This window comes from Balearica regulorum, chromosome 5, assembly GCF_011004875.1.
Source record: "Balearica regulorum gibbericeps isolate bBalReg1 chromosome 5, bBalReg1.pri, whole genome shotgun sequence".
Lineage (NCBI taxonomy): Eukaryota > Metazoa > Chordata > Aves > Gruiformes > Gruidae > Balearica > Balearica regulorum.
In genome coordinates, this window is record NC_046188.1 from 4,354,528 (window position 1) to 4,620,741 (window position 266,214).

The 266,214-nt window shown below is 47.0% G+C and overlaps 6 protein-coding genes across 11 annotated transcripts; 3 read left to right on the top strand and 3 right to left on the bottom strand.

Moving 5' to 3' along the window:
• Positions 1-49,116: 49,116 nt before the first annotated feature.
• CDKN3 (cyclin dependent kinase inhibitor 3) lies at positions 49,117-55,982 on the top strand. Its single transcript, XM_010297652.2, has 7 exons — positions 49,117-49,349; positions 49,834-49,889; positions 51,185-51,229; positions 52,227-52,449; positions 53,298-53,329; positions 54,220-54,323; positions 55,592-55,982. Exons 1-7 carry the CDS (start codon positions 49,276-49,278, stop codon positions 55,676-55,678), a joined length of 621 nt encoding a protein of 206 aa, XP_010295954.1. The 5' UTR covers positions 49,117-49,275; the 3' UTR covers positions 55,679-55,982.
• A 3,322-nt stretch (positions 55,983-59,304) lies between these two features.
• CNIH1 (cornichon family member 1) lies at positions 59,305-67,446 on the bottom strand. Its single transcript, XM_075753235.1, has 5 exons — positions 67,257-67,446; positions 65,456-65,524; positions 62,072-62,184; positions 61,005-61,148; positions 59,305-60,210 (listed from the first exon to the last, which is right to left on the bottom strand). The coding sequence occupies exons 1-5, from the start codon at positions 67,335-67,337 to the stop codon at positions 60,183-60,185; spliced, it is 435 nt and encodes a 144-aa protein (XP_075609350.1). The 5' UTR covers positions 67,338-67,446; the 3' UTR covers positions 59,305-60,182.
• Positions 67,447-79,306: 11,860 nt separating this feature from the next.
• GMFB (glia maturation factor beta) lies at positions 79,307-90,398 on the bottom strand. The gene is made up of 7 exons (XM_075753234.1): positions 90,153-90,398; positions 87,784-87,880; positions 87,179-87,228; positions 86,192-86,241; positions 85,200-85,282; positions 82,979-83,052; positions 79,307-80,303 (listed from the first exon to the last, which is right to left on the bottom strand). Exons 1-7 carry the CDS (start codon positions 90,324-90,326, stop codon positions 80,232-80,234), a joined length of 600 nt encoding a protein of 199 aa, XP_075609349.1. The 5' UTR covers positions 90,327-90,398; the 3' UTR covers positions 79,307-80,231.
• Positions 90,399-91,654: 1,256 nt separating this feature from the next.
• CGRRF1 (cell growth regulator with ring finger domain 1) lies at positions 91,655-103,712 on the top strand. Of its 3 annotated transcripts, none has more exons than XM_075753232.1 (7): positions 91,655-91,862; positions 96,642-96,781; positions 98,036-98,213; positions 98,406-98,553; positions 100,788-100,895; positions 102,097-102,192; positions 103,099-103,712. In XM_075753232.1, exons 1-7 carry the CDS (start codon positions 91,759-91,761, stop codon positions 103,126-103,128), a joined length of 804 nt encoding a protein of 267 aa, XP_075609347.1. In that variant the 5' UTR covers positions 91,655-91,758; the 3' UTR covers positions 103,129-103,712. The 3 variants fall into 3 exon arrangements, with proteins under 3 accessions (XP_075609347.1, XP_075609346.1, XP_010303748.1); XM_075753231.1 differs by lacking the exon at positions 103,099-103,712 and adding an exon at positions 102,283-102,414; XM_010305446.2 differs by lacking the exons at positions 102,097-102,192; positions 103,099-103,712 and adding an exon at positions 102,260-102,945 and having other exon boundaries at positions 91,657-91,862.
• Positions 103,713-116,227: 12,515 nt separating this feature from the next.
• On the top strand, positions 116,228-223,674 carry SAMD4A (sterile alpha motif domain containing 4A). 4 transcript variants are annotated; one of them, XM_075753228.1, is made up of 13 exons: positions 116,228-116,393; positions 117,282-117,971; positions 183,135-183,653; positions 202,723-202,986; positions 208,557-208,666; positions 209,304-209,390; positions 212,773-213,067; positions 214,466-214,551; positions 216,421-216,539; positions 218,796-218,997; positions 219,299-219,425; positions 221,197-221,280; positions 223,456-223,674. In XM_075753228.1, the coding sequence occupies exons 2-13, from the start codon at positions 117,776-117,778 to the stop codon at positions 223,482-223,484; spliced, it is 2,118 nt and encodes a 705-aa protein (XP_075609343.1). In that variant the 5' UTR covers positions 116,228-116,393; positions 117,282-117,775; the 3' UTR covers positions 223,485-223,674. The 4 variants fall into 4 exon arrangements, with proteins under 4 accessions (XP_075609343.1, XP_075609342.1, XP_075609345.1 ...); XM_075753227.1 differs by lacking the exon at positions 223,456-223,674 and having other exon boundaries at positions 221,197-222,459; XM_075753230.1 differs by lacking the exon at positions 202,723-202,986 and having other exon boundaries at positions 116,302-116,393.
• Positions 223,675-236,311: 12,637 nt separating this feature from the next.
• On the bottom strand, positions 236,312-257,897 carry GCH1 (GTP cyclohydrolase 1). The gene is made up of 6 exons (XM_075753236.1): positions 257,472-257,897; positions 245,632-245,741; positions 243,319-243,374; positions 240,261-240,292; positions 239,175-239,259; positions 236,312-238,564 (listed from the first exon to the last, which is right to left on the bottom strand). The coding sequence occupies exons 1-6, from the start codon at positions 257,776-257,778 to the stop codon at positions 238,438-238,440; spliced, it is 717 nt and encodes a 238-aa protein (XP_075609351.1). The 5' UTR covers positions 257,779-257,897; the 3' UTR covers positions 236,312-238,437.
• Between the last annotated feature and the right edge of the window lie 8,317 nt (positions 257,898-266,214).

Sequence of the window (266,214 nt, forward strand, 5' to 3'; positions counted from 1 at the left end):
GAATCTTCACATTCTAGTGGTGAAGAATAGCTGAAGATAATAACATCTTAAAGTGGCACAGCTAGACCTAGAAGACAATGTCTAAAGGCACCTTAAGGTGTTGTGGTTTGAGAGACTAAGCTTAGAAACCTCTGTGTTGTAATAGTAGGGAAGTAGTAAAAAGGAGGTATTAAAGACCTCCTTTTCTTCTTTCCCTAAAGAAGAAATAATTATATGGTTGAAACTTGGGGATAAGTCACGTAACCTGAATGTTAAAATCAGTGGCTACATCTCTTTTTGTAAAGAAAGAGGAAAACAGAGAGCACTTGGTTTTTTGCAAAGACACTTACCTGTATGGTTGTCAGAGATCGTACAGAAACACACAAGCCTGAGTGCTTCCAAATGTCTAAGTGAGCAGTAACATGCATCTGTTCAGTTGTCATCAGGGTAGGAGATACCCTGCTTTCAAGCCTCTGTCTGTAATGGATAGAAGGAAAGCTGTATTATTGTGGATGGGTCACTTGGCCATTTTAATAGATATTGAAATGTAACATACAGGTTTTGCCAGCAGGATGGGAGATTGACTCAGAAGCAGTAAGGAGTCAAGGGGCAATGGACAGACACAAAACTCTGAGATGCTGTGGCAAAAAAAATAGTTCATTTGATTGTAAGATGTCTATGAAGTGGAAGCAGAGATGCAACACTGCCTCTGTGCATACATGAGATCTATTACAGTAGCTGGTTAGTTCTGATGCCCGTGCTTTGAAGGAGGTTGGAATATTCCTCAAGTATTCAAAGAAGAGCTACAAAAAGTATTCAGATATTGAAAAGGAAAGCTTACAGTATGAGGCTTAAGGAGTTCAGTCTATTGAGCTTAATACATGGAGAAGAGACCTGACAACCAGGAACTTCTTGATCTAACAAAAGTATAGCAAAATCCTGTAGCTGGGTGGAGACAGATGAATTCAACTCTAAAATAAAAAGTAATTTCCTTGTAAATAGTGTTATTAAATATTGGAACGTCTTAGTACAGGCTTTGGCTGACTTTGTCCTTCTTAGCCTTTAAGCAAGACCAGACAACAGTTCTAATTTAATGCTTTAATCCAGCTTCCAGAAAACACTGCATGGCCTACAGAAACAGGGGGTTGGAAATAGATGCTCGGTGGGGTGGTCCCTTCTGCCCTGAGAGCCTATATACAGGTAGCAGGTACTTCTTTAAGAAAATAAACAAAGACCTGCTTTAAAAGCCAGAGTGTAAACTGATCTGACTGATGTGGTCTGATGCAACAGACTTAGCTTTATTGGATTAACCAGCAAACTTTATCAGCTTCCCAAGAGTCCCATGAAAACATTCTAGTGCTCACTCTTTCAAGACTGTTGCTTAAAAAGGACTTGAATAGGAGCCACTGCAAAAAAAGGTAGATGGAGTGACTGGAGTTGTTGTTAACCTTTGTGCACAATAGTTAAAATACATGGTTTATGGATGTACATCCACATGTATGAAGCCCATATGAATCCGCTTATAAAACCCTGCTGCTCCTATGTAAAAGAACAACTCTTTGAGTAAACAATCAGCAAGGAGCAAAAGTAAAACTTAAGTAAAACTTGACTTTGCTACAATAATCAATCATTTACATCACTGACTTTCAACCTGTGATTAATAGACAATTTTAAGGACTCAGCAGCACAACAATAAAAGACAGACTATTTGCCACAGTCTTAAACTCACTGTGCAAGAGTCTACACCTCCTCTGGGAGACTTTTCAGAGTCTGTGAGCCTAAACGTTTGGAAATCTCTAGTTTTAATTTTCAGAGGCCAATGGATGCATTTGATGCCTTAATTTTTAACAGCTTTCTTACGATTTTTTTTTTTCCAGGAGATGATAGACCAGTAGAAATATTCAAAGTTTCCTGAAAACTACACTCCTCTGAAGAATGTTAAACATAAAAATTAAAAAATGAAAAAAACCAACAAACCCAGTTACTTTTTTTGTCCTAGCTAATTGTCTTTCTGTTTGTTTTTCTTTTCCTTTTCTTCCTTTGTTTTTTCTAAGACCTGCAAAAATAAACCAGAAAAGCTGTCATATTGTATTTGACAAACAAGTTCTCTAAGAATGAAGGCATATGACCCCAAAAAGCAAGGTGCACAATCTCTTAACAACTGGCTCTTCTTAGGGCCGGTACATCTGCATTGTCAGCTATTCTCCAAACAGGCAGGTTTGAAGATTTCTGCATGCACAACACACCATGTGGGCTCCTAGCCTACAGTACAGCTCCTGAAAGTAGATTTTGATGGGTCAAAGCCATTTTATTGAATTAGCCCTTTATTGTTTACATTAAATCCAAGTGAGCTCAGAAATACTGACTTATCCTTCTGAAAGGCTGGATTATACCGCGTGGCTCGGATGCAAAAAAAGATTAGGGTTTTTATACTAATTACTTCCAGCATGAGGAGTGCATGGACCAGAGGAGCACTGACTTTGGAGACACTCTGCTGGGCATTTCGGTGCAGAAATGTTTGCCATCTTTTCTTGTCACAAGTAAAACGCCTGCTGCTCCATAACATAATTTGGAATTAAACCCTGAGTACGAGAATTGCCATGTCTGCAACAGAGGGTAGTAACAGCCCTTTCCACTTGTTTCTGGTTGTTTTATCCACTCTCCCACCGTCAACTGTTGCTGTGAAGTACAGCATAGCATTACTTCCTCCTACTCCACGTTACTTTTTCAGAAAGTAAGAGAATAGAAAAAGATTATCTCATTACTACTAAGTGAGTTTTCATTCATTTGTAATAATCAGTTAAGTAATCCATTGATAAGGAAAGTTTCCCAGACTACAAAAACCCAAGGTATTTTCAGCAGTCTGAAAAATCAAGAGTTAAATACAGATGTGAATACGTTGGAAACGTGATGTGCCAGATCACTGTCATTACTGTAAATCACAAGTGCTGCAGTAAGACAAGATGGACAGACATAACATGCAAAAGACTCTTTCACATGACATGTGTTCTTCCCTAAATGAACCCTCGCATTCCTCATAAGCAAACGGGCACCTGCCTATGCAGAATGGACATTCAGCTTCTGGGTGGCTTTTGTGGCCAGTGACGGAAATCTTCCATAGGAAATTCAAAACTGTCAGGGAGTTTAATAATTTCAATGGGCAAAACAGATGTCGCAAAAGTGCACACAGGTTTCAGTGAATAATTTTGCACACAGTGACATCAGATCTTCTCACTACGCAAATTACTACTCAGGGCCTGGGGTTTGTTGGTATTTGTTTGAATGATGATACTCTGTGTAGCTTGTGAAACAGAACAAACAGAAGGCTTAAATGAGCCTAAAGATTTGTGAACTGCTGATCCTACACAAAGGACACCCTTCATTGTTTTTACATCCAGCAGTATCCAATACAACATGGGTTTTTAATGATTGATCTTCTATATTAAGCAAAATGTAAGTTTCTGTAACTCTAAGTTACAGAATATAGAGATCTTTACACTCGCACAAGCTGTGATGTGGAAGGTAAGGCTCACAAAAGGGTCTTGTTTTAAATCTTGCATTCAATAAACTGCTAGAAGAACAAAATGAAAACAAGCTATTGTGTTAATCTCCAGATTAGCCCTCATAGTCTGTCAATTTAATACTGATTAGTAAACAATGTCCATAATTAAGCTGTTGTTGGAGACACAAATGCCCCACGAGCCCGAACTAATGCGTAGTATTCAATCCTTTTACAAAGGATGGCAGATACAATTCCAGGAATGTTAATGCTGTCAAGTATCCATGATGTACATAACAAAAGAGAAGGCAGAGAGTTGAGGTAATTAAGCTAACACTAGACCCTCTCTCCAACCTGTACGTGTTTATTGACTAAATGTTATTAGGTGTAGTAAATAAAATGTAAATGAATTGTGGGAGTCTGGACCAAAATGGTATGAAGTTTATGGGGCCGTCAAACTCTGGATTCCCCTAGCATCAAAGCACACACATACCCTTTGCTAAGGCTAGTGACATTAATGTGCATGACAGGGGTCCATGGGGCCGTGGTCCCCTAATTGTTTAGGAGACCTTTTAGTCTGGTTGCAGACTGCATGTCTTGGTATTTGTGGAGCTAATTGCACTAAAATCTGCCAGCACAGTGTTTGCAGTGATGGGTTAACTCATTTATCCTCCAAATACTCAGCTCTTTGTCAACCTGGTCTCCCGCATTCACTCCTAGACTGTCACCCCAGATGCAGGAGGAAGAAGCAGGCTTCCGACAGTGCTGCCGATGGAAACTCCCTGACTGCACATGTGCCAGAACATAAACATTTAAATATGAAATGACACTGTTTTTCTGAGTGTTTTCATTACTGGTAATCTGTTCTGCTTTTCTCATGAGAGTCACAGAGCTGAGTCTGGAGTTTAGTCCCTGATAAACTCCAACAGTTGGGACCAGGAGAGGTGCTTGGCCTGGGCTCCTCTTATCAGTTTATTTTTCTATGCTGAATCTCATGGATCTTCAGTTTTGAACTAGCCGGGTGCAGCAGAGCCTACACAGACTGGGTTCCCTGTGACATACTTCCCCCCCCCCCCCCCATCAAGAAAAGAATAAAGGTGCACAGAATTATAAGCAATCTTTTATTCTGATCTCAATATTTTTTAGATGGGGACAGAAGCGGCACTAGCCATAGTCTGAAAAGCGACATAATGCAAAAGATATTTTTTTCCTAATGTGGACTCTAAGATTTACAAACTTTAAAATGAGAGGAATTAAATATTCTTTTCAACATTTTTCCAGAGTCTTTGATTTATGGTATTTTCTCAGACTTCTAGCCCTATGTTTACAAACATACAAGTAACAAAAAAACTAACAAAATTATAATTACAGCAGTTTAGCTAGGTGGAGCACTTTCTACCCAAGGATCACAAATGTCTTGGCCCACACAGAGCGGCACTGTACACGTCTCCTATGGGATCAAGTGTATTGATAGCCCCATTGTACAGTTTGGACACCCACAAATTAAATTGTTCTGCCAAAGGTCAGAAAGAGTGTAAATTAGTGGTAGAACTAGGGAAAATACTCAACAGTATCTTCCCCACTCTCCATCACAGATACCCATGTAAATGCAGAGCAGCACTGAGTGACTTTCTGTTTGGAGATGTGGATTTGATTAACGCAGGTCACAAGTTCCCAGAATTTTTGGCCAGGTGGTGACTTAACTTCTCGGGTGTTACAGAAACACAGCACCTCTGCCGCTCCTTCCTGCCACCCTGCAAAACACACTGCATGCGGGGACCAGCCCTGCGTCATCCACAGCTACAGGCTTGCTAGAGCCAGCACCAAAAGGAGAGGGGAGGAGATGGCAGTGGGAATGTGCAAGTAGAGGTTAGGGGTAGTACTAGACCACAGCACGCCAATTTATTTTGGCTTAAACTGCTATGGAATGACAGGCTCAGTGGAAAATGCTCCTTCTAGAAATAGTGCCAACCAGCCAGTATCCCCATCCCTTTAAATTCATAACTAACATTACTGAGATGCAGTGTTTTATTCCATGGATCAAACTCCACTCCAACACCCAAAAAGCCTTTTTTCCTTATATAAGGTGTAAGATTTGCTCTGTCTTCACAAAATCTACATAAAGAGCTACAGGTTTCTGCAGGAGCTTCTTTGGGGTGAATGGCATGTGCATGCTGGAGGCAGAAGAGTGTCACTGTCACAGTGAGCCTGTTGGACAGACAAACAGGATTGCTGTAAACTCTCCATGTACCTTCAGAGTGCCTGGCAGTCACAGACCCTAGGGAAATGTGGCCTTGCCAAGGAGCTCAGCAGTCACTGTACCACTGCCGAGCAGCGCTGCAGGTTTCCGAAGTTTGAGCCTGTGCAGAAAGCTGCTTGTCTGCCTCATTTGCCCATTTTGAGCTGTCAAAAGCGAGAGCAGGTGAGACAACAAAGCATGAATATCCAGGTCAAGTCTCACTGGATCACACAATGGTACATCAAAGGGAACAAAGGCGGCAGCTGACATAGAAGGAAATTTGGGGTTGGCACTGAAGTACAGAAGTGAGAACTAGAAAGTATAAAAGTTTTCCCTATTTGACTCAGGAGAGTCACACAAGGGACTGCCAGAGCTTTTACTGAGCCATGCAGGAGATTAATAGAGGAATAATCTCCTTCCCCACTTACTATCCTGCTAAGATGGGGAAAGGCTGTTTAGACGAAGACTCCAGTTCTGCTGAAGAAAGCGTATTTGCCAAATAAACCCCATTTTGAGCATATTAGCAGAAAAATAGGAGTATGGATAAACTGTAGTTCTACTTCACGCTTCAAGTGCATCAGAATAAAACAGAAACTTCTCATTGCTCAGCAGGACAGGAATATGTGCTTGTCTCTGGAGTCATAAAAGAAATGGAAGCTGATCTCACATTTCCCCTTATTCTTTTAATTGTCTGGTCATGCAACACACCACCAATTTGATTACAACTCACAGAGAACTTGGAGATACTTAGATGAGAGATGCAACAGAAGCACTCACACAATATATTTTAGAAAAATATTGCCCCCTTTCTATATAAGAATATGGATAGACATACAAAAATTGCTGCGTCTTTTTCCTACTGGCCGCAGCCAATAGCTAATGATTCATACGTAAAAGCAAAAATGTCTTAATGCACTTAAACAGATGTGAAAAGCTGAAAATGGAGGTGTCAGTGGATAGCTGTCCTTAGCTCCTTACTGTTGCAGTAATTTCTTTCCTTAAGACCTGGAGTGGAGGAGTTTGAAACTTCTCCATAGCAAAGACAGCCCCTCTTGGTAAGGGAATCAGTACTTTTCAAAAATAAATTGTTAGCTGGAATATTCTCTAGACTAGCTATATGCTGTTTGAAAATCTGTTTCTTAACATTCACATAGAACAGAGGAGCTTTCGTACCATCAGGCGCACCAAGAGACAAACAACTACCTGAAGCATTTCTCACCAATACATACCACTGAGCTCCTCAAGCAAAGTCTCGGCACAATACCAAATTCTGCTAACAGCAGCTTTCTCTTGACTCTTCAACCACAGAGGGCTGAAGGGAGGCTCAGGCAGAATGGAAATGTGCAAAGTTACTTACTCAACAAAAATCCTCTCCTGGATCCAGCAATACCTGTGGAAAATGGGACAGCCTTCAGCACTGTCAGTTGCCTAGGAAAATTGTTCATGGAAGCGCTGTATCACACACAAAATTAGCGAAGACCTGCTATTTACATCATTTAAACTAGCCCTGCTCGTTTAGCCTGAACCATGACTCACAGGAGCACCCGTGTTGGTACAGCTGGGGTGGCTGTGGCAGGCGGCAGGGCAGTGGTGAGCAGCTGTAGCAGGCAGGGTGGCACTAACCTGCTCCCCAGCTCAGCCGGCTGTGTAGCGCGGTAGCAGCTCTCTCCATTCAGAGGAAGGCAGCCTGTCGACCAGAGTGCACCTAGATGTAGGGAAGTCAAGCCTCACTGCTCTGCTATACAATTTCTTGGGCAAATTGCTTGGATCCAGGTCCTTCAGGGGGCTATTTTTACCAAGCCTTAAGTTACTACTAGGAATTATACGCTTATATAGCTCTGTCATCTCAGTCAAAATTTCTCTGTGTTCCAGTTGTTCAAGTGAAAAATGACAAGACAGCAACCCTTTCTTGCCTCCCGGGAAGGTTACAGGTATAAAGACAAGTCTCTGAGGTGCTAGGATAAGTATCTACAGAAAGTGCCACTTAATAAAGTTAACAGAGCTTGTATTAAAGTGTCATTTGAAAAACAGGGTTTAGCCCAGTTTTCTGATCATACAGTGTCTGTTTGTCTGTCCCCTCCACAAACATCCTCACTTGCCAATTTCACTCATATGTGACTGGACTGAGAAGTAGAGGCTTCAGAGAGATTCAAGACACTTAATTTTTTGAAAGCAGGTACCTCTCCTCCACTATAGGAGAGAGAACTTAGCAGTGTATCCCACCACTGAGGAAAACTCTGTGCAACGAACTCAGCCCTCACCTGGCATCAGGAACCCATGGAGCAAAGAGCCTTCACCTCTGCCCCAAACACAGAAAAATCTTCAATGAGAAAATCCCACTATCAGACACATCAATACAGAGACCATGATTAATTGCTCCACTCTTTGCTGAACTTGTTTAAAAATCCTTTTCACTACTTCAGCCTTTATTGTTTTGCCTGGTGCTCGCTTCTCCTTTGTAAGCATCTACCATTTTGTTTACATTTCATACAGCTTTACCAGACTGCAGAGGTAAATCTCCCCTTTTTCTTGATCCAGCAGTAACAATGAGGCTGAGCTATTTGGTGTCTACAGTCTCACATTCACTGTGTGCTTACCCTTGACTCCTTGCCTGGTCAAGGTGGGCTGTAGAGGCCATTCTGGCTCTGCACTGTTGCTGAGGCTTCTTTCTCCAGCTGGACTGGAACTACCCTAACCAGATTGTTATTTAAAAAAAAATTAAAAGTGCATTTGGTGCCAAGGACACAGGTGCTATAGTTACTATTTCAATAATCTGTTGCAAAACAGAGAGGAAATGGTTTCTGTCCAACACAGACGACATGGTCTATGTGACTATGAATGGAAGAGTGTTTTTACACACACGCTTCCAAAAACTAAAACAGCGTGATAGCCATCGATTAAGATTAAGGATAAGCAGCTCAGCATTTAAGCACACAAGAAAGAGTATAGAAACTGCCCACTAGGTCAGACCTAAAATGCACCGAGTTCAGCCTTGTCCCTGGGAGGGGAAGAGGGAAAGAGTAGCAGATATTGAAGGAGGAATATAAGACACAGTGTAAATATAGTACAATTCTTCTGACTGAACTCCACCGGTTTCCAGCAATCAAAGGGATGTGGCTTTTCTGAACCAGGTTTGCACCAAACAATCACGTGTAAAAGCCACCAAAGAACTCTATGAGTCTCTCTAACCTCTTCCTTCAACTCCATTTTCACTTTTTCCCATCTTAAGTTGTTACAAGGTCTACTGTGATAAAATATTCTGGAGCAATTCACAATTATGTTATTTGCTAAAGTTACTTAGAAAAATTGCCTTATTTCACATCACACACTAGTTTCCAAACAGCATGTTATCTACATACTGATTAGCTGCATTGAATCACTGGTTTTCACAGTTAAGCCAAACCAATTTGAATAATTTTTGAATAATTTAGTTCTCCCTTTGCAAAATAATATCCAGCCTTACTCCATCTCCAGTTCTATAAGCTTCTAAGAACTGACTATTGCAGTTTGCTGTAGGTCTGATCCCCTAATAAGTCTCAGTTACCCATTTCTCCTGCAATTGCAGAGGCAGAATTTCCAGTCCTAAATTGCCTGCTCATCCTTCAAATCTGACTGCTCCTCATTCCCCAAATACAGGTACGTGGGAGATGCCCTGAAGCAGAAAGAAGAATGAGACATACTACCTATAACTTTAGGAATTTTAGTTAGAATTAAGAAATTGTAGGATATTTTTCTGTAAGCAGGTGCCCAGTCAGAGTTTCCTTTACGCTAATGAGAGTTTTTCTACCAATTTCAAGGGACTTTAGGTCACAAATGAAATGAGATGAAGCTTTTGTGTCAATTCTTATTTACCAGGCAACAATCACAACAGAAGCAGCAGTTACACCCTGGAAGGGTGGAGGATAGGGGTTACAGAGCAGAGGATTCACAGCAAGTGTCACCGAGCCCATCACCACTGCTGACAGTTCCAACTGTCAGGAATGAGGAATGCCATGGAAAATCATACTGCATTTGCTCCTGAAGGCATTCCCTAAGGCAGAAAGAAAGTAGGTTATAATTTGCTGCAAGAAAACTGGGCATTACTCCATCAAGACAGAAAAAAAAAAAAAAAGTAGTGGTATTTTAAAAGATTATGAAATCAGATGCCATCTTGTGGCCAAAACCCATGGAATTGCTATGGTAGATACAATACAGTACACAAAACACACAAGAACTACATAGACAAAAGAGAAGAAATAAGGGCTTAAAAGATTGGTGACACACTATGGAGACCTTTAATCTCCAAGTCTGTAGTTCTCCAACTGTTCAGTGTGTTTCTGTCCACAGGTGTAGAATCAACTCCTTCACACTTCTGACAGTTAAACTCCATTAAAAGATAGCTGTAATTATCGAAATTTCCCCCCACGTAAGTTTTCTGTGGAAAAAAAAAAATTAAAAAATCGCTACACATCCTCTACAAATTTGCCCAACTGAAGCAGGAGGATATGCAGGAGACAATAAACAATGAGGCCACTGAACATTGATACTGCCTGACATAAAATAAGTGCCTTTCGCATAAGACAAATGCTCCGATTAGGACATACCTGTGGACTCTAAGACCTAAATGCTTATTTGTTCATAAACACAAGAGCTGGGAAAATGGCTGCATAGAGGAAACGAGGCTAGTGATGACAGCAAAAGATCTCAAGGGCCCTAGCCCTTCTCCTACTGAACAACCTTTTTTCAGACCCATTCTCCCTGTTTTCTCTCTCTCTCTCCTTTCCCAGCTGCCAACCTGCCCAGATCGTTCACTCCCACAGCAGTGAGAGCTTTATAATCTGCTATCTCACACCTTACGTGACAAGCAATGGGAGCTTCACACCATTGCTAGGGAACAATGCAAAAATTTGATCTTCGCTTTTCCAGAGCTTGAAAACCATCACATATCTATGCATAAAAAAACCCTACTTTTGGCCTTTTAGATTACTTCAGATCACCTTCCATGTCCCATATGGCTGGCTGTAACTAAGTTACCTGTGTGGTCTATGCAGAATATAAAACCACCACACGCTCAGGTAAAGCCTTTTGAATGACTCCCGGTGCTCATTTAGAATGACTCTCATTCCTTTTTCATGGTTTTGCTAACCTCCCATTGCACTGTGGGAGGACCCCATTCCTGACTGTGCGCATCACAAAATAGAAATAAGTTTCTAACGTAAACATAGGCATCTAGTGACACTGAAAATACCTTACAGTATCAGAGACATCTGCACAGCACCAGCAGATCTAACAGAGGACCTACAGGAGACCCATGCCTTCTCCAGAGCGACAGCTGGAGACCAGGTGGGATACCTTAAAACATGTAAAATGGTGCTAGATGCCTACATTTAAGCAAATGAACTGTTCCCACCCCATGAAAACATATAGGACTATACATTTGAGCATATAAAGAAATGCATTTGAGCTAGTAACAGCAGCAGTCGTGAGTAAGGGGTTAACTAGCAGCCATTATTATATTGAGGAAATTGCCCCAACAGAAGTATAATCCACATGGTAGAAGACAAGTGTTATTCACAAGTTATTAATAAAAGAGACCAAAAAGAAGGCAATGGTATACTGTTCTGTTAATCTCATAAGCCCAGATGTTCATGAAATGAAAAACAGCCCAAGTACATGACCTTTCATACTGATGTAAAGGAATGTTTAAGATATGATGGGATGTTATATATCACAGGATGTTAAAAACATCACGGAAAAAATTCAATATGGATAGCAAAAATTTAAAGAATCAAATACTTACAAAAAGATATATCTGATAAGATGCAAAAAAATAAAATCAGATTATACTTTTCTGCAATCATAATTTTACACACTTTTATAGACACCTGTGCTTATACAATACCAGAGTACAAAAATGGCAGGAATCACTATGGCATAGGATTGTTACAGTGTCTTGCACACTTTCTCCCAGTGTGAAAGAAACTGTTTATTCCTGGGAAGACATGCGATGTTCTGTTCTTATGCACAATAAAGTGTTATGCAGAAAGCACCCTACGTGCAAGAAAAATAAATCTGTGGACTTCATTGCAGCCTGCTCTTGGAGTCAGTTCTTGAGATAACTGATTCATTTGGAAGCTAACTAAATTTGGGGAAGTGAGATTCTGAAATAAAATTTTAGCTGAATGCTGGTCACCCTCTTCTGTTCCAGCCCTGGTGAATGAGCATACATGGAGAACTGCAGGTATTGTGGGGAGATGAGGAGGAAAAGTCTGCGTGTGCAGACAGCAAAGAATTCAGACATAACCCCTTGGTCTTCCCCCTTGTTTCTTTTCCTTTCAGATGCTTCAGTGTAAAACATGTGGTTTACACTCATCTTTGTGTAAACTTCTCTGGAGTGAGTTTCAGACAGAGGGCAGTCCCTCTGTAAACAAGATGGACAAAGCTGAGACTCAGAATGTGTGGGCACATGTGGCTATTGTAGCTTTTTATTAACACCACCACCTGGTTGATGTGGATTCTGTGACTGCAGACCAGCACAGCCCTGTTGGAAGCAATGGAATAAAGGAAAAGAAACTCACCAAAATCTAAAATTTTGTGCCCGACTCTCCACTCCCTACATCTCCACCCTTGCTGACATTGAAACAATCTGGCCTAGACGAAGGGAGTGTGGGGCAAGTTTGGGAGGTCAGTTTACACACGGGTCAGCTTATATATGAGTGTATACAGTATCGGGGTCTGTTTTCTATTTGCTTGTCAAATACCAACACCATAAAGAAAGGAATAGTACTAAATCCACCATTTTAACCTTACACATACCCACAATTACAGCTGAAATAACTCAGCAATTTTTGAGTTATATGAGTACAAAGAAAGCATCTGTAACCAATCACCTATTTTTTGTTGGCTTTTTTTTTTTTTGGCAATTCTATATCTTAAAAATTGTGAATGCAGTTCTAATTTTTTTTTTTTTTTTTAAAAACTTGTTAAAAAAAAAACAACACATGTGCTCTCAGGCTGAAAATACACATGCCAAATTCAGCCTGGAGAGAATTTTTACGGCTGAGTTATAAAACCCTGAAAATAGGGATTTATAATGGAAATGCTGACAGACCATTAACTACAATAATAACATAAACGGAGCAATAGAATTTCCAAGTTATCTCCTTTTTGTTTGTGTCAGCATTCCTGCACCAAGAGCCTGTGCAGCACACATGCAGCATTAGCAGCACATCACTTTGGGTTCTCTCCTACAGCCATCACACAATACAGAGGAAGGAAGCAGCAAGGCATAATGTATGCAATGTACATCTCTGGGTGCACAACATCCCTTCAATCAACTCTAATCAAGGGGCTTTGGATATGTTTTGTGAGGAATCCTGCCACTAGGGAAAGGCAAGTAGCAGGGTACCAGTTCACCTGTTTTGCTCTGTGCCCTATGAACAGGAGAACAAGCCACTAATTGCTGATACCACACAAAACCTGTCACTGCCCAACAGGAGGTTTGCTTTGAGCTTTCCGTGTGACTCACGAAAGAGGGAAATGATATCTCCTTATGCTGGTGTGTCAAAACAGGGCACACAAGGACTATTAAAAGATTATAACTACACATTGTACGCTCTTGCTTTAAATCTGAAGCTATGTCTTCTCTGGAAAGATGAATATACTGAAAATATGTAAACTGTCATGCTGCTCAAGATAATTTGTTCCCTATTACAGACAGGGACGAGTTGTTTAAAAATAGTGACAGCTAATGCTACAGAATCTGTACATTCTTTGCCCTTACAAAAAAAGCGCTTACTGGTGAAGATGTTTTTAGCCCATTGCTAGTATGTTGCTAGTTTATAACAAAGCACATATTCCTAAAGAAAACAGAATGTCAAATTATTCTGCATGGTGTTGACACTGGAAATGAAAGAAGCTGACAAAAGATTTTGTCAGATTCAGGGTTTTGAAAGATACTCCAATACAATCGGCTTCTGACTTGTTCCCTGGCATAAAACACCTGACATAACATAGCCAGTATCGTTCCCATTTTACAGATGGTTAAAGAAAGGCACAGCGGTGAAATAAATTCCTAAATATTACATATCACATTTCTTCCAAAACCCAGGAAAAGAACCAAGTTTTCTCCTTGTTGTAGTAACGTCTGCTGTACAAAACCCAGATTTCAATCTTTTTTCATTTTAAGAGTAAAAAGGCTAAATATGACCCATGAGTTGACATAACTCATCTGCTTCACAAAAGCCCTGGTTCACTCCAGAAGTGGATAGCAAATTCCAACATCACAAAATTTTTTTTTTCCACAAAAATCGCGAGTTTTATACAAAAAGAGCAGTTTAAACAAAAGAACAGCAAAACAAAGCAGCAAAGCAGTCGTCTTCCGCTAACATCGTCAACAACTCCTGACAGTCTCTCCCTGCTACCAGCCTCTTCTGACATTCACCAGCTCCCTCAAAGTGGAACCATTCTCTTAAAAAACACTATTCCCTTTGCTTATCTGCATCAAAAGAAAGAAAACTAGTGGCTGAAATGACTCAAGCTGCTTTCCTAAGTACTTCTGCCACTATTGCTCTGCTTTTGTCCAACACACGTGTGTAAGCCTTGTCTATGCTAGAGATATTTGGCACACTAACCGTCCTTTGTCCCCTTAGCATGCCTAACACACTACAAAAATGCTCCCAACAGTGCGCAGGCACTCACGCCACTGTTTGGATTAGAGTGCTTGTAGATGACACATAGCTTTGTCTGTTGTTTACAACCCAGGATAATACAACAGACATTCAGTTGTCCCAGTGTCTCGCCAAGATTAGCACGTGGAAGAGCAGGAGCTGGCTGAAGCGAAGACTCAGCAGGACAGAGGTTAGGCTTGTGGGCAGAAGGAAATGCTCCAAGGAGCATTGCGGTTCCCTCAGAGTGAGGACACATGCTCACAGATTATCAAGAAAATCCACATTCTGGAAGCTTTCTTGACTCCTTTTTGATACTGTGCTCTTATACAGCAACATCTGGGAGAAATGCTTTCTACCATCCCTGATGAGCATTGCATCCATGTGATGACCCGGCCTCAGGGATAATCGCTTTGCTCACTTCCCATCTGGCTGTGGCACTACAGTCCATTTGGACTCTGAGCGTGGGCACCAAGAAACCTCGAGCTGGTACCAAAGGCTGTGGCACACCTTCCTACCCACAGAAACTGCAGGCAGCTCGTTCCCTTGCTATTACGCTGGCTAACCATAAAATACTCTCAACTCCTCACCCCTATTTTCAAGAGACCAAACGGCCCAACAAGAAACAGTCTAAAAGACCACTACCACCTCCAGAGTTCTCTTCTCAAGGATACTGCGATGGCCAACATTAAAACGAAGATTATTGCTTTGGAAATACAGCTGCCAGGTGCTACAACATTTTCTGCTGTAGCCAAGGTTGCCACAAGCATTTCTACCACCTTGTCCAAGCCCATCTCAAACCTTTCTTTCCACAGGAACGATGCACAGCTCAACCCACTTAAACCACAAGCCAAAGGGAGCCCTCCCTCCATCAACTTCTCTCCCCTCATTTACACAATCAATGCACTACTGTGCTTTGAAACTGGAAAGAAGGGGGGGTTTTTTTGGGGGGGTGGTGTTTGCAGATAAGCACCAGAAGTGATGCAGTTAAATGGAAAACAGAGCGCTAACCTGGCAAGCTGTCTGCACTGAGGAATGGCAATAGGGTAGCTAATCCCAGAGGAAAAACTTACCTCAGCAGTCCCCAGCCTTGCTGGCACTGCACAGAAATGGTTGGCATCTTGGAGCTTGATAATATGGCATTAATCGTGTTCTTGTCCTGTATACTCATTATCAAAATCAAAGAGCAAAAACTAGAGCAACAGGAAGTGCTGAATTAAGGTAACACTTCCCCCACACAAGCCACCACACAGTCCTAATTCTGTCCCTGCAGCAATGCCAACCCTTGTAAATTAGACAACCAACTTCTCAAACTGTTTGAAGTCCTGAGCAGCCAGCTCCAAAGTAAGGAGTAAGTACATGGCTTCAAGCCACATCTGCAATACCTCCCTGCCAGTTTCTGGCTTGTACTTCATATTCCTTAGATGCAGGTTCATGAGCCATGACAAAATTTGGGGGCAAAGTGGAGCAGATGCACAGAATCGTTTCTCCTGGTTTGAGGTTTCAACAGGAATGCACCAGACAGCTTTGGTCAGGGTTGAAGAGAACAGGCAGTGCTGGGTGGTGATCAGAGCTCAGCACCTGCCCTTACCCCGCCATGCACTCACTGGTTTCACTGTGTCACCTTGAGAAGAACAAACATTCACTATATGCAGGCCTGGCTTTTAAAGTTACAGAACTCTAAGTGATTTATAAGGTGGTGTTATAAAGTTGTTTGAATTTCTGAAAAATAGAGGGGCTAGAATTTTTTTTTTTATTATTTAGTGCTTAAACTGGTATGGTTATTTGTTTCATTACAGGAGATCAAAAATAATCCTGGTATTCACAATGAACAGTAAAGGCCATCCAAGTATGCTGGAATAACTTTAAAAGCAGGTGGCTACCTTATTAAGTGTTAAATATTCAGAGTTGAAATATGAGTCTGTTTCCATCTAGGGCATGCAGTAAATGGCTTCCACATATGCATAACAGCCCATTAGCACAATAAAAAAAAAAAAATAGTTATCCAGTTGAAATTAGAACAAACATGTACCAAATGCAAGAATTTCAAAGGATCGGTTTTATTTTATGAACAAATGTTCCAGCTAGATAGCCATGGTTCCCCTAATCTAAACAAATACCACAAAATAGAAATTATTCTTCTGAATTCTTTTACCTACAGTATAGTATTTGTGGGAAGGGAGGTGTGGGGACAGAGAGGTTCAGACTCATCAGGTACATGACAGAGAACTTTCAAATTTTCATTTCCTAAAGAGTTCAGAGATTCCACAGGCAGAAAAGCAGCCTTCCAGGACAAGGTACATCCTTGAGTCTGCAACAGCAATATCTTTCACTCCTGAAACCCAGCTTAGTGAAGTGAACGAAGACTGCTCTCAACGTTTTGATGGTGTACTAGCAGCTCTCACCTCTGCATGAGCAACTCACTGCAAAATTAATTTGTTGAACTTTAACTGGTTCTTTTGGAGTGAAATATTCATTGGCAGGTGGGCTCTAAATGGCCAAGTATCCAAGCTTAATAAACATGCAGTCTATCAGCTTGTGTGTATTTTAATAACCATAACAATTTTGTAGGTATTCAAAAAAAACCAAAATAATTTTATTTTTATAACAACCTGTAGCAAGTCAAATAGGGAATAGGGCAGCCATAAACTTTTAGCCATATATGCAAAAAATAAAATTGTAACAATAAAAGCGGTTTAGTAGTCCCCCTGCATACGTTTCAGCTGAAGGTAACTGTTTCGGTCACATGTTCTTTTTCTCTTGAGAGTTATGTTTGGTATTTTACACTAAATTCTGGCACTACTTCACTTGTTAATTGGAAACCACGATCACTTCTGCAGTGTTTTGCTCTTTCTGTGTTTGTGATTTGCACTCAACTGTCAAATCTTTAATGCTGGAGAAAAACCATCTATAAAGTTAAGGTAGATCATGCTGTTCAGAAAAACCTATGGCTGTCCTGACAAGTGAAATCGCTGAGATGACAGCATACCTGTCCCAGCTCTCCTCAAAGCTGACCTTCCAGAACATGGAAGCACACGTAGCAAACAGATAGTTTCTAGTAAGACAAAACTCAACTCTACAACCTGCAGGAGAACAAGACTCCAGTAATGGCAACGGCATTGCATCTATTCACACCAGGGTAAAATTCAGCAGTCAGATTTATCAAAATGAGTGCGCTTTGTACTCAAAGGAAAAAATTTAGAAATAGATGCAAGTCTTCTACGTGACAGGTCAACATTAGGTTTCTGGTTCATTAGGTACTACTCCCAACCTTGCCACATAATATAAAACCTGCTGTATAATATAAAACTTTACTGTAGAGATTGTTATCATGGACATTGTTAAAACCAACATTAGTTACAATGACTGCAGAACTGTGGGATCTCTCTCATATACATGCATATACACGCATGCGCATGTGTATACATATATATGTATGTATATTACAGCTATCCTCATGTCTCAGCAATGAAACACCAATGTTAAATACCACCTTTATATACTTATACTATTTGTCACTGGGGAGGAGATTGTCACCACTGCTTTGCCAAACCACGGCTGACTGCTTCAACCATTCCAGTCAGTAGCTCCACAGAAGATCCCAAGAACAAATCTAATTTTCATTCTGTATCTATGGTAAAAGCACAGTACATTCCAGCACTACCTCCCCCACCACTTAAGTGCACACAAAGATCACAAAACGCCCTTAAACAGGACAGCTTCCTACATATCCTCAAGGAATCTGCCCAGCTTTATTTTTAGCTTTACCTTTTTTGTTTACCCGAACCACACCCTGCCAGTTACTCCAACAGCATGCAGGGACATCTAGTGACCAAAGAAGATATTGCAAATAAATATATCATTACATCTCTTTACTAAACTATTTTATTAAAATCCAAGAAACAAAATCAAGTGCTTGAAAATTAAGAAAAACACGCTCTCGTTTTCTGTTGTTCTGAGATATTTTCTACCCAGTAAAACAGCCAAGACCATGTCCACTCATCCACTATCTTCACTTGGTTTAACCCTCATTAGGAAAAAAACAGAGGGCAAGTTATTTATTTTTCAGTTTCACTCGAGAAAAAGATTTTATTTTACTCGAAGTAAGATCTCAAAAGAAAAAAGTTGCGTACCAAAGAGAGTTTTCTTCTTTGCACTCAACAACCAGAATTCTGAACTCAGTAAGAGGACATTCACAAGTTTTGTTTCATTACACATTTCTCATGCTTCAAATAAGACAAAAAGCAACATTCTACATCACTATCGTCTTTCTTTTTTCTCCACATCTATAAATACTCTCATGGAAATGGCACTGGTAAGTAAACCCATATTTCTGACCTGCTGCATGTCTAACATTTCTTCTTTAATAACTCCATGAGCATGGCAGGCTCTTCCTATTAACTACATTACATCATCATTATCAAAGACGAAAGGAAATTAATTTTGTTTTCCAAAGACTTGGCAATAAGTCGGTTCTTTACTTCATCAGACATCTGTTGTTTTTCTACGTATGTCATTTGTGAAGCAGAGTTTTCCTTATGACTTTATTCTCCTAACAGTTTAGCATGCGACACTGTTTACCAGTGAAATAAAGCGGAGCAGGATTTCTCATTTGCCCTGTAAAAGTGTAAAGCTAACTTTAAGCCAATAGTATAATCTTTACTTCAGTTTCAAATATGTTTTCTGGTTGAAAATAAAGCTCAGCAAAGACTGTCATGCAAAAATAACCTCTCATGGTCGTTGCCTGAAATTTATTACTAGTGCTGCAGTACTTTGTTTTAACAGATGGGACTTTATCAGCAAATTACATGGGCAGGCCACCAACTTCCCTCAGGAATGGAGGAGTGCTAGTATTTACTTGGGCTCTTATCTATGCACTTAAAGCCATATTCTAACCACAAAATGCTGTTTTCATTTATTGATATAAAAGACAAAACACAGAATCTTCTGTTCTAAAGCACACTGCATCCCTAACCTTTGTCTTCCTCATGTACATGATAGGTAGCCACTGTCAGATATTTCGCACAAGCAAAACTTTTCCTCTTCTCCTTTTTAAAGCTGAATGGACTTCATAATTTGTTTTCCTGTTCACCATGTAACTCCATTACTGCTGTGCAAAACGGGACAATTTAGATTACTTTTCAAAATATTTATTTTGCTAAATAATTTGTTGTGGGTTTGTTTGGACTTTTTCCCTACTTAACTACACTGTAATTTACCCTGTATACAGTGTTCTAAAAGAGAATTTTGCTCATGGCAAGTACTTCTAAACTATAGCCACCATCACATCAGGAACTGGAAGGTTTAGGGAATGGATCCAGAGAGGAGTGGCCCCCATTCTATCCGTTAGCCCCTTTGTGCTGTTCCAGCAGCACAGGACTCAGAAAAAATAAATCTGTCTATTCTGAGCAGACAGGAGAGGGTGCAGGACCACCACAGCTCTAAATACATTGCTCACCGGGCAGTGAGGAGGGAGGGACTACAAGCGTGGTGCAAAGCCACTCACCCCACTGCCAGCCTGGCTTGTACCTTTTCTGCGGTGTGACCTGTATGGTACGCTGTGAGCTCCCGCTGATCATCTGTGGAACAGGCAGGTGAGGGAGAAAAAAACCTAAATAAATAATAACTCAAGGGAAAGAAAGAAATAGTGATAAGCACAGAGTGTCACACTAGCTGTCAGCTGCTATGTCCCATTACAGAACCTGATATTTATTCTTACTTCTAATCAAGATCTAAATACAGCAGGATTTCTTTCCAAAGTGCACACATCATCCTAAATTAAACACTTCTTGAAGGAATTTTGAAAATGTGCACCCTTTATCTAACAAGACTGTATTCAGCAGTGCACACTGAAGAGATGGTGTTCTGAAAAATATGGCACATGGCTTATTTTAAGATTTTCCTAATGAAACACTGCTTAACAACAGTTTGAATTAAAAGGGAGAATCTAACTTATTTCACATGGGAAAGAAAATATTAATAGAAAACCATGTAAAAACTTGAAAAAACCCCACTGAAATGTTTTAAGTGTTTTGTTCTAAATTATTGAAAATATCATTAAAACTAAACTATGCTTTCCTGTTCAATGTAATTCTTTCAGTACAGTTTTATTTGTATATGTCTGTTATAGAATCTATACTGCAGGACCTGATCCTGTAATGCCTCCCATGTAAGTAACTTATTGTTTATCACTTGACACGTTGATCTACATTCTATCCACTTCTGGCACTTTATTTTGCTTATTGTTTCTACAAAGATGCTTTTACTGCCTATTTAGCTATAAAGAAAATATCCTTTATACGTACCTATTAATAAAAGCACTAAAATGAGTCTGAAAATATATTGGAGTATCTGTCTACATTGGACTACTGGCATTTTTTCATGAAACCGATCTATGGATAGTCGAGCAATGCATTTAAGACTCATTTGTTAGTAGAAAGATTCTAAGTTGTCAACTATAAAATTCAGAATCCAGCAATGAAACCATCTACATCATTCTGAGATACAGTTAAACAAACTGTTTAACTACAGTTAAACACAATTTGTCTTAGTTCTTACTCCTGATGACTTGACCGTCCTATTCTTCAACCACGTACAAAGCCCTGCTAAGCAATGAGAGACCTCCACTGTACTCTGAGTATTGGATCAGATCTCGAAGTCTGCTTCTTTTATCCCCAAAATGAATAGCTCCTATTCCATGAGGAACTCCTCACAAAACATGGTGTTACTTACTGCAAGAAAACGTATCAGAAACTGGACCTCAGAGAATAACTTAGTAATACACTCCTAGCAGAGAAAGTTTGAAAATAGCTCACTACAAAAGGAAGAGGATTTGTAAAGCAACATTGTGAAAATCTAGTAATGGTTCTGGCCCAACAATCCATATCTGAATTTCAAATACTCCAGCGTTTGCAGATAGAGATATAAACCAAATGGTATGGTATGGACCACTGTAAGGAAAAGGGTTATTTGCTAAACAATAGCTAATACCATGCTTAGAGGCAATAAATAATTGCCAGAGCTGTAACTCGTGTGAGAGCAGTTAAGTAAAGGCAAATTCCAAGGTATTTTAACTGAATATTGCATTCAAATTCTGACATATAAGGATAGGAACTCATGTGAAATGTGGACCTGGATTTAAATTTTAAACTTCTTGCCATTAAAGTTCAGGGTATGTTTGGGTCATACAGCTCAATGTGGGTTTAGATCTCTACAGAATATCAGGTTTTTAAAGATACTTTTCAATTTCAGATGTGACAGTTAAAAAATCCTGGGTACAATAAACCATTTGACTTGGGGAAAAAAGTTGAGCTATAAACTGAAACCAAAGTAGCTCAACTTGGGAGTGTCCCAGCTGCAGAAAACTCTTAATTTTAAAACACTTTGATTGATCCCCAATCTCTTCGAATTACACTGCTGTAAGGACTGTGTGCCCTTCTGAAATCAGGCTATGCTTCAATTACTTCATCTGCGTATAAATTTCATTGTTATTTGAAACATATGCAAAACGCAGATACCAGTATACCCTAAAATTGATTAAATACCTACCTCATTAAAGTACAAAACTTACAGTATAAGAGGCCCTACTATGAGGGTTCACTTTGCATTAGGAATGCTAAACCTTGCCAGTGAAATACCATTCTGGATCAATCCAGTTTAGCTGTACAACATCTGTATTTTAGCAGCTGGACACTTATACCACCAACACCCTCACAAAGGTTTTCACCGAGTTTCTGCTGACAGAGTGAATACAAACTGATTCCTGCAACGAATGTCTGCTCACCTGATTCCCTCAGGCTATCCAAATCAGAAAGACAAACAGAAGCCTGCCTCAGGAAAAAACTCAGAGTGAAAAGCCTTATCCCATGAGCCGGCATTTTTCAGAACTTAATTTGGATCGGAGTATTCCAGAACATTTTATGAATTCAAAAGCGACTTAAGGAAACATGAAACCCGACAGGCTCTTAGTCCATTCTGGGAGGCTATAACCTTCCAGACAATTATTTTCAATATATAATTCTGAGGTTTGGAAAACCCTTGTGCCACTTCCCATGAGGATTCACAGTCTGTTGGTCAAACGTGTCTCTGCACTACGATACTCAGAACATACACAGAAATACTGTGTTTGCTGCCCTTGACACAATACACCCGCAAGCATTTATAGACAGGAGGAAAATTTCATTCCTTTGTTCTGAGACACTATTGAAAAAAAGGCAATAATTATTTTAAAGTGACAGAAAACACTTGTATAAAATTGCACCTCATAGAATGCAAGTCCAGGAATCCCACAAGGAAAACAGAGGTCATGATCATGGAGTTTCCACCACTCAAACAGCTCTGGAAGCCAACAGCCCACACTTCATGTGCTCCTGAAAAGAAGAAGCAGGTTACAAACTGGTTTAATTCTTTGAGTGAAGTGAGCAATATACAGCCTATGGCTGAGCACCCTCGCAATCAAGAACCTCTCCAGGTGTCTTTCAGGCCTATTTTGCTACTACAGTTCTGCGAGAAGCAGTACAGCTCTACATTGCTGCTGCTCGAAGCCATGTCTAGAAGGTGTACACCAGCCCTTTAGTTAAGCAAGGAATTTGAATGCGTACTTGGCCAACAGGATGAGTTAGAGAGTTGTATCAGGTTTAAATCAATCCCTTTTCAACAGAGCACTTAAGTACGTGATTAAAGATGTATGTTCCTCATTAAGTTGGTGGAGTTAAGTATGCCCTTAATGATATAAGGACGATAAGAATATGCTTAACTACTTCACAGATGGCAAGCTTCTCTGAACCAGGACCCTCATTAGCGTTCCCACTGAACTGCCTGGTCGCTTTTACTACAAGGGAAACGGGATGTGGTGTTTCATAATATTTTGAGCATTAAATGCAAATGCAGTCTCCAGAAGAAAGCCACTCAAATCCACATGGACATCCTTGCTATGTTACTGTACATCTTACTTCCTGAGCTCTACAGGCAAATGTCTTCTGAGTGTGCCAGCGGCTGTCCACATAGCCACAGGGGCAAGAGGCAAAACGTGCATTCTGGGAAGATCATTTGTAAACTTGGCATGAGGTTTGTTTTCTAAAACGCTGCTGTGAACAATTTGTCACTGACACTAAGTCTGACAAACAAGCCCCTTTAGGCTCATTCAGATAAAGATTAGGAATGCTTCACTGGAGCTAGGGATGAAATACAGGCTTCAAAGGCATCACTTTACTTATGACATCCAAAAACTACGTTAAAATAACATTGACAATGCAATGCCAAGAATTCAAAAGTTAGGAAATGCCAAAATTAAGGTTGCCTGTACAAACTTTGCTCAGCCCTTTCCTGAGTGCACTTCATGATACAGTTTTTCATTAGGCAATCATGCACAATTTTTTTCCACCAAACCACTGCCTTATTCATTGTGAGGTAAGGGACGGCTTGAAGAAAGAATTAGGGTTGTCAAGGAGATAGCTGTCTGTGGAAATGCTCACTCATTCAGAAAACAAGCAGTTATTCAATACTTCTTTCTATTCTTCCATTCAACATGTAGCCCCAGGCTTTATCTTATACATTGCCTTTAAACCCTGCACTTAAAACAGAATTATTCATTTCCTCATAGGCATTCCTATGGTCCGATTGGCACAGCGTCCAAGTGCATCACATAGACTAAAAAGTTTGTCTTCACGACAGATATGCGGGAACAGAAATAGTAGCCTCCGCTCAGATAATTTTCTCTTTCCTGCTACCTCTACTTTCTACTTCCCTCTCATTTTCTCCGTTGAAATTCCCATCAGGTGCTTCTTCCTTTTATCAGTCCTGCCTATATACTTCAGAGACAGCACTAGCAGCAAAGAAAAGGAATTATGAGAAAACTGAATTTGTTCAGTTCAGATGGAAAATTCAAATAATTTAGAATTTTGTCAAAATCTAACAAGCCTCTACTAAACATCTGAACTAAAATCTTTTGAGAACCATACAGCTTGGCCAGATTTGGGAAAAATTTTATAGGGATGCCAGGAGATGTACCTCTGACATCAGAACAACTTCCACTTCCACATCAGATTTCAAGTGTTTGTCCAAAGCTTAATTTAAAAAATATTAATTTTAGCAAAAACAAAAATGTATCTTTCTCTAATCTCATAAATAATGCAGCTGGGTTTAGCTATTCCTTCCAAATAGTTGAAGAGTGACAATGGTAAAACCAGCTGGTAACACAGCGCTATAATGCAAAGCTCCAGATAACACCACAGAGAGCATTACTTATTTCGCATGTAATTAATGCAATGTAACACTAGAATCACTGCCAAGTACAACATCGATATCTTCCAGGTATTTTTAACAACACCAGAATTAAAAGATGAGAAGAAAAATTATTTGCCTACTGATAACAGAGTAACTGTTAACCACGATAAACAGTTACCACTAACAGCAGAGCTCAGTATAGTGCATACTGGCAGCGCTTCTGTGCCACTCTGCAAAAGCTGAGCTTCAAGCCCATAACACGCCACATGATGCATTTCGGGCATCAGAATTGTAGAGAATACACTACTGCGCTACTTTGAGGCTGAGGAATGTGGTTTACTTCTGGGAGAGCCTCTTTCAGCACAGTGCCCTGTATGACCCCATGGCCGAGCCCTACAGCTTCCTGAACCACACGATGGGAAACAATGCCAGCTGGACACGTCTTCTGCTGCATTTATATAGTAAGAGAGTAGTGGGTGCTCTCTGAAATTAATGGAGTTACATTGGTACAATATTGATGCATTGGAAAAGACAAGCAAGACCTTCAGTCTTCCTCACCTGGAACATAATCCTGAAAATCATACCATGCTACACGTCTTTCTCAAATTAGTGTCTTTGGGCAGACCCCCAGCTGAGATCAGTTGGAACAACTCCTCAGAATGCATTCCAGTTTGTACTTAGCAAGGTTATGACCACAGTATGCCTGAGCTAAGTTTTCCTCAAAATAAATAGGGAGGGACCCACCAGACTATTCTTTATGGGTGTCCTTGGCTTTTCAATCCATTCCCTGCGCTTTGGTCCACCAGAATCTGAATGCATGAGCTTCCCACGCATCCTTACGTTCATCTTCTCAACCTGTTGAGAAAAGACTAGCCTGCCTGGGCTGATAAGAATGGACAAACCTTTGGTTTGTTGATGGGTTTGTTTGATTTAAACACTATCTTTTTTTCATTAATGCATTTCTATTAGAGTAAATGGAGTGCTACTAATTAAAAACAGTTAAAAAGTTGGAACAGATATCAGTGCAACATGTACTTAAAGCATTGGGGTTCTTCTGGGGATATCAATTCAGATTTAAACCAATAAAAATTTAGGAGTAAGGTTTCTTGAATTTAAGGGTAAATAATATGGACAAGTAGGCTAAGGTACATTAAACCTTGCAGTGACTTCTGGAGCTGAGGCTTTAAGAGCCATGTTAAATAATAAGTGCCTTGTGATACCAACAGTCCATCTCCTCTGGTTTTCACAGAAAAAACTGAGGAAATTCACTGATGGTTTTTACCTTCAGCCTTTTGTCTCTGCAGAACTTTTATTAAAAAATAAAGAAGGCAAAATAGTTTAATCACAAGGTTGTGATTCCAAGACCTTAGCAGTTTTTATTTCCTTTAACATTTAAATTTTTTGGCCCATATAAATTTCCTTTCCCATTTTAGCACTCTAAATTAATCAAAACATTGCTGGAGATAAACTTACGTCTGATCATTTGGCAGGACTTGTCACACACTTGAGCAATGGATATCAAGCAATAAAAGGACACAAATATGAGATGGTTTGGGACAATGGTTTAATGTAAGATGATAGGGTATAGTTAACAAAAACTGGGCTCCATTGTCTCCTAAGGGGTTAAGTCCCTCATGGTGGCTGTTTGACCTGGAAAAGAAAGGGGAATATCTGTGTAAAACACTGTCACCTGTAACACAAGGCTGGCACAATGATTGTATTAATTGTAGGCACTGCCCATGAAGAAGGCAGAGCACTCCATCCTTTCCTTTGGGCACCTTCCAGGCGTAAAAGTTTCATGGAGCACCAATGAGATCTGACAACCGCTTCCTGGCAGCTGGGATTTGACTCCATTTAGCTAGGAAGCTTCACAAAGGAAGCCTCACAACAGTGCTTTTTTTTCCTGTCCTCTTGCAGCTATTTGAGTACCTAGATCTTCACTCCCACCCCAAATTTCTTGGTTGCAATGAAAACATAAAAGCCAAAAAGTACTGAATGCGCCAGGAAAACATTAGAAGTGTATTAAAGCTACTGGCAAAACAGTTAGTGCTTTTCCTCTTCCTGAATATGTCAAGGAAAGGTAGTCTTTTCTGACAAATTTGCAGTAGAAAATAATGACTTTCAATCAATAACCTCCCTAATGATATAAAAACAAAAAAGATTTTCAGCGTAAAATATGTCCATGAAAGCAGGTATTTTCTACATACAAAACAAAAAGTCTACATGTTTTATCAAAAAAAGAGTCAACAGCAAATTTATGACCAATGGCTACTCTTTGATGCACCTTTTTTATTTTAACAGCCCAGTTTCCTTATTGTCACTTTTCTGAGTAAATCCTTGTGGGCCACAAAAACCAGCACCTTTGTGACTCCTGTCACGGGAGGATATATGAAGGTTGTTATAATTCCTGAAGGCCCTGTGGCTTTATTAGGGGAGATTTCTGTCCACTGGCCTCCAAAGGCTATTCCTGAGTGTGATGACTCCACCCAGGATGTGTGCCATGTGAAGGCTTAATCCTTTAGGACAGAAGCATGCGAAGGAAAATAGGAAGACTATTTTAAATGCAAAAAAAGATGAAGCAGATAAAGCAGTGATTTTAAGTACGCTTAAAATAACATATAAATCATTAAGTGTTACAAAGTACCTTTTTTCCCCCCCCCTCTTTTAATTTGACTATGCAATCCAATTAATTTTATTTTAGTTTACAAATCAGCCCAAGCAAGCACAAGATTCCTCCCTTTCTTCCGCATTCACTACTTCAGCCAGGAATAAGGTCCCGCACCCATAGCCACACATGGGGCAGGGATTTACATCGCAAGGCCCTGACACTGAGCTGTGGAAAATAGTCTTTCAACGGCAGGGACAGCATCTGGCTTCTTGGCTTGCTCCACACACAGTTGCGCTGACAGATCTGGAGTTGCCTTTTACAGTGTCATATGGTCAGGCTGCTAATGCGCTGTCCCTCCCTACTTGTCCTCCCTCCTCCATCTCGTTTTTCTTCTTTGACACGTATTTAGCTCTAACGAAGCTGGACGCGTTCACCCCTACAGACTGATGGGCCCACATGCCCTCTTTACAGCAAACTCAGCCAAACATCCCTACTGAGGCAGCCTTCTACACATCCCTATATGGGATTTCCTTAAGAGGGTTCTGGTACTTATCCAAAACCCACCCCAACAAAGCAATGGGCTTTCCACCACACCTTCATATCAGAGGACCTTAATTCCAGCCCAGCATCACTGCCACCTCATTAAGCAGACAACAGAGGTGCCAAGAAAGCAGTGTCCCGCCCCAGAACTCCAGTTTGTCACCACCTCAATGTGAGTCAGCGCCATTTCATATTATTTCCACAGATCTCTAGTGTGTGAATCTGGGATATGGGCCGTAAACATAATTCACAGAGCAAGCTGAAGCTGCACTGATAAAGTATTTTTCTTACTCATTTAAACATTCAACACAGCAAATACATAAAACTTCTTGTGTATGAACCTCTTCCTGTGTGGACAGACCCACTCTAGAGAATTAAGCCCATTTTCTTTATGTCACATGAATGAAAATCAACACTGGATGACAATCTACTGTGGACCCATTTATAGTGATTTATTGAAGCATAGGACACTACTTTCTATACTTATTTGGTGTAACCCACCTGAGAGTCTGACCATCTGGTTAAATATGATTTTTCTAATAGATTTCAGAATGTTGCTGCACTTGGCCTGTAGATACTAATGATAAATACCTCAGCAAAAAAGGAAAAAGTCCAATTACAAAAAGGGATAAAGAATTCCTGATCAAAACTCTGCAGCCTATCCTCTACTGCTACAAATTGGCATGGAGCAACTTACATGGGGCAGGAATCTAGTGAGCTATTTAGAAATGAATGACCATAATTCCACAGCATCTGAAATTATTTTTCTAGAACTCAAGCAATCAGAGTTCAACAGATTGAAATGAGTATCTTACAGGCATGATGCTGCAAGATAAAAAGTATGCTGGCCATTTTCCAATCAGGAACTTGAGCATGTGCTTATCTTTAAGCTTACGAGCAGCCACACTGAAGTCCCATGCTTCATGCCTGAAATTAAACATTAACTCAAATATTTTGCTGGATCAGGGCCAACACAATTTTAAAAGCATAAACTCCAAAAGGAGGGATTGTTTTGGAACAGTGTCTCAGGTGCACCTCATATGAGCTCAGCTGACAGTCACAGGAAGGGATGACAGCACTGTTGTTACCTTTCTGCTTTCCAGTAACCTCAGGGCCTGACAGTCTCTCATTTAACCCATGTGTGTTGGGTTGACCCTGGCTGGAGGCCAGGTGCCCCCCAAAGCTGCTCTATCACTGCCCTCCTCAGCTGGACAGGGGAGAGAAAATATAATGAAAGGCTCAGGGTTTGAGATAAGGACAGGGAGAGATCACTCACCAATCACCATCAGAAGTCCTGCCAGCAAACCTGCTCTGGTATGGGCTTCTCTCTCCACAGGTCCTGCCAGGAGCCTGCTCCAGCATGAGCTTCCCACAGGGTCACGCCCTCCTTCAGGTGCCTCCACCTGCTTCGGCATGGGGTCCTCCACAGGCTGCAGGTGGAATCTCTGCTCCCCATCATCCTCCATGGGCTGTATGGGGACAGCCTGCCTCACCATGGTCTTCTCCAGGGGCTACAGAGGAACCTCTGCTCAGGCACCTGGAATACCCTCTCCTCCTCCTTCTGCACTGACCTTGGTGTCTGCAGAGTTGTTCCTCTCACATCTTCTCACTCCTCTCTCTGGCTGCAAATTGCTCCTGGTGTGGTTTTGTTGTTGGTTTGGGTTTTTTTTTTTCCCCTTCTTAAGTATGTTATCCCAGAGGCATTACCACCATCACTGATGGGCTCAGCCCTGGCCAGCAGCAGGTCCATCTTGGAGCCGGCTGGCATTGGCTTTGTCAGACACGGGTAAAGCTTCTAGCAGCTTCTCACTGAAGCCACCCCTGCAGCCCCCCCGGCTACCAAAACTTTGCCATGCAAACCCAATACACCATGGTATAAACTAGAGCAGATTCAGGATGACATGAGTTTGTGCTGGTCAAAATTCCAGCTGGTCTGCCACTTACTGTTATGAACAGCCCCAGCTGATTGCCTCCATCCCACACAAGCCTAAATGGGAGGGAATCCTCAACTGCAAAGATTTTTGCAGAGCAGGATAGAGTTCTCAGTCTTTATGAGTACACAGCAAACACTATTCAGTTGCTAGATATTCTGGATCTGTAGAGGAGCCTTAACATCCATGATGCTAATCACTCACTAGAAAATAGTAAGAAACCCAGCTTCCTACAAACCAGGGAAAAGGAGCTTAAAGTTTTATTATTTTTGTTATTTTAATTTTTTTTCCACTTCATTTTCTAATAAAGGGAATGTTTTCAAGTTACTGAATGTCTATGAAGAGTAACAAGAGAATTTAAAATGAACCTTATACAATGCCTTGCAAAATGTAGCATACGTATACTTTTATCTCAGTCATCCAAAACAGAGAAAGTTCTAAAAATCTTGCACAAAGCTTTAAATAAATAGTTTTGTCAATAACTGAGTATTTTGCAGCATTAACCTGCAACTTCAGCTATTAAAGTAAATCAAAGAGGCAGGAAGTAGAGATTGAAATCAAAAGAATAAGAGCTGCAAAATTAAACTGTTCTCTTTCACATGTGAAATTCAGTATAAAATACTTCCCTATAAATAGTTGTCAATAAACACAACTGCTGCAAATGTATTTGGTAAATGTTGAGGTCAAAGGCCTCAACTGTTTATTGCCTTGTAAACTCAAAGGCAAGTAAATTTATTGCCTGAACGAGTTTCAGAGTATTGGCCATCATAAAAACTCTGCATCCAAGGTACAAAATAGCCCATCAGCCAGCACCGCAGCTATTCCACACGTAACTCAGGGGCCACCATGTGTATCATAATTCAAAGTATGAGAAAGTGTATTGTTGCTATGCTGAATATACACCGCCATGGGTTAGCGCCGAACTGTCTGTTGTTACTATTAGAACTACCACTTGGTGAAATTATAAATTGTTGTGCTTTTAAAAGCAATTTGCTTACTGCACTAGTGTAGCAGAACGTAGCAGTACATTTGCCTGGCAGCCTTGCGCAGTATTACATTTTCAGAAGTCCCTAATTGAAACTGGAACAGCAGTGTAGTAAGCACTATGCAAACACAGTAAGCAGCATTTACCCCAAATGTTTGCAGTCTAAGCAAAAGCCTACAGACACATGATGGGAGAAAGGAAATATTTTCCTCTGCGCTTTACAGCTGGAAGAATGGATCTCAAAATTTATGTGATTTAGGTCTTGCAGACAGAAGAATATTACATTAACGTACCTCTTTTCCCTAATTTTAAAGAGGTCAAATTGGTTCTATAGCATTCTATAAAATCATTAGAACCACGGTTAGTGTTCAGTGCCAAATCCTATCCTTAGATCCATTATTCATGACTATACTTCCAAGATTAATGTGTTGAGAATCTTATTCTCCTCCAGCTCCAAAACTTCAAAGGGACGGTTCAGGAAACAAAGTGTATATGTAGTTTTCTTGAACAGGGTTCTATTTAGGAAACATAATGTTTCTGTCCTCCAGAGTTAGAGCTCAAAAACTGAATGCGTTCAGTGTCCTTCCTCACATGTTCCTTTCAAGTACTGTGTGACTATTAATTAATGTAAATTACCTGAGAACAGGTATGAATCTGTACAAATTCGCTCAAGAGAGAATTCCGGGCTCAAGATAATATGGCATATAGTATAAAATATTACACAATCGGACTTTGTAATCTAGACTGTAAACTCCTCAGGGCAAGCACTGATGTGTTTCTCTCTGTATCATGGAGCATGCAGCCAGTGCTAGTAACTTTGGGGATAATTAAAATCCTTTATCCTCTTCAGTTGTGTGGTCAAAAGGGAGCTGTCCGGCTGCCCAAAACTGTGCTTGCCAATTCAAATGGAACTGCATCCTGCCTTTCCTTTTTGAGTCCATTCTTGAGTAGCTGATAGTATCTGCAGATAAAGTTTTGCAGAGTGTTATTTGAGAATGAAACTGCTGTCAGAGACTTAAGCACCTGACTGCATCTGCCAGTCAGCAACCTATCTACACACTTCAACTGAGAACATATACATATCAATACATGCACACATACAGTACTCCACACAGTCAAGAATGCCATCAAACAATAAAACACAAACAGCAGCCACAGTTTAAAAAAAAAAACAACCCAACAAAAAACCAAACCAACGTACTTCCACAGCTCTGCAAGCTCAAAAAGAGATCAAAATAAAAAACACTCAGGAACATGCATAGGTACATTGTATTTCCTAGAGAAATATAGCACCAGTAAAGTATGGCACGTAGATTTTTGTTTTCACTCTGGACAGATCTAACTGTTTTCCAATATTGTTCCCATCAAAGAAAACTGTCTCAACTTTCCCCTAGCCATTCCTCTGAAATGTTATACAATAAAAAACACTGATCCATCTGAGAAATCTATCCCAGTAAATTCCATTTGCTGCACAATCTAAATCAAAAGCATGAACACTTTGTCAAATTCAACAAACCAAAATTTAAAGATACTGTGCAAGGTACTGTCATGCTGACCCTCCTTTTTCTATTTGTATTTGTAGCTTTTCTAAATACACGATTAATCCAAAACACACATAGCATATGACAAGCATAATACTGTGATATGGTTATGCATGAGTGGGCAAATCAGAACTTTTAACGCTTTTTTCCATGTTCCCCAAACAGCTTTATCTTGTGATGCTGATATACAGGAGGCCAAATGCAGAACACTTACGACTGAAGTCTTCACTGGCGTGAAATATTTCCATCTCCAAGAAATTCAGTGGGAACTCTGTGCCTCTGTTGTCAAAAGGAAATGAAAATGGAGGAGACATCTCTAAAGAGTTAGCTAGCACCATCTCGTTGCCTACCACTAAGCAAGGCAAAACACAAAGATACACAGGTCTAGCTTAGAGTCCTCCAGACTCAGTACAGGAAACCCAGACAGGCAGAGAGAAATGGTTTTTTCTACTACTTGCACCTGAGCAGGGAGTTGCTCTCAATTCTAGCACAGAAGTCCATCAGCTTATGTTTGCGTGGCAGTATACAAGTATCAGCCTTGATTTAGAGAAGCCATCACATCTATAGGATGCGATGTAAGCAGTTCCATAGGTTTGCTGTTCTTGCTTATAAAACACATGGCTCCTTTCCACGCCAGGACCATCTGACACCCCCCACCACTGACAATTTATCACTTATAGACATTGACTTCTTGGGAGAAAGGCTAAGAGAGCAGTACCTCCCTCCTTAGCATTACCTAGTAGAGGTATTACCCAACAGACATCATATTCTTTGGTTATATGGCAAAGGCACAGTCACAGGGCAGCACATCGCTCCAGTCCACAATTCAGTTGGATCCAGCCTTGAACTCCAACTCCTCGCTGTCTCACTGTCCTCAGTCACAAGAGTATAACCCATCTCTCTGCCTTCGCCTCCCCTCAAGAAGGGTAACAACGCCACACCTACACAAAAGTATTTTAGTTTGTTATGAAAAGAGAGATTTTGCTGAAAAAAATACACTCATTTTTTATCCTGGATGAAATTCCTCATTAATTTGTGCTGTGTTGTCCAGCAAACACCAAGCTACTCTACAAAAGAATTTATTCTCATGCCTGTGTTTGGTATTTGATGCCAAATGGAGACTTACTGCCTCAGTATCAATCTCTTCACTCCAAATCATGAGCTTAAAATAGCAGACGATGGGAATAAAACTAGAACAAAGACAATAGTTACAGTAGTCCCACTAAGGTTAATGGGACTATTCAGTAGAATGGCTAAGACGAAGGAGAAACAGTTCTTTACTATGGGGAGAAAACAAGCCAAACAATAACAACACACAAATATTAAACACTTTCAGGTACTTCTGTCCTGTAAGTCTGTTTAGTGACAGTTAATGGAATAACAAATAAGTGATATTACATTACCCACCCAGCACACTTTCACTCAAGAAACAATGCAGCCATGAACTTTTCTCTGCATAACATGGGATATGAATGGGGTACTGTTTCTTAATCATTCTCCTAAATGTTTATAGGATGGAAATAAGATCTTAATATAACTAGAGGGGCCACAGGAGGGACACTTTAAAGGCTGCGCTACCATGTGTGTCAATACCAAGAGCTCAGCAACATCTGGTTTAATTCATTTTTTGAGCTGTTTACTAACTGGAGACTAGGTGTTATTTCCTCTTTGAGATGGGAAATGCCTTTAATTGATGCCGGTGTGTCTCCCTCATGCCAAATGGGCACTCATGAGACACTATGAAAACCAGTTAAGCAGTTGTGGTAGAAACAGGGGCTAGGATTTGCCTATGGTGTCTCTCTAGATCGCAGGCCCTTGGAACAAAGGCTCTTACTGTGCATGTCAGTGTAGCATTAGGTCCTAGAAAGCTTGAATTCAGTCAAGGCTTCTCAATGTTTCTGTAACACAAATGTGTAAGAAGATTGCTATTTCCAAAAATCTATACACTCCTTTGAACAAAGGAAATTACCACTTCAGCATCATATTTTCCAAAATATCTTCCAGAATAAGGTACAGTCTTTAAGGTATGCTACCCACCAATCATTTTTAGCAAATTAACTTTTACAATCACCTGTTAGTGATACTGTTTTAGGGAGACCTTTTGATTAGCTGCACTCAGTTTGTCTTCCAAAAGATTAGTTAAACATTAGCAAAGTTGCTCATGAATAATTTTTCAGAAAAAGCTGGGTTTGTTTTTTTTTTTCCTTCACATCCATGTTTAGCTTTGTGATCACAAAATGAGAAAGCAGAAACAATTCAAGGCTGTTAGAGAAAAATCAAACTTTCCTCAGATCACTTGTATCAGCAAACAAGTTTAAAGCGCAGCTGCAGATAGGCTATGTAGATAGGCTCTTTCAGCATTTGAACAAAACATCAAACCACATTAATAGCCATATGAACATGCCAGAAAAGGTCATTTGAAAATCATTATGCATTCATTTCTAAGAGTAACACCTTGAGGCCCCCTCTGTGAATGTGGCTGTACTGCAGCCATTTCCTTTCATGTCAGAAATGTTTTTTGGAAGTTTGGCATAAGAATCACACTAATATTTTTGTTAAGAAAAAATTCAGATTCCGCAGCAGGTCCTTGAAAACAGCAGTGTAATGCAAGTCTTTGAATTTTTATCATTTGCAACCCAACTTCTACTTTGCCTTACATCACAATAAAATTGCTTCAAAGCTAATTTCAGTCTGGTCCCAAGAGAGCATTTGTCCATATCAAGAAAACTGGTATTTAATTTAACACGATTACATACACATGCTAGTGCAGCCGGATGCCCGACTGGAATAGCAGAGTTAAGACAGGTCAGGATGAAGGTGCACTGGTGGGGCTTGGCAGAGAACATGCTTTTAGTGCTTTTGGCTCTAGTTGAGAACATCAGTTTCTCATTGGTGAGTTCTGAAAACAAAGTGCTTTCCAAAGAAAAAAGGAAAGAAATAAAAGAAATCCCTTCACAAATTCTACTTTGGGCAATTGTGTATTGGTGTCATAACTTAAAATCAACAAACCATACAAAGGAGGTGAATCAAAGTTAAACACATCTGTGGACATTACATTCTTTGATTCTACTTCTTACACCTACTTTTCAAAACAGACTTCTGCTGCATCAGACTCAGCTGGAAGAAGCACTTTTATTCAAGTTTTCCCAGCCAGTGCTCCTCCACAGGTATTAAGTCCCCCTGGGGAATGCAGGCACAGAGGTAATAAACATATTCGTTTCATTACAACATCTTAAAAAATGTAAAAATTCTAAAAAACCAACTGTAAGCTGACCTCCAGCCAAAGTACACATTAATTATACAGCTTAAGTCAGGCGGATGCTCAAGGAAAAGAGATATAATATTACACCCAGTTGGATACTTTGTAGTTAGCACAAATGTAATATAAAGCGTACCAGAGTTTGTCAAGTGTCTGTCTGGATTTTCAGTTTTCATTAGTACTATAATTAAAACCACATTTTCAGCTATATTACCTATAACAAGAAAGGAATGAGAAATGAGGTTGTCAAGGTCAGTCTCTTTCTGCTCTTTATACCAAGTATCTGCAGGCCACAAGTTGTTGAATTTGGTGTAAACCAGAGTAACAGGATGGAATGTCACGTTACAACCAAACCTTTGTGGCTGAAAAGAAACTTATGAGGTCACTTCCTTTTAATCACCAATGGAGCATATTTATCAACAGTCATATAAGTCAGGAAGACAGGCAGGCAGATGACAGACAGACTGACAGATATATGGAAACACAAACACCCTAAATACAGATATGACAGAGCTGATGCACAGAAACATTCCTTTTCAGAAAGCTGTGCTTGATCTTATGCTGTGATAGTCCTTCCCATTTATAAATGATACCACTGTAAACAGCTTTTATGCCCTTTCTATGGCTTGACACAGAGGACACAACAAAGATTAGGAAAACCTGAACAATGGATAACTTAGACAAGAGCAAGCTAAGAAGATTTATACCCAGATTCATATTTTTAACACTTTCAGAGAGTTCACAATTTTGCTTAAGACCTATAAGACAAAGTGACCAGGTAGCAGATGATAAACTTCCTAGCAGAGAGGCAGATTGTTCCAATCATTATAGTGGATGCCTTAATTAGAGATTGGTGGTGGAAAGCAGCATAGCTTCATTGAACTCAGCAGAGGTCAACATATTACTAACGATCTAGCCCATAAATTTCAGTATTAAAAATGCAATTTTTTCATATTCAAGTGCAAGTAAGTACTCGAGGCAACCAAGGCACCAGTGAATGCAAATAGGATTCCCTAGATGAGCATGTGGTGTAGAAAGCAAATATGGTTTTAGCTTTCAGGAGAAGCCAGAAATAAAAAAAAAAACAAACAAAAAAAACCCAACAAAAAGCAAAGCAGCTGATCAGTGATGTTAAATATAAATGACAGTTTATTTGTGATACTAAAAAGGGATTTTAGCTTTATTTAAAAAAAAAAAAACCTGCTATAAAGGAGATGAGTGAACTATTACGACACTGAAAGGCTTAAAAACGATACCCCAAGAGATAACATTCTGAGAATAAAGTGAAAGAGCTCATATAAAATACAAAAGGTGTGTTGTAAAGAAGGATCAGAAGGGCAGACTTTGAGCTTCATCTAGTCATAAATCAAAAGCTTGTTCTCCATCATTCTTGTCTATGAGGTCAGCTTTGATTCCCAAGCTACAATTCCCAAAGGATGGAGGTATTTCTATTGGCAAGTATGTGTCTTTCTTCCCCCAGGCTGGCTCTGCCAGCCCTGCTGTCACCATGGACTGTCATTATCTCTATCTCTTTACTGCCCAGGATTGTTCCATCCTGGAGCCATAGGGAACTATCACAAGGCTGTGAGAGGAAAACCCAGTTGGAAGACTAAGGGCATTTGCAACAGATTAATTGACAAAGAAGTTTATCAAGACAGGTCATCTGCAATAGTTCAGTCATCCTCCTTCATAGTGGCCAAATGCTTTAGGCTCCAGGTGACACGTTAGGAATACAAAAATAAGTGTGTTAAAAAAAAAGCAGCTTAAAAACTCTACCACCAAAAAAAGATTCAGAAGTACAACTCTCTACCCAGTCACGTGCTTCATAATTTTTTGTGTCTGAGTAGCTTAAGCATTAATCTTTTAGCTTTTACTCATGCAGACTGCTCACACTTAGAATAGTCTGTGTAAACAGAACTACCCACCTCAATGCTAGAGGCTGGCTTAGCGCCTCAATTTGCAGTCATCCATCTCCATGTATACTGATAAAGGGCAGACACTTTCTATACAGAAACATTTACAAAATACCTTTAGAATGTTGTTTCCCAGATTTTCATGTAATGTACTAAATCAAATAATAATGATCAGTTTTATCTACATTTCATGAATCAAAATGTTTCAATATTTTATCCTGTCTAAAAAATTGTTAATTTCAGAAACCACCAAGAAGTGGGTATTACTCAATTACAGCAGACTTTTACAGTCTTCTTGCACAGTGGATTCTATTATTTGCCCCATTAGTATTACAATGGTTTTACTTCAGTAATTCTCACTTAATATAGATAAACGTTGCTGTGTGGCAGTAAAACTTGATAGTTACTGCAAGTATCTTTAACAAAGATAACATTTACAGAGAATAATACAGACATCTGATCCTATATGTTTCTAGAGATAAAAACCTTCATTCTTTCGGCAACAATTTGTAAAGGAAAGGCATTGACAGGTATAAAGTCTAAATTTTTAAGACAAGATCGCCCTCTACTGCTTAGGAGAAAGTAAAACTAGGAATGACTATCCTTACCTGTATGAAGTCTTTACGTAACCCATATATGAAGCTCCTGGCCCAGAAATGCTTTGCAAACGTTGGTGGCTTCACAGCCTGGGAGTTATTCCCTCCCTCACAAGCATACTGCTGAGTGAACTCAGTGACTGCAGTGCACCCTCAGCAAGTTTGCTGACAACACCGAGCTGCGTGGTGCAGTTGACATGCTGGAAGGAAGGGATAGCTCCCAGAGAGACCTTGACAGGCTTGAAAGGTGGGCCCATGAGAACGACATGAAGTTCAACAAGTCCAAGTGCAAGGTCCTGCACATGGATTGGGGCAGTCCCAAGCACAACTACAAGGCTGGGCAGAGAATGGATGGAGAGCAGCCCTGAGGAGAAGGACTTGGGGGTACTGATTGATGAAAAGCTGGACATGAGCTGGCAACGTGCGCTTGCAGCCCAGAAAGCCAACCGTGTCCTGGGCTGCATCAAAAGCAGCGTGACCAGCAGGTCGAGGGAGGGGATTCTGCCCCTCTGCTCCGCTCTGGGGAGACCCCCCTGCAGTACTGCGTCCAGCTCTGGGGGCCCCAGGACAAGAAGGACATGGAGCTGTTGGAGAGAGTCCAGAGGAGGCCACGGAGATGATCCGAGGGCTGGAGCACCTCTGCTATGGAGACAGGCTGAGAGAGGTGGGGTGGTTCAGCCTGGAGAAGAGAAGGCTGCGGGGAGACCTTAGAGCCCCTTCCAGTCCCTGAAGGGGCTCCAGGAAAGCTGGAGAGGGACTGGTGACAAGGGCAGGGAGTGACAGGACAAGGGGGAATGGCCTGAAGCTGCAGGAGGGGAGATGGAGATGGGATGTGAGGCAGAAATCCTTCCCTGTGAGGGTGCTGAGGCCCTGGCAGAGGTTGCCCCGAGAAGCTGTGGCTGCCCCTGGCTCCCTGGCAGTGTTCAGGGCCAGGTTGGATGGGGCTTTGGGCAACCTGGGCTAGTGGAGGGTGTCCCTGCCCATGGCAGGGGGGTTGGGACTGGATGGTGTTTAAGGTCCCTTCCAACCCAAACTATTCCATGAGTCCATGAATAACTCCACAGCAAGATGCCAAGGACAGGAGGAAGATTTATACACCCTCTCCTCTCTCTGAAATTGGTACACAACTCCCTCACATGCAGGGAAGTTGATGTAGACTCATTTGCATGGTATGCTTGCCCTTTACTGCAGGTAGGCCTTGTTTTTCCTTAAGCTGCTATTCAGTGCCTTCCAGACTCATAGGAAAATATATAGATTGCTTAATAGGATAATATCCTTAAATAAGTATTATCATACATCACAAAGCATCTTTAAGTATTCTAAACTTGCTTACAAACACTAAGCCCATCAATCCAAAATCATATGGTGGAATGAAAAGACACATTAAGCCAACAATGGGACTAGGCCAAAACCATTCTTGTAACCCACAGAATTGCACCAAAAGAGTGTAATTTCTTGATTCTTTCCAAAATCTATTAACAGATCTTTGAGATCTGGATTTCCTTCTATAAAAGCAGTGGGGTTTTGCCATTATAGCTTACTTACCCAAGTGCCTATTACTTCTATATTTATTATAGCTTCAACCAATTTAATAAGGCAGTCAGGCCCACATAAGTCTCTTGGATTCTTGCTAGTAGTCACCTTCTAAAAACAGGCTTAGTGTTTGTCACCTGCCATCCCAGTGATCTCAATTCCATTTCAAGAAACTAGCAGCATACCAGAGTAGTTTGGTGATTTCATTACCAGATGCCTTTGAAATTCTTGGGTGAACACCTTTTGCTTCTAGCCATTTATTCTTAATTTTTTAACCTCTTCTACTGACATTATAATTCGAGGCAGTTCATCAGAGACATCTTGAATAGAGAAAGACTCTAATCTTGGAAGATTCCTCAGCTACTCTGCGAAGAATATGGATTCAAATAATTCATTTAAACTTCCACCTTCTCTTCATTAAGGATTCCTCTTACACGACTGTCAATAAGCCACAAAAATTCACTGGCAAGTTCTGCTTCCAATACAACTAGAAAAAGCATATTAGTAGTTTTGTATCTCCAGGGAGTTTGCTCCTCAAAATCTTTTTAGTCACGTTACTATCACCTTACATTTAACTTGGGTTCATTCACCTAATTCATCTAAATATGATGAATGTCTATTAACTTCCAATAGTGTTCTCTTTTCTACTCTACTCTAAGTAATAAATTTTTTTCTTTTGTTGTTTTGGTTCTTCAAATGTTTCCTTACTATCACAGAGTCCATGAAACCTGCACCCTGAGACCTGGAAGATGATACTTCCAGCTAAATTTTCCCAAGTGAATGGCGAATTACTGTGTGCAGGATTTGGGTTTAAAAAAAAAAAAAAGTAACTAGATGATTGCCAAGCCTGTCTCCCCAGAAGTTTACCATTGAGCTAATATCAATGCTTTTGTAAAGCATTGGACACAGCTGCAGATGGAACTTCAGACAGGCTGGACGAAGCACTTGGGTGATGCATTTTGCTTACAGATATTATGATTACCAATTTTGAGCCAAGATGATTCTCTCTGAACTGAAATGAGTAGACACCCAGCAAAATAAATGACATACCTGCTGGCAGTGTGTAGGTATAATTCATCCAGTCATTCTCCTTCCATTGCACAAGCTTTTGGCATGTACGGCACTTTGACCTCTCCGCCATCACCACCCAACTTCAGCTCCTACCGCTGCCATCCTTTTGACTATTTACAGTCTTTGACAATACTATGGAGACGGCTCGGTGAAATTCATTAGCTTGTGTTATACAGGAGATTTAATGAGATTATTTGATAACCCTATTGCTCCTAGATTCCCAAATACAAAAGTAAGATTTAGGAGTCAAAAAGGACTTCTTACTTCTGATGCATCTTACTAGGCCAGTTGGGCAACGTAGCTTCTTTTTATCAAACTCCGGTTTTTAATTAACTGAAACCATTTGGGGAACACTTCTAACTTTTTTTCACTAATGACTTAAGTGGATTTTTTTCACTAATGACATGAGTGAATGGAAAAAAACAGATGCATTTCAAAAACCTTCAAAATAAAATTCCTTTCTACTTTATTTTTCCAAAAAGTTGCATTTTTATTTTTGGAACCACTCCAGTAACTTCCATCCACTAACATTCTCAGGGCAAACCCTTCTTTATAACATACAGTTTAAAGGAACAGGCTAAGATGAATGACTACAGAAGTAAGAAAACAAAGAATCCTTTGACTTTGCATCCAGTGCTTTAACCTGTGTTTCTCACAGTCACCGCGCATATCCACAGAGACAAAGAGCAATATATTTTAGTCATTGAAGATACAGGTACCAATCCCTGGCACTGACTTCAGCCACATCCCCCCTTCATTCCTCTGCCCTCCTGGACCAAGTCCCTTGAAATCAGATTTTACAGTTACAGAAGTAACTGTTGTATCACATTTTTCCACTCCAAATTGCATTTTGGTAGCTTACAATCCTTCCTTGGGTTGAAAAAAACTGGACTGTGAATGTTTAAGTATCCCATAAGTCACCCCAATTGATGAGACTGTAGCTAATTTTCACTACAGCTGTCTGAAAAACAGGAAAAAATTGAGAAAGAAAACATGTAAATTTATTCAGTCCTGTGCTCTGATAATATTTCCATTGACTAGCATGTAAAAAAAATTAAAAAATTCACTATGCCAAAGCCTTCAAAAGCTTTCCTGCACTATCAAGCTTTAAATGTAATTTAAACATATGTTCATTTATTAAATATTTGGTTTGGTTCCTTTATGTTCATTATGGTTCACGAAATTATTTCACAGGCACTCACTCAAAACTTTACCTCCTGCTGTTTTCACATGACTGAAGTAATAATTCAGCTGTCTGTTTGGGACTTTACATCATCTCTACTACAATGAGTTGAGATGTAGACCTACAATGTCTGGAAGAGCAAGTCAGAAATACACAAAAATCCTAGCCTCACTGTAGCCTTCTTATGAGCAACTTGGTAAGTGCAATGAAAAAGGACAAATTAATCTATATATGATATTTTCTATTTCATCTTTGTTACCATAAAGGAAGTATACATTTTAAAAGTCCAATTTTATATGAGCTGGATCAATGTTAAATAAGAATTAATTATCTATGAAGCTAACAAAAGAAAAGAGAAATAGTATTTCCTAGGGAGAATATGATGTCCAGTTAGCATAAACCAGGACAGCCACCAAATGTGGCAACCTGATCAGTCGAAGACTTGGCCATCTAAGTCTTTTGCTCTTTCACACTTCCCTTCTTTCCCACTGTAACTGCCACATTCTGTTTAGATTGTTGCTATGAAAATTCACATTCATTGAAAACCACAAATACAGAAAAAAAAAAAATCATAAGAATTCAAATAATTTTGCTTGCAAACAGGATCTCACCCTCCAAAAGTTTTACAGTAATTATTGTTAGATATTAAGGGATATTTGAATAATAATAAAGAATAAGTAGGTCCCACAAGGAAAAGAACAAGATCTACATAGACACATATAACTTGGAATAAAAATTACTCATATCGTCAAGCCAATGCCTGACTTCTGATGCTCAGCTCCACAGGCAACAAACGTATTTGAAGCAAATATGACTTTATCCCTTGTAAATCAAGTAACTGCACAGGCCAGTATGCTGCTGCATACATACACAATGCAATATAGATAATCCACAAATGACCTGCTTTGGAGCAGTAAGACACAACTGTTACAGTCTCATCTACTGTATTGTTGTCATTAACTGTGATTATTACTTGTATTTTCGTAGTGCTCGTACAGTCAAGTTATAATCCAAGCACACAGTGCTAAAAACTTAGTTAAAAATATTTTTAGTTTTTACTTCATTTAACAGGCAATTTCAGTTTGAAATTCAAAAGGAATCATACAGTAGGGAAAAATCTTGCTTTTAAATAATCATTTCCATTAAAATAGGATTCTTCAAGGTCATGAACAGACCACTGTAAAAAAAACAAGTGATAGAAACAAAACAAAAAGCACCACTACAGAGACTTTCTTTACCACATGAGTTATAACTTCGTGTATTTAACACAAACAGAAAAGAAAAAAAAAATAGAGAACTGTGATAAAAGATGGGCTGACAAGAAACATGTACCATCTCATGTCAACTGCACAGGATGGCACAACTCTCGACTCCAAATAGCACTGGACCTTCTCTGTAGCTGTAAAAGACTTCACATTTCAATCCAGAATAAACAGGGATTTGTTGAAGACTGCAAGTCAAAATATCCTGATCCCAGTGACACTTACATCATTAGTCTCAATAAAAGCAGGGCTGTACCCTGCCTAGAAACGTTCAACAATTGCCCGTAACCATTATAAAACTGCATGGATTACTATTTTATTTACCTGTGTCCTCAGCAGTTACTCTACAACAGTGTTTTTCATCACCAGCTTTAGGGCCAAGTCTCAGTTCTGGTTTTAATTCAATAGACAAGTAGGATTTATAAAGCTAGACAGAGCTTAAGCCCCTCTGTCTTTTAACTCTTAATCCATGGTACTATCCTGGCAAAACAATCCATAAATCCAGTTCTATGGCAGCAGCAGCAGGTAACACCATATTCACCAATAAGTCACTCTAAGCCAACAGCTGTGCTCAGTAGGTAGGGTGGTTTTGTTCAGAGCTATAGAGAAATTACAGTTTTGAAGCTTTACTGACAGAAAAGACAGCCAGTCCATGAGCTTTATGTTTACACCAGCTATCTGCCACAAATGCATTTAGGTTGTGATGGAAAGCAATGAAAAATGACATGCGCATAAAGGAAAAAAAAGAAGTTCCCTCAAAAATTTTGGAGTAAGAAGGTAATGGCTTGTTATCCTCAAATAACATACCTTGCAAAGAATCTGCCTTCAGCAAACACTTTGGCTTGGAGCAGACAATCACCATTCACAAAGATTTCTGTTGGTGTTTTATTGGCACAGTTTTGGAATAAAATCCTAACAAAATATACTCAGGTGTAGCTGTTGAACTAAGTAACAACGTGGAAAACATACAGAATCTCCCAAAATTGTGCTTGCAATTCTAAGATTTTCTTTTGTGTCTCAGGTTAGAACTGTTTCTCCAAACATTACACAATTTTATCTCACATAAGAATTTTCCATTCATATCTTTATTGTGAGGTGCAATGTAAAACATAATGTAGTGGTGTTCAGTTTTCTACAAACCTGCAATTTAAAGTCAAAGGAGAACAAAAAAGAGAAGATGCTTGAAAATTTTGAAGCTCTGTTCCACCTATTTTTTTTCTTTCCAAAAACAACAATCTGAAAAATTGAAATGATGCCCCGTGCGATCTTCTGGTGGTATCACCAGTGGAATGCTCCCAAAGACATTACAGTGCATCTCTTCGAACACTACAGATATTAATTAGTCTTACTAAAACACAACTTCCAGAAACTAAGATATGAAATGAGAGGTGACTAACAAGTCTTTGGCATTACATGTGGTTGTTTGGAATAACCAGGTACCAATGATTTTAAAGTTACTTCAATGGTTTGGACATTTCAGATCTCATTTGGCTCCTTGCAGGAAAAGAACATAGCTTGTTTGTCAAAGGTTTGTCTTTGAGCAAGATACGTGCTGAGACTATACACCTTCAAGTTCATTCACGCCTTGTTTTGCACTAGCCCCTGGCTGTCTCCACTGCATACACACCAGATCACCCCCAGGCTTTTACCTGAAGTAAATCAATTCTTTATTTTGTCTGGGACACGTGAGGGCAGAAAAACAGATAGAAGATACTACATAGATGAGACACTCCACTGTCCCCAGGGATAAGGGCTCTTCCCCTGACCCAAGGACAGCATAACCAAGTTAGGCTTAACTGGATTTGTCTGGCAATCGGAAAGTTAACGCTTTACTGGTATGACGAGCTATGAACTCAGGGTATAAATATCTTCACTTTGGTTTGGTGCACACAGACATGAGAGCTGGGTGTAACCTGAGTAACATTTGAAAGCCAGCTGGCTCTCAGGAGCTTGATTGTTTGCTGAGAAATAAAAATGACTTGAAACCCAGATAGGTTTGAATAGGATTGCTTCCACAGCGGTCATGATTGGGTCCAGGAGAAAATTCTTAAGATAACCCACCAGACCTGTCTGGATTTTCATACACCATTTTCTTACATTACAAATTCTGTATACGGGTTCTGCTGCCAGACCACAAACCCATTCTACTTTTGAAGACATTTAAATGCCTGGGGAAATAGGGCTCCCTGGAAAATCTTCCTGTTTGACCCACCTCACTGTAAATTATTTTTAATATCTCTGGGAGGGTATTTATTACTGCATTAGAGGCATAAGTGTCTTATGTAACATAAGCGTTACTATCTCTCTCAAAGCAAAAAGCCAACCAAAGAAACTGTAAACCCAAGCAGCTACCATGTAAGCACAAACTTACAACTCAAATTCTTATTGACTGTTGTTGTCAAAGTTGTTTTGGGTTTTTTTCCTCAAAACTTGAAGAATATTATGAACAAATAAGGTAATTACCTGCATTAAGATATGAAACCCTGGGATAATGCAATTCATGTAGACTAAAGAAAGACTTAAATTATTTTCAGAAACAATTGGTATGAATCTTATCTCTGGATATGGTGCAGAGATATTACAATACCTGGAACAAAAGACTGATAAATGAATGAGGGCAAATGGAACCACTAAGATACCAGCCTTTCCCAACAACTACCATTCTTCGGTATTCCCTGCGCTTGCAAAGAAAAATTATTCTTTATTTAGAGTACCATAACATTCCCCACTGTATATCAAACATTTAGCACATAGATAATGTGTTAAGACAGAAGATAACGTCCCTATTTGAAAGCAGAGTTAAGCGGGTCCAGAGGGTGTCTGCACCCGAAAAGAGGTTTTACCCACACAGAGCAGGAAGACATGACAGGAAGGAAAAGGATAAAATTCCATCAAAGCAATCAAGGTAATACTTTAGAGTAAGACAATACCCATTAGGCATTTCCCAACTATAATTACATCCAGGTTTTACAGAATCATAGGTTATGTAGGCTGGAAAGGACCCCAAAGGTCTCTAGTGCAACCTCCTGCTCAAGGCAGGCCCAGGTAGGACTGGCTGCCCAGGGCCCTGTGCAGCCAAGGCTGGAGGTCCCACAGCCCCTCCACTCCCCTGCTCCAACGCTTGGAGTAAGCAATTATTTTCTGGTAAGGAGTACTGACTTCCCATGTTCCAACTTTTGTCCACTGTCTCTTCTTTTTCCACTACGCACCTCAAAGAAGAGCATGGCTCCAACTGTTCTACACTCTCCCATTAGATATCTGTAGACAGCAGTTCCTGGCCCAACCATTTAGATAAAAGTCCAGTTAAAATTCTGGTTAAATCATACCTTCTTCATCACCCTCTCTCACCAATGAAATAAACCTTCCAAACTACGTATTTCAGCCCATGCCCATGATTATTTTTCTTCACTTTGCACAGGCCTCCAATCTATAAACTGACAAAAATTTACCAGAAGGTAAAGCCTTGATGTTGATGCGTTCCTTTTTATATACCAAAAGGACACTTCATTGCAGACCAACTCCTATTAGTCTTTCCTATAAAAGGCACCACAAACAAGCTGATCTAGATGCTTTAGCACATTACAATTTGATGTGCTGGGCAATAGCTCAATTTAAGAAATAAACAGACAACCCTAACAGATAGTCAGCTAATAAACATAATATTTGTCATTTAATGTTGCAAGATGCCTAGGGTAATAAGGAATCCCACAGGACTTCCTCAGGTTTGGGTTGGTTTTATTTCCCCCAACCTTTTCCCTACATTTACTTCAGATTTCACATTACATACTGTATCTACTCAAGACTACAAACTCTAGCCTCACGTTTTGCAGACTCCTTGGCATTACCAGCTATTATTACTATTTTAAATTCCATGCAATACCATACTGATTTCTATCACGCGAAGGTACCCAAACTCCAGAGAATTCCTTTGATCTTTTCAAAGAACAACCAGGAGGATTATCATTGTTGCTATTTTTTTGTATTTATCCATCTCATGTCACTGCTTCCATAAAGATATAATCCTCACAGTTCGAGTCTGCAACACCTTCCACAGGAATAAGCAAAATCAAATCACAGGGGGAAAAAAAAATACGGCAAATTTTACATCTATATCAAACAGTACAAGTGTTGCACATAATCTCTAAGTGGACCAGAGCTAAAAAGACACTGAACAGAAGCAAACAACATACCGGTTCCTTCATGCAGTGGCTATAGGAGTTAAAGTGATGTTTGCAGCTACAGTGGCTAGCTGTCCTCATGCTGCCTCAATTCTTAGGATGTATTTCTTCCCATTTCTCATCTTAGCAACATCTGCATTGTTTTAATTTTCCATTATGCTCGGTAATGTAATTTTTGTACACCTGCTATCATATTCTGGGTTTTAATAAGCTGGCCTTCTCCTTGATCTTTTCATCATTCATTTCTTCATTCCCAGAACCTACCCTAAATCCCGCAACACCAAGCAATTTGCTTCTACAATCCTTTTCAGGCAGGTTTCATTAAAACCTCCAGCTGCAGAACTAATGTTACTAATGTAGAACTAAAATCTAAAATCTCCACACCTGGAGATCTTGCACCGGCCCTACTAGGAATCTCACCAAACTCAAACCACTTCAGGAATTTGTACACAGCCATTCTTCTGACTTCAAAAAACATCTCTGAAAGTCTCCATGACTGTACATTATCCTCTAGATCAATGCCAAAAATCACTGTTTGTGATAGTTTTACACATGTCTATGCACAGACTGTAGAAATGCCTTGATGCAATTTTTAACAACAAAATTCCATGCTATCAATTTATGCATTTCTACCTATTAATTAATGGCCAGAGTTACTGACATGATAAACCAGAAACACTGCAAAAAAGAGGTCTAGTAAAAAGCCCTAACCATGGGCAACAGCCTAGCTCTTAAAAACCAGGCAGCCAGAATCCCCGCCCCCCCCAGAGCCATATTTCAGATTAGTTAGACTAAGATAAAAACTCCATGTAATGTTCCTAAAACCTGTTTGCACAGAACATTAGAAAAGAGGGCATTGACAACAGCAGGATGCGGACAAATCTAAGTGCTTTAAGTCTGAATTTTCCATGAGCACACCCTGTAGCCACCTTCCTTCTGCACGGAGTTGTGAGTCAGCTACCTAAGCAGCAATGCCAAGGGCACATCTGTGAGGTCTGGACAGTCTTACTGCTGCCAGAATATTTGACATTAAGTTCATGGTTTAAAAGAGCAAGCATTGCTCATTTTCTGCTTTTAGAAAATCCTATTTTGACTGAACACAGACTTCACTTAAAACCTCTGCAGGGCACCTGCGAGTCTCTTGAAAAACTCCCCATGAAGGCCACAGCTACACACAAAAACCATGCTAATACCAAAAAGGGCCAGCAAACTGCACTTCAACCCACTAGACTCTAAGCATATCCCTGCTTCCACATGTGCTGTGAGTGAAGGCTCACATCTGTCTCCACATCTTCGTCACAGCCTGCGTGGATGTAAACTCTAGATCCCACAGGCCTGCTTTTCAGGAAGGGCCCTTCCCTTCAACTTTTCCCTCCCACCCCATCTGCATGCCACAACAGATATAAGACCACCAGAGATGAACAGAAATAAAAGGCCAGAGCTGCAGGAATCTGGGGATATTCCGTGTTCACTGGATGCTTTCCAGCACCACATGAATCTCAGGAAGAGCAACCCAGATGAAAAAAGCTGAGGCAACTTGGAAGCAATTCACAGCAAGCCAGCAACAGCCTACTTCAACTCCCTTTTTTCAGTCAGAAACGCAAAGCCGGCTTTAAAAAGGAATTAAGGGAAGGGGAGAGCCGCCCGGCCCCTGACAGAGCCCTCACAGCACCTCACCCCCAACGGCCACCTGGAGCTCGAGACACAGCCCCTTCCCGCCATACAGCCTCAGCCAATCAACGCAAAGCTCACCGCCTTTTTTTTTTTTTAGCCCGCCTCTCCTTCGCTAGCCACCAATCAGAATGCTCCTCTCGTGAAGCCTCAGGATGCTTTCCACGCATCCGGCGCGCTACAGCTTTCTATTGGACGAAAGGAAGGAAGAGCTCGGCCAATGAGATGGCCCAGGTAGGCGGGGACAGTTCAAACCGGCGGCGGCCCGAGAGCAGCGCCATGGTGGAACCGGTGAGGGCCGGGGCTGGGGCCGCGGCCGCGATCGGGATCGCGATCGCCATCGCCTCAGCCGAGGGGGCAGGGCGGGCTCGGGCCCCCAGGTGAGTTCCTCGCTCTTCTCCCGCCGCAGCCCTGCGCGATGCAAGCGGGCGGCTTTGACTCCTCTGACGAAGACGCCGCTGAGGAGGACCCGAGGCCGCTCCCGATCTCCTGGTGAGACGCGCCCCGGGGCGGGCCCGGGTGTCCTTTCCCTCAGAAACTACGCGGGCGTTTGCGTGTAATCCCTCTCCGGTGATCAGGGAGGTTTTTTTCCTGAAGGAAACCCATGCCGGGCCCCGTCACCTGCCGGAGCCCGGACAGAGGTTGTGGGTGTGGGGCCGGGTCCGCTTTTGGAAGCGTTTGCTGGTCACTGGCGGGCCGTGCTGGCCCCAACGTCTGGCTGCCAGCGTGGGGATTTGTCAACGCTTTCCTCCTCTCGGGCAGGGGGATGTGACCAAGTGTGCTACCAAACCTGTGATTCCCTTGTCTGATGTTGTAGAAATAACACTGGAGTACTTCCATTTTATTCCTGAAATTAAATTATAGGTAGGTAACTCTTCTTGTGGTCTCACAGAAGAGGAATGTCTAGTAGTGAGTTATCTCTGTTCAAATAATCAAAATCTTTTGTTCTGATTTTTTAATTATATTTTTTATATAGGTTGTCTTTGTCTCCTTTCTACTCTTCTGAGTTCCTGGGATTATGTTCCCTTCCAGGTAAGAAGCATTCACTGAAATTTGCAGGCATGTCTGAAGCTGAAGAGAGGTAATATCTTGTACCCCAAAATTCTGTGTGCCATTTACTTGGTGGGGTGACTTGTTTTGTAATCTACCACTGGAATAATTGTTTCAGAAATACTAAAGTTAATCTAGGGAATATCTTAATGCAAGATCATATGGCAGAATGGTAAGAGAATAGTGGCTGACTTCCATTGCTAGTTAAAATATTTGGCTTTTCAGCCTGGTTTACTAGTTATAACAAGCAACAACAGTGAAATAAGACTACTATGACAAATAATTCCTTTATAAGATATATTGGGCTCAAATTACACTCACTTGCTGTGCTGACAGTTCTGTACCACTCTCCCTTAGTGTCTGGGTTGCACTACCATGGCCATGATATAAAAATAAATGTATAACACTTGAACACCAGTTAACATGTACATCGAAAAATAGCTGCATTATGGTTTTTAGCTACCTGGGCTGTTCATGTAATAGCTGTTTAACCTAACCTCCAGTCATAGCCCTGCTGATACAGCTCTTGCTCTGTGGGATTCTGCTGTCATGCTTTCAAAAGGCGTTTCAGTATACGCACGATCCTGACTGTTCTCAAGGCAGGCGTGAAGATTGTGTGCCTATGGGGCTGTAGGTGAAAGACAGAAGACTGAGGGAGGACACAGTGCAAATACTTGGAGGAATTACATCTCGCAAACCAAACAATAGCTGTGAATATCGTAGTGTGGTGTTCTGTAGGGGCTGCAAAGATGCCTTGTTAGCATGGTCTGAGGAAAAAATGGAAATGGCAATATGCTGAAGATTGAATAGTATGGAGGATTTTTAATGTGATTGGTGCTAAGTATTGCAGAACAAGGGACTTTTAACTTTCCTATCAGTCAACCATACAACTCTTAAGTGATCTCTATCCAGCCCTTTTATTTGTTGAGGTTTTTTGGTTTAGTTTGGTTTGTGAGGGTTTTTTAAGCTGTACTCTGGTATATAATATCCAAAACTTTTCACCTGGAAAATGCATAGCAGCTTAAAACCTTGGGCAGGTTTTTTTTTTAATCCATTTTTTTAATACATTACAGTATTAAGCAGATAATAATGTTCTGTAATGTACCTCTTCTGCGCTAGTGATCTATTTGCAGAAATAAGAACTGTGTTTTAGTTGGGGTGTGGCTTTGTTGTTTGGTTTTGGTGGGAGGTTGTCTGTGCTCTATGCTTCAGCTGTAGGAGCCATTCCATAAATGTCACTTACTGAAGTGGTAATTGTCATTCATAATTTGTTTTAGGTTGCAGGTTTAAGGATGTTAGAAGAAATCTCCAGAAAGATATAGGTGAGTCCTCTGGTCAGTGCATAAGTGCCTCTCATTCCATGTAATGGGCATGAACAATGTGCAGGTAAACTGAAAGCATAAGTTACTAAGAAGCTAGAGATTTACTTTGTCTTAGTCTGGAGACTGCAGGAGTTGTTCTTCATCTAATCTGGGCGTAAGGATCCAGACAGTGGGTATCTGAAACGGTGGTGTTTTATTCATGCTTTTACAATGGACGCTACGTGCTATGATGTTAGAATGCAGGACAGTTCTTTGCAAAGTCTTGCTAGGGGTATGTCTGCAGCAATGTCTTTGAGTTTTGGTAACACTGTGCTTGAAGATGCAGCAAATATCTTAGCACAGTCACTGTTACAAGTACTAGATATCACTTTCAAGTGTGCAGTGCCACTTTCTCTGTAGCTTCTCTACCAAATATTGAATAAATAGTCAGGGTATTTCCAGGCTGGAGCGATACAGGCATCTGCATATCTTTCACAGTAACCATGAGGCCTGCTAAGTCATGTGCAGGAGAAAGCATCTTCAAAGCAGCTAGGATCAAGATGAATTTCAAACTTTAATCTCTTCCCAGAGAAAAGTGAGATTGGGATAGAAAAAATTAAATTATGTAAAGATTTCTGCCGAGTATTCATCTGTAAATACTAGAAGAGCAGAGACAGATAACAAAAACCCACGGTGTTTGGATGTAGTCACAGCTGGAGACGGGACAGAATCATGCTTAAGCTGGCAGCAGGTAACAGCCTGTTCCGAGTGCTGACAGCTTTCTAGTGAGGCTTGTCTGGAGACTCACTCGGAACTGAGAAAATTCCTCTCATGGGTTACCTGAAGGCAAATGTGGGGGAGACTCAGTAGAAGTAAATGCTGCTCAAAGCAAAATTGCTACCTCCTATTGTCTTAACCTCAAAGATTAAACAAGAGAATCAGTACCAAGTAGCTTATCTGTTTATCCTTAAGCTTGATAGGCTTTCGTTTATTTGCAAGTGTCTTAATCTGTTGGCAGAAGAACTAAAGAACTATGGGACCCAGGATATATTTGTGCTTTGTACCAGAGGAGAGCTCTCGAAATACCGAGTACCGAACCTTATAGACACCTACCAACAGCATGGGATCTGTGTGCACCACTATCCTATTCCTGATGGGGATGCTCCTGACATTGCCAAGTGCTGCAAAATTCTGGAAGAGCTCAGAAGCTGCCTGGAAAGTAACCGGAAAACAATCATACAGTAGGTTCTGGTCGCCTCCCTTTCAGCCCACATTCCTGTAAAAGATACCAGCTTCTCTCTAGATACACAGCCAGCTGAAACAGAATCCTGTTTACTTTTTAATCCCTTTTACTTTGTAAGATTCGAATCTTCCATTTCCCCTTGCTCTGACCAGCAAGTGTTTCGAAGTGTGTGTTGAATGGCACTGTATGACTCCTTGCTGCTAGCCTAGCTGGGTATCAGGTATACACTGAGTTGTAAGCTAAAGCAGCTGTTGTCAGAGCATAACACACCCCTGGGCCGTTTATCGGGCTCAGTGGGTTCCAGCAGTGTAAAATTCACTCTTAAATTGCATGAAACTGGTTTGAAGTAATTTCTTTAGACACTTGTAGCTGAGCTCAGGGTAGAGGGAAAGAGTTTTCCAAGTTCCATGTTCCCTGAACGATCCTGCCGACAGCTCCCCACACAGCCAGCCACCGAGTCCTTGGGCTTCCTGCTGATGCAGAACCCTGCTGCTGTTGTTAGCTCATAACTATCATCAAAGCCTTAATCTGGAGTAAGATTTAAAGAAAATTGAGATCGTCCACCTTCATGCCGTCATCTGTCCTCCTGTGCCTTTGGGACTATTGCCATAAATGAAAGGGAACTTTAAAATTGCAGTTTCTCTAGAAAGACACTATTTAAGGGAGGTCTGAAGAATAAATGGGAGATAGCCTTGTAGATATTTCTATAGAAATTCTTATTCTGTCTTTCTTGTACCGCTGCTCCCCTTGATTATCTTAAGGCAAGAATTGTGTCCGTATATTTACATACTGAGGGGGCTCTGGGTGTTGCAGCTTGTTACAACCAAACGTGTTCTTCTCTTTCAGCTGTTACGGTGGCCTCGGACGCTCATGTCTCAGTAAGCAGTTGCCTTCCCCCTCAATCCCTGAGTAACTAACCCGTCTTACAAACCCGTTCTCATGAGACAGCGCTGTCTAAAGGAGCCAAATTCTGCCTGAAGCTTAGCTGTGGTTACTGTGCAAACTGCCATTACAGGTAGCAGGCTAGTTACTATATTTGGGCCTGTTTCTTGAGAAAGGTGTTGCCAAATGGTAGTAACATCAGCTGCCTGTATGGAAACTGTGATGAGTGACCTAAGTATGTCAATGGTATAGACCTGAGTATGTAGGTGAGAGGATGGAGGGTCAGGCAGGGTCAGTCTTTCAGTGAGGCTGCTAGAAAGTTCTCTCTTGCTTTCTGACTTTTTCTCCATTTTCACTGCAAATTTTAGTCTCGCCTGACCAATGGGATTATATTTTCCCCTCTTCCCTGAACATCTCAAGAAAAGGAGATGAATCTATTCCTCTGCATCTTTCTTCAGCCCAATGTTCCCCCTAAAGCTTTCAGGGGCATTAGTTATTGCGCCTGAAGGAAGGGGTGGTGATACTGCCCAAAAAGCAAATGTGGTCAGAAGACACAAAGGGGAATTAACTGGGTGTACTGGAACTCATTCTTGAAAAGCCTAGGATTTGCCTCCCAAATGCTGCTGGAAAGGCAGGGGGGGAGCAGTGGGAGGGTTTTCACCTGTTTCCAAAGCCTGCATGCTTGGGCAGGAGCAGCAGGCAGATGGGGCCAGTGCCAAGAAATAGTATTCAGCAAAAGATCCAACAGCTCTGCGACCTTGATGTGATGGGGTTGAGTTTTGCTAGAGTGCTTTTCCTGGAACAAACTTGTTCCTGTGCAAAAGCGGTGCTGCGTACAGCGTAAGGCGCTCAGTAGCATACATATGTGTGTACCTTTCCCTTGCAGTAGCTGCGTGTCTCCTGCTTCAGCTTTCGGATGTGCTGGCACCCCAGCAGGCGATAGACAGCCTCAGAAACTTGAGAGGATCTGGGGCGATACAGACCATCAAGGTAATGAGGCTACGGCAGGTAATACACGTGTCGAAACAAGAGTTGTGAGTTCGCGCGGTCCTCCCCTTCGCTTCACAAAGGGTTCCCTCTGTATTTCCGAGACGCTCCGCAGCTGGTGCCGCTGCTGCTCTCTTGGGTTTGAGCTGCTTCTAGCTTTCTGTCTTGGTCTGCCTCTACTAAATTCAACAGCTGTTCTCCCTGCCTGCTCTTCACCATCCTTAGTAACTTGTTGCTTTCTCCTCCTTATCCCTCCTCATCCCCCACTAAGCTGTTGTCACTCTTTCTGTTGCTCACATGCTCCTCACAACTCGGGCATCTGCTTGATTCTTCTGCCTTGGTTTTGTTCCATCTTTGTAACCAAGCTAGCCATGTTCATCTTCTGTAGCTACCACATTGATATACCGGCAGTTGTCTTTTAAGAAGCATCCCTAGCACTAGTGTTAAAACATATAATAATGAAATTTTCATCTTTTGGTGGGATTTTTAGCTACCCTGTGTACGTATTTCTGTTGACACAAATCCTGGATGTCATGCTGTTAAAACAGTGCTGGGTGCAGGAAAGAGGAGCTGACATTTAGAAAGTTAACAAGATAGTTTCTGAGGAGGAGGAACTGCCTAAAGACTGTCTCTTTGTTAGCTCTCAGCCTCTCTGGAAGGCAAATCTCATTGAAACTCCTTGTTGAAAATCATTTTTCCACAAACCAAAGGGGCAAGTGGGGAGCGGCTTGCAGCCCTGGCTGAAGAGGCAGAGAAGTATATGAACAAATGTTCTAGCTGGAAGCCCTCGTGGCCACCTGGGGTGGACAATCGGTCCTTTAGCCTCTGCTGACCAACGTTTTTTATCTCATTTTGAACATGTGTGTATTGATACTCCACATAATGTATGGGTTGACCTAAGAACTCTTACTATAAACTGGTGTACATAGTTATACTAGCTAAAAACTGTGTTCTGCATCATGGACCCATTAAGGAGAAAGTAATACACTTGGTGACCCAAATAAAGCAGCTTTGAGTTCTGACATGAAGCTCTCACCTCCTGAGGACCATGTTTTGTGTTACCTTGAGCCACGGTTACCATAGGAGCCCAGCCGGGATCCAGGTAATCTGTGTCTGAGGGTGAAAAATTCCAGAGGATTTGGAGTAAGCACAAGAACAAATAAAGGTACTAGAGGGTGCAGTTTTCATCCTGGGGTATCAAACAGCTTTTTAAGATGGGTAGTTCGGAAAGTATAGAACGCTCATTACAAATCTGGTTGTGCTTTTTTCAGCAATACAACTACCTCCATGACTTTCGAGAGAACCTAGCTGCATATCTGGCAACAAAAGATACGATACTAAGATCGGTATCGCGATAACCAATACTGGCATGGGGTGTCTTTGTCTACGTGGCTGCGGCAGTCACCTGGCCAAGAAGTCTCACTCCTGACCATCACAGTTTCTCATCGCTGCTGCCCGTGTGACACAGCTGCTTGCTTCCACATCTACGTGTAAAATGTTAGGGCGGGGGAAGGAAATCCTACAGAACGTACAGCATCTTCCTCTATTTGGCAGTCTTTCGTACTCACTGCCTTAAAAATATATGGAAGTCTATTTGTGTTCATTACTGCTCTGCTGGTAGCCTGCATGCTTAATGAGTTTGTTTTCAATAGAATAATGACTTACACAGTGTCTACCTCGCATTTAACATCGCTTGGTACCAACAGCATCTGCTGCCATTGAACTGGTACGCTGATTATTTCACGTTGACATCCTATGGGCTCCTTCAGTGAACTTACTGAGTGGAAGGGAGGTCTGGCTGTCAAAGCAGCGACTGAATTTCAGTTTGACTTCATCTGTTCTACGTAGCATCAGAATCAGGACAAGCAACTGGGCATGAAGGCAGGATAGAGGAGGAAACAGAATAGTCTGTAACTCCTCACAGCTATATGCAGGCTTCCAGCGCTCCAGTGTGCGGGAAGGAAAAGGGGGAAGAGATGAAAATCAGGCTGGGATAACATAGGTAGATAAAAATTACATCACTGGGGTTCTTTAAAAAAAAACAAAACCCAAACTCAGCTGTATCTTTAAAGGAAAGTCAATTATGGAAACTTTCCTGCTGGACTGCTGTCCCCCTTTTGAATGAAAAAGAACTCATTCTAAAATGCCCCAGTGCCGCTCTTGGTGAGTTCGGTGATATTTAGGAATAAGACCCCCCCTCCTCATCCCAATAGAAGGAGGTTTTGTACTGAAGATCTGTGACAAGCCAAGCGGGTGGGGTTTTGCCTGGATACTGTGCTGGAGCTGCGTGGGTGAGATGCTGGCACAGCACTTCTGCCTGCTAATGCCAGAGCAAGTAAATAAACCATCGGCTGTGGGCTGGAGAGAATCTCACAGCAACGCCCCCGTAACAGTCCGCACCCCTCCTGTTTAACTCCTGAACACCAGAGAAGATGAACAGACTTCTCAAGAAAGCATTTAAACTAGTTCTGGCCTATTCTGAGGAAGCGATGATCGCCCAGGCATCCTCCAATGCCCTGTGAGGTAAGTTTTGGCCCTGGGAAGACAGCCCGTGTCACCCGTGCCGTGCCTCTTGCTGTTGCACAAACCACTGGAGTCAGAGGAACCATTGCCCCTGGGCTGAAGTTGCTGTGTAGTTGCTCTCAGCTGAGTGTCACCATCTCCTCCTCCTCCTCCTCGCAGTTACTGCTCCAAGTGCTCCAAAAACCCAGCCAGTTGCTGGCACTGCCGCCCCGCTCTGAGGGTCACCTTCCTGCGCTTCCCCAAAGCTGCAGCCTCCAGCCACGTGGGGGGTTGTGGTGTATTTTCATAGTTCTGGTAACTTTTAGAGTCCGATATTGTGACCCAAGACTACCACAGCACCAGTAGGTTTGAGTTGAAGTAGAACGCGCTGCTTTGCTAACTTTAAAATTTATAACCTTCTCTTAACACATTCTTTGAATCCTGCCACCAGAACACATGTTTAAAGGTGATTTCTACAGATTATATTTAATTAGCTCTTACTACCCTTCTCGCCTCCTAAGGCAGACAGGAACTCCCCGTTTCCACAGCACAGAGTCACTTACAGAGAACACTGCTCAAAATGTACGTTGTTCCTTCCCTGACACAACTCCCCGACACTCAAATCAGTAAAGCAAAAGCGCCGTCTGCCCCCCCACCTCCCAGTGCAGAATCCTTGCAACTGAACATATTCAAATACGAAGTATACGTCAGATGGCTTAGCAAGAAACTTGCTGACAAGGAGAAAAAAAAATAAATTTATTTTTTCCATAAGCTTTTGCCTCCTGGAACTCCCAGAATCAATTAATACCAGGTCTGCAAGCTGAACAGTACTCTAGCTCAGCATCGCACGGACATCACAAGGACTACTCCGGTAAAACTCCGACCTGAGGCTGACGTGCGCTTTTAGACTAGATGTGTAAAGCCCAGCAGCTTTACATTTAGCAAACATTTTGCTAAATATTCCTAGGTAAAGCCTCCGCAGCTGGAAGGGGTTTTCAGAAGAAGCCATCAGCTGGACTCTGTAAACCCTGCATTGTTTATTCTGGTGTGCAACTTGGCTTACATCAGTCTCTGAAGGAACTAAAGCAGCAGGAATATAAAAATGATCCAACAGGAACAATATTCCTGAATTTCCAAAAAGCCTTTCAAATTTTTTTTCTGCTGACAGCTCAAAATTACGATTGCAGAGGGAAGAAGGGAATTACAGAATAGGAGTAACAAGTTTTGGGGGAGGAGAGGTTCCTCGCCAAGCTCCTGAGGTATGTGAGCTGCAGGGAAAACAAGGGCCATGAGATAAAGCCTGCAACTGATGCAAATGTTTTGGGACAGTCAGGAAAAAAATAATAATTAAATCTTGTAATGCTGAATGCTTGAGCAATAACGGCATGGGAAATGAAGCATCAATAAATGCAAAGAAAAAACAGAGAAAATTCTATATACATAGTAATAAGCTGTCAGGTACCTATTTTAGGAAAGAGAATTTGAAGCCTGAATTCTCATACCCCCTGTACATTATAAAAAAAGGAATTCGGAAGCAGAGAGTAGGAAAGTGCTAAGTCCTCCGGGCACCCAAATCTCGTGTGGTGCCAACAGTTCTGGTCTCCTCTGGCTTAGAAAAGGGACATTTGTGGAGGAGAAAGGATAGTCACAAACCTATGGCAGGATTTCCCATCAAGACGAGATGAAACAGACTTCTCCTCTTTGACAGATGACATGATGAAGGTCTAATCAATCACTCCCAGCATATATAAGGTGCAGAGGGGGAAAATTTCAATATGTCTTAAAAAAATAAGAGCTCTTGGGCACCAAATGAACTCTGGCAGAACTTTTAAACTTCTTACACACTGAGTAATTCCATGGCAGAACCCGCTGTCTCACAGTATCTTCCACACTCAGCTACAAATGTGCTCAAAAAGCAACTGAATTAACAGAAGAAAAGTTATTCAAGGGCTGTTTAGGATGTTAAACCTTTAGCTCGGGGCATCTGTAACATGGAAATTACCTGCCCTATTTTTTACTCCCCAAAGAATATTTCCATATTATTTTCCCTCCCTCCTTGCCACTGCCCACTGTCCAACCATTCGTACCAATTTTTATTGCATCTCACACCCAAGAGACCCAAAGCAAACAAATAGTTGATACAAACCCATTTTACTAGAAGGGGGAAGCTATTCCTTTTTCTCCAGCACAGGTAAATGAAAAAGATTCTTAATTATTACTCCTAAAGTAAGCAGCTGTTCACAGTCACAATTTACAAGGCAATATGATCAGTTTAGCTGAAACATCTCCCCTCTGCCCCACCTACTATTTATCTGCAGAGCCATGAAAAAAAGGAAATCAGAGCTTCCCTTTTCCAGACATAACTTGATTCACTGTTCTATTTTTCAAAGGCAATGCAATTATCCATCATAAAACAGAGAGATGAATCCAGCAAGTATCTGTTCAATTTAAAAACAAAAACGAGGGACCAGGTCAAAAGAAATGTTTCTGAATTTGAGATTATTTTTTTTTTATCATTTATTGCACTAAGGAACAGCAGGGCAGTTTCACAATCTCACTTTTTGCTTTGAAACCATCTGTAGTATTACTCTTAGACTCAAGAGTATTTCCATCATTGGACTTGATAAATGTTGTAGGTTTGTCCATTTGTTCATAACACCACACAGACATTAAAAATTCAATCATTTAAATTCATTCCTTCGTGGACAATTCCATGTCCCCTATCACAATGACATATGTTTGAAATTAAAGCAAGGCTAGTGTTCGGTGAAAATACAGAAGTCTCTGAACCGTGCATATACAGGGAAAGATTAACCACATAGGGAAAAAAAAAGTAAAATAAAACAAAAATAGATCTCCTATTTTTGCAATTGTGTCCATGAAGTCATCTCTCAAGACCAACATCGCCTACAGGTAAAACAGCACTTCCAGCCCTTCCCCAGCTCTCAGCAGCTACAGCTGATTTATCGTTAGAGTGGGATACGCAAGTCCAAACGAGCCACTACAAAGCCCAGCCTAAAGAGAATCCCTAGTGTACTAAGGCTAGTCAGGAACCAATACCTACTCAAAGATTATGGCTGTTCCTTATGGAGTGCAAAGTCAAAACTTCAAAACCCAGTAATCTTTATATTAATTTACACGTAATTATTTCATTTCAGTGTCCCAGTAAATATAAGAAAACAGTCTTTCCACAAGTATAAAATGTGGAAATATTTAAAAATAGGGGTGTCGTCATTTTCTAACACAAATGCGATCATCGGGTTCCATATCTAATCTCAGTAAGAGGTTCTCGTTGTAAAGAATCCATGTTTTGCGGCTTTTGCATGCACTTAACTGGAACAAAGCTTGCTGAATGTCTTCTTAAGAGCTCACCAGAACATAAATCATGCTGGAAAATAAAATAAAAATATTAAGACACATCATTTTGATTAGGGTTATGCAGTTAATTATACAGTCGTGTATTCTGAGGAACAGATCTGCGTGAAGTACATGGATCGTGACTGAGGATTTTACCCAAAACACAGAAGAAGGGCACCATAAAGCAAGCCAAGACCTGATGCAACAACCAGCTGTCACTATATCAGGTCACATTGTAACAGGGAGCCCTGTATAAACTCGATGCCTACGTGTTAAAAGCCCAAAACTATTCCGGCTGTGTCGCCGTGAAGCGCAGTGTGCCGAGAGGGAGGGGGACTGCATGCCGCTCCCCACGTCACAGCACCCAGAACAGAGGTGAACACCAAGCACGGAGCTGGCTTTTGGCTTGAAGGGAGAAGCGGGAGGAGGAATCGCTCATGGAAGGACTCTTCTACCTTTGACTTCAACAAAAAAAATCACATTTACATCAAAATACCTACTTATTCTAAAAATATTGCTGTTCCAGCTTCTGAATTAAAATACTGGGACAGGGGGGTTGTTATATTGTGCTTAAAAGAAGAAAAGCTTGGAGCTTTCAAGCCTCCAGCCATGGAATACAGATTCAAAATTGTAATTCCAACCAAATTAAGGCTTGTGTTTTAAACCAGAATAAATGGTGATTGCGGATTCTTTTTCAGGAAAGTTGGCACTATATACACACACACACACGTATATATATTCCTATGTACAAAATTTCTCTCGTGCACTGAGTCAAAATTTCAGACTGAAAATTAGATGGGAGAGAGAGGACAAAAAGCAACTTACCCATATAGGTAGTAAAAAAATGATAGAAGGTAGAATGCTAATTTGCACCATCCTTCTTTCTGGCAATAGGCTAAAATATCTGCATTCATGATGGTTGTAGGGTCGTACAGACCAGGGCCGCTCATCACAGGTCTACTCATGTACCTGAAAGCAATACACAGTTAGTTTTGTGGTGACGGCGATGGGAAACATCGGTTCCTGGCCCCCACCCACCATGTAAAACCAGAACCCTTACAGCAGAGTCTATCAGCTCCACGTAGGAGGTGGCAAACTGCAAGAGCAATACAAAGCTCCAAACTAAACGTGCCTACAGAAGAGCTTTCACAGACGGTGCCACGACACCTTACCTCAGCCTTAAACCATGCTGAACTCCGGTACACCAAAAGGAAATGGGACAAACTTATAAATAAGTGAAAAACGGGATTCCTTATGAAAGGGTTGGAAAAGCTGGAGAAGAGACCAACGTACAACCCTATGTAACCTACTGCCCCGTTACTACAACACATGTGGCTACTGTGCCAAAGGAATACTCCCACGGGTCAATACAAAACCATCCTGATGTTGTAGATGAACGCAGGCTACCGGCAAAAGGAGCAGGCCTACCTCTGCCTCTCCGATTCCTCCCCACGCCAGGACGAGCACAGAACCAGCCATGCAGCGGAAGCTGTCTGGCTGCGTTATGTTTCATCTGGACCAGCTCCTTGCGCAGGACTAACGCCAGCACAAGGAGAAGCAGTGCCTGTGTCTTAGTGGTAGGAGGAAAGCGGGATGTGCAGCAATCCAGACCGTGGATCTGCAGCGTTAGCACACCTCTGACATCTCAGCTACCTTTAACGCACACACCACAAGTCCATCCTCGCATACCACAAGAGAATAACAAAGAAAAATGACCGAGAAAGCAAAATGATGGTTCTTATTTTATAGCCATGACATAAACTTTCTCAATGTCATACCAGAAAGCATCTTTATTTGCCAAAGACACGCACAACACTTAACAGGAAGCACTGCAATGGGAGAATGAGTAACAATTAACATGAGTACAGAGATACCAGACTCGTCAATATTACCTCCAAATATGATAAGCCAACAAAGGCATATTGAGACCCAGCGTAAGCCACTCTGCTGCACAGAGAAACATAACACAGAAGAATGCATGGATGAGGTACTCTGGAAGTACAAGCTGGAAAAGAAAAATATGAGTTAGAAGTTTCGATTACTCAAAGCAAAACGTGTGATGCTTAATCTATTTTGGAGGTAAGCTATTGTTTAAAAAATATTATTAAAAAACAACACTAACAAGAACAAGACCGCAGAAAGTGAAAACAGCAACCAGCAATACGTGCCTTGCTGTTTTCACGTGATATTCATGAACCGAGAAGAAGAATTTATAAAATTAAATGCTCAGATCAATGGTTTTTTTATTACTTCTATTAAGTGCACTGTTAACAGATTCCACGCCTTATACGGGACCTTCACAACAGGAGAGAGCAAGATATTTCTGCTCATGCAACAGAGAAATATCAGTAGGAAACATGCTCCATGTAACGGTTTATAGGCAAAAAAAGGTGTTTTGTCTTTTCCTGGTTTACAGCTTTGGTTGGGTACTCACACCTCCGTACTTTTTCAAATTCAAACTATTGCCAAAATGTAATATCCCAGGCAGAGCTTTACCGAACCAAATCAGCAGTGACGTCGTTACGCACATCGGTCTGCACAGAGACGTGCCGCCTGCGCGCAGGAGGGAACGACAGCAGCTATGCACATACAGTCCAGGGTGGATTAGCCAGCTTCGTTTTCCTTCACAAGTACCTAATATGCATGCTTTAGAGCATCATGCTTTCCAGCAGAAGCCCACAGAGCTAATTATCGATTACTATGAAATCACAGAAAGCGTGAAATGCCAGGTAGTATTAGTGTTATTAATAGGAATAATATGGAGATACACAGATTAAACGCATGCAAAGAGCCAGCAAAATCTCACACCCACCACAAGAGGAAAATATTCCTGAACAAGTCACCCCAAAGTGACATCACTTACTGCTTCGTCACACAATTCAGAAAGAAGCAAATCTGTAAGCTTTTCACCTCTCAACTCAGAACCACTAAAACATCTCCTCATGAAAAATACTCCACTTCTACCTACAGATTTCAATTGCCAGTGTCGATGTGCACACGTGTGCATGCAGTATATACGCATACACAAAACACACTCTGCCCCTCTTCTTGTGTGTGATACGACTAACGTTGTGTAGAACTACACTGAAGTTTCAGTCTTTGTAATTTTTTTTTCACTCTCTCTAGCAGACACTTCTTTTAAATCCCTAAAATATCTTCCTAGAAATCTAAAACCTACCAACAAACAGACATTCTCACCTCCTACTTTGCTACAACATTCTGCTTCTCTGAATGAAGACTATCAAACAGAACAAACTTGCATCAACATCAACAAAAATAAGCTGTCATACATGAAATGTTTCAAGTAAATATTTTTGTTCGGATCTTTCTTTGTATACTTACCATTTACAACTTGGCAACTATTTATAGTACAACCACCACCCTATCCAAAGCACAATGCATTTGGCAGCCTGCTGAGACAGATTCACCAGGTCTGAAAATCTGTACTTTATTTAACTACACATATCAAAACACATTTTTATTTATTATACCCTACTCCCACACCAGAATACCTGTCTCCTTCAACTCTACCACGTTATCCTCCCTGGCTGTCCTAAAGGAAAATTAACTACATCATATTCTACCGTGATACTTCTCAGAGAAGCAAGGGAGGAAGAAATCTCGTTGCTGAGAAGAGACACTACTATAATAGGAGCAGGGAAGAGCAGGCATCAACAGTGTACTAAGCAGTTACTATTTTGGGCTAATCTTTCTACTGAGGTCTCAATTCCTACCAGGATTTTTGATTCTTTGTACAGGAAAACATGATTCTTTGTACAGGAAAACAACACTTCAGTGTGTTTGTCCAGCATCATTCACCAGACCCCTGTGAGTCTGGATCTTAACTTCACTTTTAACGGCTAATCTACTTTCACAAGAACAGCAAATATTAAGTTATTTAATATTTTCAATTCACAAAGCTATCATATCAATAGACACTACATGCATGTGGGTTAACAGAAGGTTAATATTTGCATTAAGCATGCGCATTATAATACTTCAAAGATTGCGGTAAGATCATAATGCATAAATGTAATGAGAATTTGCCTTCCCCCACAGTGTAGCAGAAATGACTGTAAAACAGACCAAGCAAGGGAAACTGTTAGATGCACAGCTATCCAAGCAGCAAACCTCACCCTCCGAGATGCAATCCTCTGCCTATCACCTCTTCTCGTCCCCACCCATTCTCATGCTCTAGTGCTCGCTGTCAATTTACATGCTGTATGTCTAACATGCATTTTCCCCCCCATCCCAGCTACTGTAAATTCATTTTTGATTTGTATAATTTACTTAACTCTTCTAAACACCGTAAAGTTACGGTCCAGGCCACGCTGCCTCTACATTCTACCTCAGCCTGGGCACCCCAAGCCAAAGTAAAAACCAGGAGAAACGCACTAAAAACCTGCCGTATCAAACTATCTTCTCTTTAACAACTATCCCTTTATTATTGGCCTGTACAGACGCAAGCATATAGTTTGCCTCAAATGCTTCTCACAAACCAAGGAGTGCCAGAGTTGCATCCAAGAGAGGACACCAAGATACACCCTGGAACATAAAACAAAGAAGTGAAGATACTGCCTGTTGCGTTATGCCCATCTAAATCCTCAAACAAAATCAGAATTTACTTGGTCAATGCTTAAAAAAACCCCACATACTAGTCTCCTACAATCTCAGAGTTCAATAAATCTTGCTTGAAAAGTATTATTTATTTCTAATGGAAGTTACTTCAGCTAATCGATAGGAGATATAAAACAGGCATGTAACAGTTTTCCCCACGTCACTGGGTAAGCAAGCAGAATTGTTTTGCACAAAATATGGAAATCCATGAAGTTGTTAGAAACCCCAACAAACAAATAACAAGCAGATGAACAGGCACACTAAACAAAACAGCTTAATAGTATTACAAATGTTCCTAACAAAATGAAAGGGAAGTGGCATTAAAAACATTAAACTGAAAAGCAGTACACACCTTTAATGCAATTTTGACTCTTTTAATCTTTTTGACCTTTTCAACTGTCTTTGTGCCGAAAAACGTAGAAAGCAGATTGAAAGAATGTTAGTACGACAGCTGACAAGATCACCAGCAGATTAATAACAGTCAGAATATTCAAGTTGAAAGTAAAGAATCAAAGAATTTTCCCTAGAACTTCTATCGAACAGCTACGTTATGTCAACCCAGATGCAATTCTATCGCCTAGTTTGCTTATAGGAAGATAACACAAAAAATAAGCACTTTACATGTATTTATTAATAAAAATGTTTAGCGTGCTACTTACAGGATTGAGTGTGTTACATTGGTCTATGGGATTCTTGTAATCAGTCTTCAGTTCATCAAAGGCTATAATCTAGGAGAAAATTGAAACCTTGTGAGTCTTCAGTCCGGGAGCAACAGTGTATTTTATCTGTGAAAAGTAACATTCTGGTACAGAGCCATACCATTCAGCTGCTGCCATCCTATTCAGGAACGTAACTTCTTCCTAGTAAGTTCTAACACCATAAACCCACAGGTAACACATTTGAAATAGGTTAAACAAACAAGAAAGCAGAAGGAACTTCAGGCATTCAGAGGCCTCTGCCCACACTCAGCCTTTTTACCTCCCCACCGGCAACGTGTTTCCAACGTCCCTTTGGGCACTTGTTAACCCCGCTCGCTGCACGCCGACCCCAAAACATCACAAGTGACTCTCTTGGTTGTCAGCAGGAACCTGACACAGGGTTCGTTAATGAAGAAAAAGCAATAGCAATCTTAAAAGCAGCCAAATGTTTTGTCTCATTGCTCTCAAAGTAAACGGTGACACCGCATACATGTCCAAAAGGTGCATCCTTAAAAAAAATGCATACTCAACCTTTTCATGCCATGAAAATTAGACAAAGATGCAGCACAAAATACAAAAAAAGCCACTTCTACAGCACAAATATCATATGAAACATTTAAAAAAGTCTTAAGACAGACTAACTTAGTAACAGTATGAGACTCATTTATATTTACTACAAGCCCCAGTATCTTTACAGGACAGGGCTTATATTTCAACAGAACAGTTTTTGTTAAGGATAACTACGAAGCTTGAAGGAGTGCCAAAACTAACATCCTCCTCGCATCCTCTGCTGGAGCAGGATCTCACAGCTGATCCAAAGTAGATTCCTGGCTCTCCCTGGGTCAGGCTCAAGGCAGAAAACTCTCAAAAAACACCAAAAATCTCAAAAATTAAGTCTTAACATAAAGCATGAAAAGAATGCAACACTTAAGTCTTACTCTGTTTAATAAGCAGCCAGACAGTCTTCAGACTAAGACATTTTCAACCGCTGTTTTAAGAAGGCTGCACTCACTTAAAATACCGCTTAAGGAAATGGATGTATCTTACAGCAGCGCTTGAAAATTCATTTTATCCACAGACAAACTGCCAGATTTCCACCTCTTCAAGACAGCAATGAAGATGGGCGCTCGAAGCGATACCTCAGCCTCCACCGCAGCCGGGTGAAGCCGGGCTGTGCCCCTGAGCCACCCGGCGGCCTCCCGGCGCCTCCGGCCCCCAGGCAGCGGGGGTTTCTCACAGGGGAGCCCCTGCCAGGCGTTCTGCCCGAGCGGGCCGGCCCACAGCCCCTCCCCGCCCGGCCTGGCTGCGGTTTCACATTCGGTTTCAGCCGCCCTCGGTGCCCGCCGCGTCCGAAGGAGGCCTCGGCTGTGCCTCTTCCCCCACCCCAGAAACCGTCCTTCCCTTCCCGCACTCCTGCCAGCCAAGGCGTCCCCAGCGGGGCAGAGAGCGGGAAAACACGTCCCGGCCACGGGGGCCGGCCCTTCTGGCGGCGGGAGGGCGGGCGGGCACCTCCCCGGCCCGGGCAAGGGCCTGCGCCGGCCTCCGCCGGAGAGCGGGCCGGGGAGCACCCAGGGGCTCCACCCGGGGAGGGGCGGCTCCACGGGTAAGTGCCGCAGCGGCAGGACCTGCCCCCGGCCCGGCGGCCGTCCCCTCAGCCCGGGCGGCGGGAGGGAACGCGGGACAGCCGCCCCTCAGGCCGCGCGGGAAGGCCGGGCGCTAAGGGCCGGCCGCTCCCCCTACACACACACACACACGAACTCACATGCCAGATGGCGAAGAAGATGAGCGCGGCGGTGAGCAGCAGCGCCAACATGTAGCAGAAGGCGGCGAACGTGAAGGCCATGGCGGCGGGGCCGGGCGAGCCGCGGCGGGCCGGGAGCGGCGCGGGGGATGCCGGGCGCGATCATTCACCGCCGGGACGGGCCGGACCCGCCGCCGCGCAGCCGCAGCAGCGCCCCGCCACGGGCGCCCCCTACCGGGGCCCGCCGGCACCACCGCCAGGGCGCGGGGCGCCATTTCCTCGCGGGACCGTGGGGTTTCTCCACCCGCGGCGAAGGCCGTGGGGGACCCGGCAGGGCGGGGGAACAGACGTCTGCAACCCCACGGATCCAAAGAGCGAGGGAACGGGAGCAGAAATGGACTCGAAAACGGGGTTAGACCTAACGCCAGACAAGGAGATGGTTTTCAGGCTGGAATGCGGGAGATGGGCGTAAACACAGTGGCATTTTGCAGGGGATGACCTAGTAAGCGTGAGCCAGGTCTGGAGAAAAGGGAGATGGCAGACGTCTCTTTGGAAGAAATGACCGGAGAAGGGCGTGCTGTGCGTGCCCCCAAGGAGGGGGCTAACAAGTTTATACAATCCCAAATCGATACAATTTGGGGATTGCTCAGAAAAAAAAACAGCAAGGAGATAGTTTGAGAAGAACATCATGTATTTTCCTTCCACAGGGTCATGTAAAAGTCGTTTCGGTTTTAAGCAATGATACCTCGCAATAAGGGAAAGTCAGGGTAGTATTTCTGCAATCATTTCCTCCAGACGAGCAGCGTAAGTAATGATTTCCATAAAAATAACAGCTGCCAAATAGTAAACAATGTTTTCTGGTGATATCTGCCAGAAAGCTTTACACGCAATTAATTGCGTGTCTCAATGAGACATGAGCAGAAGCTTTATTTCCTTTACCAAAATAAGAGGGAAGACCGCAACAAATGAGCTGTCTTTAGGAAGTCAGTTGTTGCGAACATAAATTGATCTTTTAATATAAAATCACTCATCTCGTCCACCAGCTACTCCCCTAAAACCACTGTGGCGTCATTACAACCAATGAAACTTCAACATGAAACCCAGAAAACAAATTAAAAAATTAACCTTAGTGCATATTAATTAAAAGGTAGGAAAACAAAAGACTGGGTGAGCGCCCGGAGCCAGCCCCTCCCTGTCCCCTTCCGAGGGGCCAGCCGGGCAATAAGAACATCAGCAGGGTCTCAGCCTGTTGTGGTTTCCTTCCGTCTCGGAGCAACAGGATGGATTAGGAAGAGAGCAACCGCCGTGTTTGTGTTGTGTGGAAGGAATCGCGTACAGCAAGGGACGGACCTCAGTAATGGGGGTTGCTTGCGGCAGCGGCTGGTGGTGCCAGCTCACGCAGATGTGGCTGTGGAGCCCTGGCTGTGCCTCACGGCCACCTCCCGACCACTCCTCATCCCTCGCTCCTGAGGAGAGAGTTAGCAACAACAGGGGACCAAAGTCTTTCTCTGCAATAACTTACTTTTCTGCATACAACATACTTGATGCTTCATTAGGCTTTATTTGTTAGCACACTGGTTATTTCTGACTTCTAGTAGCCTCGAGCTGCACGGATACACTTACTCCCGAGGCCATCTGACTGGACTTTGCTGGAAGACTTGACATTCGATGTTCAAACTCCCCGCTCCAGGTTTTTTCCAAGCCATCCAGGAGGGTCATTTGCATTTGAAAAGCTGTGGGAGGTAAAGAAACACAGGATGAGCGCAGAGATGCTGTTATACCTTGGGACTTGGGGAATGCCGGTCTTCAATTGCAATATAGAAACCACCACTTTGATCCGTTCAAGGTAGCTATTTATATCAAAAGGCACCCAGTGACCATCACTGGTTGCTGCTTCAACCGTTATCCCTAGAGCCTGCCCTTCAGAACTACAGATGCTTTGACACTAAGTCTACTAATATTGTTTGTGAAGGAGATCTGGTCCCCTGCAGGACCCACTACGAGTCACCAGGCTCTTCAAGACCCATAAATACGCACTAAGGTATCTATGGATTGTGCCAGGCTGCTGCTGATGTAGTGCCTGTGCTGGCCACCACAACGATGTTTGAATACACAGGCCATTGCAGCAGATCGATCTCCTTCACAGCACTCCAGCTGCAAGAGATGCCGATGGGTTTGGATTGGGATGTATGATCCATATTAGCTGAAACACGGGGAAAGAAAAGGGAAACGATCGATCTCGTCTACACCCAAATAAGCAACCGTGTTGCTATGCTGCTAATTATATTCTGTGTTCTGGTACAACACAATGTTGCACAATAGGGATGTGTAGTACCAGAAATAAAAAAGTGTGTCAGCCATATACTTGCATTTGTGCATAATACTGGTTCTACCTCAAGGAATGCAACGTTTTATTACCTCTGATGCTTGCATACCATTCAGCTGCAATTATCTTGTCAGGAAAAGTGGAAGGCAGCTGTAATCTTGTACAACAAAGATTTGTTGATTGAAGGATTTCTTGTATTATAGATTGTCTTTTTGAGATAACAGAAAAGGAAATTAAAAGCAAATTCTGTAGAAAAGGGTCTAATCAATTCTCATTTCACTCATTTATTTGGGATCTCAAATCAAACAACTGAGTATCTTCTCAGAATTTTATCTGATTAAACTTTGTAAACAGTGTAAGGAAGACACGGTGGAGATCTGGAGATGGCCTATAACTTTTAATACACTTTCCTTTTAGCATGGACTCATTGAGTTCAATCCTGATTGGAATCCCGGGGGAAAATGTCAATGTCTATTCACTTCATCTTAAATCCCTCTCAAGTATTTGTCCTTATTGGAAAACAGTCATATAATCAGTCATAATTCAGCATGTTACAGGCTGTTCATAAGGAAGATTTAGCTGAAGACAGATGAGTCTGGCAGGTCATGACAACAGTGCTTTGGCAGAGAGCTGTGAGGGAAGATTACAGAGCAATTTCTCTGAATTATCATGGTAGAAATGCAGTGGTTAACCACATTCTTAAAAATAATATCCCTGAAAAAATAGTCATTTCAGTTATAAGTATCAGGGAAGAATCTAATACTGTTGAACTCAGTAATAAAAATCCTGCTGACTTCAGTAAAGACTTTGCTTACTGGCTTTTCAGGAGAGGAAAATCTGACTATTTATCTACAATTCAGAAGAGACTCTCCAAGTACCTCTTGTGTAGTCTAGCAGAGGTCACCTTTCTGCACACCTTTTGAATACACGTCAGAAGCAGCAAAAGCACACAATCTCCCCACCCACTTACCTCATTTATGCGCTAACAGACATCAGGACAGAGGATGTCAGTTCACTGCACAATCTTTGATCAGCAGGATGAAAAGATCCCTGGACTTGCAAGTGCAACAACTTCCTTTCCAAACCGGCAAGCATCCTTTCCTGTTGCGCTAATTAACTCGTCTTCAGAATCCCTGTTTAGACTCTACCGTTAGGTATATGACGACATAAACAAATTAACGTTATAAATTCCTTTGCACACGAAAGAAAGTCTCAAGAGAAACAAGAATCACATTTAAAACTCAATTTCAAAACACAGATGCTGCCAGGCATGTCACCACATCTCATTATGGAATCCACTCGTGGCCTCAATCCCTCCAGCATTTACCCTCAGATGGCAACAGTTTTCTTTTAATAGGCTAAACCAAATACTCAACCTGTCTTTTTAATAACAGGGTTTGTTTTTCTCTTGCTCTGTAGAGCTCCTGTTAATGGCTATCCATACAATTCTGAGCCCATGGCATCATACCAGTGTGTGATTAGGCAAAGGGACCAATAATAGTGTTTTTCAAGAACTATGTTATAATGCATTTCAGGATTCAGCCGCTCATTAACAAACTAAGAGGGGGATTTTCCAAAACATTCTGCATCAACCCAACCGTAATAGTGATGCCTCTGAAAATACCACCCTGAGTCCTTAGCTCTTCAACAAATAACTTTAAATTCTGCTCCAAATATGAACCAGTGCAGTGGTATCAGCCTGAATAAACAGAAGCTGAAACCATAGTGGTAGCACTTTAAGATGGCGTTACGTCTGGCATTACCGAATGACAACACCTAAAAAAGTCTCCCTTGTTAATTATTTCACGGCTAATCATTTTAGCAGAAAACCCGTCACTGCTGGATGTGGTGGGAAGATTGCATCAAGGCAGAGTCAGGGCACTACTCGCTGGGACAAATGAGGCATTCACTTTTCCAGCAGCCGTAACATCATTAGTGTTTCTGCCCAAAAGGAGGGAAGATACATGCAACATCTGCTTTGTATCAAAAAAAAAAAAAAAAGTGCACTGTTCAGGGTGTCTTGTCAACAGCCAGAAGACACAGCCCAGTTACCACAACCTGATGTTTCCCCCAAGCAGCTCTTGCAGTCCCCAGCAGATCTGCAGCACGCTTGAAAATTTGGGAGGGAGAACAGAGTCAGCATGGGACACAGGAGAGTTTAGTCTGCCTGTTCCCCCCCTTGTGGCCTTGAGTACAGCGCTTTTGGGCCCGATGTGTATTTACACACTTAAATCACACTAAGTAGGATTTCAAAAGCCTTCATCTACATCTAAATTCCTTTACAAATCTTGCTTTTGATCTCTCCGGCTATATCCGTATTATCAAATCAGCTCAAGGCTCTACCAGTGCTAGAAATCCACCTCCCTGGTGGTTCTTAAGATTTAAGTCCTGCCCTGCACAGACTCTAGATGAGTACCAGTTCCCCCATCGGCAACCTCAGGCACAGGAGCAGGGTGCGGCGGCTGGCTCACACTCCACGGCTGCCTCTCCGAGCCATGTGGACGAGGTTGCAGAGCCAGTAGCTCCAAGATCTTAGGACTGAACTGCAGCAAGGAGAGCAATAATGGCATCGGCGTAGGGAGTAAAGACACAGAAACTCTCTGGAATGCTTCACCTCACTTGTGTTAGACTGTACTTACAGACCTTGGAATGGGGCCATTTAAGGAAATAAAGGCTGTTGAGTGGATGCATCTATTTTTTGATTCTTCCAGTAATACAGCGATATAATTTGTTTTGTACTTCTGAACCAAACAATTGCACATTCACAGTTGGAGGTAGGGTATAAATATTGTCTCCAGCTGATCCCTTGATCCAGTCAGCCTGGCTGAATTAATCACATTCGCAAATCAATCCAGGATTTGTTGCCGTCACAGCAGATGGCCAGGCAGACTGCATTCGTGAGCAAGGCAGGCACGTCCTCCTTCCAATTATCCAGCAGCATCTTCCAACGGCGGATATTTAAAATTAGACATTATTTTGAAAAAATGCTAAATCTCTCTTGTTCCTTATTCAGCTCAATAAGGGCACTGACCCCTAACTTTCTGCTCTAGTTCTGCCCTCCAAGGCTGCAGTGAAAGTGTAGGATGGATGGTGCCCCTTTCCCTTTCAACTGAACATTTTCTGCTCCATTTTCTTCTGCCCTCTTCCCATTTTCTGCGGAAAAGAGGCAGCAACAGATGCTATTTGGCGTGGGGATTTCAAGGGTGCATTATATTAATTGTCGAGCTCGGTACTGCAGAAAAGGGAAGAGAAGCCGCATTCATGCTACTAGCTGCCTGCCATGGCCCGTAACAGCAGGAATGGTTAACAGTGCGCCTTTCAAAAAGCCTTGCTAGGACTTTCCCCATCGCAGTAGTAAATTTGCCATGAAAGACAGTCATGCTGTTTTCCCAGTGTTCACATCTGTTCTGCATTCAGAGTCTTTCTGGCTGATAATTGCTCTCTTCTTCCCTCTGTCTCCTGCTGAGGAACTGCTAGAGCTGTCAGGGGAGTTTCAGCTGAGCTCAATCATGTTCTGTATGAGACGTCTCACTTATCACCAAAGGTGAACAAGGTTAACCAAGAGTATGTTCACAGTCCCTGAAAGAATGAAACATGACAAAACAGTCCAGAGAAGACAACCCCCCTGCGGTGTGACAAAACAGACCATGGTGATTAAGTACATCGATGCAAATGTATTAAAATCATCTCCTTCACTTGATGGGCATGTCAGAGAAAAGACACAGAGCCTAGTCAGACCAAGGCTGCAGCAGACAGCCTGTTATCCCCACGAGAACACATAATCTTAGTATCACCAACAGGAACAGCAGGCATGGAAGAAAGCCCACGAGAACTGGGAGGGGAATGGTGGCCAAGCTGACACAGATGTGAATACAATTTTACATGCCAGTAGTGTCCTAACCACAAGTAGGGAATATTCACTGCTTAGTATTTCACCATTTTCCTTCGCTGTTTTCCACAAAATGAAAATTGAGTGTTAATAGAAAAAATTAGGTATGTAATTGCTCAGCCTTATGCTCAATCTTTCACTATAGTGTCCTGGCAGATAGAAATGTCTATTAATTGGAGAAATTAAAATCTAATGCCAGGGGTCCTTGTACTTCAGAATAGTTGTGTTCACCAAAACATCTGGAAATGATGCTCACAATGGCTTGAACACAGCACAAATCAAGCCAGTCCAGTACCTTGTACAGCCCAGAGGTTGCCAGTTCCCCCAGACTGTTGACCTGGAGATACACTTTGAGAACTACAACTCCTTCTCCTTACTAAGCTACAGGAACCTATATGCTTGCATATCTGGCAGTCCAAGACTGCTGTTTAGGAACAACAGGGCTTCCTCTCAGATCCTGGAAAAATTCTGTCTTCCCCAGCAGTTACAATTACAGCTGTGTGCCCAGACCAGCCTGGAGGCCAGCTAAGCACACAGGACTGATTCCCAGGGCTCAACACCCTTCTGGAGTAGAACAGGAAGAAGCAGTTATTCCACAAACTTGGTGCCATCTCCACAGCTCTTCCTTTGCTGTTAGCAGCAGCTGCCTGCCATAGGGGAAGCCCCTGTGGAGAATGACTGTTACCAAACTAGAGTCATACACGTAGAAGCAAAATCCAAGAACTCCAGCACTGAGATCTATAAACCCCTCTGTGCAGGCTTTTCCACATGAAGCTGGGTTTGGGTTTTTTTTTTTTTTCCCCCTAACCAGCCACATCTTAGGAGATTGACAAGTCTTGTTCTGTTTTCTGCTGTAACACAGGAACAATCCAACTACACCAGGCCAAAGCTTTGTTGGGTCTCTACAGCAGCCAGCACACCTGCAGCTACCAAGAAAGGTGCCTTAGCCAACCCCCACGATGCCCCCACATGGCTGAGGTCTCCCCTGCAGCCGCAGAAGGCCCAGGGGGTATCACCAAAACTGCAGCTGACACAGCTGGGCTAACACACAAGTGCAGGGGATGGCCCACCCGTCACACATCCTCATTTTTGTTCCAAGGGGTGAGGCCTGCTTTAAATCATCGCTCCTACCTTACAGGAGCCTAGCAGAACAAACCACAACCCCTCTTACACCCACAGAGTGCCTCGGGTCTCTGTCCCTCAGCCGCACTGCCAGCACTCCTGAAGGCTGCTCAACATCCAGTCACTCTGCCTCTAAATGGCACCTTATAACGAACTTACCTGCTTGTGCCCGACTTCCCCACCCTCACATGCACCCAAACACAACATGGCAGCACCTTCGCCTGTGAGGAGCAGGTAAGGAGCCTGGGGGAGCCAGCTTGTACTCCAGTTGGTTCCACGACCCATGGGGGACACAGAGCTATAGGCACAGGCACGCTCACCAGACCCCTTGGCTGGTGTCCCTTTCACTGCATGGAGACTGACACATATGGGCAGCAATTACGCCAGCTCCTCCAGAACCAACTACATTCCTCCTCTTTACATCTTCCGCAAAGACCCTGCCAAATCAAGGGATCTCCTTGGCAAACTCCTCTAGCCCTGGGCAAGCCATCTACTCACACACCTGGAAAAGAAAACACCAGCTCTGTGTGGTACTAAGGCTACACGTACATTGCAGACTTGTATTGCTGCACAGAGAGTTTCTAGTTTGTTCCCTATTCCCTTCCCTAGCTTTGAGTTTAATGACCACTCAACAGCCCTTTTTCATATAACTATTACAAGTCAATGACCTTTTCTGAATGAAAGCAGCTGCCCTTCACTTCACAGCCCTAGATCTCCCTGCAATTCTCTTTAGTCAGCTTTGGGTTTTACTGTCTCAATGATCTAGCAATAGTACCAGCAAACTATCACCTCATTTTCTAGTTAAGCATACTCAATGAACAACAGAGAATGCCACAGGACTCCACAGGTGACCTCCCCCTCTGATGTGAGAGCTATTTATTCCTTTTTCTTCCCCTCCTTCCCTTTAATCAGCTGTTCTCAAGAACCATTCTTCTCCCACAGCAGCTTAGCTGGTTTTTTTCAGAGCTTTTGGGAACAGATTTTGTTGCCACATACTCTGGGTGATCAAGATGTCATTCAAGAGCCAGATGTGCTGAAGCAGCTGTGCATTTTCTCCTTCAGAGCTCGCTCACCTGAGAGAGAAGGGGTTTACTTCTATCATGTCTAATCTGTGGCCCATTAATACTATTCTTCAGCACTGTCAGAAACAATGTACATCAGCTACTGAAGCTGAATTCCCTGGATTATCTTTAGTAGGTTGTTGGGGTTTTTCTTCCCAACAATATAGGAAAAAAAGTCTCCAAAGATCATGAAAGGAAGAAACACTCAGCAAGAATCAGGAAAATGAGTACTTTGATCAAATTAATCTAGGGGTCTCTTGGGCAGGAAAGAGATGAGCCAACAACTGAGAAGGAACAGGTACAACTAAGTTCCTTTGACTCCTCAAACTCTGGGGTCTCCTTAACATATCCTGTAACATTGTTCAGTTGGCCCCTCACCCTGTATCGTGTTTCACAGCTCCAGGTTATGCCAGCAGCCTTGGCCTTGTGGGAGAGGTGCAACATAAGCGGCATTTCAGAATGACATCAAGCCCCGCTGCTGTTTTGCGGCTCACACAAGTTCCGTGACACAAAGGTGCAAAGCCGTGGAGGACAGCAGTTATCCCACAGTACTCCAGCAGCTGCTCTCCTCCTGTCCCTTGCTGCCACCCTTCACAACAGATGGAAAGAGGAATTATTTTAGGTAGAAGAGCAAGTGAGGCAGCACACTACAAGTCCGAAGCAAACTCCAGGAAGCTGAGAAAAGGAGGAAGGTCATACCTAGTATTAATAGCTTTTCCCCTGTCAGACACCCATGCTAGATGTGCTACTTTGCAATTAAAACAGGGCAACAGAACATCTTAATTAAACATTTTATTTAAACCAATACAAGCACCATGCTTAGCAAAAAAAGATTTGGTTTAAAGTAAACATGCAATGTGAACTAGCAGAGACTAAACAGCATATGGAAGTTGTACTGGTTACTGATATTTTCATGGAATTGCCAAATTCTCAAAACTGGCCGTGAACCTCTCGCACCCTTTACCATGCGCGGCACCGGTGCCAACCCTGACATGTCACAGTGGACAAGTCACATCGAGTCTGGATCTCGTAACAAAAGCAAGAGTTTCACTGCACCCCTTCTCATGTCCCATCACACCTCCATTTTGCAGTTACTAGATGTACGCATCAAAAAAAGACGTTGCACAGTATTTCTTTTTTGAGCGCGCTAAAGTGAGGAGTTGAACTCCCTTGCTTTTGCATGTTTGATCCAGACTCGTTACCAGTTTAACATTGTTTCTGGACTAGCTATTTTACAGTTAAAGATACAAAAAAGGAATCCTGGTACAAAGATGTAAGATGTTCCTTTGGAGAAGTGAAAAGGTGTCAACACCCGCATTATTGCCTCCTTTGATAGATCAAAACAGCATTTATGATACTAGAAATACATTTAAACCATCAAATACCAGCATTTAATTTTTTTTTGTTAAAAATCAAACAGTACAAGTTCATTTTATGGGCTGACATGCAGGCTCATGCTTTAATTCAGCTTACCATCGATTAATAGGATTACAAGAGCTGTATCCCAGCCATCTATTCAATATTTAAAGCAAACCCGATTAGTTATGGCAGAAGTCTCCCTTTGAGAGACCTTTAACTCCAGGCCAAGGATTTTATGGCCAACTTACTAACTCCTGAAAAACAGGAGCTCACAATGGAAAATGCTAACTCTCAGACCTTTAGCTACAAAGGCTCCCATAGGTGGCATTAGTTAATTTATGTTTAGTTTGAACCCTCTTTAGGGATCTGGAAATTCAAGACAAATACATGATTACAGATGGGCAACTCACTAGTAAAGCACAGTCAGAACACAGTGGCCTTCTGAACATGGACACATCTGCCTCCCGCTTATCTTAAGGGGGCAGCAGTACAGAAAATACAGTTCTAAAGATAAGGTGGGAAAAGTACGTTATGAAAACAAGTATTTGTGCAGGAAAGATTTTGACATAATGTCCTTGTTTAATCAAGTATTAGCACTACCTGTATCTCAAGAGCCTAGGACAGTAAGCAGCAGACAGTTGTGTCAAAACACTGCATTAAAAAAAAAAGGAAACCACAAACAAGCCTAGAACAGCAAACATCCTCTGCATGTTCATTCTCCAAGTACCTGCAGCTGCTTCCTCACTTCCACAGCTGAGAGAAGGGAAGGAGGTACAGCCACCAAGCAAAGCTGTTTGAAGAATAATACTGGTGGGCTGAGCAGCACCAACATCACCTTCCACAAGGCAGGAGGCTTTAACACACTCATCAGGATTTGGTTGCTTTCTACAAGACTCAAGGGGCAGCACCCAGGGCAGAAAGTCCTTAAGTGGAGGCAACAAGAACGTCGGAAATGAACTGAAAAAAACTCAGACTGAAGATACAGCCGTAAGTAGCAATATTTTCTTGTCAGAAGGTGGAGTGATCTAGAGATGAAGAATCAAATTCAGTCATTTGACTGTAGCAGCTCCTCCCTTCTCTTCCCAAGACATGCCCCTTTTACAGTTATTTTTGTCAAGACCTGTGCAAGCAGCAGTTGGATGCTGGCAGCCCACCAGTGTGCAAAGTACAATGACAAAGATTATTAATCCAGTTTTTCCCCCCTGCAAATCAAGCTGAACATTACAAGTGGCAGCTTCCCTCTCACCCACACTGCACTTTGACACACCTTACCTTTAGCACAATGCCAACCAAACAAGATCCTCGCTGTTTCAAGACTGATGCTTAGAATGAAACCATTCTTTAGGCCAAAGTCTTATTTATGCAATGTTTGTCACAAAAGACATTGTTTTTATTGATCTGTAGTACAGAACAATCAAGCAACAGTTTCATAATCCACATTTTTTTTGTCCAGGGAAATGAAATTGTTTTTTCCAGTTCACTACGTTAACACAGAAATTTAATTTTACGAGCATTTCTTTCCCGCACTGAAAGATCAATTTAATTGTATCATTCCAACATGTATTTTGAAAAGCTCCTCTCAAGACAGATTTGTATACAAATAAATGAGCGGCACCATCGAACTAAAGAGAGATTTACCAACACTGAGGACCTTTGCAAATGAATTCCTTGTGATCTTAGAGGAATTAGTGTTTTAACACTAACACAGCGTACGTTTACAAATGAAAAATAAACCTCCTCTCAACAAAGGTTTCACAGCATGAAATACTGGCCTCCAAATTTAACACTGCATTCCTTCTCACCAAACAGATTTGTTAGGGCAGCTGTATTTTAAGGTATGTTATCAACAGGAAGCTGCTCTTACGCAGATACTTATTCAGTAGCACAACAAACACTCATGAGGAAGATAGTGAGATATCGTCACATGAGTACTCCTTTTGCCACTGCATGGGCTGAACATGTCCCATATCAGACAACTACTCTATTCAATATAAAACAGACCTGTAAAAAGACTGGTCATTTATAAAAGTTAAATACTATTTTTCACATTAGAATATTTGCTGTTTCAAAGAGATGAACCGTAAGTAAAATGAAAAATCAAATTATCACTTATGCAAAAGCTTTATCTGGAATGTAATTTTGACCAACAAGCAGTTAAGAAAGAGACTAAAGTACTCAAAAGCTATGTGTGGCCAACTTTTATAACAAAAGAGATATAAATCATTCATTATCATGAAAAGCTTTAACCTCCCAACTCCTACAAATGGAGTAGATGACTGGAATTTCAAAGAAAATGAGGTTAGCTTTGTCGGTGTTTTTAATAGATGTCAACTGCAACACTAGGCACTAGGAAAAAATGTTACTTGGATTCTTTAACAAAGTTTTTACCAAATCTGTAATAAGTGGCAGTGTAAAATTCTCAAGTAATTTTAAAGCTAACAAATTAAAGGCACACAGTATTAACAGGTGTTCATATAACAGGAAATGAGCAAAGAGGTAAACTTCTTAACAGTGTAATAAGTTATATATGCAAGACATCTGGTACGAGAGTAACCAGAGTTGTAATTCAGCCCTTAGTTATCATCTAGTTCCTGTAAGACTACATTAGCATGAGAACTGGACAGTCAAAGCTTTGCCCTGAAATTTAGTAAGATTGACTCAGTCATCTGAGGAATTACTGGAATTACAAAAATTAGTTCTGAGAATTTGAAAAAGTTCACATGGACTTGATGGAAAGATAAATGAATGGATTTGCTGTACAAGGATTTTGTCTTTTTAATACTAAATGCTTCCAGGGAGTAGTTTTCAAAATTGAGAAGACATTATTAAGTCAAAAGTCTGAAAAGTAAGTGACAGTACAATTTCTGCATATAAATGGCTAGTATATGTCATAAGGATGCGTTTGTAGCTCAGAAAAAGTTAGCATCAGCTTCCAAATTATGTTTGTAGATAGCTATAAATCCAGAACTGAACTATTTTAGTTATAGAAATATTAGTCACAAGAGTGCAAAAGGAGTCCCTGCAGTGGAGTATTCCCTTTTAACAGGTACAAATAAGGAACCACCTGCAAAGATTTGTTACTTCAAGGAGACAGACCTGCTATTCTTTGCACAAACTTTGCACAAGAGATATACTGCAGGAGACAGATGTAAATACAGTGCATTTTTTTAGATGTAAGTATTCATGTCTGGTTCCAGTATTATCAGGATGGTACATAAATACTTATTACAGAGGTTTTCTTAATGGAAGAAGCCCAGTTTCTCACGCAGCCATTCTTCAGTTAGGTCTTCTGTATTTCTTATTTCAAATACCTAAACAAAATTGCATTGCATAAATTCCTGAGGTGATGATACTTGAAAGGGATAAGCATACAATGCAATCAATACCCGTCCACACAAGTTGAGCTGTAATAAACCAATAACCAACCTAGAATTTCCACATGCTTTCTTGAAAGGATCTGTTAATATTCTAAAGAAACATTGGTGTAAAATACACAGGACTAAGTGCAAGGAATATTACTAACTTGGACAAGAATTCCATAATTCCTGTTTCTAGATTTCATTTGTCGTCTTTAACGACATGTGAGAACAGTACAGGTACTGCATTTTAAAGTTACTCTGAAAGAGCACCACTTCATATGCATTGTCTCAGCAAGATTGTCTATTTGAATACAAATGAATTTAACCTCTGGACTGAATTAAGCCTGGAGTTCAGGAAGTTTGCTCAGCCCAAGACACAGTTATTCCTTCTTTGAACTGAAATAAATCCATGGTATCCAGTAGCTTGTTTCTACATATGCCTGGAATACCTCAGAACAGAAAACCTGCAAACCCCCCCCCCCCCCCCCAACCCCACCAACCCAAAGCTTTGCAGAAGACTTAAACAAATCTTTAACATAGCCTTGAAGCAGAAAACAAGACCAAAGAGACCAACATACTATTTATATTCCATACAGGCAAGTAACTGTTTTGTTTTGGTTTATTAATGATGCTAAGTTAATTCTGTATTGCTAACTGGAGTCTTTGAGATGCCCACAAATGGATTATCTTTTCAGAAGTAAGTTTTACAAATCCACGGACCTTCAAAAATGTTCTTGTAGGCAATGAAAACAAGAAAAATGTTGTTACTATTCTGAGAACACTGAAAATAAAGTTATGTGAGCACTAAATCAGTTATCTGCCCTTCTAATGGTATGGAGTACATAGCTGCAAAAAGCATCCTCAGGCCAACAGAATGGATGGGGTTTTGTAAGACACATAAAACAAGCTTCTCAGTGAACCTGCTATTTGGAATCAACTTCCTATTTAGTCATGTCCTCAGCCACTTCACCATTTTAATCTTCTTCAGGAAACAATTCAAGCTTTGTATCTTTTCTTCCTTATTTCCCATCTTTGCTGGAGTGGGCTCTGGACACTGCTTCTTGTAGTCAGACAGCGATCCACTACTATCAACTAATATTGATTTTTTTTTTTTTTTAAGATAAGGGAAAACCTGAAAATTCAGTGTTATAAGAACAGAACAGCTTAACAGAAGCCAAGCTAATATGCAAGACACTGAAAAAAAAAAATAAGAGGACTCAGTTGAGTCACATGCAGAAATCGCACCAGGAGGAAGTCACAGCACGAGCTCAAATGAAACGTGGCTTAGCGAGTGGCAAGAATAAAGCACATTTGCAGAGCAAGTAAGCAACCTAAACTGGAGGACAGGCTATTTTCTCCAGCTTCAGAAGGAAGATGATCATAGACCTCTGCATCCTCTCCTAGGCTTTCATTCAAAAGCCTTTCAGACTGAATTTCTCCCACTTGACAGGTGATAGTAAATCTAATAGAGCTAGTTCCCAGGCTTTCACCTTCTTCTCATCAACTCTTCTTTCTTGCTTACTGAAAACTGTTTTCCCTCAAGAAATTCTTCCTTTCTATCAAGGATGCTAGAGTTCTCAGGCCTCTAAGATGCAGTTTCAACAGACCTAAAAAAAAAAAAGACTTCTTGGGGCTGTACTGATTGCTTCCACCATCTTATCTTCTGCTTCCCTCCTATTTACTCCTGTCAACTTGACGTCTAATTTAAAACAGAGATGTCCTTTCTTACAAGGTACAGCTAGAAGAGACAGACATTCACAGTTCTCTTACTGGCCTGACACACATTTTTACTGGGATGTTAAAGTACTCAGTCAGGATAAGGAGGACCAAAAGGGAACGGTGCTGTTGGGGAATGGTGAAGTCAACAATGAGGGTGCTGAGGCCCCGGCACAGGTTGCCCAGAGAAGCTGTGGCTGCCCCTGGCTCCCTGGCAGTGTTCAAGGCCAGGTTGGATGGGGCTTTGGGCAACCTGGGCTAGCGGAGGGTGTCCCTGCCCATGGCAGGGGGTTGGGACTGGATGGGCTTTGAGGTCCCTTCTAACCCAAACCAGTCTGTGATCGTATGAAAAACCCAAAGTGATCAATTACTCTATTTAGTTTTATTGGTTGAAACTAAAACTTTAAGAAATCTAGGTGCCAATTAAGCAGAGATTTCAAAGGTCTCTAAAATGACAATTAGGTGGCTTTTTAATATATATATTCCTAGGCCTAGTGAATGCAGTGATTTTTTTCTGGCCTTAGTACTGGAGGAAGCAAACACAGGAAGATTTAGAATCGTTCAGCACTTGGCACACGTTACTTATTCTGAAGGTTGTGTTCTGCAAGTATACAACCCCATAAACCATGCAGCAAAACTAGTCTGCACCACACCATATTAAGTCTTCAGTCTATTTTTCCCATCGATAAATTCATTCCCCAAAGACATCCATCCTACCGATGGATATTTTAGATAAAACTCCAGAAATCTCCATATATATCCCTCTCTTCAGTCTTCTTGAAACAGATTCTCTGTTCACTGTAATTACAAAGTCTCACAACATCCTTCTTGCGATAGGTACAAGCAAGACAAAATAGCTTGTGCAACCTGTATTTAAGGAGCAGACAGTTATTTCAACTAGTCAATTATACCTTAGTGAGTTCAGCTGTCTGTACAAGCTTATTCTTGCTTCCAGCATACATCATCTGCTGTTCAGGCTTACATCCTGTAGTTGTGTGGAAAAAAAGAGGTTTTGTTTAGTTGTTTTGACTGCAACACTTCAAAAGTAAGATTTTTTTTTTAAAGAATGCAAACTGAAAGCTGATGTCTTCATTCAGAAAAGTGACCTATTTCTTTATATACATTATCATCCTCACTCTTACTTTCATATCTAGTACTTCTGGAAATGCTTTCCAAGTAACAGTTGTGCAAGTTGAATTGGCAGTCTCAACATGCACCTGTATTTCTGCTCAGAGACAACATCAAGTATTGCAAACTTGAATTAGTCAACAAAGCAGCACCTCCCACCACTACTGTAGTGTGCTGATTACACTCAATTCTTTGCCCCTTTGCTATTTCTGGAAGATTCCTGTGTCTTTGCTAGTTATGCTTACACAGATCTATACAGAATATGCCTTTGAGCTGGAGTCAAATTGAAAACAAATCAAGTCAGTTCAAATTTGTTGTATTTTCTCCTATCTCTCCCCAAATCCCCCAACTGAGCTTGTAGCTCAAAATAACTCCCTGCCCCCAGTCCAAAACACAGAGCAACTTCAGTCCCAGTTGAAGTTAACTGCTGTTTAGAGTCCCAGTTCATTGTTTCTGACTCCAGTATCAGTCTAACCACTAACTTATATTTGCAGAAATTTTTTTGAAACTGAAAACCTCAAGAAAAAAAGCTTTTCTTTAGAAGCTTCTCATTTAGAAGTTTATAGATACGAGCATACTTTTAAATCGTGCCAACCATAAGAACGTTGTCTAAGCTCTCTTTCCCTATGAAGTAGTGTAAGTCTGCCTGCTTTGCTATTTTAAGGTCTCCCAGGAAGTTTCTTACTGCTGTTCTAACTCAGAAAATATCTATCCTTCAGAAGAGAACTAACACCCAGAACAAAGATTCTCAGGCAACTACAGAAGGTTATGATCACTAGTTGCTAAACTTTTTTACCTACCTAGTTATTCTAGTTCTGAGTAACGAAGGGTAAAACAATGCAATCAGTTTATCTTCTTCCAGAGGATAACAAGGATAATCCAGCAATACCAGCAAGCTACCCTATGACAATTCAGAACACAGATGGAAGCCACAGGAGCAATTCAGCTCTCTCAGTCCAAATCAAGTCAGGTTATTTGGCTTCTATTAAAAGCAGAGAGTTCCTTGCACAGGTATGTTTACGTTGAGGGTTGCTGTGACACAAGCAGAGGAAACTACTGCTCTATATAAACTTGGGACGGTCTAAGATTACAGTCTTTCTCCTTGAACGTAGTCAGTTCACCCAGCACTTTCACCTGCCCAGATCTGGGTTAAGGAGCACTCTGTTCCTCCTTTTCACTCATAGTCCTTCACATCACAGCACTGTTTGGAGGCACCCTCTGTTGCTGCCCATTGCATATAGGCCCCCTGGAAAACCCTTCTCTCTAACCCCATCCTAACCCTTTCGTGGGTAGATAGGGATTCCCATGCCCTTCTGACAAGGAAAGAATTTCTTTCCACCTAGTCACTAACACCCTAATAGCAAGATGGGCAGAAGCAAACAGAAACTCTCAGGAACAGAGGTGGTATCTTCCAGTCCTCTCCTCACTCATTTCCAGAGCCTTGTCCAGCCATATTTTGAGGATTCCATAAGATATGAGGAGAGGGTGACAGGAAACACATTTGGTTAAACCTACATGAACAGATGCAGAGTACTCCAGGCACCTTTCCTTTACAGGAGGGTGTTGCTGAGCACACCACTGAGAACATAGCAGGCAGGCACATTCGGAAAGACAAACCTTTTGGTCAGCTATGCAGGAAACTAACACTTCTGTTCAGTCTTCAGAAATTGAAAAGAATCTCTTCTATCATACTTTCTATACATACTTGCCCTAAACATAAACCCCAGAGGCAGTGAAAACCTCCAGCAACTAGGGAGATCTGGGCAGATGGAAGTGTTAACACTTGTCACGAGCTGATGGTGAGGATGAAGCTGACACACTAGAGATTCCTCTCTGCCAAAGGTGGTCTCCAGATAATGCCATAGCTTTATAGTAGCATAAATAAATCAAGCCTTAAGCATCTGAACCACTATTCGAGCATTAAGCACTCATTTTATCTTCCATAGCAAAGAACATTCCTGTATTTACAGCACATAGTAGCTACCATTCACAATGTTCACTCACCAACTGGACTGGAGAAGATAAAGCACAATGGATAAGAAACTCTTCCATCATCATGCTGATACTTGTAACTATACACAATAAATGTTTTTTCTGAGGTTAAAGAAACTAAGAAATCAGTGATTTTACTTTAACCTTATCAGAGGTTGATGGAGGCACAAATAAATCTTGCATTCTAGAAGATACTTTAAATTTGATAGCAGTCTCACTGTTCTCCTGTTTTCACTTCCATATTTGACTTTCAGAACTGACCCCTCCTGTCTACCAACCTCTACCACAGCTGGGTGTGAGCACTGTCTCAGAGAGCTAAAATATGACCCTTTCATCACAAATATTCCTCTCCCACTAAACCTCTTTCTGGCTTAATGAAAGACTAAGCACTTCACTGTTTCAGGTGTTTTGCTGAATTAGAAATCAAGTTTTAGGTAGGACTCTTACTGCACTATGGTCATGAAAGGAAAGACTCAGAATGGCAGCTTCCGAGTACCCCTCATTTCTCTAGTTAAAGAATAATTTACTTGCCCTCTTTTTTTAATATACAGGGACTCCTCCCTAGATCACATGCCTGCAGCACTCCCAGAATCAGTAACTGCAGCAAAATAGCAAGGCCACATGCTAAGAAAGTACCAAAACAGGTCCTAAGTTACACAGGCACTTTTCTGTATTTAGAAGTAGCCACACACAAAGCTGGTACATTTTACTCACTTCTTTACATTAACAACAGTGTGGCTTCGCTTTATTTCCCCAAACATTATGTAGTCTAAAAGGAAATGAAATCTTGGGAAAGGCTTAAATGTGTCAACCATTTTTTCAACAAACGGGACAACTGTTCAGTGTATCATGAGACCTGATCCCTGGGTTATCTCACAAATAAAGTATCCGTAAAGTCGCACTACAGGCAAGTATTGGCCTAAAAAGGTGAAGTCCAACTTTGAACATTTGGAACAGCTTCCAGGAGTGAGTAATACCAAACACCAGCAGCATAAGAAGGATATCGAGGTTGTCTCTCGGGCAGCTCATCTTTTAGCTCATCAGGAGAAATACCCTGGTAACATTAAACACAAGCAATATTTGAACAAATGATCTTGCACTTGAAGGTACTATGAAGGCTAAAGTAGAATAATGAACAGTGAAACAGCTGTAAGTTAAATGTACATCTACAGTTGAACTGATAATGATCTCTCGCACAAATTACTAGAGCGGTTTAGGAAAACTTGTGCACTAATAGATTCCTATGACTAAACAAAGAACTAATGTTAGCATGAATAATCATCCCTATTTTAGGCATAATGAGTTTAGAAAACATTTTTGGCTCTAGCTGGATATGCTGGCAGCTACCATGCTTTTCTAACTCTAGTGCTAAACAGAATTAAGCAAGCACACACCAAAAAGTATCTGTTAAAGTCAGCTACATAAATGGTACTTTTGAAAAATTTAGTCCTTCCTCCTTGAGCAAGTGAAGAAGAGTCCCCATTCTATTTAGATGTTACATTAACTTCTATATTCTAGGGAATAAGAGCTACAGTTAATGCTCAAATCCGTGGGAAGGATTTAATTTTGCCCTACGTACCATCAAGAAACCCTACACGCTGGGCTGACCTATCAAATTTAGAGACTGCAGAGGATTAGCAATCCTAGCTTCTAATTGATGGCAGATCAGCTCAGAGTCCAAATATGCAGATCTACATGGAAACACAGCAGAAATCTCCTCAAAAAGCCAGCAGGTGCCAAAGATGCTTTTTTACATCGGTGTATCATAACAGCTTTAAAATAACATTTTTTGTGCAATTAGTCAATTGCTTCTGCATAATTCCACTATTAATAGTGCTGTGCTTTACATGCAGAGTGACCATGCATTTAAATAAGCTCATGACCCAAATTAGATTAAGAGTTTGATAACAATTTGAAACTAAGGCAGTACCTTAGAGACAACAATACATTGCAGGCTGAAGATACTCTTATTTACAATTCATTTAACAAACCTCATGCTCCTCATCCAGTACCACCAACTGCTTATCCTTGTCGATTTTCACTACAAATCAAAATAAAACATGGATCAATATTGGGTTTTTTTCTAATTGATTTATACAATATATGCAGGAAGCTTTTTAATGTTTTCCCACAAGTATATTCCTTGTGTTTCCATTCTGCTTCTTTAGTCTACCCACGACTTCTAAATCACTGAAGTCAAGAGAAGTGCACAGTCCAAGTGCTGTTCATTGCAATACACTTTTCTCAAATTTCAAAGATAGAAATGTCTTTAAATACTTAAAGGCTACAAAATTTACAAACTCAAAATGACTGTGCCTTGACATTTTTTTACTATCATTTTACAGCCAGTGGTAGACTCTGAGACACAATTAAGTATAAATTACTCTAATAAGAGCAGATGAAGTCTTAACATAACAACAGTGCTGCTTTACTGTTAAAATTACAGGCAGAATTGGAAGTACTGAAGTACATACAAGAAACAGCCTCTTGGCTCACATTTACCTGTTACAGCAGCAGCATTACATGGGAAGGAAAAAAGGACATGGAATTTTCTGCAAGACCTTGCAATTTTTGTCAGACATGTTTTTTAACTTACTTATAATGGCAGCATTGTTGGTTTCTTTCCGAAACCGGAATTTTCTCAGTTTCTCCACCAGATCTTCAGCAACATCACAAACCACCAGAGATTCACTCTACAAAAGGGAAATGGCAGAGGGGAGGGAAAGATAAATCTTTCTAGTAAACCAGAAAAAAAAAATCCCTATGTCACACATACATGCACATAAACCCTACTGAAGTGGAATTGCGTGCAACTTGTCCAAAGTTTCAGAACGTACACATAAACCAGAGAAATTGTGGAGGAAAGCAGTTTCTAAAAATAAAAAAAACCCAGAACATTATCTGTTTTACTATCCCCCCTCAAAGCCACACAGTTAACTAGAAATATTTTATTAGCTATTCCTGAAGTGGGAGTATTCTCATAGCTCTAAGAAATAAACAAATTTTTCCGTTCATTTGCCAAGACAAGTCCCGAAATAAGGAAGCCCCTTAGAGTGGCATTAAACTGGCTAATTTAAGCATTTAAAAATAATAGGAGCTACTGTTAGTATCTCAGAAGAACACAGGCAGTAATCAGGGGTCACTGCTTATTTTTACCCACAAAAATATTAACTGAACTTTTGACATATATGCACACAGAAAGATATTTTAATCAAAAATCATGCATACTTTCCCCCATGTGTTTATTTATCACTAACTCCAAGTTTTCAGAAGAAGTGTCCAGATAGCATATTAGTCATCACGCTGAAGATGGGGAAGGAAATGATTATTTCACAAGCAACCATGCAGGTTATCTTCCATTACACATGCAATTTTTAAACTGTACCAAGTCAACCACTGCCATTTCCCGAGCAACATTTTATACACGCAACCTCTATCGCCACAGTTAAGAGATGCAAGCCAGCTAGACAAAGAAGAGTTATTTCACATCTCCAGCTTATTTGTATTAGTGTATTTGTAAATTCCTAAGGCATCAAGGCTTTTGTGCCAAAACAACTGTATTTAAAGACTTCTTTAAAAACATTGCTGAAATAAAGAAATAGTTGCAAGATTACCTATCACAAGCTCCATTAAAAAGCTGTTTCACTGAGACAAATCACTGCTTACAAATCAGAAGAAACTGATTAAACTCTGAGTTCTATCTCCTCACATTCAACATTTATAAGATTTTCCTCAAAAAGCAGAGCAGTCTCTCTCCTTCCCCACTTCCAAAATCACCTTGCAAATATCCTATGTTTGTTGTTACTCCTAACAAGACCTCCACCATGACCAAATTCTGGCACTAAGTCTTGTGCCTCTGCTTCCTTTTAACAGCTGGAGAGGAAATCAGGCTGTGCTGTGATAGGACAGGTCAGGCACTCTGTGTGCGCAGCCTTCATTATTTTGCTTGTTTCCTCTAAAGAGTGTTCTTGGCTCACTCTGATCCACAAATATCATTAATACCCACTCTCACTATTTCAGGAGGTCTCTATTTAAAAAAATAAAATAAAATTCAGGACTGCACATCAAAGTTGAAGTTATATTCTGTATCAAATGCTCTTTTCTGAAGGAAGCATTTCTACCCAGTCCTCTAGCTCAGCTTGGGATAAGAATCCAAAGCAGTTTCCTGCCATCTTCCAGCAGACACTGCAGGCTAAGCAGTGCTCCTCCTTATACCTGTGCAGCCACACAAATATAAATCCTTACAAGAAGCTGAAGGCTGTGCCTGCAAACCACATGGTGACATCAGATTCAAATCATCGGTTGGTGCCATGCTAGCTCACCAGTGCCTGGTTTAATACAAACTAAAGAAAGTCAAACCAAGAGACAGGAGGACTGCGCAGCCAGTGGGCACACCTGCCAAACAGGGTGGGGGGCTGCTGTTGGTTAACCTCAGCCGCCGTTCACACCAGCGTTAGATCTCACGATTTTCAGAAACCGATTTAGCCGTCTACCGAACAGCCCCTGGCAGGGAAGGTCGCGACTTCCTTTTTAAACAGCTGTTTCTTCACTCTCCCCCCGCGGGCTGCCAGCGCCCAGCAGAAAAACAACCGAGGAGGTCCTTAGCCCGGCGGGCGGCAGGTGAGCACGGCACGACCCGGGGCACAACCGGAGGAGCTTCTCACGGCCCGGGCGGCACCCCCAGATCGAAGGACACCGGCTCGCCCTGAGGAGAACGGTGCCCGCCCCCGGCCCTCCGAAGACACCTGCTCTCCCCTCAGACCTTCCTCCCGAGCCCGGCCGCGCAGGGACACCCGGCCTCACACCGCCGCTCCCGCCTCAGCGAGGGAACACCCCCCACACAGCAGCCCCCCCCCCCCCCCCCCAACCCGCAAAGGCAGCTGGATCCTCCCCGCACCCGCGGAGGCGGTTGGGCTCCCCCGGTCCGACCCCCCCCCCCCCTCAGGCGGCGCAGGCTCCTCTCACCATCTTGCGCGCGCGCAACCGCCTCAACCGCCGCCGCTCGCGCGCCAACAACGGAAGCCGCCTCGCCGCTGCCCGCCGCCTCCTCGTTGGGCTGCACACCCGACTGCGCCTGCGCGGCGGAGACCCCTTCTGCCCCCTCCCCTCTGGCCAATCAGCACCGCTGTCGGGGAGCATCACCCGCCTACGGGTAGCGGGAAGGTTCAAGGGCCGCGGGGAGCTGACCCGTTGCCGGGCGCGGCCCACGTGCCGCGGGCGCCGCAGGGGAGGGAGGGAAGGGGCGAGGGCGCGTGCCGCGGAGCCACGTGACGCCCCGGCCTCGCACCCCGCTATGCCCCGCCCCGTTGCTATGGCGCCGCGGCCCCGCCCTCCGACGGAGTCATGGCAACGGGGCGGGGCCGTGTGCAAGAGGCGGGCGGGTGTTTCCTCAGGTACGGGCTGTCGGCTGTGGTGGCTGTGGGGAAACGGGCTCCGAATCGGGGGAGGATTCTGTTTCTTACAGCTTAACGTGCCTTAAGGGTGGCAAGGGCTGACTATTTAAACCCTGAGCCGCAGGGCCGGGGGAGGGTGACCACAGTTAGACCATTAGTAACTTTGCGTCCTTTACTAAAATGCCAGAGAATACGTACAGAAAAATGACTCAAAAAAGCCACAGCTGGAATGTCTCTCTCATTAAACATGAGAAAATCCAAGCATGAGACAGAAATCAGACTTAGTGAGTTCTGCTGCTCGTGGTACTTCTTGTTTAGACAAGTTGAGCGTAATTCTGGAAGTAAACCAGGATTTGGAGCTCACACCTCACAACTATGAGCAGCGAGTGCGAGGCAGACGCTTCTCTTCCATAATAGGCTGTTGGTAGAGGGCTGCCTTGGTGCTGGAGGAAATATCTGGCCTTTTTCATGCTGCTGGGAATTTAAGCTGCTGTGACAGAAAAGAAAATGCCTTCTTGGCAATCCCTTAACAGTGAGAATTAAAAATATCATCACTTTGCTCACTCAGAATGAAAGCATAGAGGAAGGCTTCACATCTCAGAGACGATCTCTTCGAATTACATTAATAACTTAAATGCCAGATCTCTAAGACAAAACTGCAGATTTTCAGCGAGAGCTTCGGTAAACACCATGGAAGTGCAGGATTGCCAAGCAGCTGTTGAAGCGTCACTTAATCTGTGTATGCTCTTAAATACAGCTGTTTCCTCGTGTGGGATTGTGTGGGCAGGTTGATACTCATCGCAGGATACAAAACATAACTGGTATAGAATTAAAGGTCATCGGGGGAATTTGGCAGCATCCCATCTTTACTCGACGTCAGTTTTCCAAGTGCAGAGTTAAGGCACGGAGGTGTTTGAAGGCGGGTTTTGCCGGTTAGACACATTCGCGTTTTTTATTATTTTAATGCTTTGTGCAAATCTAGGCAGCTGGGGAACCCTCGGGCCGTCACTAGGCAACGTAGCCCCGCCCCCGAGCACGCCCATCTCCGGGCAAGCTGAGGGCAATGGCTTCACTCAGCTGCCGCGCATGCGCCCGGCTGCGGGAGCCGGTGGGATCTATGGTGAGGCAGGTGGTGCGGCCTGGCTTTCCCCCACTGTGGGGCGGCGCGATTCGGCCCTATGGCGGCCGTGTTCCTCGTCACGCTCTACGAGTATTCGCCGCTCTTTTACATCACTGTAGTGTTCGTCTGCTTCCTCGTCACCAGCGGCCTGGTGCTGGGTTGGTGAGTGCGGCGGGGTGGCCGGCGCCAGCTGTGGGGGCAGCGTGTGGGGCCAACGCCGGCCCTGTGGGAGCCGGTCTGGGGCGATGAGCCTTGGCTGTGGGGGTCTGGCAGTGTAATGAGGTGGCACGGTGTAGTACGGGGGTAATGGGAGCTGGCATCCCTTGGGAAATGAGCTCGGGAGTGTAGGGTGGCACTGGGGCTGTCAGTGGGGGTGGGTGTGTGGGGCCTGGCAGTGGTCAGAGAAGTGGGGTTGTGTTGAAGAAAGGAAGGTGAGGAGAGCTGGCGCTGACTGTAGGGGAAGAGGGCCTGCTCCAGCAGGAGAAAGGAAGGGTAAAAGCTGTGGATACCTCTCCTGGTGTGGCTGGGAGAGGACCTGACCCTGAGTGAGGGGATGGAGGTCAGGGAAGGCTGCTCTAAGAGAAAAGTTTGGCACTGTTGGAGGCAGACATCTCGAATCTTGGTGGCAGATAAAATGAGCAGATACTGAGTAAGGTGCCTGGTGTTAGGCTGGATAGCAGCTAAATCTGCCAGCCTTTAAGGCAGAGTTGTTACTGAGGTGTGAGGCTACCCTGGACCGCTGATGGGGCACTAGTCTGTTCCACTGATGAAGGTCAGAGGAGAAGGGGGTGTTTCAGGTGAACCAGAGTGCTGGGACTCAGATAGGGAGAAACCTTAAACAGCTGAACTGCTAAAATGTATAGAGGGGTGATGAGCTATGCGCTGTTCTGTTTTCCTTCCAACTCAGGAGTGTCCATAAATGTAAATACTGATACTTGACAAGTGGAGAGCATTGATTAGCAGTCAAAATACTTTATGTAGGAATTGTGGATCTGCCACACTTGTGCGACTTCTGGAGAGAATAACATTGAGTTATTGCATTTCATCCTATTGGTTTAACATTAATATCTGTAGCGCTGTGCTTTGGTGTTTTCTTTCCTTTGTCTCTCTTTGAATTACAGATGTTTTAGCTGTAGCTGTCTGTTCTCTTGGCAGTTTATAAATGCTCTGCTTGACTTTTCCTTTCCCTTGTTTACATCACTTTGTTAGCTGCCACTGCCTCAAACATATGCCATCTATTGCTTTTGGTGTGAATGAAGCTATCTTTTGATCTTTCAGATATGCTTTGTGGAAAGTTTTTGTTCTTGTTTTGCATTGCCTCCCCAAGTGCTGGGTAAGTGGTAGTGAAGGCAAGACTGGTCTCGTTATCTTTCTGTTGGATGAAGCACCACCTCATTGTTTACTTGGAGAGAGAGGTGGTAGAAATCCTTTTCATAATTCTCTCTGTCCCACTGCACACTGATGGTACTGAATTGCCATCCAATTCTATCCGCTTTTCCCTTTTTGCTTCTTTAAAAATATTGTCTTTACAAGAAAATTATACTGAAACATGATTCAAATAAATCTCCTGCGTATATATCCCAAGCCAGTAATCCTTTATCAATTTAATCATTATTTATCTGCTTATAATAAATGGTTTGCAATCCCCTGTTGTAAAATGTCTGAAATAGGCGTACCAAAAGATCTTCACATGTGCACATGTGTCCATTGATGCTTTTGGGGCTACAGGCTGTGCAGAGGGCTGTCTAGACGCAGTTTTATTTCAGGATCAGAAATTGTAGGTGCATCTGCACTAGATATTATTGCAGTTTATGTAAATATATACAAACTATCTTCAAACTAGTTCGTTAAGGAACTGTTTGTCAAGTAGAAGCAGTAACCAGGAGCTGAGCACATACAAGTATGTGAGTATTTGTCCAACTGCGCAGAGATCTTTGCTGTTGCCTTTGAACTCTTCCATAGGACCAAGAGCCTCCAAGCAACTTCACTGTATCTCCAACTGCAGTTACAATTTAAGCGCTCTTGAACTTACTCACGAAAACAACTTCATCCTTTATTTGCTACACAGAGTACTATAAATGCAGATGGTGTCATATGAGTACATAATACTTGATATATTGCTGTAATGACATTTTGTTTCTCCCATCATTTTCGGCATCAGTTGTCAGCTTGTTTTATGGATGTGTTCATGATGGTGTCAGTCAGCCTGAAAAACACCAACTGCTTAGGAATGTTAATGTTTTCATTTGCAAAATCATGCACTGATTTGATGAGCGTCTGTTTTTATGGCCAGCCCTGGATACCTGTAGCTCTGCTCAGAGAGTCTAAGTAGGTTACTGCAGTTAGCTTTTTAGAGCCAACCCATTAGGTGCTCTGGGCGTAGGAATGAAGTGGAATTTTGATTAGCTGAGTGTGGTCCTGTGCCTCATCTTTTTAGCTGGAGATGACTGCTTGTATTAGGAAGAGCTGTAGGCTCAGCACCTGTTTGAGGTCCAGACTGCACTTTGAAGAAATTCACTGATGAACAAAACCATTGGAAACTCCTGCCGTATTGTTCTGAAGAAATTAATTTTCCCCTATACCAGCTAAAGATCTAGACTGATAAGATTTTAGATCATAAAATAAAAACTGTATGCATCCTTCATACACTGAATACTACCTTAAAATTTACAGAAGCATTGTACTTTATTGTTCAACAGAAAGGCCTTTCTGCCTTCAGCTGCTGCTAAAACTGTACTAGTGGCTTTTTTGTCTGGCTGCTTTCCATGGTGATTATCCTGTTGCTTTTGACCAGTGAAGAAAGTTTCCAAAGAACGGGTTTTTTACTTTGGAATCAGCCAGATGGTATAAAACAGGAGGCATCTTTATATGTGGCTGGAGAGATTAGCTCCACTGAGTTTTGGATATTGAATAAGTGAAACAGCTGCTGCACCTGGTTTCTTTGTGAGATGTTTAACTGGTGTACTTCATTACAGCCCCAGTGAAGTCAGCATGGCTGTCTTAACTTGCATCAGAGGGAGATTTGACCTTCCATGCACACAAACTAAGAATGGCTGAGCGCCCTATATTATATCATGAAAGAAATGGAAATATTTCCATCAAAGTTTAGCAAACCAAAGGAATTTATCAAAGATGGAATAATGAGTATAGAGTGTTTTCCGTCAGCTCAATCTCTTTCCTCTTTGGTGTATCTGTGACACTCAGGCAGGCAAGGCGTTAAATGGTAAAGGCAAATATTTGTTAGACTGCCAGGAACAGGTTGTTGCTATTGAGAATGGCTTTCGGATTTTCTTTTGCTGAAGTAGTTTCCCCAACTTGAAAATCACTTTTGACTGATATTTTTCCCTGTTAGTCTTACAAAGAGCACCCTTCCAACATGAATCAATAGAAAGGAGCCCAATGTCAGTAAAAGCTCTGCTTTTATTCTTCATTTGACACACAGGAGTTAGAAAAGATTTTAAAACCTGGAAAAAGTAGCAGTTAAGCCACAAAATTGTCTGTTTGGCTCAGAGCTGTATTGTACGTGAAATTACTTTAGCAATTTTCAAACTGATTGCATTGAAGTTGGTAGTGCCCTTTTCATCTTGAGTTATTGATATGAGACCCATCTTACTGTAACAGCTGCTATTTCAGTATACTAAATGGAAACAGTTGATGCAGGGAAGAGCCGATGCTTCATGCCATTCAGAGTTTTCCAGCACCCAATATGCTGATGACTGTGTAAAGCAAAATTCAAAGCCATCAAACAGGCCATCGCTTCAGCAGTATGGGTGGCAGCGACAAAAGCACAAATTCAGGAAAGTACAGCCTGAGCTAATTAATAACTGTTTTCTCAAATGCATTAACAAGAGATTCCCACAGCCCATCTGTATTGCCTTACTAATGAGACAGGGCTGGATTAATGCAGTTAAGAAAATCTCTTCAGTCTCTGAAGTAGTCTTCTGATTGCATATCTGGGACAGTTTCTCTAATCAGCTTTTAGTTATTGAAAGTTATTGCTATCACCTTAAAAAGTGAATTATTTCTAGCCGAGTGCGTAAGGAAGTCTGTTGTGGAGCTTATTTTGTAGGTCCTGATCTTCTGTAGTGATTCTTTTAAAAGCATCAGACAGTATGAAAATCTTGGGGGTTTTAATTGATGTCAGAAATCATCCCAAAATATTCTTCTTCACTTTCTTTGATTTTTATTTTGATTCATAGAGTGTTTAAACTTCTAAACCTTTGCTTCGTTATCCTGTCAGGGTCAGAATATCACTTGGACTAGCATGCTAGTTTTGGCTTTGAAGTGGTCTTAGAGTCTCAGCTTTGATTCAGAGTCTTGAGTCCTTTGCACTTTGTTTCTGGCTCAAAGCAGAGGCTTTACAGCCCTTCATTTAATATCAGCATATTATTGTAATTGAGGTTTACATGGGAAATCGAGATCTTATTCTCCCATAAAAAGATCTTGCTGGCTGTAGTTACAGCTAGAAATATCTTAGGGCTGAATGATTTACTCTAAGGTCTTCCTTTTGAGCACCCAGTCCGTTACGGCTGTTCCATCTTTGCAAGCAGTGATTTTTTTTTTGATTTTTTTTTTTTTGGGGGGGGGGGAGGGGTCCTGTGACGAGATGTGCAGAACGTCAGTTGGGAAAAAGCCCTGGCTAACCGTTTACCACTAGAGGGCATTGACCATTGTCGTTAATGTTATTCTCGTTCTGGAAACATTGCAGGAGTAAAGCACTCCCCCTTTATAGACTCTCTGTATCACTATGAAGACTCCTATCTTCTGCCACAAAAAGCTGGAGTCAGATTGGCAGGCTGTATTATGCGTGCATCCTAGCAGATATTCTGCAAAGCCAAGCTAGCTCTATTTGTTGTGCTGCTTGCTGTTTAGAGCTGAAGAAAAATTCAAACGTGTCAACATTAACGCTTAACCCACTTGTTCTTGTTTCGTGTCTCATAGGTTTGGGTTGGGTGTTCCTGTTATTCTGAGAAACTCGGAAGAAACAGAATCCAGCACAAGAGTATTGAAAAAGCGGATGAGACAAGTGAAGAATCCTTTTGGGTTAGAAATCCCTCATCCTGCTACAGCTTCAGTAACAAGTCAGTGGATTTCTGATGTCCTTGATTTTTTCAGTTTGGGTGCCTGAACTTAGTACTACGTTTTCTTGCTCTCCCCCTTTTTCTTTATCAAAATTCCTTAGAAACATGCTTCCTTTCATCTTTACAACAGAAATAATTTTTACACAGCTTATTATATATGTGGTGTTTTTAAAAGTGAAATGTTTGGATATTTAAGCACAGTTTGATTCTTATTAATAAAACACTTCCTGCTGTAACAGATTTTTAAGTAACGAAAACATTTGCTGATTACCAGCTACTGTGGGCGTTTTTGTAAACATTACAAAATTGTGGAATCCTATAGAATTCATTATAGAATATATGCTACCCACTTAAATCTAAGTCCAGATCTCCAGTGGTGTTTGGAAGTGCACTACTATAAAAAAAAAAAAATCTTCCTCTCTTTCTATCTGTGCTTCAGTGGAGACTGAATTTAAATATCTGTTTGGATCAGGGTTCAGGTAGTTCCTAATGCCCTTGAAATCACCCACACAGGAAGTGAGATTCATGCCCTTCTGCATCACTGGGGAGTAGTAAGCAAGGCTGAGCATCTTCCACAAACACAGATGTGGAACCTTCCTATGAATGAGAAAAGGGCTGCAGTGGTTTTATGCCTCCCCCAACATAAAAAAACCAAAAACCCACCCAACAACAAACCCAGCAATTAGTCTTCAGGTAACATGGACTTTTCAGGAGGTTTGAGCACTTGAATTTGAGACTTGAAAAGTTCTGCTCCTGTTTGTGTATTAAGTGTTTAGAAGTTAATGGGTTGGGTACTTGATTTTTAGAAAAGAAATGAAGCGCATAGATCCTCTTTTTATTCTCCTTCTGTGTGATCAAGATGGCCTTATTCTCGAGACCAGAGAGGGTGTTGTAGGCCAGTGACCCAATTAATACCATTATCTAAAGAAGGAATGGACTTTGGGCTAGGGGTTGTGCTCTTGGCTCTGCCAGTGAGTGTAAAATGTTACCAGAAGTTAAAATTTACCCTTTGTGAAATGCACATGCTATTTTGTTAGCTTAATCAGCCATTTCATCTCCTTGCCCCCACTTCATCTCCATTGACTCTCATAAGGACTAAACCTAGCCTAAATTCTTAGAAGATTAGATGATAATGATAAAAATTTGGGAGACTGAAGCTTTTTTTGCCTGTTGCCCTTTAAGAACCTCCACTTAGCAGTTCCAGAATTCCTACACATGGGTGAGTTAATAGAATCCTTATCTTCTTTCTACAAGAGGGTATAACACTGACACCTGATTGTCTGGAAGACTGTATTCTTACATGCTACTGGGGCTGCAGTGTTCAAAAACTCCACGAAGCATTGCAGAAACATGTCTACTGCTTCAGAATAAAGACTCCTCAGGCATTAGAAGACGCTCTGTACAGTGAATACCTCTATCGACAACAGTACTTGTATCCTTTTTTAAATTGTTTTGACAAAATATGCTAATTTATTGGCACAGGGAGTGTTGAGACTTGTGAACATTCCGCAGTTCTTGGCACAATATATTTTTGAACAAATATGATGACAAATATTCTTTATGCAAACGTCACATTTGTCTACAATTGCAGTGAAGCTGATTGTTTTCCTTGACACATACAAAGCATTAAAAAAAATGACAAGGAGGAAAAATATTGTCAGTTACCAGAAGATGCTCGAGTTGTCGATTTTGGCCCAGTGCCTAGATCTCGCTATCCCTTGATAGCATTGTTGACATTAGCTGATGAAGAAGACAGAGAAATATATGATATTGTAAGTAATACAAGAATATATTTTAGGGTTATTGTATTTAAGATCTGAATGGTTCAGGAGACAGACTTGAATAAAACAGCTTCCTTTCCCTGTCCCCTAGAATTTGGTCCCTAACTTTGTCACTAATGACTTCAGAGGAGCATGGCAGGATAACTGTCACATAATAATTATGTATGCCATTCAAAAGATGCTTGTGATTTTCACAAAGCTCATATCTGCAGAGGTCTTTGTGATAAGCCCTGTGTTCAGATGAACTAGGGTTGTCGCAGGTTAGTAAGCTATTACTCCAATTTTTCTGATCACATAAACCTGTGGTGGAGCTGTTGCACTGATACAGTCCTTTGCATTGTTGTTGGCAAGGTAGGAGGATATTCTTTTAGTGTCTGGCACGGATATTTGAGCTGATTGCTGACTTGAATTTTAGGAACATAGGAATTACCTTTCTGCAACAGGCCCGAGCCTGTGTAATACAGTATGTTATGTCTCACAGTAGCCAAGTCCAGGTCATTTACGGGAAGGTGTGAAGGTCCTGCAGTAGATTGATGAGACACACGATTTGGGACACACTTTCATCTCACTTTTCATTTGGTTGCTAATCTGATAGCAGTAACAGCTTGAGCAATAATACAAATGAACTTGGAAGCAAATTGTCTAAATCCACTAAACGCTTTTCCATACGTTCGTTTGGAAATTGTTTATGATCACACCAGTGCCTAAGAAATCTGTTCCCTCTACAAGTGATGCCTGTCCTTGGCTTCTTGTCACTTGACCTTAGGATTGCCTTCCTCCTGTCCCCACTTGAGATTCTTTTTTTCCCTCCAGCTTGCATTAGAAACTGGTGCACTCAGTTTAAAAAGTTGCTCAGGTGGCTGAACAAGCTATGAAATGAGTACATGCGTAGTCATTGAGAAAGCGCTTATGGTGGGATGACGTAGTACAAATACACTGAGAACCATTAACTTTTAAACTATTATTATCAGAACACAAAATCTGTCATTTCAATGGAGATTTAATGGCTTTCAGGCTCCAAAACAAAGCTAATAGTGGTGTGGAGTTGGTTGGTTGTCCAGTGGTTGTTTTTTTGGGTTTTTTAGGCATTGTGATTTAGAAAAAAAGACCTTATTGCCAAAGAATAGTAAATTCAGTTAGTGTAACTACATATGTATAGGTACGTATATATTTAAACTCTGCATGTAATTAGCCATGTATTGGATTTTGAAGTGCAAGTCTGATTTGCCTTTTAAATTTTTTTTTAAACAAAACAGCTTTCTTCTGTATTTCATTTCTCTTTTGACAGCTTCTGGGAACTACAATAATGTTGAATTTCACTTTCTTTTTTTCCTGCTTTTTAGAGGCTGGAAAGGGTGAGGGGTATTAGGCACAGCATGCAAGCTTGGAGTGCTTTTATTTTCAGAAAAATGACTCTGAAGTCAGCCCATGGGGTCCTTTCATAATCCTTTCCAGTGAAATTTGTCAGTTTGCAACCCAATCAGCGACATTTCTAAATGCTTCTCTGAGTCTAAAACCTGCGGTCCATGTGTTTGTGAGGGAAGTGGGAGAAAGTAGAGAAGACTTTGCCTTTTACGTGTTCCCCTGTAATTCTGCACTCAAACTTCAGCTGACAGCATCATTTCTCGTGTTGAAGACAGCTCAGGAAGCGGCTGCAGAAGTTGTACAGGACTTGAGTGCACGTGCTCGCTTGGGGCTCGGTTGCTGTAGGAAACTCCTTGTAGTTTGTCAACTTCTCTCCCACCTAGGGGAAGCTCATCATGAGTTAGTGAAGTGGATGGAGGAGTGTAGGAGTTGCTACTTCTGGTTGAAATCGTTATGCAGGTAGTCTCTCCGAGGCACCTCCGTGACTGCGTAAGCAAGCCCTACTTCATAAGCTGCATAAGGACATACCTTCAGGATTGACTGCTTTTGGTTTGGGGCCTAATTCCATTAGGTGAGAGCAGTCAGAGCGGGTCTCCGCTGTAAACTGGCTCCATGGAGAACAGGGCAGAAAGCTGAAATACCACAAGGTGCTATTTTGTGCTGCATCCTTTTTTTTTTATCTTGTCCAGCATATTTTTTGGATCTGTGTTTGAAGTTAACGTTGTTGAAGTCCTGATTGTCTAAGGAAATAAGCAGGTCAGAGGCTGTAACAACGTACGCAATCTTTCAAGCACAGCGTTCTATATGAATCATATAATGAAAAGTTATTAAACATAGCTTTTTTTTTTTTCCTTTGGTAGATTTCAATGGTGGCTGTAATTCACATTCCTGATGAAAGCTACAGACTTTCCTGCAGAATATTATATCAGTATCTACTTTTAGCTCAAGGTCAATACCATGATCTGAAGGTAAGCCATGTACTGAGTCTTGTCTCATTTGGGTGACAGTGTTAAGTTTAGTTTGTGTAGGCTTTCAGGAGCCTAAATTAGTATAAGGCTTTTATTGTCATGCAAAGAACTAGATAATAGCTAAAATTAAGTAGTTGCAGACAAAGTTACTGTACAGAAATATTTTATATTAAAATATTCAAGATTTCCTGGAGAAATTACTTGATTCTAGTCTAGGAGGCGTAGGTTCTGTCCAGTTATTAAAGTAGTAGTAAGACATTAACTAGCTGTTGAATGCTTCCCTCTACAGAACATTTGTTACCTGCTTGCTAGTCTCTTAAACCAGCACTTTCTCCCGTACTGCCCTTCAACTGGGAAAGCCTCAGAAGAAACTCTTTTTAATTTCTTTTCACTGCAATACACGCACAAAGGTTAAGAATCTGCCTAGCACATACCATTATAAGTTAAACCAATGTTCTCATTATTCCATTCCGGTTTCCCTTATCTGTGCATGTTGTGGGACCATCTTTGTCCTGTGTCTGTCAGGCAGTTGATGATGTGATGTTGTGATTCACTTTTCTATTACTGTGATAATAAAAATAACATGATATTGATAAGCTAGAAACTGGGCCAAATTAATTTTATTGACTCGATTAGCACTCATTCAGAAATAGATTTGTCCAAAGAAATGTTTGTCCTGGCCATTTTTTGCTGACATAGTTGATCCAGGTAAACTTCCCTGTTGATCCCCTTAAGCCTTCTTTTCATGTATGGCTGCTGTTGTAAAAACACCACTTTAAACTGAGTGGAAATAACTGTGTGGCTGCATTTTGTGTAGTTTTGTAGCATGCTCTCTGTGGGCATCTTTGGCTGCATGGTAGTTTACTGGCTTTATTAAGAGATCATGCCCTGAAGAATTTGCACTTCACATAAGACAAAAAGGAGTAGGGGATTTTAATGTGAGCAAGAGCAGAATGGGTTGAGTGAAGTAGATTTAACTACTTGGTGGATATGTTTTTGGTAGGAATGGATAGAACCATCTCTCTAGACACGGAGAATGACATACCAGAAACAGAAACCTGAGCTGTTCAAAAACCTGGGCAGTTCTATTAAAGTTCATGCATGTACATTGATTTGCTTCAGCTAAGATTTGACAACTTATCCTTAATATTTTCCCAGTGTTCTATGTAATTTTATGCTTCTGAAATACCTTTAACTGAAGGCCAGGCAACTGTCAGGACACAGGCAAAGAATGAGTCTGGCACTATTCGATCCAGTGGAAACCAGTGAATCTGACCCAGTGGAACTTACATCACATGTATGTGTTCGGGTATTGGGGGGAGAGTTTGTTGACTTCTAAATTTTTCTGTGTATGTGTATTTTAGCAGCTCTTCATGTCCGCAAATAGCGCTGCACCGTCCTCAAGCGATACGTCCTCTGGTGAGAGAAGCACTGACAGAAGCTTGCTAGAAAAGGCCGGACTGGCTGAAGAAGAACCAGAATTGCATGAAGAAAACAGTAAAGACTGTGTTGTTTGCCAGAATGGCACAGTGAACTGGGTACTCCTACCCTGCAGGCACGCGTGCTTGTGTGATGGCTGCATTAAGTATTTTCAGCAGTGTCCAATGTGTAGGCAGTTTGTTCAAGAATCTTTTCCACTTTGCAGTAAAAAGGAGCAAGATGAAGATGAATTGACCCGTATCTTGCAAGATGTTCTTCCTGGAAGAGTTTTTTAATGGGGGAGAGAAAATAGAAGTGGGTTGTATGCACCAAGACTAAATGTAGAAAACAGACTGTTTATGGGAGGATACGTAGCATTAACTTGTATGGTTTTGCTTTTTATTGTTAGGTAATTTTCAGCTTCCTTATCTGTCTTCGCTCCATATGCTTGCAGGAACACTACGTTTATCCATGCAATGTGGACAGAAGAAGTGCGTAGGATATCTTTGAAGGATGTGATTTTATTTATAACTTCTTACTAGTTTTTCATGGAGTACTATTGGAGGCTATTCTGATTGCTAAATTTAGTATAACTACTAAGAAAAGAATAAAACTTGCGAGTGAAGTTGCACACAGCTCATTCTATATTTATTGTATTTAAAATACTAGAGCAATATATCATTTAAACTCAGTGCAATTTAGAAACCTAGCACTTTACTGAATGTATCAAATGAAGGAAAGTAAATATTCTTCATTGTTAAACCCATGTATATTTATTTTGTAGATGAAGGCTGGACTGTGGCAGGAGCTGTGAGTTGAATGCAGGATTCAGGACACTGTTTTGAAAGATTTGTGTGTGTGCGAGCATATGTGCATGTGTGAGGGACCTTAGCCAAAGCCAGTTGGAATGAGTGGAAAGATTTTTGTTGATTATTGTTGGCTTTAAACGTTGCCGACACAAGCCTGAGCCTCTGCTATGTCATCTTGAGATGCAGACTTTCAGTCTTGTTCGCAGTGGCTGTAAGAACTTGTTCTCCGTGCAAATCTTTAATTACTCCATAGAGTGGTTACTTGGGCAGTTTTGTGGTGCCATTCTTATACAAATAGCCCGCTTTGAGGAATTTCCAACTCTTTTTTACTTGCATTGTCAGCTTGGATGCAAAGTTAACCTTTTACCTTTTATCAATAGTCCCAGGGAATTTACTTTCATTAAGAAAGAAGCTAAAGAATAGCAGGGAATTATTTCTTTTTCCCTCCAATGGTGTATTGTCAAAAGCAATAAAAATGGCTATTGAGAAGAGAAAGTGTTGTTTTGCTTCTTAAGAGAGCCAGTCTCCTAAAGACAGACAGGCCGAGTTTCACATCTGCTCATATAAGACAAAAATACAAACACTCATTAGAACCTGTAGAAAATGAGGAGTAGCTGCTCTCAGTCCTGCCTCTTGTTCCCTTGCAGCTTTGCCCCACACCCAACTCCAGGACAGCTGCTCAGTCTCAGGGAGAGAAAGCCATGCTCCAGGCTCCTGAGCCGCACTCTCCAGTGGCTCCTTTATCGGTGCTGCCGGTACAGGGTACTCACAAGGTGCTGCACTCCTCCAAACCACAGGAAGGAAGTTTCCCCTCCTCAAAGGTATTCCATCTTCATCTTTCCATCATTCATTTTTTTTTTTGTTTTGCCATGACCCTGCTTCCAGACTCCTGGCAGTTACCTCTGAGGAAGAGATTTAGGTGGTGTTGAAAGAGTAGTGCGTAGCTGTAAAGACGGGTAGAGGTTGGGAATTGATGCATGTAGCCACGCATTTCTAGCCAGTGATCGGGAGGCTGTTTGTAAGACAATTTATTTGGTTTACGTAAAGTGATCTTGCATGCCAGGGAGAACTCGGGAATAAACTGCTGGCCAAATCAGCCTTTGGTTTGCACTGTATATCAAACAGGAATTAAATATATAGGTGTCTGTGGGGACTGATCAGTGCTTGCGGAGAACTGTGGAAGACAGATGGAGAATCATCATGGCAAAGAATGGTGTATAGGCTGCAATTCAGGAGGCTGAGAACAGCAAGAGAAGAGCAGAGGAGAATGTAATAGCAGCAGGAACGAGTGCTGGCTGGAGAGCTGGTGGCAGTAAGGCCATACCTCAGATATGAACACAGTGCAGATGTGGAGCAACAACAGTGGGACGCAACTCAAGCAGACCCAGAGCTGCCTGTGTTCAGAGAGCGTAGAGACTCTGACTATCACGCGAGGTCTTCACCACTTGGGGTGAATGACAGAGGCATGATGAGGACTTGTCCTCCGTGTCACTAGAGGCAATCCTCGCCAGACCACTTGTGAACATGCAAGAATGAGCGTGAAAGAATGAGTGGGTGAAATCAGTCTTAAAAATAAAAATCACCTTCCTTTTCTGTGTGGTCTCACATTGAGCTTTGTTAGCTTGGAGGTTAGCCTCCCTGTGTCACTGGTCTTGTTCTGCTATTAAAAGGGAGCAGCTAACGTGATGATGGTGGAACTAAGTATCCGTGTGTCACTGTGGTGAAATGGAGAGCTGGTGTAAATTGTGCTATGCCTCTATGGGCTCTCAGAAAAAGTAATACAAAGACCAAAGAGCCTGAGCCATGACAGTAGCCGTTTCCATGCAAACAGCTTGTACTACCAGTACGTGGGATAGTGGCTGTAGAGGTTGTTATTCCAGAGGAGCAGGTTAATGCTGCACTGGTTCTAACCTGGAGCTGGGCACTGCTTGTTCGTTAGCAGGGACTTGGTTGGCCCACACAGATGATCAGGGAGGTGTTGTTTACTGCTTGACCGCTGTAGTCCCCAGCATTAAATCCAATTAATTAAAATTTCCCAACAAGACAGCATGATCCAAGCTTGTGGGCTTGTTTAATCTCAAAGTGAAATGGTATTCAAGTAAACCCCACAGAGAATTGCCTGGTCTGTCTCATCCTTCAACCAATCGATGCGAGTATTAAATAATAATGGCAGACAGGATGTAGCTGTGCTGAACTGCCAGGCCATGTATTTACCGTTAAGTCTGTCCCAGCTTTTCATTTGTTTCATGTTCTTTTAATAGCATTTTCCAGAGATGCTTAGTTGCTTTATCAGATATAACAAGCTTCCTTGCTGGCCCAAATCAAAGACCTGAGTTATAAAAAGTACAGTAGCTGGCTTATGACGTTTGCCCTTCTTCTAGAAGCCATCTCAAAATACAGGTGAGAAGTAAAAGGAGCTCGAAAGCTGCCTTGTGTGTCCCTTGGTTGTCTTAAAACAAGGATTCAAGGCTCTGAGAGAGAAATAAAACCTTCCCGTGACCCACAAAAAGACAGTATATTGACAGAGGTTGTTCTGCTCTGTCGCCCTGTTGTAATAGAGGTAATATAACATTCCTCTTCCACTCATTATAGATGATGTTTATGGGTTTGGTGACATCAAGGAACACACGCAGACTTCTAGCGACAAGATTTGCTTCTTTTCAGCAGCGTTGAGGTATTACAAATTTGTAATGATTTTTGCTGCAGGAGGGAGGTGGGAGGTACCTCACCACTTGGTTTGGTTCATCGAACTGTGATCAGAGCTGAGGCTTTGAAATGAGTCGATCAGACTAAGTGGTGTTACTTGGGGGATGTCCCAAGGTGCCTTTCCAAATCCCAACGGGCTGTGATGTGGCTATCTTCCCTCTGCAGAGAAAGTTGTTCTGGTAGGATCTCCCTCCCTCCCTCCCTTCCTGCCTCCTCAGAGTAGAGGGCAAATGGCAGGAGGGAGACAATTCAGGTTAATTAATCTTAAAACGGTCTTCCTCTTCCCATGGGGAATTCAGAATTTCCATAAGGCGCTTTGAAAACTGGCTAATGCCCTGACCCCTACTCCTCATGGACTGAAATGCTGCTGTGTTCCGCCACAGACCCTACAAAGTCCCACCACCGCCATGAAGAGTGGCAATCGACCATCAGACTACCCACGCTGCCAACATGGCACCATGCCGACCCCCATCAGGCAATAAGGGAAGGAGAAGTTCAGCATCTCATGTTTTGGTGGGCCTGAGCAGATGAGAACTGATGTACTTGTTTTATTTAGCTTTAAGACAAGCTTCTGTGTGAATCTGATTAAAATGATTCATTTACTTGCTAACATCAAACTTAATACTGTAAGCATGGTAAAAGGAGTTGGGAATCAGGGTCTGAGTTTCTCCTGCTAGTTTGTGTGCTGCTCAGTCCCCCCCATGCCCTGGTGAAGCTCTGCGAGATCTGCCAGGTGCAGGAGGTCTGGGGCTGACGTGTGGAGCAGGGAAGTCTCTGCAGGAACTGGCCACCAGTCACAATTTGCTCAGTTGTGCTGATACTCAGAGTAAACAAGGAATGGCCTCTGTCACTGCCACGGACGTGCAGCCCCTGCAAAGGCTGTCCCTGGTGTCCTGTGTGTTTATAGCTAATGTAATTAATGCCAGGAATAGCTGAATTTTATCTGATACAGCAAAAGTCCTCCTCTGAACTAAGCCATTAGAAGGGCTGAGCAGGAATGTCAAAGAGGAAAAAAACAAGTTTACGGTTCTATTTCTGGATAACTTTAGTATTACTACCATTTTAATGTTGCTTTGACAGCACACAGTGACCTCATAACGCAAATGCATACCTGAGAGCAGCTCACGACCGAGCATTGGAGAGGTCCCGTGCTTTGCAGGGTGCTCCAAAACCAGCCAGACCCCGCTCCCTGCCTTGCCACTGCTCTCTGAAGCAGTGCTGGCCACCATCCCCTGGGATATTTGCCATGCTGGTGGGCACAAAGGGGCTCGGAAAGTCTCTACTGAACAGCACGGAGTCGCTCAGGTGGCTTTGCACATTGTTTCTGTATTGTTTTACTCCCTTGTGTCCATGAGCGATGTGAGCAGAGAGATACAAGCTTGTAGCGCAGTGATGGCTGTACCTGTAAAACGGAGCTTCTACCAGTCTGGTTGCATAAATTTGTAGGAATGTGCAACACCTACATAAAGGCACCTTTGTCTGGATGCTGTGCATCTGAGCTGGGAGAGTTCCTGCTTTAACTCTGTGTCCTGGGTTTTGGCTGGGATAGAGTTAATTTTCACAAGGAGCTGGGAGGGGACACAGCTAGGGCCACTGACCCAAACTGGCCAAAGCGATATTCCATACCATAACATCATGCTCCATATATAAGGGGGGAGCTGGCTGGGGAGGAGGAGTTGCTGCTTGGGGATGGGCATCCCTCAACACTGGGCATTGGGTTTGGGCAGTGAGCACATTGCATTGTGTATCACTCACTTTGTATATTCTAAGTACTGTTGTCGTTATTTTCCTCTCCCTTTGCTGTCCCACTAAACTGTCCTTATCCCAACCCATGCGATTTACCTTTTTCCTCCAATTCTCCTCCCCATCCCACCGGCGAGGAGGAATGAGCGAGCAGCTGCGTGGTGCCCAGCTGCCAGCTGGGTCTAAACCATGACATTATGCCATCTCATAATGGCAATGACTTAAACCAGTAAAAATACTATGTGTAAACATAGTCTTAAGACTAAATGAAGTCTTCAGCGGAGTCTGATGTTCACAGTGAGGAGTCTGGTTCCTCAACAGTGTTGTAATCATAGAATCATAGAATGGTTTGGGTTGGAAGGGACCTTAAAGATCATCTAGTTCCAACCCCCCTGCCATGGGCAGGGACACCCTCCACTAGCCCAGGTTGCCCAAAGCCCCATCCAACCTGGCCTTGAACACTGCCAGGGAGCCAGGGGCAGCCACAGCTTCTCTGGGCCACCTGTTCCAGTGCCTCACCACTCTCACAGTAAAGAATTTCTTTCTAACATCTAATCTAAATCGACCCTCCTTCAGCTTGAACCCATTACCCCTTGTCCTGTCACTACACCCCCTGATAAACAGTCCCTCACCATCTTTCCTGTAGGCCCCTTCAGGGACTGGTAAGGCACAATTAGATCTCCCCGGAGCCTTCTTTTCTCCAGGCTGAACCACCCCACCTCTCTCAGCCTGTCTCCATAGCAGAGGTGCTCCAGCCCTCGGATCATCTCCATGGCCTCCTCTGGACTCTCTCCAACAGCTCTATGTCTCTCCTGTCCTGGGGCCCCCAGAGCTGGACGCAGTACTGCAGGTGGGGCCTCACAAGAGCGGAGTAGAGGGGCAGGATCACCTCCCTCGACCTGCTGGTCACGCCTCTTTTGATGCAGCCCAGGACATGGTTAGCTGGAAAAGCAACGACAGATTATAAATTCATGCTGAGGTTACTGAGCCTTCATCAGGGTTCAGGGAAACCCAAAAAACTCCCCTCCCTACACATATACTCCTCAGCCATAGGAAGGGCACTACTGTGATGTTTGCCATAGTCATGACATGAGGAGTCACTGCATTTCCATTCTTTAGAAGACACCTGTACTACCTGAGCAGTGCCCGGGTGCTCCTGAGGGTCAAGTGAATCCCAGAATTACTTCTGCAGGACCAGCAATAAATTATCTGGATAATTAGTCGCTACCTGTGTTTTATATCCTCAGCCTGTGGCACCCTTGTATCAGCAGAAGATTTGTACCTAGAAAGCTTTTCTAGGTTTTAGACGCCTTCTCCAGCTTTTTGTCTTCATCGAATGAGGGTTTTTAGCGGTTCCTAATATTTTTTACTCTCCCATTGCATAACCACTTCACATCTAATATTTCTTGGCAGATTTTTCAACAGTAGCTGTAGTCAGGGAACTGGTGAGAAGTCTAATGCATCACTTATCTCTCTCATAGTGCTATTTATTTCAGTGTCTATCAGCTGCTTGCGAGCAGTATTTTAACAAACAGGCTAGAGGAAGGCTTGCTAACTTGTGAATTATTTTGATTAGTTGTTCCTCTTCTTTTTTTCTTTTAACTCTGCAGCTGCTATCGAGTTTGGAGGCAGTGAGACCCCATAGATCTACCAGGGGTCATCATGCATCAATCTCCTGCCACCAGAATTGACCGTAAGACACAGATGTTCTTTTGCTTCTTAGCTGGTCAAATGCAACGCAGACACCGTGCTTGAAGCTACTTGATTTTGGTCTCCATTTTCTGTGAGTCCTCAATTTCAAGGGTTTCCCCTGTAGGGAAAGAACCTAGACCGCAAGTTCAAAACACGCCAGCTTGCAGGAAGCCTGGGGTGGGATATTGCTGGCAGTGAGGCTGAGGATAATTACAGCAAGCGGGGACCCCTGAGGGAGGCAGGCACCGCATTTGCTCACGTGGCTGCTCCGCTTGCCAAGGTTAGCAGACCCCTTTCTACGGTGGCACATTTCATTGATCAAAGTAAGAACAGGGCAGCAATTTATGGCATATGACAGCTTGAAAAGCGATGCTTTTCACCAGACACTTCTACACACGGAGACAAAATTGACAACCCAGTGGCTGCCTCTCTTTTGAAAGCTGACTTCTTCCTAGGTGGTCAATACCAGACCATGGCTGGAGTGGCTGCAGCATCATCCAAACCCTCCTCCGCTGGGCCAGCCTGAATCGCACAAGAAATTACCTTTACGTTTTGCTATAGGACCGAAGGAAGATGTTTGCCAAGAGCTGGTAGATTCACATTTAAGAATGGCTATAGCTTTTCCAGTCTTTCAATCTCTAAGTATCTTCCCAGAGACATGAAAATGTGTAAATATGTCTGCCAGCTCCAGTTTCCCCTTTCATCGCCAACTTCTTAATGAAAGTCTCCATCGAGTCCAACAGCATTCAATGCTCTATCATTAACAAACCATTTGCTTTTCTCCTGTCCTGAAAAAGATATTTGATAATATAAAGGACTCTTGACCTTATGACATGTTTTGATGGGGTAATTTATATCCCTCATTTTAGCAACCTTTAACTTGGTGTTGCCACGGTCTAACTGTTGGATCTACTCGCAGTAAGTAGACACAGCACCTCAGGGACTCCAAAATTTCCAGGCTTTGCAGAGTCGTATGCTCAGCAGTGCTCTGCCACTCTTTTTGCAGGGCTTTATTTTGCTGGGTTTGACAGGCAGGCCTCCTTTAGGCCACATTTTCAATAGTGTCCGTGAATGTTCCTGGTAGCTGCACATTAAGTGGTTTGAAAGCAGCCCTGAGGAGGACTTGGGGGCATTGGTTGATAAGAAGCTCAACATGACCCAGCAATGCGTGCTTGCAGCCCAGAAAGCCAACTGTGTCCTGGGCTGCATCAAAAGCAGTGTGACCAGCAGGTCGAGGGGGGTGATTCTGCCCCTCTGCTCTGCTCTGGTGAGACCCCCCCTGCAGTGCTGCGTCCAGCTCTGGGGTCCCCAGGACAAGAAGGACATGGAGCTGTTGGAGAGAGTCCAGAGGAGGCCATGGAGATGATCCGAGGGCTGGAGCACCTCTGCTATGGAGACAGGCTGAGAGAGGTGGGGTGGTTCAGCCTGGAGAAAAGAAGGCTCCGGGGAGATCTAATTGTGCCTTACCAGTCCCTGAAGGGGCCTACAGGAAAGATGGTGAGGGACTGTTTATCAGGGGGTGTAGTGACAGGACAAGGGGTAATGGGTTCAAGCTGAAGGAGGGTCGATTTAGATTAGATGTTAGAAAGAAATTCTTTACTGTGAGAGTGGTGAGGCACTGGAACAGGTGGCCCAGAGAAGCTGTGGCTGCCCCTGGCTCCCTGGCAGTGTTCAAGGCCAGGTTGGATGGGGCTTTGGGCAACCTGGGCTAGTGGAGGGTGTCCCTGCCCATGGCAGGGGGTTTGGGACTGGATGGGCTTTGAGGTCCCTTCCCACCCAAACCAGTCTATGAGTCTGTGATTCTGTGATCTACACTGGAACATAATGCACGATCTCGTATTTTAACTATGTGGTAGTCTCTGCTGCAGAGAGCAGGACCAATCCATACAAGGGCAAGGCACACCCAAAGATGTATCCACTGATTTTTCAAGAGCTTCGTTTCTCCAAATGAACTCCTGAAAGCACAAGGATAGGAATAATTCACAGTCTTTCATGTCTCTTACTTGGAGCAACATAATCCTTTGTAGCAGGATTTGGAGAATGACCCCGCCCACACAAATCTGATCTAATAAGGTGTTTTTAATCCTCTTTTTGCGTCTCCTCATTTCCATTAGTCTTCTCCTTTTCTTCTTTTCCCACCTCTTGCAGAGAAACTTTTTGATACCCATGAAAACAGGATTGGCAGCACACCGGGTGGCCCATGGGCACAGCTGCCAGGGTTTCCCACTCCCCATATCAGGCTCCTCAGGGAAGCAGTGACCTCCGCTGTGCTCTGCTGGGTGGTGGCTGGAGATGAGCTGGGGTAGCTGAGTTTGGTATATATAAAGCAACATTTACAATTTTAAGAATTTATTTATTTATTCCCTGTTTTTCAAGGAAACACGTAAATACATCTGAGCAGCAATTTAAGCGTCTGGTGGAGCATCATACGACCAATCTGGTTCATCAGGGAACTGGGGCTGATATTACCCAGTTTGCTGGTAGTCCTTTGTAGACATGCCAGCCTTCATTTACAGAGCTCTCCCGAGGGCTCTTGAAAAGCAACCTCCGTACCAGGGTGAGCAGACAGTGTCCTGGGCAAGCAAGTGGCCTGAGATGTGATGGGATGGAGAGAGACGCGAGGACAGCGTACAGGGCACAGCTGAGCCTGGATCATCTCTGCCAAACCCTTCCTATCTCCTAAGTACATGGTGCCTCTCTCTCCAGCTCACCCCGCGTTTCCACGGCTTTTCCCCTTCTTGTTGTGTCTTTCAACCTGTTCAGAGGACTCAGGCAAAATGCAGAATACCCCTTAGAGGTCTCAGTGGATCATCTCTGCATCTATTCCAGGTGCACGCACACACATTTGTTATGTCTAGATGTTACTTATGTAGGTTTTGGTGAAAGCTGCCTGTTTGGAGCCAGGAGCAGGAGGATCAAAGCGAGCTGTTTCCCCCCATGTTTGCCTCTCGTGGTTGGATCCCTTGCCATTTTATCAAGTGAGAACGTGAAGGTTTTCCTCCACCCCAGCATCCTGGCTGTGTCTGAAACCTCACCCAGCCTGGCAACTCTTCTACTCTCCTTTAAGGAAATTCTCCTTAAATTACCATAATTTTGTCAGCGTGCACTATGCACGCTTCGTTATTAATAATTAAGTAGGAAAACTGCCTTCGTGTCAGTGTTGCTTACACGTCTTGAGTTGGAACCAGGCTTCCAAAGAGAATTGCTTGAAAGGGGTAGTTAGGGAAGCAATTTCCTCGATGGTGCATGCTAATGCACATCTCCAAGCCTGTCTTGGAGCTGCTGGAGCCGGGGAGTCGAGCAGCTCTGTTGAATGGTCCCTCCTTGGGGATCAGCGTCTTGTTTCATCAGGGCCATCTGCTTGTAACACCGCCTCAGTCAGCTCCAAGTCCTACAACAAGCTGCTTTCATTGCTGGCTGGAAATGGTTTGAAAAATCTGAATGTTGTAGGTAAACATGACGTGAGGCTATGGGATATAGCCATCCAGGGAGTCATCTCACCAGCAGGCATTTATGAGGTGTTAGCACACATGAAGAGGGGCCCAGAGCTGCTCAGACATCTTGCTGCAGACCCATCCGAGGTGTGAGACGGAGCTGTGCTCCATGCCTGTGCCGACGGCTGGTCGGAGGGGTAGGATGGGACGTCTCTTGTGTGCCATGCGAACCACCACGCCTAATAACCAGGCTGCCCCGAAGGCCCAGAGGGGCTTGAGTCAGGCTTTGCCCTCAACACACACACGGGGCTCAGTTTTGCAGAGACCCGTTCTGCACATAGCCACTTGCTGTTGATGGGATGATAAGGTTTTGCAATGCAAAAGCCTGCATTTATATTCTAGGGGCCATCTGAAACTGGAAGAGCCCAATGAAACTTATTGCCTGCCTGGTTAAATAAATCCTTCCCATCCTCTTCCTCAGCTCCTCTTCGTCACCGATTCCACATGCGTCACCAGGCGGGAGAGGCAGCCTGTGATACATTTTCAAGAGGTGCTTTTTTTGAGGTCCATTAGTTAAGCTGATTTATTTTGTTGCCTCTGCATCCCTGGGGTCCCTGTGAGCCAACTCGTCAATGGCACGGGGCAGAGATGGCATTGCTGGAGAGGCAGATGCCCTCACAGCACAACGCGACGGTGTTCTCGGTGATGAAACAGGGTCTTCTCAAAGCAACCCCTTGACAACGGCTAAACAAACATAACGTGAGCAGCACTTCCCCTGCTAAATGGTATTTCCTGTGTAGATCCATGTCCTCCTCCTGCAGCCTCACGTAGATACGTGTAGCACAGACCTTGGAAAATCGCTGCTTCTTTCACGGTGAGTTTCGACCAGAGGTCATCCCCAAAGCCCAGACTGGGCACAGGAGCGTAAGTATAAATATATTTTTTATAATGGCTGCCCCATCCGATTTGGATATGTAAACCCATGTAGGCTCCCTTGTTTACTTGTTATTTTTACTTTTCTTATATTTCTTTTTGTGCGTGTTTAGTTTTGGCAGGCCGCATTTGTACGAATTGCACAGCTCCCCCATTCAAGGTAAAGAAAACACTAGCTTCCCAGTGGCCAATTCCCACACTTTGTTTAGGAACAAACGGGAGAGATGTTGTGTTTAATTATCTCCAGCCTGCCTTGTGTTTGTGCAGAGCTGGCCGGGATGTCTCTTTTCCCAGGACACAGTGTCTACACTTTGGATGCTCCATCTGCAGGGAAGAGAGTTGACCACGGAGGATGCGGATGAGTCCCTCCACCCCAGCTGATTACCCCCAGAAAAGGAGATTTGCTTCCAGCCAGCTTGGGGATCCTTACATCGCACCGATCTGCACGGGCGCCCACCCTGCAATGCATCTAGCGACGCAGCAGGGCATTTCTTCCGCGGGTCGCAGAGGGATTTTTTTAATTACCGTAGAAACCTCCAAACATCACAGAGTATGCTGTTACCTCAGGCTTTCGCTCTTCTGCGTCTGCTTCCTGGGGACACTATGGCGCTTGTAATCTCCTGAGTGGCGGATGCTTATTTTTGGGTTTATTATCAGACACGCTCTTGATGTCTCCTGGAGCATGGGACACATTTGGTCCTTTACTCTCACTCATTCGTGACTCGCTGCATGTGGGGGGACACCGTCTCCTGTCGATCTGCCCGGCCTCGCAGAGGCCTGCGTTTGATGTTTCAGCCTTAAATATTCTTCCGATGGTTGCTATTACCACTCTAGATGTGCAAAATGCAAAACCTGAGAGGCGTTATCGGCAAAGCAAGCTTGGCAACCCTTAAATTAGCAACGTGCAAGCGCACGACGTTCTGCCCGGAGCTCCTGGTGCCGTTAACGCCGATGGTTTAACGAGCCTCGCTCCGCATTCCCGTGCAAGACGTGCACGCTGGCGTGGCAGATGGTGTATCCTCGCAGCTCCGCGGGCCGTCCCTCAGCACGCCCGGACGGCGGGAGGACTGTCGGCACCAAGGTGAGGGGAAAAGGGCTTTTCGATTGACCATTTTTTTTTAGGATGGAGCCGAAGGATGAGACAGATGGCTGGGGTTTGTTGGCAGGGAACTCCTGTTTGTTTAATTAGTCACCAGACATACTGAAAGCTGAAGTGTGTTACATGCAAACTCGTAAGCGGGGGGGAGATGGACCATTTGTGCTTGACGTATAGGAGCTGCTGGAAGCGACTTGGTGATCCTCATCTCGCGGTCCTGCTGCGGGATCGATGCTCCTGCCCAGGACTGGGCATTCCCGATGGCTACGGGCAGCCTTCATCTCCCCGCTACGTTTTCCCCCCAAAAAGGGCCGGATTCAGCCACGTGCATTGCTTTTTAAGCCAAAGGGTGCACAGCCCCGGAGTTTTCCTTTCTCTAGCACCCAGCAGAGCACGGAGCCACTTTTGGGGAACGGATTCACCGGTGGAGGGGTTCGGCCCCCGGTTTGCGACGATCCCATCGCGTCTCCCTCCCTCGCCATCTCCTGACACCTGAGCACGTCTCTCACTCCACGGAGCAGCGGGGACTCCGGGCAATGCTGCAGAGGTACCACCGTCACTTGTTCCCCGAAGCACAAGCTGTGCACGGATCAGGCGTTTGACATCCCTTTTCCATGCGTGAATCAGATATTTGACATCCTTTTGCCGTGGCCACCAATAAACACACTTTACACCTTTATTTATGCTTTATAAACGTTAGATTCTGCTCAATATTTGCTGTCTTCTTGCAAACGGTTGTGCTTGGGGTTTTTTTTTTTTCCCCACATTTCCCTTCTTGGATATATCTGTATCACTCATCCCTTGAATATCGGGGAAATAAAATCCCGCAGGGGAAATCGATAGCCCGAAACACAAATCCTGCCCCTCTCTGCGCAGTTAGCGCTCGCAGGGTTAAATCCATCCATCTCTGCTCGCCGGGATAGCATTAATCACCGAATGTGCAAACCATCTAAAAAAAAAAAAATTTAAAATAATTTTAAAAAAACGCCTTTTCTTACCGATGCGACATTTATCGGAGCAGAAAGTAACATTTTTCTCCCCCCCCCCCCAAAAAAACCCACCCCAACAACCCCTGCCATTACCCCGCAGTCCACTAGATGGTGGTTTCCTCCAGCGGGAAATCCGCAGTTGGGGGGGGGGGGGGGGGGGGGGGGAAGGCCGGGGGAGTGACTTCGGGGTACGGGTTCTTCTCCAGTTCCCACCCCCCCCCCCCCACCCCAACACACACACCCCCTGCACTGGAGGAGCACCCCGAATTTCCCCGGGGTGTGTGTGTGTGTGTGTGTGTGTGTGTGTGTGTGCATTGCACGGGGAGTTGCACGGTTTTGCAAGGGGTTGCAACCAGCGGGGGCGCGCGGGGAAGCGGGGAGGGGGGGGGAGCGCCTCCGGCGCTCCCCCCCCCCCCCGCTTCCCCGCGCGCCCCGCCCCTTATGACGTCATCACTATGCAAATGAACGGCATGTGGGGAGCGGGGGCTCGGCGCGCCGCTGGGCTCAGTCTCGCGCCGCGGAGCCGCCGCCGCCGTCGTCGCCGCTGCTGTTGGCGTCCCCCCCTTTTTTTTTTCCCCCTCCCCTCTCCCCTTATCCCCGGCCATGGCACGGCCCCCCCCAGCGCCGCGCCGTTTCCCTCCCCCCCCCCACCGCTTCCCGGGGCCGGTATGAGTCAGGTGAGTGTTTTAGTGGGGAGGGGAGGGGGGGGGAGGAACTTTTTGCGGGGGGGGGGGGGAGGACCTCATTTCCCCCTCTTCTCCCCCCCCCTTTAGCTGCAGTGGGGGCACCCATCGGGTGCTGGGTGCGTTGGGCGGGGGTATGCTTCTCCCCCCCCCCCAAATGGGGGTGTTGGATGTATGGGGGGCGTTGCTTATTCCCCCCCCTTCCCACCCCCCCCCGCGGTTCTGTATGCATGGGGGGGGTTGCTTATGTCGGGGTACTGGATGCATTGCGGGGGGTTGCTTGTTCCGCCCCGCCCGGGGGTGCTGGATGCGTGGGGGGTGCTTATCCCGGGGTGCTGGATGCATTGCGGGGGTTGCTTATTCTCCCCTATGGGGGTGCTGGATGTATTGAGGGGGACTTACCCCCATGCCTGGGTGCCGTGGGAGGGGAGTTCCCTCCCTTCCTCCCTCCCCCGGAGTGCTAGATGCATCGGGGGGGGTTGCTTATTCCCCCACTGTTGGGGTGCTGGATGCATGGAGGGGTTCCTTTTCGTCCCCCCCCCCGCCCGGGGTGCGCTGGGTGCTCTGCATGGGGATTGCTTACATCCCCCCTCCCCCGTGCTGCTGGGGGCACGCTGAGGGGGTGCTCGCACCCCGTGCTGGGTGCAGCGGGAGGGGGTGCTTCCCTCACCTCCCCGAACCGGGGGGGGGGGGGGGGGGGGGGGCCGCTCCCAGCGTGGAGGGTGTCGGAGATCTGCTCGTTGGAAGAGGAGGAGGAGGAGGGGGGAGGAAGGCAGCGGGGCTGCGGTGCCCGGGCCGCTGCGTGCCAGGGCCGAAGGCCAGCCTTCCTCCTCCTCCTCCTCCTCCTCGCCGCCCCCCCTGACGCCCCCCTTTCTCTTCCAGGTGTGAGGCCCCGGCGCCCCCCGCCGCGCCCCGCCGGGAGGAGGCAGCCCCCGCCGCTCCCGCCCTGCCCGCCGCAGCCTCGCTGGGGGCAGCCCTGACGCTGGGGTTTTCCTTTTTTTGGCTTTTTTTTTTTTTTTTTTTTTTTTGGCCGTCCCCCCGTCGTCGTCGTCGTCCTCCCCCCCTTTTCCTCCCTCCCTCCCTCCCTCCCGTGTCGCCGTCAGGGAATCCAGCACCACACCGAAGCCAGAAGAGAGGGAGCAAAACCCAACCCAGGCCGAAAGCTGCGTCCAAAACAAAACCCACCCTTTTTATTGCAAAGGAGTTTTTGTTTTGTTCTTTTTCCTTTTTTTTTTTTTAAATTTTTATTATTATTATTATTATTTTTTAATCCTGACCCGAAACGTAGGGGAGGAAGCGAAGTCGGGGCAGGGAAGCTTTCCCGGTTATTTATTTTCTCCCTCCGCAGAGGTGTCTCCTCCGGCCGCCGGCTCACCATGATGTTTCGAGACCAGGTCGGCGTGTTGGCCGGTTGGTTCAAGGGCTGGAACGAGTGCGAGCAGACTGTTGCGCTGCTCTCGTTGCTGAAACGCGTCAGCCGGACCCAAGCTCGCTTCCTCCAGCTCTGCCTGGAGCACTCCCTGGCAGACTGCACCGAGCTCCACATCCTCGAAGGGGAGGCCAACAACCCCGGTGAGTGGGTTTTTGGTTGGGGTTTGGTTTTTTTTTTTTTTTTTTGCTGCATCCCTTCTTGAACGATACTTTAATGCAGGCAAAATTAAAAAAACAAAAAAAAAAGCCGACAGCCAAACCAAAAGAAAAAAAAAAGAAAAGCCAAGAAAAGAGGGAGGTCAGGGAGCCAGGGCTCCGCAGCTTGATTGCATTAACAGCTTCTCTTCGTATGTTTTATTTTTCAAACGGGTGATGGCTTATTTCAGTTTGATTTTTCACAGCAAACTACTCCGGTCTGTGGCGTGGTGTAACTACGGTAGCATGAATGATTGGTGGGTTTTTTCCTTCCCCCCCCCCCCCCCCCCCCTTCCTCCTTCCTCCTTCCATGCAGTTTCCTGTGAAATAAGTAAGTCAGGTCACGTAGAGTCTGGATTTTCTAGGCTTCTTTTGGACAACGTGGCTTGCTTTGCTTTCTGCAACATGCAGAAGCAGCCCATCACTACCTTAGACGAACTGTTATTTTCTAAAGATCTGGGCAGCTGGGTTATCCTATTTATTTATTTATTTATTATTATTATTTTCTTAAATGTGGCAATTCCTATTTCATCATTCAGATCCTGTTTGGACGCATTTTTTTTTCCTGCGGCTCTGAATACCCTCTTGTGTTTCAGTGGAGCTCTAAGAAAATATGAGTAGACTGGTTTATGTTGGTGAACGTACAGGATGCGTTACAGAAAATGTGCGTGCCTACCAAAGTATATTTTGCTTTTATTTATACGCCGTTACAAGTTACTCAACTCCGCAGAAGTAAATGGAGTGAGAGCAGCATGCAAACGGCACAAGCGATGTGCAAATTGCGCTGTGGGTTAATGTATTTATTTATGGGTGTGTATGCGTTACAAACGTACGTTCCGAAGCGTGTATGTGCAGATTTACGCAGGTCGCTTTAAGCAGAGTTTCTGAAATGCGGAGTACGAGTAGGCAAGGCAAAAATCGGTATTGAAGTTGCGTAGTTCTGTTTCCCCAAAACCCCAAACCAACCCCAAAAAAAAGCAAACCTGCCCCCCCGCTCCGTTGCAAAGCATCCCTTTTGTTTAAATTCCCTGGGGGGTGGTGGTGGTGGGGGTTTGGGAGCGCTTGCTTTTCGGGCTGTGCATGTCGAAGTGGTGCCGGGGAGCAGCCGGCTGCGTTTCACGATAGGTGGAAATCGTGCGGGTCGGCCGCGGCGGCCGGATCCCGAACAGAGCCCCCAGTGTGGACGGGGCGGGAGGAATGCAGGGTCCTTCTCCAGCTGTTCCCTATTAGAGCACCGAGCCGGCAGGATTTGGCAGCTGCCTGCGCTGCCATTTGATGACAAGGTCCAGCGCAACTTCTTGTTCGACCGTGGATGGATTTAAGTCCTTCTGCAGGAAACCAAGCCCGGGGCTGCTCCGACGCGAAGGGATCGGGGCTGGTTACGGGGGAGCAAGGCTGGAATTGGCCGTTCCCTTATATAGCTCGCAGGAATGAGAGGGAGGAATGCTGCCGAGTGCGTCTGGGCGCGATGCTGCTGGTTTTATAAACAGCTGAAGGGCTGAACCTCATCCATTTGGGTGGGGAGGCCCCAGGGGGGGACGGGACACAGGGAGGGAACGTGCTCTCTAAACTCAGCTGCTCCAGGATAAATGTGCAGCCTCCCATGCCGGCCTTAGCGCCGGCTTGCTGCAATTCCGGCTGCAAGTCGGCGTGAGCGATATATTTTTTTAATTGTTTATCGGCATCGCGGTTTTTCATTTAAATTGTGTTTTTGGCGGTAGCCGTGTCCCCTCGGTTGGTCAGGTAATTAGAGGGGGGTGATTTATATCCTGACCACAGAAAAGGCGAATTATGAAGGAAAACAGCATTTCGAAGCCTTCCCAGATACAAAGTCACGTACGGCTGGCTGTGCGGTGGCATTCACTCGATGGAAACCAGGGGTTGGACCCTTCCCATCTCTACTCGTGCGAGCAATCCCTGCTTGCCCCTGTAATCCCGTTGACCTTGCTTGGCGCGAGGATTTCTCCTGCGTGCGAAGCTTGGCATCCGGCCTCCTGCCTGTCCCTTAGCGCGCTTGCGGAGCTGCCTGCGCTTTCCCTGACGCTTCTTCCCAAAAATCAGCTGTTCCTCCAGGGCATTTGTAATGCCGGTAGCAAAACCAGGATCCGTTGAGTTCCTCTTTCTCACCGCTCACCCCTCCGTATAGCTTCCCCGTGGGATGGACATCTCCATGCACCCCACGGAGCAGAACGTGTGCTTTTCCGAGCTGGCAATCCTGTTGCGGCGGGAGGGGAAGAGTACTCGGGGTTTGCAACCGAGAACTGTTGAGAACTCTCTTTTAGTCTCCAGTGTTAATGCTGCCTTCTTTGTAAAACCACCTGGGTGGTTTAAATAGCTCTTATTCAGCACCCGTTTTGCAGTCTGGCATTTGTCACTTGGCTGACTATGGAATCACACCAAGTTCTTCTGAAAAGCGGCGTTGTCATCTAACCTCGCGTTACTCTTTATTGTTTGATCTCTTTGTTTGCATAACTAATTTGGGCTCGGTTCCCTCCCAGGCTGGGGGCTGAGGTGACTCCTTGTAGATTTTCCTTGGTGTTTGCTGACTTGGAGATGGTGGCTCCTTGCTTGTAGGTGCATCCTTGTTGGTGTTGGGGACGTAGCCATGGTGGTGCGCGAGGGACTGTGGGGTGATGGGGGTGCACAGCCGAATGGGATGTAGGGGCTGACTGTAAGATGTGGTGTGGTCACCTTCAATGAAGCACTGGTGATATCGTCTGTCTGGCAAGGGATGTCACTGTGACTTAAGTGACGTCGGTCTGAATGCAACGTGCTGGTCTAATGCGCTGGAGCAAGCGTCCGAATTGACATAAATGGTGGTTTTGCCTTGAAGTGAGGAGTTTTGCGTGTGCAGGACCTGTTGCTTGCCCCAACCCTGTTGGGGAGGTGGGAAAACTTGAACGTTGCCCCTAGTTCACGGCTGTTAGGAGGAGGTGGCAGCCCTGCTGCGTTCCTTGATGGATGGGCACCGGTTTTGGGAATGTAAGCACCAACAACTGAGATCAGGAGGGGGCCCAAAGGGAGACCCGAGCATGAAATCCTCACCGGCTGGTGGAGCTGGGGTCGTGAGCCTTTGAGTACGTGGACCAGAAATGGAGGAAAACTCTTCTCTACAGAGGTGCCCAGGTTGTTTCTTGCCTGGTAGACTCCAAATGAGAGAGCTACCATATAGCAGACGAGATGGGAAAACCTCAAGGAAGAAAAAGAACTTTTTAACTAGTTTACTGACATGGAGAAGTGAGTGTATTTATTTTGAAGGAGTTCTATCTTTTATCTTTTCCAAGTGTAAGGGTATTTTTGATGATGACAGCCAAGCCCCCCTCATTAGGAACGCAGACCCGCTGTGGCTCTGCTGCGTGCAGCCATCTATGACCCTCAGAAAGGCTTGAGGAGCCTCCTGCTTCTGTGGCTCTTTGGATACCTGCTCGAGCATGGAATGGAGGGGTAGAGATAACCACATTGTCCACCTCCAGAGGAGAGACATCTTGCAGAAAGCTACGCTGGTGTCTCAGAGATGTGGTGACTTCCCACTGGAGATGTGGTGACTACGTGTGGTGCAGGCACTGTGGGACCACCTGCGATCCGTAGTGCATCTAAAGGTATTGCTTGATTATAAAGGTGAACTAGAAGTGGGAAGCAAACGCGGCAGGAAATCCATACATTGCTTCACTGGGTGGAGCATACAGCTTGTGGTTATCCTATGTGATGGCTATGAGGAGCCTCACCAAGCGTTAATGGTTTAACTGGTGAAGAATGCAGGTTGCTGCTAATTCAGTTTGAGCGCAAATGGCTTGGCCTGCCGTGCATAGAGAAGAATATGGAAACCATATTATCTGTGCACAGAAATAGAAGTTTCAGGTATTACATAGCGCTATTTAAAAGCCTGCTATAACTTCCTTCCTTCCTTCCAGCCTGGCCTCGCTGGGCGGCTTCGGTCCCAGCTGCTCGGAGCCGTCAGGACGCGGCGACCTCCTCCGAGCTGCCGGTAAAGGTCAGGCAGGAGCATAACGTGCCCATGGTGGGAGCGGGACCCGTGCCGCTCCTGCGCCCGACGGCTGGGGCTGCGACACCGCGGGGTGCCGGGTGTAGCTGCTCTGTGGGGTATAGACCCGATGAGGAGACGGGGGCTGCTGCTGGTCCGTAGGCTTTTGGCATTGAGTGCAGGATGTGCTTCTGGTCCCACCTGCTCAGGCATCCCCTCTCTGATGGCCGGAGGTGTGATTGGGGTTTTCTTGGGACTTCCAGTCTAGTCCCACCTCCCGTCCCGCCAGCCCTGGCTTCGGAGGTGCCGTGGCTCCCTCGCTCCTGCAGTCTCTGCTGGCTGTTGGAGGTGGCCGAAGGCTCCTGTGGGTCCTCCAGACATCCAAACACCCGTCTGCATGGATGGTAGCAGAGGGACAGCTTTAAGCTCTTGGGTTTGAAGGACAACAAGCTGTCTTTGCCCTGTGCGCAGGACGCTATTTCACATGTTAAGGCCAAAATCTTTATTTCATTTCGGCAGGCTGTCAAGTATCACAATGAGAGCATCAAAATGACCCAGATTTCTCATCCTGGGAAGGACTGGCTGGAGGAGGAGACAAGGGTTGCAGGGAGCGGTAATGTCTTTAATTAGACCAAGTGATGCAGCTGGAAAAAATGGCCAAGCATGAAGGTGCACCAGCTCAAAGGAGGGCTTGTGTGGTTGTGGTGGTGGCTTTTTCCCCCCCCCCCCCCCCCAACTGTACCAGCTGGTCTATTAAAAGGTATTACATGTTCCTGCAGACCTCGCCTCTTATATCCTTAGGTCGTTGTGGCTCCAGTCCTGTGACTGTTGCTGCCGCCCCGGCCGCAGTCTCCCAGCTCATCGGGAAGCTGCTGCCCCTCCGCTGTGTGAATTTTGCAGTTTGCCCCCAGTGACCCCCACTGATGGAAAACCATCTCAGTACCCGCTTTGAAGATGGTTCTCCAGTTTTTTATATTTTATTTTATTTTTCTTGGCTTACCGTTGCATTGCAATGCTGAGCTCTAACTTAAGTACCCTTGGACTGTGCGAGAGCATCGCTGCGGTGTCCCGTGGGGAGGGGACCGGAGGGGCTGAGCAGGTATCCTGGGGCGAGGAGGGAAGCCCCTCGCTTGATGGGAGCGATAGGAAATTTTAAGTGCAACGCTGGACGTTGGCATCGTGTGCTCCCTCTGCTCGCTTGTCCCTGCCCGGAGGGGGGTGTAAGCTGCTCTGCTCATTAAAAATCATGAGCTGGGACTCTTAAATGGAGAGGTCTGCTGAGAAGTTGGATACTGGCTTCTTTTAATCTGCATGCTGTTTCTTGAGCTGCTGCCATGCATCTTGCCTAGGTTTTGTTTGCAAACTTGAGGGCTAAAAGCTATCTGCGCTGGGTTTTTTGGAGAATAGCAAGAAGAGGGGAATAAAGGTACAGCGTGGTGTTAGCCAGGGATTTGAGCAAGGCTACACACCCAGTATTCTCCTGCAATTTAGAGATATTTTTATTTTTAAAGATGCTTTTCAGAGTAGCTGTGGGAAGCACCGCAGGGCAGCATTTGGCTCGCGCCAGCCCTGGCCGGAGGCAGGTCTGTGGTGCGGCACGAGGAAGGCTCCCCTTCGCTCACCCCGTTGATGGGACCGAGAGGAGACGCCTCTGGGCTTGCGCTTAACTCCTCTATATTTTCTCCTATTTACTTAAAAACGCCTTCCCTTGCGGTTCCTGGCGCTCTTCCCTCGCAGTCGGAGGAGGAGGAGGGAGAAGCTCCCCGTGGCTCGCTCCCAAAGCACCGGCGGTACCAACGGCGAGGTTTGCTCCGTGGGACAGAGCTACCGAGAGCTGGATCGTTTGGGTGGTGGGTGTGCTGCTTCCTGCGCAGCGGAGCTTGCTGGGGGAAACTCTTTTTTTGGGTAGCAATGCTTAAAATGGGGTGGGAGGAGAAGAAAGTGAACTAATGAGAACAGCGTGGTTTGCCACCCTGAGCACCGTGCTGGTGCTCTCCCAAAGAGACTTTTCCATATTTTGCAGCATCCTTTTGCTATTTTGTCGTGTAACGCGTGCCTCAGCGAGGGGCTCGATATCAGGGTTAATTCCCCCAGTGACTGCAGTTCGGAAAAACCTCACCGTGGAAGGGCGTGTAAAAGATGCAGAGAAGCGCTTTGTGCATTATCGCAGACCTGAGCTGGAGTTTTCTGCCTGGACTGGCTCGTGGTCCCTTGATTTCTATCCAAACGCTGCCCTTCTGTGCAGATACCTCGCGTTTGCGCTTGGAAAAGCAGTCGGGATTGTTCTGCCCCACGGCAGCGGGTGCAGGGAGGCTGTACGCGAAGGGACCGCGCCGCGCGGGGCATGGCCGACGGCGTACGGCATCTTCAACCCGTCAAGATGCGGATTGATGGGAGAGGTTCGTGATAGCTTTAGATCGGGAGCTGAATAAGAGCCAACTGTAGAGCCATCAATTACAATAATCTAGTTTGCGAATACACTTATCTTCAAATGAGATTAAATGGATGAATGGGGAGAACGCTCTGCTCGTAGCCTGGGCCGTTGCCGGTGGATGATCGTCTGTGCAGTTACATCCTTTGGCATCTTAGACCTCAGCATCTGACCGAAGCTGCGTGCCCGTCTCGCCCTTTATATTTTACACGTTTGCATTTTATAACGGTTGATGCTCAGGTCGGCTAAAGTTTTCTGCAAAGTTTCCCTGAAGGAGTTGGCGAAGGTTTCTGTGGACCAGGTGGATCGTGGCATGAATTCCCATCTTCCTGCAATCTTGCAAGCCCTGGCCTTTCTTCTCATGTTGCACCAAAAAAATACCATCATCGTTTAATTTGTGGCCCATAAAAGCTTTTTTTTTTTTTTCCCCCCTAAACTGGGAGTTATGTTTGCAATCAGCGTGAGTAACCGAAATAGTAATTAGTGTGGACACTTGCTTTATTTTAAGATGCATTCGTCAGTGCTTTAGCTCTCCAGCTTCGTGCTTGTGTCTAATGTTACCTCAGATAACCGGTTGGAGAAAGGGCACCCCTTGCACTACCGCCGCATCCAAACCCCGGGGTCAGACCTGACGGCTCCTCAGGGCTTGGATTCATCGGAGGGTGGAGAAGCCGCTGTACTACAGCAGCTGCTGGGCTGTGTTTTGGGGGGGTCCCACCTGATCGTCCCGCTCTTCTCCCCGCTTCTTGCATGGGGCCAAGTGAGCGCAGGAGCCCGCGGCCGAGCGCGGGTCATGGCGTTTGGAAACCCTTTCTGTCTGCAGAGAGCTGGGAGTGGGGCTTGGCTCTGGGGGTTGCAGCTGGGATGAACCCGTAACGTGAATCGTGTGTACGTGCATATATACCTCTGAGTGTGCACGTGCCCCTTGTATTTTCTCTATTTTTACTGAATAAACAAGAGCATTATGTTTTTTTGCTAAGTCTTTGTTGTGCAAGAGCTGCTAAGGCATCTAAAAGATGCTAAGAGGCTGCGGGCCCTGGTGCAGGGGATGTGCGGGATTGCGCGCTCACCCCTTTTCCCTTAAAAAACCCCGATGTGTTCATTTTTGCGGCGCTCTGATCCTTGGAAGGAGACGCAGGGGTTTGCAGAGGTCACCTCTGAGCGTGAGTTTGGCGGTGGCAAACAGCCAAGCCTGTGGCTTTCCATTTGGCCCCAGTAATTACAAATAAAGTTGAGGTTGGAGCGAGCGGATCCGTTCCCGACTTTCCGCCTGCGTGCCGCTTCCTCTTCCGCAGCAGATGCGTTAAGTGGAGGGGCAGGATCTCGTCAAAACAAGGTTAGGATTGTTTCTCTGTTGGAGAACGTGGTGCTGGCTTTTCTTTGGAAGGGCTTTTATGGGCAGAGAGGTGCGTTTCTGGTGGCGGGGGGGAACGTTGCAAGCTGGGTTTCCTCTCCCGGAGCAGAGGGCTTGGGACAATTTCACCCGCCACGTGATGGCTGTGCCGTTCGGTCTGCTCCGACTCTGGGTAGTGAGCAGAAAACGAACCCCGTCGGGGTGGTGGGACCAGCTCCGGAGGCAGAAATGTGTTTTTTCTCGTACCTGGTGAGGCAGGCGCGCGGGCTTCCCACGCAGGAGGGTAACGCGTCTTGTCTACGGCAAGAGGAGATGCCAGCGAAGGGTTTGCCAGCGCACGTTCACCCGTCCCGTGCCTGGTTCACAGCTTGCGGTGTAGGTTGTGTGTTTGCACGTGCTGACTCCGTGGTGTGAGGATATCGAAGATTTTGGTGAAGGTGTTGGAACCGTAGCGCGTTTTTCTGATCGGGCTCTGTGCTCGCAGAGCTGCACTGGCGTGCGGTGCGACACCTCGTCTGAGGGTTCCCGGGCTCGGGGCTCCTGTCTGGAGTCAGCAAAGGCTCCGCTCGCTGATGAAGTCTGTAGACTTCTGATCTCTGAGCTGAAAACGGGGTGATAATCATGTATTTTGCTGCTATTAATTCTGGCTGCTGCCCTTTGCAGACTTTTCAGGGCATTTGTAGCGCTTGAGCTGTAGCGTGAAAACTTTCTTGTATTATATAAAATAAATCCACAAGGCAGAAAAAGGCTTTCTCCTGCACGCCCTACCGTGCTTGAACAAACTCGTTGGTCATCTTGGATGGCGAGCGTGGGACTTGCCGTTACGGCAGGTGCGGCTGGGATGGATGGTGCTGGTGGCCCTGTTGCACCAAGGGCTGAGCCAGCTTCTGCCGCAGTCCCTGCAAGCCTTCCCTGACGCTTGCAGGAGCTGGACATGGCCCAGCGTGTCGAGCTATCGTGCCCGAAGGTGTTATTTTACTTAAAATAATGTTAATATTGTGAGCGTCACCTGCAGGAGTCAGCAGCTTTGCTCTCGAGCGAGGCGGCCCTGGGGTGGAAGCACAGGGCGCTTTAAAAAGCTGCTTTTCTGTTACCGATCCTTGCAAGTAATTCATTCCAGATTTCTCTTTTTTTTTTTTTTTTTTTGGATAAAACCTATTTTAGACAAACCTGCCTTGCTTTTAACCAGTTAGTTCTGCTCCTCGCCTACGCTGGTGGCGTATGGGCACGTGTTGTGTTTGGAGTTTTAATTGTTGTTATAAGAAGTCATTGAGTGAGTAGATGAAACAGAATTTGACCAGGTTTAGCTTGAAACATTTTAAAACTCACTTTCTGTGCCACTGGTTTGTTGTTTTGTTTTGTTTTTTTTTTCTTGTTTCTGTGTTTTGAAAGAAGAAAAAACCCTGAACATCACAGATCAGTGGTTCTTGTCCTCAGGTTTTTATTACTGTCCCCTTCTCTCTGTCCCTCGTCTGCAACGGGAAGTGAAGAAGGAAGAAAGTCTGGAGAGAAATGTGGAGGAAAAAAACCCACAACTTTTGTTGTGGAGAAACTTGGCTGCTCTGACGTTTTGCAAGCAGAACATAGTGTTTCTGTAACAGCTGCGGTCTACGCTCATGCGTTTCCCCAGTTTTCATAGTTTTTCTGTTGGGATATTCCCCTTGTCTCTCATGCAGCAAACGTCAATGTGATTTTTCTACCTTTTTTCTGTCTGCTCCCCAGTGTACTCAAAATGCCCATGGGGTCAGCTTGGTTCTGGGTAGGTTTGTTGGGTGTTTTTTGTTTTTTTTTTTTTTAAATCTTAGAGTTCCAAAGAAGTGGATTATTTTAAAAAAACAAAACAGAACAACAAAGTCCTCAGGCTGTTTCCCTCCAGATAATGTGAACGTAGATGAAATGTTGAGTTATAACTACCTGAGTGACCTTTTAAGATAAGAATTGTTATTGACTTGTGGTATTATGTTAAACTGATAAGAATCCTTTTTAAAAGAGGAGGGGAAAAAAAAAACCCCAAACCCTTCAGTGACTGTAATAACTTAGTTGGTAACACACAGGCAGTGCACGGCTCCTTCCTGACGCTGGTGCTGGGGTCTCGAGGGCAGCCCCGCGGGGATCCCATCCAGCATCCCCTCGAGAGAACCTGGGAAACCTCCCTGGAGCTTCAGGTTGGTGCCGTGAGGAATGCCTGCGGCATCACTTGGCTGCTCCTTTCGCTGTCAGCCCCTAAATTTTCATAATCTGTAGGGAATTTTAGCCTGAGAGTTGTGCTGGGGCTCAGTCTTGTGCTGGTGAGTCTGGTGCTGCGGGTTTGGGTGTGATGGGATGGATGGATGGATGCACGGGGAGAAGGTGCTGGGAGCAGGAAGGAGGGATGCTTTTGGGTGGCAAGGAGGGATGCTTTTGGGTGGCCAAGGAGGGATGCTTTTGATGGTCCTCAGTTACGAAACGAGCGTCCAGACAAGGAAGGCTCTTCCATCCCATGGCTGCCAGCAGGCACAGCGCAGCCCTTGGAGCCCTGTCGGGAGCTGGGTCCCATCTCTGTGCCCCAGCAGAGGTACCAGCTCCTGTTTTGGGTTGTTTTAACAGAGTTAGGAGTCTGATGACATACTTAACCTTCACCAGGCTGAGCCCTGCTTGGTATGTTTGCACGTGCCGCTCCTGGGGATGCTGTCAATTTAAAGCAGAATTCACGTTTTTGCCGTGGACTTTGTTACCTTCTGTTGTCAGGGCTTGCCACTGAGACTATTAGAGCTAAAGAAAACCAACCGTGAGCGATTGATTTTTCTTACAACCTGCTTTTCTTCTTCCTTCCCCCATCCCTTGGCACTTGTATTACCTGCGTGTTGCAGGTTTCCACGTTTTGTGGAGAGCGTGTGTGCACGCTCGGCGGCCAAAAGGTGAACAAGCGAGAAGCAGCAGCTCAAAGCACAGAGACCCAGGGGGTCTAAAAGGAGAGGGGATAGACCTGATAAAACCAAAAAATACTCTAAATGTCTTAGAATTAGGTCTAGGAAAAAACATAATCCATTTGAATACATACCAGCAGCAGAGGTGCAAAGGTGTGCATCTCGGTGTGTCTGTTCAGGAAATCAATTACTTAAACCTGGCTCGGTTAAAAGAGTCATCGCAGCAGCATGAATTCCTCTAACGATAGCTCTTAGCGCTGCGTAAAGGTGTCTTCTCAGACCGCAGTCGCTAACCTTTCATCGCATTATTCTGAAGCAGTCAGTTGGATGCTGAATGCTTTTTGTAGCCGATGTCAAATCTCGGTCAGCCGGAGAGCCTTTATAAATAAAGGTGTCTGCTCGTATTCAGGCATACGTGGATAATAGCTGCTGTAATTCAGCTGTCCAGCTCGGCTACCCGGCTTTTATAAATGACTGATCAGAGATTCCACTGAGAATGAGTATTTAAAGGGATGGAGCTGCTAAAAGTGGGCTCTGTGCGGATAAGTGTAGCGAGTCTCTATCCCCAGGACAGGTGGCTGGCATTGTCCTCCTTCCACTGATGTCCTGCGTTTATATTTTACACGAAGTAAATGTTGCATTAATAAAAGTTTTGTGTTGCAGTAACATTGCAGGGTTCTGCATTAATTTTTTTTTTTTGCAAGCTGTACTTTAATCTTTCAGTTTGTCATCTATTTTTTTTCCCCCTTTTTTTTTTTTAATGGGAGCGGGTAAACACTCGGAGATCTCTCTGGACAAGCCACAGCAGCTGGAGGATACTGGTTTCTCTATGGAGTGGAGGAATTTCATCAGAGGAGCTATTGTTTGACTGTGTTCTCAGCATTTTGGCAACTGTTCTTTAGATTAACCCTACAGAAAAGGGAGGGTGCTCTTTGCTGGGTCTGAAATAATTGCAAAAATGTGGGCAGATGCTTTTGCATTGTTAGAAGTCGATACCCGGTTGGTAGTGGGGAAGCACGGTGTGGGATTAAGGAACGAAGAAGCCCAAGTTCTTTAAATCCCTCCTAAAGCCAAACTGGATGTTAGCGTTGATGTTCAGTTGTTTTCTGTTTTTAAAATAGAAATAGTTCGTGTTTTCTCCCCCTGTGCCGAGCGGCCGATAATCTCGGTGCGGGTCCTGCCGCACGGGGGGCACGGAGCCCGGCCGACGCTGCAGCCCAGCCCTGCTGAGGCTTTGGGTAGCCCGTGCCTGGCCCTGACACCCCAGATCTGACTCTTTGGTGGTGTAACGCCCCTGATTTCAGCAAATTCGCTCCCAGTGTGCGTTTGATGCTGTTTGCACGTCTCTGAAATGGGTTGCGGGGCGCGCAACTCGCTTGCGGGAAGCATCGCCTGTCCCCTTGCAGCCAGGATCGGGCGGCTCCGTCCCTGTCCCGGGCCATTTCTGTACCTTCCCTCGGAGGGAAGATGCCGAGAGCCGCTGCAGAGCGTGTTTCTTGCCGTGGAGGCTCCTCTGTGGGGCTGCTTGGGCCATTCCTCCCCTCCCGAGGGCTGCGGAGTGTCGCAACTCCTAATGAACTAATACAGAATACTCACTTGCCGGATAATCCATTTTCCTGGGCACAGGCTCTCGTGCTTGGAAAGGAGGATGATCCGGTACAAGAGCAAACAGCCCAGATATGGCTTAGATATGGCAGGCGAGGAAGGAAACCCTCCTCCAGCTCCGAGATGTTTGTGCCTAGGTTACCTGTGTGGAGGGCCCTTTTAAAACGTATTTCTCCGTGCACTCATTTATTCCCGTCCTGCAGCTTGAGTCCTGGCAGAGCTCTCTGTATTGCTGTATATCCACGTGGGACGTACCCCAGTCCCTTCACCGTTCGCATCCCCCACGGAAAACATCTCGGCAGAATGTGCCTTCTCTGGGATGACTTTTGATTGCTTATTTTTTTAATTAAAAAAAAAAAAAGAAGAAGAAGAAAAGGTTGCTAAGGCTTTTCCCAGGAGCCAGTCAATATTTCTGAGTGACTTGTTAAATTCCCGGGCTCTTGTCCTCGTCGTGCGTGGGAAAGCCGTCCCTGCACACAGCTGATGCTCACGTGCCGGTTCCTTTTCCGTCTCCCCAACACCGGCCAGGCTCGGACCCTGCGCTGAATTGCAGCGTGAGCAGGTCCCACCTTGAGGGTGGGAAGGAAGAGGGATGCACTCTGCTGCTTGATGAGCTGCCCTGAAGTCAGTGATGCTTTTAGCCGGGTGAGTCCAGCTCGCCGGTGAAACAGATAAGAAATAGCTTCTTGGGGATTCACATGTAATTATTCTGAATTTATCCTGCTGAATTTGGCCCCCTGGCACTGATGGAAAATAGGAACAACCTGCTAGGGCCACCGAATGTGGCAGCAAATCTGGAGAAAACACTTTGCAATACTGACTCTCTCCCTGCAAAGGAACGTCGAGGTGTTCTCAAGTTAGCAAATAGATGCCGGTGGCTCTGGAGCAGCAAAGCTCCTCACTGCAAACCTGCCCGGCTGCCAAAGCTTTGGCACGTTCCCCTGCCTCCCCCGGGCACGCGGCTCTTAGGCGGCCCGAACGCGGCGGCGATGGGGACGACGCGCAGATGTTGAGCCCTGGATGGGGAGCCGCAGCCGTACCTGGTCCTGCGGTTCTGCTGGCTGCGACCTCCACGCTTGGGTTTGCTTCCCGCGCTCCTCGTGCTGCTGCTGAGAGCCCAGGGTTTTGAGGGTGCTCACCTTACCTGGGGGCTTTCCTGAGGCGACCGGTGGTTCGTGATGAATTTTGCTCTTTGGGTTGGCGGGTAGGGAAGTTGGATCATGAATCTCATGCTTCAGCTTGTGGTGTGAGGGTGGCAGTGTCCGATTTACCAGGGCAATAAAATCTGCTGATGGTAGATAGCAAAGAACCCACATAATGGGTTAGGAGGTGGCTTGAGGTAGCCAGACCGGTGTAAATCTGGAGGGATGAGTAGTTCCCGTGTGCTGAGGGGCAATACGAAGTCGCTGTGGACCAGCAGTCGCACGGTAGCCTGGGCTCTTACCCGCTGGCGCCCTGCGTGAGCGCAAGGATGCGATGCCCATCCGTGACCTGGTGCAGTCCCTCACAGGGGACCCGGAGGAGTAAACGGAGCCCGTGAGCGGTGGCCGAGGGGTGACAAAGCTCCTCACCCATCACGCAGCGACTTCATCCTCGGCCGATGCCTGCGGAGCCGAATTCAGCCCCTGGCGTCAGCAGTTGCCAGCTCTGCAAAACCTAACCGAGGGTTTGGGGTTTTTTAATCTGATGTGCGTGTTTTGGTTCAGTTTACCTATACAATTACACTAATTTGCTTTATTATATACAAAGAGATTAAAAATGCATCTGACAGAGAGGATTAAAAACTGGTAATAGGACTGTTAAGAAACACGCGATGTTTGAGGATTTCCTTTCTAGGTGTGCGGAGCTCTGTAACGTGAGCAAATCTGATCCTTTGTAGTTGCAGTTTTCATAGGGAGAGCTCGTTAAATCTAGTGTGATTGCTCAAGTAAATGAGAAATGTAATTAATTTAAAATATAAGACTAAGTGCTACCACATTAAAGCAGTAGTCATGATTTAAGAGCTTGATTTTTGGGATTGGGGTTTTTTGTTTGTATGTGAACCTGGAGCAATAGGGTTGTTTTACCTTTTCAAGGATTTAACAAGTCGCTCTAATTTTCTTCTAATGTTGCGGCACTTCACAATAACGCGAGGTCAGATTGAGCATAACTAATTCCAATTTGAAAGCAGCGTAGTCCGTTTCTCAATAGACTTACAATTAGTAGAACAACGCTCCTGTCTGTAGGAGATGGATGTAGCAGGAAACGAGACCATTGGAATCTTGGGCAATAAAAATACATGCTTGGGAAGCTTTTTCCCTCCTTTTTTTGTATGAGGAGGAGGGAAATCCTATAAAAGCCAAAGTTTAATTCAGTTTACTTGGTTTTATGTGTGCTGCTGACACAAGAGGACTCATGGCAGGCGGTCAAGACGTGGCGAAGGTGTTCTCGCATCCTTCATCGGGGGCCGACACACCCCTGGAAGGGTGCTGTTTTTTCAGTCCTCATCCCCTGGTTTGTCCGGGTTTACCCGTGGCAGGGTCCCGGGGACGCCGAGAGCTTTTTCTCCTGGGTCTGGGGGTTGGTCTGGCGCTGCTGCGGAAGCTCTGCCGCTCCATCCCAGCCAGGCACTGGGCTTTCAGGGGTGATCGCCTTGCTATTTCGCAAAATCTTTTTGTCGCACCATTAAGACTTGTGGTTGTGAATATTAGCTTCATCATCTTGATGTCAAAAAAAAAAAAAACCAAACCCAACCGCCACCCCTCTGGCTATTTTCACGCAGCTCTTGCTGCGCTGCCCGTTCTGACCTCCTGCAAAGCAAACTAGAGCACCATCCCGCTTTTCCTGCAGCGAGTCCCAGAGCCTGCGTGTGGCCAAAGCACGTCTGGCTTTAGTCAGGTCATCTTTGGGGGTCCCGCGGCCTGTCCCGGCTGCTGTGCTGCTCTGATGGATGGTGTTAATAGCAAATAACTGTCAGCGTGTCACCTTCGTGTTTCAGGCGATGCTCGGGGTTCTCCACTGCCATCATTAGAGAACCGTTTCACAACTCGTCCCTCGCTGCATGTGTTAATTTTGCTTTCAAAGTCTGGACTGCTGCCACAATCCGTATGTGTCTCTTCTGTATGTCGGGGTCTCCTGCTGCCGGAGGTGGCCGGGAGCCTGGTGACACCAGGAGCACAGATGGGGAAGGGGGAACTCCATGCCCTCGCTCCTATTTACCTTCCCCTTCCTTGTCCAGAGAGACTATTTCCACCACATAGAGGTTCCTCGCGACCACAGCAAGCGTTTGCAGCCACGTGCCCAAGGGAAGTCGGTGAGGACACGTTCCTTTTCCCACCACCTTTTCCCTGTTGGGGAGTCCCATCGTGGCTGGGATGCAGATGCCAGTCCCTGGACCGCGCTGACGTCCCCGCATGGGATGCAGCCAGCATCCTCCCGTCCCCTCGGTGCCGGTTGGAGCCCAGGCGGCACCCCCAGCCCTCCCTGGGCATCACCTTCCCACCAGCGGAGCCGTGGCCAAATAAAAACCGTTTTCCTTTCTCCATCTCCCACCTTCCCAGCCTTGGGGAAGGAGATGGGACTGTGGGCACCTCTCCAGCCACACCTCGGTCTGCTTTTATCTCCCTTAAAATGTCTGCACACCCTGGTTTGCAAATACAGTCAGCTCTGCCTCCTCCCTTGAGGGTGTGTTGGTTTGGGGGTTTTTTTGTTAACCCCTTATGTGCCCCTGGCTGATACAATTTGGCCCGTTGTGGTAGAAATCCCAGCCTGTGCTCCATGCTTGCTCTCTTTTTTTTGGCAGCGAAGACCGTACGTTGCAGCTCCTGGGAGGGAGGAAAGCAGCGTTAACTTCTCATCTCTGTCGTCGCTGATTTAAGGGCTGAGAAAGTGGCCTGGGTCTGTTTTTGAAGAACTGGGCATATACTGATAGTGTCAGTACTGAATAACTCAATAAGCTGAAGAATGCAGCAATATCTAAAATTAAATCTGTTCTTAATTGCTGGGTTATAAATGGCAGTATTTTCTCCAAATGGAATTAATTTATTATTTTTAAATTGCTGAAACAAGACTCAGCAGCACAAACCCCACAGTTAGCATTAATACAATAATAAGGCACTTCCAAAAGGTGCGTTTGGCATTTGTAACGCATAATACCATCTAACAAACCGTAAACTGTGTCAAAATACTGTTAAGGTGGTAATTAAAACTTTAAAAAAAAAAAAAGTAGAATGGATGAGTACATTCCAAATTGTGACTTTTCAATGAAGCTCTTTCATAAAAAACATTGTTTCTTGCCAAAACAAATTCAAAGGCATTTTTGTAATTTCTGTTGGGGGAAGGAGGAGTGTTTTTCCAGCCTTTCGTGTCGGCTGGGCTTTTTCTCTTAAAAAAAGAAGGCAGTGCAAAAAGAGGTATGTTTTTATTCTGAACGTGCATTGGAAAAGTCTTGCTCCTGTGCTCTCCAGAGCGATGTGCGAGGTGGGGTGAGGGCTGGAGAGGGACGCGCCTTGGGGTGCAGAGCCTCCCCTGGCCCCATAGCTGAAATCCAGCGGTGGTGGGATCCCCTGGCACGTTGTGTTTGGGGCGACCACGAGGCACAAAGCGACACGAGGGTGCCGGGGGTCCTGCCCATGTCGGTGGTCCTGCTTGTGGAGGAGGAACCCCCCACCACAGGTGCTCAGGATGGGGACGGGGTTCCCCCGCTTGCTTCGCAAAGCATCTTCTGCAGCGACAGGCATCCTACCAGTGCACAAAGCAAAACTGCTTGAGGTATTTATAGTTTTCCCTTCTGATTTTTTTTTTTTTAAATCCTTCCAATTTTGGACACGTTTTTGACAGCTTTTACCTGCTGAGTCACCATTCATCCTCTTGCACGGGAGCTACTCCTGCCATACTAATTCCCCGAGCGGGCTTGAGCAACCATCATTTAAAAATAAATCCTGTCAAGGAAGTGGGTTCCCCCCCCCCCTTTTTTTTTTTATATCACCAACTGCTTTTCCTGCTGTGTGTTTGCTTTCTTACACAAGATGGCTATTTTATAGATGCGATGCCTTCACGTTGCTAAGGAAGGCTTTATGATTTATCGTGTCCCGCCGCAATGTACCGTATGGAGGAACTGTGTGTCGAAACCAGATAACGACGCAACTTTTGAAGATAACTTTATCTGATTCTGCAACAAGCGCTCTGGTTTTCCTAAGATGGATTTTTTTTGGTGGTAAACCACAAGTTGAGCATCAACTGTTTGATTCTTATAGCTCCGCTTAATAAATAACTCCCCATCGGCAGCAAGTAACCATGGCTCTTAGTTCTGATGGATGGGAAGCGAGGGTTGGTCTTGCCAAGGGTAACCCCGATATCCAGGTCGATTTTTTTCTTTCCCACTGACCAGGTTCAGATGGCACGAGTGTTTGCAGCTGTTTTTGCAATGTTGCTTAGTGCTTAATCCCCCATACTTGCTTGCAGGCTGCCTGTCGGCGGCCAGACTGCGACGGCCACCTCTCTAGAAACCGCTTGGAAAGACTTTGGAGACGTGCAACGTCGCTCATTCAGGGTATCGAAGCACCTGCCTTCCTGTTGCTTTAAGTGCTTTCTGCCCCAAAAATGCGCCTCGGATTTATTTGCTTTGCTTTACTAGCTGTAGTTTTGTGCGTCGGGTGGTAAATGTCAAGAGTAGCGTTAGCTCCTTCCTATTTCTGTATTCTCACTGATTGGAGCCCGCGTTGCAGAGGAAGGGGGAATGCTTTATGGTGTGCATGGCTGTTCTGCGTGGGTGGTGTATTCCTTATTTTGTGGGTGCTCCCATCTTCCTTCTTTCCGGGGAATACACTGCAGAAATTAAATATTCAGTCTATTTATAGATTTCAGTCTATATATTAATCCGCCGATATATTAATCCTCTGGGTGGTTGCATTTCACCGTAATACAGCTGCTAGTGGGATGTTAATCTTGGTGAAGGTCTAATTTAGCTTTCTCCTGGCCGTACAGCCTGCTGTCATCCCGTGGGGTGAATCCTCCCCCAGGAAAGAGGAAGGGAGACTTATTTAACGAGGAATTATCTGGGAGGGAACAACTGCGGCCTGAAACCAAAGCCGGGTTTGGGAGGCGGCTGGGAAGGAGCTATTTGGGGGGACGGAGCGTTGGGCATGGAGGTGTCCATCTACCTCCTTCGTGTCCGATGACGGCACTGGTTTTGACACAAGTGGGTTTCGTATGTGACTCTGTTTCTTGACGCGCTTGCACAGGGAGGCACGGAAACGTAGCGTACCGCTGGTGCTGTGGGTGCCTTGCACAGGTTTGGGGGTGTCTGGTAGGTTTTGTGGCATCCTTCGGGGTTCTGCTCGTGTGTAGGTACATCTTGCACGCACGCAGGTATTAAACACCTATCCGTGTTTTGTATTGCGTGCCTGCTCCTTAAGGATTTTTATATTTTGTCTTCCGAGAGGGTCAGATCAAAGGACCCTCTTAGCCAAGCTGGAGTCTCATCCTGCTTGCAGGATTTATTTTCTTATATTTTTTTCTAACGAGCAGTCCCATCTTTCCTGTACTAACCTTCTGATGCCCGTGTTGATCGGCCAGTAAATCTGACCTCAAATTCAGCGGGCCAGCTCAGGTCCCCGTGGGAGTGGGGTTTAAGCGTGAAACCCACGGGGTATATTTGCAGGGCCGTGCTCTAGCCCTTACCCCTGTAGTTCTTCTTGACGACACGGAGGACGATGAGCTTTGTACTTCTGCTGCTTTTAAATCTGAATGAGTAATTCAATAAGGAACAGCTATTAGTTCATTGCTTTCATGTTAAGGAGAAATTCTGTCCTTTTAAAGCCTTTTATATAAGAATTGGATAGTGGGCTAATTTCTGATCTTGCACGACTAACCGGTACTTGAACATAAGGTTTCCCTTTATCATCATAGTCTCTTTTGTTATAGCAATCTTCAGCGTATGGTTTTTGAAGAATTTAACGTCTAGCCCAGACACATGGTGACACACACTTAGTCCTCTCTGTGCATGAGAGTCTAAAAATGGCCCTTTTTTTTTTTTGTAAAGTTTCCAGGATGCTTGTGAGTACTTAGCACTGGAAAGGAAAACAAAAAACCCACCAACACCAACAGTTTTTGCAAAAGAAGGTTTCTAAAAAAAAAATTTCAAAAAAATCTCCTTTTAGCAAGGAGAACACATGTGCCTGAGCTGTGTAACACAGAAACTGTTGACATGTTTTGCTAAATTTTCTAAGGGTTTTTCAGTGCTGGGGGTTTGTTTGGTTTTTGTTTGGGGGTTTTTTTTTTGGTTTTTTTTTTTTTTAAACAGTTGGAAAAAGCTCGTAAAAACTAGGGAATGCATGCAGTGGTTTTCCCTCATCCCTGCTGCTTCCCGCCGGGCTTTCCTGAGGCCGGCCGGTTTGCGGGGATGCTGCAGCCCCTCTCCCCTCTGGCGTTCGGGGCTTTCGGCAGGGTCGAAAACACTCCAGTCGCAGCAGGGGTGTGTTTGGGGGAAAGGGGGCTGTGGCGGCACGGGCCGTGCATCCCCGCTCCTGAGCAAAAAGGGGTTTTGATTGCCGGGGGGAGGGGAACCCCTTTGGGGCTGTGGGATGGAACTGGGTGGTTGGGTGTGGAGCTGGGGTGCTGTTCCCTCTGCCCAAAGGAGTCCAGCTTCCTATTTTATATCAAACAGCAGGTGAATGGGACGGTGCCGTATTGAAATTGGTTTTTGAAAAAAATCGGCTTTTTTCCCCGGTTGCTCTTCATCCTTCTTCTCAGATATCCCTTTGGCCGGTGATGTGTGGTGAAGAGGAGGAAAAAGAAGGGGAAATCCTACTTAGGGATAAAGAAAAGTGTTTTGTCCCTAGAGCCGGAGCCAGGCAGCGAAGCGTGAGAAGGGCTCGCACGGGATTCATCGTGGCCCCGTGTTTCTCAGCTTCGGCCGTTTTCCCGTCAAAGCAGAAGCCACACAAATATCTCAGTTTGTATTATTGCTGGGATACAGGAAGCGTTTTTCTGCCTGAAAGAATAGCTCTAGGGGATTTTTTTGAATAGCTTAGAGGGATAGCGGGCCTTCTGACCCAAGCAGAAGCTGCAGGGGCTCTTAGAGTCACTGAGGATGATGATGGTCTGCTACGGCGTATCTGAACCTTGCTCAAAACCTGTAGGCTTTGCTTAATTTTTCCAGGGATTTTTACACGCACCGCTCGTTTTGTACACTTCCTTCTTCTAGCATGTGTTGGTCTGTGCCCGAGCCGAGAGCCGATTCCCGGGGCAGTCTCCCCGTCGGCATCCCGAGAGGAGCGCGATGAAGGCACGCCAATGCAGCAGGGTGCAGAGGGGATGTGCGGCACCCTGAGTTGAGGGATCCCCCCGTGAACCCCAGTTGTCCCTCCCCTCGCTCAGCAGAGCGGTCCCCTCTGGCTCTGCCCTGGTGTCCTCTGGAGACCTTCCAGGAGAGCATCAGCCGGTGGGGATGGTCAGATGCCACCTTCCATCCCTGGAAGTATTTAAAGACGTGTAGATGTGGTGCTTAGGGATGCGGCTTAATGGTGGAGTTGGCTGTGTTGGGTTTGTGGTTGGACTTGATGATCTTAAAGGTCTTTTCCAACCTAAACGATTCTATGATCCCACTCTGGAAGGGGGACGGATGGGAATTCGCACGTGGTAGGATGAAGCGGTGCCTGTCCAGCTGGGCTTGCAATGTGGTGGGAGCAAGAGGATCCTTTGGCTCCAGGGAAAATCCCTCGTTGCCTCCCATGCATCGCAGCACGACTGTGAGAGCGATGACCCTAATCCAGACCTCTTAAAGCTGCTGCTGCGCTGCTTTCGGCAGGGAAATGGGAAAGGTTTGGGTGAAGGCACTGGCTGGTGGGTGCCAGAGCTGCTCCCCCCATCCAAGACTGCGAGATAAGCCGAAGGAAAGCGTGGGGATTTCTTCCCTCCCTCCCCCGGCACGCACATAACCCTGAGGCTTGGCTGTTGTTTCAAAGCTGCTCTCTGCTGGTTTAAGTTTAGGAGCCAGCTCACGTAGGCACGGACTGCGAGCGGCCGCGCCGTGGGGCAGGAACAGGATGGGGCATCTGCAGCGACCGGAGCTGCTGCTCCTCCTCCCGCCGGATCCGCCGCCCTCCCCGGCCCAATTCTGTATTTCCACCTCTCCTGCGACATCCCTGCTCCCGCTTCTGAGTCAAGTCAATGGGAATTAGGGGGCTTGGGGGGGAGGAGAGAAGCAGGGGTGAGGGCGGCGCTTGCGGGGTCTCGAGGTCTGTGCACCCCACATCCCTGCATCCCCCATGTACAACCTTGTCCTGTAGTTGCGTTCGGGCTATAAAACTTGCTCTTTTGGGCTTGAAAAGTCACGTTGGCGTGGACTTGGGGAGCACGCGAGCACGCAGCTCCTGCCTCTGGAGGCGTGGGTTGAAGTCGGGAGCATCAGCATCTGCCGTGATGCTTGACCTTTCATGTGCTCTCTAGTGCAAACACACTTTTTTGCAAATTTGGGGGGGAGAGGGGGTAAATTAAAAATACATAAAGGTCTGTGCTAAAGGCGATCTCAGTGGGACGGCTTCAGCTTTGGCCCCTGTTTATTTCTTGATCCTCTCCCGTCTCTGTAAGAGGAAGATAATCTACCTGGCAAGGGTACTGGGAAGCTAAATTAATTCACGCTGAGGTCTTCGGATAGAAAACGCTGCGGTAAGCACAACGCGTGGGTGTAGGCACGGTGCTGTATAGCACTCGGATGGCGCCTGTTAACGTACACATAGAAATGTGCTGATAGCTTTCAGCGCGGCTTTAAAAATTGCGTGTACCATCAAAAGTGTAAATATAGGAAGAATAATCAGCCCAGCGGTGCTCTCTGCGACCTCCAGCTTCTGAAGCAAAGCCTTGTTTTTCCCTTCTTTCTGTACCCCCGTCCTCATCTTACGTTACAGGGCCCCGCTTGCAAAGACTCTTTATTTTTCCCTATCTGATGGTCACGGAGGATCGTAGCTCTGCGTCAGGGGGCCTGATTCCCCTCCTGGCATCAGGCAGCGTGGTTTAAATAAAAGGAAGTTTTCTTTGGGTAGGAAAAAAAAAAAATAAGCTCCACCTGAATTTCCTGGGTTTTTTGTTTATTGGGTTTGGTGGGGTGGTTTGTTTTTTTTTTTTTGGTCAAGAATAGCCTGGATTGCTCCTCGCTAGGAACAAATAAGAGCTGAGGTGTCTGAGCTGAGTATAATAATTTATTTGAACCGAGTATAATTTATTTTGAGCACGCTGTGGAAGCGGGAGGCTGCAGTAGCTTTGCAATCCTTCATGCGAGTGAAGGGGGGAAAGATGGGGACGAGGGTTTCTGCTTTGGGGTGTGCCTGGATGTGGCCACATGCATCTTGGCCAAAAAAAATGTGAGGACCCCCCCCCTCCCAATTCATCCAGCATGCAAGAAGCATTGCTTTGCCTCATCGCCACACAGATGGTGGGCAAAGGTGGAATTCCTCTGCGGACCCCTCTGCTGCCCTTGCACTGAGGTTTCCTTGCACAAATAAGGCTTGGTGCAGTTTCTCGGCAGAGATGGGAGTTTACCCCTGTAGGAATAGGGCTTTCCTTAACAGAAGATCTTTGAAAATAAATAAGTGTGTCTTTTGGTCTGGAAAATACTTTCAGATCTTTAGATCTTCCAGCCAGAAGGGAGCATGCTGATCCTCTGGTCTGGCCAGACAATTGCACGCCATCATTCCCGTAGCTGAGCTCCTGGCTTTTGGGTGAGCTGGACTTTATTTTGGCGTTTTCCATCCATTCCACAAAATGGGGTCAGCTCTTGCCCGTCGCTCTCTCCAGCGGATGATGTGCTCCTCTGGCAGGAAATCCTCTGTCCTGTGCCTAACCTTGCCGACGGTACATGGCAGCAGCGTGTAGGGTTTTTATCAGGAGGTGAAAGCAGATGCTCAGCGCTGGGGGGGAAGGTGGTTCCTGCGTGTTTGGCTCTCACCATCCCTTCTCCTGCTTTGGGAAGGGACGGTGATGGATACCATTGTGGGATCAAGTGCACCCTCAGCAAGTTTGCTGACGACACCAAGCTGTGCGGTGTGGTTGACACGCTGGAGGGAAGGGGTAGCACCCAGAGGGACCTTGACAGGCTGGAGAGGTGGGCCCGTGTGAACCTCATGAAGTTCAACAAGGCCAAGTGCAAGGTCCTGCACGTGAGTCAGGCCAGTCCCAAGCACAACTACAGGCTGGGCGGAGAATGGATTGAGAGCAGCCCTGAGGAGAAGGACTTGGGGGTGTTGGGGGACAAGAAGCTCAGCATGACTCAGCAATGTGCACTGCCAGCCCAGAAAGCCAACCGTGTCCTGGGCTGCATCAAAAGCAGCGTGACCAGCAGGTCGAGGGAGGGGATTCTGCCCCTCTGCTCTGCTCTGGGGAGACCCCCCTGCAGTGCTGCGTCCAGCTCTGGGGGCCCCAGGACAAGAAGGACATGGAGCTGTTGGAGAGAGTCCAGAGGAGGCCACGGAGATGATGCAAGGGCTGGAGCACCTCTGCTATGGAGACAGGCTGAGAGAGGTGGGCTTGTTCAGCCTGGAGAAGAGAAGGCTCCAGGGAGACCTTAGAGCCCCTTCCAGTCCCTGAAGGGGCTCCAGGAAAGCTGGAGAGGGGCTGGTGACAAGGGCAGGGAGTGACAGGCCAAGGGGGAATGGCCTGAAGCTGCAGGAGGGGAGATGGAGATGGGATGTGAGGCAGAAATCCTTCCCTGTGAGGGTGCTGAGGCCCTGGCACAGGTTGCCCCGAGAAGCTGTGGCTGCCCCTGGCTCCCTGGCAGTGTTCAAGGCCAGGTTGGATGGGGCTTTGGGCAACCTGGGCTAGTGGAGGGTGTCCCTGCCCATGGCAGGGGGGTTGGGACTGGATGGGTTTTGAGGTCCCTTCCCACCCAAACCAGTCTATGATCCCTCCTCCCTGCCCCTTGGCTGTCCAGTTCCAATGAGTCCCATCCGCACTGCGAGAGGCAAATAAATAAATGCAGCGGGGATGTGCCTGCTCGGAGCGACCGGCCGGTTTGCAGCCGATCGAACGCACGGGTTGCACGGACTTCAGCCGGGGCCAGCGGGTTTTCTCCTGCCAGGAAGAGCCAGGTTGAGCGATAAAGGCCCCCTTGTTAACGCGTATTGCCTTAAGCTATGTTTCCACAGCTTTCCGTCTGTTTACCGAGAGTATTCAGACATGTAATTCCACCGGATCTGGCTGCTTACGGAGAAGGCTGGATTATTTGTGTTTCATAAATAAGGCCAGAAAACGCAAAGTCCAGAGCATTGAAACCCAGCTCTGCATCATTCCTAATAGGGTTTCTTTTTTGGTCCCACTGTCCTGCTTTTTGATTTTTTTTTTATTTTTTTTTTTTTTAACCATAGCCCCCGTTCCCTCTGCTCCACATGTGCCCTGTTAGCCACGTTCTCTCCCAAAACTTAGCAAAACCCCCCAAGCCAACATATTGCTGTAGAAAAAGGCATTTCTGCCCCCTTTGCGCCTCTCCTGGCTTTGTCCCGTGTGCTTTGAGCCCTGCAGGATGCGGCCCCCGGCACGGCTGAGCAAACCTCGCTGCTGGACCGGTGTGGGGTTGCTTTCAGCATCAGCTCCTGCCTTCTGAAATGGTTCCTGGCTCCGTGTCCGGTTTGTGCCCCTCCGGAGGAGAGCCGTATATGGGCTCCTCGCTCCATGTGGCCCCTCGCTAGCCTGGAGGGGTTTGTTCTGGTTTAATTCTGTTAGCGGTTTGGGGTTTTTTTGTACGGTAAAACTTTAGAGGAGCCGGGATTATGTGTAACGAGACCTGGGTGCCCCTGGGTAAGGTAGGAGCGATCCGTCGGGGTGAAACGGTCCGGACACATCCCCTGGCAAACCCCTTCCCGCTGCGGTGGGGGGGTTGGTGGAGCTGCTGTTGTCTCGGTGAGCTTTTGTGCTCCCAAATGCTTCTTCCTCCTGGCCGTAAAACCAGGGAAGGGCTGAGGCTGGTTTACCATCGCACCTGTGTTTGCTGAGAGCTCCGTGTCCATCTGCCCCCGCCACGGGGCACAGCGTCCCTCCCTCGTCTCCGGTGGAGCCCACGGGGAGAGCGGGTCTGTAAAGCTAAACGAGCGGTTTGGTTAATTAGAGCTCTCTGGACCTTTTCCAGCTGGATGCCTGTGGAAGCAGGGGATGATGTGCGTACTCGAGCCAGGCACCTGGACCACGGCTCCGGGGCTCGCACCTGGACCCTGCAGTGATGGTCAGGCTCTGCAGGGGGGAAAAAACATCCCCTAAAGCCTATTTTTTTTTCACAAAAGGGTCTCTAATAATAGTTTAGTGGTCCAGCCTGTCCTTAAAGCACCTCGTAGGAACTATTAAAGTAAAAGCAGTGCTGGTACAAACACAGCCATATGTTCATCTGAACAGGAGGGTGTCAATTCAATTAGCAGAAGCGTTTGGAGGAACATCTGTGAAGGGGTAGGAGGGAATTCCTCTACCACCAGCACGGCAAGTCCTGTTCCTGTCAGACCCGTGCTTGGTCCCCAGAGCTGAGCCAGCCTCCTCCTGTGAGACCGTCTCACCGGGATGCTGCTGCCTCCCTCAAAAGACCAAAAAAAAAAAAAGAAAAATCAAAAAATCAGTGTTTTTGCAATCTGTCCTCCTCCTCAGGGTGCTATTGCAGGACAGCCGATGTGCACAGCGATAGCATGGCCTGTCCTTCAGCCAGGCAAGCCTCGGTTTTCCTAAGTTGGAAAGAATTGCTTTGGATAAACTCAGTCAAATCTGGCTTCGTGGCCTGTTGGAGTCGGTGAACAGATGGCCGTTGTTTTACGGAGCTGTGGATGAAAACCGGAGAGCTCTCCTTTGGCCACAGCGTGCGGGGCGAACAGCTGGGGATGCCCCAGGTACGAGAGAAGCAGCGAGCTGGGTTCCTTTACCTGCCCTGGAATCCACGCTGCCGGGCCCTCGGTGCTGAAATTGGGGAGATGAAAGGTAGCCTCTGTGCGTGCGTCGTTAAACTCCTGCCGTACCCGTGCGGTTAGCTATAGCCCTTAGCCTGCAACCCGCGTGGTGCCGCGTCCTCAGCCCGACAGGGGACTTGGGCTGGGAACATCCCGACGGGACGTGCGGCCGAGCCCCGTTAATGACTGACAAGCAGACGCAAGGAAGATGTCCCATTAGCAAGGTCTATAAAGCGATGCTTTCGCAGTATAAACTCCCGTTTTCCAAAATCTCAGCATTTCTGGGGGCTTCTTTAGGTTCCATCTGGATGGACTGGGCTGAGATGTGACCTGTAAGCAGAAGAGCAATGGGAAGATGTTCCAGCTACCTCTTTTGCTAATGGCAAAGAGACTTAAAGACTTTTCTTTCTTGTTCTGGGGGAAGTAAATGAGGCTTTGAAGCTTTGCTCGCTCTCTGTCTGACTTTTCATCATAGCAATTAATATAACCCCACCCCCACCCCCCCATTTTAAATGTATTCTCAGAGAAGAGCATCCATGTTGTCGGACCATGGATTTAGGGGTGATGGATCATCACGGCCATAGGAGCTTGGGGGTGGTGGAGAGCGCACCCGGCAACTTCTGCCTTTGCCAGTCAGGGCTGCAGCGGGGAGGAGATGGGGCTAATCCTACAAAATATCAATGTACACAGACTTCGAGCTTAGTGTCTTCAAAGCATCACGCAGCTGTGAACTACTCAACGCCAAACTTTTATCCGCTCGGTCACAAAATCGTGGACCAAATTGTGAACCACAGGGGAGCGATGCAGACCCTGAGTCTTGCCCGGGCTCGCTCTTCCCCCTGGCTTGATGTGCAGCTGGATATCGTGGCACATACCAAAGGAAATGTTCAAGTCCATAAAATGTTTGACACCAGAGACGTGTTTAGGAAGACATGGCCCTCCAGGCGAAGGTTTGGTGCTGGTTTGAATTCGTAAAGAGCAACACATGAGCTGTATAACCAGCACAATCTTCAAGCAGGCTACATCCAAGAGACTCTAGATGCTGATAATGAACCTGATTAGATTCTTATGGTGGATTTTTTTAACATCCCCTGTGATGTTTCCAATGGCATTTTATGTTTCGGACTTCCTTGGTTGGACAGCAGTAGGATCAAGAAATATCTGAGGCATTAACAGTGTCTCTGCCTCTCTCCCTCTTTCCATCCAAAGATAATAAGAGCTGCAGGGTTAGCCCTTCCCCCAAAGCTGCAGGGCTTCTATTGCTCTTCCTTGCGTGTTTTGGCAGGGAGAAAATAGCCTTGAAGTATGGTAAAAGACATAAATATGCTGGAGCATCAGGACTCAAACCAGTCTCTTTGAGGATGGAGTAAGAGAACAGAAAGATTTTTCTTTTTTTTTTTTTTTTTTTTTTCTAAAGGCTTTATGAGCAAAGCTGTCGTTTCTGGGGATGGGGGATCATAAAGCACTTTCCTGGACCGGAGAAATGATTCAAACAGATTGCAAAATGAAAACAAAACTGGGTAAAAGCTGAATTTTTAAGAACTACCGCTAGCACAGTTTAAAAACAAAAAAACTGCATTTGCTTTGCAGTTTTGCTGACATTGTTTCTTTGGCTGTGCATTAGTTATTTGAAGGTAGTAGTAACTTCTTGGCTATTCTGTTGGGCTTTAAACCCCCTTTTGCTGGGCGGGGTGGCTGGTTTTTCTTCCCTTTTGTGCCCATTTACATCAGAGCCACGGCTGTGCTGGCGGAGGGGGGGATCTGGCAATCCCCTAACGGAGGAGGACCAGGAGCTCGGGTTTGGCTGCTGCAGGCTGTCAGGTGATGCCCAAGGTGTCTTGGGCATGGAAAAGCCTTTGGGAGCAAGGAGCGGACAATTTCAGTCCTTCGTGGCGTGTGTTGGTGCCAGGAATCTCTCGGCTTTATGTACCGAAGATATATGCAATTTGGAAGTGTGCGTAAGTGATTTTAGACCTGATAGTGTCACTCAACTGTGAGCACAGAGAAGATAAAAAATAAAAAGCAAAAAAACCCAAGCAGAATGATGCATTTTTTTTTCTCCCTTATTTTTTTAAATGAGACCTGAGTAGCTGGTAGCACTCGTCGCTGCTGCGGCTTTGCAGAGAGGATTGCAGTGGGTCTGGGGGAGGCAGCGTGAAGGGCTGCAGCGGGGTTCCCGTCCGCTGGCCAGCTCGAACCGCAGATCGCCCTGCGTGGGCATCGTGGGCTGTCACCCCGGGGAGCAAGCGCGGGGCGGTTGGGAGCCGGCAGATTGCCTTTTCCCTTTCCCCAGCCCCCTGAGCGTGGCTCGGGGCTGACGCAAGGCTGTGCCCTTCTGGGGCCGTGGCGCTTCGCTTCCAACCTGGCGTGTCTCTAGTCCAAAAAGAGCCACCGGGCACAACACCCTCACGCAGCATCGAGGACATCTCCACACCCGCTGCGGTGACACCCGCTCCGCGTCTGCGGCACCGCTCGCCGAGGTCGGCGCTTCACCGCGTGCCCGTCTTGGGCTCGGCGTGGACGTTTTATTTTCTGTCGCCAGCCACAAGTGACTCCTGCGTGCTCCCGGATAAGTCGCTGATGATCTGGCACGGCCACGGCTCCCGCTGCTCCCTGCAAACCTGGCTTGGCTCCATCGGGAGCCGGTCATGTCGCCCGGGACTCCAACCTGGTGCAGCGGCGCAGAGCTCAGCCTGGGAAGAATATATGGTGACCTGGCACGGAAGAGTCACTTTACTGCATGGTTTAATGGATATTTGGGGGTTTTTTCTATAACTGCATCTGTCACCGTGACCCTGGAGTGCTGATGTTGAAGCAGTGAGCGCAGCGATGAACGTCAGATCCTATGGGAGGAGAGATCTTGCAGAAGTGACCAAGAAGTCCCTGCTCATAATCAGAAGCAGCTCTGATTTAACCCAGAGCTCTGTAGGGTTTTTTTGAGGAGGGAAAAAGAGGCAAAGAAGAAATACACGATGTGTCAGTAGTGCCTTCAGAACAAAAATTAAAATTATTCCAGATCTTAAAGTGCAAGGAATCTGGTGCAGAGCTTTTTGTGGCGCTTCTGCCCGCAGCGGGGGGGTTGGAACTAGACGATCTTTGAGGTCCCTTCCAACCCAAACCGTTCTATATGATTCTGGTGCACAGCGTGCCTTGCTCCTCTCTGCTGTCACGTCTTTCGTTTTAGTTTCCCTGCAAGCAGCAGTGTATCCCTGGTGCAGGTTTACTCCTGAGCAACGCTGAATTGCGTCTGTCTGCAATTTGTCTTTCCGCAGAAGGATGTTTTTGCCAATTGAAAAACAGATTTTCAGTCTTTCAAAGATGAGGTGGCTTCAGACGCCCACGGGTTTTGTTGGATTCTTTTTTTTTTTTTTTTCTGGCTTCCAAAACCGAGTGGGAATCCATCCAGTGATGAGCGCTGTAACTTCAACTTTTTGGAAGCTTTTTTTTCCCCCTAGTTCTATACATATTGTCACTCATTAGTGATGGCAGAGAGCCTACAGGTATTTATCGCAGCATCAGCCATCCGGCTTCCCTGCAGCAGCTCTGCCTTTGTATAATGCTGGGGAATTCGGTGCAGGATGTAAATACAGAACAGGGCAGATAAATAAAAATTAAGCAAGCCTCCTTTGTTTAAAGCGTATTTTTTTCTAAGGAAAGAGTGAAAATTAAACTTCAAGTGATGGCTGGCTGCCTTAAGATGAAGACATACCACGATGAGTTGCTGTGCTTCATGTTCAATATTCAAGCGCTGCTTGTTTGCTGCCAGGGTGTTAAAGTCAAACTGTTAGGGGTGAGGAGTCTATAGCAAAGTACCCGTAAAGAGGTTCAAGTGCTAAATTTTCTTCCTTTCTGTTGAATTGACCAGTTCTGTTCAGCGGCTGGTCCCTTCAAAGCAAAGATGGTCATCGGGATGATGAGACAAGGCTGAGGATGTTTCCTCTTCAACCTCCAAGCCAAGGGGAGAGCTGTTACTTCTACACTCTTGAGACCGACCAGAAAAAAAAAAATAAAAAATAAGAATAAAAAATAAGCAAAACCAAAACAAAAAACCCCCAAAACAAAAAGCCAGGTAGTCTGAAATACCAGCAAAATCAGCTTCGATCCCCTTGCTTTCTCCACGTGTGTTTCGCAGTGCCAAAGCTACCTCGTCATTCTGCTCTTCGCTTTCCACTTGAGCGAAGTTTAACACGTCGCTGCGAAGAATGAGTGTGTAGTAAATACAATGATTCATCTTTCCTACCGTAGTGAAAAAGGGAGGTGGGGAATGTCTGTCAAGTTCTCTTAAGTCCTTGAATTAAATGTGTAGGGATTTTGAATAACCTCCGAGTTAGCAAATAAAAGCACTAATTTTAGTGTCGAGATGATATTTAATTGAAAAGCAACCAAAGGGACGTGCTCATTTTTAGGCAACTAACAAAAAAAATATAAATACAAAATAAGTTTAAAATAAAGTAATTGGAAATTAATTGAAATTTAATTTTAATTAGGTGGCCGAAATTGGATCGTCTGGATCCCTGGGGGTCCCATCTCTGTCTCTTCCCTTCTTTTTTTTCCCCTCTCTGTAAGGCAAACGCCAATTAATATTTTAAAAGTGCTTTAAATAACTTCATGTCTGCAACCTGTTGCAAGTCCGTGGGACTCAAGGAGGACTTCAGAGGTTTAGGAACCTGTGTGCAGTTGTAGTTCTAGAATAGCTGCATTCAGTTCTTTGTCTGAGATGCTCGGTTTTCCTTAAAAGCGGCAGGAAAAAAACCCCAATTTTGCTGTTCTGCTTTGAAATACCACTTGTGCTGGTTTTCTTCTCCTGGCTGGAGAGAAGAGGGTACGGTTCAGACCTCCTGGAGAAGATCTTGCGTGTTTTTCTCTGGAGTACTAGACGTCTGGAGATGCGATGGCTGGCTTTTCCCGACACCTCCGGCTGCGGTAGCACCTTAAGGCTGGGCAGTGGTACAGGATCCATCCTCTGCCCTCGGGAGCTTGATCTCCATCTAGCCAGGGTGCTCTGGGGCATCTAGACAGGCTTTCGGTGTCCGGGGTGTCTCGCCAGGCGCTGCTCCTCTGCACAGAGCTCCCGGGGCTGGAGGAGATGCCCGAGCGTTTCCCCGCCGCAGTCTCCGTGGTCCAGGGAATGCGGGTGCCTAAACCTCTTCTCGGGGCATCGTTGATTTTCCTGGGAAGGTCGGGATGCTGCTGCTGGCTGCCCCAAGGGTTTTCACCGCAGATCCTGCCCTCGACAAGTGAGGACACGGCTCGTACCAGCCGCCGGGCTGGTGGTGGGGCGAGGAATGTCCTCTGTCTAGACGGATGGGTCTGACTCAGGGAGCGAGCGGTTTTGGGAACGGTCTCACCGGCTCCCTTGGGGCAGGGCTCAGGTGCACGGAACCGCTGCTATTTTTGTACGCGCGGAGAGCGCGGCGGCTCCTGCCTCATTCAGGCAGCCCAGCGGCAAGATGAGCAAGATGCTCCAAAGACGAGCGGACCCTGGAGCGCTCCCCCATGCTCGGGCCAAGCCGTCCCCCACCGTGCCATCCCCAGGGTGGCCTTGTTGGAGGAAGAAAGGCCAAATGGGCGTAGCCTGCCAGCCCGCGGGGTTTGCCCGTGCTGGGTGCAGGGAGAGCGGACCGTTTTGTGGGGAATACCTGGACCTTTCCCACCTCCATCGCACGCTTGGCCTGGGTCCCCGTTGGGTCCCCGCTGCTCGGGGAAGCTGGCAGCACGTTCTGGCTCCTCGCCGAGGATGTATCTTGATGCTTATTGACTCCAGGATGCCTTTGTTGCGCTCGGTCAGAGAAGCGGCGTCTAAAAGGGGCGTCTAACGTACGTGAGGAGCTGTGGCTTAGTGGCTCGAACTGCAATGCTCGGCATTGTTGCATAAAAAGAAGGGAAAAGTCAAGAGAGAAGGAAAACCGAGTTTTCTTGTCCTTGCTCTGCATTTGCAGGACCTGAGCCTGCTCTGCACGGCAGCTTGCGTGTGCCACGTGTGCGGAAGCCGGCACGTGTGTGCACACCGGGGGGACGGGGACAGCGAAGAGAGGAGCGGGTCTCCGTTCCCCTCATCCAGGTGTTGCGGAGTTCAGCCGCTTGCGGTGAGCTCCTCAAGTCAACGCCATTTCCTTCCACCTCTCGGAGCTCCAGAAAAGATGGGTTTCGCTCAGGAAGTCGGAGTGGCTGTGTTATTTATAGAAGAATTATTTGTTTGGACCTGAATAACCTCGGCGTTTGTTGGCAGCGAGTCGGAGATCCGCTTCCCCGTCTGCTGCGTTCCTGCACCTTTGCTGCCTGGGGAGACCCGGATGGATCCCGGGGTGTTTTCCTGGGCTGGATCCCTCCCCCCCGTACCCCTACCCATCCCAGGGCACCCCTGCACCCGTCTGGGCACCGTCCCGGGGTGTCCCCTCCATGCTGGCTGTCCCCCACCATCCCTGATCATCCCTGATGGTGGAGCATTTGCTGGCACCCAGCTCAGAAATCCTTTTTAGAAGCATCTTGGGTAAGGCAATCCCCCTCCAAAAAAACTGATAAAACCCCAGTTTTCAGGCTTAAGAAAAGACACAAGCGTGTGCTTAGCTGTATCTTTACTCATTTTGCTGGTTTCACCATTTCAGCTCTGAAGTGAAATCATCCCTCAGCCTTTAACTAATGGAAATTTGGGTTAGGTGCCAAGAAGGAGGCAGCAGAACCTGAAACTATTTTTCCAAAGTGCTGGAAACATTGTGCAGCTAGAGCTACCATAGGGGAGGCAGGATGGAAACCTTCACATCAGGTTTGTTACCTCTGATACCACTTTTCCAGAGATAAGGTTTGAGTCCCCTGCGTCGTTCTGCAACAAAGTGGATTTGTTTTGTCGCTTCGATATGAGGATTTTTGGTTTTAAGCTGAATCATCTTATTTTGGCTGAGCGAAGGACCCTCGGAAGATGAATGGATTTCTTCCACACGCTTCCCCGTGCTCTTTTTCATCATCAGAGCAATGTAAGGACTCCTTAGAGTAATTAGGAATCTAGCCCTTCATTTTCCTCTTGTTTTTTCTTTTTAAAATGAGGGGAGAGGCCTCATTCCTCCTATTCAGTTGAGAGTCCACGTGAAAGAAAATCTCCCAGAGTGCGGTGTAGGGTTGAGTAATGTCATGTGTAATGCTGACTTGAGCATCTGCCTCCCCTAACATGTGAATCGAGAAGAAAACAGTTTTTTTTTTCTTTTTGGTTTGGTTTTTTTTTTTTTCTTTTTTTAAAGCGAGGTGTGTGGTTTGTTTGCGGAGGATTTGGAAAAACCTCTGGAGCTCCTTTGCATGTATATGCAATCCTCAGGCATACTTGTCTGACTGTCCTAGCTGCTAATTTAAAGGTCAAAGTCTTGGAGGTTTCCCAGTGTATATCGTCTACCGTGATTATTTTTTCCATATTAAAAAAAAATAATTAAATTTGCCAGTAACGTTTAATTATTTTCCAATTCATTTAAGCTCTTGCGGAGGGGTTTATGTTTGCACCGGCGGGGTGTTGCCCGACCGAGAGCAGCGTGTCCCGCTGGAACTGCCTCCGGCGCAGGGGAAGGGCTTTTTTTTTTTTAATTCCCTAAACATGATTCGAATCTCAAGTACAAAAGTCAGATGAGGGGAAATACTGCACCAGAACATTTGCTTGTGGTTTTTTCTCTTCTCTCCCTCCCTTTCCCTGTGCGTGCCTGCGAGGGAGGGAGAGCGAGGGTTTCTGCGGAGGGAGGGGGGGAGGCACCAGCCAAAATTTTCCAGTGGGGAGCTGCTGGGGCTTGGCACGCCTGACGTGCCGGCTCCTCGCTAGGATATTTAGAGGGAGGTGGAATAACTCAAACTGGGGTAACTGGGCTTTAACCTACCCCTGTACAGACAGCAGCTTCTCAAGATGAGCAGCTCTCCCTGCCTCTCCTTTTGTGTCCGTCCCCCCCCGTTTTCCTGTGCCCCCCTCTGCCCTCATCACCTCTAGCCTGCGTGCGGTTAGGTTTGGTCCCAAACGGCTTTGTGTTTGGGACGGGCGAAGATAAAAAGGGCCGGCACCGTGGGATGGGGAAGGAGGGCGCCAGCTCTGGGTGACAGCCCCCGGCCCCCGAGGTGGATGGTACCGCACGCAGTTCAGCTCTGGCAAGATTAATGGAAGGGCTGCTTATCTAATTACCCCAAAGGATAATTATAGCAAGGAGCAGAAGTTGAGGGAATGAACTTTCTGGGTCTGACTCATCCACTTTGCTCCTCTCTGGCGGAGCAGAGTGGGTGGGGATGTCCCCGGAGATGCTTCCCAAGCATCTTGGACACGGGTCGACGGCTTCACGCGAGCTGTCTGCCCGTTCTCCGCAGCCACGGACCCGTGGGGGTACAGAAGGATGCAAGTTGAGCTCATGGCCCTTTGGCTCCCACAAACTTCAAGGGGTGCAGACGCTGGGTCGTTGTACAGCCCCGGGAGAATCCAGGAAAGTCCCCTTTCCTCTTTCAGGCATCGGTTCGGGTTTGGTGCTTGGGGTCCGAAGGGCGGCAGAGGCTTTGCCGGCACGACCCCTTGCATAACACGGGGCCGGAGATCTCCGCTCGGCAGTTCCCCAGCCGTGTCCCCTGCCTGTTCGAATTGGGCCATCTGCACCTAATTAGGGCAGAGTTTCCTTCCAAGAAGCTCGTTCTTGAATGAACGCCGTTGAAAGGTGCGTTCGTTATATAAGTACTCGCCGTAGGTCCTCCCGGGCCACCCGCAGGAAGAATAAGAGATGCCCCATCGCCCGTCCAATTATTTAATCGTTATTTCATTCACTGATCTGCTGGGCTACACCTGCTTTCCCAGACCCCTTCATTAAAATGTCAGCTACCCCCCAGCCCCAGCCTGATTTCCGTTGCCGTGCTTTATAACTGGATAGCAGTGATGTACCCGCGAAGGAATGCCGGGAACCGCTGCCGTTCGGGATCTTCTCCCGGCCCACGGAAACTCCGCATTCTTCGGCCAGCTTGCGGCACGCCAGCGCATTCCTGTTCCATGAGGTGGAAGCAATACTGGTAGTGTGAGCTGTGATTTCTGCGGCTGGGGTGGGGAAGCGCCGCTTTAAAAAGCCTCTTAATTATATTCTTTCTCAGCAGTGCATCAGCGCTGTTTTTAGCCCATTACAAATGCTGCGATTTTTCTCTTAAATCACGCCTATTAGCTGATTGACCTAGTTCTTTTTTTTTTTTTTTCCTTTCCATCACAAAATGTTCTATTTTCAGGCACTTTACAGCCCTTGAAGAAGGAGGGGGGGGGGGCAGGGGGAGAAAATAAAGAGCCCAGCCCTGTTTTCATGCCCATCTCCTCGCTCTCCCGCCGATGGCGTTCAGTTCTTTACCTGGAAGCACGGATACAACGCGAGTCCCCGCGCAGCCTGGTTGTTGCTGCTGCTTCATACTTCTCCCTAATCCCCTAATTTCCTCGGGCAGCGATGCTACTGGCAGGACTTGGCCCTAGCCGTGACGATGCTGTGCCACATCTGTCCCTCGCTGGCCCCCGGGGTCACGGTTGTGCTGCAGACCAGCTTCTTTGCTGCCTTGGAGCTGGGTGCGAAAGGGTGCAGCTCCCGTCACCCACCGTGCAGGAAAAAGCGGGGAGAGCGAGCTGGGGAGGAGGTCTGGGGGTGCTCGTGGAGGCAGCGAGGGGCGATGCGAAGCCCTCTGCCAAAGGAGAAGAGTGTAATTGAATTTGCCGCGTGGGTGCGGAGGTGGGAGCGAGGTTTTTGCCTCTGCTCCTTGCAAGCTCCTCCACAGGCAAAGGTGAAGGCTCCTCCGCGCCGTTGCACCCCATGGCTGTGGGTCACATCTCCCCTGGGACGCCGAGTGCTAGGGTTGCGTGGGGGTTGCGTGCCTCGAGGAGAGAAGGATGGGAGAGCTCTCCCTTCCAAGTCTCGCAGTAAATTCCCTCGCAGGAAACCCAGGCTTTGGGAGGGCTGTTGGCTGCAGGCTAGGAGAGGACCAGCTGCTGGAGACGCCGATTCTGGAGTCAGATGCGTGTCGGGGTGATGGACCCGCTGGGTTTGTTATCAATACGACGGGTGTATTTATCGTAATTCCTTCCCTTGTCCTTAGACCTGACGAGTCGGAGCCCTGCTGAGCCCCAGCAGCGACCTGCCCTTATTTAAACGCTGATGAACTTGAACGGAAAGTGGATTCGTCCAGTTTGCATATTAAGCGGCGGTTCCTTCAAGGAAGCTGTTGAACGCAATTGTTACCAACAGCACGGGAGGTCGGGGCCTCTCCGGCCGGGGATAAAGCGATGAATAAAAGATGCGCTGCCTGGGGGAAAAATCTCCGTCTTAGTCCCGTGTCAGCAGATAGTGCACCTGGGAGAAGTCTTTGTGGCAGCCTGCGTTCGGGGGAATGATTAAGGAAACTCGGGTCTATTTACTTTATCCAGGAGGACAGGAAGAATAGATCCATCCATGTATAAATACCGACGCGGGTGGTTTCAGCGGCGGTTGGTAGCCGGTTTTAAGAACATGAAGGGTTGGAAGTGGATGCTGGAGACCTTCAGGCTGGAGATGGGGTTTGGGTTTTTAGCTCGGCGTATAATTAACCTTTGCAGCAGCTTACCAAGGGGCTCAGATGGATTCTGCGTGGGGTTCCAGTCAGGGACGTCGGCTTCCCGCAGGGTGCCTGGTGTAGATGCTGCGGGCCAGGGTGCAGGGCTCCCTGGCTGTAAAATCTCTTTAATCTCTTAATTCAGCAAATTGGGGTAAATGACCACAGTAGAGCCCTTCCTGGCCCTCACACCGACCAACTCACGAATCTGTGAATAGTCTCATAATGTGTTTTTCTGGTGAGTTTATTTTTTTTAGCTGGCGCGGGAGGTGTCTTTCCCCAGACCTGCTGCGTTTCTTGCCTGGGCTCCAGCCTGGTCTCAAAACGCACGTTCTGAAAATACCGATGCCTTTTTTGGGGAGAAGACGGGATGTTATAACCTCGTGGCAGGCCCTTAGGTTACCCAGCGGTGACTGTGATCTCTCTTTACTTCTCCCCTATGAAGTCACCTTTGTGCAGCACCTGGCAGGAGCTCTCTTCACGCTCTGCGTTCCGATGTGCATGTTCTAGACGGGTTGTACTTTCTTTTCCTCCCAATCCTCTGACAAGCAGATCAATAACTCTTTGCTTTCAATAGAGTTTTTGATCCCTTCAGCTGGGGAAGGCGCTTGCTCATGCTCTTGCGAGCATTCTCCTCTCCCCGTGAGGAGAGCGGTGTCGGAGGAAGCCTTCCAGCTACAGCCACCACGCTCGTTTTTCTTGCGAAAGGTGCCGAAAGGAGCCCGAGGCAGCGATGCCCGAGGATGCCCGAGCAGCCTGTCCCGCTGCTGGTACCGATGTAGCTGGGGGGAGCAGCGAGCTCATCCGGCGCTGGTGGCATCGCCGGGTCGTTCCCTCGGGATTGCCCCGTGCAGATGATGGATGTTGCACGGAGCCAAGCACGTCGATTCATCTCGCAGGGCTGGTCTTTTGCAGTTGCAGCCTTTGGTAGGTGTGAAGAGATAAAACAAAGAAAATCCTGTTGCAACGGCTTCATCCATCCCGCCCCCCCTCGGTCTATTCTTGGCCTGCCGCCATCCTGCAAGCGTATTTTTAGATCCGCAGTCATGTGTTTGCTGTATCTCGTGTGCTGCCGTGCCTCCTGCCCAGCCGGTTGCACGGATGTGGGCTTCCCTGCCAGGCTGCCAGTCTTGGGGGTCCTTTCCCAGATCATGGATGACTGGTTAAAAAAAACAAATTAAAAAAAAACACCTTAAAGGGCTCCTAGAAACCTGTTGAGTTTTTAAATTGACCCATGAAGACAAAAAAATCCCATTTATAATAACGCATCCTGTACTAATGTATTGTAAGAATACATTGCAGTATAAATGTGCTCTGTCTTTAGATGTTTAGAATGATCTTTTCTTGGGAAACTTGACTAATTGTCCAACTAACGTGTGATATATATATTAGTTGAGACTGCACATATCAAACCTTTTTGTTTGCCAACCTTTAATCATGGTGGTCTTGCGTATTTATTCTGGCTCTTTGCAGATATCTGCCTGCCTGAAAACTATTTATCTGAGAAGAATAAAATTGTCAAGTTGTTGGTATCTTTTTTCTCCTTGTGCCCTGGAAACACGTGTTCTCTTTTGAAGGGTGCTGACGATGGGAGCTCTGATTCCTTTCCTGTTGAATACATGAAATCCACTTAGATGAACACCCTTTTTTTTTTTCCACGTAGGGTCTTACCTGCCAGCTGCTGTCTTACCCATGCAGACATGAAGATCTTAAGGGAAAGGGCAGCATGATACAAAGAGCATGTCAATAAGATAGTTATAAATCAGAATATATCCACTCAGAGTGATGGAAAATCATTCATAAATCACTGGGGGATCACCCGTCCTCCAGAGGAGCTGCTCTAGACAGGCTTCGTACACGCCAGACAGATAGATGGGAGTATAACATTTGCTCAGGAATAAGAAATGGAAAAACCTCACCCCAACCTTTTAATACTAACTCCTCTAAATCACATTTTTATTGACTTGTTTAAAATATGATGGAGGCAAAATCTGTTTCTCAAAAGTGACTTATACCGGAGTTAAAAAACAGAAAGCCAATTTTGTCTGCCAGCCAAGTGAAACTTGGATTGGCTATTAAAACCAGGATTTTGCTGGCTAGCATTGTATCTGACTACATGAAAGTGTGGGAGCTAATGCTTTCTAAAGCTATTTTTCCAGCCTTTCAGATGTTCAGTCGTATCACCTACTGTAGCTCTTCAGCAAGACTCCCCTCCCCACCAGCCCTACGCCTTCTAATCAAACCCACGTGCCTCAGGAAGCTCAGGAAAAGCACTTTTTGTCCTACATATTTATTTTTAAGTAAACGTAGCTGTCATTCTAGACAAAGAATCTTTAAAACAATTTTGCTGAACTGCAGAGGAGGTGAAGAAACTTGTTGATTGTAAGCATCCAACAGTCTTGCACGGTTTCAACTGCCAGAGGTGAGAAACTGTCTCAGCAGGTGTAAATTACCCCGTTTCTGTTGAACGATACGGAGCCGGCGGTCCGTCTCAGCCGAGGAGGATCTCTGCATCTCTGTGTGGAGTAGAGTTTAACTTCACCTTTGCAGAAGGTGCCAGGGAAGATGTACAGTCCACCCTTGGTTTGTAGAGGGAACATCAGTTGATGTGTGCAGGATCCTCAAGAAGAACAAGCAGAGCAGCCGCCCCTTGAACTGGTTAATTTTCAGTTTTCTGAATGAATGTTTTTATCTTTATATGGTATGTAAAGTTACTGAGGGTAACTCCTATATAGACTGCTGGAAAGAGCATGGAGATGACCTGTCCGTCTTTCTGCACCAGTAGTGTTGGGCCACTTTGGACACATTTTCTCTGCTCTTAAACTCTTCCTCTGAAGAAGATTGTCCTAGCTCCTCGGTCCAGTGCTTTGGTGCCCTTCTTGCAAACAGATTTTCCCTAATGCATAAACTAATGCTCCTTCCACCACATTGCGCTGGGCCCTCTTTGTTTTCTGGAAGCTAACCTTTTGATACAAGCTGAGGGCAAGTCTCTGGGAGCCGTGGTTTCTGCAGGACACCTGGGGCTGTGGGTGGGAGACTGGGTCGGACTTCTCTGTCTTACCTGGAAATAATTCTGTGGGAGCTGTGAATTTTGATACCATAGGTGCTGGTCCTCAGGTTCATGAAGAGCTCTTCCATGAAGTGTACGTCTTTGGGACTGGAGTTATCTTTCTGTCCTGTGTGATAACACGCTTAGCAAGGTGGGGGGGCTTGGCCGAAGCAAAGGTTTTGGTTTGCTACGGTAATGCAGTGACGATGACGAAGATGGCATGACACGCTTTGCTGGAGGACACCAGCTTTCAAATAGCTGAGGTGGTGCTAGCTAGGGAGGATGAAGAAAGTTTGGGTTGATGCTGTGAATGTGCTATATATTTTGGGAAATTCAATAGCAAGCTGAGATGTTTGATTACCCTCTTCATCCCCTGGGCTAGATTTTATGAAAGACAGGTTTCATCAAAGAGATGCTACAGGCATAACCTGAGATCAAAAGCAAGTTTCCGAATGCTGGTCGCTGAGGATTTATGTGATTTCATACAGCGATGGAGGGATTTGCCGCCTTCTTCCCTGCCTGTTCCTCTGCCGGCACCGAGGGTTTTCTTCAGCTCTGAATGTGCGGGAGATGTTAGTCTCTGAGTTGGAGCAAGGTTGGTGGCAGGTATCATTTGGTGTGACGTCTGGCCAGCATTGCATCAGAGTCTGGTTTTGGGCAATGCAAGACAGCGTTGCCGAGGTCTAGATCTCCAGTGCTCTGCAGGCCTGTGACCAAGGTTGAGGACCGTGTGTTCTGCACTGAAAGGGTAACACTGACTGCCAGGCAGGCTTGGCTTGCAGGTTCCTAAAATAGTGGTCTATCAGATGGGTCCTGTCTCCCCACGTTGGCTCATCAGGCACAGCACTATCACAGGAATCTTTTTCAGGAGTGTACAGCATTGGGGCTCTGCTTGAAGACTGCAGCAAGGTTGACTTTCCTGTTGTTGGCTCTGAGGTGAGATCTTCTTGCCTATTGGTGTTGGAAATTTCAAGGGAGTTGGTGCCCACAGCTTTGATCTCTGTAGCTGGCTGTAATCACATTGCCAGAGAGCTTTTTTCTTGTCCTTTAAGCCCTCACCCCTTGTGCTGTGAAGGTGCCCGGGGCATAACAGTAGCCACAAAGCTTGTGAAATAGGCCAGGAAGAAATGACAAACATCATAGAATCATAGAATCGTTCAGGTTGGAAAAGACCTTTAAGACCATCAAGACCGACCATTAACCTAGCACTGCCAAGTCCACCACTAAACCATGTCTCTAAGCACCACATCTACACGTCTTTTAAATACCTCTAGGTATTTAACCACTTCCCAGGACAGCCTGGTCCAGTGCTTGACAGCCCTTTCAGTGAAGAAATTTTCCCTGATATCCAATCTAAACCTCCCCTGGCACAACTTGAGGCCATTTCCTCTCATCGTATCACTTGTTACTTGGGAGAAGAGACCAACACCCACCTGGCTACAGCCTCCTTTCAGGTAGTTGTAGAGAGTGATAAGGTCTCCCCTCAGCCTCCTTTTCTCCAGGCTAAACAACCCCGGTTCCTTCAGCTGCTCCTCATAATACTTGTTCTCTAGACCCTTCACCACTGCAATGCCCTTCTTTGGACATGCTCCAGCACCTTGATGTCTTCCCTAGTCCTCCTGGCCACACTATTTCTGATGCAAGCCAGGATGCTGTTGGCCTTCTTGGCCATCTGAGCACAGTGCCAGCTCATACTCAGCCAACTGTTGACCAACAGCCCCAGGTCCTTTCCTGCTGGGCAGCTTTCCAGACACTCTGCCCCAAGCCTGTAGCATTGCAGGGGGTTGTTGTGGCCCAAGCGCAGGACCTGGCACTGAGCCTTGTTGAACCTCATAGAATTGGCCTCGGCCCATTGATCCAGCCTGTCCAGATCCCTCAATAGAGCCTTCCTGTCCTCAAGCAGATCAACACTTCTGCCCAACTTGGTGTCATCTGCAAACTTACTGAGCGTGCACTCGATCCTCTCATCCAGGTCGTTGATAAAGATACTGAAGAAGACCGGCCCCAGTACTGAGCCCTAGGGAACACCACTTGTGACCAGCTGCCAACCAAATTTAACTCTTTGATCTTGGCCATCCAGCCATTTTTTTACCCAGTGAAGAGTACATCCATCCAAGCAATGAGCAGCCAGTTTCTCCAGGAGAATGCTATGGGAAACTGTGTCAAAAGCTTTAGTAAAGTCCGAGTAGACAAGAGCCACAGCCTTTCCGTCATCCACTAAGTGGGTCACCTTGCCATGGAAGGAGATCAGGAGAGTCAAGCAGGACCTGCCTCTCATAAACCCATGCTGACTGGGCCCAATCACCTGGCTGTCCTGTACATGCCATGTGATGACACTCAAAATGATCTGCTCCATAACCTTCCCCGGCACCGAGGTCAGACTGACAGGCCTGTAGTTCCCCACATCCTCCTTCTGGCCCTTCTTGTAGATGAGTGTCACGTTTGCTAACCTCCAGTCAACTGGGACCTCCCTGCTTAGCCAGGACTGCTGATAAATGATGGAAAGTGGCTTGGTGAACACTTCCACCAGCTCCCTCAGTACTCTTGGGTGGATCCCGTCCTTACTCAAAGTTATGCATTGGCTGATCAGATAACTACTTCTTAGGCCAGCAGCCTTGGCTGCTCATAGAGGTTTGGAAACTTGCCTGGCAAGATACCTGGAGAGTCCCCAGTGTCAGAGTGTAGCAAAGAAGGTGCCGCAGGACCGAGAACTCCTGAGGACAGCCTGGCACCCATGTCACTTGAATCTCAAGAGCCATTGTGGGTCTTCACTATGTGAGGTGGAGAGGCGCTTTGCACTGGAAGGTACAAATCATTCAGGGCTTTCTGGGTCTATCTATCCATGGTAGGAAAGGACCAGGAGCCAACCTGCAGTGTTGCAACCCAGCAGGTGGCCAGGTTGCAAAGCTGAATTGCATCCATCAAACATGTTTGTCACCACCAGCATCAGCTTGACCTCCCTAATGGTTTTGCCCGGGTAACCCCCCACTGTGAACGGTTAGGAGAAGCCATTCTGAGGACAAGTGGTGTAAAGAAGTCCCAGCCCCATTCATCTGGAGAATCCCAGAGAACCTAAACTGTCCTGTTCAGGAGAAGAAGATGGGTTTGGGTGTCCTTATCCTGGCCTGAAGCTGCCTACTGTAGAGGTCACTGCTAAGGGAAAGCCATTACAAGAGTGCCCTGGTGTTACGGATGAATAATGCAGAAATTCTGAACAAGCTCTAGGTGTATGGGAAGTATTTGGAAAGATGTTTTATCTTTAGAAGCAAGGATGCTTCATTAATCTCACTGAATAATGCCAAGCCATATATTATATTCATAATAGACGTATTTACATAATGAAAAGTAACTTCACTTGGTCTTTACATGAAGAGAGATTAGAAGCAACTGTTTTTTCAGGCAACCCCATCAGTCCGTTAGAAATAGTGTGCTGAGAGGTCAGACGATGGAAGGTCCCCTGGCCCATCTTTGTGTCCTCCCACACTGCAGCTTGTGTCTCTTCTGCAACATCACAGAACGTGCACCGTCAAAAAAAAAAAAGGTTAAAGAAAATTGCCTGGGACTTGCAGTGAGCTTGCCTTGCTTTCAGCAACCAAAAATATTAAAACCAGCAGCTCATGCAGTCCAGACCACAACAGAATGTAGAGGCCGTGGTGGAAGTATCCAGGAAACTGGTTTTGTATGGTAAGGCCACGTATCTGTAACCCAGTAATCCCCGATGCTGGGAGAGCTGGAAGTGGGTTGCATTTTAGTGCGCTGAAGTTGTTTAGCCAGGCAGGGAGCGGGGAGGAAAAGCTCATTTAATGCAAGCTTTGCAGAGGACACAGCGGCTGATGGGGCTGTTGGGTATCTCCGATGTCATGGGTTTACCCAGAAAATGCCTCAAGCAAAAGAAAATGGTAGAAGTGTTCTCAGAGATTGGGTTGCTTTTTTCCCCCCCCAGCATTTGAATGTTATTTTCCCCTCTCAAAGCCCAAACCTCCTGCATCCCCTTGCCACATTTGCAGTTCCTCTCCTCTAGCAGGCGGGCGGGTGGTTTTAGGTCCCCGGCTGGAAAGGGTGAGTTGCCGCAGGAGCAGTTTTGGGTGATGGGCACCTGGCAGGAAGCTGGTTCCCAATCCCATCAGCAGTGCAGGACCCTGTGAAACACCAGTGGTGGGTGACACCGCGACTGGCAATGCACAGGTCCTCCTGGATGTCACCCACCCTGAGGCAGGTCAGAGTCACAGGGAGATGGATCTCCACCGCCTTGTTGGGCTCTTACTTGCACCGGTGAATGGGATGGTTGAGGATGGGGGAATGTTTTTTTAACCCAATTCTGCATTCGTTTGGTATAGCGGAAAAATAATTGTGATACGGAGCAGTGGGAAATGGCAACCTCGATGTCGGGGAGGACAGCAGGGGTTGAAGAGCTCTGACTTTGCTTCACATCTTCCATTGACAAAGTGTCCTGCCACGTCTCCTGTGCCACCACTCAAAGGCACAGGAAGCTTTAAACTCTTATCAAAGTACTTGAAAGAGAGGAAAGGCCGGGCTGAGGATGAAGGAGATGCTGGTGAGTTCCAGCCTTGTAGCTCCACAGCTTTTGCAGGTAGTTCACCGAATGCTAGCGAAGCAGCGAGATCAATCCATCCACGTCAACTCCTGCGAGCAGGAGTCCTCGCTGCTTTTGTTGGGCTCTCAGCGTGGCGGAGGAGAAAGGATGTTAGGAAGTCATGCGGGGGGGGGGGAAGTCCTCTGGGATCCCGGGAGAAAATAAATAATCTCATCCTATCCTATCCTATCCTATCCTATCCTATCCTATCCTATCCTATCCTATCCTATCCTATTTATTTTTCTATTCTATTCTATTCTATTCTATTCTATTCTTCTGTTCCGTTCCATTCCGTTCCATTCCATCCCATTCCATTCCATTCCATTCCATTCCATCCCATTCCATTCCATTCCATTCCATTCCATTCCATTCCATTCCATTCCATCTCGCTTTCAGCAGCCTGTTCCCATCCAGGCTGGCGTCAGCGACACGGAGGTGTAGGAGAGGGGCGGCTATCCCAGGGCAGGTAGTGCCGGGGCTGCGGTTCGGGCAGGTCCCTGGCAGCTGCGTCCCAGGGAGGGCTGTGAGACACTTCTCCCAGCCTTTGTGCCGACTGCCCCGAGAGCCGATCAGGTTTCACCCCAAAATAACTTTCTTCTGCAACAGTGGTGGCCATTATAAGGTCTGAAACCTGAGCGTGGCCTCACATTGGTTGCTTTATCAAGCCAAGAATTTATTGCATCTATTATCTCTCCCCAAAAACTGTTTTTCAGTTTACCCCCAGCAGTATTTGGTGGGACTGGGAAACCAGGGCTTCTCACCGCCTTTCCCACCTCCTCCTTGTGCTGCTGCGGGCTGGTCCTGCTGAAGCTGGTGCGGTTTCATGGTCTGAACCGATTGTCAGCATCTGATGGAGAAGCATCTCTGGGAATAACATTCCCTCCTGTTGAGTTTCCGTATAAAACTGCTCGCTATTTTGCAGCTTTTCTTGTCACGCTGCATCACGTTAGGAATTGCAGTTTGTTGTCCGGTGACCGTATGTGCATATTCCACAGCAGCAAAGGGACCGTGGAAAGTGGCAGGTCAGGGAATTTGTTCCTGGTGTCCAGTTTTCTGCCTTTAATAAGTCTCTTGCTGTGTTGCCGTTTGTAAAGTAGCCCAGAAGAGGAGCGGAGGCTTTGCAAGCATTATTCATGTGAGTGCTTTTCGTTCTGGGATTGCGAGCGTGCGGAAGAGCTGCAGCCTCCAGTTCCTCTCTACTTAAGGTGTTTCTCCTCGAGGAGCAAACCTGGGGTAGCTGGTGGAAGAATGTTGTCAGCAGGCTTTAGTGAAAGGCTACTGACTGCAAAAGCAGCCCTCTACGTGAAATACTGTACCGGGTTTACGTTAGCTAAGAAAAACCATCTCCTAATACCGGGAGGAAACACCCGATGGTAACTCAGAGTTGTATAAACCCCATCCTGAACTTTTCCTTCACACCACACAAAGAGAGTTGGAGACCTGAAGGACCCGAGTAGTTGTAGGAACCTCTTTGAGCTGGGAAGTGCCAGAGCTTTGTTTTCCCCATGGGAAACCAGACCCCCCCCCCGGGATGGAGGTTCCAGACGTAGTGCTGAGCAGGACGATGCTATTGCCATATCGCGACACAGCAAAGCCTTTCTCTGGCCCTTCCGTGCGGGTGGTGCAGTCTGCATCTCTCCAGCCAGAGTCCAAATTGCTGGAGGTATTCAGCAATCAGGTCCTTCTGCAGGGTGGACTGGCCTGCAGCAGAGGATTGTATGGGGAGAGAAAAGGAAGAGGAAGAGGGAGGAAGGGCAAGGGGAAGGGAGAGGAGAGGAGAGGAGAGGAGAGGAGAGGAGAGGAGAGGAGAGGAGAGGAGAGGAGAGGAGAGGAGAGGAGAGGAGAGGAGAGGAGAGGAGAGGAGAGGAGAGAGGAGAGGAGAGGAGAGGAGAGATTTCAGTTGGAAGGGACCTACGATGATCATCTGGTCCAACTGCTTGACCACTTCAGGGCTGACCAAAAGTTAAAGCATGTTATTAAGGGCATTGGCCATCTCTCTAGGAAGCCTGTTGCAGCGTTTGACCACCCTTTCAGTGAAGAAGTGCTTCCTAATGTCCAGTCTAAACCTCCCCTGGCACAGCTTTGGACTGGGTTGTGGCACCTTGACCTTCCCCATGGTCCTCTGCAGCATATAAGCTACTACTCCCACCAACTGCATCTGTATTTTTGGTTGCTCATCATCTTACTGTATTTTTCCAACTTTGCTTCCAGCCAAGAAAAGCTGCTAGCTCCATTTCTGAGGATCCAGCAGTACATCTCTCTCTGTCCGCTCGTTTCCGCACGCTGTTTGCAGGGATGTGATTAGGGCTTGAGGCATCGCAGGAACAACTTCCAGTGACTGCCAGGAGCAGTGAGGTGGGATTTACCCACCGCAAAATCCCAGAGAGCGTTGCGTAGCTCTCCTAATTTACTAGATTTCTGTGTGTTTGCCACGGTGTCGCTGCAGATTGGCTTGGAGCTGCTGGAGGAGTGTGGTTGCTGACCGGCTGTAATCAATAGCCTGGAGGGTAGGAGGGGAGTCAGTGGCTTCCAGAAATCATGTTGCTTCTCATGTTTGTCACTTCTGAGCAGTGTAGGTTGAATCTTTCCGGGTGCGTTATTGCAATGTATTGCTGCTCTTCAGGGGAAAACAACAGGATGCACGGGAGGGGACTTTCCTCTGCAGGAAAATCTGTTCCTCCCTCTTCCTCCACAAAAATACCTGGTTTCCATTTTGTTGGAAATTGCTTCCCAAATATTATGGAATTTTGTCGAGAAAATGAAATCTCAAATCCTTCTTGTGTTTTTGTGGTAGTTGAAAAATGGACATTTTAGCCAGGCAGGGGGAGGAGGAGGAGGAAGGATTTTGGTTTGACTGAAAACTTGCATTAACTGGAAAAAGCTTTTCAGGTTTCAGGCTCTAAGAAACGTTGAAGTCATCATTGCTCGGAGCTGGGAGAGCGGTTGGTTTTCTACATCAGTCTTAAGGCTCAAAAAGATAGTGTTTAATGGAGATTTTACAGTCAAAGAGAAAATGTCCTGCCGGAGCCTGGCGATATTTCCCTAGGTGTTTCGGGATGATCTCTGCTTTCTCTCCTCCTTTGCTGTCTGCCCTAATGCTGGTGGTCAGCGTTGGTAACACCAATGCCTGAACCACCATTAGCTGTTGGAGCTACATCACAGAATCATAGAACCATAGAATCACAGACTGGTTTGGGTTGGAAGGGACCTTAAAGCCCATCTAGTTCCAACCCCCCTGCCATGGGCAGGGACACCCTCCACTAGACCAGGTTGCCCAAAGCCCCATCCAACCTGGCCTTCAACACTTCCAGCTGCTGCCAAACATCCCCAACATCCATTAATATATAAACAGTGGCAAGACGGGGCCGTATGAGTATTTTCGGCTCCTCAGCATAATTTTGGGGACTTCCATGGCCAGCAGCAGTTATGGGAGAGGAACCAGTGCCTTCAGCATCATGCATGACCAAACCAACCAACCGAACAGCAGGAGCGTGTAATTGCAAGGACCGGCGTTGCTTCTTTGTTCTTTAAGTTAAATGCCCACATTGACCCATGTCATGTTGTGTTCATGGTGGAAAGAGCATCATGGAAACCTTCTCAGTGAAATAGCTGTGACTGCGGCACCGCAAGATCGTTTCGTCCCTCCCTTCAAACAAAGCCTTGCAGCTCCTGGGATGTTTTCGTGAAATATAAATAAAAATTGGGCAAACAGCAGTCTTATTCTGAAGGAACAATGTCGCTCTTTGTTTTGAGGTCCTGAAGCATTTCGTGGGTATACGAGAAGCAAAATGTGAAGCTGGTTATAAAAGAAAGACAAGCCGGCTGCCTTTACATGCCAGCCGCGGGCAGCACTGAAACACAATGAATTAATTCCGCGGTGAAAGGTGCATTTTAAGCCGGTGTTTCTGCCTTGTGAGTGCTCGTTACAGCTGGTAAAGATACAGGGAGTCAGCCGAGTGCTGGTACCGCTGCTCCAGTACAAGCTGTTAACTGGTGAGTCAGCTCTTCCAGTCCACTTGTTTTTTTTTATTATTTGTTTGTAAAAAAAGAGGAGCTTCACTTTGCTTTGAATGTCTCTGTTCTAGATGCACAGATTTTTCCTGTCCTCCCTGTCTCAGCCCCCAGCTCTCCCCTCCCTCCCCTTTGACGTTGGCACTTCAGGGCAGGATCAAAGTGGGTGAAATTAGAAAGTCTCCTCCTTACGGTGACTCATCGCTGGCTTTGGTCAAGTGCTTTGCACTGGGTGATGTGAAGAGCAGAAAGGGGAAGGGATGGATGTCTGCATTGCTCCTCCTGGGGCTTCTGCACCCAGAGCATGCGGTGGGGATGGGGGGACACATATCTCCTCATCCTTGCTTCACAGCCAAGCTATCATAGTTTTCCATTCATCGTACTTTAAAGGCAAAGCAAAATATGTCAGTTTTTACCCAGGGAGAATGTGAGCTCTGATCAGATCAATTAAATTGTTTTTTCTTTTATTTGCTGCAGAGAGTTTGAAGCCATGAGCAGCCAGGTGTTTCCCCAGGCTCCCGCAGGGCAGAGAGTTGTGGCCAAGCAAAGCCAGGGCTGGATTTTTACACCTCAAGCATTGCACATAAATTCTCTTTTTTTTTTAAATCCTGGGTACATTTTCCCTGTGAGGAGCTTGATAGCATAACAGGCTCTTGCTCTTCAGTGTGAGGGGTGCATGCAGCAAGAGGGGCTGCCCCATACGGATGTTTTGGGAATGGACTCCATGGCCCTGTAGCTCCTGAGGTTCACAGGAGAGCTGAGAACCAGGCCAAACCTCAGACCGAACCACAACCTTTTTCATCTTTAAAAAAAAAAAAAAAAAGTCTTGGGAGAGCTGCACAAGCTCTGCGAAACCTGGATTTGTGCAAGAAGCCAATTTGTTGTGGAAGGGATTACCTGGGGGGCAGGATGGCTCTTCCCACCCACCCCAGATGCCTATGAACTTCTTAACAAAGAAGGGAACATAATTATTTCATGGCTGGCAGGTGCACAGATTCAGCCCATTAGCCTGCAGTGCCTGTGGTCCTGAGCAGTCCTGGATGCCTTTGGCTGGGACATGGAGGAGGATCCAACATTCATCCCAAGAGGTGGGCTGAGCCCCCAGCATGGTGGGCATCCCCCATGACCTTGCTCTGATCTCAGGGTTTGTCCTTGTGCAGCTGTGGCTGGGGGGTCCATACAGTCACCCTAACCGGGAGTGTGTGGTGGCACACTCGGCCCCATCTGAAGCTGAAGAAGCCAGCCTGGGGCCACCACGGAGGTTCTCCCCTCCCAACTCCTGTCTGCGCCACGGAGGAGCGTTGTTGATGGGTGCATTCATCTGCTGCAGGTTCAAGGTGCAGAGTTTGGAAACACCAGTGCCAGCAGACGTGGACATGACATTGCACACAACCTTCTCCCTCCAGCTCCTGGTCTCCTCTTTCTGCAGGGGCTCGGTGGTGCCTGGCAGGACTGGAGGCATCTCGGGCACAAGGGGGTTTTGCAACAATTTTATGCAGCATTTTGCTAAGAGCAGCAGCAGATCGTGATGATGACTTTCATTCATATCGCTTAAATGTGTATAAAAGCAAAACTTTCCTTAAAACTCCTTTTTTTCCAGGCATTGCGTTTCCTCTTTCTACGTGGAAATTACATTATTGGCCAGTGCGGTTCCAGCATTTATTTTTATTTTGAACATTTCCATGTCTGCTGTGGGACAGGAAGCAATGGTAGCATCCAAAGATAGGAACCAGTTTGTTTTATCTTTACTTTGGCCGTGTTCAGTTTTGCTGAGCACATCTTGGCCGAGCTCCAGGATGCTGGACCAAGCCCACCATATTCAGAGAGAAGTGAATAATTACTACTTTGCGGTAGTAACGCAGGGAGGAACGAAAAAGTGTTTGCAAAACGCTTTGAAGATAATGACACCCCCCGATTTTGCGAGTGGTGGCGTTACAGAGCACGCTCTAGATAGCTCGTTAATGCTCGTTGATTAGAGGACAGGACAAGAAACACCGTTTCTAACGACGCCCGATTTGGACTTCCTTTAAGAAGGGAGTGGTGAAAGGGAGGGCTTAGCCAAAAATAAACGAGCATCTCAAAGGCAGATGGTCCTATTCACAGACCTAAAATTACACCAGCGGAGGGCCAGGCGGGATGAAAGGAATTAGCATCTGGTGGCGAAGGGAGGGCAGCGTCACTGCGCGGGGTGGGTGACCAGATGGCCTGGGCTCTGTCAGATGTCCTCCTGCCGGCGGTTGCAACCTTTCCCCTCTTGCAGACCTCTATATATTTATTTTATTTTTTTCCCCGGGGAGGTGCGGATTCCTCCAGAGCAAATGTAGGCTCGCTGGCAGGAGGTTCGTGTCTCCCAGTTCCCTTTTATGGATCTCTTAACACCCCGCTGCTGCGGCCACTTCAAGCCGGAGCGAGCGAGCGCCGAGGAGCCGTCGGCTCGGGCTGGGACCTTCCAGCGGCGCAGCGCTGCAATTAATCCCCAGGATAGGTACGCCAGCCCCGGTGGCAGGGGGCAAGCCCGTAAAGGTTCAAGCACCTGGTTTCTCAGTGAATGTTCAGCCTGTCACCTAATTTCTGCAGGCTCCTCACGTCATCCTAGCCGAAATGAAGTGCAGTGAGCCGTTGGTTGTGGCCGCTCCGGATGCTTGGGGCACTGTCCTCCTGCATCCCGGGCGGATGCTCGCCAGCTCTTCCCCAGAGCAGCGTTTTGGGGTGCGGAGGGGCCAACGCTTGCTTAAAGGGTTGTTTTCCCTTCAAAGCCTTTTATAGAGCCGTGCTGTGAATCCCATCAGCAGCCCGATCTAGGTTAAAATGACCTTTTTTAGTTTATTCCCCCCCCCTTCCCAATGTTATTTTTAGCCTGGAGGAGGCCGATGACCTGGTTCACGGCACAACCCCACAAACGGTTGCGTTGGAGGGGGAGGGACGCGGAGCCTGGTGCTGGTGCTGGTGTAAGGGGAACCCCCAGCACCCCATCCCCTGCCTTAACCCTGCGCCGCAAGTGCGTTTCTACGGTGTGGCTTCAGATAATACCTGAAAACTCCTAACGTTTAAAAGCGCTGTTGCAATGCAAGAACTAAGATTTAAAATCCCTCTCCCTTTCCTCGCGTAGATGGGGGAATTTGGGGAGGGACTGGATTTGGTCCAAGGTTTGTAAACGTTAATTCTCCAATATATCGTACCGTTCTGCAAAGGACAGGGCAGAAATCTCTGGAAGAAGTCGCTGACTGGTGGGGGTTTGCCTTCCTACGTAGCCACATTTATTTTTATTTTACTTTTGAGCTAGTATTCCAGGAAAGCCCATTAAAAGCTGGCAGCCGCCTGCTAGCGAGCAGCTTGCTGGAGCTGAGCGCCGACGTGTGATGCCGGAGGAGCCGTGCCGACGGTTGGGGATGACTGATGGCGCGAGGTGTCGGTGGAAAGGAGGGGAAAAGGGGGATGTTCTCACTCCGCTGAACTTCCTTCCTTTGTGTTTCCTATTAAGCCAAGGGAACCGCGCTGATGCGGCTGCTTTTGCAGCCTTCCAAGCTCCGATTTAATTGTGGATGATTTCATCCTGGCCTTTTTTATGTTGAAGCCAGTGGCCTGCGTCATGCAGCAGTGAATTTAGGCAGATTTTATTTGCATGTGAGTCATTGAGCTTTTCCAGCTGAATGTCACCAACTTGGAATTTTTGTCTGATTTTGTTGTTGTTTTTGTCTCTTGGTGTTTTTCCACCGGGCTTTTTCCGTACCTCTCGTTGCCTGCACCCCCCCATCCCTCTGCAACACCCCACCCCCCCAAAAAAAAAAATAGGAAAAGGCTAAATGTGAATTTGAGTTGGCAGCGTGAAAGGACGGGATTATGAATGTTGGGGGTGGGGGGGTGGGGTGGGGGGGAAGGATGCTTTATGTCGCTGGGAGGGAAGGACCGAAGCCAAGTCAAATTGAGGGCTCTAATTTGGGAGCGGTGTTATTACAGGTCAGAGGGAGTCAGTTACTGGCTAAATTGGGAGAGCTGTCACATGCGGGAGCTGTAAATGCTGCTCACATGGCTGGGGCACACAGGCTGTCGGACAACTCGGTTTGATTTTGTTGACAATGCTTTACAAAAAAAAATAAAAAAATAAATCTGTTGATTTTCCCTCAAAATATAGGCTCCGTAGTAGTGGCCCTCTGCCTCCGCTGCCCGCTCGTCCCAGCCCTCGCCTGCCCTTTGCACAGAGAAGTTTATAAATAGAGCAACTCCTCCATTATGTGCAGCTTCAGTCTCTTTATTTTTATACTGGAATCTGTTCAATGATTAACAGTTTAAACCATGTGCTGTATATCAATACCTTACATACCCTTCATAACTTATTTTTAGTATTATTTTTTTCCCCCCTTCTAAATCCTTTATCCATGTTAGGCAACACAGTTATGACATTCAGATAATTTTTTATTAATTTTTATTTTTTTTTAGCCTTTGAAGGAACTTATCTGCATTTCAATTGAGCTTTTGCTAAAAGGCTTTTTGCAATTGAAATTGAAGTCAGAGGAGTATTTCCTCCGTGCCTGTGGTTGTGCCTGTAGTCTCCTTGCTGAAAGCAAGGAAGATTTGGGCGTTTTTATGGATTAGACTCAAAGAAGATATACAGAAATCGCGTGTTTTATTTCTTTGGCTTCCTGTGTCCTAGGAAATTCCACTGAAAGTCTGGATTTGAGGGCGTGCGGAGGCATATGAGCAATTTAACCCCAGCATAAGTGAAAGCAGGCTGTGAACTCATTTCCCACCTGTAGCCCCGTGTCCCAGAAGCGGCAAAACCAGCAGCGTTTTGCTGTTGCTGAGCTCATGAACTCCGTGAAATGATGGGACTTCTGGAAGTAATCTGCAGCCCCCTGTTTAATTATACTTCTAATCCTTGCTGACCCATCCCGTTGCCGTGGGCCAAGCTGCCTCTGCAGGCCGGCTAAGCTCAGCTAACTTTGCACAACAGCCAACAAAAGCCACTTGACCCAGGATCTCGTCTGGATATCTGTGTCCATCAGACCTGGCACGGCTGCTTTGATATTTCTGTCTCCTCGTTGCATGCACAAGGGCTGATGGATTCCCCTCTGCTCCTCCCATTACGGCCCGAGAGCAGCAGCTCTCCCCAGGACAGCATTTTGGTGTCCTTTCTGCAGTGCTAGCGTTCTTCCACCCACCCTGTATGGATGGTGCTCCTGCCTTCTGCTGCTCTCCTACACCAGTGGGTAGAGGTGGAGAAACACCTCACCTGATGGTGTCCACACTGTTGATGGTGCTTTTGCAGTTTTGCATGCTCTCTGTTGTCAGGTGGGGCCCAGGCACTGTTTTCCTGCACTTTCAAAAGACCCTCCTCCCCATCTGAGGCTTGGGAGCATGATGCCCCTGATGCCCAGGAGCTTCTGTGCTCCAGCAAGTAAAGAGAAACTGGCGCTGTGAGACCTTGTCCAGTGTCAGGCTGGCTTCACTCTTCAGGACAGCTTTTGTAGGAGGTTGGTTCGTTTGTCTACCAAGGATTTGTCCTCCTGGGCTTTGGGTGAGAAGCAAGGAGATGGTACCTCATCCTTGCTGATGCCCCATCTGGCTCTGAGCTCTTATTTCTGATGCTGAATGGTTTCCCACGAACTGGTGGGATTTTCACTCTTGTTTCACAGCCGTTGGCACCGCTGTCATCAATGTACTCATCACTCCATGAGACAGTGCTAGTTGGACTGTGGCTTGTGAAGTCAGTGAAGCAAATTCACCTTTCCCAAGGTGTTCTCCACACCAGTGCCGGCCACGTCACGTTGAGGAGCTCAGATGTACGCCGTCGTACATGTGGTTGGTGTAGGTTCCCTTGGCACCTGTGGAGCTTTTGATAAGGTTTCCCAGTCTTTGCTCTGAGTCAGTGGGATGCTCTCAACCTTGCAAAGCTCTGCACTAAATTAAAAGTCGTGTTGCTAGGGAGTATTGTGATAATACATGGTATTACGCTCCATAGCAAAAGTGTGCAACAGATCCGGCCTAGAAAACAAAGCCATAAAACCTCCCATCAGATGCATGGTATGAAAATTGAGTGTACTTCAGCTTGGTATTAAATATGTCATGGAAAAAGACTCCCGCTCCTTCTGAATTTCCTGAAAGTCTGCTTTGGGCTGAAAACCGTAGTGGCTGCAGCCAATTTAGAGAAGGAAAAATCTCCGCTCTTGTTGCTGTCTGCAGAAGCACGCTTAATGATCGTGCCATGCGATTCTCCAGTGCTAAAAATATATCGCTTCTGAGTTTGTACAAACAGCCTCCTAATAACTGGAGCTCTGGCAAGCTTGCAAGGTAAAGGGGGAAAATAGTGTCAAAAATGTGAAAATCTTTTTTCTGCTTGCTCTGCGGCACAGTAGAGCCGGGCTCTTCTGTCCTTGCGGATCTCAGCATGAATTAAGGGATGTTTTGTTGAGGGATCTCCCAATTTGTTCTGCTTCTGACCAAAATAATGGGCATTTTGCTTCCTTTTCAGTTTACAACTTGGGTGGAGAGCGCTGAGCTCCCTGCCCTACTGCTCGGTCTGCTGGTGGGGTTTCATCAGCCTGTTTGGGGGGATGGGATGGGATGAGAAGATCTGATCAAGGGTTGTCTTTCAGTGCCAAAATTCCCAACTCTTGCTAATGCTTTCCTTGCTGTGGGATCAAGAAGTGCAGTCCCAGCTTGAGATGCTCAGCCTGAGGACATCCTTTTCAGTCATTTCTTCCACACAAGGAAGGGACTGATCCTACAGAGTGGACACTTGACGAGGCTGCCGTTGCTTTGGAGACCTTGATGGAGAGGGGAGCTGCCAGTAATAAACAGCTGGACTTGCTGCCCAAGGAGAACTGCCTTTAAAGGGGCAATGTGTTGAGTAGGGCTCATGTCCTATCCACCACAGGGGTTTTTTTGTTGGGGGGGAGTGGTTGTTTTTTTCCCCTAGAAGCTGCACATCACATGGTCGCCTTCTCCTTAGCCTGACTTCCCAAGAAGAGTTGCGAGAAATTGGCTGTTCTTCAGAAGTGAAGTGCATTGAAGATGCAGCAGCCAGCTCCCCAGTGCTCATCCACATCCACCTCACCTCTGCATCAAGCTACCTTTGTTTCAGAGCACTGCCCAGCAGGAACACACCTTGTATGAAGCACAGAAAATAAGGCCAACGATGGCCAACGTGCCTCTTGCAACGCAGCTCTGCCAGCAAACCCGTCCATGCCGCCTTGGCAATGGGTGTCAAAGAACTTGCCCGTTACACGCAGGGGGATGCTGGGTGCGGTTGCAAGAAGGTTGTGTCTTTTGGAAAAAACTGTTTTCAGTGGTTAAATTCGCACTGTTACGTTTAACAAGTCAAAAGGGCATTGAGTAGGTAATTTACATGGAGCTTCTTAGTCTCGGTCATTGACGATGGAGAAGATGCTCCTTCGTTGAAGTCCTCTGTGCTCCTGTCAGTGCTGAATCCTGCAGTATAATCAGAAACGCTTGGCTTTTGATGGCTGTATGGCTCTTGCCTTTGATTTTCCAAGGAATCACTATGGCCTGCAGCGGGGAGCTCCCCGGCCGCCTCTTTTTGCAGGACGTGCTGTGCCTATTGCTCCATTTTTATGGCATCTCTTCCCTGCATCTGCACTGGTCTGTTCACCTCCGCTCCTGCTCGGAGCTTCTCTGCAGCAACCACTCGGGTGGAAAAGAAACATTAGCAAAGTACTTAATGTATTTTTAGCCTCTTAGAATGTGATGTAGCTGCTGGAAACACGGAGGAGAGCCAGCACCATGTGAACCGATAGGTTGCAACACATCAGCGGCAAATTTTCCGTCTAGCGCTGGTGCTCCTTGGCACCATCGCGGAGCCGGAGTGTGAGGTGGGTCGTGGGTGATGGAAAAGGGAGGTTCTGCATGTGCTTTGAGTGATACAAGGCTCAGATGGCCGTCTATCTGTCCTCTCCCTATGGGAGCTGATGAACAAAAGGCCCTTCTGTCCTTCAAAGGGTTCATCTGCACTTAAATCTGCACAGAAGCTGACCAGCTAGGGAAAGGGGGAATTGGGCAATTGCCTTTTTTATATCTCTTTATGGTCTGAAGATGCTGGGGTAGATGCTTGGACCCAGAGGTTCATAGCTGTTGGGGTGGGTGCTCCGGAAGGGAAAGCACAGAGCTCCGATTGCCACGAATAGCAGTCCCCAGACCCTCCTGGTGTCCGGGGTTTGTTTGCAAACCTTCTGCCTTTTCCCAGCTCCTAGGCTTGTTATGGGGAAAGAGCTTGGCCACTACTCCTTAGATTTCTCCCCAAGTTGGGCTGTTAGAACTGCATGGGAGGGAGCGAAAGCAAAAAGCCAGCTGAGAGGTTTTCTTGGTTTTTCCTCTGTCAAATCCTGCGTTATCCACCGGGACGAGCGGTTTCTGGGACCTGGGAAGAAGCGGTCCCCGGGATGCAGAGCTGGCCTCTCCCAGCCGCTGCAGCATGGAGATGCGGGAGATGCCAGGAAGCCACGGGTGTTGGATCCAGCAGGCGCTGATGCTCTTTGGCACGGCTCCCGTTGCCTTCAGACATATAGGCTTAGGTCCTCCCGCTCCGTGCTGAGGTCAGCTCTAGCGCAGGCATAAATTCAAACCCACTTGAACGTAGCAGGGGGTTTGCACACCACGCTGCAGCTTCCCAGCCCGTAGATGTGCTCAGAGACATCACCGGTGTCTTCTTGGCTGTGTTAGCCACGGTTTTGCATCGATTTGGGTGAGACGAGGAGCAGGATTCAGGTTCACCGGCATTTGGGTGTCAGCTTGCATCATCCATCTTGTGCAATTGGCAGGTCTGCAATAGCCTTTATCGTTGAGATTTTTTTTCTTTTAATTAGTGTCGGTTGCAATAACGAAAAGGCACATGCTGAAATTCTTATTATTTGGCCTCTCATGGAGGGAGAAGGCTGCCAGGTTTAATGGCAAGGGTATTGATGTGCTCTGGATGGGGTACAGAGAGGGTTTCCAACAGGGTTCTCACTTTGTTTCCTTTAATGTTGGTCTTTTGAGTGAGGCTGATTTAGGAAGAGAAGGATGTAAATTCACCCAAACAAAATATTGTGAATGGGTCAGCGTGCAGGTGCTAATTAGTGCAAATAATAATTGAAATCCCTTCATCTGGAAACATGCTGCAGTTCACCTTTGGTCGAGCTGCTGCAGCCGGAGCCAGGGCAGAGGTTTGTGTCCGCAGCAGCGTTGCAGAGAGGATTTGTTGGATGGGTGGTGGGGAGTTGGACCATCTCACGGACCAGTAAATCCAGTTGCAGGAAGGCCAGGACTGGCAGCGACCTGCGCTTGGTCGATATGCGTGGTGCAAATTCAGACTTGTCGTTGAAAAAATCTTCATTTCTTTGTTCCGCTTTAATTTCACTGCTGACCACCCTGCGTGAGATGGGGTATGGTCTCTCCACCCCACTCCTGCTTTTCACCAAGCCAAATAGCCGATTCACGCAGCTGCTGGAAGTCATGGAGCCAGCAGAAGTGTTACTGTGGGCTCAGGTTTAATGAACATAGAGCCGTGACCTGCTAGAGACCGGACATTTAGAATCTGCTAAGCTTAACAGAAACAAGAGTAGAAGGTGATTTGAGTGCTGAGTCCTGAGTACCTTCACTTGAGGAAAGGCAGGACATCAGGGAGCACTTTAATTCAGACCAGAATTTATTCTGAAGCCAAATAAATTCAAGCTTAAACAGATAAATTCAACTGGAAATGAAGGCAAACTGAAGCGTTTAGGACACACTGGAACAAACAGCCAGTAAATGTAGGGTTGGCGTTTGTCTCTTGGTGGCCATTCACTGGGAGATGACATTTTGGCCAAACAGAGATTGCTGGGCTGCGTTCATATGCATGGTCAGGTTTCTTGACCCCTTTTGCCCTGGTGAAGACACCCATGCAGGTGTCTTAGGTGTTAGATACTGGGGCTGACTGGTGATGACCTCAGTTACCACCAATTTTGGTGATTTTGTTGGAAGTGCAGCATCTTGCATGCAGCTATGGAGGACCTGGTGGGTAGCGGTGTGCTGCTGGGTCTTTATGCAGCAGGAGGAGTCCGGGCGCTGATTTTTCTACCTCTGCTGAAAAAGTGGGTGCCTCCATATAGCTCTGCCCATCACCCAGAGCCAGTGCTGCATCCGTAATCCAGGAAACGGTGAACAATGGGAAGCTCTTGTGGGAGCTGCTGAGGAAGGCCTCCTGCAAAGCTTCCTGCAAACCCAGAAATAGCCATCACTTGCACGGCTCACTTGAAGCACAGATTGAATTTCTGGTTTGCTGTTGGCCGCCCAAGACATGAAAACCTCGGTGTCGTCAATCCCTAGCAAGACTTGGTTGCCGGCCAGGAGCACCTGGTTCTTCCCTCCAATCCCTAATCCTGCAGCATGTCACTTTGCAAGGTCAGGGTTCCCAGCCTAAATTTTTGGTACAAATTCCTGGTTTTTCTCCCTGAGTACATCTGAGAGTGCCGGTTCATTCAGCCCTGCTGTGAAGGTGCTGTTTGGTGGGTGCCCTTCAGAGGTACGCACCTAACTCTTAGTCTTTTCTTGCTTGGACAAATTATCTGAATGGGCTTTTGAGAACTTTTTGTGGAAAATGTTGTTAAACTGAAAACAAGGGCATAATAAAACAGTAATTTAAGAGCAATTTACTGACAACTGGAGCCCTTAAATGTACCGACTTACCATTGTGGAGCAATGATACTAAGCCTGCTATTTGAACATACTCTTTGTCACTCGGAAAATCCTTGGGCAGTTTTTAAAACACTTCCAGTCTTTAATTGTTGTCCTTGTTACTCATGATAAGCTGTTGTCTAGTTCATAAATTACACATCATTCATCTCGCCTGCTTCGTCAAAACCCCAGATCAACACATTTGTCTACTTCACTTGTGAAATGTGATAAGTCGTACATGACAACAGGAGGATAAACCAATTTCTGCTTTCAAAATGAAAAAGTTTATCTTGGTTGGGGTGGGTTGGTTTGGGGGTCTTTGTAAGCATTTGAGAGGTATCCCGCACTGCCGTTGTTCCTTGGAGACATCTCACCTGGTGAGACACGCGCGTTGGTGTGCCTGCGCTGACAGCTGCCCTCGGCCGTCCTTCGGGGCAGGGTTGGTGTTTTCGAGGTGGAGACTAGAGGTATGTTTGCAAAAATCAAAAATAAAAGAAAAAAACAGGCAGTTAGCTACTTCAACGTTTCCAAATGCCGGCACCAGCTGGTTTTTCCTGGCGTCCGCAGGAGCTGTGCGTATCCCTGCCGTTGTCCATCCAGGCTGGCTTTACCTTCGGAAAACTCCGACTGTTCCCGGTACATCATTAACAGGCTCAGGAGCTCCACGTGCCTCGCTGGCGGTTGAAATAACCCAGTCATCTATCAGGAGGCAGGGTCAAAGTAAAGGCAAGAAGGTCCTTCACACAGTTGCGGCGTTAGAGGTGGATCCGTCACCACCTGACGTGAAGGCAATTAACAGGAATCCAGAAGTGATTAAGCAGATTCATGACAGAGAGATCTGTTGAGTGCTTATTAAATTGACTAACATCACCTCTTTCTCAAGCCAAAAAGCCCCTGGTTTGGGGATAATACTGGACCTGTTCCTAGCGCAGCACAGGTTTCAGCCTTGGAAGCAGGACCCGGCTATACTTGGTGCTATATTTATATGCAGACACTCCGCATATGCATCAGCCGTGCTGTATAGTGGCAAAATTGTATTGGTTCAGTAATCCTATGTTAGAAGGTAGTTTCACATCCCACCTTCATTCAGCCTCTCACCCGAGAAAGAGTCCTTTAATAAAAAGTGGGATTTTATTTTTTTTTTTTTTACTGCTTCAGGGGCGCCGGCAGCTCCCATCCCTTCCCGGTACAGGGCTCACAGGGCTGGGACAGGAGCTGGCTCCTCAGGACGCTCATGGTCGGTTGTTATTTTAGCTCATCTCCAAAAGGAGATGTCGGTGCAATGACAGCAACGGGCAGGACAGGGATTTGGGGGAGTTTCAAAGCGGCGAGGTGGAGTTTCTAGCTTTGGGGCTTTCTCTCTGCTCAGATTTGCCTGCTGCAAATACCGAGAGTCTCGCCATCCCTTAGAGCAGCGAAAGCCTGGTGATGGGAAGCATCAGGCATCCGTGAAGCAGCACCCGGGGGAACTAACGAGGCTGTAATGTGATTAGTGCCTGTGACCCTGTACACCCCTGCAGGTAGCATGCTGGGGCCCTGCGACGTGGGAGCCCAAAACCAGGACACATCCTAACCCTGACCGGGGGGGGGGGGGGGGGGGGGGTGTGTGTGTTCTGGCAATAAAGGGTGAGACATCCCAGATGTCCGGGAGTGCGTGGCAGCAGGTAGGGAGCTGAAGTGGGGGCTCCTGTGTTTGGGGAGAGGGTGGAGAGAGGCTTCGGGGGGGTCGCCAGCCCCTCTCCCCTGCCCAGAGGCACTCCAGCTTTCCTCACATGCCGCCCGCTCCAGATCCCTCTGTTTTTTGGCAGATAGGATTAAGCCTGACCTTCTGCCCCATCTCAGAGAGAACCAAACCTCTTTCGGATCTAATTATTTTCCATTTTTGTTTAATTGTGCACATCCTGCTGCTGGCTGAGAAGGAGAGCAGCTCCTGCCCGGGCTGGGGCAGGGAAGGCCCTGGCCCCTTGCCCACCGTGGGCTTTCAGATCAATGCTCCGTCTTTTTTGGGGCTGTGATTTCAAACCTTCACATCTCCTGGAGGTCTGAGGCAAGTTTCCCAAGAAGCAGCTCTAGAACCGTCCTGTGTTTCTCCAGTGGTGATCTCCACACTTGGTCCTCGTCCCTGTGTGAGGAAGAGGAGTCTGGCCACAGCCGCCTGCCTCCCCCCATCCTCCTCCTCCTCCTCCTCCTCTCCTGTACCCAGTTTGCACCGGGCTTTGCTTCTTCTGCATGTAGTTTGCTATATAATGCCTATGTAAAAATTCCATTTTTTTAATGATCTTTTGATTTCTCAGTTTATCCGAGCTGCTGCAAAATCCCGCAGCCTCTCCCCACAGACGGTGCCGGGCTGGGGGTTGGCTGTGCCAGCCGCAAGACCTGCCGAACGGCCCCGATGGCAATGACAAAACGTGGGGGTGATAAGGGAAGGGGTGAAATCCCTCTGCGGGAGGAGGGGAGAAAATAAGATGGGTTTTCACCTCCCAGGCAGCCGGCCAAGAAGCAGGAGAGAGAGGGGCCAGGTAAATCAGATTAAACGTGACACAGAGCTTTGCCTGCAGCAGAACTACATCTGCATGTGGAAAACAGGGAGATGCTCTGGTGGGCAAACGCTCAGGCTTCAGTTCATACAAGAGAGAGGTGTGAGAAGTGTGCCCCATGTGCAGGAGGCGTTGTGCACAACCAGTAGTGTTTCAAAATCGAGCAACCTGGCCAAGCAATTTTGGCACAGTAGGTGCTAAACGGCATCGTGTTGTGTCCATGTCTGGCATCCTGGTGCTGGCGGTCCCTGCGTCGGAGGTGGTCACAGGAGAGGTGGTGAACAGTGACTTGTGTCGAGCCTCGGCTGGTGCCATCTTTGCAGCACAGATCTGCCTCCATCGGCTTTACAAATAATGATCCAGACTCATGTTGACTTCTGCACTCTCTGGACTTATAGAAAAAATAGCAGTAGCAATAAGAAATAGTAATGAGATGGGTCCGTTGCCAAGACCACGTGTTTCAGGGGAAGGCAAAGGCAAAGCTGTATAGGCTCTTCTCGCGGAGAAGGTGTTATCCCTAATTCCCACTGGCAAGGGAAGATGGGGAAAGCAGGGATGGGAACCCACCTACTGCAAAGAAAAATGATTTAGATGCAATGTCCCACCTAAGGGCTGCCAAAAGCAAAGGGTCTTTACGGCTTTCCTCTTGATTTATGAGCCAGTAACTACGTGTGATTATTCTGGGGAAAGCAGCAGAGCTGCTCCAAAGTGTTTTGAGGTTGCTCCTGTCCAGAATACCCTACACTCAGTGGGTAGAGCCTGGCTTGGGGTGGAGAGGTTGCGTTTGGATCCCCTGAAGAGTGGCTTCAGTCCCACTGTGCTTTGGCGAAACACGTAAGTGAGCTGGAAGGGCTCAGGATGGTGAATTATGACCCAAGATAAAAGTTGCTTTGCATTGCATCAGAAGGTGTCTGTCACGTACCTGCTGTGGAGTGGACCTTGTGTTCTGCTACACTCATGTATTTTTTCCAACTTCACTTAGGTTGAGCATTGCTTTTCCAAATCCCGTTCTTTAGCACCAAAACAGCCTCACAGCATCTCCACGGGAATGGGAGGGCACCCAGCGTGCTGAACCTCACTTCTGCTGCAGATGAAACAGTTCCTCCTCTACCAGAGGCATGCCACACCGTGTCCCTTGTGCCTCTTGACGCAGCGGCATGAGGTGACTTGGGCACGCCGGCGGCCGAGTTGGGAAGCAGCTCTGGAGGAGGGGTGGGTCTGTGGAGAAGTAAATACCTCTGCGGAAAGTTCCAGTGAGAGCCGTCAGCGTTTCCAGCAAGCCATCTAGTGGCTTCCTATTAAAACGGTTGCAAGCCTTAAAACTGGGAAGGCGAAGCTGGAGGGGTGAGGGCTGCTCACCACCGCAGTCGTGTCGAGGAACCGATGTGCAGGGTTTGGCCTTAACTGGGAAAAGGCCCTACTATAATAACTCTCCTCTGGGTGGTGGGGTGGTGCAAGGGTTGGGTTAGCTGCTGGAAGGCAGCGTGGGTCTTCCCAAAAGCAAACCTGATGAGTGATCCTACAGATGGACGTCCAGATCTTCATTTCATTGGTGGGGGTTTGGTTACCCTAGCTCAAAAATACATGAAGGGTGTAGGGATAATCAATGACTGAGAGCAACTTCCTCTCCAGTGTGGATAGGAGACAGCAGACAGAGAGGGAGAACGTAAAATTTGGGGTTTTTTTTTAATGACATGAAAACTCAGGGTATTTCCCTAGGTGAAGTTTTGGGCAGCAGGTTGAAAGCAGACAGAAGAAAGTACTTTTTCACCAGCCAGTTCAGTTGTGGCACCCTTAGGCACAACCTGCTACAGGGACTGAAAGTTTGAAAGCTTCACAGAGGTGTTGGGTAAGCGCTGGAGAAGAGACTGACCTGGGCCTGGGGAGCATCAGTCAGGTCGTCTAGGTGGATCCTGAGCTATACTTGGCTGGTATTTGTATAAGCTATGCATGAAAGACCTCCGGTGATGGAAATTTCACAACATCCGTAGGCAATCTCTCCGTGCGCATCACTAGCCCTACCTATAGAACATAGTTTCTTCACGTCTGACTTATTCGCCTTTGCTGCAATTCAAACCTATTAACTACAAACCCTGGGAGACACACAGAACAGCTTGTCCGTGTTGGTCTTCCACCTCTCAGACAGATGACAGCCCGGCCGGTGCATTTTTTTAGTGCAATGTGGCATTTTGACTGACGTTCGGCCTGTGATGCTTCCTGACCCCAGGCTCTGCCGCTCCTGGTGCCGCACAGCGATTTGTTCCCACCTGCACGCAGATGTTTGCACCTACTTAATGCAGCTGGTTTTTTTCTGACTTTTCTCCAGATCTCAACATTGTTTGACTTTTAATCCAGTTTTCTGGAGTGTTTTCATTTCTCCTAGCACAATACCTGCGCATTGAATTCATTTATCACATCACCCATATCACCGATGACATACTGGGTAGTGTCACGGCCGGGACAGGTCTCCTTGCTCAGTGCATCCTCCCAGTCTGACGGTGAATCACCAGTAACGACTTTCTCCATCTGGTTTTCTGATGATTTGTGTGCCCACATTAGAGTAGTTTCGCCTGAGCGTGTTTCTCTGGTGTGCTGCTGAGGAAGCCATGTGCGGCAGCACCTAATGAATATCAAGATATACAGCTCTGACTGCTTCTCCAGCTATTCACAGGCCAGTTACTCTGTCGCAGAAGGAAATTAAATTGTTCTTGACAAATCGGTGTCGGCAGTCACTTATCATCTTGTTATCTTCTAAGTGCTTACAAATAGGTTGTTTCATTATTTGTTCCATCAGTTTTCCAGGAGTTTGAGTTAAGTGACCAGTTTGTAATTCCTTGGTTTTTCCTCTCGCATATTTTTAAAGCTAAACCCTGTGTTTGCTTTTTTTTTTTTTTTCCCCCGGTCTTCTAAAACCTCTCCTGCCTGCCGTGAGCTAACAGAGGAACAATAGCTCTGTGCCTGCTTCAGCTGAGCCCTTCCCTCAATACCGTGGGGGCAGTTCATGGCGCCGGGCTGGTGGATGGCCCAACACCCTGGTTTGGTTATTGCTCTCCTGCTGGGATGTTTTCTTTCCTTTGCCCTTCGTGGATCCTTTGGGTGACAGCTCATTTGAATCTTGACCTTCTTCCGTTTTTCCAACCGGTGCTTTTAAAAGGTTGGGTTTATCCATGTAGAGGTTTTGCGTAGTATTTTGTGTAATCATCTGCAACGATACGGAAGATTTGGGCCAAATTGTGACTTTGATTAACATTAGGACAACAGCAGTGGAGCTACGTGGCTGTAGGGTGGCTGCAGTTCGGCTTTTTGAGTGATTTTCAGGAGTGTCTGGTAACTCTCCGTGTCCAGTTCATCGTGCCTTGCCATGACCTGGGTTTTCGGAGAGCAGTGACCTCCTGCCTGGGGATGCTCACGCAGTGGCATCACACATGCAGGCATTCCTCTGGCGTGTCATATTTACCCTGCGAGAGCCTATTTATTTCTTTATTAGCTCTGTTTGCTGATTTCTCAATTCTCTTCTTTTTTTTTTTATTTATTCCTTCAACAGGAATCATTAACCAATGGCAACAGGAATCCAAGGATAAAGTGATTTCCCTATTGTTAACCCACCTGCCTTTACTGAAGCCCGGAAACATCGAGGCAAAAGTCGAATACATGAAACTCTTGCCTAAAATCCTGGCCCACTCGATCGAACACAACCAACACATCGAGGAGAGCAGGCAGCTGCTGTCCTACGCCTTGATACATCCTGCCACCTCCTTAGAGGACAGGAGCGCCCTGGCCATGTGGCTCAACCACCTGGAGGACCGTACGTCGGGTGGCTTCGGCAGCCAGAGCAGAGGTCGGTCAGATTCGGTGGACTACGGGCAGACGCACTACTATCACCAAAGACAAAACTCCGACGACAAACTCAACGGATGGCAAAACTCTCGAGACTCGGGCATAAGTGTCAGCGCTTCCAGCTGGCAGGACAAAAACCTGGCGTGCGAGAATGGCCATCTGCCCCTCTACTCCTCCTCCTCCGTCCCCACAACCATCAACACCATCGGCACTAGCACAAGCACCAGTAAGTACCCACGGGAAGCGCTGGGGATGGCCGCCCACGGCCACTCTTCACGGCACGGTCCCCCCCATCCCGCTAGGAAAACTGCTTTGCCCTGCTTAGCAGAGGGGCTAGGTTCATCTGGGCCATAGAAAACTCCTTTTTTTTTTTTTTCCCTCTTTCTTTCCCCTACCTGCTTTTTGATTTCCTGCCTGCCTTTTTTTTTTGCCTCTCTATTCCTGTGGGATTTTAAAGACCTGGCAGCTAGAGAGGAGGGAAGAACAGCCAAGAAGCTGTAAGAGCAAAAAATGTGTGTGAGCAACAATCGAAGGCAGCCCCTTTTCTTTCATGTAGCTCCATCTAGGTTTGCAGTTCACATTTCAAAAGTTCCTAAAGCAAGCTGTGAGCTGATGCTTCACGTCCAAAAGTGAGCTGAGGGACTTGAGGCAAGTCCAAAAGAAGTGATCTGGGGACTTACTGGGAGGAAATGGGATTGGAGCCCCGAAGCGCAGGCATTGTTTTTGGAAGCAGGGCTGGGATCCACGATCTTCAGAGCATATCTGAAAACATTCCTTTGTATCTGCAGCACATAGAGGTGTGAAGCTGGCGGTGATCAAGGGGTTTAGATGCGCAGTCCTCAGTGTTTTCCGGGAGAGTTGGGTAGCCCTTCCCCTGTGGAGGCTCTGCCAGGCTGCGATGGGATCGGTGGATGGTGCAGAGCCCAACCCAAGGCTTGGACACTCGTACAGATGCTGCAGAGCACCATGGCTGGAGATTTTTCACTGGTTTTGTGTGGAGATGTAATGCAGCTATAACTACTTTTTAAAGCAGCTGTTGATGCCTGCGAGCCATCTTTGGGAGAGGAGGAGCAAAGCATCTTCTCAGTGGGGTTCAGGAGCTCTTTTGCCCACCCACTCCCTCTGTGGAGGGCTGTCACACCAGCCTTGCTGTCACCTTGGGTGACTGCCACCATCTCACCTGCAAGGCTGGACGTCCTCCTTGATGTTGGGACGTTCGGCAGGTCTCTCTCAAAGATGCTTGGTGTTTCCCTAGACACAAGGGAAGCAGAGAGCGCTTCGGGGAGGAGAGGCTTCTTGCGGCGAGGGCACTGCCTTCTCTATCAGTGTGCGGAAAGCCACAATTAAATAGCTGAGAGCTTTAAAATGGTCATTTACGGCTTCTGGGTTTTTCCTTCTCCTGTAATAAGCGCTTTTTTTAGGTGGTGTTTCAAATCGAGAATGATATGAAACGCAGCTCTGGATTTATTGCTGTAGCACTGTGGTCCCTGTCTCTCCGTTATCCATCCTTGCAGGCAGTGCTGCCTGCTCTGCTGCCTGGGGATTTAGCAGAAGGGTCTCAGCTTCTCCGCTGACTCTGAACATCATTCCCATCCCATCCCCCGTCTTCGAAGCCCTGGCTCCTGCTGCCGTGGGTCCCTGCGCTGTTTGGGGTGACCAAGCTGCATGGGAAAGGCTTAGCAAGGAGGCAGAGTGAGAAGAGTCACAAATGTATTTGCAGTTGGTGTGTAAAACCTCTCCAGGTGTTATTTTTTGGGGGGTTCTTCCTTGTGGTGTTTGCATGCCTGGAAGTCCAGAGGCTTTGCATCGAGAGCTGGAAGCAGGGAGGTCTGATGGGTGCAGCAGGTTAATCATTGATGGTGGCTGAAGCTCCACAAGAAGCACTAGGTCTTGAAGGATGCTTTTCAAAAACCCTTTTGTGCTTCTTTGAGCCTTTTTGCACGCACTTACCTTTTAGCAGTAGTAGTGACCCATCTCTTACCCAACAAGGTCCCCGAGTATTAGCACAAGATGCCAAAATCGAGGCAACAACCAAATTACTCAGCAGTGCCCGAGCTGCCGCACTGAGATTTCTCCTAAATTCTCCAGAATTAGGTGTGCGCAGCAGTGCAGAACTGGGACAGGAGCAGCTGTGGGTCTGCCAGCAGCCCTACACTTTATCCTGCTCTTTTGCTGGAAGACCACATCCCTTCTCCGTCTCTGCTGCTCGCTCTGCTGCACTATCCCCTGCCGTAAGTCCCGGCACAGCAGCCCTTGCCCGGTCCGGTCCTTCCCAGCTTCCCGCAGTGCTTTTCGTGGCACGGGGTCAGCTTGCTCCCATCATCTTGCTCTGAGCTGCGAGGTTTATAGAGTCCCATATGCAGGGAACTTTTTCCCCGAGCATTGCAGTGGGGTCAGCATGTATTTCTAAGGCTGAGTAGCTTTGCAGAGGCATCTGAACACGTCTTCAGCTCAGTCTAGTCCTGAACGTTAAGCCGTTGTGTCTCCTGCTAACGTATTTTGGCGGCAGCATGTTCAGACAACCTGCAGGCTGAGCTGGAGATGACCCGACCACGCTTGATGTGTTAGTTCATAAGCTTCCTTAATGCAATATTTGCTCGGACACAAGCCCAGTAAGTCCACAGACAGATGCTAAAAAATAAACACGGCTGTCAGCCTTTGTCCCAGCCCCTTGAGTCAATCAATACGTCCATTAATCTCTTATTCCAAAGCAAAGCCCTCAAACCGTTACTGTTTGTTTAGGTTTTAGTTTTGTTATTTTTAAATTCTCCCTCTTACTTGGAGGTGTTTATCTGGGCAGGAGCTTTATCCAGCAACACCCTGCAGGGCCCGGCCTTCCCCGACCCATCCCCACAAAGGCACTGCCTGTTCCTGATGCCAAAATGGGGCAACGTCTTTCCCAGAGGAGTAACCCGGTGGTGATCTTGCCTGAGGTACTTTTGTCTGGTTTTGTAGCATAATTAGGTGTAACTCTATTATGGTGTCAGGTTTGAAGCTCGCGTGACAATTTGCATTGTGCCGTCCTTGGCTTTGACTTGACCTGTACCCAGGCTTTGAGACGTGGTTCAGGCTTGGTGCATCTCCAGCTCTCTCTTAATGATGCTGGCTGGTGTTAGCCAAGGTTTGAGGAGATGTTGCTGGTGTTCTCCAGCCTCTGCAGGGCAAGTCTGGACTACTCTGAAGGCATCACTCTGGATTTACCACAGTAATGGTGATCCAGGAGCGGGACCAGCATCATAACTGATGGGTTTGGGTCTGGAGCGATCTCACCTGAAGCAATGGAAGTTCGTGCCAGTAATGGCCTCTCTACTTTCTCAGCCCGTCCCACAGAGCTTGACCTGCAACTTTAGACCAAGCTTTAGCGTGCCAGGAGTAAAGGTAGCCTCAGCATGGGCTTGCAATCGCAGGTGGGCAGGAGGCCAGAGCTGCTCCAGGCGCGGTGGGACGGGGTGAAGCCCAAAGCGCCAGCTCCGCGTCCGCATCGGGCGGCGGTTGCAAAATGCCCGGGTTGCACAACGCCTTTGCAGTGGAGATGGGGCCTGGAAACTCTGAAAGGACAGGAAAAAAACAGCTGTCTTTCAAAGCTGCAGACCAGCAGCTTCTGGGATGGGGGCTCGACTCCTTCCTTTCCCCTCTGTAAGTGGTTCCACTTCAGCACGATCTGATGCCATGCTGGTTTCCCTTGCCAAAATCAAGTACAGCGTAGCTTAACCCTGTATTCTCCGCCTGCTCGGAAGGGAGTACGCACAGAGGCACGTCTGCTCTTAAATACACTTGTGCAGCGCTGAGAGGGTGCGGTGCAGGCACGCTGATCTGAATTGGAGCGTAAGGTCTGCGAGCAAGAAAAGAGCAAAGCACAAGGTTTGGAGGGTGGCGATAGCGGAGCCTGTTGAACCGCAGCTACAGAGGTAAGGATTCGGTTCCTGGCTCTGACACGCATCTGCTGGATGAGTGTCTTGGTCCTCTGCTCCCAGAATATAATCTGGTGATAACAGCAGTACTTCTTTTATCAATGTATGGTGAGGTTTTCCTATGCTCTCACCTCTGGTGTAGTGCCAGGGCATTTAAACTCCCCATGGAGAGCAGGTTCCCATGGGCAAGTCAACCTCCCACCTCTGCACAGGGACAGAAAACCTTGGTTTTACTGCAGGAGCAACAGTAATTTGCCCCAAACATTTGAATTAAGACCCAGATGTTGCAGGCTTTTTCTGGCAGAGGAGCAGGGACCTCCTTATGCCAGTACCTGCCCAGAAGAAGAGGCAGCTCAGTGCCAAGCGCAGGCAGCACTTCAGCCTGGGTGAGCATCTCCAGTTGTCACCCTGCTTGGGAACAGGAGCACTGCCCGGCCTCTGCGTGGGCTGTAGTGCTGCCATAAAGCAATGGCAGGTTGGGTTCCCCGGTGGGGGATGGCCCTGGAGAAGGTAGGGAGCGCTTGATCTTACCTGGAGCCTTGTGTGTCTAGGAGTCCCTCTCCTGTCCATCCTTCCAAAAAGAGGAGGGGGTCCCTGGGCTGGTAATGGTGGCATCTGAGTGCGTGGCTGGTGGTCTTGCCCTTGGGTGAGCACCCGGTGTGTCCCTGGTCTGTGTGCCCTGGGTGCCTTTGGAGTGGCACCAGTGCCTGGAGGCATGGTGTGGGTGGCACCAGGGGACGAGGGGATGGTGTGCGTCACAGATCAGTGATGGATAGATACGGTCAGAGACCTCGCAGAGCAGGAATCCCAGGCGTTGGGGCCGGGTTTGTGCAGGAGAGGTGTTGCAAACTCTTTGGCGTTTCAGTGTCCCTGTGCTGCCTGGACTCCTCTGACTGAACAGAGAGGTCCTTGGACCAGCAAAGCTGTTTGCCAGTGTGTGGCCACCCTTCTGCTTCTGAAGACATGGGAAAGATGCCGGGTGCTCAGACCTCCTACACCCTTCCCATGGGAGTCTCTGCCAGAAAACCCGTGGTGTTTGTCTACGAGGAGAGAGAGAAGGTGAGCGAGCAGTGCAATGCAGGAGAAATACTCACCTATAAACCTCCTTGTCCCAAAAAAGAAAAACATCTTATCTTGTCCTAGAGCTGAAGAGAAGGTATAAATCTGCGTGCTTCCTTCCACACACGCCAGAGATTCATGGCTCTCCCCTTACACCTGCCAGCTCTTGAGAAATGCTTACGGTTCAGTGATGCCAGGTGGCACCAGCAAGTCGTACTGGTGGTCAGACTCCCCGTACCACAAGAAACATCAGAGATACCGGTGGCAGCAGAGCATCCTGCAGAAGGCAGGACCATCCCATGGACTCATGTGAAGATCCCACCAGGGGCTGCTGGCTCTGGGGCAAGCCCAGTGCTGGCTGGTGGAGATCCTGCCGTCCTGGGAAGGGCTTTCTGTCATGTTGCTCTTTCTCAGAAGAGACTCGATCCCCTACTAAGCTGTATGTCCGCATGCATGTGCGTGACGTGGCTGGCTGAATTTTGCCTACATTTGCCCCAATTATGGACTCAGTAGTGAGAGAGCAGATGAACAAGATGGTCATCAGGGAATGGAGGTGGAAGAAATGACACCAAGAAAGCACATGTTATGGACGGAGTGTGAGTTTCCTGACTATTGCTCCCCTACTCTGTTGTGCAACAGCTCACTTCCTACCACCGGAGATGACCCTGTCATTGTACCCGGTATCCAAACTGAGCTTGGTAATGGGATAACTGCATGTTTTCATCTGGAGGACCACCCTGATTTGTGCTGGGTTGATGGGCAGCTTGGAAGTACAACACTCTCCTCTGTGTAGATTTGCTACAATACCTGAAGGAGTTAGCGTGTCCTCGGCGTATGTTTGACTTACCCAGGGTGACATGTTTCCTCCCATGCAAAGTTAGCAAACATGCCCTTTTGCTTGCTCAAAAATAAAGAGTGCAAAAGTCTTAGTAAGGTTACAACACTGAAGCAAACAAATGTACTGTTCTTGCAGGAGGAGATTAGCTTTGTACTTGGGAATTGTCTTCAGAAACTTGTTCCTCGGTTGGCCGTGCTGTCTACTGAGACTTGGCACCCTGGCACTCGTCCTGACAGGTGGGGTCAGGACAGGTGGGCTGATGTTGCTTCCTTTTTTTCTCTTTTAGTGATGGACTGAGAAAAGCTCGTTGGCCTTTATTATACTTGAACTTCTCAGCGGTGGTAGATGGGGGCATCTGTTGTCTTGCTCATGCCCTCTAGTGTTGCACGTAACCGTCAGAGAACATTTCTAGGAGTTGCCTACTTTCCCAGGGTCCCATCGCTACAATATCTTGCTAATTCTGTAGCTTAAAAACAGAGTCGTCGTACAAAAAGATAACGTGTGAACAGAGTTGATTTCTCAAATCCATGCAGAATAGGCACGAATACAACAGCAAACGGGACCAAAAGCAAGGACAACATAAAGTCATAGAATCATTTAGGTTGGAAAAGGCTTTTAAGATCATCAAGTCCAACCATAATGTTCTACTCCAGCTCTGAACAGCAGATACAGATTTCCTGGCCCCTCTATAAATCCAAAGCACTTGGTCCGTGGGAGATACGGTCCACAGCTCTTTAGACCATCACTCAGCAGGCAAGCAGATGAATGGTTACCTGCCCTCAGCCTGGAAGCCATCAAGCATTGGAGATGGTAGCGGCAGCGGAGGACAAGAGCGACGGCCTTTTCGGGTGTCAGCAGTGCTGGAGGGAATCTGCTACTGCTCTTGAGTGGTCACTGCAGAGCTGTTTTATAGCCAACATCCCTTCCTGCTGTTGAGGCTGCTCCATTTGCCGTGTCCCTCACCTTCTGGTTAGAAGGAAGGTGTCCAAAATCAAACCAGAGCAAACTGTGCCCATTCTGCGTGAGCTGGTGCCGGCCAGGATGTTTTTAGTTGATGGGCCAGCTACGTGTGCTCATCCCACCATCAGCCCAGCTTCTGGCCTCCAGGCAGGGTGGTCAGGTGAGGCATCCCACCCTGGGACCACAGCAGCCCCCAAGGTAGTCGTTAGCTCGTTGGGTGCAGGGAGGGAGACTGCTCCCCACAGGTCTGTGGGATCCAGGTGTGCTGCAGCAAGATACAGGCTGGGTTTGTCTAAATGGAAGAGATCAGGGCAGCCTCATCATACAGTCCAAGCATCAAGCGATAGGACAGGAGGAAATGGCCTCGAGTTTTGCCAGAAGAGGTTTAAATTGGAGATTAGGACCAATTTTTTTGCTGAAAAGGCTGTCAAGCACTGGAACAGGCTGCCCAGGGAAGTGGTTGAGTCACCATCCCTGGACGTATTTAAAAGACGTGCAGATGTGGTGCTTAGGGACATGGTTTAGTGGTGGACTTGGCAGTGTTAGGTTTATGGTTGGACTCGATGATCTTAAAGGTCTTTTCCAACCTAGATGAGTCTATGATTCTGTGATCTCTGCTGTGCACTTGCTCTCAAGGGCTCAAGGTGAAGATGCTTGATGACATTTTGGGCAGGAAATTGGTCTCGCCCTACCTTGTGGCCTGTTACCTTTCAGCATCTGTGTTACTGTGTTCAGTGTTTCCTAACCCAGTGTATGGAAGTGTCCTGATGGACTCTTGTACTTGAGCAGCAGTCAGAACCTGGTCTATCCTTGAGACTTCAGTTGAGCTGCCCCAGCGCTTTCTGTTCCTCCTTTGAGCCTGTTTTGGCACGTTCCCTTCACCTCTTTGCTCCCAGAGGGTCTCTTCTGTCTGTGTCTTTCACCAGAAAGGGGGGTGGCCAACAAAGGGCAACATGGTGCTGAGGTCCCACCTGCAAGGCATCTCCATGGGGGTCTTAAAGTGATAACGAAGCTAATCAGCCTACATGTCATCTTCCCAAATAGCACACTCTGCACTGGAAGGTAAAAAAAGAGGGGATTCACATGAAGTAACCCGCCAACCCTTGCGAGCACTTGGCTTTGGTCATTGTCGCCAGGCCATCGTCTGGGAGGGTAGCTCTCCTGTTCCCATTCAGCTGGGACTTGCTGTTCACAGGTAGCATTGCTTGTAGGAGATGCACAACCATGCAGCCTTCGGGGCAGAAGAAGTTTCTTTCCTGCAGAGGATGGCTCTGGGGGGCTGTGGTTGGCTTTGGGGAGATGCGGTTGGCTTTGGGGAGATGGCGGTTGGCTTTGGGGAGATGTGGTTGGCTTTGGGGAGATGCGGTTGGCTTTGGGGAGATGTGGTTGGCTTTGGGGAGATGTGGTTGGCTTTGGGGAGATGCGGTTAGCAAGCAGAGCTGATGTTACCCCAGGCATCAGACAGCACGTAGACAGAGATGAGGTCCTCCCCGCCGTGCGTGCTTTGCTCTCACGTGGGAGCAAGTGACGACGGGGGACACATGTGCAGCCTACAGCAGGCAGCGCTTTCGGGCAGCGTGCGGATCCTGCTGTGGGCAGGGTGTCGAGCGAGTGATGGATACCTGCTTGCCAAGCAGAGGGAGTAGGCAGGGAAGCGAACACGTTTCCCACGGACGTGCTGCAGCGAGTGGGTTTTTGCGGGGGCGGCGGGCTGGATCTCGTGGTCCTGCCTCTGCTCGGCCCCTCGTCAGCCACGATGCTCAGAGGCAGAGATGTCACCGACGGGCGGAGGGGTCCTCCTGTGGTCCCAAAGGGAAAGAGAGGGGGTGACCTCGAGGCGGGGCTCAGCGGTGACATGCACCAAGCGATAGCACGGGTGGCACATAAGCATGTGTGGACGTCACCGTTTGCTTTTGGCTGCTGGTAGGTACAGACCCACGCGGGTGCTCTTGAACCAGCCCTCGTGACACCAAACGATGTTTTTAGGCACTGAAATACTCTGTGTGATCTGCCTGCCGTAGCCCTAGCAAACAGCCCCGTTGTCAGGGAAGCGGTGAAAGGGGCGCTGGTTGGTCTGGGTGGCCGGTGAAGAGGAAGGGGAGCACTGGGCCATCCCTCCCTGAAGAGGTCATGTCACACATGCATCCTCTGGGACCTCTCCATTGCTTCCTCCAAACCTGGTATATTCAAGGTTTGATCCTTGCACGTACCCACACATCTTCTTTACAGGTCACCGCTCCCAAATTTACGTACCCTATGCACAGAGCGATGGCTCCACAGCTTCCTGGCTGCAATGAGGCCACCTAATTTCAGAACCTCTATTCCAGCAGCACCCGGGGACGCTCCCACCCTCTCGGCTTGTGAAATCCTGGTGCAATCAATCACCGACTGTAAGCGCTCAGGGCAGGGTCTGCGTGCCCTGGTTTTGCACGGCCAGTAGCACGTTTCTTGTCTCTTGGCGTTGGGGGGCAGGACACCATCCTTGACCTGAAAGTCAGGGTGGGGGGAGCTTGAAGTTCGCGGCTCCATCGCCGCCTGCGCTTTCCTTACAGCAGCCCAGGTGTCTCGGGGAGGGACGTTAAGAAGCAGCGGTGATGGTTTTGTGCGTTATCCTATGGTCCTTGGGATTCCTGTCGCCAGTGAATCATGCTGCTGACCTGGAAGAGGTGCAGAAGCTGTCAGAGCAGCAGATTGATGCTCTCCAGGCTGTGGAGCCGAGTCAGACATCCCCAGTAATTCTCTCGCACCCCTCGGCAGTCTCGCATGTCGGTTGACTGGGAGGTTCTGTTGATGGATGGACCCTCCTAGACCTGGGTGTATTTAACCGGCCGCTCTGGTGCCTGTCGGATACTGGCACAGACGACAGTAAGCTGTGGTTACTCATCACGTAGGAGCTTGTTGCTCCCCTGAGGGCAGCTTTGCTTTTCTCATCACCCCACAAGCATCCTTGGGTCCCTGTCTGCAGTTTGCATCACTGCCGAAGCCACCGATGGCGGGTGGCTGGGGGTTCCGGCTGGGAGCCAGGTACCTGGGGATGCTCCTCAGCACCTCCACTATTAACTTCTGTCCATAAAGTACCTGACGAGTAATGCCTCCAGCTGCCTACAGCTAGGGATTGCTCTCACCAGCTCACCCCTGGGCTCCTAGTTGCCCTCAGGCACTTTCGGGGTGCCCAGCAGGCAGCCGCAGAAGGGGAGGAAGGGTCCATGCTGGCAGAGGCGTACAAACCCCCCCGAACCCCTTTTTTCTCCGCCACAGCAGCCTCCCGCACCACCTTTCCCCGGCCTTCCCTTGCAACATCGTAAAAATCAGGTTTGCGATGTTTTCCTGAGCATCTTTGTGGGGCGAGAAACCCCTGGGGAGAATCGCCTCTCCATCGCTCACCCTTTGAAACCGTGCAACTCTGGGCTTCGGCAAGTAAAGAAACGGAGAGAGACGAGCTCTCCTTCCCCCCGCGTCAAACGGCAGCTGCGGAGAAATGGCAGGAGGGCACCGAGGAGGGAAGGGAGTGCCAGGGTTTGGATTCATCCGAAGCGACTCCAGTCTCCCTCCCGACTGCACAGGGACTTGCTGCGTTCTCCTGACTCAATAACATGCTGCTATTTAATTAACTTTTGACTTCTGGTTTAAAGGAGCAGTGCACAAAATAGTTATTTACTTCATTTGGAAATTCTTTTAATCGTTACCATAATTATAGCTTCCTTTTTTTTTTTTTCTTTATATTTTTCTTAGCAGAGGGAAGGGAGGGAGGGAGGGGGAATATTTGCCGCTCTCCTTGTGGTTATCACATCCTTCAAATTACTAAAAGAGGCTGGGATAATAGGTCTGGTGATTATATATAGGCACCATCTGCTCTGTGGCTGCTTCCTATCAAAGTGCAGTTAGGAGAGTGCAAGAAGGATATTTTCTCTCCAGCTATATTAAGACTCTGTTTCCATCTCGGCTCCAAAGCAAAGCTCTCTGCATGCAAATGGATCAAATGCGCTGGTAATCAATGGCTCGCTTTTGGCAGACTTGAAGCTGATTTTTTTTTTTTTTTTTTTTTTTTAATTTCCCCCTCAAGTTTGCTGTTCCCATTCGTTATGCAATTTTATTCAAGGCTGGTTGCTCTGCATTCGATGTTTTCTTGTAACCATAGTCCCCCCCCTCCCCGTTCACTGAGCAATATAGTCTCGTGTTAGCCGGCGCAGAGATCTGTGTCACACCTCGAACGCGAGGCAATATCTGAGCAATCAGGAATGTCTCGGAGGATGATGAGGGCTGATTTTTAGGATGCATAAACTGTCGGTTTGTAGAGGAGGTGGGAAGCTGAGCTGAGTGAATTTGGAGCAATAACGGAAAAGAATTAATCTGTGGTTTACGATAGCAGCCCTGGCTATGCCGTTCCTGCTCCAGGGAGCATTGCAGAGCTCGGTATTTCGGGCAATACAGGCAGTGAGGAGGTGGCCGTGTTGGGCAGTAACCACCCAGTATCTTCTGCATCTTCTCATGGGGGGAACTGGATACTGCATTTACCCCTCAGAGCCCCCCCAGGCTTTTCCTCTCTCCTGGAGCTGGTAAGATTTTGTGCTCTTGGAAGAAGAAGATAGAGGAGAAGGAATGAGGCATCGCCAGCCCAGAGGGAGGGTGCTTGGGACGGGGCATGTGAGCCCCCGAGGGCTGGAGGCCAGAGGAATTTATCTTGTGAAATCCAGGCCATGGTGCCTACAAGAGAGGAGGACTGCATGGCTTTTTTCAATGAGTGAAAGTGGGTAAAAAGAGACGAGGGAGAAGAAAATCCCAAATGAGTCAGTGAGGATGGAAAAGGCTACAGTGCTGTAGCAAAGTCCTGTTTCTTTCCGGATGAAATTTCCCTGGTGACAATGTTGTGGGACGCCCATCACATAAGACACGCGTTGTCCTCCTGTATATTTTCACTCCTAAAGGCATGCCATCTCTTTGCACTCACTCCCACAGATTTTTAATTACTCCATTGGATTATTAGATCCCAGTTTCTGGGGGCAGTTCTAGAGGTTTCACACTCAGCCCTTCCACTCAACTGCCTTGAGACCCTTCTTTTCTTACTCCCAGTTTCCCACAGGTTGCATATTGCTATGTAAAGGATGTCCATCTTCCAGCTTGGCCTCCTGAAATGATTTTAACTGATAGAGGCGTTTCTCCATCTAAAATGTAACGTGTGGTAGAAGCCGATGCTGTTGGTGGTCTCAGCAAGCAGATGCTCCTCAGACCAGGGATCTTATCAGCAGCTGCTGGAGGCCGTGGGGAGCGCTGGCTGCTGCTTGAGCAGAGCAGATACTCTTGGAGATGTTCTTCTGGAAAAGGAAGAGAGGAGAGGAGAGGAAGGAGAGTTTCTGCATCCCAGTGCCGTTTATCTGGCTTGATCTGTGAGCAGGGGAGGAATTTCCCCCGGGAGCCCATAGCAAAAAATCGGTGAATTCTGGGATAATTACAGAGACTTGGTTCAGCGCAGCAGCGTTGTTATTAATGGACCGGGATTCCCCAGGGGCAAACACTGTTTTTTCTGTGGTTTGTGTATAAATGTATGAGAGAAACCACATTTGTTGGCGTGGAGATCAGTGCGTTGCGTTTAACCGGAGAGCAGCGTGGTTTAAGGCAGCACCTTCTCACAACGTGCCTCTGACCCTCCATCCCCAACACCGATTCCCACCTCCCGACGCGGACGCCCTTTCGTGCGTCCCTTTGTCTGTGAGTTAAATCACGGCTGGGATTCACGCCTGGTCTGTCTTGCTCCCACCTTGCCAGATGCTCTGGTGGGAAGCCCCACGCAAGGACCTCGAAAGCAGCTCCCAAACTTCTGCTCCTCGGTGAGACAAGCTGAGCTTCCTTCCAGAAATGCATCCCATCGGATTGCTGAAGCCACCAAAAGCTGCGTTTACACGTCTCTAGATGCAGCCCTTCTCCTGATGCCACACAAATGAATAAATAACAATAACGGCAATTCCTGCTGGGGCCGAACAGCGGATCCACGCATGCTCGTGCCACGCAGGGACTCACAAAACCCTCTGCAGAGACGTCTCCTTCCCCGGCCTCACATGCGCTGCTTGGAGAGAGCAGCAACAAATGGGTTATTGTTCTCTGTCCAGTTTCTTGAACAGGAAACTGTGTTTAAAAAAGTCATTTTTTAAAAAAAGTTTGCTTGACGGGCTTTTCTGCAGTCTTTGCATCTTTCTAATTTCTCTGCTTGAGACAGCACTCTGCTTATATTTGGGGTTTTTTTCCCCTAATACACACAACTACCCGGTGGCTGCTTGCATTTTAGGACCCTTGGTTTCACCCCCGTGGTATATATCAGCGCCCGATTCAGAAGCAAGGACATGGTTTATCCGGCACCGTACGAACACAGTTAAAGTCACAGCCACAAAACCCGGGGGGGGGGGGGGGGGGGAAGCATAAAGAAAAGGCTCCAAGGGTTAGGGGATGTTGAGCCGAAAAATGTTCCATCAGGTTTTGCATCGGCCACGCTGGAGCTGCCTGCGGGTGAATGAGGTGCCCAGGAAGGAGGCTGGGTGCCAGCCGGGCAGCGTGACCCACCGGCGGCTGTTTCCAAGGGTCCTCGGCACGGGAAGGCTGGAAAAGCTGCGAGCGTTGGTCTGCCAGCGCGGGGGAGCTTTCCTGGAGGGGACGATGCTTCGTGACTGGGGTAGCAAGGGGGAGGCAGAGGAGAGGACCGGGTTGAACTTGGCGGTTGCTTTGCGAGGGCGGGGGGGGGGTTGCAGGAGCTGCTCAGTGTTCCCCCTCCGTGGGGGTGACTCCGGGCTGCACAAGAGACCGTGTGGCCTCGGTGGATTAAAAATATCCCCGCTTCCTACAGCAGATTGGGGTCAAGCTGCTGCTCCAGGTGCCTACAGACCAGGAAAGGAATTGTACGTGATCAGATACTGCCCGAGGACGCACCACAACCAGCTTTGCAGCCAAAAAGTGCCATTTTTAGACTAAAACCAAAACAAACCCACCCTCCCAAAGAGTTCAGCATGCACCTTGCAGCGCTTTTTCCTTTCTCCAGCCATGGGCAGGACATTGTTCTGATCTGTAATCTGCTGTGTGGACCGTGCGCTGGTATGAAGGGTTGTGAGGTTGTTGTAAAGGTCCTCTGGGTGTCGGGGACCCGGTGGGTGCCGTGCAGCGGTGCAGGGCACACCGTGACAGGAGACGGTCCAGCAATGGGTCTGGCTCTTGGTGGAAACGCTCGCGCCAGCCCCACGTGCGTCTCGTCAAGGATTTTGCAGCACTTTAAGCCGGGTTTAGTGAAGGGTGCGCTGGGGCAGCGGGAAAGCGAGCGCCTTGTCGGCTTGTCACACACGGCTTGGAGGAAAGTCTGCCTGCAGAGCCCAATTCCTCGGCTCTAATTACAGGAATGGGTGGCTTTTTCCTTCTCAGGCTGAAAAATTGGCCCAAAACCCTGAGAAACCACAACACAAATGTCTGACGCTGTTCCACATGGTCTTCAGCAAACAAAAACCCTCTTGAAATTAGGCCTTGCCTACCAAAATAGGCAACACCACTTCAAAAAGGAAGAGAGAAAAAAAATCCAACAACAAAACTCAGGGCTTCACGGGAAAAGCACTTGCAGCCTCAGAGTTTCTCTAAGCACGTTGCCGTGCCGGCCCAGCTGTTTGGTCCGTGATAAAGCCGTTAACACGTTTGGTCCCTGATAAAGGTGGTTTTCCCCAGGGAGGTGGTGGCCCCACAGGGATGCTCCTTGCTGCTCCATCCCTGTATCCGCCTCCTGCAACGGGGAGCCCTGCACGGTTGCATCACCACCAGCACCCCTTCTCCATCATCTTCATTTTTTTCCCTTGGGAATATTAAGCCGAACTTATTTGGAAGCCTGAGAGTGCTTCGGCAGCACCTCATACATCTCAGCGCTGTTGGCTCCAGGTTATTTATCACATTTTTTCCCTAGGATGCAAAACATCCCAAGCTCATCTCAAAGGCGTTATATTTAGCAACATCTGCCGGGTTGCAGCTGAAGGCCACGAGGAGCTTTCTTTCAAGGAAACACAGTCTTGCGTGGGCCGAGCACAACCCCTAGGGCCGTTCGGAGCCGTGACGGCAGAGCAAAAGATGCGATACCAGCCCGGTTATCGTGGGGAGGACCTTGATCTGCTCTGGCCCCCGTCCCATCGGATACCTGGGTGGCAGGAGCTGGACCGGGCAGTGCCGTTGCAGAGTCACTGGCAGGTCCCTGGGGAGCAGAATGCTCTTGCACCGCCTAACCGAGCCTGCGGCCGGCAGGAAAACACTTCTAAACCAGAAGTGGGACATGCTTACAAGTTGTAGGGGATCCGTGTGCCAGCGTGGCTTGCGCTTGAGAGCGGTGGTTTCCTCTCTTTGTTTGTCCGGCTCGCACCGCCGCGGTGCTCCAAAAGGCAGGCGTGCCTCTGGCCACCTCCTGGAGCCTTATCTTACCCTGGGAGAATATATTAGATTTCCTTTTTTAAAGTAAAGCTGAATATTTTTTTAATTTAAAAAAAAAGAAAAAAAGACTTGAGTGTAAGGTTATAAACTCACATTTGGATTTCGTTAGCTAAAGTTAAAGCACACGTGGACCGTTTATTGCAGCAAGAGACCGAATAAGTGACTTGTCCCATCGGCAGCTCTGGGTTCGTTTTGGATCATCCGAAAAGCACGCAGGATTGCCAAAAGCAGGGAAGGACTTACGCTAAACCGACACTTCGAAAATTATTAGCTACGTCCTCCGTTTCAAGAAACTGAGGACGTGAACACACGTTCATATAAGCAGCAGCGTTAATAAGTAACGCATATTTATTAATCCCCTTTCTGAGGGTTACAAATTAAAAGAAGACAGGTGGCATCCCGGGATTCGCAGCGTTTTTAAGCGCCGATGGAAACTGCTGAGAGGGTTTGCACGAAACCCTGTTGCTCACTGGTGTCTGTTACAGCCAGAAAGGCTTAAGCAGAGCCTAAAGTTAGACCAGTGCTAAGAGCTCTTAAATATTTGACGTCTGGTGCCCAGAGTAGCTGGGGTGGTTTCAAAGAGCTGGTGACTTTTCCTGCTTGTAGCATCCTTTGCGGAGGAATTCTCCCCACTGCATCTCGTGAAGTTATGTGAATTGACTCATCGTTCGGTAAAAATGCTTGTGGTTTAGTAAAACACGGTCCGTTGGACTCCAGAATTGTGTTATCTCAGAGAAAGAAGTGGAACTAATTTTTATATGTTGCACTGGATAATTTCTAATTGTTTCTGGCCATCCTGTGGAGTTCATTATTTCTCCTCCAGCCGACACCGGCTTCTAATTAGGGGATGTAAAATTAAGATGGAAGAGCAGCAGTTTACAAGGGTATTGCTCTTCGGGAAGGAATCTGGGCTGGATTTAAGGCAAAAATTTCCTCTCATTTGCAAGATTTTGGTGGGGAGAGGATGGCTTAAATGCTGCCGGGTACCAGCTGCTGCGTACGCCCTGTAAGAGGGAGGACTAATGGAGCAGCCCTTCGCCTCCTAAAGGGGACAGTTAGCTCCTGTCCTCCTTGCCCGTTCCCCTGCATCTCTCGTTCATTCAAAGGCCACAAATATTTCCTAAACCAGAGTATTTCCTACAACAAATTTGGGGTGGTTTCTATCCCCCCCCCCCCGGCTGTGTGACTGGGGCGATGCTGCTGCGATGCTCAGCCCTGCTGATGCATTTCAACTGATTTATGAGTTTTTTCCTATATTTTCCCCCGCCCCCCCTCCTCTTTTTTTTTTTTTTTTTAATGCTAAGTATTTTTTTTTCTCCGGGGAGGATGATGTGATATCTACGCAACCCCGTTACGGTGCTGCTTTTGGGTTACAATTGCAAAGCCAAGAGCTGAAATAGCTTGGCCAAGACCTTCTTGTATCCATCTGTTTCCCCATCAGGATGCATCACAACTTTAGGAAACATAACACCGCTCGGAAAACAATCCCAGGTCCTCATTGACATCCTTTTCTGCCAGGAGACTTCTAGAAGATGATTCTATAGTTATTTAATAGGAAGGGAACAAAGTCTTCACCATAAGCCATCCCCTTGCTTCCCCGCGCAGCGTGGTGTTAGTGTTATGTGCTGGTAGAAGAAAACTGGCTTTCAGAAATAGGAACAATTTAGACATTGCAGAAATCCGCAGGTTTTTGGCTTCATCCGTCAGCTGCGTGTGGCACGCGCTGCTTTTTTACAGGCGCTTAATAAATGCAAACGAGCTCTGGTGGTTTTCTCTCCCCTCCTTTTATAATTCTGCCGCTTGCTCATTTTCATTCTGCTTCTGGTCAGCAGAGATGGCTTTGATGGTGGCTTTCCCCCGGGCTTTAGCTGGGAATTAAACCTAGCTTAACTTTTACAGCATGGTACACCTGGCTGGGGGGGGGTTCTACCAAGACTCGTTTGTATTAGGAAATAACACGTGGAGGAGCTGTGAGTGGTTTTGATTAACTCCCGCCAGTGGAAAAAGGAGGTTAGGGAGCTTCAGGTTGGAGCTTTAGGAGGAAAAGCAACAAAAATGATTCATTTCCTCAGGATTTTTGTACAGATTTAAGAAAGTCGATTTTGCGAGAAAAATTGAAAAGTTTTTATTTCAGTCTTATAGGGACTGGGAGATCATTTTAACCCTTTTGCCCTCAAATTTCCCCGGAGCAGAAAATCTACTTTTCATTTCATCTACCCTGCAGTGAAGCTTACAGCCGCTAATTCTGAGAAATTAGTGGCTTTCTGCAGAATTCGCTCTTGTCTCTAGAAATGAGTCCTTGTTTCGCTAGCCGTCACGATGTGAACCCCACATCTGTACCCAGGGAAACATTGAAAATAGCAGCGTTGGCTTGGGTTTGATGCAAACCAGAACGGACCTTCCCGTAGCGCTGGATCCAGAACTTGTCCCAGTTATCCCAGCGGGTTATCCCGGTTATCCCAACGGCTCGGCTGAGCGACGGCTAAATCCGGAGATTTTTTTGGTCTCAGTTATGAGGAAACAGCCCCCATGAAGTTCAACTAATTTCATTGAGAGTAATCGCAATAAAACATTAAACAAGTGTTTCACATCCTAAATCCGTACATTAAAATACATTAACTCCATTTATGGTTTAACCAGCAGTTTAGTGAATGATGGAATTTGAATTTTGTTAAGCCAACAGCCCAATCTTTTCATATGTTTTTCATTAGAGGAAACACAGATAGTTTGTCCGTATCCATCTTTTCCTCTAAATACTGTGTATTACCCCTACTGACCAACAGACCTGAGAAAAAGATCTCTAAATCTTGAAGGAGATGATAACTAAAAATGAGTGAGACAGTATGGAAGAAGAGCAGTGAACAATGGAGACTGTTCAGTAAAAATTGTATTTAAAAATCTATTCAAGTTGCAACACTTCTACAAAAAAGTGTCAGAAAATCTATGACTTGGGGTTTTTATTACTTTAGCCTACATAAGACATATTTCTCTACTTGACTGAAAGGCGAGTAAATATCTACCCATTGTAAAGCCTTTCTCAAGGAATAACTCCAAATCACAGGAGTTGGTGCATCGCTCTTTTCCTCGCGGCATTCAAGTTATTTGTTAAAAACAAATTGAACTTCTGGTGGTATTAAAAGTTCAGCCAGGAAATACAAACCCATCTACAACTGGGAAGGAAAAAAAATCCAAACCTTTCCAAAGATCATTTTTTGGGGGGATTCAGCCTCACCTCTGTGTCACGGGTGTATTTTCACCGTTGCTTTGGGTGTTTGCTTTTGTGGAGGGTTACAAGGCGTGTGCTGGGAAGCGCGCCCGATGGGTGGCTGAGCTGTGGGATGCTCTCGTTGCTGACGATAGCTCATCTGGGTAGGGCTCAGCAAGTCTTCGACATTTCTATGGATGCTCAGTACCTCCGCGATGACGTCAGGCAGAGGCGGAAATGCTCGTGCTTCGGGGCGTAAGCCAAATCCTAACCCAGAGGGAGAGACAGAGGAGCTTCCCCTGGGTCTGCGTGGGGACGTTCCCATCCTGGGGGTGTTTATGCCCTTCCCAGAAAGATACAGGTCCGACTGATTTTAGAGGGGTGAGTTTCAGTGTAGTTGCTTCAGAATTCCCATTACACCCCCAATAGCAGCCGTGCCTTCCCTGCAAGGGAGACAACCGCCCGGGCTGCAGGGCTGGCGAGAGGCAGAGCCAAGCGCCCAGCACAGTCCCGTGCTCAGGTTTGCTCTCGGTATGTGACTCCGCACGGGGAAAACCTCCAGAGCTGCTCGATTTTATTTTTTTTTTTTTTTCCCCTCTAGAGATTCAATCCACGCAACATCCTTCCTTAAGCAACCCGCCGTAGCTCATGTAACCCATCTCCTTGCAGGTTCTCCCATCGCCTTTGCTTCCCGGGAGGCAAAGCAGAGAGCTCAGGGTAGGGTTCAGGTAGCCACGGGCACCGCGAAGCCATCAGCGAGACACCGTGGCCCACGACCACGCATTTTATGATTTCATTTAATTTTATATTTTTTTTCGGGGGACTCTGCTGCATCCCGGGCCGCGAGGGGGGAATAACCTCTTTGATTTTATTTTTTTTTCAGTTCTCTCAGGCCAGACACACCACAGCCCTTTGAAACGCTCTGTGTCCCTTACCCCACCCATGAATGTGCCAAACCAACCTCTAGGACATGGATGGATGTCTCATGAGGACTTACGAGCTAGAGGACCCCAGTGCATCCCTTCCGATCATGCCCCCCTGTCTCCACAAAGCAGTGTAGCCTCTTCGGGAAGTGGTGGGAGTGAACATTTAGAAGATCAGCCTTCCGCTCGTAACACATTCCAGGAGGAAGGGAGTGGGATGAAAGGTGAGTGAAAAACCAGACGCATCCCCCCCCACACACCCCCGCGCCCCAGCACCCAGAGGCAGGAGGGGAAAAGCCGTTTTCCCGGCAGCGCGGGGCTCGGTTGGCGGTTTTTGAGGGCAAAAGTCCTCGTAACTAAACGGGGTCTTTCGGCGTTTCTTCCCGGCTTAGGAATTTAGGTTTAGGGGAACAAGTTAGGGTTTCTTTTAAGCAGTGGCTGGTCCTGATCTGACGTCTTACAGTTGGGTGCCCGTGGGCTGGTTTTGCCCCAAAATCCTGCAAGCTGCCAACTTTCCAAAAAAACTGGATTTTTTTCCATAGCCTGTGGCTTTCGGCTGCAAGCGGTGCTCTTTTCCTTTTCTTTTTCTTTTTCATTACCGTGAAAAATAGCGTAAGTTTAGCAAGCCCTGTGTGATGAACCATTGCAGTGTTTGGTACCCACCAAGTATTTGGGGAAGTTTTGGCTTAGGATACCTGTTTGCAGTGAATTTATCCTGTGTATTTCTGTTGGTTTTCCCATTACACCTGCATTTCACAGAGACTCTTAGCAATAAATGTATGTGGTCCTGTTGGTAAACAAGGCAGAAATTAAACCCTATCGCTGCCGTCAAAGATGGAGAGCAAATTTCAGGCTGTAGAGGAATAAATAGATAAAACCTGGGCAAACGCACAGACTGTATATTCCTGTGAACAGACAAAACGACTGAAAATGAACCCGCAGCTCTCAGAGACTGATTTAAACAACTGCTGTTTTGCATTAATGCAAAGCAACTCAATTCTGTAAAGACCAGCGATGTTTTTAAATAGTCACGAGGTCTGATTTTATTCTAATTACAGGCCAATCTAGGTACATACAAATCTCTGCAATGTGGAGCTGCGTTTGACTTGGCACTGTATGACTTTTTGATCTGCATGAAATAAATGCCTGAAAAAACCCCTCTCGGTTCCCCCGTGAGATAGCTGCTCGGGGCTCAGCCCTCTCCCTGGCTGGACTTTGCACCGTAGCGTTGCTCTGGGGTGGGGACGATGGGCCGTAGGTGTGACAGGAGAGTTTTCTGAGCATGATGGCTTTGCTTCTCAGCGGCTCCGCTCGCTAACGAACATCTAATCGGGCAGAGCGGCCAGGGCGTTTTGTCTCCAGCGGTGCTCTGTGCCTGCATGTGGTTCTCGCTGCCTGCGTGACCTTGTGGTGGACCGGCAGGCAGGCTTGGAGGGGTCACCATGAGCACGTTGAAGACTAAGCTGGGATCAGCGGGAAGGGTCCCCAAGGCTTTCCGTGCCTGGGACCGAATCCTGCAGTCTGTCCCATTTTTGGAAGCAAGTGGTGCAGAGGGGTCTGTTTAACACTACATTGCTCCAGGTTTCTGCTGATGGTGCTGGGGAGGAGACCATGGGGAGCTTGGCTCCCTGTGATCCACAGCTGCAGGTCTGGGACCTGCATGGACTAAAATGTTCCAGTGCAACGCGATCAATCTATCCAGCCAAATCTGCGAAACCCAAAGGCGCTATTGCCCAGGCTGTCCACGAGCAATAATCAATTAAATAAACTCCTGATAAACTGCATGCAGCGCCCCGGGGCAGATAGCTGTCCTTCCTCGGGCCACCCCTTCCCAGGCATCCTCCTCCTCTGGAGGAAGGTTTGCAAACATCTAAGCCTGGTTCCCCCCGTTGCCGAGTCAGCCAGTTTGCTTTTGTCCCCCTGTCCGGGGACGTGCGAAACAGATGTCTGCAGCCTCTGGTGTCTCCGACTGTCGTGTCCTCCCCCCTCCGCTGTGTTTTCGTCAGACTGAACCAATCCAGTTTCTTCCCAGATGTTTTTTTCTAAACTTGGGGTTATTCTTGCTTCTCTCCACCGGGTTTTTTCCACAAAGTCTGTATTTTATTGAAGGTGCGTTGCCCAAAACTGGACTCTGGAGCAGAGCAGAGACTTGCTTGCCATACAGACAGCGTTCCTGTGGCTGTGTAGCTCAACGTCCTCAAATAACACGCCACGGCGGGCTGCATATGACCCATTGTATCCCCACAGCTTTCCTGCAAAAAAAAAGTACTGCCCGTTCCCTGCCCTCGGTTCGTGCCATTTCTTGTTCCTACAGAAACGCACAACCTTGTGCATTTTTATTGGGTAGCATCTTATTTCATCCAGACCGGTTGCTCGATTTGCCAAGTCCCTTCTTTGAATTGCAGCCACGTCTCCCCAAGCGCCTGCAGGCTCTTGTGGCTTGGTGTCACCCGTGCCTCCGGTCAGCTCGCTCCTTCTTTAACATCCTCCAGAGCATCCAGGAGGACAGTGGGGAAACCAGACCCACGACAGACCCCCACCCGATGTGGCTTAGCCGTTCATCTCCCCTAAGGTCACCTAGTTTCTCCTTTCCGTCTGTCTTCCCGCTGAAGGAAAAACGGCCCCTTTGGCTTTTTCCCAGACCCCGGTTTCTCCAGGGGGAGACATGGACACTTTGTTCCCTGCAGAGCCCGTCCGTCTGTCTGTCCGTCCCTTCCCGGGACACAGCTCAGGGCGCACGGGGAGGAGGGTTTGGGTAGAGCTGGGCGTTTCTGCTGCAAGTAGGTCCATGGCTTAACACGGCGTGCCGTAAGGGCCCTCCTGAAGACATCCTGTGTGTACATCGGCCTCTGTGTGTGTGTGTGTGTATATGTATATGTATATGTATATGGCAGGGTGAATTGTTGTCCTTCTCAATTTCTTCTAAATTTCCATGCCAGCACCCAGATAGACGCGTGCCGGCCAAACTCCGACGTTTAATGCATATGGAGGACAACGTATGTGAGCAGTGTGAAGATTGCTGCTCGCATCAGACGCAGCGTTTCTCACAGCCGTGCCAGGGCTTCGCAATTAGCTCCCAGTAATCGGTGATTAAAGAGTAGCTCCGCGGGTGGGCGGCTCACTGCTCCGTGGGGAGCGTTAGGAAGTTTGACTTTCTGGGGACCTTAGATGACCTTGCACCTCCTGGTTGTCTCTTCTCCATGGGAAGGGAAAGTCCCATCACCATCCCTCCGTGTGCTGGGGTTGCTCCTTCTCCCCGGCCCATTCCCAGGATTGCCATCCCCGTTGGCAAGGGGGCTCTGGGACCGTCATAGCTCCCCAAAATTAGGAGGTGGTCCAGGGAGGCTGGTGCAAAGGGAAAGAAGAGCTGCTTCTGCGCTCTGACCCTCTGCAAGGGTTGGAGATGGGTTTTCTGCAAGGTTTAATGTCTGTATGAAGTTGCATCTGTCTTCGGAAAGTATCCCCGTGGGCTTTGCCATCGGCACGGACGTACGCCAAAGGCAGATGTCCCCAGGGAACACGAGATCAGGTAGACTTTTAATGTGTCCTCACTAAAATGACGTGGGTTTGTGTTAAATTGAAGTTGAGATTCAAGTCTGCCACTCCCGTACTGGAAACAGAGAGCTTTCTGCTAATAGCTTTTAACTGTTTTATAGAGAAGATTGGTTTAAGAGGCCTCTGGTAGCAGGTTTCAGGACTGTTGCATGTCGGGACTTTTGGAAAATGGCAAAGTTCAGCCTGTCCATGCTCAGTAACTGCTTTGCCCCCATGTTTGGAGTGGGGTTGATCTCTTTCTGTGCAGCATTTGAGGAATTTCATTGAAACGCAAATCCTGATGTGTGTCAGAGGACGGAGAGTGCGAGCAAAACGCAGCATTTTGGGGCCGTTTGCATCACCTCTGCGTGATGCGAGTGGGGTTTGGGGTCAGCCCAGGCAGCGGCAGCAGGAGGCTTTTGGCAGATGTAAGAATTTTGCCTGAGGGGACCAAACCAATGGTCCGTCTTGCCCTGTCCCCTCCAGCAAGGAGATGTTGGTTTGGGAAGAGATGCACGCTGGTCCTTGACTTGCATCTGGCACTCAGCAGCCTGGGGCTTTCTGGACAGAGACCAACCCCACCGCAGGATGTCCCAGCAGTGGGACTGCCCTCCTCACGTTGTCTCATCCCTTTCCAAGGCAAGTCTAGCCTCACACTTTGCGGTCAGATCAGCCTAGAAAACCTTTGAGGTTGGCTATGTTAGTGAAGGTTGTTGGACGTGGCCGTGAAGGTTGTCCTCGTGCTGGCCTTGGGGATGGTGAGCAGAGCACCAGCACCCACAGCAGAAGCACATAGTGGGTAGAAATCTCTCCCAAAAATGGTGCAAGCCCCCCATTCCTCCTCCCCCCTTGGTGGGCACGTTGGGCAGAGGAACCCCATGGGCGCAGCCTCGCCACCAGCCATCGCTCCTTCCCCTTGGGCTCTCCTGCTCCATCACCCCTGCCTGCCGTGGGACATGGGGTCCACCACCCGCTTGACACGTACCCCTTACATCGACTCAGGAAGGATCAAACAGAGGGGAGATGTTGCTGTTAATTTGTATTTAACCCCAAAAGAGACATTTCCCAAGCCTCCGCCTGCTCTTGCCGTTCAAGGTATGGGGGTTCGTGCTGTTTGGGACTGAAAAAATGGTTTTTCACTGTTGCTGCACCCAGCGCAGATTGAGACGGGGCTCCTGGGTGTCTCGCTGGTGGGGAAGGGGACAAGGACTCGTGGACAAGGGTATTGCTGAGAGCAGAGCGCCTGAGCTCAGTGGGCTAAGGCAGAGCTATTGTCAGGTTGTAGGTGCTAAATAAAGCAGGTCCCAAATTTGGCACAGCATTTGAAGCCTTTAGGCTTTAGGAAGCGTCATCACGGGCACGGTGGTGTGCTGCAGCACAGATATCTGCAGGGACCCCCCCAAATCTGCAAAACCCCAAGTAGCTGCTGAGCAGGCTGGAGCGGGGGAGGCTCCTGTCCCATTGTCTTCTCCATGGAGGACACCCCATTATGGGGTCTGGTGGGGTTTTGCATGTTGCAGAGGAAGAATCCCCCTCCCAGGTCCTTCCCCATGAAACCACATTGATGTCAGGAGGATAACAGTATTTTTGGGTACCCATCCAGCCGGGCACAGAGGTCCTGCACTGCAGATAATGAGTGGGAAGGAAGAAGTAATTTCAGTTGGTGCATTTTGAGGTCCCAAGTCACCCTTCTGAAGCAGGTTGTGGACCGTCTTCGATGGCATGTCATTTTTCCACGGTCAAAAAAAAAATCTCGTTATTTCTCTTTTAAGCAGCCATTTAAATTTTCAGCACATACCATCTTCCTTCATGCCATAAATCACTGTCTGCCGTCTGCAAAACAGCCATTTGCTCATCCTAAGCTCAACCACACTGTTACCTTCAGTGGTTCCCACTTTCCCAGGAAAAGGGCAGCGAGGAGCTTGCCCATGCAGTGGCACCGCGCCTACTCCCTGTGGGCTAATTCCCGGCAGCTCAGCCGCAGAAACCCAACCTCTGAGGATGTGTCCTCATCCAGGGGCTGGTTCCTCCTACCATCCATATCCATATCCATATCCATATCCATATCCATATCCATATCCATATCCATAGCACTATGTCCTCCAAAAGGTCCGTGAAGTTCAGTAAGGTGTCTGAAGCACCGCTGGGATGGTGGATGGCACCTAATCAGCTCCTTGTGTTGCTGTTGATGCTATTGCGCGTGGTTAAGTGGTGTCATGAGCTCATCAGAAGCTCTCATCTCCTTACCTTTGTGCTGCAGATGTCCCAGCCTGGCTGAAGAGCCTCCGGCTGCACAAGTACGCCGCCCTCTTCTCGCAGATGACGTACGAGGAGATGATGGCCCTCACCGAATGCCAGCTCGAGGCACAAGTACGTCCCATGTCGGTCATAAAGGGATCAGCCACGGTCATGATTCTTGTGCAGTCAGTAGAAGAGACGCCTGCAATGTCACTTTTTGCATCTTCACGTGGAAGGCATTTTGCCCGCAGGTGGTTGGAAAGCAAGCAGAGAAAGGAAAACTGGGTCTTGGGGAGTGAAAAACACCACATTGTACCTGAAAAAGGTCTTTTCCCAGATTTCCTACTGGAGTCCCACCATGGAAGTCCCATCACTGGGAGGCGTGCTTGGGTTTTTTTCCAGTTGGGAAAGTTCAGGAGTTTCAGGGGCGCAGTCTGCAGTGCCCAAGTCTTTAAAGTCAGTGGGGTTTTGGTGGCCAATTGCCTTGTTAACCTTTGAAAATGTCCCCGATCTCACATTTACCTCTGCGTTATCCTGGGGATGAAGACAGCCGGTCAGCACCTTTGCTTTCACTGTGTGAGATGTACTGGGGAGGGACAGACTAGCTGGAAATCTGTCTCCAGCAGTGATTTTCTATGCCCCCCCCAATCCCTGCACTCAGAAATTTGGTTAATTTATAGCAGCCCTTTTTGTTTAGGGAAAGAAGGATTTGGGTTGGCCTGGCTGTCCTGTGGGAATGTTAACACCAGGTTTTGTGCTGTTTTTGCAGAATGTTACCAAAGGCGCAAGACACAAAATAGTCATCAGTATCCAAAAGCTAAAAGAAAGACAAAACCTGCTCAAATCCTTAGAAAGGGTAAGTAATTACAACCACGTTTGTATTTCTTCTTTTTCAAGAAGCCAGGAATTAATTCTGGGGTGAAACACTCTTTGGTTATGTGTGTTGGTGGGATCTTTTGCAGAGAAATCTGTTGTTGGCTTGGCCGCATCTGAAGGACATCTCAAACACTTTTGTAGCAGGTGCGGGTTTTATTTGAGGCTGTGTTTTGCAGAGTCGGTCCTAATCCGTCTCCGGCACTCATGCAGCTGGGATGGATATATACCCTGTACGCTGGTACGAACCCTGCCCAGCTCCAGGATGCTCAGAAACACCTGAGCTCCAGGTGATGGTGGCCACCATCCCAGCGACACTGATGGGAAGTGTCACCCATCCGCTGAACTGCGGTGCAGGACCAGCTCTAGCTGCACCAGCCTCTCTGGTCCTCTCTCCTGCTGGAGAAGCAGCTGGGCAGAGCCTTTAACCCCTGGTTATCCCTCGGCCGCTTCATTAACTCTCCTGTCTCGATGCCACTGTCCCTCCCTAGAGACCCCTCCATGCACAGGACCTCCAAGCCCTGTCCCTACCTCTCCATCCCCAAAAAGAGATGGGCTTTTGCAGTGTCTGTCAGGTACAAGGGCCACTGCACTTTTCTGGAGCATCAGCAACTGTATGAGGTTCAACAAGGCTCAGTGCCAGGTCTTGCACTTGGGTCACAACAACCCCAGGCAATGCTACGGGCTTGGGGCAGAGTGGCTGGAAAGCTGCCTGGAGGAAAAGGACCTGGGGGTGTTGGTCGACAGCCGGCTGAACATGAGCTGGCACTGTGCCCAGGTGGCCAAGAAGGCCAACAGCATCCTGGCTTGTATCAGAAACAGTGTGGCCTGCAGGACCAGGGCAGTGACTGTCCCCCTGTACTGGGCACTGGTGAGGCCCCACCTCGAGTGCTGCGTTCAGTTTTGGGCCCCTCACTACAAGAAGGACATTGAGGTGCTGGGGTGTGTCCAGAGAAGGGCAATGGAGTAGTGAAGGGTCTGGAGCACAAGTCTGATGAGGAGCGGCTGAGGGAACTGGGGGTGTTTAGTCTGGAGAAGGGGAGGCTGAGGGGAGACCTGATCGCTCTCTACAACTACCTGGAAGGAGGTTGTGGTGAGGTGGGTGTTGGTCTCTTCTCCCAAGCAACAAGTGATAGAACAAGAGGGAATGGCCTCAAATTGCTCCAGGGGAGGTTTAGGTTGGATATGAAGAAAAATTTCTTCACTGAAAGGGTGGTCAGACATTGGAACAGGCTGCCCGGAGAGGTGGTGGAGTTACCATCCCTGGAGGTGTTCAAAAACCGTGTAGACATGACACTTCAGGACATGGTGTAGTAGACGTGGTGTTGGGTTGACGGTTGGACTTGATGATCCTAGAGGTCTTTTCCAACCTTAAAGATTCTATGATCATATGGACAATCTGTCCCCAGATACAAAGCCAGACACCCACGTCAGTGCCTGAACAACAGCTTGAATTTCCAAGGAGAACAAACAGAAACTCCTTTGTCCCTTGAACAAAAGCTTAAACTCTGCAGAAATGACTGTCGGAGAAGCACCAGCACCGCAGACTGGCTGAGAGCAGCTCACCCAGCACCTCGCTATTTGTTATCGCAATATTATATTATATTTAATTGGACCGTCTTCAAACAGCAACTTGCAGAGCCTCCCGCTAGGGGCTTTTAAATACTTATGTGGTGTGTTGCTATTTATTGGTGTTTTCGTTAGCTCACTGCTTCGCGATTTATTTATAATATGGGATTGCGCTCGGAGTATGGCAGGAGCTAATAAAGCCATATTTACCTCCCTATATTAATAACTATTGAATCCAAGAGACAGCCCACCGGCTTGAGCTTTCTTCGGCGATGTGTTTTCCAGGTGATTGCACAGCCTCTTCCCCCGCTTCTCCGCCTGGGTTTTGAGATACGGTATTGATTGACTGTCACGGTGCGGGAAGGGGAGCCCGGTTGGGCTGACGCAGCCAGCCACGCACGTTGTAAAATAGGGGAGAGAAGTGGCAGGGGCTGCTTCGGAGCGCTCATGGGATGGGTTTGGGCTGTGGGACCCGGTCCCACTTTGCTGGGGCTCAGAGCTGCCTCTGAGCCGGTTTACTTGGGAGGAGACATCTCTGGTTTTCCAGACTTCCAATCCAATTTTTTTTTGTTAAACAAGAGCATGTGTGGGACTTGATTTTTTTTTTTTTTTTTTGGGGCAGTGTCTTGCTGTTAAAGATTGCTGCTTTCTTGGAAAGAGCAGCTCCACCCCTCTCTGCCGGTTAGCAGAGCAGGATTTTTTTTCCCTGAAAAATCGTGCCCAGCGGACTGACGCCAGAAGTGGAGCTAAGACGTCCGAGAGCGAGCTGGGGGGGTGCAGCAGGAATTAGGGTGAAAAACCATTTCAGGGCTTTGGCTGGCTCGCTGGCAGCCTGTGTACCTGCTTCGTGTCTCTTCCCTAGGGGCGGCCAGGACTCACCCCAAAAGCTGCCTCTCTCCAAGCAGTGTCCCATGAGCCAGACCATGCAGGAGCCCGCAGTGAGCTGTTCTGGTCCAGGCTACATGACAAATAAAATGCTGTTATTTCCCATCAGCTTTTCAATGTGGGAGGAGGATCTGGCCATAGGAAGGGATGATCCACACTCATAACCTAGAGCAAGGCTGGGAGCGTCCCCAAATCCTCTCTGTCCCAGGTGGACCTCCCTCAGGATCTCCATCTGGGATATTTTTGCTATAGGGATAGAAATTCACCTTAAGTGGGACATCCCCACTTTGCTGCTGCAGGACGGGCTCCTGCATCCCAGCCTGGTCCTGGACTTTCTCCTGGTGGTCCCAGGGCATAAGGATGCTATCGCAGGCTCTTTGTGGCAGAGCAGTTGGAGAGCCAGGCTCGAAGGCAGTGCTGGAAACTGGAGACAAGGCCATTTTAAAACATAGAATTGAAATTAAATACAGCTGAAATGTCACGATTGAGGGATTGCTGGGGAAGGAGCAAGATACCTGCTGGTCTGGGCGTTGAAATCTCAGGCTCTGAGATTCTCATGGGGTTCCCATCTTCCTGGTGGAAATTTGGAAATGCTGAAGCTGGATTGTTGCTGGTTTTGGGTGCCAGTAGTTAACCAGGCATATTTATCTGTGGGGATTCAGGTCCGAACACATCCGTGGATAATCAGACATGGTCTCTGCAGCAGCTCCACACTCCTCTGGTCTAAGCAAAAGACCCGGTGAATGAACCACAGCTGGTGAATATGGGCTGCAGCAGGGTCCTGGAGCAGGAGCGAGGCCCCTGGCTTTGCTGGGGATTTTCGGAGGGGGCACCAGTAGGGGTCTGGTTCGTAGCTGATGTCCTGCTGTCCCTGCAGAGACAAAACCTCTTCTCTCCACTTCAATCCGCAGGACATCCTGGAAGGTGGCAACTTGCGTGTCCCACTGCAGGAACTACACCAAATGATCCTCACCCCCATCAAAGCCTACTCTTCCCAAAACTCGAGCACGGAGGAGCACAGCCGGGACGTGGACTCGCATCACCCCTCCTCCCTGATCGGCTCAGACAGCCAAGGCTCGGACTGCAAGGACTCTGCCGCAGGGGGGATGCAGCAGCACCATTTGCCGGGATGCGAGGGCGAGTCGGGGGGGGCCCCTTTGCCCGAAGGTGACCTGCCCGGACAGTTCACCAGAGTGATGGGGAAAGGTGAGCGGCTGTCCCTTGGTACTGGCCTCCTCGCTCGGGAGGGCTGCTTCGGGGCAGGGTGCGTGCGGTGGCGGTGCTGGCAGCAGCCTTTCCCTGCACCCCTGCGAGCCCCAGTCCAGGGGGTGATGATTTTTTTGAGGCCCCCCCCCACTGTGCTGTGGCAAGAGGTAAGAGCTCGGGGAGGGAGGTGGGCAGTGATTTTTGGGAGGGGCAGTGGTGGGACAGGCTGCCTGCCCCAGCTCAGAGGTGGATAGCATCTTCTGCCTGCCCCAGCTCAGAGCCCTGGGGGCATCCTGCGGGTCCAGAGCTGTTTTCGGCAGCATCCCTTGGACTTGCTCTCTTTGGGGGGATGTAGCAGTGGTGCATGGGCTGGACGTGGGCCATCTGGAGTAAAAAATCAGCAGTGTCCAAGCCCCCAGTTTAGGTGAGGACATCCAAAACGCTCGGGTGCCGGTCCATGGTTTCATGCCTGATGCGGGGTACACAGCTTTGTATCAGAGTTAGCACACAGGGAGGAGCGATGTGAGGTGGGGACCGACCTCCTGTGCCATATACAGGGCTCTTCGGGCAAATTTCTATCAGCTTGGATGTGTCCTAACGCCCGTCGGTGGCACCTGAGGTGTCGGTGCTGGCTGCGTGGAGGGGAGGGGAGTCTCATCTGCAGGCTCATGCAGGAGACCGGGAGCAGAAACTTGTTGGGGTGCCACGAAGAAATCTCAGCCCTGTCCCAATTTCAGACTTTTTTTGCAAAAAATAGACGAGATGTTTTCTATATAAAAATTTGGTGCAAAATTTCTGACCGGCTAATTGACTGCATGCACAGACACCCGGGTTGGTGGCCCCATTTCCAGCCTGCTGATGAATTCAGCCCGTGGCTAATGCCTCCGTCACACCCGAAGCTGTACGTATGACACAAGCCTTACCAGGACGAGGTGTCCTCCTCCCTGCCTGGGGCTATGACAGCAGAGACTCATTTCTCTGCGAACTCATTTCCACTTGCTTTTATGGCATTCATTCCAAAAGAGGTTAAAAATCCATTGGGATCCGTGGGAATCCGTTTGCAGCAGGGGCAAATTTTGGCCATAGGAGCAGGAGCTCTCCCAGCGCCGGCTCTTGCCTAGGAAAAGGGAATAATCCTGTGCCCCTGATATGCTTAGGTCTAATTTTGGTGACTCCAGTGGTGTTACTCTGGATTTACACCATCATAATGGAGAACAAAATCTGGCCCTAAATATAGGACGGCACGGCAGGAATTGGGGAAGGGCCTTTTTTCTCACTGATGACAAGACTCCCCCGTGGGACAAGGGAAACAGGACTTCCAAGGCGTTCGCTGACCCCCCTGGACCCCAGCTCCATGTCCACATGCCCATTTCTCTTCTCTTCTCTTTTTTTTTCCAGTTTGCACGCAACTTTTAGTTTCCCGACCCGACGAAGAGAATATAAGTTCCTATTTACAGCTCATAGACAAATGTCTAATCCACGAGGTGAGTCGTGACGGATCATCTAAAACTGTTGTTCTCATCACTTAGAAACTGTTTCCAAAGTGTCTGTTTATATAAACCTTTTGGTTTCTAACACAAATATTTTTGGGGGGTATTAATAGTAATTCTGACAGAGCAGGGCTGGAGCAGGCGGTAGCTCCAACGTGGTGCAGGGAAATGTCGCTTCTCCCCCACGCTCTCTTAATTGCCAAGACCCGGAGCTGGGAAATTCATCTGGCTCGTGACAATCCGACCGGCAGCTGGATGAACGCGCAGGCGGTTTCTATCAGACAGACCCGGCGATCCCTCGGCGTTGCCGCCTCTTGTTTTGCAGCGCTTGGTCTTGGGATTTTGCCAGGCGATGGTTTGGGATGGCCGTAGCCGTGCCGCAGGGCTCCGGCGCGCTCCTGCCCGGTGGCAGGGAGGGATGACTGGCGTCCCCGGTGTCCTGCAGCATTTCGTACCCATGTTGGCTGCGCCTGGAAGAACAAGCCGCTTCTCATCGCCTGTCCGTGTGGCAGGGATGGGGGGGAAGATTGCACACTCTCTCGTAGGAGCTGTGGGCTTTAAACATTGCTCTTATTTGCTTATAAAAAAAAAATACGCTGTCAAAGCAGGGAAGAATCTCCTCTGGAGAGGGCTGGTGGCTGCAAACCCCAAAATGTGCTGCTGCACGCCACGTGGAAGAGGAGAGAGGCGGCTCGAAGCCCCTTTCCTCGCAGCTGAAGCCGGTGCCTGAGCCGCGCTTGCGCAAAGGTGTGACCCGTGCACCTCTGCAGGGCCAAGCGCGGGGGATCTTGAATCGGGACGAAATCGTTGGATACTGGGCAAAACGCAAGTGTTTCAACAGGGGTTTTTTTTTTTGAGCTGTGCTCCCGGACACCCCTGTCCATCACGGTGGAGATTTCGATTTCGGTGGGGTTTGCTGACAGGCCCAGGGCTGGAGAACAAAGCCAGGAGGACGCAGAGCTGCCGAGGGGCTCGTTTTCCCGCAGCGCCCGGGATGGACGTGGTGACGCAGCGTCACCGCGCCGGTGCCAGCCTGTGTCCCAGGACCACCGTCTGCGTCAGCTCCGGCGTAATCAGTGCCGGGAGAGAGCGTCTCCTCCGGAGGGCGGTTTGGAGCAATCAAGTCAGGCGCTAATTAGCCTCCAAATTATCCTCCAGAGATCTCCGCTCCTCTCTGCCGGCGGCGTGGAGACGTTGGGTGTCTAAAGTTAGCTGTGGTGGGCACGTGGGTGTCCCCGTAACCCAGACTGCCTGCCTGGAGGTCTGGGGCGTTTCGGGAGGAGGTCTGTCCCCTGCATGGGTAACCTTCGCAGGGAGTCCGGGCGGGTGACGGGGCTCACCCCGGGTGACCTCCCGCAGAGGCTGTCGGTGCCAGGAGCGAAGCCGAGCTCTGCCTAGCCCCGAGAAGGGAGATAGGACGCGGGATTCCGCAGAGCAGCTCTTCTTTCCAAATCCCAGCTTTTTCCCACCCCGGCAGCGTTTTCCAGGTGACAAGTGTCACCCCTGGCAGGGACCAGCCTGATGGCGTGGGGAGCCAGGTGCCCGTGCGGCAGCACACGCGATGGGTCTGGGGGCTAGCAGGGGTGGCGGGGCGGGGGGGGGGCTTTGGGGAAGCCCTGCTCTGCCCAGGGCCATCGCTCTGGGGCTCAGGGGACGCTGCCGGAGTGTTCTGTCCCCCGAGATGAATAAATCCTTGAGAGACACCAGGGTTTCCCTCCGGACTTACCAGTGAGGCTCAACTCACGCCACCGCCTGCTCCGGCTGCTTTTCGTCACGCACACCCACACGTGCATCCCCGCTCGCTTCGTCCAGAAGAATATTCTCATGATGTTTCCTATTTTTCTCTCTTTTTTTGGGGGGCAGGCGTTTACAGAGATCCAGAAGAAGCGGCTGCTGTCATGGAAACAGCAGGTGCAGAAACTCTTTCGGTCTTTCCCTCGGAAATCCCTCCTGGAGCTGTCGGGCTATCGGCAGCAGAGGAGGTACGCGGGATTTCGGGAGGGGAGGGAGGGACGCAGGGGCCGGCGAGGGCATCTCGAGTGGGACCGATGTCTCCCGACAGGGAGGGACGGATCCTGCCAGGTTCAGAGCCACGTTTTGGGAGGGAGGAGGGTTGGAAAAGCTTCAGCAATAAAACCCCAGGCGCTGGCTGGAAGGGAAAGCGGCAATAAGTTTGCTTGCGTGTGTGGTCGGCGCCTACCCCACCGATCCCCACCGCGTCTCCCTGGCTCCGAACCCGGCGCTTCCCAGTTGTGCGGCGTATCCCCGGCACTGGGCGGCCGGCTCTGCCCCTGCCCCTGCCCTTTGCTAATTACATCAGTGCTGGAGTTTCACCAAAAAGCCATCAACCGGCAAAAAAAAAAAAAAAAGCTCGGAGGGTGCAGAGCCAGGGGCCTGCGGTCCGAAAGGCGGGTAGGGCTGTGCTGTGAGCACCGTGTTTGCTCGCTTCCAAAGTGATGGTGGATTTTGGGTGATCCTGGAAAGCGTTTGGCTTATGGCAAGAACAGATATTTTTTTTAGACCGGTTTTAACAACAGCGTCAGCCTTTTGTTTTCGCTCTGCTACGTCTGTTTTATTGCAGTCTTGTGTGAGTTCTTTTTTTCTCAGACAGACAAAGAGGTTTGGAGATAACTGGGAGGGTTGGGACAGCCGAGGTGGAAGTTCAGAAGGAAGGAGCGTAGAACCCAAGTGTTCCCCAGTGCCACGAAACGGAATATTTTGGAATGGAAAAAACAAGCGGTTTGAATGTTCGTGGCAGGACCAGAAGCAGAATAGACGTGAGCGAAGGTTTCTGATGGACCCGTTTGCTCTGGACCGTCACCGGTGCAGCAGTTGAGCTGTGCATCCAGGCTGACCCCACGCTCAGGGTAGAGCCGCTGACCTGAAGCGGTCCCAGTCCCTTTCCCGGGGCTGCCCAGGGTGCTCTCCAGTTCCCTTGCTGCTTTTGGGTGGTTTGCAATGTGCGGCTCTTCTCCTTCTGCTCCTGGGAAGCTGCGGGCGAGGAAGGAGCACACGGCCAGTCCTGCTTTTTTCCATGGGGATTTAATGGCAAGAGCCGTTTATTGGATGAGGTTTAAAGAAACCTCGTCGTACTTCTACCTAGTAAATTTACGCGGTTTTGGGATCCCAGCGTGTTAATGTCATCTGAAGCATGTTTGCAGCCACCCGCTCAAGCAGGAGAGACGAGGGCTGGGAGGAAGGTGAGCTGAAACATCTGCGAGGGTCACCAAGTGCTGGAGAAGGGCCGAGGGGACCGGGGAGCGTTTGAGGAACCGCAGCTGGGGGTTTGCAGAGTGTTCCTCTCCTTGGCTGTGCTTAAACCTGAGAACGGCGTCGCAGTCCTGCCGCCCGGCAAATCGGGCAGAGATGCCAAGCCGGCGTTGCGTGGCGAGGAGGCCGGTGCTGCGTGTCTTTCCGAGGCTTAGCTCATTATTTTTGTGGCGTTCCTCTGGTTTTAAGTGGAAAAACCCACAGGGGGAGGGATGCCGGCGTGCGCGACCCTCCCCAAGCAGGAGGAAAGATGGTTTTGTGTCCTGAGATCGGTGTCTTGGGTCGTTGGTGGCCCCATGGTCTTGGGTCCGGATGGTTTTGCTCTGCCCACAGGGAGGTGGATGAAGGTTTGCGGTGCAGAGAGGGGAGCGGGTGCAGAGCCCCTGTGCCTTGTATGCAGGAAGGTGCCTTTCGCTCAGCCCCTCCCTAGGAAATCCTGTCAGGTCCTTTTAACCAAGTTTCACAGAACTTGAGAAGTCTCAGAGAGGACCGTGTTCGTAAAAATGAACCTCCTGGAAAGGGAGAAGGTCCAACCTTCAAACATTCCCAGCAGAGAAAACCCAACAGCAGGAGCTGAACCTTTATCAGACACTAGAGAATCCACAGACGAGAGATCTGTTTTGTACAGCTCAAACGCATGAAGAGTTTAAGTCAAAACCCAAGAAATCCGGTGCCGCTAGCTCCAGTGCCTGGGGAGTTACCGGTGGTATTGCAGCTTGCAGTGAAGAACAGGCCTGTTTCGCAGGAGTAAAATAACTTTTAAAAAAATGAATGTGAACCTGAGAACTGCAGGAGGGAGGGCTCGGGGTGGCGAGCGTCGGTACGGGGCTTCGCGACGACACAGGGCCACCCTCGGGACGTTCGGCTGTTGGTCTGAGCGCACCACGCCAGCCGCTCGCGCCCGCGCCCGCAGCGCCGTCCCCTTGCAGGGGCCGATTTCTCACCCTCGGCGCTTTCTCTCTCCGCAGCCGAGGCTTTGGCCAGTCAAACTCCTTACCGACAGCCGGATCTGCGGGGGCAGGACTGGGCCGGCGAAACCCCCGCCAGTTCCAGATCCCCTCCCGCAACCTCCCCACCGCCCGCCTGGGGCTGCTGGGCCCCAGTGGGCTGCTGGGCACCCCCCAGCGCAGCCCCGCCGCCAGCCCCGCCATCCTCAAGCAAGGCAGACAGGTTGGTCAGCATCTCCAGCTTTTCCATCCTTTCCATACAAGCTTCCTTTGCTTTTCCTCCTCTAACTTGTCTGGATTCCCATTTTTCCCCCCCCCGTTCAAGCAAACGAGAGCGGTTTGCAGGTGTCTGGGTTGCATTCGCCTCCGTGCCGTGGGGTGCAGACGAAGGGACAGGGATGGGGGGGGGGGGGCGGGCAAACCGAGAGGCGAAGGGAGGAGAGATGAGCCCAAGGGGGTTATAAACACACGGCCCAGAGGCCTCCCTTTTACATCTCGCACCCCTTTTTGTTTCCTTCCCGCAGAACCTCTGGTTTGCCAACCCCGGGGGCAGCAACAGCATGCCCAGCCGGAGCCACAGCTCGGTGCAAAGGACGCGCTCGCTGCCGGTCCACACCTCCCCGCAGACCATGCTGATGTTTCAGCAGCCAGGTAGGAAGCAGACGTTTGCTTTTTCGCTTAGCTGCAGCCTGGCAAGACGAGGGGGGGGGGCTGCGTGAAAGGAGCCGTGCCGGTGAGCCTTGCCGCAGGCACATCGCCCGTGCCGGCACAGCACGCTCCGGCACGCTTGCAGCCGCGCTTGCAGCACCGGCTGGCACAGCCCGAGCAGGGTGTCGGTGACACTAGTTGGATTACAGGGTTGATTGAACCGGAGACATCACCGGAGGGATTTTTGACCCTGTATATAACACCTTGACCCTATATGTAACGGTGCTGCCGCCTTACCTGGCTTGCTTCTGAGGGGCTTCGTGCCAGGCGGGGAAGGCGGTAGCTCTTCCGTCACCTTTTTTTGCTCGCACGTGGACGTGGAGACCCGGTGTGGAGGGACTTGGTACGCTCGAGGGCAGTTCTCTTTACAACGCATGTGATGGGCAGCGTCTCCGTGTCGGTGCTTCCTTCCCAAACACTGCAAAAATGCTCCCCTGTATAGGAGCATCCTCTGATTCATGGGGGTTCCTGCTGAACCTGGAGCATCCATCCCAGGAGGACGTTCGTGCCTTTTTCTCTCTGCATCCCTTCGCTAGCCTTTACCCGTGCCTTTTCTCACCAACACACCATAACAATTTATACCGCGGGATGGGGAGTTACACCCCCCACGTAAACTAAACCTCATCCCTAAGCTTCTGCCGTGGTTTCAGCTTGGCAGCTCCCCTGGCATCACACGCCTGCCGTGTTTTAACTGCATAATTTAGGCTGCAAATGTCCTGTACGGCAAAAGCAGCGTCTGTTCTTGGTATTGGTTAAACACCAGGACAAGGGCACGTTTCTGCAGGCGCTGAAGGACAATAAATGGGTTTCTCTTTGTGTGTTAGCCTGCGGTGAGTAAGGGCGTAGGAGGATTGCAGAGCCAAAGATGCGGATCGAGTCAGGAGGAAAATAAGTAATAGTGGGGCCAGGCTCCCGAAATACTTTTCATCGGGCTGCGGGGACCTCAACCCCCCCGGACCTCGTCCCGTGTTCCTGCAGGCTGGTGGCAAGCAGGAGGTGCACAGGCTGTATGTGCAAAGCTTTGTGCCGCAAAGAGGAGAGCATTTAGGTGCTGTATGGATCGGACCGGGGCGTCGCAGCCTTTGCCCCCCCTCCTCCTTTTTTTTTTGTGCTCGCACACCCCCTCCCCGGGCACATGGCAGCAGGACCGTGGGCAACCCAACGGCAGCCGAGCTGGCCAGGGAAAAGCCGGCCGGCGGCTGTGCCGGTCTGTGCTGCCATCCCACGTCTGAGCGCTAACCCTGCCTGCACGCTGCCTGCACGGGCAGCTCCCAGCCCCGCCGCTCTCCGGGGCCGCTTTTTACGGTATCAAGGATTTTTGCAGGCCCTGAGCAAGGGGAGAGCCTGGGGCTGACCCTCCTGGGGTGGGGGGGGGTGTCCCGCTCTCACCCCAGCTCCACCCCAGCATCTCTAACAGGCGCCTGAACCCCTCATTTCCATCCGCCTTCCGGCCGCAATGCCGTTGAGTCCCCCCAGATTTCGCCCTTATCGATAGCAAACGGGAGCGATGGCAGTTTGCACAGACGCCTCTCGCCGGACGTGATTGCACCGGGAAGCACGGCGCTGCCAGAGTCCAGCCACGCGGTCAGACCCTCCTGGGGCATCGTTCGGGTGGTTTCCTACCCCACGTGCACCCGCTCCGGCGGCAGCAGAGCAGGCAGGGGGTGCGGGGCGGGTGCCCTGACCAAGGTCTCGTGTCCCTTTCTCCCTGCAGAGTTCCAGGTGCCGGTGACTGAACCTGACATCAACAACAGGCTGGAGTCCCTGTGCCTGAGCATGACGGAGCACGCGCTCAGCGGTGAGCACTCCCTCCTCCTCGGGCTCTTCCAGCACGTCCACGCAGCCTCCGCCGAGCCCCCCGGCACCTGCCCCTGCCCCGCGCCCCCCAAAAGCTGGGACAGGCTGTGGCTGTGAGGGGACAGGACGGCGGCAGGGCTGGATGCAGGGATGCTCCTGGGGATGCTCCCGGGGATGCTCCCGGGGGAGGTTGGACGGGGACGTGGGCTTCTCTCGGCAAGGTCCGCAGGGCAGAGGGGTAAAAGCGAACACAGGGATCGCACCCAGCACTAGTGGAGTCTGTGCTTATTAGCCACTAGTTAGCTTGCTAATAATAATTAGTATTAGCTCGCTAGTCTGTTATTAGTTCTCGATAAAGCCTTTGCCACCAGAGTGCTCGAAAATGGTTCACAGGCTTTGGAGTATTTTACCCTTGTGCCACCAGCGTCCCTCGTTTGGCCGGGGGGTGCGGGAGCCCCCAGGCACGGAGCTCAAACCCTGCCGCGGGCTGCAGGGCGCTGTGCCGGGAGCTGTGCCGGAAGCTGTGCCGGGAGCTGTGCCGGCGGTGCCTGGGGCGGCTGCGGGTGCCAGCCTGGGTGGGCAGATAGCGGGCACGGGGAGGGAGGAGGACCAGGTGGAAAAAAGGACAGGAAAGGTGGAAAAGGCAGCAGCAGCGTGATGGAGAGGCCAGCGCAGCAAAAAGCACCGGCCCCAGAAGTGCCCAGTACCCCTTGCCGATGCACCGGACCCCCGAGCACGAACGATGACTCCCCAGCGATGGGACGAGTGTGGCCGCCTGCATTGCCCAGACCCTCCCGAATAACCAGCTTGGGTCTCGCCCCGGCAATCCCCGGACTGCATCCAACGGTTGAGGACGGGAGCCCGTGGGGAAGACGGTGCCGCCGGGTTCCCCCCATCGGCGTGGCTCCCTGCAGCGATGCGACGGCCCGTCCCAGGGAGAGGGACGCGGGAGCAAGGACTGTCGGAGGCAGCAGGGCCCCCGCAGCGCCGCGGCGGCATCCCCAGCCGGGAAAACAAGGACACTTCTGTCACCCGAAGCGTTTCTCCGGCGTGTGCCCAGGCGAGGCTTAGCTGTCTTGTTCCTCTGCAGGGTACTGTTCCTCCGAGTTATTTTTTCCAGGTTGCATACCCTGAGCCTCTCCAAACCGGTCGTGCTATAAATAGCTCTTAAAAAAATAAACCTTCAGGGGAGAAAAAAAAAAAAAAAAAAAAAAAAGGCGTAACAAACCTGTTTGTTTTTAGTTTTGAGGAGGGAGGCGGCTCTGATGCCCCGGGTAGAGTAACAGGGAGTGCTGTGTTTGGGGGCTGCCCCGGGAGCCAACCCCCCCCCCACCACCCCGCCACTCTCCATCCCGGGGCTGGGGGTTTGGGATGGGGGCCGGCGGGCAGTCGGGGCTGGAGGAGGGCTGGAGGGTCGGAAATGCCGTTGGGTGTTGATTTCTGGCCCCGTAAGAGCTGCTGACACCTGGGGTGGGGGGGGGGGGTGGGGGGGATGGAGGAGGGGGGTGCTGCTGGCAGCGGGGGCGTTTGTGCGGTTTTGGGATGGATCGGGGCTGGGGCTGGCTGCCTCCCTGCCGTCACGGGGCGCTGGGGGACGGGGGCTCTGGGGAGGCAGAAATGACTCCTGGGGGAGGGGGGTTGGTTTCCCGCCACGAATCTCAGATGGAGGAAAATTTCGCATCCTCTGCAGCACGGGCGTTGCAGGGCTGGGTTAGCTGGGGGGCAAGCAGCCCCCCCAGACCGGCTCCATCCCTGTCCCCCTGCTCCTGGGCAGCAGGTTGTGGACCTGCCCCGTTGCGGGGGGGAGGAGGGGGGAAGGGGGGGCGTCCAAAACTGGCACCCACCTTGCGGCGAGTCCGTGCTGCCCAGAAAGCCCCTCTGCTCCTGGGAAGGGGACGTGGGGACGTGGCAGGAGGCCTGGACCAGTGCTGGGACAGCAGCTGGGGGAGGCTGGGGGGCTGCCGTGGGGCAGGGACAGACGGTGGCACGGAGACGCCGGCGGAGTGCCGACACCCCAAAATCCTTCTGCATCCCCTCGGGGAGATGCGTGGGTGGGGGTGGCGCAGGGGCTGTGGGTTGGGGCTGCTCTGGGGGTCCATCTCCCCCGGCGCGGCGGGGGGTTACCATGAGCGGCTGCTCGCCGGGGCTGCTCCTCACTCTCCTTTCCCGCTTGCAGATGGTGTCGACCGAACCTCCACGATCTAGAAGGCGTCGCGACGGGGACGCTGGCCGGGAGAACAACTGCTGCGGGTCCAGCGGCGAGGTCGGGGCTTGCAGGGAGCCTCAGCGATAGCTTGCATCCTTTCTCCTCTCTCTCCTCTCCTCTTTCTCTCTCTCCTGTTTTAATTTTGTGAATGTGTAGATTGTCCTTGTGAACATATCATTAGACTTGGAATTTGTGTTGTCATTTATTACATCCATGCTGGGGGGGGGTGGAAACGGCAAAAAAAAAAAAAAAAAATCAACGACAATGATGAAAAAGCATGGGGGGGGCAGGGGGGGACGCGGCAGGAGAGTGCTGACAACGGAGGGTTCACCAGAGCACCGTGGGCAAACCCTGTTTCTGGACGAGGATACAAATGAATATCGAATATCGTGCGGATGTGTGTGACCAAAAACCCTTCGGGGAGGATTTGCCTGTCCTGCCGGGGGCTTCAGGGCCGCTGGTCCCGTCCCTTGAGTTTCGCTGTGTCAGGCATGGACTGGCCCGGTGAGCCCAGATTTTTTTTTTTTTTTCTTTCAAAAAACAAAAATAACCCCAAAATTTCCTTTCAGTTTAGCCAAGAGCATCCGCAGTTTCGAGGCAGCGTTGTGCACAGGGCAGCGGAGGCGGAGGGTCGACGGGCGCAGGGTCGGCCCCCCCCCCCATCTCCATGACCCTGACGTGGGGTGCGGGGATGGAGCCGGGGGGTGCGGGGGCGTCTCGCCCGGCGGAGGGTCCCGGGGGATGTCAGCGAATTGGGGGGAACGCTGGGTGAGTGTCCCCGTCTCTTGCCTTGCCTGCACGGGTACCGGGAAGGTGCTGCATCCTGGCTTTACACATCTCCCCCAGCCGGCCCAAACCCCACCTGAGGGGCTTTTCCAGCCCTGGGGCGGCCGGTGAGGGATGACGGAGGCTTGGGGGCGAGCGTGCGGTTTTATTTAGCCAAATAAAACCCAGGCCCCAGAGGGTACCAAAATGCCGCTTCGCAGCCCCATTTTCTTGGCATTAAACGCGTGCCAAAGAAAAGACGTGGCCGGCGGTGGCTCAGCTGCCCCCTCGCCCGCCGCTGCTTTGCTTTTGATGACGGGGAATGAAATGTGGTCCGAGGGCATTAAATGGATAAATGCCACACCGCACCGCTCCAGCCCGTGCTCAAAGCGCGATCGGGGCCAGCAAAGCCATCGGTGCCCGCAGCGATGCTCGGCGTAGCGACGGCTTTGCTCCTGCTGATGCTGCTCCTGGTCCTCTGATGGAATGATAATACGTTTAAAATTAATTCCCGAAGCTACGGGGGGTGCAGCAATATTTCTAAAAATCGACTTGGCCGTGAGCACCGACGGGCAGCGGTGGGTGCCGGGACCGGCCGGAGCAGGGCTGGGGGCTAAGGGAGAACTGGAGCATTGGCTGGGCCGGCGGGGATGGGAGATGTGTGAATCCATTTGCTGTGCAGCGTTTTGAAGTTGTTTTCTAAAAAGAAAAAAAAAAAGGCAAAAAAAGTGCCAAATGCAACGTTTTAGGTTTGCTGTTCCTTGGTGGCCTGCTTCCCGCCAGGCAGGAGATGGCGGGGGGGAGGGTACGGGGGAGTGGGGAGCGGAGAAGGGAAAACCCGAAAGCGAGGGAGGTTGGGAAGAGGTGTGAGGAGGTGAAGGCGGAGCGGGGGCCGGGGGCGGGGGGGGGTTGAGCCGCAGGCGCCGGCCGGCGCTGGGGACCTGGGTCACCCCCCGAGCACCCCCGGGTTGTACGAAACCGAGGTGTGAGCAGAACCGCCCGTAGCGGGAGCTTTCCTTGGGGAAGGCTCAAATGTATTTACGGAGCTGAAATTCTATTTATTCCTTCGCTGACTAGAGAAACAGAGGTTATCTGATTGTTAAGAGATATTATTTTGGATATATTACTTATTAACTCACTATGGCTGGTAACCATGATAATGTCTGTTATTAACAACCACCAAATAATACAATTGTTTTTTTTTCCTTTTGTTCAAAAAAAAAAAAAAAAGCTTATTTTCCATTGACAGTGTATAGGTTAATAATGACTTAGTTGTGTTTGCTGTTTCTTGGTTTGTTTTTTTTTTAAGTAAAAGAAAAAAAAAAAGTGGCTTCAGTTGCGTTCGGGAAGTCCTGCCTGGCTCTGGGGTGCCTGTGCTGAGTGCAGGTAGCAGAGCTGCAGATAAATATTTTTAAAAAAAAAAAAAAAAAAAGGAAAAAAAAAACCAAACCTCGAATCCTAAAAGAAAATAAAAATTATTTATAAAAAGAAAAAAAGAAAAAAAAATACCACAACAGTTGCATGAGTGAGGCTGTGAAGTCAAATCTTTAGTAATAACGCGGCAGTGCCTTTCTTTTTTGTATTCACCCGTTCACCCCACGTGCAACTGTTTTGTACCACGCGCGCGTCGTGGCGAGGGAGATGTCGCCGCCGCGGGGACCCTCGGCGTCGGGTGGGCATCTCCCCCTCCCCGCTCTCCCAGAGACAGCCCCCCCAGCCCCCCCAGCGCCCGCCGGGGACCTTTTACTGGTGCTGTTCCCCTGAGGCGTCCCCGGCTGCAGCGGGGGAGGCCGGCCAGCTCAGCGCCCAAGTGTCCTTGGGTCCGGCGGATGCTCCCCGCGGCTGCGACACCCAGGGAGAAAAAAAAAAAAAGAAAATAGCCCTTTACTTTCGAGGTGTCGTCCCCCCCCTCCCCGGGGGACAAGCCCTGAGCTCGACTGGACTTGAGCTGGGCTTTGCCTTGGCTTGCTCAGCTCATTCCAAAATTGGGAGGGCGGCGGGGCGGAGGGGGGGTCGAGCCCGGCCAGCATCCAGCAGGAAAATCCAAAACTGTGATTTACGCCCGCGAGCGGCGCGGAGCGAAGCTCGAGTTTGGTCAGCACTTAGGGAAACTCTTTCTGTTGTCACCTTTCTCCATGTCGGGGTGCGGCCGTGCCCCAGGTTTGGCTTTCTGAATGTGCCTGATGGAAAGTGGGTCCTGCAGACGTCTATAATTTGCACACAGCGACGATAACACTAAAGTTGATTTTATACGAGTCATCAGAGTTTGCAAAGTGAGTTTTATTTTTTGTATTCCTTTATCTTTACTTAAAGGTGAATGTGTATTCCTCTGGGAGGAATAGGAAGAAAACAAACAAACAAAAAAAAAAAAACAGGAATGTTAATAATGTTAAACAGAATACTTCCTCCCTTATTAATATATATAACCCTTATGTATTTATGCATATTGTAAGCTTACTTTAAAAAGCTTTGAACTCTCTTCTGTTGCATGCCGTTCCCGGGCAGCCTTTTATTGTACATGCATGCCTTTAGTCCTGGTTTTTCTGTACAAAGTTAGTGCACAAAGAACTATTTTTGCCTAGTTAATGTTGCCGAGCAATGCATATTTTTAAAAAAAAGAAAAAAAATTTTTTTTTTTTTTTTTGGTCATATATGGAAATAGCATGTTTGTTACATGTAAAAGCTTCCCGATATAAAGAAATACTAATGTTTGGAGATGCCGGTCTTTGCAAGTGTACAGTTTTCAAATGTTGTTCCCAGTGAAACACCCTCGTGATTTCAACTTGCTCCAATGTATTTATTACTCATTTCCTCCCATGTAACTAGGAATCATGGCTATATTTCATATCAACGTTATATTGAAAGTGAAGGGAGATGATTAATACAAGGTTTTGTAACACTGGGGTGTGGCGCCTCCTTATTTACGCTCTTTTTGGCAGATGGCCTGATGCTTAAAAAAAAAAAAAAATAAAATCAAAAAAAACCCCTCAGAAATGGCCAGCCCCATGGGAAGAGAGGGGAGGAGGAGTTCCGTGGTTCCGCAGAAGGTTTAGCATCTTTCTGTAAAGCCCGTGGCAGGAGTTCGGTGAATCCCCGGCATTCCCCACGCAGCCGCTTCTCTGTCCCTTCGGGATGCCCGCACCCTGCGAGCTGTTTCGATAGGGGATTTTTTTTTTCCTTTTGAAATCAGCGGGATTTGGGGCTGGAACAGCTCAGAGGCCGGAGCTGAGGCTGCGGAGGCACGCGGAGGAGTCGGCTTGGCCGAGAACCTCAGCGTGCGTGGAGGCATTTGGGTCGGGTTTTAAGGCTGGGTTGATTCTGGGCTTAAAATCTGCAAATTTCAGACCCGCCTCGGGCCGGAGCGGGCAGGGAAGGATGCTCTGGGCTGGCGCTGCCGCTCGCCGCGGGCGCTCGGGACTTCTGGCCCGGGTTTTTCTGTATTTTCTCAGCTCTGGGCTGTGCGCGGGCGGGTGGTGGCTGCAGCTGGCAGGGACCCCCCCTCCCCCAGATCACCCCATCCCACCCCCTGCTCAGCACAGGGGCAGCGAGAGCAGGATGCCGAGGGCAGGGGGGAATTGGTACCCCCAGGGGTGGTGGCTGCACAACCCCACCGGGCAGCCTGGTGCAGGGTTGGACCACACTTACGGTTAAAAAAAAAAAAAAGGCTTTTTCTGACATTTAAATGGAATTTCCTGTATTTCAGCTTGTGGCCATTGCCTCTTGTAGCTCTTTTTTGTATCCCACCCCATCAGACGCATCCTCCTGAGCCTCCACTTCTCCGGGCTGACCAAGCCCAGCTCCTGCAGGCTCTTCTCAACCAGACCAAGCTCTAGGTTAACAGCGTGGCCGTTGCCCGCACTCCCATGTCCCTGTCCCTCCTGTACTGGGGAGCCCAGCACTGGCCCAGTACGCCAGATGTGTCTCACCAGTGCTGGGCAGAGGGGCAGGATCACAACCCCCTTCCACATGCTGGAGACGGTCGTCTTAATGCAGCCCAGCATGCTGGTGGCCACCTTTGCTGTGAGGGTGGGTTGCTGGCTCGTGGTCAGGTTGGTGTCCACCAGGACTCCCAGGTTCTTCTCTGCAAAGCTCCTTTCCACCCAGTCGGCCCCCAGTGTGCACTGGTGCGTGGGGTTATCCCTCCCCAGGGGCAGGACTTGGGCCCCTTGCTGAACTTCAGGAGGTTTCCTCTCAGCTCATTTCTTCAGCCTGTCCAGGTCCCTCTGAACAGCAGCACGACCCTCTGGTGTGTCAGCCACTGCTCCCAGTTTTGTATTATAGACTCATAAACTGGTTTGTGTTGGAAGGGACCTCAAAGCCCATCCAGTCCTAACCCCCCTCCCATGGGCAGGGACACCCTCCACTAGCCCAGGTTGCCCAAAGCCCCATCCAACCTGGCCTTGAACACTGCCAGGGAGCCAGGGGCAGCCACAGCTTCTCTGGGCAACCTGTGCCAATGTTCAGGACATTAATGATGAGGTTAAAGAGTAGTTGGCCCCGTTATTGATCTCTGGGGTACACCACTAGTGACCGGTCTCCAGCTGGCCTTTGGCCCAGTGAACCCAGCCCTCTGAGCCTGGCCAGTCAGCCAGTTATCAACCTACATCAACATCAGCTTATCCAGCCTGTACTTCTTCAGCTTGTCCGTGACGCTGTTGCGGGAAACAGTGCCAAAAGCGTCACTGAAGTCAAGATAAAGCACCCACTGCTCTGCCCTCCTCCACTGGGCCGCTCGCCACACCGCAGAAGGCTGGATGGGCACACGTTCCCTGTGTGAAGCCATGCTGGCTGCTCCCTGTCACCTTCTTGGCCTTCAGGTGTCTGGAAATGGTGTCCAGACCTAGTTGCTCCACCACCTTCACGGGGATGGAGGTGAAGCTGACTGGCCTGCAGCTCTGCCGAGCCTCCTTCTTGAGGGAAGGAATGACTTTTGTTCTTTTCCAGTCCTCAGAAACCTCCCCGATCACCATGCCCTTTTCAAGATCACTAACAGTGGCCTTGCAGTGGCTCCCACAGCACCCATGGGTGCGTCCTGTCAGGCCCCATGGACTTGTGCATGTCCAAATCCAGCTCCAGGTGAGCTTTGGCCTTCCAAGCCCCATCCCTGATGCCCACAGTGTCCCTATGCTCCTCCCAGGGCCCCTGCTTCCAGCTCTTGTGTGCTTCCTTTTAATGTCTGAGCTGTTTCAGGAGCTCCTTGGGCATCCAGCGCTGCCCTGACCTTCATGTCACCCGCCAGTCCTTTCTGGGTTGCAAGCATGAGGTGCTGCAAAATATCTCCCCTCGCTTTCCTGTGTCAGGACAACATCATGGGTGCCCTCCAGAGACCTCCTGGGTGGCCTGGCCCTGGCTGCGGTGTCCCTCCAGCAGGCATTGGGGTGGCTAATGTCCCCCATGATGCGCAGAACTTGCAAACACGGGGTTTCTTCAGGTTGCTTGAAAGCCTCATCTGCTGCTTCTCCTTAGAAGAGGCTCCTAGCAAGGTCCCCGAACACTGATGAGACCAAGCACCCCAAAAGCGTGTCCTCAAGCCCCTTCTATTTGAAGATGTTCCAAATCATCATGTGCAGGGCCACCCAAGCAGAAGAAGATTCGTTATGGTGTTCTGTCCCACCTGGATTATCCTCCCCGGGAGAGCACCCGCATTCACAGCCCACGGGCAACGGCTCCCTGCACCCACCGTGCATCAGCCCTCCCAACGCGGCGGAGAAAAGCATTACCTAAACCCCAGAGAAATCCCGGTTCCTTCCATAAACAGTTTGCCTTTCCACGTACGTGTGCCTGCCGTCCGGCTCTCAAAGCACGCGTTTGTTGCACTAATAGAGAATGAAAAGGGAAAGGAAAAAGCAAAAAGCCCTGGGATGGAAAATTGGAGCTGGAGGGGCTGACAAGGCTCCGAGGAAAGTCCGCAGCAGCTGCGTGGTCAGGGAGAGTCTGCGGGTCCTGCTGACGGGCGAACTGGAAAGAGGCTTAAAAAAGGAAAATCAAGAGGAAAAAAAAGAAAACCAAAACATTTCCGTGCTGTCAGGAGCCATTGGATGAGTCAGTACCAGTGACTAAAGGCTTTACCAACTGGTGCTCCCGGATTACGCCACGCTTGAGCCCCATCCGGCCCCGGGGCAGTCGGGCTCCGGTTCTCCTGCCCGGCAGAGGCTGCAGCCCACGGCCGGCTGGGAGCAACGACAGGAGCTGGTGGCCACTGCTTGAGCAGCTCCTGGGCTGTCCGGGTTTCCACAGCATCCCCGGCAGGCGTGGGGCACCCCCAGGTTATCTTGTTAACGGGGTCTTTTCTACATCTACTACATCTTCTGATGGAGAAGCAGCCCCGGCCCTGGGAGCCGGCGCAGCCACCCAGGTGCACCCTCCCGGGGATGCTCCCGTCCCTTGGGCCCAACCCCGGGCTCCCGGCGCGGGTACAAACGCCTCATATTTAACAGCGAGGGGAATAGTCAGGGGAACAATTTATCAGCGGCGGTAGGCAGGGATTTCCCATTACAGGAAAGTTTTTAATCAAGATGGAGAGGGCTTTACCAGAAGTGCTCCTTGAGTTCATGGAATAATTAATTCCCTGAGGCTGTCGGTGAGGCCGCGCAGGAGAGGCTGGATGATGGTCCGGCCAGGGACCCTCTCCTGGAACATACCAAATTGCCACCGCCACACTGCTCCTCGGAGCCCTGGGCTGGCAACCCACCAGCAGCGTGACTATTTTGCTCAGCGTGGCCTCTGTCACTCCCTCGGGAGCGGCGAGCGATGCCACGCAGCCGCCGGGGAGGAAAATATTCCTAGAGCTGATGCATCCGAAGCCCAGGCTGCGAGGGGCCGGTTGTTCGTGCAAGCGGCCTGACCCTGTTCGGCTGCAGCAGAGGCAGATGCTCGACAGCACTTTTCGGGAGTGAATTCACCGCGGGGCTCAGCAGCGCTGCTGCCGGGGAGCTATTTTTAATCGGGATCTGCAAATAGCTCGGCAATGCACGCCTGGCACGGGCACCTTGGGGCCGCGGCATCGCTCACGGGGGGTGGTGGAAGCAGCGGGGCTGAGCGATCCCCACGTGCCCAGGGACGGGATCAGAACGGATGCCATATATCTATAGATCTATATATGTCAACATGGGCGGAGTTTGCAGCCTTCGGAAGACGAGGCCACCTCTCTCCATCTCCCAGCAAGGCGCCAGGTGATGGATGCTTAGATGAGTCTAGCAACAGCACCCATCCCTCTGCAATTTTGGGGGAAGAGGGTCTCAGAACCGCGTCGGCTGCCGTGGAGCTGTCGGCACCCCCGAAGGGAGCAGTCCCAGGCAGACAGACCACCGCTTCGCCCCTGCTGAAGGAAGAGCCCAAACCCAGCACAGGCAGAGCCGGGGCCGGCAGTGGAGTGGTCCTTACCGCCTGTGGGTGCCTGGAAGAAGCAAGCAGTGGGGTTTTTTTCCCCTCTTTTCTCTAAGAAAACTAAGCCTGGTCAGAGGAGAAATTGCCCAGCTCAGCCAGAATTCCTGCTTTTCTACAGGAAATAGATTTTTGGCCAATGTTAAATAATACTTAAAAACCCCCATATCATCCTGGCAGGTTAGCCCCTGCTTTTTGACAAAAAAGAAATCCCCGTCCATCCTCGTGACGAGGCGGCAGGTGGGCGTTCGCTCCCCCGAGCAGCATCACCCAGCAGCGGGATGCAGCGGAGGAGCTGGGTGCCTCTCTCCTGCCCTCCCCTGCACCCAGCCCGGCATCAGCGTGACACACACACACACACACACACATACACACACCCCCTCCGCCAGGCCTCCCCAAAAAGCATTTCCAGCCGCCATGAAACTCTGGCTCCTCTCCTGCGGCGAGCAGAGCTCAGGGCCCGGCTCAGCAGAGGGAGCCACAGACTGTGCGTCCCCGGGCAGGCGGTGCGGAGGCTGGGACCCAGCCTGGCCCTCTCTCCCCTCTCGCAGCATCACTGACCCTGAGCATCACCCGTCCGGAGCCAGGACCTTTGCAAACCCCCTGCCAGCTATCCCTGCCGCTGCTGCTTCCCTGTAAAAACCTTTCCCATCCTTCTCTTTCTCTCCTCCAGCTGCGTGGATTCAGGTCCCATAGGAAGCGTTTCCACAGCGCTAAGGGCTGTCGTCCCGCACGACTTTAAAAAACAAACAGAGATCCTAAATGTATCCCGCAGGGCCGTTACGCTAATGGGGCAGATGGGTTTTGTTTTCTGATAATTAACGTATCTATGAGCCACATGATTTGCGATATTTCTGGCTAGAGCAGAAAACACACTGGAAGGATGATCCCTTCCTCCCTGTAGTAGATAAAAATAATAGGTAAAACCAAATTTACCATTTGTTTTACCGTAAAGATACCCCCCCACACACACAGTCATTTGTTGGCTAATCTGCTGGTGGTAACGTCACTGATGCTGGATGCTGATAACATCATTTATACAGGAAACAATTTTTGCCTTTTTCCTACGCATCAATGTGCTGCAGCACGTCCTGGCCAGAGCCATGGAAGTCACCTCCTCCACCCGCTCCGGCAGCTCTCCGGCAGGTCGGTGCGTGGCCGCGCGGGCGTTGGGGGACAAGGGAGCTAAAGCTGTAGGGTGAGATACAGCTTCTCCAAGGGAACAGCAGGATGCTGAGGGGGTGGACGGGCACATACGGCCAGGGCAGGACAGAGCCGAGACACAAGCTCCCTCCCGTAGCACCCGGTAAAGGGTTCCCCAGGTCACACGTGAAGGTTGGGTGGTGGGAACCCACCTGGGAATTGCCTCCTTGGTGGTATCCGTACACCCCAGGCAAAGGCAGCACCGCTGTGGTTTGCCTTAGCACTTTTAAAATGGCTCAGTTCACTACTTCTCGTGGTAGATTTTTAACCTTTGCTTTACTGCTGCCATCTCGGTACGGAGCAGCAGAGCAAACAGAGAGGTAACTCTGCCAAAGTCACCCCTGCAAAGCCCCAACACCAAAAACACAATACAAAGTTGTTAAAAAAATTCCTCATGATGACATTCTTTGGGTATTTTAGCAAAATTGCTTTGAATACTGTGATTTATTTGCTGTCCTTCTTAACAGCCCAGCCCAAGACTTATTGAAAAGAGCTTTAATAGTTTATATCTTCTTGACCGCTAAATCATGACTCCTACTTTAAACACAGCCGGAAGGCAGAGCTTTGCCTAGAGGTTCTTTCCAGGGGTCCAGCGGAAGGGCTCAGCCCGAGCGCAAAGGGCACGGCTGGCTAGGGGCTCTTCCCCAACGCTCACAACCCTCTCCCAGAGAGCAGGGGCAGAAACCAGAGGCCAGGTAAGGAGCAATTTGAGCTCATTAAGCAACCATGAGCTGCTGGATGTTGCGATGGCTGCAGAAAGCCTCCAGGATGAGCAGAGCCCTCGGCTGCAGCCGCTGAGAAGGCAGATTTGTGGCTAGAAAGAGCCTGTTTTGGGATCTCCCGGGTAAAACACCCAAGGAAAGGCAGACCTCTTCTGATGCTGCCCCACAAGAGCTGACACGTACTCAGCCCAGGTGAGACATGGACAACAGCCACTCACCCATATGCACCGATGGACACACCAGTGCTACTCCAGCTTGCAGCTCCCCGCTGCCAAACACCCAGAGCTGCAGGCTAGCCGTCTGTCGGGGGTCCCCAGGTAGCTGGTACTGCCCAGGTTCCTCGGCTCTCCCTCTCAAAGACCTAACACAAGGCTGGCCATATTTCCATGAGCTCCCTTGGGGGCAGGTTGGGTTGGGCGGGCAGCTCTCCTGGCTTTGGGCAGCAGGATTCACCACCTACCTGACTGATCTTGATGACCAGCAGCAGAATCTTGTACCCAAGAGGGTGCTTTGAGGAAGAAGCTTTGGGACTTGTGCTTTGTAGTAGAGAACATAATCTACAGTGGCCACGGGAGCCTGAAGACACCATGAGGTCCAGCCACGGGCAACGGGCAGGAGATGTCTGCACAGGGTTTCCAGGAGAGGTATCCCTATCTGCAACAAGCTCCCACATCGGGGAGCAAGAGCAAGTGACCCACCAGCCAGGTCTCTGTAGGTAATTCATACCCCAGCACCAGGGAACCAAGGCCACTTCTTCACACTGTGAGAGGAGAAGGACTAACCACCTCCTGAGGCTCTTAGCTGTGAAAAATTGCCCGAACCAAAGCGTAGACCTGCACCTAGAGGAGGAACACAACGGGAGAGGACCAAAGAGCCTGTGCCAAGGACCTGGACGGGCACGGGCCAGGGACTCGCTGACAGTCGCTCCACAGCACGTGTGCGGGAGGTGATGAGAGACACCCAGAAGTGAACTACAATGACAGATAAAAACACAGAGAAGCTGCTTATGTGGGGGACTCTTGAGAAGAAAACACTGAGAAGCTACACATACCACTGGAGGGTATCAGGGAACAAACAGAGCATGTGCTAAAGCAGGTGGGATCCTGGGAGATGCAGTAGGTTAGGGACAGGAGGATGTCACCTTAATCACAGCTTTTGGTTCTTTTATAGATTTGGTTATCGCTCTCTTCTGGGTTTTTTTGAGCTGTAAACACTTTCAAGCTGAATATTTTTTCAGCCCAATGAAAACAGATTTTCCCAGGATCATAAAACCAGGGAGGCTCCTTCTCAATCCCACACCTAAAAAAAAAAAAAAAGGCAGGGAATAGAAAAATCTCTTGCAGAAGTGCCTGTTTTGACAAACAAGCCCTTTCCCACCACAATCACCAGCTTTAACATACAGCCGTGGGAAACACAGAAGTAAACTCAGCTTCGCGACAAAGACAATTCTCGACAATGCTCCTGGGGCTTCCCAGGAGGGTTCTTTCCAAATAGGACAGACCATTTGGAAAAAAAAAACAACCCACCAAGGGCTGGAGGGGGCTTTCGGTCATTATTCCTTCTCCATTTCTGAGTGCCACAGCGTTCGCCCACAAAGCCATGCTGTACTAGTCGATGCCCCATCCCTGCATGCAGCCCAAAAACTTCACTTGCTTTTTTCCCCCACCCTGGTTTATCTTGTGCTCCAGCACAGAGAAGTAGGCAAGACATTAAAGGAGCTGTGCTGGTTTAGGCTGGGATAGAATTAATTTTCATACAAGTATTTAATGGTTTTTTTCCCCCCCTCCTTTTCTTATCCAGGCAGCAGAAAAGCCTGGGCCAACACAGAGGTCGGCAGCTTACAGGTCACGCTCATCTGTCGATGCGGTCATGGCTCCAACCGCAGCACAGACACCGCCTGCCCCTGGAAACTGCCTGGCAATATAGAAGAGCAAACATTAAGCATGAAAGGGCGACAGAGAGACTTCCCTGGGGCACGCAGGCACAGCCTGCTTTCCTTCCAGTGACTCGGGGTGCTGCACGCTGCCCACGGGTGTACAAGCACAGGCACACGCAGCCTGGGCAGTCCCCCTTGCCTCTGCTGCCCGCTGGCAAAGCTTTGGCTACAATGCTCCCCGGGAGTTTGGGAGCTGTAAATTCTGGGGTTTTTCCCCTGAATCTCAGCAGAATCTGCATCCTGGGAGGGCAGCAGGGAGGCAACGTCTCCAAGGCAGCCTCCCCACCCCGGAGGAGCAGCAGAGCTTCTGCTGGCACAGGCTGAGCTCATCACTACGCACAGTACATGGTGGGGTGACCCAACCAAGACTTCAGCTGCATCACGTCTGCTGCTACCATATATCTGTTCAGGTAATTTGAACATTTGGCCAGGAACCAGGTATTTCCTCAATAAAGTGCAACGAAGCAGCCAGAATGGCTTTAGCAGCGCACAAGGGGACCATAAGCCCCCATGAGCCTCGATGCATGCAACAGCCACTCCAAAGGGACCACTGCTTCCACCTTCCCCACCCTGATGTGGATTCCTCTGGCACCGAGGACCAGTAAGAATAAGGTGACACCACATCTCGGGAGTTTTTTGCTGCCCAGTCAACAAACAGGGACTCATCAACCACTGTCCCAGAAGAGCGACCCAACATCTCAGCACAGGCTCAGAGCACCTGCGAGCACAGAAACAACCACCCCCACCCAAGGAGACGGGGCTTGTGCCACTTCCACGGGCGATGCCATCGCCTCCAAGTCACCAAGGATACCACCACTCCAAAGGATAACACTGTGCTTTAATGGCTTAGCAACAATCGACTTTTACACAGTACAACAGCAGGCTGTACGTACTATACATATATACACACCGGTTGTAGTTAAAGCTTGTGTATTTGAACAATACTGATGTTCCAAAAAAATGCACCAAGTCTTACAACAACAAAAATGTGAACAAAATCCAAGGCCACAAGTATAGAGAGGTATGTTTTAAAGACTACAGGTCACATGGAAATAAAAAAACAGTGGTGGTGCAATGCGAACTTTATCCTGAAGAGAGATAAGTGGTTAAAACGCAACTTTTCATTACCTCAGGAGCAAGATGGACACTTAATTTCTAAATGGACACTAAAGCAAGCAAAGAGAAATAAATGTACTAGCACACGCTCCTTTGGTCCTCAAATTTTACTCTGAATTTCAGGCAAGAAAGATTTAAGGCTTTTCAGCTGGATACATATACGGAACTGAGAAGTGGCAATATCTGCTCTCAATCATTCAAGGAAAACAAATGCCATAGAGTATTTTATGCACGTGCAACACACACCTCATTTATGCTAGCAAACCCTTTCACAGCACCTAACTCTACAGAATCCAGGACAGAGGATATTACAAAAGATTTTTCCAATAATGCTGTGAAGGTCATCAAGGTAAAATTAGTGTAATTAAATACATGACATGGTCGCTCTTGAAAGTTCTTTAGGCCCAATGGAAATTTAACGGGACGTGATTTTTAATTCCATTTCTAACACTGGTTGAAGCAAGAGACAGGAATGGTGGTAAGATCGAGCGTGCCAGAGCAGGAACTGCCTTTTAGGTTAGCGGACAGAACATCTTGGATTCATATCCAGCAAAGCAGATACGACTATGGGAACCTGCATCGTGGGCATCTGACACCCTGGCTGACATTTTATTTTTTAAGTTTTGCCTCCTGCACTTAGTTTGAGCAGGGTGGTTTTCATTTGCGCCTCATGTTTTCCCAATTAAGAATTACAAAACACCCATTAAAAATGTAACAAAGTATAAGAAGTTTAGCCAAGTCCAGCTGACCGAAACTTTTTGTACCAATACTGCCACATACAGATGTTGCCACATACACAGAAAAATGTGGTTTAATTCACTTTGATGGCCCTGGAAATGCTTTTCTCAATTGCTCTTATGAAATAAGTTGTTGTCATTTCAGGTTACTTTGCCCTGAAATGACCTGCCGTCGAGCGGGAGAGGTACAATGTGCTGCAGTTCAGGATTTCAGTGCTTACCTTTGGTCCAACACTGACGAGATGCAAATCTTGAAATATTTGAAGAGAAGTCTTCATTTTCAGACTAGATTTAGCTTCTCAGTTAACCCGTGGAAATCCAAGAAGGAAAGCTCAAGATATAAATACTAAAAACCTCTTTGGATATCTTAGCACTATGCAGACAGACTGTGGGGTTTGGCTTTTTTTTCTTTTTTCCCTCCCCTCTGTTAAAGTTTGCTTAAAAATAGTAAGAAACTGACAGTTAAAATGGTCAGGCTAGGAAAAAAATGGTTTAAATTTCTCAAACAAATACAAAAAAACCCACACAAAAAAAGGAGGGTTAATACTAGCAAGAATATAAAGCACCACCAGAGGTAACATCTCAAAGAGGTATAACATACATATCCAGATATTGAAACAGCCACTGCATGACTTGTAATAAAATATAGACAGAGATAGTTCAGGACCATCCTTTTCAGCAGAGGTACAGTAATTGCGGCATAAGTGGTCCGACAAAGATCCACAGCCTTTCAATTGTTTCCTGTGCTGCTCCATATTTATGCTAATAAACATAACTATTTCATAAATAGCCATTTCCCTCCCAAGCCCCACTTTTCTCCTAACAGCATTGTATTCTGCATTGTAGACGGAAAAATCATTTCCAAAACCCTATTCGTAGCTTGTCATTCTGTGACATCAGCATCATTGGAAATCCAGGAGGAGCCTACCTCATCGTTACATTTTTCATTTGCCATCAGAAGTCTTTTACTGCACAAAGACTATGACAACAATTCACAACGATTTAGTTTAAAAGTGAGATGTGGGAACAAGAACAGACAGTGACACTGGACAGAACAATCTCCAGAGTGCATTTAGAGAATAACGCAGTTTCAGCTCCTGATGAGCGTCAAAAATTCTTCACGGGTCTTTGGATCTTCCCGGAACACCCCCAACATTGTGCTGGTTACTGTTTTACTGTTCATTTTCTGTACCCCACGCATTACCATACACATATGCCTAGAAGAAATGAGAGGGGAGTAAATAAATCAGGCAGTCTCGAGAGAAAGAAGTAATCCTACAAAGAGAGATATTTCTTGTACGGTCACCTTAAATTCTAGGGAAGTGACAAAACCTCCCTACCCAGAACGGACAGCTGTCAGTGGTACCTCAGCTCTCCTCTACAGAAAAGAAAGTCAAATTCCCAGCCCCATGCCTTCTCTCTCTCCAGAGAAGATCCCACCTCAGAGAAGATCTCCTCGGAAGATTCCACCTTTCCAAGGTGTGATTCTGATCACAGGGATATGCCTGTTGCTAGTCCCAAGCCTTGCTCTACTGGAGGAAGTAGAAGGTGCCCTGAGGCAGAGCAGGGACCAAGTGCAACTGGGACAGCTGACCACACTGCCAGTTGCCACATCACTGCAGTGGATTAGGGACCCCCACTTTAAATAGCTCCAACCCACCGGGCCATTTCACTGAGCAAGGATCACTCCAGCCTGCATTCTGCCTCATGAATAAGCGTGGCGCACAGGTACTGCAGCCAAAGAGACAACACACAACAGCTCTGCAGCACACAGCTGGAGTCACGCGCGGCCCACACACTGCCACCGAACAGCTCAGAGTCACTTACGTAGCTTCAATAACCACTCCGACTCCAGCAGGCTGTAAGGCTTCTGTGATGGCTATTGCAATTTGTTTGGTAAGGCGCTCCTGGACTGAAAGAACAACAAGGAGTTCAGAAGCAGTGTTAAATCTGGCCAGCATCAATGCACCGCCACTATCTGCATGCCACATAAAAAGGATAGCAATGTTGCAGCCTCGCTTCCAAGTGTGCCCGTTCCCCACCACCACCACACACAAGCTCTGCTCTTCCTAAATAAATTTTATTAGTACCAAATCCTACCTTATGTTTAGTATCCTGGAACAGACCGTTCGTTTGGTTGTTTACACTGGGAGTCATTTTACATTACACCCTTACAGGAATTGCATTACCATGATTTGTTGTTACAGCTCTTGCATTTCCTATTATGCAGTTAGATTTTCCTGCTTCTCTATTTTCTTTCAGATTTTATGTATTTGTTGATTGGGTTTACTGCTGTGCTACTCAGTCCCTAAACAAATTTCTCTTTTTAAGGGGAAAAAATGGAGATTAAAAGTGAGCAAATTAAAAGAATCTATTGCCCTGCAAAGCTTTACTTCCTACAGGTCTAGCACCCTCTGTTCACCAGTGTGACACCTAATGGTCACACAGACTTCTGTCACCAAGAGCAGGCCAAATTTAACTGCAGGGCAGGGAGAGCAGGCGGAGCCCAACCCAAGGCCACAGACCCTGCAGCTTCCTCCACTTCTCAGGGGCAGCAGGCAGGCAGTCCATAACATGGCAGCTCTCGCTTCATCTGTTCAGACAAGAATTCTTGAAGGCATCTCAAATTATCGGCAGGAGACTTCATCTCCAGCATCATCCAACTAGTTTAGTTATTCCTGGCAGCTGTATCTTGTAGCACATTTATCCTCTGAATCAGATGCTGCCTACATCTATTTCCCTCACTGGAAACACAGGGGCTACAATGACAGATGAGAAAACACCCGTTCAAGAACAGAGCGTTTTTCTTCACACTAAAATTTGCACCACAAAATCATCCACCTAGAATCATCAGTACCCTGAGCTGGCCAGCAAAGGAGTGCACACAACAAAACCAAAAATTCAGCTGTTTACCTTGTAATCTTCTGCTGTATATTTCCACGATCCTAAAGGAGAAAGGAAGAAGACTATGTTACACTTATTCCCATCTAACCATTGTCTGATCTTCACAATTAGCTTGACACTACCAAACAAGACCATGTGTCCTTCCTGGAAATCTACATGACATCATGCTGCTGCTCAGCCCCTGGCTGGCATTGCTCAAGGACTTCCCTTAGCGCATCACTGTTTAGCAGCAGGCTCCTCCTACCTGCCGCCCCAGAGAGTATATCAGGAGCAAACCTGCCACCACTTCTTAGAGCATCTTCTGTTGGCCATTACTTCTGACTTACTCGTACCACCACCCACCTGTGTCAGAGTTACAAGGGAACCAATGCCCAAAGACTCCCTGAAAGCTAATCCTTGAACCGAGGTCAGATTACCTCCTTTTGCTTCAAACTAAACCAAATGCTGTTTTAAGGACAATTCAGATATTGGGATTCCCAGAAAACTACTGAAATTAAGCAAGAGATGTTTTGGATTCTTGCATTTAACCACAGATTTAACTAAGAACAATGAGAACTGTCTTTATTTAAAACAGATACTCTCCACCCATATATTACAGCATTTCAGTGCAGGGATCCCCTTTAGCACCCCTCTCAAACACGACTTCAAATTTCAGCCATTTATGGGGCAATCCAAGTGATACTACCATCATTTACAACTGCAGTACTATAATCCACACATTTAAAAAAAGTGTCTTATAACTGCTCTGTAACTCAATGGGTTATTCGTGCCAACCTCAAATGCTTAATTACACATCAAGTGGCCATGTAAAGAAGTTGCTATAGAAAGCTTCAATACCCATCTGGTCAGACTAGACAAAAAACAGACACTGGCTGGCAGCCTGAGGCACTAGTTACAAGAAACATTTCTGACAATGAGACTTGCCTGCTGTTTTGAAGAGAGAATTATATGCAGAAACTCCCCTCCAGAAATAAAATGGTTATGTTATAGCCATTCTAAACAAAGCAATATAATTTTTAGATTAAATATATAGATAGGAAACAAGCTGATGCTGAGATATAGGACTTCTATATAATACCAGGGTAAAAATAAGCATGTTTGTGTAAAAACAGTTATTTGCATTAGCATTTTCAAGCCTGAGCTTAAAATCTGGAGAAAGATGTTTGTTTACTGCATACAGGTCATCCACAACTACAGAAACTCACCACATTAGACTAATCCTATTATGAAAGATTAGGCCTACAGTACCAACAGCTTCACAAATCTTTGTTTGAACACTGGTTGCATTATATAGGGCACGACAGGGAAGCACTATTTGGCCCAGCAATCTCTTCGTGGTAAGCACTCAAAAGCAAGCGAGGACTGAGAACATTTTGTTATAGAAGAATCTAATCTTTTCATTATTGCAGTATACGGGAGCGTAACTTGAAAAAGAGGCAAGATTTAACCTTTCAAGCACAGTGCAGGAAGCCTTACACATATTTACGCATGCTTCTGTACTGAGAATAAATAGTAGGAAAAATCATACACTTCTAGCACCATGTTGCCACTTGCATTAAAAATCATGGAAGACAGTTTTGAGCTCCTTTTTACATCTGCAGTTCAGAGGTAACTAGAGACCAGAACAAGCACAAATCAACTAATGCATATTTCAAATGCGATCCTTAATCCTGCATTCAAGCCCTGCAGAAATGAAACCACGTGCTAAAGACAGTCTCTTCAGGAAGGATGCTTGCCTTCAGATATCCAACTCAAAAAACTTCTCACCACTTAAAGATCCAGCCCCAGGAGTGCCAGCCAACACACAAGCCATGAACCGCCACACGGACATCCCCAAGCATAAGCAGCTACAGAAGGTAAAATCTTTCACCCAGCAACTGCAGTGCTGTCAGCTCAGAACCTCATCCTACAATTTCAGCACTGAGGAACAGCCACATGTACAGAAAAATTTAGATGTTGAACTGCCTGTTTCGGTCTTTTAATCAAGGTCCACTCCTATAAGCACCGCTAGAAGACATGAAGATGGTCTCCCTGCAATATGAGGTCACGTCAACAAAGACACGACGTCCAAGGGCCCTTCCACTTCCAAACCAAATTCACTGTTGCGCAAGCCGAGCACAGAACAGAGCTGACTGACGTTAAAGCATTTTAGTGTCTTATCCTACACGTTGCTTACCCGCTAAGAAAACCCAGCGTGCATGCAGATTTACAAGGCTAATTCTCATTAGTATTATTAGAACTACAGCAAGATTAACAGACATATCAGGGAAAGTACAAGCAAAACCCATGCGGTCTTTCTGAACTGCAGCCAGTTTTTCAGATTCGTTTCTCAAGAGACTCTTCCGCTCCAGTCCCCAGTAATCTGCTTATCGAAGGGATCTACCGTTCCCTTCCTCACCAGAACTAGAAAGTATCCCTTTATAACAAGATTCAGTGCAACAACTAATCCAAGGGCACTTGCTGAGGAAAAAGCTATTTTACATAACAAATAGATTTCTCAAGTGTATCATAATTGCTTTGTTTCTTAGGCTGAACCTTATCTATAAAATCTGCCCCACGGTGCTCTCAGCAGGTCTCGAGTGAAAGGAAGAAATGCCAAATTTATCTGAAGAGTCAGCTAACAGATGAAAGCTTTCGATTCAATTTCTATCCTCAGAACATGTTCATTTACAGTTTGGAAGTTTTGGGGTTTTGTTCTTATCGGTCAATATACACACAAGTAGTAACTAGCTAGAGATCTCCACTGATTTTTGTGGCCTGCCTTAGAACGTGACCAAATTCTCTGTTGTTCTTGCTTCTGTGCTCCCTGCAGACATCAGCATTTCGGATGAATGTACAAAAGCATTATGACTCTACTACAGTCGATTGATGTGAATTAACACAGAGCTCTAAGACTTATCTGTCCTCTCCACAAAAAACATAATGCTGAGGATTGGTCTAAATCCAAATCCAGGACACAAAGTGGGCTGAGCTTTAGAGGGGGACCAGATTAGAAAGATTAGCACAGTTAGCACAGCTTGGAATCCTTTTTACAAATTAGCATCACTTTCATTACATTAACACTTACCTAGCAAGCTTGCTGAGGCCAAGTACTTGTTTGTTAGGAAGATAGCCAATATGTACCTAAGACAGAGGAGAACAAACCATTAACAGAATCAAAACCACACTTCCAAATGCATATGAAACTCATGCATAGAGAATGAGATGTGCAATTGTCCCAGAACTAACTCTGGAACAGTCCAGAAGTCCTAGCATGTGGGAGAAACATGCCACCATGCAAGCCTGAAAAATTGTGGAGCTAACGGAGACTGTAAATGCCTGGTGAGGTCAGTGTCCTGGTAAAGAATAAGTAAGTTTTCTGAGGGGGGGAAAATCACAACTCTTGAACAGTCAAGGCTTATGTTCCAAGTCTCAGGAATGCTACAGAGCACTACTACATTTGGGTACAAAAAGCAATCTATTACTCAGCACAGCACCAGTCATCTAAAATAAATATGCTTTTCTTTCAAGACCTAAAATGGATTTAGGGAGCGGGAGGGAGAAGGATGGTACTTAACTTCCAGTGAAAGTTCTGATGACAAGAAGTACTTAGCCACCAAAATCAGGCTGCACTTACTGATTATTTTTTTTTTCTGCTTTGGTAGTACCATAGATCACTGTATGATTGTCAACTTCCATCCTGCTCAAATATGGATTTGTTGAACATTCATACTGAACACACAGTTGCACTGAGTTGGAATAAGTTCTTTAGTAGAAAAGTGCTCAGATACGAAGGCGGGGGGAAAGGCATTTAGCTTTTTGTTTTTCGAAAGCAACGTAGGCTACTGAATTCAAGTGGGTTTGCAGTTATAACAGACTGTAAACCAGCATTTGTGTCACTGTACCAGAGACTTGAAAAATTAGCCAAGATACAGTAGGGGAGCATCAGTGTAGGATTCTGTCTTAGCGCTTTGCCTAGAGGCCCCATCTCAGAATCCTGTATCGCTGTACCTGCAGTTAGAGGTACCACAGTGCACCTAATTACCTGGCTAACTTGCTCATTCCTATCACTTCTGTTGGGTAATCAACCCACTGACACCTGAAAAGAGATGAAACATTTCAGACAAAGTGAGAGACATAACTTATTTCTAAGTGTTGAATCCTGTTCCCCATAAAGTATTTTTGTGAATTTTGTAATTTCATCTAAGATAAAACTGCAAATACAAGACCTACTGGTCAGTATTTGCAGCCTGTTTGATGTACCCAACAGGAAAATTGTTAGTCTGAGAATATTGAGAGGCGTACCAAGTCATTTAGCAGACCATTATACGAGCAGGACTGATTTGGGGTTTTCGAGATTTCTCCAAACCACACAGGCTAAACAGCTAGATGTAAAAAGAACGCATACATTGCCACAGGAGTAACGAAGAGAATATGCACAGTATGTGTAACCAAGAATAACAGGCAAAATAGAAAGCTTGCACAGAAAAAGAAGTTACCTTGTTTTCCAGTATATAATACTAACAGTAAGAAAAGAAAGCAGATGAAATTGAGTTGACTCAACTATATAAACGGCTGGTTTCTGTTTGGGTATTTTATTTTTGGGAGACAGGTCACTTGGAACACATGTGGTACTGATCAAATTTTACAGACAACAAAAGCAGTTGCTACCCTCTGGCCTGCGAGTACTTTATGGTAGAACAGATGGATCAGAATAAGCTCCATCCTTCTGTGTCGATAAGGGAGTGAAGTGGCTGAGATGTGCAGAAGGGACTATCCACTCTGAACTCTTCATCACGCTTACAGAGGTTAATTTGAGAATTTTTATTTTATTGTTAAAGTTGTTGGCATCGCAGTTTCAACACCATCTGAAACACCAGCCCCTTTAATGGGAATCCCAACCTAAGCAGCCTCCTGTTAGTTGGTTTTGACCACCCCCTCCCTGACTGGGCTTGCTTATTTAACACAAGGCTGCTAATCAGAAGTTTGTTCCACTCAGGAGGGGTTCCCGAGATGAATGTGCACTAGATAGCTCTGAGCTAGAAGCTAAATCCGAGACAGAGCCAGTGTGCAGGGTGAACTGGTTTAATATCAAGATGTCTGCCCTCAAGGCTTGCTGCTGCTTCATGAAGAAGAGCTTTGATATGAAATGTCAGAAACCATTAGATTACTTAGACTAGGAAAGGTTGAGCATTATATTTTAGGAGCTTAAATCCAAATAAAACTCACATTAAGGAGGTCTTCCTTATTTGTATTCTGAAGATTAACTTCTAGAATCATAGCCGTAAGCAGTAAATACTTATAGCTTTAAAAGCTTTGTAGTTACAGCTAGAAAGTCTTTTACATGTACTTTAGGTCTTTTATCATGTATTCCCACATTTGTTTTGTGAGGAAGAGTTACCTTTCCAACAAATGGAACGAGGTGATGCTCACACAATGAGAACATGTCTATGTCCTTCACAATTACCATCTCATCATGATCTTCATCAAAGATGGCGTCATTCAGAACATCTGAAATTAAACATTCGCATTAAAAGAAAATAAATGTACAAGCGTGGAAGGTTCTTCCAGCCAGTATCTGAAAAAGCCCGTAGAAAGAACATAGCTTTCAGAACTACACATTTTAGGGTTAAGATATGGGAGGCAAGTAAGGAGTAACACCACAAGTATGCTTTGGCTTGCATACGATCACACAATTGCCACAGCGCTATTTATTTACATAATAGTTTGAGCCTAGGTTAGTCTTTGCAGAATTACTGACATCTTAAGAGCAATTAAGACTACAGCTGATAAAGTCAGCGCTGAGGAGGAGAGCACTCTGAAAATGGGCTTCCATTAGTGCTTTGACATACCACAAGCAAAACTGAGCCTGAGGTTTGAGAAAAGCTAAGCCATCACAGCAGCTTCTCCAAACACTTCAACACCAGCATCACTATCTTCAAGGAGGCTTTGCACGCAAATAAAATACCCTTTTATTTCACCTTGAAGCACACCAGCCAGCACCTGTTTAGGCATACACAAAAGTCGAAGAGACAGATCTGTATCCACAGACTGGGGAGAGATTTGCTGTCCTGAATTGAAAGCAGCCATGCATATGCATAGTCCGGCCTAATTCTGCACCTCAGATTTAACAGAGAATTGGGGTGGAGAAACCCACAAAGACAGAAGGAGCAAGAGACAGCTCAGTAAGAAAAGGAACGTACAATGTCATGCTTTTGCTAGTCTCAGAGCTCAGCAGAACAGACCCTCAGTTGATTTTCCAGATTTAGCAGTCCCCTGACATGTCCTCAAGCAATCCCGATACAGGTTACCGCAGATTACTACAGTCTCCACAAAGACCGCAGACACCTGGACCATGCTTGGAAAGTTTAAGAGTACAACAGGCTTTTGAAGGACAAGAGAGAAGAGAGAACTAGCTGTACAGAAGGCATGATAATCAGAACAAGGAACTCTGCAAACAAGTTAGCAGTCAGCATAGCTTCAAGCTTGGAGTTACTTCCAGGAATCAGAGTCACGTAGACCATGGCCAGAAGGAGAACCAGGGTGCTCAGGGACTGCCCTGCTTCATCCACGCTGCAGCTTAGCACCTGCAGTGGCGATTACACAAATCTAATAGTTGTGTCTGCTCTACTTGCCTTTCTGCCTTCCCCTGACATGCACGTACACCTAACAGCCACCATCTGTTGTTGATAACGTATCATCATCATGGAGCATTTTAATTTCCTGCTTGCTATCAGCACTACACAGGTAACCCTGGAAACTGTGCGCAAGATGTTCTGCCTGCGACGCACGTTCTTTCCTGAGAAGGGCTGGCAACCTGCAAGACAGTGAGGCTGAACCCCAGAAGGCTTGTGATCAGGTCAGAGAACAGGAGTAGGGGGCACAAAAAAGGCCAGAAAATAACTCTATAAAGGTACAGAATTTTGCTCTTCAAATTTCAGAGTCTAGTTTACTCCAAACACTACCAGAAAGGATTTTGATTACATGCATGCAGTTGTATAACTATGAATTCAGCCAGGAATACCCAGAATCCAAAACAAAAAAGGCTCAGAGGAGAGGGAAGACACAGCAGCCGCCTGGGTTCTTAACTCCCTCCCACAGCACTCTGCGGACATGCCATTTCTACAACAGAAAAGCAAACAGTGGTTTCACAAAACCTGCTACTATGCTCAACATTATTAAAACAAAATCCAAATAGATCCACAGAGCATCTCCAGAGTGACTGCTGCTGTTATTAGACCACCAGTTTGGCTCATACCAGCCTTGCCAGGAGCATATCAGAGCCCGATGTTAGATATGGATTTACGTCAGCATGCTTGCGAAGCAGACTGTTCAGAACAATCAAAAATGGCCACAGTCTCGTTAAGTCATGGTAACGCGTGATGCAGTATGAGGCCAAAGTCTCAACAGAAGGTACTTCAAACATGAAGTCTCATATATGTATATACACACTTATTCATGTACAAAATATATGTATTAATAGATCCTTCCAAACTTTACCTAAGGAACCTAAGTCTATTACTGGAATGCTGAAGAGCCACGTTGTATCATGGAGAGAGCAGTTAACCCTATTTTAAAGCTGGGGAAAAAAGAAGGTTAAGTGACTGGTGAGGTATCACACAGGCAGCTTCAGGAACAAAATACATCCTTCTCGTGGCTAAGCAATCAAACAGGAACACAAAGGTCATTCATCCTTTTTGCATGTCCCCTCTTAGGCTACAGCCCAGAGTCACAGCAGTTTCAGTAATGGCCCCTCTCAGCCAAGGGAGTAAGCAAAGAGATCCATGCATCAAGAATGTAACCACAGAGCCGTGGGATGCTTCACGCTTCTCATTTACACAGGTCTTGCCAATTTTGCACCTTAGATTTATTTAATATTAGCAGCGAGTTGCAGACAGATCACAGATGAGGCTTGTTCAGCTGCCTGACTTCTGCAGTTGTGCCTGTAGCAAGGTGTGCTGATTTTAAGTCAGCACCAGTTACTCCTTGAGAAGGAGGGCCAGAGGCCATCAAGGAAGAAACCAGCTTAGTGTTAACCCCTCCAGTAACCCCTTCACAATTGCCAGATGATACAGGGACACAAGGTAAAACAAAATGTGAGAGTGAAGGCTGTTACCTGAGTAAACGGCCAGGGTGTCAAGAGCCCCAATCACCCCTTATCCTATTGCAGTCCCCCCTGCTCACACTTCACAAAAACCTGTTCTCCTGAAAATAAGCGTAGCTTGAAGTCTGCCTACCCCTATAGTTGCCCCTTTCAAATCCAAGCTTTGTGTTGACAAAAGAAGAGTTAGGTAAGAGTAGCTGCAACAAGATGCTGTGCTATGTCCCACCACAGCACTTGTTTTCAGTAATTACACAGGAGAGACTTGTTTGGCAGAGACTCAAACACTTTGTGAAGGGAGGCAATACCATTTTATCTAACTTTATCAGCCTTTTTTTTTTCCCCCAGTTATTCAATTTGCAACAGCATCAAACAGGGGCCTGACAAGCTCAGCCTGCATCCTGCAGCACGTGTTCTGGAGAACTTAACAGAGCTCAAAAGACAGAAGGGGCAACAGGGCCTCAGATTAACCAGGCTAGAAGCAAAGCTGGGGGCAAATCTGTGCCTTTTTTTCCTGTTCTTTCATTCTACCTGTTAGGGCACGCTGCCTAAGCACTAGCTTGATTTCAGTTTCCTCACTTGGAGGCTCTAAAACATTTACTCTTGCCACTCAGGGCAAGATCTAAAAGGCATGTTGTCCCTCCCCAGGCCTGCCCCAGTTCACACAGAGCAAGGTGGCTGCTACACTGGCTGCATCTCTCAGCTCTAAAAAAAACCTCACCTGCCCTTCTAACGCAACTGCGCCTTTTCCATCCCTTCCTCCTGTGGCACCAGGATGTTCAAAGCAAAAGCACAGAAAGCCAACGGGGCTTTTAGCGGGAAGGAGGGCTAGAAGTAAATATTGCTAGCTTGGTTTCCTGACAAAGCAAGGCACCTCAGCTCAGATGGGCTGCTCCTCCTTAATACAAAAAGGAAACTCTTCCTCTCAAATGAGGCACCACTTTTACTCCCTCCAAGTACCACCTATGTAATCCTCATCAGTAGGATCAGACTAGCGTCTCCTCTGCTAGCTAGAAGATGGGCACATTCATACGTTGTCCCATGGCCTCTCAGTCATACCTCCCCTCACTCTGCTTTTATTACTCACAGCAGTGCTCAAGTGCTGTCATCAAGCCCTGTCCATAACCTGAAGGAGACTGCAAACACCACCATTTTCATTCTCTACCACCCCAGAAAAGTTGAGGGAATTTACTGCTTAAGACCTTAAGCCTAGACACATCCTATTAACAAAGAGCTAAGATTCAAATTAAAATATATGGCTGGGAGGAGGGGAACAAGAAGAAACATTTTATGTACAGTCAGGGTGCTCTCTCAATTATTCCAGCTGATTTTTTCCTTCAGCTCTGAGTTCAAGTCCTGGTGTAGAAACTTCAGTGGGCTCTTAAAAGGGAAGAGTCGCCTCTATTGCAAGTTAACTCCTGGAACAAAACAGAATTCATTTTTCCCCCTTTATCTTCAAAAAGATCTGATAAAAGTAAAAATCAGAATTGGATGAAGACAGAATGAGAAAGACCTTTCAGGATTTTGCGTCAGAGCTAAGCAAAAAGACCTGTTGCTATAGAAACTATTTGCATGGCTTTAATGTGACACAGGAAAGCAAAAGCACCTCTGGCAACCAAAGCAGCTAGAACCCACCCGGCAGCTGGCTCAGTAGGTGAAGGGAATGAAGGTTGGCAGCACTCCGCAGAGCGGCACTGCATCAGCTTCACAGCACTTCAGATGTCCCATTTTTACTACGCCCGGGCAACAGAAGACTGAAGTGATGTAGGTTGTTCTCACTACCAGTTAAAGTACTTCCCTGCGGTGTCAAGTTGCCTCACTGCTCCACTTTAGAGAGGAGTCAGACTGAGGATTGCTCAGTGTCAACAGGGTGAAGGGAGCCTCAGAGATTCCCTGATACTCTTCCTTGAGCTCATCCATCCTGGCAGAGACAGAAGGCACACGGTTCTCCCGATACCCATCACGCAGCTCCTGACTGCCCCTATGCTCTCCACGGCGACCCATCAGTGCCATAAGTTGCAGCTGAGGCCATCACAGGAATGGGTTCAGGCCAAGGGAGGCAGACATCCTATGAGGGTGATGAACAGACTAAAGTACAGGCTGAGGTCAGGTACCTTCTGCTCTCCTGGGAACACAGACTGAGTTACACCAAAACCAATGTCTGGGGACCCTGCATGCACTAGGAACAGGTCATGGTTCGGAGGATACTCCAGAACAGCAGTGCCATGAGCCAGAGACCAAAGGCTAACCAGCCATTAAGGCAGAATCAGCTGGGGTGTGCTGGCAGATACCTTTGACTGCCTTTCTCAAGAAGTTCATCTGAGGACAGATGTAGCTGACAGAGCAGGAGACACAAGCTAACAGCTGAATGTGTGGTAGTGAAACCAATTGACTACAGGGTCAGAATTAAATCTGGAAGGAAACTGCTGTAAATACCTTTCAGTTGCTGCTGGGTAAGCAGTAAGATGTAGAGTCAAAACTGATTTTTTTTAATTTATTTTCATGTGATGACACTACAGGTAACTGTAGTCAGAGAAAACATTCCAGACAAGAAACAAGAAAATTATTGCAGCCTTTCAGTATTAAAAAGGTACCAGGAATTTATTATGCATACAATCAGGCTACAAAAACACTCATTCATATAAAGAGAGTTTGTACTGCTGCAGAAAGTTAATGACTTCAGGTTGCTAAGAAAGGGAGTGGGCTGGGTATGCCATTTGCTTCAAGAAGTCTTGAAGAGCTCTAGAAAGAGACACAGCCTAAGATGCCACATTACTACTTAAATAGGCAATAGAGTTCAAAAGCTGCAGAGACAATTAAATAAGCACTATGTGGTTTCCTTGCCATAACATATCTTCCTAACAGTAACCAAGAGAAACCTCAGACACAAAAGAATTTACAAGTTTATGACTAATATTTTGGATTTCATCACTGCCACACCAAAGGATGAGAAACAGACTTTCAGCTTCAGACAGGAAAATTTGCTTCAGAAGCAAAGCTTAATCCCTCAGTTAGCAGAAGAGAGGTGAACCAGATGTGTAATTTAAGGCACATTTCATAGAAGCAAAGATGGAGAAAAAGCATTATTGCTATTCAACTAATTCTGGTCATTATTTGTACAGATTAATTTTTTTCCTATACGACACTTTCCATGTTGCAGTGAGAGTCTCAAGTCTATTCATAAAGATCAGTTATTGCAGACTCCCAGATGAAGCTAAGATTAGGTTCTAGAAGTTATCCTCTGCCAGGAGCTTTATTAATACGAGAGAAAGCAGGGTTATGGAGATGCTCATTAAAATGTATCAGGATTTTCAATAACCATTTCAATGTCTCATCTCATAGAAGGTGCTGAAAGTCCCCTCATCCACACTTCTTTCTGAAATTGAAACAAAGGAAAAAATCAGAGAAGCCAAAACACCACTTTGGAAAAGCAACATTAAGATATCAGAAGCCTTTAATAATTAAGATCCAAGAGGTTAAGACATTTAATAAATTCCCAACAAAACCCCAAACAAGCTTGGTCTTACTTGAGCATTAATGGGCAGGGGAGATCATCCTGGGAAGTCCTACAGTCCTAGCTCCCAGCAGAAGTTTCACTGCATTGAGTACCCATTTCAGCATGGTAGGCTTCATTCATCTGGGGTAGAGGTTGAGGAAAGAAAACCAAGAACCTTACTCTGAACAACCCTGTATCTCCCACCCTCTGGTTTACAAGAAACAAGCCATGGCCATACTACTGTTAGACTGTCGCTTCTACGAGAAGCAAGAGAACTAGCAGTACCTTGTTGCCAGAAAAGAATGAAGTAACTCACCAGCGCTTAGCAAAGGGCAGTGCTGCTGATCAAACAACCTCGCTTGTTTAAGGCACTGCCTATTTTTACGTAGTGATGCTTAGTACCTCTCAGCCACAGCAAAATGAGTAGGCTTGGAAAAAATGATGAGTTTACACCACTGTTGTCATCTGTCAAAATACCAAATCCACGCAGACAAGATGATGAACAAAAGAGTATTAAGGTTGCATTTTTTTCACCCTTCACCATAGGAAAAGCACATAAACTAAGGAGAGGGAAAGCAACATATACACAGTTCAGCAGGTGTTAATCTACTGTATGACACCTAACTAGTTATTTGCTTTAAAATAAAAGCTGCACAGTGGAGTCACTTAGCTTCCAGGCAAATAAAGCATACATGCAGCCTTTCAAACCAGAGATTTAGAAAGCAAAGTTATCCTCTCCCTCATATTTCCATTTCCCTGCTAACACGCTGAAAGGACAGCTGAACCTGCCAACATGCTTGAAAGCTGACATACCTACCAGAAAAGCCTTCCAGCTTTTATTCACGTAACAACTATTACCATCACCAGCAGCTACACTGTTTAACCAACACGCTGTTTGCTTAGAGTGCTTATGGATGATGAAAACAAGTTAACTTCCTCGGGCAGATGCAGGCAGCTTGTTCATCTCTGTGCCTAATGTTTCCTACAGGATTACACAATCAGAACTAACTCCTTTATCATTTACATTTTGAAGCTAGCATCCCTGACCCTCACTGTAACCGACACTATTTCTGTAGATTGATTCTGAAGTCTTCAGCTTCAGTTACAAGTTAGTACTGTCTGTGATCCTGTATTTCCATTTATTCACTCATTTACTGCATTTGCACACGCTTGTGCTTTCTATTATTTATATATACACTCATGGACACCATCTCCAAGTGTGACATTAAGTCTTTAGTAAAAGGAGGGACAGATGTCTCAAGTGTTGGTCTTTTTGTGTGGCAGGGAACTGCCTGAACCAACTATAAGAAAGTTACAGGCAACCAGCTATCAACAGTCAAGTTCACCTTTATTAACCAAGGGAACAGGTTACTATTTTGCAATATGATTTACTCTCAGAAATATGAAGCTGATAGACCTGACCCTGGGAAAGAAACCATGTTCTTGGATGCTCACGCATAAGCACTGCATGAAATTGAAAAGTAAAACTTTTGGCATCTTGTCTGCTCTGCCATCCTTACCAATAATTAAAGAGGTTTCCATTGCAATGGCTGTTAGTCTACACGGATGCCCAAGCGTGAACTGCTAGCATTTTTTAATCTGGTCCCCAGGTGGATTTTATTTGAAATCACTGGAGGGATTCTTACTACTCCAATAGTATTTGATGACTTATACTACAGAAGCAGGATCAATACATTTGAGTATGTTTTGTCAAAGAAAGAGTGAAACCTTTAGTAAAGACAGGATTAATAAAAGACACGATCTAGAAAGAGCAGAAAGAGCCAGATTTAGACATTTAACAAGTAAACTCTACTAATGGCTCTGAAATACAACACTGACCAGCTGCAGAACACAGATAGCAGAGATGAATAAAGGGTAAAGCAGGAACACTGTTACTCTGCATTATCAAAAACAAGCTAGGAAATACGCACGAAGCTGGAAAGCAGAATCAGCTTCTCTGCTACTCACATAAATCTGAATGGAGAGAAGGGACAGAATTTAGATGTAATCTTCCCTACAACACTACGAAGTTAAGCTATGGAAAGTACAAAACCACAAACACCATCTGGTGTCACGGAAGCAAAGCGACAACACCCGGGAATGGAGATCAAACATCCAGCACATTTAACCATGCCTCAAATGTATTATGTTCTCAGACACATGGTCACCAAAAAGATGAAGAAAATAGTTTGTTCTTAAGGGTGAATTACAATCAAGGCTCAAAAAGAAAAACAATACCCATTTGCTGACTCTGTTGAAGCCACACATCAGCTCAGCAGCTTCCAAAAACCTTATGGGTTCCCTAAACCAAACTCCCCACTCACACCACTGGGTCTTCTCCAACGCCACCACAGAGGACAGGTTGCTGCAGGGCAGCTAAGCCCACCATCCTGCACCATACCCAAAAGCTTCCAGCAACCTGACTGCCCTCAAAAGTGTTCAGTGACAAGCAAGAGCAAGGCACCACTCAAATCACTAACCCCTGAGAGCAGCGGGCAGCATTTAAGGCAGTCAGGTAGCTCAGCTTTGCGATCAACCACATAACCCCCATGTTCTTGCTCACAGCAAGTGAGGCTCAAAGCAAGCACCTTAAACACCGAAGGCCTCCTGCAGTGTACTTGCAACTTTACACTCTCCATCCTTCACTATATTTCATAGTTTGGGAATATATCTATTACATCTTTTTTGTGTTCCCCTACGGAAAATTAAAACGCCATCAGAAATGAATTGCTTTTCTCCTGCCTACCTAAGGCAGACACTCAAACAGACAAACTCAGAAGGCTGATTTTAAAGCCTGTAGCTGTACTAACATTCACTACCTTGGTTCATCTTTGTTACTCTTCTCTGGCTGTACAGTCTGGCAACATTTACACATACTGGCAAGGGTTGTGAGCTCAGCCAGTGCCAGATGAAGACAGGTGCCTTTTGCAACACTCTTTGCTTCTAGCCCTGTGTTTGTACAGTCACCACCACAGAGCTTTTACTTGAGAAACTTTTTATGCAGAGATGGGACTTACACCTATTATAACTGTCTGTTATCTTCTGCCTGTTGGGGTGTAAACTTGAACATGCTCCTCACCACACATCCCGCATATCACTGCTTTAACCTCTGCCTATCCAGACAGGTCCACATAAGGAGCTGAATAAGCTGCAAAATAAACCTGAGCAAACAAGAGGTCAGGGCTGCTTTTTGTTGGTTTTTTTGGGGGGGGTGGATAGGGGAGTGGGTGGTTTTTGTTTTCTTTCTTTCTTTCTTTCACAAGCCAGTTCCTGGCCTAGTTCACAGCCTGGCTAGGCAGGCAGTCGTATTAACATAACCCAGTGAACAGCACATGGGGACGCTGCAGCAGAGACAAGCGGCACGAGCTGCAGTCCCATAGGTAGTCTTGTTCCCAGAGACTTTGTAGTTGGCTCTGGGTTTCATGATGTATTTAAAACTCTCCCAAATGGAAGTTACTTCCATATCAACTTTCCCAGCCAACTCCTCATCCACTAGTAGTTTTACTAGCTGCTGTGGACTTGTCCTTCGGCTACAGCTCTTTCTTCCGTTTGGCTAGTAAGAGTGGGAAGACTGGAAGCTGGGCATTGTGCAAAAGGTAAGTAGCTGGAAAGCAAGAGATCTGACACCAGGAGAAACATTGGTATCACAGCTTCATTTTATTTCCTAGAAAGAAAAGAAAAAGCAGACGAAGAATACAGCACCTAGCCGTGACACTTTCCACATCTGGATATAAAAGTCTCTCCCAGATACGGAAATTCAGAGGAGGGGACTATCCAGAACTACTCTGCCTAGTGAAATGTACGTGAGAGATTGGGAAAGACTATTCGGATCCTAGAGAATCCACACTGGAGCAGAAAAAAGCTATTAAAAAAACCTTAAGGGAATGTGTGGCTCTGCACACAAAACTGGCAGCACGATAAGAGAGAACTTAAGGTGGGCAGCAACCTCATGCGGGTTCAGCACAGAAATTCATGCTCAGAAACAATCACTAAAAAAAATTCTTCTGCTAGAGACTGGCAGGGTGACTGAGAAATCTCTTGTGTTTTACAGCAGTAGAGAGACACGTGCAATCATCAAATGAGGAAAACGATTCCCAGTAGACAAAGGATTATTCTGCAAGACCCTACGAAACCTCACATCAAACACATTGTGCAGCAGGACTAGAAGAAGAGAGGAATAAGGATGGCCACTGCAATCCAGAGCCTATTTCCAGATGCAAACATGAAAACCTGGTTTGGTCAGAAAGGCAAAACAAAGATCAAGGCAGAAATGCTGTTCCTGGGGGAAGCTAGGACACTGGCACATGAGTATAAGCTGGCCATGAGTAAGTTAATGCTGGAAGTCATCTGCAATCTGATTTCAAAAGAGGCAACAGCTGAGAAGTGAAAAAGAAACTAAACACAAAAGCCAACCTTTCAGTTGAAGCACAGTGCACTTACAAAAAGGACTCAACGTGTCAGCAGGAAGCTCCCTGATGCCGGCCATCAGCACAGTTCAGCCTTTTCATTCAGCTGCAACACCCTGATGTGGTTGGTTCTGGGGCACTCGATACACCAGTGCTGTACTCCAGAGAGCAGAACACACTCAGGTCCATTCTGATTTCCGTTCAAAGGTCCTTCCTGACAGAATCTGTGTCTCTCATGCACTAACAGGAACTTGCCTTTTACTGTAATGGAGAACAGAAGGGGAAATTCCCAACTTCCAAGCCCTTTTTTACTGTTTGTACTGGGTGTAGTCCTTACAGGAAAGGCTGAGAAGAGGTAAAGTGATTTAAAAAAAAAAAAACCAAAACAAAAAACAAACCAAAACCAAACAAACAAACCACCCACAAAGTTTTCAAGCAGGATTTACCCTGCACTGGACCTAAGAGACAACTTTGGAGTCACTGGTGTTGAAGACAACAAATCTCACCCAGTTCCTCTCCTCCTGCCCTCAGGGAGGGCCCGCAGCCAGCAAGCGGATAGGACACCCACCTGGGGCAGGGATGTGAACCTGGGGTACTTCTCTACACCCCCATTCACTGCTTGGACCCTGAGATGGGACTGGGATCACCCCAACCTCCTCCCTTCTCCTTGCCTTGCCTCCTCAAGTTTCATTCCCACCTTTGAAAAGCCTCACCTGATAAAAACATCAGCAGAAAGGGATCCTTTTTGTGATAATTTGAACCACTTATGCCCGCAAATAGAAGCGAGTGTTCCTGCCCCTCCTGAACACAGCCTAGCTCAGCTGGCAATGTCGTACCACAAACAAGTTCCTAAGCCAGAGCTTGAAAAGTTTACACAAGAAGAGGGAAACCAAAAGCACTTGTTCTGTTCATCCAAATCAGAAGCACAGAAGTTTATGACAGAACACAAACTTTACCAGCACAGAGTTTAAAAAAAATAAACCGGGGAAAGGAGGGGACGGAGAGACCCCAAGGTACGGGTGTTTTCTGCACAAACTGCTGATGACTTACTGACAAGGGGCATCAGACGGACGGCACGGTGGCGGCGCAGCGGCAAAGCTCATTTTAAGGGATAAAGTAAGGAAGGCAGCGCCACGGCCGGTATTAGAGTAGCAGGCTCCGGCTCCGCCGCCCTCGGCCCGGAGCACACCCCCTCCCCCCGGGGTGAGCCCCACCCGCCCGGGGGGAACGCTCCCTACCCGAGATGGTCTCCTGGTAGCCCTTGGTGAAGAACTGCATGGCGGTGGCCGCCCTCCAGGGCGTCTTCAGCAGCCCCTGCCGCTCGGGGTCCTCGCCCAGCGAGCGCAGGATGGTGGTGTACGCGGCCGCCAGGCTGGGCAGGCTCAGCTCGTTGTCCTCCTCGCTGCGGGGCCGCTCGCCCCGCCAGCCGTCCCCGCCGCCACCGCCGGAGAGGACGCGCGGTTTCTCAGCGCCCGTCGACGGGGAGGCGGATGGCGGCGACCTCTCCTGCCGCGCGTACCCGTTACAGCTCCGCACCGGCTCCATGGACCCCAGCAGGGCCCGGCCGGCCCGCCGACCGTGCGGGCAGCGCGCTGTGGCGGAGCCCGTCGCCCTCAGCTCTCCCGCTACCCACCGCCTCCACCCTCCGCCGCCTCAGCGCTCCCGCCCGCCGCCTCAGCCTCTCGCTTTATACCGCCCGCGCCGTTGCCATTGGCCGCCGCCGCCGTAACGTCACCCGCCGTGTGATGAGCCGGCCGGTCTCAGCGGCGGGGCGGTGCCGGGGAAGCGGGGGGATCCCCGGGGCGGGGGCAGGGCCATCGGCCCCCGAGCGGCGGTGGGGTGCCGCCGTCCATCGCTCCAATGCGGGGAACGTGCTGGGGAGCCCGCTGGGGAGCCCAGGGCGAGCGGCAAGGCTGCTCCGGCAGAGCGTGGATGGGGAGGATCCCGCGGGGACGTGGGTCCTGTGCAGCAGCTCCCCACGTCGTTCTCCATTTTCTCTTCATCGTCTCAAACTTGGAGAGCGGGTCCCTTTCCCACCAGGGTGATGCTGGCAAATCCCGGCACCGCTGGACCACCATCATAACCGTTCTGGGGCACTTTGAGTTGCTGGCGGTGGGACGCATCCACCAGAATGACCCCGTGCGTGGATTGACCCTCCATTGTGACAGTCCCTCCCACTTAATCGTGGCTGGGGTTCAGTCCCTTCAAACCCAGGAGCTCTGCAGACACCTTCCTGCTGCAGGGTAATGTGTCCCAACGTTCTCATATTCTCACCTGTGGCTCTGGAAATGTGCCATCTCCGATGACATATTTTCTGGGGTCTCCATGGGGATCTGGCTGGGATGTCACCCCCGCCAGTGGTTTGAGCATCCCGCATCCTCCACAGCTTGTCTTCGCCAACAGCAGCCGTCAGGCTTTTCTGCCCAGGCCCCACGTTGGGTTCAAACGTTGCTGAGCAAATAAATGCCGGGGTGGGTGGTTTGGAAGGGAGGTGCCCTCCAGCCAAAGCTATTCTGGGATTTTATGAGATAGAAATTGAGTTTTAAGGTTCAGCCGAGCATAGGGTGCATGCTCCATTGCCCATCACTCCAACTGCGAGCAGGGTAACTAATATTTTCTGGATTGCCGTCAAAATAAGTGGCCGAGATGCTAAGGGACACAGCCCTCTCTATTCACACCCAACCTGTCCGTAAGGCAGCAGGGACAAATTCTCCCCCCTTGTGGCAAGGAAATGGTAAATTGCCAGGGAAACAAAAGGGGAAGGAGCTGTTGGAGGGATGGGGTGTGGAGCATGACTCGCTGGCTTTCCTCTGTCTCCTCCTGGCAGAAGAGCTACATTTACCCAAGACATGCAAAAAAAAAAAAAAAAAAAAAAGAAAAGAAAAGAAATAATAAAAAAAAACCCGGCAGCAGTAACACGCTCCACATTTATCATTCGTTTTCCGATCACAGGTTTTACCAGAAGAGAGCCAGGATGACTCAGGTGAAATCAAGGGCCCGGCCCTGGCTTGCAGCCAGCCAGGCTTTAGTGCGGTTTTATTGCCCTGGGCTCCCATAAGGAACAGAAACTGCTGTACCAGAGGATTTGAAGCCCTGAACTCCATCCTCGCTCCTCCCCAGACACACATCGGGGTGCAGCTGGGTACCTTGCGTCATTTCACAACCCTCTGAGGATGTCCAAATCCTCCGTGCGAGCTAGATGGGTTCCCTTACCAGAACGTTCACGAGACTCGACAGAACGACTGCCGCTTTCATTTGGATCCAGACCAAGCTGACACCGTTCAAAGGGTTGGGAAGCATTTCTGAGGAACTACAAACCACCGAGACCCAGTCGTCCATAGAAAAAAGGGGTTAGTAAAGGGCATCTGAGTATCTTGGCACTCTCTAGTCTTTGCTGCCTTTACTCTCTTAGAAAAGAAGTAGTTATCTCCCTCCGGAGTCACGCTGGACTATACTGGTCTGAACTCAGCAGCTCTGGGCGTTAGTTGTAATTTTTCTTCTATTTATGGGGGGAGAAGGGCACTCGCCAGCATATTTGCTAGCGTGAGCACTGTGTGGATTGGCAGAAACGCACTTTTTCTGGGTGTGTTTGAGTAGAGGTTGCACACGTGGGAGCCGATGGTGGTAGTTCCGCTAACAGCATTTGCAAACGTGGAATTATTAGGTTTCGGTAATTTAGATATGTGTCAGGATGTGTTATGACACAGCCCGATTTCCAGCCACGACAAAGTCCTCTCTCTCTCTCTGAAATAAACCCATTAATGCTTGGCCTTTTTCTTTTTTAAAGTATTTTATCATAAAATAATTTCTTGACAGTTCTCTGTTAATTACAGCCCATGTTGTCATGTAACCTTCCCACAAAAGTTTTTCTTTGCTATTTCTGAATACATCCCAAAAAAAGCAAAATGCAGGCTGCAAAACAGAAGAGTGGCAGATAGAGTATCTTTTAACAAAGTTGCACAGTACTGAATTCCCTAAAGGGAATCTGTCCTGTTTCTCTTTCCTGTGCTCGCTCAGAGCTTGGGGGTTATTTTTGCTGTTCAAAGACTGAAGAGAGATTCTTAAAAAGCAACAAAATAGGGAGTGCAAAAAGCCCTGAACAGGAATTATTTGCACGTTTAGAAAAAGGCCTAGAGGTGAAAGCCCAGCGCATCCTCTGGCGGGTACCTGGAGGTCCCTGGGAGAGCCGGGGGATGCTGCTGGGTGCCAAGGTGGGGGCATGTGTGGTAAAGCCCCTCAGAGGCCTCTCTCACCTTTGAAAGTAGGCAAAATACAAAATATGGACAGGATGGAGTAGGTTTGTATTCAGGCTCCAGCTCCTCGACCTGTTTTAGTCAGGCAAACTTCCTCACAGTTTCAGTGGCATTGAGTGGGACCCGGCCGGGAAGGGCTGGAGCATCGTTCCCTGTGTGCCTGAGATGCTCCTCAGGGTTTGAAGAGCAGGCTTTCACAAGAAACCTCTCTGTGCCAAGCTGGCTAAGGATAACAAGACCCTAGGCAGTCTTCACTGGGTCAGATGAAGCCATCTAAAAGATATTTCAAGGGCAATTTCTGCACTGACAGCTGCTAAAAGGCTGAGATAAATCATGGGCAAAAGACACCTATTTTTCCTCCATTGAAGATAAAGCAGAAGCATTCACGACTGGGCTCAGAGCTTCAAGTTAGAGATGATGAATTCCACCTTCTCAAACCATCTGCGTCGACCCAGCGTATCATTAACAGCTCAAACAGGAAAAGAGCAATGCACATCGATCCTGCTATTAACATCAAGCCAGAGCGTGACCCAAACGTGATCCTTAAATAATAGCTGAGCCCACAGCGGCAACATCACAGCCTACTGACATCCTTCCCATGCCCTGGAAATACAGCTTGGGATTTATCAGCCCCTGGAATCACAGTGCGTCAGTTTAAAGAGTGAATCATGAGCAATTTAATTCTATTACCCAGAATAACAAGCAAAATTGATTACAGGCTCCTAAAATACTAATCTCTTACAGGGGGAGTTGTTGCTCTGTAAGGACAGATGACCCCAAAGGTCCGAGGGGTCTTTTTCAGCTATGATCTGTGTTTTAACTTCCCTGGTGAGGTCTCACATTTTAGAGCTGAAACTGGAAGTGGAGGCAGCAGTTTTTCCCCTGCCCCAGCTTTCCTTTCAGGCCTTCACAGAGCAATGATGCAGGATCTCACGCCAATGGGCTCCTCCTGCCATTGTTCCCTAAAATTTGGAAAACTTCAGAGGGATGGCCTGGGCAGGCTGAAGGAGGTAAATTCATATTTTTTTATGAATGTGAAAACAGCCATATAACACAAGTCTCCAGGCTCCCATGGACCTGTACCTCGTTTCCGAGGGGAGCTACGTATCGGCCAGGGTGATCTCTAGGTCCCTCCAGCCCATTCCTAAACCAAGGGCGGCTTTCGATTCACGTGCCAGGCAGACAGGAATAGCAGCTGTGTCCCCGCATCACTCCCCTCGATTGCTTCTCACCGTTATTACCCCGAGATCGATAATGTGATTTGTAGACTGGACTGTTCCCTGGCAACACACAGCTTGAAACTATTCCTGCAAATTTCCTCTGCCATTCATGTCCAATTGAGTCCAGCATCGAGTGGCTCTTTTCGCAGCCCGAGTAGGTTATTTGTGTTTTGCCTGCCTTTAAGTAAATGAATTACTATCGCTTTTATACAGCAGCACATCGGCCTGGAGGAGAGAGAAGCCGCCAGGTCTGCTGTTCATCAAATAAACCTCTGCTGCATGAGACACCAGACCTTCTCCTAGGCAATTCTCAGCGCTTCTCCTTGGGCTAGCCAGCCAGGACCACCAAGCTGAGTCACTCCATGACCAGGACAGTTACATTCTTCGGAAAGAAGGTACGGTGCGGTTCCTAGCCAGAAGATATTTGTTCAAACACAGAGCCTCCTTTGCCTAGCTCCACTCCAAGCATCCAAGCTGCTTGAGTTTTCTTGACTTTCCCACCCCAAAACCTATTGGTATCAACTTTCTTTTACTACCTAAAGGGTAAGAAACTCTCCCAGCTGGAGTAACCAAGCTGCCCTGACTGTATGCACCATCTGGCCAGGGACTGAGCGCTACATCCAAGGTGGTGACTTACACCGGGTTCATAAAGCAAATCTTCATGAGTCTGATGCCATTGCTCACTCCTGCAGCAACAAAGGGAGAAGGAGAAGTTATAACCAGCAGTTACTAATTTTCTAATCAGGGAATGCAAAGCCAAAGAAGCCACAGGAATTTCACCTTAAGTGGATGTAAACCCTCAGTGAGGGACACAGCAGAATCCCTGGAGAACCAACAGGTCCCTAACCAACACCACACAGCTAACCCAAGGATGGATCAGGTTTGCCACATCCCCAGAAGCCTAGAGGAGACATTTTTCTTCCTTAAAGGAGACGAGCATCTTAATTGGAATTGCATTGCCACAAAATATTCGTTATCACACTCTTGTACCAAATGCTCGAGATAAACATGCTGGATATTGTGCTACAAATAGACAGACTTTCTAATTTGAACCACTGCCTACTCTGAAAACAACAATAAAAGCAGTTAAAACTCCCCGTATGAAAGGTAGCAATCAGCTTTACACCATTTATTTGGAAACGTACCGCTCTGTGCTGTGTACCACACATACTCGGCATCCTCACCGGAGGCTGCTTGTTGCCGTGATTTAAAGCACAGTGAAAGAAATCCAAAATAACAGAATCAAAATCTGAAATAACACAAGTTGACACAGATTCATGACACGTGAAGGGCAGAGAGAGATTTGTCAGGATTTGGCATTACACACCATTAAATTTTTTTTTTTTTTAAAAAAAGATATGCAAAATATGATTTCAGTGATGATGTTGCAGCCCAGCTGCAGCATCGCCTGCCCGTCAGCTGCCAGCCTGCAGGTCAGAGCCCAGCAGCGAGGGACAGGCAGCAGTAAGTAGCTCAGACAGAAAACAAAATGCCATGGAAAGAGTACTTTCCTCCCTCGACGTACCCGGTATCCTCCTCCGTAGCTCGCGCCTGACACAGCAACGCGATGCTCCTACGGCAAACAAGGCTTTTTCCCTTGGTTTTATGGGCTGGGCTGAGGGGTGTCAGGGCGTTGTTTTCTTTTGTAGCAAAATTATATTACGGAGCAAGTGCTGGGAAAGCCAAAGAAAGTATTCTTTAGGAGGTGAGCAGATATTTTATTTGTAGTACAAATGTTCTTTATCCAAACAAATGCTGAGCTTCCTGCGGGTCCAGTGCTCCCTCTGAAGTCCGACAGGTTAGCAATGCTCCAGCACACCTAGTAGGTAATTTATAGATGTTTTTATAAGGTAAAGGGTTTGAAATGTCCTGTCAGCTGCAGAACAAGGGAGGTGGGTGTTTGCTACTTTGGATTATATCCCCCATGAAAATCTGCCAGACTCTACCCATCATTTTGGGACTATTTTTGTTAGGTTTCAGTACCTACATTTCCAGCAAGGAGCATCTCTGGGTTACAATATGGAACAGCAGCACCAGAGGTAACTGAACAAAATGCCACACGCACAAATGTTCAGCAATATTCTCTTTCACCAACTCCATCACCTGCTATCTGTTTGCATAAGGTACTTTTTTAACATGACTTTCTTCAGAAAAAGCACACGAGAAATGATGCAATGAAAGTCAAATGGTGCAATGGAATGGAAGAGAACAACAGACTTGTAGAGTGAGGAAGAGGAGGTGCTTTGTGTTCCGTGGATTTGAAGAAGAGGAATGGCAATAATCAGGTAGGGGAGTCAGGGTTGTGTTTAAATGCAGCAAAGCTTTTTGGCACAGCAATACGAAGAGCACGGTTGCAGCAGAGCCCCGATGGCGCATCAATAGCTGGAGCCTTTCAAATCTGATCCCAAGATCAGGTATTTCTGCAGTGCTATCTGGTTTATCTGAGCACCGTAGGAACAACCAACATCAGGCAGGTTCCTCGATGCAGTTTCCAGGTTGGCTTTTCTAAAGTAGCTGGTTTTCCAGCAGAAATATGGCAAATTCAGGACAAACAAGCACTTTTAAAGAATTCAGTGAAATTCTATTAAATTCTTTGGGGAACATCTTTTAAAAAAAAAAAAACAACAACCTTGTAAAAATTTAAACTGTTTTCACTTGAAAATCCATTCCACCTTTTCTGTTCAGTTTTGGTTTGGCATTTCATTTCCACCCAAATTGAAAGTTATACTTAGCACTGTCCTGCCAGTGCTTTTGCTGGATGAGTGCATCCCATTCCCGGCTGGCTCAGCACAGCTCCCTGGAAGGCTTCAGGTGATGGAGGGTGTATTTGTAGCTCTGCCTGGAGCTGTGTAATAGAGCAAAACCCATCTTTGATGAAAGAAAGGTAATGGGGTACTCGCTTCCATGATCTCAACAGCCCCTGCTGGCTGTTTAATTTATTGCTGTGGACAGCAGGAACTGTCATAATTAAAAATCACTGCTGCAATCACTATCACAGCCACATGGCTCCAATGAAAAATTTAAAATTTGATGTTGGAAACAGTTTTGCTGCCTCTAACCAGCCGCGGGGGTAGCAGTGAGACCCAGGCTGTGACCCCAAGGCTGCGGACATTGGGTCTGATGAAATCCACAAGCATTATACAGCAAAAATTAAGCCAGGAGAAAAGCAAATGGGAACCAGGTATGTGCAGGGCGGTCCCTGATGTCCCCAGTGATTTCCATGAAACCACCCACTAAATCCAGGAGCCGCCCTTCAAACAGACCTCTGGCATGTTTGTTCAGAAGAGCTACACAATTGCAAATGCCCAGCTCAGAAAACTTGCATGGAAGTTTACTTTGGATGTTTCCGATCTCTTACAGGAGCCAACAGGACTTTGGATGCTTTGTGGGACCAGCTGTTTGTGGCAGCGGGTTCCTACCTGCCTCTGTCATAGAATGGGAACAGTACTGGATTTGTGGCTGTAGTTTGGAGGAAAGCACAGCCTGTGCAGCAGCATGGCACGGTGGACAGACATGGACCCAACAACCAGAAGCACAACTGGCATCAATGTCCTGAGCCCAAGGTATAAATATCTTGCTCAAATAATTTTATGCAGCCTTTATATAGAAGCCCTGAGGAGTTGCTCAAAAAGTTTGTTTACTTACTGCAGAGGGTGACTGGACTTCTCCTGTTCGGCCTGCAGAAAGGGCGGCTGACGGGCAGCTCAGCCTGGATACAGGCTATGTTGATGTAGGTGAAAAGAAAGGCCATCTGTTCACACCGGCCCTTCTCCCCATGCTGAGGTCAAGATGCTCAAGTCACCGTCAGAACAACCTAGTCTAGCAGAAAGAAAAACATTATACAGTTCACCAAGCTCATAGTGATTTTTCTATCAGGATGTTTTTCTTACCGATGCAATTCCATTTTTCTCCAATACACCCAAATGTGGAAATACACTTTACTGCCTAAAAATAAATTCCAGTCTCTGGTACAATCATTTCTTTCCGAAGAATGTAGAAAAATCACTATAATATGCCACTGCTCCCCTGAACTTCCTGCATTATGTCAATACAGAAAATTATTACTTACATTAATTATTACTTGCCATCTATTATCAGCATTAAACAAATAAAATGTGAACAACATATAAGACCTGTGGATGAAAAAAAAATTCAAATTGACAGGTCTTCAGGTCTTTCCCTATTTGTATTTACCAACTCTGGTTGACATCAAGACCTTCTTTTCTTTTTTTTTTTCTTTCTTTTTTCTTTCTTTTTTCTTTTTACATGCACTGAAAATAGGAACTGTTTTCTCCAAAATAACCTACAATAACTGCTAAAAAAAATCTAGCAAAACACATCTTACACTAAGACTCAATGGCTGTTACAGAAATCTCACTGAATTTTCAATCTACAGATTTCAATGTCAAAAATGTGTTCTAAATGGACAGTCATTTGCCTTTTCAGTAATAATGTGGAGACAAGTAAAGAATGAAAAAACAATGAAACAATGTGCAAACCCAGGGAAA

Bases quoted from the DNA above. Each gene is read 5' to 3' on its own strand.
- CDKN3 (XM_010297652.2), top strand. From the start codon at position 49,276: ATGCAAGCGGGCGGCTTTGACTCCTCTGACGAAGACGCCGCTGAGGAG. The intron at 49,350-49,833 runs GTGAGACGCGCC...TTTTTTATATAG, and splicing joins AGGCCGCTCCCGATCTCCTG to GTTGTCTTTGTCTCCTTTCT. The intron at 52,450-53,297 runs GTAGGTTCTGGT...CTTCTCTTTCAG, and splicing joins AACCGGAAAACAATCATACA to CTGTTACGGTGGCCTCGGAC.
- CNIH1 (XM_075753235.1), bottom strand. From the start codon at position 67,337: ATGGCCTTCACGTTCGCCGCCTTCTGCTACATGTTGGCGCTGCTGCTC. The intron at 65,525-67,256 runs GTGAGTTCGTGT...ATTTTCTCCTAG, and splicing joins TCTTCTTCGCCATCTGGCAT to ATTATAGCCTTTGATGAACT. The intron at 61,149-62,071 runs GTAATATTGACG...TATTGCTTTCAG, and splicing joins TTGGCTTATCATATTTGGAG to GTACATGAGTAGACCTGTGA.
- GMFB (XM_075753234.1), bottom strand. From the start codon at position 90,326: ATGCTCCCCGACAGCGGTGCTGATTGGCCAGAGGGGAGGGGGCAGAAG. The intron at 85,283-86,191 runs ATATCCTTCTTA...CTCAGAAAAAAC, and splicing joins CTGCCCGAGAGACAACCTCG to ATTTATTGTGTATAGTTACA. The intron at 80,304-82,978 runs GTATAATTGACT...AATTTTGTTTAG, and splicing joins AGACAGCTGAACTCACTAAG to GTATTTGAAATAAGAAATAC.
- CGRRF1 (XM_010305446.2), top strand. From the start codon at position 91,759: ATGGCGGCCGTGTTCCTCGTCACGCTCTACGAGTATTCGCCGCTCTTT. The intron at 98,214-98,405 runs GTATCCTTTTTT...ACACATACAAAG, and splicing joins CTCTATCGACAACAGTACTT to CATTAAAAAAAATGACAAGG. The intron at 100,896-102,259 runs GTAAGCCATGTA...TGTGTATTTTAG, and splicing joins GTCAATACCATGATCTGAAG to CAGCTCTTCATGTCCGCAAA.
- SAMD4A (XM_075753227.1), top strand. From the start codon at position 117,776: ATGATGTTTCGAGACCAGGTCGGCGTGTTGGCCGGTTGGTTCAAGGGC. The intron at 202,987-208,556 runs GTGAGTGAAAAA...TTTGTGCTGCAG, and splicing joins GGAAGGGAGTGGGATGAAAG to ATGTCCCAGCCTGGCTGAAG. The intron at 208,667-209,303 runs GTACGTCCCATG...CTGTTTTTGCAG, and splicing joins AATGCCAGCTCGAGGCACAA to AATGTTACCAAAGGCGCAAG.
- GCH1 (XM_075753236.1), bottom strand. From the start codon at position 257,778: ATGGAGCCGGTGCGGAGCTGTAACGGGTACGCGCGGCAGGAGAGGTCG. The intron at 245,742-257,471 runs GTAGGGAGCGTT...GTTTAATTTCAG, and splicing joins CTACCAGGAGACCATCTCGG to ATGTTCTGAATGACGCCATC. The intron at 243,375-245,631 runs GTAACTCTTCCT...CCTCTGTCTTAG, and splicing joins TCGTTCCATTTGTTGGAAAG to GTACATATTGGCTATCTTCC.